Source organism: Salmo salar, chromosome ssa05, assembly GCF_905237065.1.
Source record: "Salmo salar chromosome ssa05, Ssal_v3.1, whole genome shotgun sequence".
In the NCBI taxonomy this organism is placed as follows: Eukaryota; Metazoa; Chordata; class Actinopteri; order Salmoniformes; family Salmonidae; genus Salmo; species Salmo salar.
The window spans coordinates 55176979-55465336 of NC_059446.1; the positions used below are offsets into that span (position 1 = coordinate 55176979).

The 288358-nt window shown below is 43.6% G+C and overlaps 2 protein-coding genes across 4 annotated transcripts; both read right to left on the reverse strand.

Annotated features, from left to right (window-relative positions):
- Positions 1-12146: 12146 nt before the first annotated feature.
- On the reverse strand, positions 12147-217055 carry LOC106605146 (mannosyl-oligosaccharide 1,2-alpha-mannosidase IA). 2 transcript variants are annotated; one of them, XM_014200495.2, is made up of 12 exons: positions 215312-217055; positions 120741-120837; positions 91649-91764; positions 71968-72048; positions 32796-32890; positions 28790-28916; positions 28182-28275; positions 26620-26735; positions 23156-23375; positions 19776-19948; positions 15639-15754; positions 12147-14044 (listed from the first exon to the last, which is right to left on the reverse strand). In XM_014200495.2, the coding sequence occupies exons 1-12, from the start codon at positions 215879-215881 to the stop codon at positions 13900-13902; spliced, it is 1950 nt and encodes a 649-aa protein (XP_014055970.1). In that variant the 5' UTR covers positions 215882-217055; the 3' UTR covers positions 12147-13899. The 2 variants fall into 2 exon arrangements, with proteins under 2 accessions (XP_014055970.1, XP_014055972.1); XM_014200497.2 differs by having other exon boundaries at positions 28790-28913; positions 215312-217051.
- A 15694-nt stretch (positions 217056-232749) lies between these two features.
- LOC106605147 (sodium/hydrogen exchanger 1) lies at positions 232750-282615 on the reverse strand. 2 transcript variants are annotated; one of them, XM_014200499.2, is made up of 12 exons: positions 281209-282613; positions 253890-254353; positions 250523-250773; positions 246211-246428; positions 245271-245473; positions 242727-242816; positions 240778-240848; positions 239701-239877; positions 239285-239408; positions 238618-238719; positions 237467-237548; positions 232750-236284 (listed from the first exon to the last, which is right to left on the reverse strand). In XM_014200499.2, exons 1-12 carry the CDS (start codon positions 281531-281533, stop codon positions 235971-235973), a joined length of 2421 nt encoding a protein of 806 aa, XP_014055974.1. In that variant the 5' UTR covers positions 281534-282613; the 3' UTR covers positions 232750-235970. The 2 variants fall into 2 exon arrangements, with proteins under 2 accessions (XP_014055974.1, XP_014055975.1); XM_014200500.2 differs by lacking the exon at positions 232750-236284 and adding an exon at positions 236309-236937 and having other exon boundaries at positions 281209-282615.
- Between the last annotated feature and the right edge of the window lie 5743 nt (positions 282616-288358).

The following is a 288358-nucleotide window of genomic DNA, read 5'->3' on the forward strand; positions in this document are numbered from 1 at the left end:
ATATTGGTTCCTAACTTCCCTGAAAAGTTGCATATCGCGGGGGCTATTCGATGCTAATTCAGTACGCCACAGGATGTTTTTGTGCTGGTCAAGGGCAGTCAGGTCTGGAGTGAACCAAGGGCTATATCTGTTCGTGGTTCTAAATATTTTGAATGGGGCATACTTATTTAAGATGGTGAGGAAAGCACTTTTAAAGAATAACCAGGCATCCTCTACTGACGGAATGAGGTCAATATCTTTCCAGGATACCCGGGCCAGGTCGATTAGAAAGGCCTGCTCGCTGAAGTGTTTTAGGGAGCGTTTGACTGTGATGAGGGGTGGTCGACTGAGCGCGGACCCAATACGGACGCAGGCAATGAGGCAGTGATCACTGAGATCCTGGTTGAAGACAGCAGAGGTGTATTTAGAGGGCAGGATGGTCAGGATGATATCTATGAAGGTGCCCGAGTTTACGGATTTGGGGTTGTACCTGGTAGGTTCCATGATAATTTGGGTGAGATTGAGGGCATGTAGTTTAGATTGTAGGATGGCTGGGGTGTTAAGCATATCCCAGTTTTAGGTCACCTGACAGTACAAACTCTGAAGATACAGTTGAAGTCAGAAGTTTACAGACACCTTAGCCAAATACATTTAAACTCAGTTTTTCACAATTCTTGACATTTCATCCCAGTAAAAATGCCCTGTTTTAGGTCAGGATCACCACTTCATTATAAGAATGTGAAATGTCAGAATAATAGTAGAGAGAATGATTTATTTCAGGTTTTATTTCTTTCATCACATTCCCAGTGGATCAGAAGTTTACATACACTCAATTAGTATTTGGTAGCATTGCCTTTAAATTATTTAACCTGGGTCAAACGTTTTGGGTAGCCTTCCACAAGCTTCCTACAATAAATTGGGTGAATTTTGGCCCATTCCTCCTGACAGATCTGATGTAACTGAGTCAGGCTTGTAGGCCTTGTTCGCACACGCTTTTTCAGTTCTGCCCACAAATGTTCTATGGGATTGAGGTCAGGGCTTTGTGATGGCCACTCCAATACCTTGACATTGTTGTCCTTAAGCCATTTTGCCACAACTTTTGAAGTATGCTTGGGGTCATTGTCCATTTGGAAGACACATATGCTTCAACTTCCTGACTGATGTATTGAATATATCCACATAATGTTCCATCCTCATGATGCCATCTCTTTTGTGAAGTGCACCAGTCCCTCCTGCAGCAAAGCACCCGCCCAACATGATGCTGCCACCCCTGTGCTTCATGGTTGGGAGGGTGTTCTTCGGCTTGCAAGACTCCCCCTATTTCCTCCAAACATAACGATGGTCATTATGGCCAAACAGTTCTATTTTTGTTTCAATAGACCAGAGGACATTTCTCCAAAAAGTATGATCTTTGTCCCCATGTGCAGTTGCAAACCGTAGTCTGGCTTTTTAAGGCGGTTTTGGATCAGTGGCTTCTTCCTTGCTGAGCGATATAGGACTCGTTTTACTATGAATATAGATACTTTTGTATTGTTTCCTCCAGCATCTTCACAAGGTCCTTTGCTGTTGTTCTGGGATTGATTTGCACTTTTCGCACCAAAGTACATGTCTAGGAGTCAGAACGCGTCGCCTTCCTGAGCGGTATGACGGCTGCGTGGGCCCATGGTGTTTATACTTGCGTACTATTGTTTGTACAGATGAACGTGGTACCTTTCAGGCGTTTGGAAATTGCTCCCAAGGATGAAACAGACTTGTGGAGGTATACTATATGTTTGATCTGAGATCTTGGCTGATTTCTTTAGATTTCCCCATGATGTCAAGCAACGAGGCACTGAGTTTGAAGGTAGGCCTTGAAACACTTGCACAGGTACACCTCCAACTGACTCAAATGATGTCAATTAGCCTATCAGAAGCTTCTAAAGCCATGACATCATTTTCCAAGCTTTTTAAAGGCACAATCAACTTAGTGTATGTAAACTTCTGACCCACTGGAATTGTGATACAGTGAATTATAAGTGAAATAATTTGTCTGTAAACAATTGTTCGAAAAATGACTTGTGTCATACACAAAGTAGATGTCCTAACCGACTTGTCCAAACTATAATTAGTTAACAAGAAATTTGTGGAGTGGTTGAAAAATTAGTTTTAATGACTCCAACCTAAGTGTATGTTAACTTCCGACTTCAACTGTAGGTGAGGTCTCCGCATGTGTGTGGGGTGGGACAAAAGAGCTATCTTATGCAGCTCTATAGTGAAATGAAGAAGTAAAGACTAGCCAAGACAGCAGTAGACAAGGCATATTGACATCAGAGAGAGGCATAGAGCAATCACAGGTGTTGATCAGGAGAGGTAAGACAACAACGGGTAAATGGCGAAGAAAGGACAGAGCGGGTCAGTTAGATACATACAGGACCTGAGTTCGAGGCTGGGGCCGACAGGTAAACAAAATGAGGTACCGTGTTATTGAAAAAGTCCAGGGGGCCTCAGATGTGTAGCCGAGTGATCATAGGGTGAAAAGAGTAGCAATAAGTGAGACAGGGTGCTGTTCGGTATTCACTGCTACACTGGGTGAGCAGGGGACACAGCATTCAGAAAAAGATAACGGGTCGGTGCTAGTAGATGGTTCTGCGGCAATATCGTAACAGAATAGCCTGTTGAGACCACATTGGGCGATCACGTCAGCAGTCCAGTAGTAATGGATCGGCGGGGCTCCGTGTCGACAATAAAGGGTCTAGGCCAATTGGCAAAGGAGGTAATTGTAGCCCTAGAATTAGTTGGTATATGGGCCTAGCTTGAGGCTAACTGGTGCTTGCTTCGGGACAGAGGCGTTAGCTAACAGTAGTCACTCGTTTGCAGCTAGCTAGCTAGCTCGCAGCTGGCTAGGAGTAATGATCCAGTGTAATGATCCAGAGCGGCAGGAATCCGGTGATATGGTAGAGAGAAGCAGTCCGATATGCTCTGGGTTGATATCGTGCTGTGCAGACTGGCAGGTGATTGTCCGAGCTAAGGCTGGCTGATTCCGGGGGAAAAAGGCTAGGACAGCTAGCCGTGGCTAACAAAGACTAGTAGCTAGTTAGCTGGCTAGCTCCTGATGGAAGTTCCAGTTATATGGAATAAAAATAACCGATCCGCACCACATTGGGTGAGGCGGGTTGCAGGAAAGTATATTTAATTCGTAGATAGAAGTGAGATTAAGATATATACGAAAAAAGACTGGCTATTTACAAGAGATAAGACACGGTATAAGACAAAGACAGATATACACATCCTACTGTGCTTCCATCTTGGATTGATCAAATATGTTGCTGCTACTATTTTTTTTAAATCTTGCTGCTCAGCCAGTTTGCCCCTGATTGTATGCATATAACTACCTCGTCTATCACTATCGTTATTGATACTGTTCGTGTACATACTGTATGTTATTTTATTTATATTGACATTGTCTATTTCTGATATTGCTACCATGCAAGTAACCATTTGGCTGTACCATTTACACATTCTGTAAAGACCAATGACTTAGCAAAATATTAATATAAAAAATTAATATAGATATGTGTGGTTTAACATCATTTTGTGACATACCACACAGACTCACTAAACACAAATGCTTTGTTTGTAAATTATGTCTGAGTGTTGGAGTGTGCCCCTGGCTATCCATCAACTTTTGATACTTAAGTACATTTTAAGTAATATTTTACTAGTTTACTTTTACTTCAGTCATTTTCTATTAAGGTATCTTTACATCTGGACACTTTCTGTTTACCTGGAATTTTTTCTTATTGCAGTCTACTACCACTTCTAGTCTTAATCTTTACTACACTACACACTGTTTAACACATGACCTCACATGTGTATCCTTAAAGAGATGGGTGGGGCTGGCTTAAGAGGGTGTGAACAGTGCTCAATGGGTGAGCTCTCCAGTAGGTACCAAAACATTCAAATGCCCTTTTCTCAAAAGTGAGTTTACAAGTGTATCAACTTTCAAAGCAGGATTACTTTCCCATTGTTCCTCAAAAATGCAGTGTATGATATATATTTTGTAGCTCTGAGTCTCTACTTTTTACCAATGTAAAAAACCCAATTTCAAATTTTGCTACATAAGACCGAATCCAGGTGGCGAGTCACATATCTCTATAGATGATCTGTCTACCTGGTCAAAATCACTGATTCAGATCCCCCTCCAGAGAAACCTAGATTCAAATAAAGGTCCTATCTATACCATTTCTATAGGCAGAATTCTGTATTTTTGGTTGGGGTCAAAATGGCCACAAAGGAGTAAATTTTTTTTAAACAAAGTTCACACAAAAAAACCCGATTTAGATGTTTGACAAAGTCATGAAAAAATTGAAAGAATTGAATAAACCACCTTTGCGCTATGATATCTACAATATGCCTCTTGGGTCAAAATGATCCTAGTCGATAGTTTGAGGGTTACAAAGATGATAAGATTGCTCCAGAGCTCCACTCAGGGCTCAGCATATGTACATTGATTACTGCTGCTCCTCAGTTGAAGAGGTCCATGTAACTAGACATAATACCAGCACACAATGCAAACTAACCCTGCAAATGCTCATGTAAAACCATGGTTAAGTGTTATTCTTCTCAAGGATGTGGTACTCAAATGTTGTTTGACCCTGGTTGAATCATTAGAAATGCAATAAGTGATTACAACAACCTTTTAAATCAGGCATAGCCTGCCTATTACCCTGTAAAACACAACAGAATCTCTGAGCAATGAGTTTCATTTCAATCAATATTGTGAGACAGCCAGGAAACACTGCACAGACAAAAACACCTTTCAGTTTAAACAATTATCCTGTAAACATATTTTGTATTCTAGAGCGTCCTCAGCCTATGTGTGTTCCAAAAAGCTTTTGCACATACCCATCAGAACACACATAATTGAGATGTGTTAAAAGCATAATGCAGGTTTTCCTTTAACAAAATTGTTATGGCTTGGAATAAACTAGGCAAAACTCACACCCATGTTGATTTTAGGATACTGCTGTTAAAACAAAATGATGGTGTGAAGCCCATTCAAAAGCACCTGCACAATAACAAGAGAAAACAATCTCCTATATGAAATTACATAATATCGAAAGAGAGAGCTAGAGAGTCCTCAAACCATTGTCAGAACACCACCTGCTGAGAAAACAGGGCTCGTTCCAAAGTTTTTAAAGCCTTAAATCTCTCCAAACTGCAGTCACTGTAATGTGACAGAGAGGGCGGTATGCATAGTATACAGCGCTGTGAGTGACAACTGCATATTGATTACAATGAACTTGGTAGAACATTTGCGTTAGATTAATCAGGACAGACATTCTGAAATAGGCTCTCTGATTATTCAAAGCCTGAGGAAAAAAAAACAAAACATTAATTGGCATAAGAGCCTGCTTCACTCTGGCAACTGCTGACAGACTGCAAATCACCAGCTCCAAACACAGCATAAACAGTCATTGACGTTTACTGAGGCAGAATAATTTGCCATTGTTGTTTTGCTCACATTGACTTCTCTGTAATTTTAACCCTGAACCGTGTGACCTTGAATTACCATGCAATGCAGCAAACTACAGTACGAATCATACAATAGTTCACTGAATAGACTTTTGAACAAATTCCTCACTGGATGTCTTCTTCTGTTGAACTCAGTATTCATGAGGGTTGTGCTCAGTAGTAATGAAACGAAAGGAAACGTTACGAAACGAGGAGGTACTATCTGGAATTGTCCAATAAGAAAGGTTTATTTCTGTTTCCATTGTAAAATATTTTGCTACAGTGTTCTCTAATGAACATGAGGTCACAGTGCTATTGTGGACGTCTGTGTTAGCAGCTGATGATGCAGCTGTGATTGCTCCTTCTCCCTAACAAGGTGTTGGTAGCTGGGGGACCCAGGACTTGAGAAATGCTGGCGATGCAGTTTTCTGACAGACCAATCAGCATGCCTTTGTTCTGGGGAATCTGCTCAACACACACCCACATGCACCCAGACTCACGAGCGTTTGGCCAGTAACTGAAAGGTCGCTGGTTCAAATCCCAGAGCCAGCATGGTGGAAATATCTGCTGTTCTGCCCTTGACTAAGGCAGTTAACCCCCAACAACAACTGCTCCCCTGGTGCCAATGAGGTGGATGTCGATTAAGGCCGCCCCCCACACCTCTCTGATTCAGAGATTGGGTTAAATACGGAAGACACACTTTGTTTGAATGCATTCATTTAAGCAACTGATTAGGTATCCCTTTTCACGTGCACACAGTTGGAGAAAACATAAATCCTTGCCTCCTCTCACAAGCTGGGTGACTTGGAAGACACCATGGAAAATTCCAGAATTAGGCCTCTATTATGATAATGTTGAACAGCAATGTGAGTATGCCTGTATGCCCTGAAAAAATAGGATCATTTCCCAACATCATACAATCTTGACATTAAGATTTGATAATCATGAAATTGGACAAAAACATCAGTTTTCATAGAGATTGGATTAGCAACGTAATCCAATAATGAAGCCTTTAAGCTCATCAAATAAAGTGTAATTATCTCCTAAAGGTATGTATTTCGTTCTCTTGGCAATGCATTCAAATCAATATCATTCTTACTGAATATAGTCCTGTCCTCCAAGCAACAGCAAGCATCAGTTTCCCCCACCCAAATAAAGCAGAGTTAGAGTAGAACAATGCTTGTATGCAATACATCAACAGATGCTATACTATAAATGTTGTGCTCCATTTTCATCGCACTGAAACAAAAGCAGCCATTAAACTGCTATATCTCCAACTGAGGGAAACATAAGAATAGATTTGAGCGAGGATAGAGATGAATTGAATCTGAAAGGAAAGAGGTTCATTAGAATTTGATCATGCTTGAGGAAATGCTGAATGTTTTTGCCTCCATTGTTTGACCTTTAGTCTGTCATAATCAGGCCTGCTATTTTTATTTACCTTTATTTAACTTGGCAAGTCAGTTAAGAACACATTCTTATTTTCAATGACAGCCTAGGAACAGTGGGTTAACTGCCTTGTTCAGGGGCAGAATGTCAGATTTTTTTTTTACCTTGACAGCTCAGGGATTTGATCTTGCAACCTTTTGGTTACTAGTCCAATGGTCTAACCACTAGGCTACCTGCCACCCATGCTCAAAAGAGGACTTTATGAAACATGAAAGTCTATCACAACATACAGTAAGGAATAAAACAGGTTGAGGGTGTTTTTCACCTTTACTTTCCCCCTATGTTTCTTCCATACTTTTCCATCGAACAAGGACACAGAATTGTCTGGCAGAGTCCGCCTTTGGAAAATTGGCCTTACACCGCAAAGAGCTGTCAAAAACAAACCCGTCCTTTCACAAGATTAGATATGGGCAGTTTCTTATTTTTTACTGAAGTATGTCGTGGACGAATCAGAATTAGTTGGGTAACATAGATAATTAAGATGTTTTATTAGTATAATATGCTTATTTGAGGTACTTTTCATTAGAAAGTGTCCATTGGACTCTGGTGTCTTTTCCGTTGCACGTCTACCTTAGGTGGGGCTCAGACACTTGGGGCCCAGAGAGGGGAGAGGTCAGATTTGTCGTCATGGGAATGTGTCTTTACTTATTCTTAAACCATGTGAAGGGATGGCGTGATTAATGGGGAACCAATGACTTGTCTCCACAATGTCTGTGAGCAAGTCACTCCCTCCTTTTCTTTATTGTGGGGAGGATTATGGCAGTAAATGGACCCTTGTATGTCCTCTCTTAGATCTCACACTTATCCTGTGATAATATATGGCCTAGAGGCTCACTCCCCAGTGAGCCTGTCCAGGAGTAGGGTCAAGAGGGAGTTTGCTTGAGATGGGAGTATCTAGAGTTGACAATTGATATATGCCATTGGATGAAATGGTGTTTTTGTTCTATACCGTACCAGGAAGGGACGGTTCTAAGGAGACCAGATACTGGGCTATTCAATGAACCAGGTTGACATAGCAGTTACTGTCTGCTGTGTTTTATGGATATCTGTCATACAAAACTTAACTTTTGTGAACTGTTACTAAGTATCTGTGGTTTGTCAATGTACGTTGAAGGGGGTGTATCGTTGCTATAAAAGATCTCTGTAGCCATTGTGTAATTACCTCATTCAATGGTTCATTCGAGAGAGTGCATTATTGGGGGTCAAGTACTTTTGCAAAAGTATCTTAAGTATTAAAGATGTAATTTAACTCGGACTGGTGTGTTTGTAACTCTTCTCATTTGGTAATGCAGAAATTAGCCACAAGTATTATCCTGAAAATCTTTCAATTGTTTCTCGTTTCTTACTCTTCAAAACCCAGAGAGAAAATAACCACTTAATAAACCATGAAAGTGTACACAGACAAGACACAAGGAGAGAGAGGGGGCAGGGGTAAAAGCCATTGATCTTATGAAGTTAAATCTTGAAGAGGGAGGTTATAAGGAAATGAATGATTGAGTCTGTCTCGCTGCATCCCTGGTCACCGGAAGAGACAGAGGGAAGTGAGCAGGCGTATGCTAATACAACACATCTCCCGCCCCTCTTCTTTACAGTACACACTGACGATAATAGAAATCCCCTGCCATTCCCCTTTGTTGTCCACACACACACCAGGTCCACGCCAAGCATTGTCAGACCTTCCTCTGAAAGGCGGCCATATTGATCGCAGTACATTCACATAGGGCCCCAACACGGGGAGAGCTATGGAGGCCGTAAGTGAGCCGTGTGGGGGCGCCGAGACCAAGCTGTGAGAGGAAGATAACAATGGCCGCCCACTAAGCAGCGGTGACTGGCCCCCACCGTCTCCTCTGCTCTGTTTCACCAGAATTATTACGGGGGGAAAAAAGACAGGAGGGATTATCACTATCAGTCCCAGGTGCATTCAAATGGACAGTAATCCCCCCCATCCATAGCCCCCTACACCGAACAGGGTTGCTCATGGATGCACACCACGCTCCCTTGTTCTCACCTTCTTTCTTTCTAAGAATTTAAAGCTAAGGCATCTCTTAGTATGTCAGCATGTCTTTGTCTCGGTTTGACTCAAAAAACATTGTGTAAAGGAAAGAAAGTGGGACGCTTTCAGGCATTTCTTAGAAAATACTATTGTCTGTTTGTTTTTGTCTGCTTGACTTAAAACATTACCTAAGCAATGGACATTTGCTCTGTTGACAAAATGTGCCAAATATAATCTATTTTGTATCCATATAATACAATTCTAATAATTTGATTTGGATGAGCCATTCTGGTTATATGTGCAGGTATACTATTTGGAGCAGAATGAAATGAAATTGGCCCTCCTGTGATCCATTGGTGTGATGACTAAACCCACATTATTCATTTTCTATTCCTAATTGCTGGAACCTTACCTATCCTGGAGACTTCCCCCCGATCAATTAAATCTGTAATGAACTTCCCCTGTGCAAACAATGAAACAAATTTCATCACTCAGTGAGCACCTCATCTCCTCTCATGAAAATCAATGAGGAAAGATTACATTAAAACGCAAACTGATATACTAGCAATGAATCCAAGCAGCACAAAACCAGTGTTGGGGAAGCTATTCTGAAAATATAGTTTACCAAGCTACCAATTACTTCATTACCGGAAGAAGTTGAGCTACACTAAAGCTACCCTGAAGAATATGCAGTTTACTCAAAGTTACTTTGAAAGAGCAGTTCACTACATCCAAACTATTTTGTGATAAATGATCATATGTAAATCTGAAATGTCATAGACAACAAATGGCAAGAACCAATCACTTTGGGGTTATGTGTTAACAGAATGTGTAATTTATCCTATTAAACACAAAAACATTTTTTTCAAGTGAAAATAAGCCAGGTCTAATGCCGAAAAACCATATTTGTTTTTTGCCCAAAAAGTTGTCTGTAGTTCCAGTAGTTAGCTACACCACTAAATGGTAAACAAGTTAACTACTCAAAACACTACCTAGATTTTAAATGAGTTCAACTATCACTAAGCTACTGCAAAATGTAGTTAAATTACTAGTTGAACTAAACTCAGCAAAAAAAGAAACGTCCTCTCACTGTCAACTGTGTTTATTTTCAGCAAACTTAACATGTGTAAATATTTGTATGAACATAACAAGATTCAACAGACATTAACTGAACAAGTTCCACAGACATGTGACTAACAGAAATGGAATAATGTGTCCCTGAAGAATCAAAAGTAACAGTCAGCATCTGGTGTGGCCAGCAGCTGCATTAAGTACTGCAGTGCATCTCCTCCTCATGGACTGCACCAGATTTGCCCGTTCTTGATGTGAGATGTTACTCCACTCTTCCACCAAGGCACCTGCAAGTTCCCGGTCATTTATGGGGGGAATGGCCCTAGCCCTCACCCTCCGATCCAACAGGTCCCAGACGTGCTCAATGGGATTGAGATCTGGGCTCTTCCCTGGCAGAACACTGACATTCCTGTCTTGCAGGAAATCACGCACAGAACGAGCAGTATGGCTGGTGGCATTGCCATGCTGGAGGGTCATGTCAGGATGAGCCTGCAGGAAGGGTACCACATTAGGGAGGAGGATGTCTTCCCTGTAACACACAGCGTTGAGATTGCCTGCAATGACAACAAGCTCAGTCCGATGATGCTGTGACACACCACCCCAGACCATGATGGACCCTCCACCTTCAAATCGATCCCGCTCCAGTGTACAGGCCTCAGTGTAACGCTCATACCTTCGACGATAAACACGAATCCGACCATCACCCCTGGTGAGACAAAACCGCGACTCGTCAGTGAAGAGCACTATTTGCCAGTGCTGTCTGGTCCAGCGACGGTGGGTTTGTGCCCATAGGCGACGTTGTTGTCTGTCATGTCTGGTGAGGACCTGCCTTACAACAGGCCTACAAGCCCTCAGTCCAGCCTCTGTCAGCCTATTGCGGACAGTCAGCACTGATGGATGGATTCGTTCCTGGTGTAACTCAGGCAGTTGTTGTTGCCATCCTGTACCTGTCCCGCAGGAGTGATGTTTGATTGTACCGATCCTGTGCAGGTGTTGTTACACATGGTCTGCCACTGCGAGGACGATCAGCTGTCCATCCTGTCTCCCTGTAGTGCTGTCTTAGGCGTCTCACAGTACGGACATTGCAATTTATTGCCCTGGCCACATCTGCAGTCCTCGTGCCTCCATGCAGCATGCCTAAGGCACGTTCACACAGATGAGCAGGGAATTTGGGCATCTTCCTTTTGGTGTTTTTCAGAGTCAGTAGAAAGGCCTCTTTAGTGTCCTAAGTTTTCATAACTGTGACCTTAATTGCCTACCGTCTATAAGCTGTTAGTGTCTTAACGACCGTTCCAGAGGTGCATGTTCATTAATTGTTTATGGTTCATTGAACAAGCATGGGAAACAGTGTTTAAACCCTTTACAATGAAGATCTGTGAAGTTATTTGGATTTTTACGAATTATCTTTGAAAGACAGGGTCCTGAAAAAGGGACGCTTCTTTTTTTGCTGAGTTTACATGTAGTTCATTACTCCCCAACACCGCGCAAAACTATGCATTTATGATATTGAATAAGTTGTTGAGTTTTTGAGACATATATGGTATAAAGTACGTCTAGATGTTATGCAAAGAACTACCTTCACAAGAGTTGTACTCAATGTACAGACTGTTTGAAGGCTTAGCTGGCGTGCCCTTCTATGTTCGGATCACTCTTTCACACTATACCTTCTGGCTTCACTTAACCAAACACCCACTGGCTTCACTCAACCAAACACCCACTCCCCAGCAGTGTTTAGTGTACTTGGGCCCAGATTCACAAGCCACTTCTTACAAGAGCCAAGAGCCATGTAAATATTTCTAACCTTGATGTCATGGAGAATGACCTTGTCTGATATTGATGTTGACAGCCTTGGTTGCTAAGGTATAGGAAACGTTGTATTGGTAGACCTGGAGCACAAAGCTACAGAAAGCAGAGCTTAGGAGCTTTGTAGATTTTCAGCATTGGTGGTACAGATACGTGATGAGGTTTCATATGTGAAGTATGGCGAAGCTCTTAGGTCTTCCATATCAATAGGTTAAGTTGACAGTTGTGTATTCTGGAAATACACTTGGTCAATGTGTTGGAAGGTGAGGTCAAACATAGATTTTACACTCCATACAGTAAAAACCATAAGCAGAAATATTAGGGACAGACAAAAGAAATCCAGACAAAGCGAATGAAGTTGCTTTAAATGTACAAAGTTGCACAGGTCTTTTATCAGTATTTGAAAATATTCAACAATGAAAGATAAGTAATAACAATAATTAATATCAACCAGAACTATAATTAAAGTCAAACGTTTTTCCTCTTTTACAGAAACACCTGAGGGAAGCAAATTAAAAAGAAATGAAAATAATGATGTAATTAAGTGAAATAAATCACATAAGAAACTGAAGTTAAGCTAATACAGGGGTCCATTACATTCATCCAGGTATGTACAGCACATTCTCTCCACAACTGTATTGGACAGCAGTGATGATATGAATAAGGATGAAATAGGAAAGCGCCATTCACATTCCCCTCTACGGTGTACATTTTAGCAAACCCTTAGCCTCAAGCCTAACTTTCCCCACTGTGGATTTGAGAGAGCTGGAGCTCCCGATGAGGGCTGTTAACTTTGGCAAGCATATTTGAGCCCAGTCATACTAGGCAACTAGGACTAGCTGTGGTGATATTGCCTCTTGGGTGGTTGTGAGTGCTTGTGTTACAGTAACAGGACTGACACGTGCTACAGTCACAGGACTGACACTAGTGTCACAGTGTTACAGTAACAGGACTGAGACTTGTGTTTTAGTCACAGGACTGACACTCGTTCTATAGTGTTGCAGTAATATGACTGTTACGATGTTGGTCACAGGACCGACACTTCTTACACTCGTTGTATAGTATTACAGTCACAGGACTGACACCCGTTCTACAGTGCTACAGTAACAGGACTTACACTTGTGTTACAGTGTTACAATAACAGGACTGACACTTGTGTTAAAGTCACAGGACTCACACAATGTGAAGTTACGCTCTGGAAGGCGGTGAGGAGGATTCAACACAGTCTTGGCTTTATGAAAATATGTCACCAGTATTGTACTCAAAACAAATTATAAAGAAAAAATGTATAAAAATGGTCCCTGGACATGTAAGACACTCCCTCTCTCCAACAACCTCTTCAGTTTTCAATTTTTCCCATGCCTGTTATTATTCATTTAACCTGTTTCTGCAAAGAAACTCTGAATAAACAATAATTTAAGGTGGATTTTGAGTATTACATTTCACAATTGTCTATACATTTAATATTCAACACCATTCAACAATCCATATTAGTCTGTCATCTTACTATTGGTCAAATCTCACCACAAAAATAATATGTTTAGGGAATTATGTGGGGGTGAACAAAAAAACGAACAACTTTGGTCAAAGAGACAGAGAAAAAAGCCAGATAAAAAGCAATGACAAGATCAAGTGAAATCATTAATCGATTGCGGTGAAAAACAGAATCAAAGAAAAAGCTCAGTGGTTTTCTCTCTCTCTCTCACACAATATGGCCCATAACACAGCACTCCTCCCATTACATTTGGGTCTGCAAGATACTCTTGGTTTCCTCACAGAGGAAAGAAGGAAAGAAAAAAGGTGCTCTTTTCATGAAAATCATGTTCATCTTGATTGTCCACAGAAAGTAACGCCGGCAGGAAGTAGTCCCGGCCCGGCTCAAGGATATACAATCACAGCGTATACGACAAGATCCTTCACTGGAAAGGAATTGAAAGTCTGTGACAGGGCCCAAGGGACGTTGGCCCTGCATTTTGTTACGGTGTTGTTACCTGTGTGTAATGTTGTCATGTGTGTGTCTATGTGTGTGTTTGTATGCATGTGATGTAAGAATATGTGTTACTCTGTGTCTGTTCCGCAGGTGAGTTGTGCAGTGGTTGTACAGTAGGCTGCTACTTCGAGGTTGTCTTGTCGTGTGTCCCTCCCTCCCCCCGTAGGCAGCTCTTGCGGACGACGGGCAGGGGGTGAGCTTCCGTGTTGAACACCCAGTCCTCCAGAGGAAGCAGGTCATCGTCAGAGAAGAGCAGGTATAGATACCTGATAGGGACAAACAGCGTCAGTGTCTGGGGAAATGAACGGCTAGAATAAAGGATACACTGGCTAGTTTCCTCCTAGACTACAGCTATCTAAACAAATACAGAACGGCTATAATGCTATTGTACGAGCCAATAAAACATGTTTTAATCATGGTTGGGCAATGATGGATGAATTACTGATGTAACGACATGACATTCTCTGCTTTTGTAAAACAAGCCTCTTTTGTAATTTCTCACGACTATTAAATGAATTATTGGCGAATACAATAAATGATGAACAACAGCAAGGTGAAGCGTGTGCTTTATTTAAAGCCTGTCTTTTCTGAAAAACATTGAAATTATAACTCGTCTTACTTCTCCTGAAAAGATTCAGTATAAAACACAGCTTTCTCCATTTTCCCACCAACGTTTTTTAAGGGTTCTTTATCTAAGGGGGCCCAGACGGCACTCACAAGTTCCTCATGGCTCTATTAGGTCTGATAGATCATCACTATGTGGATTGTCCACATCACCTAACCAGCCCAGAGCAAACTCTGAGTCTGAGAGGGGGCGCGATGAAGTCTTTCAGCTGAATCAGAATGGGAATTCCTCAATTTATTTTCCTTTCGTGATAAAAAAAAAAAAAAACCTTAGAAAGGGTTTGTCTGTAAATGTCGAAATGAAGATACTGTGCTTGAGTGCACTCAACATATTGTGTGAATATCTTAAGACTAATGTGAGTGTTCTCACGATGGACAGGAAAGTCAATAGGGCGGAAAGTGTATACCAAAGCTAATGAGAAAAAAATGATTCATGCTTTAAAACCCTATAGAGTCTAAGCCAGGGGGATGGGGGTTCTACTAAGCTAGCGTATGGAATTGTTTTAAGATGGTCATACCAAGGATCATTTATCTATTTGATTTTCATTTTTAGATCCTTTTAAGGTATAAAAATAAAACAATTATTTTATGAAACATTGAATTTAGCCTTACTGCTATTAGCCCATAGAAATGCATTGAATAACAGCATACATGGACAAACAAAAAGATAGTCCCCCCCAAATATCTAAATGAAGTTTGTTCTGAACTGTCTGTCCTATATCTGAGAGATATAAGAAAGATCAGGAATTATTTCCGTTGTTCTTTTCTTGTGAGGCTTGTGGGCGTCCTAGAGCAAAACAACTGACATGAACATGTTTGTGAGAGTCTCATCTTTCCATAGAGGGGTCAAACTACTACAGGCGTTTTCGTGAGAAGACAGATTTTTCGGGATGTCTCATGGTCTGAGAAACCCCGCTCTAGCTCTGCCACCTTTCACCGCAGATGCGGAAGGGGCGACATCGGTGGATGCAGTGGATTGAGACGCAACCCATGCAAAATGATATCTCTAGCATAAACTGACAGATTTTGTTGGGGATTTTTGTATTATGCTAATTTGATTGACTGTAGGAGTTTTGAACTGCATATGCCATTTACTTCTTACTACTTCTCAGAAACTGTAAATGCCATTTACACTCAGCGGAATAAGCTCTGTAGCCGTTTACACATCTAAAAAGCAAAGTGTTTGCTGGTATATTCTCAGTAGGGGGGGATGATGACTGGCCATGTTACACTTACTTGAGTGTCTCGGAGAGGAAAAAGCTTTGTTGCATGTTATCGTGGCTGACTGTCTGGGCGTACACGTCTCGGATCCCAGAGAAACCAGCTTCGACTCGGCAGTGTTGCTCCAGAGCCTGGGGAGAAGAATAGAAAGAAGAGCGCAGGAGGGATGTTAATGTCAAAATGGAGATGTATTATAACAGTAGTTAGCCAATGGGCACAGACAGTATCTTCCAGCCAATCAACGTAATGACTGCAATTCATATCAAATCAAACTTCAGTAGTAGGACTGCAGCTATCAAGTACTGGAGTTGGGCAACCTCGAATAAGGGAACGTTTGTCAAGGGGGTAGTCATGTGCTAATCATCCTGGCTAGTTCTGCCCTCACACCGCCTTATCAGACGTAGCGTCGCAGGGCCCTAATAAGGGAACATGGGTGGTTTATGGAGAACCAGAGAGAGATGCGTCAATCTAGTACCGTGTCCTCAAACACCCTCTTTTACCTCACAGCACATTCACCTCGTACGACACCAAACATAAAGCCTACTTATATTAAGGCCTTGTCTGGGGCACCTTATACAATATTCAACGGCATCCAGCAGCACGAGTGAGAACAAGACGTTGGGGTTGAGGTGGTAAGTGGGGGCAGAGCTAATAATGTGGCTGTAGAAAGGACACCTTAGCCATTGCAACGGGGGTTGGGATGATAGATTTAGCATTCATTTTGTGTGATCAGACTGACAGGGTTGACACATGCATTAATTATGGGGCACAAAGGTTGGCAAAACCCACACTTTGCTTCTTCTCGTGCAGATCCAACAGCAAGAGCGGGGGTCTGTGTTAATTATGGTGCATTAGTCTGCCTTTGTCAAGGGGTAATAATATGCTAATCAGCCTGGCTAGTTCTGCCCTCACACTGCTTTGTCAGATGTAGCATCGCAGGGCCTTGACCGTGTTCAATTATATGTACTGTACATTAGTTCCTCGAGAGAACACGTATGGACAGAGACCAGTACAGATGTCAGATCTTAATTTGACCCCTTTTGTCGCAGGAGGAAAATCAGATTTAAAAAAAATCTATTGTTTTATTATATGTTGAAGGCAAGCAACAGGTATAATAAATTATTGGTTTTCTCAGTGCCTATGTGGTCCTACGGTTACAGCCACTAAACCCGGCACACATATGCCAGAGTTGGCATGGCTTCGAATCTGGCCCACTACCCTTTGACTCATGGATGAATGTATTTTCTTGACGCATTAATTCCGCGCGTTTACAGGATTAATTGCGCAGGGTTACAGCACAGGTGTCAAACTCATTCCACGGAGGGCCGAGTGTCTGTAGGTTTTCGCTCCTCACTTGTACTTGACTGATGAATTAGGGTCACTAATTAGTAAGGAACTCCCCACACCTGGTTGTCTAGGGCTTAATTTAAAGGAAAAAACTAAAACCTGCAGACACTAGGCCCTCCATGGAATGAGTTGGACACCCCTGGGTTACAGGGTTAAAACCGAAACAACTCGAAGGTTAACAGTTTGGGGTAGGCAACCCTATTCCTGGAGAGCCGCAGTGTATGCTGGTTTTTGATTTAACCGACCTGGAAGACCAGGTGTGTTGAATTTAGTCAATCACTGAACTGATCAATTAGCTCAGTTGGTCAGTTCAGTGATTGACTAAATTCAACACACACAGTTGGTATTGTAATCAGAACAACTTAGTCCTTTTTGAACAGAAGGGCGATTTATCTATTTGACAAACATTCCGTGCAATCGAAATAAAGTATTTAAGCCTTTACCATGGCAATTCTACTATGGCAAATACCCAACACTGTATGAATGGAAACTGTTGGTGTAACCTATTGTTATTATTTTATTTGTTTCCTATTTATGTTATCCTAAAGTGTCTGGTATGGTCATTTTTTTATCAAGATCAGGTTATAAATATCCCTGGAATAATATTTGAAATGTGTAAATAAATCAAGTCAATCGGGAGATTAATTTACAGTTGAAGTCGGAAGTTTACATAGACTTAGGTTGGAGTCATTAAAACTTGTTTTTCAACCGCTCCACACATTTCTTGTTAATAAACTATAGTTTTGGCAAGTCAGGCTAGGATATCTACTTTGTGCATGAAACTAGTCATTTTTCCAACAATTGTTTACAGACAGATTATTTCACTGTATCACAATTCCAGTGGGTCAGAAGTTTACATACACTAAGTTGACCGTGCCTTTAAACAGCTTGGAAAATTCTAGAAAATTATGTCATGGCTTTAGAAGCTTCTGATAGGCTAATTGACATGATTTGAGTCAATTGGAGGTGTACCTGTGGTTGTATTTCAAGGCCTACCTTCAAACTCAGTGCCTCTTTGCTTGACATCATGGGAAAATCAAAAGAAATCAGCCAAGACCTCAGTAAGATAATTTTAGACCTCCACAAGTCTGGTTCATCCTTGGGAGCAATTTCCAAATGCCTGAAGGTACCACGTTCATCTGTACAAACAATATAACAAACAAAGCAAGTATAAACACCATGGGACCACGCAGCCGTCATACCGCTCAGGAAGGAGACACGTTCTGTCTCCTAGAGATGAACGTACTTTGGTTCGAAAAGTGCGAATCAATCCCAGAACAACAGCAAAGGACCTTGTGAAGATGCTGGAGGAAACAGGTACAAAAGTATCTATATCCACAGTAAAACGAGTCCTATGTCGACATGGGGGAGGCTTGCAAGCCGAAGAACACCATCCCAACCGTGAAGCACGGGGGTGGCAGCATCATGCTGTGGGGATGCTTTGCTGCAGGAGGGACTGGTGCACTTCACAAAATAGATGGCATCAAGAGGACAAAAAATTATGTGGATATGTTGAAGCAACATCTCAAGACATCACTCAGGAAGTTAAAGCTTGGTCACAAATGGGTCTTCCAAATGGACAATGACCCCAAGCATACTTCCAAAGTTGTGGCAAAATGGCTTAAGGACAACAAAGTCAAGGTATTGGAGTGGCCATCACAAAGCCCTGACCTCAATCCTATGGACAATTTGTGGACAGAACTGAAAAAGCGTGTGTGAGCAAGGAGGCCGACAAACCTGACTCAGTTACACCAGCTCTGTCAGGAGGAATGGGCCAAAATTCACCCAACTTATTGTGGGAAGCTTGTGGAGGGCTACCCAAAACATTTGACCCAAGTTAAACAATTTAAAGGCAATGCTACCAAATACTAATTGAGTGTATGTAAACTTCTGACCCACTGGGAATGTGATGAAAGAAATAAAACCTGAAATATATCACTCTCTCTACTATTATTCTGACATTTCACATTGTTAAAATAAAGTGGTGATCCTAACTGACCTAAGACAGGGATTTTTTACTAGGATTAAATGTCAGGAATTGTGAAAAACTGAGTTTAAATGTATTTGGCTATGGTGTATGTAAACTGCCGACTTCAACTGTATTTGTGTCAGAAAGGCGTGGTAGCCCTACACGGTAGGCCTATATGCGCACGCTGAAGGCAGCGGCCCTAGCAGCTAGACCACCTCAGGCCACGACTGAACTACATTTTGACCTTTGGATACACTTGAAACTTGTATGTTGTAACCTAGTGTAGACCAATACTTATCTTGTGTTATTAAGCTATATAAAATGATGAAACCACAGTTGTTGTGTATGGCTGCATTTCAGATACATTTTTGTACATTTGAATGTTACAACAATAGGACCTAGGCCTAGCATTTAAGCGAAGGAGAGAGAAAATGATTTTGATAGCAAGCCCTGATCCAAATGACTCGACTGCCCCCACATGGAGAAACGATAGCTGCTATTTTTCAGGGACTCGTTTGAATTTCCTGATGCAGCAGGAAAATTCTCTGCCACAAGAGTGATCAAGTTAAGATCCGACATCTGAATGTGTTTTTAATCATATTTCAACAACACATTCTAGAATCACTGTTTTATTGTTCTTTTAAACATCCTTGTTAAATGCACTTTAATGATAAGCACCAGCTCTCCACTCATTTTAAACTCATTGCTCATCAAAATGTAACAGATAAAACCAGAAGATATTTTGGAGATAAAGTACCAGAGTTACAAGTCATTACTTTAGTGACATTATGGCTGCATCATGAAGACCGTGCAACGTTAACGTCTGCGTGACTCACCTCCACTGCCTCCCAGCCCCACTCCCGGTACTTGGGGTCATGGGTTAACCTCCACATGTACATGTAGCTCTCGATGACCTCCGGCCGCAGGATGTAGTATCTGTCACTCAGTCTGGTCGCCGTGGCTTCTGCCCCACCGTCGAATCGGAATGCCTCGGGCCCTAATTTCGTAGCTAAATGGAGATTAGAGAGACACAGAGTGAACAGATTAAATGATGTACTTAAAAAAAAAAAAACACGGGGGATGAGGAATTTTATTTGAGTCAATTTATATTTAAGTTAATCGTTTGTTCAATCAGTCTTCTGAGATACTGAAAAAGAAAAATCAAAACGTACAACATAGCCGTGGGTGAATTAGCAACGCACTATAAATAATATAGCCCTGGCACACAGTCGCAATTCCAACGTTACGCTCTAAAAAGTCATGGAAAATGAGCTCTACAATAAAGACCTGTTCCCCAGTTGGTCTTGTAATCCAGATGGTCTACACATTCTCTCTCTGTTAGCCGGCTGCAACTCTGGAAGGCCATAGAGACAGCATGTGAACAGGATTCCCATCTACAGTAACACAGTGGTTGCTATTCTGGGTAGCAATTTCTCTTACATTAGGAGTTCAGGTTAAGGCCATTGGCATGGCAACATTTCACATTTTGAATCGCAATCAGGATGAGTGTGTATTACTACGTGTGTAACATGTTTCACATATTGTGTTTTTTCCCCAAACCGTAGTGGGATATTTGCCAGGTCAAAAAAACACGTCACATTTGCATTTTCACATGTGAAATCACACACATGTTAAGCTTAAATTTCACGTGAAATTATATTTCACATGTTAACACCATCTTTTCACATGAGGAGAGTAACATGTTTTCACCTTACATGTGAATTGCAGTTTGTGAATATCAGATATGCAGTTACATTTCACATGCAAGTTCACGTGGGGTTGAAATAATGTTATTCCCCTCACACGCGAAAAGATGGTGTTACATGTTGCAGTAGCAAAACTTCCACTGGTGGAATTAGGGTGACCACATCTAAAAAGCCCAACTGTGGGACAAGAGAACGATTTTGCGGGACAGTCACGGAACAGTGGACAGAATTTTCAAACATTCTTACAGGTTAATGGATCCAGTTCAAATGGCGACATGGTTCTGCTGTATGAAGGTCACTGCCTGTTAAAGGGGCAATCCTTGTTGCTACATCCATTTTTGGACTTTCTCACTGTAGTCACAACATCCATCTGGCAGGAGAGGAATGAGAGCAGCCATGGCCGTGGTGGCATTTCACTCCTCGACATCATCTCCTTTCTATTTCAGTACACACGACCGACTCCAACTTTCTCAACTCTTTTTAGAACAGACAGCCCATCTGTCTTCTGAACTATTGACTGTTTTATGTTTCTATACATCAACTCTGATCCAACCTTCATCTCCTCCCCAACAGCGAGGCACATTAGCCAATGATGGAAAACTTTCAGACATTTTCTCTCATGTCTGAATCGATAGCCCCAACGCTGCCTGGCCTGCCTTGTCTTGGCTAGGAGACGGGGGCCAGCCGGCCCTGTTGTGTTGATGGCACAGATCCAGACTCAGAGAGGAGAGGAGCGGCAGAAGGAGAAACCCTTTTAACCTCATTTCTCACTCCAAAGGCATCCAATACAGAAGCTAAGAGGCTCTGAAGTGAAATATTGAGTAGCCCTCTAATGAGAAGGGGAATAAAATGAAGAATGAAAAAAAAATTAAAAAAGCAGAGGATGGCAATAAAAAGGAGGCGGCGCCTTTTGGATGAGGAGATCAAACGTCTTCTAAGTATATCGAGAAACCTGTTATGCGATGAGTCACATTAGCTGTATTTTCAGGATGAAACCAGTCTGCTCACCCTGTGGTGGAAACACTCAAAATGTATTCCGAAGAATATATTTCCGTGAAGTGTCAGGGCCAAGGACGAGAAATCAAGTTCAAGCAAGTTTTTTCCCAAAAGTGAACACGACTCTCTTTTTCTCTGTCTTTTAGATTCCCTCGAGTTCATTCTCCATCCAGACAGTGCACAGTAAATAAAGGATAGTTGCTATCACAGTTAAAAAAATGTTGGGTTGAATTGACTCTACTGGGAGTTTTACTAACCCTCGGGAATGATACGCTCCCTGGAGTTAGTGTTGATAACTGGAGTTGATTGAGACGGAGTACTTTTACCTCCATTAAGAGTAACCATAATGTAATACAATAAATATGTAAATAAGGCTTTATACCATTATAACTCAAAGGAAATAAACTGAAAGAGAAATTTACTGGAGTTGATTATTAATTTAAAACAACATAGAAAAGTGAAAAATGGCAAGGGAGTTGATTAAAAGCAATACTGAAAAGAGTAAAATGGCAATTGGAGTTGAATTTATGCAACTCTTTTGAGTTGGATATTTACTCCATTTAGTGTCGTTCATATGAACACCATGATCAGAATAGTTTTAACACAAAATGGGGTTGGGACCATATAAACCCCAAAATACTGTAAAATGAACTCTTGTGATTTTACTGTGTGTGTGGAATCTCATCAAGACTTGAGGATTTTGGTCTTGTTTGATCTTCGCCTTCTCCAGGTTGAGTTGTACTACGAATCCCTTTCCTGTGGTCTCTGTGAGACTCTCATTCTCTGTTTATTCTACAAATGACGGACATCTTGGTATTTCTCTCCGTTCTGAATCACCCCTGACTGCTTTCAAAAGAGGGTAGGACAGCATGAGTGCACATTGAAATGTCAAAAGATGATAAAGAATAATTTTGAATAACTTTTATTCCTCACACCAGAGACATGAGGTTCTGCAGCTCCCTATTAAGCCTTACATCCAGCTTTTGAGGTGTAGCTTCCAGCTAGGAGTGATTCTCTGGTTTATTCAGGGAAAATGAAATGTAAATTGGCTGCAGATTTTTTTTATTTCCAATATGACTCAATCTCTCCCTGACAAAGGCCATGCAGCCGAAACGCTTCAGAGTTTTTCATCTTTGAATCCATTGAACATGGCATACAAATAAAGGCATTTTAAATAATTATATGAAGAGTGACTTGATCCTCCATTCTTTTGACCAATTCATCTCTTTTACCAAAGAGAACCTTCTATGTACAAAAACCTACTATGACTCAATCTCTCTATTTTTATTTTGGGGGGGGGGTCACCAAATTCCTTCACTTAACAAGATAGTCTAACAGCAATGGAATTTTAATGACTTTATAATGTCCTGCACGATAACAGGAAACGCTATAATTGCTCTGAATACCCAGAGCAACATCGAGACATTGGATATCCAGTATCCTTAATACTCAACTCATACCTGTCCTTGGTCACACAGATGTCCTATACTCAATGCCCTCCCAGTCCTACTCACCAGATCTACTATAGCTCTCATGGCAGGTGTGCGTAATCTCTGCAGCCAGGTCCAGGTAGTGCTGTCTCTTCTCTGGAGCGCCGTCGTCCGCGCCGATCACCACCATGCCCCCGGAGAAGCAGGCCAGGTGGCCCATCTTGTGGTCGAGGATGCCCCCCCTCCACTCCGCCATGTAGGTCAGCCCGCCAGGGGACTTCTGCACCAGGTTAGCCTCGATAGCCTGGGGGGGGGGTGAGACGATTGACATTTATAAATGGGTGAGACACAGATAAATCTATATTAACTGGCTGCAGTGTGTTGCTCTGAATCCTGCTGGAACTGCAGTGGGGAAACATGGATAGCTTTTATACTAGACCGCGGGGGGGGGGGCACAGAAACATACACAGACAAACCTCCATTCACATACAGTAGCATACAGCTTTTGTACCTTAGAAATAGAATCCAAAATCTAGTCATTCTATATGTATGATTTCAACTCTGTGGGTTCTGAATGCTTCTGTTACTCTGAAACTGAGATGGGTGTTAGGTTCTTATTTTCAGAGTAAATAACTCACGGACACTAGAGAAGCTTAACCACATCTAATTCTTCCCAAAGGGTCGACACAGCTGTAACTCAGACAAACGACATTTCACACAAGCACTGATATTTAACCCTTTCCCCTAGGCTGAGTCCCCTCCTCCACATCTGAACAGCCAATGCATCTCTGTTGCTATACAGAACCTTAGTGATACCCGTTCTTCCTCACTTCATCTAACCTGACCTCTACTCCAAAGTGCTCACTCCTCTCCAACTCAAGGCTGTCATGGTTATTGATACCAGACTGTGTCTCCTCTCCTCCCAGAGGATCCCTCATGGCTAACAATAACATATCCTGACAAAATGTAAACGTCATACATTACCTTCTCAGTGACATTGTTAGGTTCCAAGATCTCCGCCCGTCTCCCTTACACTTTCCCAAAGCCACCTGACACCTACACATAACCACTAACTTCTGATGTAGCAACCATTCTCTATCACCCCTCAGATACTATAGCATTACCTCTGATCTATCATGTCTCTAGTATAGCAATGTTCAAAGTTTACCCAGAATCCAACATGGGGAAACACAGAAAAAAAAAAAAAAGACTGAATTTGTTTTTCAATTTAAGCCTGATCTAAGAAGAAATACTGGAGAAGCAATTGGAAGGTCTGGAATACATTTCTATCTACAGCACAGGTGTCAGGACAGTGCTGGTTGGGAAGGCAGCTGCTTCAATTCGTGTGTACACCGAGTTGTTGTATGGCTTCTCCTATCCACAATGTCCTGTGGAAGCATGTTTTGTAGACATACTATCTATTCACATTGCCAACGTGAACAACATGTCCATATTGGTATGTGTGTCTGCATTCATTTATGGAATTATTTATACATCCTGTAACACGTGGACAGGTCTGTGGAAAATTGATGTCAAGTCTCCTTGACATTCTATTCTGTCTCCAGGAGAGAGAGAGAGAGAGAGGTGGAAATCCGGTGGAAACAAAGGAGAGATAGAGGGATGGACAGAGAGAGGGGGGAGAGAGAGAGAGTGTGTGAAACAGAGATAGAGAGCGGGAAAGCAGAGAGAGAGAGAATAGGGACAGAGGGAGACTTTAAGAGGAAATCTATTGAAGTTTCTCTCTCTCTCTCTCTCCCTGGTGCAATGTCACCTGCCAGAGTTTGTCTTTCTTTGGAAAGTTAGGAAAAAGAGTAAGGCATCTCAGGAGATCAATACCCAATGACTCGTTTTTTTCTCTCTCTCTCTCTCTCATTATGTGTTTGGATATAAGAATGCAATGCATACCATCAACTTTTATGAAATGGCCAATCCACTGCCTAAATAGCTGAAACAAGTTAATCTTGCTTCTAGCACATAAGACATCGATCCCTGCCATGGGTGGCCGCTGCAGGAATCAAACCGACGATCCTAAAACCTAGCAAGCATTTATATGAAATCTTACCCACAGATTTGACACTGCTCATTAAAACATAAACTTCCCAGTACTCTAGTATACACTGAGTGTACAAAACATTAGGAACACCTTCCTAATATTGAGTTGTACTCCCTTTTGCCCTCAGAACAGCCTCAATTCATCGAGGCATGGACTCTACAAAGTGTCGAAAACGTTCCACAGGGATGCTGGCCCATGTTGACTCCAATGCTTCCCACAGTTGTGTCAAGTTGGCTGGATGTACTTCGGGTGATAGCATTCTTGATACACACGGGAAACTGTTGAGCATGAAAAACCAAGCAGCGTTGCAGTTCTTGACACACTCAAACCGGTGCACCTGGCACCTACTACCATACCCCGTTCAAAGGCACTTCAATCTTTTGTCTTGAACATTCACCCTCAGAATGGCACACACACACAATCCATGTCTCAAGGCTTAAAAATCCTTCTTTAACCTGTCTCCTCCCCTTCATCTGCACCGATTGAAGTGGATTTAACAAGTGACGTCAATAAGGGATCATAGCTTTCACCTGAATCCACCTGGTCAGTGTAAGTCATGGAAAGAGGTGTTCATAATGTTTTGAATGCTACTGTAATTCATGTTTTCCCCATGACCGCATTCCTTAGGGGCAGATATGGCGAGACGTTTCTAATTAGGCGTTTTCCGTCACCATGTTGTTGGGATTCATTGAAATGTGTGGCATTTCACACAGGGTCTTAATTAGCATCCAAGGGGACGTTCACTTTGTATCTATTAATTAGCATCTACCTTTGAAAGCTTATCTATTATTTGAATAGTAATGCAAATGGATACTGTACTAGCTACGCTTGAGAGCACCATACAAACACAAACAGTATGGCTATGATACCAGAAAACTATAACTGTTTTAAATACCAGGCCACAGGAGAGAGATTGTCTATAATTCATGTATTTGCCTCTGGCTTGACCCTCCAATGAGCAAATAGTCTCATCAGCCTAAAAGACGAGCGTCAAGGGTATTTAAGGAGAAGATATTGTGCTAATTGATGGCTGAGGGATTAGGTGTATGTGTGTGGAGGAGGTGGTGTGTGTCGTGCCATGTTTGTGAGGGTGTGTGTGTGGTGTGTGGTGAGTGAGTGTGTGTGGCGGTGTGCGCGCGTGCGTGCGTGTAGGGCTGCCATATTTGCATGTGCACGTGCATGCTTGCGTGCATGAGAGTGTTTGCTCACGTGCATGTTTTGCGCGTATGTTTGCGACTCTGTGTGCACACTCACACACGTGTGCGTGTGTGTCGCGTGTGTGTTCGTGCCTCCCAGGTTGCCGATACTCGTGATGATATACTGTAAAAGTCCGCTGAATTCTAAAACTACAGCGGTAACAGACCCCAGTCCTCCTTTCCTTCGTTCCTTCCGGTCCACATATCCTTCTGTATTGCATATATCCGTTCCCTACAGTGCTTGCTGAGACAGAGCAGCGGCAGGTCCCTCTCTGCGTGCTCTATGGGATTTCTCCTACCTCCAGAGCACTGTAGTACATCTTCTTAGCCTCCTCGTCCGTCTTGTCTGACATCAGATATGATTTGATCAGATACTCGTAGAAGCTATCCCCCAGGCCGCCAATGGAAACGTGATCTGGGAGAGGAAAAAGTGAGACATCTGACATTATTTCCGCACAGGGAGGGTCTTTTTCAGAAACATTATTCTGTAGTCTCACAGGCAGGCGACCTTGGGTTTAGTAAACCCAATAACCAACGAGTCAAATAGAATCAGAGTGTACGTGGGAATCTCTTGTGGGATATGACAGACTGACTGACTGATTTGTAGATTCATACTCTGAGTAACCTTAGCACAGAAAATAACATTGTCATTCTGGCTAGCTTTATCACGTACCCACACAGTTGTGGTTTTAATTGAAATAAAATTAGAATTGGTTGGTACAACTTCAGATATGAATACACTTGTGGTTGTTGATTTTTTTCCCCCCTCCTACTCAATTTCATGCTAATTTAACAACTCTGGATAAGATACTGGGTTGGAGACGTTTTTTGTGCACTCACATATCCGCACACACATCCATGCAGGCAGGCAGGCAGGCAGGCACGCACACGCACCCTCCACCACCACACACCCCTACACGCTGTGAAAGGTTATCACGCAGCGTTCTGTTAGCCCTTGACAACAGAACAGCAGAGACTGGGGGAGATGTGTGTGTGAATCCATGGTTTCTGCTCTGTGCCCAACGTGCCCATGCTGACAAAAACACAGGCCGGGCTGAACACCCACAGTCCCTCTCCTTCCTCTCCTCCTTATCTACCTGCTTCATTAACCATTCACCCGCAACAACAATTAGCCCCATAATCAGCCAGATTAGGACTTTCAGGCCCACATCTTCAGATGCCGTCTCAGGCATCTCCCATTCCTCTGCCTTTCAGTTGAATCTGAAAAGATTCAATTTCCCGACGTAATTGGATTCATTATCATTTTAATAACCCAGAGCGAGGCGATTTACATCACTGCTTGAGACCGACATTGATAGTGAAAGGAAGAAAGGAAGAAAAGGGGATGGATGGATGACAAGGATGCGCCAAAGGATTTAAATAGAAGCGCTCCTGCAAGGTCGGAGGACTGTGTAGAAAGTCAGAAGACCAGTTCACGGACGACTAGAGTGTAATAATATGGAATTATAGTGTTCCTGTACAGTATAAAAAAAGCCTCGGAATTGCCTTTGACTGGGTTAACCAAAGACGTTCTTTACTGCTGTCCTACAATTACAAAGGTGGTGCTTGTATAGTGTCAAAAGCTTTCCTGTGGATACAGTATGTGAAGTGTGGTGACGGAAATGAAGCTAGCCCGCTAGCCAGATAGCACTTTTTAGGCCAGGCTAGTAGAAAATGTGGAGTGAAATGTTGTCTTCCCAAATATCGCATGGCACAGATTTTATACCTTTGGCTAGTAGAATGCCACTCAGGCTGTCTAGTAGAAATTCCAGTCTACTAGTGTGGCTGGCCAGTGCCCTTATGTTCCATGATAATAATAATATAATAATGTGTATCTCCTTCGGTGGAGGCCAGTACTCACGTTGGACCCAGTTGCCACTGACGGGACTCAAGAAGTTAGGATAGAGACCGTGAGGTTTCTCGATTTTGTTCAACAGCTTTCGGATATTCATAACCTGCAACACCACACAGTAAAAAATACATTAGCTCTGAATGAAAAATAACAGTAGAGGCATCACATATGCTTCTAAATTGATTTAAATGTCCTTGTACCCTGACGTTGACACTTACAGTCAAATTAGACAGGAAAAGTTATCGTCCAATGAAAGTTACCATTATGTTCAGCATGCCCATTAAAAACATTCACAAATACCCATTAAATAAATTGAAAGTGAAGTTCTTAAGAATATTCCCAGAGGCTGGAGTAATGACTGCAGCAAGAAAAGCACAAATTGATAATGACATACAGCATACACTGATAAGCATACAATGTTAACAGTTTAACATATTTTACCTAGTAAAATCTGATATTCTGTAGCAGACAGTCACACACAGATTTGCAAAATTGCAAAAACTTCCCAAAAGTTCCCAGGTTTTTGAGAAATTCCTGTTGAACGATTCTAACTTGGAAAGTTTTTGGATTTGTGCAACCCAAGTCACTCACAGTATTGTGGGTACTGTAGTATATACCTTCTCTGTGTAGATGCCATTGTTGGAGAGCTCTGACAGGTGGACAAACTCCAGATGCAGCGTTCCAAACTCCGCCAGGATACTGCTCCCGGCTGACGCCCAGCCCCAGCTCCAACTGGTGCCACTGCAACAGAAACCATACAGCACCAAGTGAGGACCACAGTCAACACACACCGTTACACACTGGTTCACACTCAAGACAATAAATCCATGCTAGCATAAAAAAAAAAATCTGGATGTTCTGCAAACTTTTCATTAGATTGTAATAATGGGCAAATAAACAGTATTGCAACTTGATGTGATACTACAATTACACTTTTTCCTTCCAAAATGTAGGCAGATTATACAGATATACAAACAACACCAGTGTCAGTAATGAAAAACATTCCATTTTCACCTCGGTGTGGTGTCACTTTCAGCAGTTCCCTGGTTTGTCTTTGAGGCAATTTAGTGTCTTGGAGCCAAAGCTTTATACGGTTCTAGTGCACTAACGCCTACAATATCTCCAGAATGTGTTTTCCTTTATGTCCCAGAGCAACGGCCCATCATTTGTTTCTTTCTTGCTTTTCAGAGGGCACTGAGCCGAGGAGACAGATATCCAGACAGATATTACAATTGTTCAACACTCTCCAGAATGGTGCATTTTGGTGCTGAAGAAAGTACAGAAACTAAGGGCCATCCCAAATGGCACCCTATTTAAAACATAGTGCACCACTATTGACCAAAGCCATTTGGGCCCTGGTCGAAAGGCATCCACTATATAGTGAATAGGGTGCCATTTAGGGCGCAGTATAAAGATTAAACAGGTCTGGATCTGTTTGTCCCTCTTGGGCACCAACCCAGATGCTAGTTGATGCACCGCATCATTTGTCTGTGGATCAGAGTGGGAGGCTTTACCACCCTCTGTAGATCAATAACCAGTCTACCTCTGCAGAGGCGAGGAAAGCATTAAGGTCATCTTAGAGACTAAAGCAAGAGCACCAACCAAGTCTGGAGTCAACCAGGGTCACCAATAATTCATGGCTGCATCCAAAATGGCACCCTAGTTCCTATATAGTGCAATCATTTTGACCAGGACCCATAGGGCTCTGGTCAAAGTAGTACACTGTAGTGAGTAGGACACTATATAGAGAACGGGGTGCGGTTTCGGATGCAACCCATATCCTTCTGTCTTATTTCGCTATGAAAGTAGTGCACTGTGAGGATGACATTCGCAGCCGTCTCAGAATAACAGTATGTCGACGTCTAAATTACAACTACACTACGACTAACCTAATCAGAGGAGGTGAGATGGAATGTCATTACAATACATTATAGTATATGACCTAATCCTACATTAATAGAATGTGATAAAGGGATGAATGGAACTGAACGTATTAGCGGAGGATGGAAAGAAAAAGAGAAACTATAAAGGGAGTGAAGCAAAGAGAGATGTAGTCCTGATGAATATGCTTCTTATTAGTTTGGGGCTCCATCATTAGCTGCTCAAGCTAAAGTAACATCAGGGCCCGTAGATTAGGAGTGAATGGCTTTAGTGCCTTATTGTAAACAGGATGCACGTGTTGGAATATTTGTATTCTGTACAGGCTTCCTTCTTTTCACTCTGTCATTTAGGTTCGTTTTATGGAGTAACAACGTTGTTGATCCCACCTCAGTTTACTCCTATCACAGCCATTAAACTCTGTAACTGTTTTAAAGTCACTATTGGCCTCATGGTCAAATCACTGAGTGGTTTCCTTCCTCTCCGGCAACTGAGTTAGGAAGGACGCCTATATCTTTGCAGTGACTGGGTGTATTGACACACCATCCAAAGTGTAATTAATAACTTCGCCATGCTTAAAGGGATATTCAATGTCTGTTTTTGTTTTTTTCATCTACCAATAGGTGCCCTTCTTTGTGAGGCATTGGAAAATATCCCTGGTCTTTGTGGTTGAATTTGTGTTTGAAATTCCCTGCCTGACTTAGGGACCTCATCGATAATTGTATGTGTGTGGTACAGAGATGAGGTAGTCATTTAAAAATCATGTCAAACACTATTATTGCACACAGAGTGAGTCCATGCAACGTATTATGTGACATGTTAAGCAAATTTTACTCCTTAAGTTATTTAGGCTTCCATTTTGACATTATGGGGTATTGTGTGTAGGCCAGGGACAAACAATTTCAATTTAATCCGTTTTAAAGTCAGACTGTAACACAACAAAATGTGGAAAAAGTCAAGGGGTGTGAATACTTTATGATGGCATTGTAAATTGGTACATTGCACACTTTAGGAAACTTGCAAAGGTAATGATCAGCTTTTGCATTCAGTAACTTGCAAACAAATGTTCAATGCTTTCTCTATGCATTATTCATTAAGCTCCTTGTATGAATGTGTTCGCATCGCTAATTACAAAGCATTTAGCTTGAGGTTCTTCAATGTGTTGAGGCCTTTTGGGAGCACATGCAGTATTCTATAAGTAGTCCCAATATACTGTATGAAAGACCACATGCAGTATTCTATAAGTAGTCCCTATATATTGTATGAAAGACCACATGCAGTATTCTATAAGTAGTCCCGATATACTGTATGAAAGACCACATACAGTATTCTATAAGTAGTCCCGATATACTGTATGAAAGACCACATACAGTATTCTATAAGTAGTCCCAATATACTGTATGAAAGACCACATGCAGTATTCTATAAGTAGTCCCTATATATTGTATGAAAGACCACATGCAGTATTCTATAAGTAGTCCCTATATATTGTATGAAAGACCACATACAGTATTCTATAAGTAGTCCCGATATACTGTATGAAAGACCACATACAGTATTCTATAAGTAGTCCCGATATACTGTATGAAAGACCACATACAGTATTCTATAAGTAGTCCCGATATACTGTATGAAAGACCACATGGGACATGCTACATATACAACAGAGGACTTCTAAGACTTTCAAGTCAGCCCATAGGCAACATATTAATTGTGCTGTACTGAATTCCCTTGGTGTTTGTGTGTGTGCGTGTGTGTGTGTGTGTGGACATTAAAGATCTAGTACTTGTTCATCAGTGTACTACATTATGGGGCAACATCGTTTCTCTCTGAGCTATAATGAAATCCCTTGCTGTGTGTGTGTGTGTGTGTGTGTGTGTGTGTGTGTGTGTGTGTGTGTGTGTGTGTGTGTGTGTGTGTACAGTATGCGTTGTGTGTGTGTTTGTGTACATATAAGTTCCTTTAGTTATGTGGCTATAATTTATAATTGGGGAGTATCATTCCTCCCTGCCCATCTGCACTCAGGGTCCATGTTACCCATCTAACTGGAATTATCTCTAGAATCAGTTAATTAAATTTGCCAGCAACTGTCTGCTTAGACAGGCGGGTTAATTGGAAGCAGGTGGCAGGCAGAGGTGCCAGAGAGATGTCTTTTTAGAATAAAAAAAATAGAAAGTGTACAGTTGTCACGCTGGAATTAATGAGTCGGGAGACAGGCGCAGAAACGCGTAATCGTTTTTTAAAAATTATACCCCAAATTACGGCGTGCCGTGTAAAGGCACGGGGACGAAGACCAATCCACAAGGGTACGAAAGCCCAAAACACACAGCACAGGTACTCACACGCACCAACGGACACAGTAACAATAATCGACCAGACCATGGAAACCAAAGGGCACATATTTACAAATACTAATCAGTGGGAATAGGGGACAGGTGTGCGTGATGAAAGTTCCGGAGGGATCCGTGACAACAGTATCTTAACTATGTAGGGTGTGGGGGGGGTCTTGCATATGGGTATCCCGATAAAATCGCACAGGTCAGAGTTGAACACGTTATTTCATTTGTGGCTCCAAGACGACGCCGTAAACGTCAAACATTTCAAACGCAAACAGAAGTATAAAATGGGCACCACCTTCTTATTGCAATGTAATCCAGCTAAATGTGTTGCTAAGGTCTCATACAGTATGTGTTTATAATAGGATACTGTAGCTAAGGAGTCATGGGGACTGGTAACTAGGCTCACCTGCCCAGGTTGATGACTCCACGTGGGATACCCGTTGGTGTGTTGAAGGCCGGTAGCAGCTTCTCCCCAAGCACCATCACTTTCCTCTTGAACATCTACACGGAAGGAAGGACACTTAGTAAACACTCACAGAAACACACAAAGAGAGAAGTACACGTAACTGTGCAAAAACCAGCCCCAACCCCACAGAGGTACACACCACTCCCACGTGACATCAACACAGGCATATTTTCATCTTGGCCCCAGTAAGAAAAACCTTTTTACTTCCAAGTACAGAATGTTTTCACCCAACAAAGAACCGTCAAATAACTCTTTCTTCAGATGAAAAAGGTTTCATGTAGAACCCTTTCATGTAGTGTACAGTCAAACACAGAGAGTAGAATTTAAGTGTAGCTCCAGTCCCAATACTTTCCAGATGGCTTCCCAGCCTCTCTCAACAAAGCTAATTATGTAGAACATAACAAACCCAGGGACAGCGGAGAGACGGCGCTGCTCTGAGAAGGATTAAAAGCAATCTATTGATGTAATCCACAGCAGTTCAATTAAACCTACACTCTCTCTGCTGCCTGCCTCTTGAAAGCAGGGCCAAGCACTGTCTCAAAGTAAGATTAACAGGTCAGACAAATCTGCATTACCTGCCGAGACAGAGTAAGAAGGAGAGAGAAGCAGAGAGAGCGTTAAATAGTGAGAGAAAGACTCAGAGTGCTGGTATTAGAATTGAGATGCAAGGCTGCTAACAGAGAGAACTAGAAAGAGAAAGAGAGAGAGGGATATTGTTTGTGTGTGTGTGTGTGTGTTAGGGTTGGGCAGTATACAGATTTCATAACGTACCATACCAGGGTATACAGTATTACTGGCAGTGTACACAAAGGGTGCTATTTCTTTCCAAGCGTAGAAAAAATCATATATATATACAGTACCAGTCAAAAGTTTGGACACACCTACACTTAAGGGTTTTTCTTTATTTTTACTATTTTCTACATTGTAGAATAAAAGTGAAGACATCAACACTATGAAATAACACATATGGAATCATGTAGTAACCAAAAAAGTGTTAACCTCTTACATCTAGATGTTCCGCTAGCGGAACACCTGCTCCAATATCCAATGATAGGCGTGGCGCGAATTACAAATTCCTCAAAAATACAAAAACTTCAATTTTTCAAACATATGACTATTTCACAGCATTTTAAAGACAAGACTCTCCTTTATCTAACCACACTGTCCGATTTCAAAAAGGCTTTACAGCGAAAGCAAAACATTAGATTATGTCAGCAGACTACCCAGCCAGAAATAATCAGACACCCATTTTTCAAGCTAGCATATAATGTCACAAAAACCCAGAAGACAGCTAAATGCAGCACTAACCTTTGATGATCTTCATCAGATGACAAACCTAGGACATTATGTTATACAATACATGCATGTTTTGTTCAATCAAGTTCATATTTATATCAAAAAACAGCTTTTTACATTAGCATGTGACGTTCAGAACTAGCAAACTTCCGGTGAATTTACTAACAATTTACTAAATTACTCACGATAAACGTTCACAAAAAGCATAACAATTATTTTAAGAATTATAGATACAGAACTCCTCTATGCACTCGATATGTCCGATTTTAAAATAGCTTTTTGGTGAAAGCACATTTTGCAATATTCTAAGTACATAGCCCAGCCATCACGGGCTAGCTATTTAGACACCCGGCAAGTTTAGCCTTCACCAAAATCAGATTTACTATTATAAAAGTGTGATTACCTTTTGTTGTCTTCGTCAGAATGCACTCCCAGGACTGCTACTTTAATAACAAATGTTGATTTGGTCCCAAATAATCCATCGTTATATCCGAATAGCGGCGTTTTGTTCGTGCGTTCCAATTGCGCATGGCGCAATTCATGACAAAAAAATTCTAAATAGTTCCATTACCGTACTTCGAAGCATGTCAACCGCTGTTTAAAATCAATTTTTATGCAATTTATCTCGTAAAAAAGCGATAATATTCCGACCGGGAATCTCCTTTTCGGCAAACAGAGGAAAAATCACAAAGACGGGGGCGGCCAGGGCACGCGCCTAAGCCCACAGTCCCTTGATCGGCCACTTGAGAAAGGCGATAATGTGTTTCAGCCTGGGGCTGGGATGACGACATTCTGTTTTTTCCCGGGCTCTGAGAGCCTATGGAAGACGTAGGAAGTGTCACGTTAGAGCAGAGATCCTTTGTAAAAGATAGAGATGGCAAAGAAGTTCAAGAAATGGTCAGACAGGCCACTTCCTGTAAAGGAATCTCTCAGGATTTGACCTGCCATTTGAGTTCTGTTATACTCACAGACACCATTCAAACAGTTTTAGAAACTTTGGAGTGTTTTCTATCCAAAGCCAATAATTATATGCATATTCTAGTTACTGGGCAGGAGTAGTAACCAGATGAAATCGGGTACGTTTTTTATCCAGCCGTGAAAATACTGCCCCCTAGCCATAACAGGTTAACCTCTCTAGGGTAGGGGGCAGTATTTGCACGGCCGGATAAAAAACGTACCCGATTTAATCTGGTTATTATTACTGCCCAGAAACTAGAATATGCATATAATTGTTTGATTTGGATAGAAAACACCCTAAAGTTTCTAAAACTGTTTGAATGGTGTCTGTGAGTATAACAGAACTCATATGGCAGGCAAAAACCTGAGAAGATTCCAAACAGGAAGTGCCCTCTCTGACCATTTCTTGGCCTTCTACACTCTCTTTATTGAAAACTGAGGATCTCTGCTGTAATGTGACACTTCCTACGGCTCCCATAGGCTCTCAGAAGGCGGCAGAACGTTGAATGATGACTTTGCAGCCCATGGCTGAAAAACAGTAGCGCATTTGGATAGTGGTCGATCTGAGAACAATGAGACGGGCGCGCGCGTGCACGTGAAGAGTCCATTTTAGATTTTCAGTCTTTGAACGAAAACAGGGTTTCCCGGTCGGAATATTATCGCTTTTTTACGAGACAAATCGCATAAAAATTTATTTTAAACAGCGTTTGACATGCTTCGAAGTACGGTAATGGAATATTTAGAATTTTTTGGTCACGATACGCGCCGGCACGTGACCCTTCGTTACCCTTCGGATAGTGTCTTGAACGCACGAACAAAACAGAGGATATTTGAACATAACTATGGATTATTTTGAACCAAACCAACATTTGTTATTGAAGTAGAAGTCCTGGGAGTGCATTCTGACGAAGAACAGCAAAGGTAATCCAATTTTTCTTATAGTAAATCTGAGTTTGGTGAGTGCCAAACTTGGTGGGTGTCAAAATAGCTAGCCCGTGATGGCGAGCTATCTACTCAGAATATTGCAAAATGTGCTTTTGCCGAAAAGCTATTTTAAAATCGGACATAGCGATTGCATAAAGGAGTTCTGTATCTATAATTCTTAAAATAATTGTTATGTTTTTTGTGAACGTTTATCGTGAGTAATTTAGTAAATTCACCGGAAGTTTGCGGTGGGTATGCTAGTTCTGAACGTCACATGCTAATGTAAAAAGCTGGTTTTTGATATAAATATGAACTTGATTGAACAAAACATGCATGTATTGTATAACATAATGTCCTAGGAGTGTCATCTGATGAAGATCATCAAAGGTTAGTGCTGCATTTAGCTGTGGTTTGGGTTTATGTGACATTATATGCTAGCTTGAAAAATGGGTGTCTGATTATTTCTGGCTGGGTACTCTGCTGACATAATCTAATGTTTTGCTTTCGTTGTAAAGCCTTTTTGAAATCGGACAGTGTGGTTAGATTAACGAGAGTCTTGTCTTTAAAATGGTGTAAAATAGTCATATGTTTGAGAAATTGAAGTAATAGCATTTCTAAGGTATTTGAATATCGCGCCACGGGATTCCACTGGCTGTTGAGTAGGTGGGACGATTTCGTCCCACATACCCTAGAGAGGTTAAACAAATCTAAATATATTTTATATTTGAGATTCTTCAAAGTAGCCACCCTTTGCCTTGATGACAGCTTTGCACACTCTTGGCATTCTCTCAACCAGCTTCATGAGGTAGTCACCTGGAACGCATTTCAATTAACAGGTGTGCCTTGTTAAAAGTTCATTTGTGGAATTTCTTTCCTTCTTAATGCGTTTGAGCCAAGGTAGGGATGGCAAGAACAGCTCAAATAAGCAAAGAGAAACAGTCCATCATTACAGTCCATCATTACTTTGAGACATGAAGGTCAGTCAATCCGGAAAACTACAAGAAATTTGAAAGTTTCTTCAAGTGCATTTGCAGCCTGCCCTCCAGCCCATTTTTCTCCGCCTTCTCGTCACGCCAATGGCGGGGATCTGGGCCTCTTCCCAGGAAAACAGTATGTCATTTACGTCGGGCTCGTCGGACTCGTTAAAGGAAAAAAAGGATTCTGCCAGTTCATGGTGAGTAATTGCAGTTCTGATGTCCAGAAGTTATTTTCGGTCATAAGAGACGGTAGCAGCAACATTATGTACAAAATAAGTTAAAAAATAAGTTACAAGCAACGCAAAGAAACAAATAAAAAAACACAATTGGATAATACGGGGCCATTTGGGTTACAGCATATACGAACACTCAAATGCCATGGTGATCTAGACAGACTGCCGAATCGAGGCAAAGGTTTAAAATCTCTGGATTAACTACCTAATGTTATCTAAATTTAATCCTGAATAAATTGGATAAAATGTCTTTAAATTGAAAATTCTGTGAACTATATTGTGCAAGTTTTAAATTGACACAATACCAGTTAGCAAAGGTGTCAGCTAGAGATGACGTGCAGGGATTTGTAGTCTTGCATGATGTCTACTTTAATGCTAATTAGCATTTTCGAATCAGAGTAAATAGAGCTGAATATGTTGATAAAAGTAACCTTGTCCGAGAGAGATTTACATGGTTATCAAAACGTCACGCCAGGGTAAGCCTACATGAAACACCTTATTTTTAGTGTATTTTTAGTGTGTCTAAAATTCCCTATGGGAAAAATGAATGGTGGAAAAACGAATGGAACCATTTCCCTGTTTGACCACTAGGTTTTACAAGTATTATGACACCTCCACTGTGGGGCTCTATACGGCCCAAGCCTAGTGTGTGTGTGTGTGTTTGCAAAGTGTCACAGTGCTCTTTGGCAGTCTCTCCGTCTCACTGCGTGGTGACTCAGCAACAACAAAAAAGAGTGAGTGAGAATGAGAGGAGGAGGAAGCTGCTAGAGCTAAGTGTTCATGTAGGCTGTAACCCAAATGGCACCCTATTTCCTATATTAGTGCACTACCTTTGACCAGGGCTCTGGGAAATAGGGTGCCACTTGGGACGCAAAAATAGATGCATGTCAGAGTAACTAGTCATTAGAATTATGATCATCAATAATGTCAATATGAGTTGCCCGTGCCCTTGTCCTTCAGTAAGTGAATGATACAATGTCTCCTGCCTCTGGCACTCGAACTGCTAGCGCTCACTGCAGCTGAGAGCCGAGAAAGGCTCGTTATTTCCATCTTCTGAGGATGCGCCTGGACACGGTCTGTCTGGGCCTTGATTCACCCTTTCTGGGTCTTTGTTTTTGTGTCCAGGAGGCAGAGTGGGCTACAGACAGATGTACTGGCACATGACTGATTTGGACACATTATGTGCATGGATACACATGTTTGACTCAGATGTATGTTCTCATGTGTATGTGCAGATACGCACACATGCACACAATGATCATTGTTATCGGTAACACGCGCGCGCACAAACAAATCCTTCCACCTACTTACCCACCCACATGCAAAGCTCAGGTGCTACCCATGCCCTTGACAAATGCCCATTTACTGCCAGCTGTTACAAGATCATATTTACAATCCAATTACCTATAGTTCTCTGCATGTTACACTACGGCACAGTCCACACTAGTTCAAATGACTCTGATTCACAGGGCATTGACACCACACAGAGACATAAAAATCCCAGTGAGGCCACAGTGTGGCCCGAGTAGTCGTCGCTCCATCTAGCAGCTGGGGGCCCAGTCCTTTGCTGGCCCACTAGCCCTCCAGAACTCCCATAATTCCCTTCGCTCTCAGCGAACTGGAAGGGCCTGGGAGACCCAGGGTGGATTTACAGACAGAGAAAGCTCATTAATCCATACTGTAGGATCCAGGGCTAAGATGAGTGTGTGTGCATGTGTGTGTGTGTGTGTGTGGTGGGAGCTGCAGATTGCCCCTCTGGTCCTCCAGCTCCATCTCTTATCAAAGAGATTACTAATGACCCTCTCCCCCATCCTTACTCAACCAACCTAGCAGTTCATGGGCATCATGTAAACACACACCCACAGTCATTTTAAAGCCTACACGCACCTACACACGTGCGCACACACACAGCAATATTAACACACATGCACACACATACTCACAAGAGTGCACAAACTCCAATTATATCACACTGTTATTAAGCCTTGTTTACGCACTTAGGAATTCCTTATACATTAATTACCGCATGAGCCTTTTTGCGGGCAGCTGTGGTATGATGTATGCTTTACCGTTGAGCACATGCAACATTGCAGGCCCCCTTTCACATCTATCTAAATCTACTTCCCCCTTCTATAGTGCAGAGCAAGACTTCAGTACAGCTCCAGCTAATTTGCATCTCACTCACGCCCTCCTCTCCTCCTTCTCCCTCGGCTCATTCATCCCCCCCCCCCTCCCCTGTAACTATCCCCCAGGTCGTTGCTGTAAATGAGAATGTGTTTTCAGTCAACTTACCTGGTAAAATAAGGGTAAGAAAAATGATACACAATCACAGAAGTGCCTTTAGAGACGGGCTGCTGCTTCATATGCAGCGCACGTTATCGTCCACCCATTCTTCTCAACCATCCCACGTGCATATCCCGGCGCTCGTCCACAATCCTTAACCCACCCATCGGAAGAACGGACAAGGCCTCGGCATGGAGGAGCATTGATCCGTTGTAACAGGAGACGGCTCGCTTACTTCGCTTTCTGTTTGGAATTACCCCTTGGATGTTGGACACGACAGCCGCGAACTGAATGGCTTTTCTCTTTTAAGCACAAGAGACACGTAGCGGGCGACGCAGTCACCTCTCCCTGAGTTAACACTGTCAGGGACCAGTGGCGACAGACTGAGGGGTAGAACTCTGTATGTATGGAACCCTCAGTTACCATTCAAACTTCTCAATTGTGAGTAAAAAAAAAACACTTGAAGTGTGAAAGCGAAAATGAGAGGTTGTTGCTCTTTTGGTGGAGTCAGAACGTGTTGGTTTCCACTTCGGTGCTGTAGCTACTGTCCCGACAATTTGTTTTTTAAACCCACCCCAGTGGCTAGATTCTTGGTTAAACAGCATACAGGTGTAAAAAGAACTGACATTGGCAAAAATGTACATACAACTTGTTGTACAACAGTTCTGTTTCAGTGGGATATAGACCAACCGGAGGCTATATATCAGAGTGTCAATGGAACTCACAAAAACTCTCTGCACCTACCTAATGCAGTGTTTCTAACTCCAGCCCTCCAGTACCCCCCAACATGATACCTTTTTGCTGTAGTCCCAGACAACTAATTGAGGACCTGATGATTAGCTGACAAGTTGAATCAGGTGTGGTTATTTGGGACAACAACAAAAATGTGTGCTGTTGGGGGTACTCAATGAATGGAGGTGGGAAACACTGGCCTAATGATGCAGACTAGCGGACTGGGACCATTTGTGCAAAATGTATTTCCAATGTATTTCCAATGTCTTGCTGGCTGTGGCTGAAAACAGCATTTGCATGACAGGACAGAGAACAACTACAAGCCGTTATCTGAGGCCTGATAATGCCAAGCTTGCCCTATGGCACTGGTCCATTATCGTTGTTTACAACTCAAACTTTGAACCTCCTTGCGAACACAAACATTGCAACAAGGGAGAGGAGACGTGGCACCCATCTCTGCCTCCTCTCCTGCCTTGAGGACACATTGAGCTGGACCAACGCCAGTCAGGCATGACGCATACCTAACACGATAATAAGACGACTGTACAGCTCAGCAGCGCAGCTTCTACGACGTGTTAGCAGCTTCTAATGACGTGTTAGCAGCTTCTAACGACGTGCTAAGTCAACCAGGTGTGTTTCTCTCGCAAAGTCACCCACCCACTCAATTAGAGAAATGTAACACATTTCCAGGAGAACAAAGTCCCATCTAGTCATGGTTGTCTTCAGAGCAGCAGAACTTGATAGTTGGAAGACAAAAGGAAAGAGGAGTGGGTGGGAGGCAGGAATGTTGTGAACGACATTATGTTATGCTCTTTGATGGTGAATTCTATTGGAGGAGTACAAAGTTATCTTCCTGTGTGATGTAATGTATTTTTAACCTATTTTATCCTCTGGCTCCTTGGAGCGACGATATGCGAAGTATGTAGCATGTTTTGATTACTTCTCATTAAACCCTAACAGTAGGGAAGATTTGAAGGTATAGTACACTACGAGAGAGTGTATACTACCAGTTGAAAAAAAAGAGTTCGCTATAAGTCACCTTAGTTCCTTAAGTGATAGAAATAGCATTTAAATCGGGAAACGTTTTGGGTGACTTTTGGAAAAAATCTTGATGGTGCCACGTTTAAAAAAAGTGGTGTTTTTTACGACAGTGGAAGAATGAATTATTCCTGTTCGCCAGCTGTGCGTGATGAAAACCGAGCCCAAAACACCCACTCTGACTTTCACAATCCCCCAATACCCCACCGGGACGAAAACTCGTATCCCTTTTTTTTTTTTTTACCACTTTTCCTCTCCTCTCTCATCCCCTCATTCCTCCATCTGCGGTAGGCTTTTACTCAGGGTATCAGCTGACTCTAAAAGGCTGTAAAAAGGCTGAGGAGACCAAAGCTGTCCGTTCGGATCATTCACCCAGCCCAAACATCCTATAGGGCCGATCAGAATCAGACACACTATTTGTGCTTGACCTCTGTGTGGTCTAATGTTTAGAAACTGTCCACGTCACCACAATGTAAAGGTGGCAGGTAGCCTAGCGGATAAGAGCATACAACCAGTAACCCAAAGGTTGCTGGTTTGAATCCCCGCGCTGACTAGGGGGAAAAATCTGTTGATGTCCCCTTGAGCAAAGCACTTAACTCTAACTGCTCCGGTAAGTTGCTCAGGATAAGAGTGTCCACTAAAATGTTGAAGTGGATGACAGCTGACGATCTCTTTCTTGAGAAATACACAAGTTAATCTGAGCTCTTCTAGTTGGAATTGCACAGCTGAGTAAGACCCTTGAGGCCAGGGTATAAGGAGAAGTGTCAGTACATGGTGAACCACTGAATTGGAGCATGTACACCAGGGCTATGAGACATGTAGCTTGATTAGCTAGAAAGAAAATAGCCAGAGGGAAAGATACTGGCATGTGCTACCCATCTTCGAAACTCAACATTAGGCATCAGACAACATCCTGGGCAGAATTAGCACAGTGCTCTCAGCAGCCTTCTCTCATCTTATAAGGTGTGTGTGTGAGAGAGAGAGAGAAATGCACAAAGCACAGCACACATGGTTGAAAGCCTGCTGCTGGGTGCTAGCTGCCAGATATCTGGGTTGTAATACTACGGCGCTGCCCTGATAAGAACCTAATTTGCTCAGTATGATTTAACTGGAACAATCGGTCGATTCTTATAAGCAGCGGTCTGCCCTGGTTGGTTTTTGCCTCTGTCCCAGCGGTTCACATCATTATTAGCATCTGATGGTTTTACCATTGATTCTTATGGACAGTCTGGGAGCCTTGCAAATACTACTAGAGTCTTCAGAAGAGAAGCCACAGACCATGAGCTCGATTTACTAAGTGTTTGCACCAGGTATTCACACTTTATCTCTAGATCTTATTTGTTCTGTCCTCAATGTTCAATTCCCCTTTTTTTTTAATATAGGTGCTGACTTTGATTCACACTTAGTAAATCTCTGCCATGTGTCTTTAATTGATACACTATGATAAAGCCAGGAAAACAGAATGCATACTTTTATCCTGGCTTCTTCTCACCCCCGTCCAAATATAAAACAGAGACCCCTTGCGTCTCTGTCAGTTTCATGACACGAGACACACATTTCCTGCACATCGATTCCATTTTTCATTTCAATACGGCTGACCGCAGGAGATGCGGAGGAGTATGCAGGTTAGGGAACTGGGAGGTCTCAGAGCAGGAGTTCCAATCTTTTGCCTTATTTGTCATGAGGAATATGATTACATCGACAGGAGGGACCTGATCCTAGATCAGCACTCCTACTATAGGTCGCTTCATGAATACAGGCCCTGGAATTGCATTGGAGCGTCAATGTTGGAGGTTGAAGTTTTAGGCCGTAAGAGATGGCGCTATATACATTTGAGCTAGGTACTTGAGTTGGATCCAATCTATAAATGCCCGACAGTATTGAACCACATTAGGATAATATGAACATACCCTGGCTGGGTAATTCCAGCGGAATGCGTCTGGAAAAGATTGGATAAGTGAAGCTTGTCTCCAAATCGTGATCATATCATACTTAGCTTTGAAGTAAAGCTAGTTTCTCTAAAGCGGTTATCATAGCTTGTAATGGAATCCTGTATTTCCAAAGCATGTAGTCTACACCAAGGGACTGATTATGGCTTAAGGTGGTGTCGTCACTGACTCGATTCCCGTTTGGTTCTAATACAAAATGAAAAGTGCTTTAAAAAGTCCAGTTGTGAACATCCAAGATATTGACAGTTATTTGCCAAGCAGAGCAGAGGTAAAACAACATGTTCTTTACTTTAGTGAGGTCTGCAGTAGCATTGATTAACACATGTTCCTTGAGCATGAGTGTCTGAACTGACACAGGTGTATGTATCTAGAGCGACTGCTGACTAGCAGCATGAAAGGGGGATACCTAGTCAGTTGTCCGACTGAATGTATTCAACTGAAATGTGTCTTCTGTAATTTAACCCAACCCCTCTGAATCAGAGAGGGGGGGGTGCTGCCTTAATCGACATCCATGTCTTTGGTGCCCGGGGAACAGTGGGTTAACTGCCTTGCTCGGGGCAGAACGACAGATTTTTTACCTTGTCAGCTCGGGGATTCGTTTCAGCAACCTTCCGGTTACTGGCCCAACGCTCTAACCACTAGGTTACCTGCCGCCCCTCAAAGCCCTCCATGCGTCCCCATTCGCCGTGACGTCGTCTGAACTAGAACATGATGTGTATAATTTATGCTGAGTGGCATCGCCTGAGACAGAGAGGCAGCTCTAAATAAGGTCATCAAATAAATAAGATATGAAGACTTCTCTGGGAAAGAAAACGGATATGGTTAAGAATTCCACACTGAACCCCAATGGAAAACAAACAAGCGGAAAGCAATCATCTGCTCTAAAATCCTCTGAACACTTTATATTATAACTTATAGTAAATGACATTCATCTGCCCAATGTTATTCTCAGTAATGTTAATCTCGGTGACGGACATTCTCCCAACGTTATTCTCGATAACGGAATTGTTGTGCCTGATGAACACGATTCCACAAGTTCTACGGTTCCACCACTCCGAGCCACATAGTGAAGGTAATCTAAATAGCTTCACAGTTTTTTGACTGGGTGTAACGCGGCTGTCATGCCTTGTTTTTGTTGCTCCGCCATGATACAATTACAGAGGTTTCGGTTGCAGCGTTATCCCGAGGAAGCCGACAGTGAGCTCTTTATGTTCCCTATGGTCTAATTACCTAGCCATGGTAGGCATACTGTGCCTATGAAAAGATGCCAGGCTAAATAACTTAACAGTCTCTGGAGGGGGATTGGAGAGTTAAGGGGACAGACGCTTCAACTGTTTGAAGCTTGCGGTGATGATCAATCTTCACTAAGAGTAGATATAGTATTGTAGATATAGATTCACCTCAGTTATAGCCTCAGCCACCAAGTGGCAGTGTATACCTCCTTGTGTCTTGTGTCTTGAGAAGGGAGGTTTGAAAGTGAGTGTTAGTTACAATGCTGACTGTTACATTGCTTGCATTCCCCACCAATATAGACACGTAACAGTCAAATATGTTTGATTTCCCATATAGGTAAATGTGTATAAAATAGTTTTGGTGGTTGCAGGAATGAAAAAGAAATCACTTTTTTTTTTACTACACCTCAACTACACCTGAAAGGAATTTGTTATTTCTCCTGAAGTGAGCCAGCAGTCACATCGAATCAACTCCTACCATGCATGTGAAGGTTCCTGGAGAACTCAAACCGAGTGTATTACTATTTCACGGACAGGAGGTTATATCTACTCAGTTACCACAGTTACCAGTACCATGCGCTATCACCAGCCACCGACCTTTATATGAAGGTCTAACAATATTAGAACACCCGATGTATCCATATCAGCTTGCGCGGCGCCCTCCTTACATAAGATGAACCGTCACGCACCACCGGTCGCCCAGACTTCCGACCCATCAATAATACAGCTGTGAGCTCCATCCACCCGCCGGCTGGGTCGTCTAGCTCGGCTCCATCGCTGTGGTTACAGTGGCGTTGGTAGGGGAACAGGGAGTGATAGTGCTGGGGAGGGGGGTGATGGGGTGAGGAGCATCCACAGCGGTTGGAGGATGTCAGGTTCATTTCATTTTATGGATGTGACAGTTTCTCCACAGCCCTGACTGGAAGGAGGGGACACTGGGTATGTCGGCTTGCTCCAGAGCCAGACGGAGATTGAAACTAACAAGTGTCCTCCTCCAAACCATGGGAGACGAGGAGACGAGTCACAGAGAGGCACTTCAAATCTGGGGAGTCTTGTTAAAACTAAGAACGAACTAAAGCAAGGTGCACTAGACCTGCATGAAACTTTCCAATAACGCTTTCCTATTCCAAAGTTAGCAACAGCTCAATGACAAGGACAGAATACCGAAAAATCTACAAAAAAACAACGTGTTAACAACAGCATTTCTTTGGATTTCTGTAATGTTTCCAAGTTTGTAAATAGGCTAACAGTCCTAACAGTCTAAGCCAGACAAGTGGTTATCCCTTTTGTATTTAAACACAATACCTGTACACAATGCTTCTGCATGACTCCTTCAGCACATTGTAAACAGGGCAAAAAGAAAACCAAGAGACCTGTTGATCATGCTGAATGAGTGTAGCCAGGGAAAGACAAAAGAACCTGGGGATTGAGTATGCTCCGTAATGAGACTGAGTAGAGCGGAGGGGTGGTGGTGGTGGTGGTGTTGGGAGGGTAGAGCCTGTTCTTGGACACAAAGCAGAAGAGGAGAGGAGAGGGGGAACAGAGGTGGCCTGGCCTGTCTAAGAGACCAAACACAGGCAGATCAAATGTGGGTTCTCTCTGGAGCTTAGTGTCTCCCTGTGCCTGGACGATACTACGGCTGCTATAGAACCAGAGAGATACGACGGGGCTAATTTACAGTAGTACTGCCTGATGGCAGCTCTCTCTACAAAGCACTGCCTCGTCAAAGCGGCAGGAGAGGAAACGGTCACACTTATGACGGTGTGTGTGTGTGTGTCAGTGGGGGGGGGGGTTGTTTGTTCTAATGAGAAGATCTGACTATGTGTGTTTGTCCAAGATAAATCACAACATTAACTATGACTGTTCAAACCTTTCTTTGTGTATATAGTGTCCTCTATGAGAGTGTGTGACAGGCGCTGTAACACCAGGGTATACAGTCTGTGGCGGTCATCCACTTGATCCTAAGTGATGCATCTCTTGATTTATATATTCATGCAACTGAAGTGTGACGTCGTTGCCGTTGGCGCCAGTTTTGACTGACAAATACTGTATGTAATCTACCCTCTGACTGTTGAGTGGAATCACTCACTCCCCATACACATTTGAACAGGCAACTTAACACACCGCTGGGGCTGCACGCCTCAGATAACAACCATTCAATTCCCTTAAAAGGGGTTCACTTCCACCCCAAAAATGGCAAAGTGATAACTCCTCAATAAACACCATTTTCACAGCTCTTCAAAGGGAGTTGCGAACTGTGCCGCCACAATTACTACCCAAAATGACAGACAATGAGCAGGTTTCATCTGGCTGGTGGTTCATGCTATAACTTTTTAACAGCTCTTGAAATGGATCCATAAAGACATACACAAAACACAGCTATAGTTTTATTGTCATATTATAGAGTCATAGATGACAAGAGCTGCATTTTGCTTTTGCAACAAAAGCATTTAGCTGCACCTGGTTAAACATCTGCTTAATCGTTGAACGCAACAAATAAACTTTGATTTGAATTCATGGATGAAAAGAGCTGCATTGTCTTGGTCTGTGTGGGTGGGAATTCAGACAACGGCGCACCTGTTTGCTTGCATGGTGCAGCAAGCCATTAACAGTTATCTTCCCCTAGCTATGAGAGTTGTGTGGACAGGCACAGATGGGGAGGAGAGAATGAGAACAAGAGGTGACGGAGAGTTTTTAGCACATTGAAAGCATGCGCTCCTGTAAACTGCCATAGACGCAGTAGGAGAACATCTGCGCCCAGACATGTGAACAGCTAATGGCAGGCGTGATTCCACAAAAAGACAAGAAAGGGAAGACACAGGTCATTTATGACTCTATTACCCACAGTGTGGAACTGAAGTCTAAAAATACCAGACCTGATGTGAAACATTCACATGCACAGAATGCCTCGTAAAAATAATGACAACGGGCTCACGGCAGGTTGGAGACACGAGCATGCTGCAATCGGTTCCTTTTTCCCTATCAGTGCTGCATCAGAACGTTGTGTTTGACAGACCTCGTGACCTTGCTGCTTAGAGTGTTACATTAAGGCGTGTGCTCCATATCTGAATCTGAGGACTACACTCTGTAACCCACGACTGGTTTTCTCCTGCCTGATGAAAGGACAACGACCTAACTTTTCCAATAGCAGTCTGTCATCTGCAGAGGTTATATCTGTTTTATCTCCACATTCTATATTACTAATAGAGACACCTCAAGGGCATTTGGGTGACATCTGATTTGACGTGCACCTGCTTTAGAGTCATGATGACATTAATCGCACATTCATAGCTCAATAATCTGTCTTCTTCCCATGAAGGTCATCCGAAACAACAGACATGACTGGCCAACATGGATCAAATCCACACGCCCCGCAACGCTTAACAATTTAAATGATCAAACAATGGTTTCAGTTTCAGCTGGATGCACATCCCTACAGGTTACAACACCTTCCCACTAGCACAAACACATCTCTAAGCATTTCCTTGAAGCAATTAGTGATAGCCTCAACCTTTCTTGTCAGTCAAACTCCATTTAACTAATGGTTGTTGCCAAGGAAGTGTCATGTTGCCAAGAATCTATAACTACAACAGCTCTGGGTTCTTTCACACTGTATGAAGTCATCACCCTCCAGACACAAATGAACATATTCCACACAATGATCTATGGGAGTGACGGCTCCTCCCGGCTGGGATCCTCCTCACTCCATTATTTCCTGCGAGTGTTCCTCAGAGACAATGCCGCCATATGTGAGAAGCATGCATCCCTCCTCCGATTGGCCTTGCTAGTTTCCTGGTTGCAGAGCACACACTGTTGCTATGGTTTCTGCTCAGGCTGCGCTAGCTCCATCTGTCTTCGATGTCGGGCTGGGTAAAACGCAGCGATTCCACTCCGTTTTCTCGACGGTGAGACCATCCATCCTGCCCCTCTGTCACCGTGGCCGACACAGATCAACATGACTCCCAGCTCTCTAGAGACGATACAGAAGTCAACAATACATACCGTCTCTACAGGTGAACACCTTCCGTCAATATGCAAAGCAGAGAAAGAAATGGCAAAAAGAATATACAACGAATTTGTTGCCTGAAGAAATAGCTAGGCGTAGTAAGCGTCAGTTGTTACATGAATAACAAAGTAAAGTATACACACACACTGAACAACTTGGATAGGGCTCCTGTGCTCTATAATTTATACTGTACTGCAGGGTGACTACTGAGGCGATGCTACGCCAGTGCCTTGCTTGAGATCACATAATTGTAACTTCGACACCTGTGGTTTGAGCTGGCCAACCTGTGGTCAGTAGCCAATTGCCAATGCCTGGCATTAATTTGAAGTTGCACTACACTATTTAATAAATATCTGACCCCTTTTTCCCTCAGTACACAGTATATCGCCAAGGTTACCACTGGGCTGGAGGCCCGAGCAGCTCCACAACCCTATCGTTTCACATGAATGCATAAAACTTGGCCAAAGGAGAAAAAATACAATTCCAGCTCATTCGCACTGTGCCACTTGGAGATATGTCATATAAAGGGGAAAGGCTGGAGGGGAATGGAAAAGAGAGGGTTTACTTATTCATTCGCTCCCTCTATTTTCCTGCCTGTGTGTTTTTTTCACCCAGAGATCTCTGTGGAGTGGCTGTGGGATTGTGGGGTTGAGTAGTGTTAGCTTTAACATTAGCGTAAGGTAGCTAACATGGTAAGTGGCAGAGTGGTGTTAGCATATGCTAGCTAACACGCTATTGGGCTGGCGCATGGTAGCTAATATAGTGTGACGCTAAGCAGCGTTAGCTGCTGGTGAGCAATTCCGTTTGATACTGCCAGAACCCCACTGTGAAGCCCTGGGTCAACTGAGGGATGCCTGTCTCTCCATACAAATGTCACTGCTCATGGGTATTGCATCGAGCCTGGCCTTTTGATGCTAATTAAATGTTACTGCTAGCCTAGCGTTTAGATGAAGAGGCACACAGGAGGGGAGAAGGGGGGAGTGGAAGAGAGCAAAGGCACCCACGTCATTTAGGGAGAGGGTGGTCTCTCTGAACTCTCTCGTCCACTCTTATCTGTGAGATCAATATCCTTTTCAAACAGAACACATTTGTCAGCATTGTCAGAGTAAATATCAACCATAACAGCGCTTTTATCCATTGGTACGGTTGTTTAATCACTTGGTCTCCCTCTGGCATTGGCCTGATGCTACAAAGAAGCTAACCAATGTCAGGTGCACAGATGCTGGCTCACAACCTCAACGATAACGTGCTAGCATTAGCATAAGGCCTCAGGCATTAGACCCATGCCACAAAGTAGCTAACCAAAGTCAGGCGGGCAGATGCTGGTCACAACATGAAAGCTAACGTTCTAGGCCTGCGCAGGCTAATAAAAGGAGAGTCTTTGTGATGTGTTCTACGTTGTGTCTAGGTTTAGGGCAGAGAGGGCAGAGAGGGCAGCGAGGGCAGTTTGCTCTCTGAGGCATTCTCTGACCCTGACGGCTAACGCTTCAGCTGAGGCCCAGTAGGACCGGACTGACAGCTGTCTCACGCGTCGGAGGTTCTCCAACCGATATGCTCCACACTGACAGGTCAGACGAAAACATGGGCTACTCTCCAGCAGAGGGGGGGGGGTGTACGTGCGTATTAGTGCTATAGTTTGTGTCAAGAGCACGCCACGCATTGTGAAATGGCTAAAGTGTGTACAGAATGTACCAAACTCGGTAAGTTGTAGGCCTATTCAAACAAAATCATTATAACAAGGACAGAAAAGTATATCTTGATTAACTGTCATGCATATCATCACGTACTTTACTCGCACACAAAACAAGGTCCGAACACATCTGCCCCTTTGATCACACTGCCCCTTTGAAAGTCACCTACTTTACCGCCATTATCAACAAAACATGCAGGAATGACCAGGCTGAGAGGGTGCCATTAGCACTTGTCCTGTTATTCACAGAAAGAAGTCAAGCTTTGTCAGGACAATTCCTGGCACTGTTGCCTCTGTCTTCCTGAATAAGGCTGCTGTCCCCTGTCCTGCACGCGGTGCAGGCTGTAGTCACCTTGCATTAGTTGCATTCTGCTGCTGGGACAGCACGCCCACGGTGACAACAGCAGAGCCAAGATGCCTCCCACACTGGCATTCAATCAATCCAGCCAAAGCCATGTTTACGCAATATCTGTCAGTACATAAGTTCTGCAGGGGCCCATGTGTCTAGTCCATGTCTGAAAGCATCTGCCAGGGGAGTCAGTTTGCGTGTGTGTGTGTGTGTTTGTGTGCGTGTGGCCACAGTTTGGCAGCTCCCTTGTGTACCCAGCCTATGGTGACAGACATGCCACAATGAGACTACCTGCCCAGCAGCTGAATCTCACTTTACTATAGTCTGCACTCTCCTATATCTCCTGTCCTTCCTTACACTCCCCTCTCCTGTCCTCCCTTACTCTCCTCTCATATTCTCCTCTCTTCTCCCTTTCCTCTCATCTTATTTCAGCACAGTTCTCTTAGTGCTAGTGCAAATCTGCCATTGATCCAAGGATTCCAATTAGCACACACAGATAGGAAAGGACTTAGCTGGTACCTCAAAACTAAAAAGTAAAAAAAAAAAAAAGAGAGAGTATGATTAGCCGTTTGGGGTAAATGGAGTGGAATATAAAAGATGTTGCTTTCACAAGAACAACGATGTGCAGCAATTAGAGTGGCCTTATTGTGCGGCAGCCAGGCCAGCACTGTACCTGGGTATAGAACTTTCCAATTACAACTTTAATACTCCACTAGCCACTTTGTCTCTCGCTCGTATGAACACGCACGCTCGGGCGCACGAACGCCCGCGCACGCACACTCACACTCAATATGCAACTGCCGTGCATTTGACAAAGTGCCATCCCTAAATGTGTGGGTGTGCTCGAGCATGACGTTCATATTTCTATACATCCTTGGGAATTATCAGTGCGCTTTTGACCTTTAATTACCCAGGAAGAAAGGTCAAACTATGGGGTTAAAATCAGGCCACTGTGCAGCGACACACCTGAAGGAGGGAAACTTGGGCCGACATGAAAGCGCTTTCTCCCCAGAGCGCCCGTCACACACCGCGCCCCACTCCAACCTCCACGCCAGAGCACAGAAGACAGACCAGACCGCGAGGCTCCGGCGAGGAGCCAAACCTGGCTGAGAGAGAATGGAAGCCCCATGGGCGGTGGTGGCACGGTGCCCAGTCACGCTTAGTCGCCGCCGCCATGGAGTCTCAGCTAGCACCCGGCTTTGATGCAGCAGTCTCTGTCCTCCTGTCCCCAACTGAGCTACGTACCGAGGACAGGTTAACTCGATCAATGCAATCACTCTCAGAACGGTGAGAAGAAACGATTACCCTAAAAGGGTTTCATTAAGGCTTCATTATAGCATATGCCGTCAAAACACAAGGCTCTGATTGGCTCTGATTGATATCACTAGGGGCGGAGTGGTTTTTCCAGTCAGAGTACTTATGCTGCCAAGAAAACAAAATGTATTTGGGGCGACAAAGGAAAAGAAAGGGTGACCTGACAGAAGGATGTATCGAAACTGAAGGAAAGGGGCAGCATGTCCCTTATTTTAGGTCGTGATGGGGTTCATTCTGGTACACAATTGGCCTCTCTACCTCCCAAAGCTGTTAGGTTGATGGGAGAGGGATCGGATGAGAGTAAGGAGAATGAGCATGGCGGTTGGGGGAGAAATTGGCCGCAGAGAACTGAGGTGCATTGGATTCGCTTAGTGGAGCTGATGAGAGTGTAAGTGGACTAGGGATGAAACAACGCTCATTCTCCACCAGAGGCCCCAAATGTAATTACAGGCTAACAAAGCATGGTGCCCGCGGATGCCCTCCAAACCTCCCCTACCTCTTTTACCATGAGCTGGTGTCAGTCAGAGCCTTGTATTTGTACTTGCCGTATAATCAGACATTTGCACTACACACATCTACATTACACAACACATTCTCCGGGAGTTCGGTACCAATCATTTAGCTGTTCCAGGAGCATCTTCGATTGTTGTGTTAGAGGGGGGAGTCTGTTAACCCAGAGGAAGTGTGTTCAAATCACTATTTCTAATATAGAGTGATTAATTGGAACTATGTTGTAATAGTAACGTATTTATTTCGATTGTTTATTGATAAAATGCTATAAAATGTTACTTTGATGATCATTGAAAAAACCCCTACTTGGTTGATTTAGTCCGGAGAGGGCAGAATGAGCCACAGTATAGAAACAATGCTGGCCACTGTTTGTTGGTGGTAGGTGGTAGGCCATGACCACCATTATTGAAATCCGTGCATAGTCCCATGTGTCATGCGACCCGTGTGACCCCCAGTTGGTAGAGCATGGCACTTGCAACGCCAGGGTTGTGGGTTTGATTCCCACAGGGGACCCGTACGAAAAATAAAATATAAAAACGTATGTACTCTACTGTAGGTTGCTCTCAATAAGGGCGTCTGCTGAATGAAAAAAATGCAGGTGTCGTGTTCATAAATGTCTTTTTGTACAAAGTTCTTTGGCACATGTAAATAAACCCAGTTCAGAGGTTAATGGCAGTTCTGTCTCCTGCCTCCTCTCTGAATAGCTCCACCGCTAGGGTGGCCTCTGTTACACAGCCGGTCACTTTAGAGGCAGACTGGGGTATTGGGTTGGGTAGCATGTCCTTCATATGTTTGTGTTAGCGGCCTGCGCTAGCCCTGTGAGAAATTCCATTGGAATGCATATTGCCTGCTAGCTTGCTAAATATCAGATGTGTTAATAGATCAGCACTTTGTAATTGCTCAAGAATTCCCAGGAGACCCCTGTCTAAACAACTAAACAACAAGAGCAAATACAAACTGAAAGAGCTGCGGGAAGAATAATCATACTTCGACTTTGGTCATTTTCGATGTTCTTTTAAATGTCACCGACAGAAGAGAGGAAAGGTGGCCAAAGGCAGAAACGTGTCCCTGTGAATCACCGGTATGCGCGCTAGACATATGCTGTCTTGTCCAATGCATTGTGGGACAAAATAGAAACAAATATGCCACAGTTCTCTTCCTTCATCTCCAATCCCTCTCTCTCTCTCTCTCTCCCTCCTTCCAAGTTGCCATGGATACAGGTAGTCAGACAATGTGCTTCAGAACAGAGAGCTTGACCACTGGGATCACTTTGGCTTAAACTGTTCACCCTGCCATTAGCATGAACTGAATCATCCATTTCTAGGATGTAAAATACAATGGGGAATAAGACAGGCCATTATGATAGTTGGCAGTAAAGATTTGCGTTTTCTATAATAATCATGACAATGTGAAGTACCATCACAACGACTATTCCCACAATTACTTTAAATACTGCAACCACATAACTGATACCCCTGTTGTGGATAGAATCAGTGAAAGCCATTCTAATCATCGCTCTCTATCCCATCATGTAAGGCAAAGATTATTTTCCAATTTCCACCATCTTCAGTGATGGATCGTTCTTCAGGCTATTCGCTAAAGTAAATGTCACTGCGAGAATGACCATGAACCTATCCACAATCTTCACAAATCCCCTCCTCGCAGGCAATAAAGCCTTGCCATTTAAACTCTAGTTGATTGACATCTGCCAAATCCCTAGCTAGCACACGCCAGACCAAGCCTGTGAGACACTTCGTGATGAGCCTGTAAGGCACTTTGTGTTTTCGTGTGCGATTGTGTGATTGTGTGTGGGTGAGTGTGATTGTGTGCCTGTCTATGTGTGCGTGTGAGAGGTGTGAGTGTGTGCATCTGTGCTTCCATCTGTCCATGTGTGTGTATGAGTGCATCTGTGCTATGCGTGTGCATGTGTGCTGCCTACACGGCTGTGTGTGTCTGCTAGTCAGCTCTTCTGCAACTCATCCATCACCTTGGTGAGGGGGGGGTGGATGAGGGGTCGTGATGGCAGCGCATCAAGGCTGAGCGGGCCCAATCAGCAGAGCCCTCTGTCTTTAATGGAGTGATAGATCGGCCGGTCTGCCCCTTGTTAAACAGCCCCGCTCCAGCTGGTGCCCAAAGTCGGGGCATCGTGCCCACCCTGTCCGCCGGGCCACTGTCTGCAGCGCAGACGAGAGGGAGCAGAGCGGGGAGCGGGAGGAGGGTAAGAGATGAGTCGGCTGGCAGTGCCAAAGAGATAGATGGGACACAAATTATTGATTTCTTACTTTCCTACAACTCTGCTCGTGGGGAATGTGGTTGCTTTTTGAGCTTAAGTGAGAGAGAGAGCGAGAGAGAGAGAGAGCGAGAGCGAGAGGGAGAGAGAGAGTGCGCGTGCACCCCTGTGTGTGCGTGGCTGCATGCTCACACCTTCACACATTGCAGTGCCATTCATTTGTACCACATTTGTACACACTAAATATGACATCTACCACCTGGCTTCTGTCATTCGATGATAAAACAGCTTCCTGTTTGGGTGGCAGCTGGCCCAGTTTCTAGAAGACCAAATCCATCCATGCTAGCTGTCAGTAGAGTATTACTGAGCTGTACACACATCTCCACATCGGAACTAGCCCGGAATGACGTGCTGTAGCCTAAGCCTCCACGCATATTAAACAAAATATCAACCTTTTTTTGGGGGCAGTAATCCTATTTTTAACAAAACTACAATGATACATTCCCTATCCGGGCCTCTAGGGGGAATCGAAGGAAAACATCCCTTTTGTGAAGTCAGAGATTACTATAGCTGTCCTTGACCAAGGATGCATCCCAAACGGCAGACTTTTCCCTACATAGTGCATTACTTTAGACCTGCAGTATATAGAGGGGATAGGGTGACATTTGAGACGCAGCCCAGGTGTTTTTATGTGGACTGAGGGAGAAGGAGAAACACCCAGTGAATAAACCTGTACAGTACATCCAAAACAGAACACTACGCAGACAATGAAATGAATCAATACCAGCCTGTTGGGGACATGTACTCTACAGTGTTTGGGAAAAGCACGTGAATAGCTTTACAATAAACTACTATCCATTAGTGTATCACTTACTGTGGTGGAAATCACTTAGGAAATGTATTTTTCCAAGAGAGTCATTCGGTTCGAACATCTCTGCCTCCAGCTGTGTCGGACTACCTCCCGTGGTGTTGTTGTGTTGGCTGCCTTGAGTTTTCAAACCGTACCAACCAGAATGACAATATTACCCCGCAAACTCGCGTAAACAAAATGAGGAGGCTTCAAGGGAAACCATCAATCAATAATGGACTGTGATTTAAGCCTGTCAATCACACTGGCTGGGAGCTACATACAGTATAATGGGGCGGCTTTAGCAGCCTTCCCAGGGACGGTAATGTCATCGAGTAGATGAATTCACCACAGTACATCTACAAAACCCACTGACAGGCTGTGAGCCATCAATCAACAGAAGTCGCATTAGAAAACCGTTCTTTTTCATTTAGACCACTTTGTAATCCAACTATGGCTGATCAGAGAGAACTGAAATATCCATCCATATACATGAAGACTTAAACAATTCATCCACGTTCGTGAGCGGGAATCTGGATGACGGAGCATCAAAGAATCGAAGGGAGCCTTTATTCGACAGCTTCAGAGCCGCGACATAGGTTTTCATTGGCTATTTCCTTCTACCACAGTGTCCCTACTCCTGCCCCAGGTACCACGTGTGGAGAGGATAACTAAAGAGTGTGTAAGAGATGAGAGGGGAAAGAATTAGAAGGCTTTTGGGGATTAGAAGACTTTCATTAGACGGCATCCTCTCGGACGCTGTCCATGATCTTTAAGTGCTTCCAGGGTGAGAGCGGGTGAGAGTGAGAGAGAAAGGGAGAGAGAGATGGAGAGAATGTGTATAGTTTAGTATGAGCCCCTTGCCCATAGGGAACATAGATCAGAGAGCGTCCACAGGTCCTATGGGACTGTGCTAAATGTGCTCTCTCCCCCTAACAATACAAAGCCTTACTGGCCTAGGAAGAGAGCTTGTGAACGGACTCCTTTATCTCACAGACATCTGGGTGGGATAAGTATGGTCAAGCTCACGGCAGAACCAGCTGGGAGGCCAGGGAGGGAAGGGAGAGCAAGGGAACCCATGCATTTACAGTAGCTGGGGTGGACAAGAGCAGAGTAAATAAACCGAGGCAAGAAAAGGAGAAAGAAATTAAGAGCTTGAGAGAGGAGAGGAACATAAAAAGCCGGAGGAGGAAAAGAATAGAAATGGCAATTTGTGGAAAAGAAAAAGAGGGAGACAGAAAGTGGGCCATGGTCACTGGCTGCTTTAATCCAGACGCTCCTGTCAGAGTATTTAATAATATACACTATATTACCATCAGCATATCACAAACTCTGTAGTGTGGAGTGCTGAGTGAAGGACAAGGCTCCATTACCCCATGGCTCTGTCGTAAAGCAGACACAAGCCTGCATGTACACACACACACACACACACACACACAGCTAAACAGGGGACAGGCCAGCGTTGTAATGATACATAAAAGTCTGGCTGGGGTTATTTGCTATTTCCAAGCTTCCCGCCTCCGCTTCGTGGTCGTTCATCCTTCCGAATCATCAATGCCGGGGGGACCACTTCCAAATCTCTCCTCGTGCTGCTTGCCTGCTGCCTGCTAAAAGGCCAGGCCATTAGCTAATTGCGTTACACTAAATATGAAGAACCAGATCAATTACAGAGTCGGCCTGTTCTAGCTTGCCTGTGTGTGTGTGTGTGTGTGTGTGTGTGTGTGTGTGTGTGTGTGTGTGTGTATGCATTTGTGTTTGTCTGCGTGTGTTGAGGGTGGGTTGGTGTGATAGTTGCGACATACACAGACATGCAGGTGTGGAAGCCCTAGTGGCTAATCCAATAGTATACCTGAGCGACTGGACCGATGCGAGATCTCCCGCGAGTTTTGAGTGAGATAACACGCGATTGCTATTCCCCGAGCTGCAAAGCTACATGTAATATTATTCATTATTCATCCGGTCATTCATTACTGCACCCAGGCTTTCTATCTGTCTGGCAATTCACGTGTTGCTTTGACGGCGCTTAATTAATAGAGCACTGCACCTTCATTACATCCTAAATGAATATCAGAGGCTTCTGCAGTGTTTCACTACTCTAACCATCGAAAGATGAATCACAGACAGTGAGATCAGATAAGAAAGAAATTCTCTCCTGTCAGCAGACACATTATTCTTTTTATGTGGCCTGGCCTTGAAATAACTCAGGTATTCAGTTCCTGCCTATTGGTTGCTCTTGTTTCATTCTGTGAAGGATTCCTTTTCATGCTGATTCTTCTTTGGGACAGTGTGCTGATGTGACTAGGTGATGTGTGTGCACCTTGACTAGGTGATGTGTGTGCACCTATTGCATTGTTGTGTCTACACAAACAAACAGACACACACACGCGCACACACACACACACACACACACACACACACACACACACACACACACACACACACACACACACACACACACACACACACACACACACACACACACACACACACACACACACACCATAACCAATTCCATAAAACCTTGTTTGGAATAAAGAACGACGTGACCAAACTTGTCTGAATTCTCAATGCCTTTTTGACAGCGCGAATTGTGATGTCTGTCGTGAGGATGAAAACAAGACGCGATCAAACTTACTTCCCCTTTGCCTCTATCTGTCTTCGACTGCGAAACAAAGGGCCAGACCGACACCGCTCTACTTCTCAAACTTTTCTCAAAACCTGCACATACAGTATATGTGAGGGATAAACAACAAGGGGTTATGAGTTCTCTGGGAATAATGCATGATGGGGAAGGTGCGCCACGACACACAGCAGAGTTATGACGAGGCAGTTCCCCACCCAGACTGAAGACATAGCAGACATATCGAGCGGCTGAAGCTCTAAATGGGAGAAAGAGTGACTAACTGTAATTAATCCATTTAGCTGTGACCACAGAGCTCCACAAGGCTGTGTGTGTGTGTGTGTGTGTGTGTGTGTGTGTGTGTGTGTGTGTGTGTGTGTGTGTGTGTGTGTGAGACCTAACATCTTAATCTCCTCAGTCACAAATCAACCACAATCTCCCCACTATGGAGAAAGCCTTTTCCCTGGAAGACATAGATCACTAGCCAAAGCCACCAGGATCAATACCATACACTGTTTAAAGCTGTGGCCTTTGACCCACAAAGACTGTTATATACTGTGGCCTATAAAAAAATACACTTTACAATCCTTTTTCTTAATTATGAAAGCTAAGGGGCCATACTTTGAAGGGGGTTTATTGTTGTCGTAAAACTGTACAGTGCTGTACATTTGTTTCTGTTCAGAATATACAGGGTAGCCTACAGAATATACAGGGTAGCCTACAGACAATACAGGGTAGCCTACAGACAATACAGGGTAGCCTACAGAATATACAGGGTAGCCTACAGAATATACAGGGTAGCCTACAGAATATACAGGGTAGCCTACAGAATATGCAGGGTAGCCTACAGAATATACAGGGTAGCCTACAGAATATGCAGGGTAGCCTACAGAATATGCAGGGTAGCCTACAGAATATGCAGGGTAGCCTACAGAATATACAGGGTAGCCTACAGAATATGCAGGGTAGCCTACAGAATATGCAGGGTAGCCTACAGGCTACAGAGGCTATATTTCCATTGCGTCAGTTTTCTTTTTTTCTACTCCCACTTAAACACGTTAAAGTTGCACTCAACATGAAAAATAGATTCGCTTTCTTTTCCAGCTCTCCATCATTTGCTGTAAAGTTTAAAACTGACTTCTCTGAACAATTCTTCCTCTGAGGAAAAAAACATTTCTCCTCATTAAGCACTTTAATGTATTTTTAATTGGAGGGAATACATGGGCAGCCTGAAGAAAAGATGCTAGGCTAACAAACAGAGTGGATGATTTGTAGTCGGACCAAAAACTACTGGTCCTCTGGAAAAAGGGGACGTGACTGGTCAATCCAGGTGTGGACTCATCACTTCAGCATGATGGCCTGAGTGCTCAGCTCAAAGAGTGACAGAGATAGTGGCCGTGTCCGAATACCCATACTTGCGTCTTAAATAGTAGGCCGTTTTGAGTATGCGGAAAAAAATTATGTTTTTTTGATTTCTCATTGAAAAGTGTTTCTTGTTCTCTTGGCCTTCATCAGAGCTTTTAAACTAAATACTAAACCATATTTTCATTTCTGTATGTGTCTACACTGGGGACTCGAGATGTAGCTAAATGTTTTATGTGATGCTAATCAGGCTTTTGATTTGAACATAGCATATGGATTGTTTTAGTGGTGTAGGCTAGGCTAACTATTTAATTATTGCATTTTTTGGATCAAGCGTTTGCAGTCATTATGACCTCGTTCCCAATAATCAGTGCTTTAGTTTATTATGTTGCTGTCCAGCGGTTCTGAATTTGCGATGAACCCGACTGTCCACGTTTTTCTGCTTTTTTGATTTGAACATTTTAAACGTTTTGGTGTGTACTCGGCTATTTGATTGAATTGATAAATGTTACAGCACTTTGGTTTCACTACTAATTCTGTTCCAAAGGAAACAAATGTTACTTTATCCATCTTCAGTCCTTTTTTATTTAATAGGATAGATGCTATATGGCTACAGTATAGGTTGACTGTGATAGTCTGCCTATAACCAGCCTGAGCAGGCCTATAACTCCATTCCAATTCTACTCAGGGTATAGAGAAATTCATCAAATTGGAAATGAGCTATTATCAGGCTGGTTAATACAATGCATGTCTGTTGAATAAGGAAAAATCCTAATTTGGGCATGGGCGAAAACCTGGGTTGTATTCAATAGGGCACACTGTAGCAAGAAGCAGCATAACGTTTTGCAACGGAAAACGAAAATGAGTGTTTCTTATGTCAAGTAGTCCCTCCTCCCTGCTCCAGTCCGTTTTCCTCCATTTGGTGCCTAATGACTAGAACCCTGCCCCTGCTAAATCCCACTGTCCTTTAACCCTGAGCAGTGCAAAAGCTTTTGAGACCACGAAGAACTGCAAAAATACTAATTGAAAGAGAGAAAAAAAAGGTTGTCCAAAATAAAGGGAGAGGAGGCAAATAAATTATAGGGGCTGTTAAATATCAAAGGGGAAAAGAGGAAGAGAAAAGGCCCAAGGTCCTTCTTTGTATGAATTCTCTTTCTTCTCACATCAAATTGTCCAATTAAATTCTTAGCATCAATGGCAGGTCAACCTCTTTTATGCTCTTCCCCAATAGTGTGTCAGTATTGATGATTGACAGAATTATACTGGAATGTAGAAGTGGAACGGAAAGAGGTTTATAGTATCAAGCTGAGCTATTAGTCTATACAAGATTTAGCATACATAAAATGCATGCTGTAATAATGCATGGGAACATAAAATACATAATACATTTAGTAGTTATACTACAATACAGTAAGCTTCTTGGTCCAATGCTTTCTTACTATATAATGATGTAGCTCGTAAGAAGTCCCACGAATGGGATTACATGTTTGTACATATACACACAGTAGAAGGAAGGTTCGGAGCAGTAGAATCGAGAGCTTTCTTCTACTGCTAAGCCCACAGCCCAGATACAGAGCACAGCAGGTTACTGTGTGATTATGATGATCCACTTTGATCGGCAGGAAATGAAATGTCTTTTAAGCTGCTGAGCGAAAAAAAGACACACATGCACAGACGTTGTACACGTACACACACAAACACAGGCACAAACGCACACACACACACACACACACACACACACACACACACACACACACACACACACACACACACACACACACACACACGCCATCCTCCACTGTAAGAGTCTTTGTAATCCGAGAATTGTGAATTAGGAGGGCTTTGTCTAAATGGATTGGGATTTACAAAGACATATTGCGAGAGGCGGAGCGGCAGCATTCCTTGATTACATTGGCAAGAGGCAGAGATCTCGCTCTCCTTTTTTGTTGTTGTCAATACTGTAGTAAATATGGGTTGACACAGCAGGGTTTTATTCCCCACAGGATCTGCTAACTCTCCGAATACAACAGGTTGGGGATGTTGAGACAGGGACAGAGTCAAGGACATTCACATGCCAGCTTAAATTCGGAGGATAAACATGAACGCTTGTAGATACTGTGTCAACGTGCGAATGGAATCAGGTCAGTGCCCATCAAATACATGACAGCCGAGATGAAATGATGATTTATGTCTGACCTCTCAGAAAGCCGCCATTGGAAACACTCCAGCCATCTGACATATAAATTGTAGTCTAGCAGTAGCTATGTTGCCATGGACACTACTGCTACAATCACCCACAAGTCATGGCTGAGGTCTATATCCCTGTACTAGCCAGGATCGTCCTATACTGTACGACAGAGACATTACCGTACAGCCTATGACCCTCCCAACGCACCACATTACCCTACCAGTCATGTCACTGCATAACGATGTCTCTTTCAAGCTAACGTACAGTATGAAGCGACTGGTCTGATTGAGGTCAAAACTCTCACTCTATCCTCAGCTCGCCCGAGCGGGTATCCTTCGCTCTCCCCCCAGGTCTGAGTAGACAGATCCCTGTGTATCCTTCGCTCTCCCCCCAGGTCTGAGTAGACAGATCCCTGTGTATCCTTCGCTCTCCCCCCAGGTCTGAGTAGACAGATCCCTGTGTATCCTTCGCTCTCCCCCCAGGTCTGAGTAGACAGATCCCTGTGTATCCTTTGCTCTCCCCCCAGGTCTGAGTAGACAGATCCCTGTGTATCCTTTGCTCTCCCCCCAGGTCTGAGTAGACAGATCCCTGTGTATCCTTTGCTCTCCCCCCAGGTCTGAGTAGACAGATCCCTGTGTATCCTTCGCTCTCCCCCCAGGTCTGAGTAGACAGATCCCTGTGTATCCTTCGCTCTCCCCCCAGGTCTGAGTAGACAGATCCCTATGTATCCTTCGCTCTCCCCCCAGGTCTGAGTAGACAGATCCCTGTGTCCACATTCTGCTGGATATAAGGAGGACTGCTTGTACCACAGCGGTTGATATTCATTTCCTCCGCCAACTTTCCCTGAAAGAAAATCACCTGGAGGATAATACACACACACACGCAAGTTCGAACAGGCACGCCCAGGTCAGCCCCAGGAAGGCGATATATGTTCTACGGAGTGGATGGGTGAGCGAGAGCAGATGGAAGATGAATAGCAGTGGGTTTAAGACAGATACAGTGGAGAGGGTAAACCCTGAGGGGGGGAATGAGAAAGAGCATTGTTGAGAATGAGAGGAAGAGTGAAACAGCAGTCTGCGAGGGGAGAAACCTAATTCAACACGGAGGAATTCTCAGCTTTGTGGTTATGGTGTGTGTCTTTGGCGTGGTTTGTGTGTTCGGCATGGTGCATAATGGTGTGTTCAGCGTGGAAGCAAAAGTTAAAAAAACTAAACAAAATAAGGCTTTAGCTACAGACAAATTCCATCCCCTGCACTGACACTTTCTGAAATTGTGGTAATTCATTGACACTCACAGGACTGGAGGCTGGGGGACCTATTCTCCTGTGACACCACTGACGTGGAGCCCCGACTGGCACAGGAAGAAACTGACACTAGGTCAGTGAACCAGGAGAGGTGGAGGAGACTCTTAATCAGCACCTGTCTACTTCAGGGGCATATGAATGCTCTTTCCCCTCTGTCCTCTGCCTTTCTATCTCTCTCTGTCTCCCTCTTGCTCTCTCTCTCTTTCTTTCTTTTCATCTCTTTCTCTCTATATAATATCTCTCTCTCACACACTCTCTCTCTCCTGAACAAATGAATGTACTTCCCTCCCCACTTCCTGTCATGGCTGCCACTGCCTCTCCTCCTGCTGCCTGCCTGCCTGTCCTCCACTCTGCCCACCTCAATTTTCACACAAGGTTGACTGAATTCTCTCCCTCCCGTTCACAGCCTACTCCTGCTAGAGCAGTGGTATTCAAAGTCGGGGTTGCGACCCCTAGTGGGTTGCTGGAGAATTGCAGTGGAGTTGCCAACATATTAGTAACGTTTCAACTATCTACTAACCCTAACCCTAGCTTTAACCGTAACCTTAACCTTAACCCTTATCCTAACCCTAAACTTAATTCATACCCTAGCCCTAACCTTAACCCTTACCCTAACCCTTATTCTAACCCTAACCTTAAGAAGGAGTTGCTTAGCAACATATAGTTTGTTGATAGTATGACCATCTGTAGAGCATCTACAGATACAAAAATCTGGACTATCCAAGTAAAGTCTGACCGATTATTTTATGGGACAATATAAAAAGATTATTTGAAAAATAACATTTTATTGAGTAAATGTATGTATCGGCTCTCTTAATAAAGGGATGAAAATTTAATGAATTGAAGGTTATTTGTTGATGTGAAAATCCAAATGTACAAATTTTAAGGTTGTGTCATTAGATTTGGGGTGGGGTGTGGTGCACAGAAATTCTGGCAAAATAAATGGGGTCCCCACCAAAAACGTTTGAACACCACGGTGCGAGTGCATGGGAATAGAGCAATTCAGAATACTATCACACACACACACACACCACACAGACAGACAGACAGACAGACAGACAGACAGACAGACAGACAGACAGACAGACAGACAGACAGACAGACAGACAGACAGACAGACAGACAGACAGACAGACAGACAGACACACATGCGCGCACATGCACAGATGCCTTCCATTTAACACAGGCTTGGGGTTTCAGATGAAATCGCCATGTCCATGAAGAGGAGAGTAGTTGTACAGAGTTATCTAACTTACAGAATCTGCTGGCCAAAATGAATGGAATTTAAATGACTTCACCCTAGTCAAGTAACCTTGTACAGGTTACACCTTGAACAAGCAGTACAATAAACTTTACAGCTGCATGTCGTGGACGGATGTGTATGGTAAACTCAAAGGGTTCTTCGGGCTATCGCTATAGGATAAAACGGTTCTACCTCGAACCAAAAGGGTTCTACCTGGAACAAAAAAGGGTTATTCAAAGGGTTCTCCTATGGCGACAGCCGAAGAATCTTTTAAGGTTGTAGATTGCACCTTTTTTCTAAGAGTGTACATCAGTATACGAACAGAACAACCTGAGTGAAACAGAGCTTGAAGAATACAGCATATAACAGAAAACAACGATTCAGCATTGTGGTTAGAGCACTGACCAGAGAGAGCCCTTTATGCAAGGTACTTAACCTGGGGGCGGTGGTCTAACTGTAAGCCAAGGACCCCCATGGGTCTCTATCTGCCCAGCAACAGACACAATCATACCAACAGCATTATTAATGGTTAGGGTGTTACTCTGGCCTAATAAAAACACTTCTCACTTCTCCACCTCAATCCCACAAGGAGTCATCATTGTTCTCCAACATCAATTTACCATCAGGGGCTGCAGAATGTCCTCCAGTGAAACTGGTTCTGCTGTCCAATAATAAAGTCAGAAAAAAAAGAAACGTCCCTTTTTCAGGACCCTGTCTTTCAAAGATAATTCGTAAAAATCCAGAGAACTTCACAGATCTTCATTGTAAAGGGTTTAAACACTGTTTCCCATACTTGTTCAATGAACCATAAACAATTAATTAACATGCACCTGTGGAACGGTCGTTAAGACACTAACAGCTTACAGACGGTAGGCAATTAAGGTCACAGTTATGACAACTTAGGACACTAAAGAGGCCTTTCTAATGACTCTGAAAAACACCAAAAGAAAGATGCCCAGGGTCCTTGCTCATCTGCGTGAACGTGCATTAGGCATGCTGCAAGGAGGCATGAGGACTGCAGATGTGGCCAGGGCAATAAATTGAAATGTCCGTACTGTGAGACGCCTAAGACAGCGCTACAGGGAGACAGGACGGACAGCTGATCGTCCTCAGAGTGGCAGACCACGTGTAACAACACCTGCACAGGATCGGTACAGCCGAACATCACACATGCGGGACAGGCACAGGATGGCAACAACAACTGCCCGAGTTACACCAGGAACGCACAATCCCTCCATCAGTGCTCAGACTGTCCGCAATAGGCTGAGAGATGCTGGACTGAGGGCTTGTAGGCCTGTTGTAAGGCAGGTCCTCACCAGACATCACTGGCAACAACGTCGCCTATGGGCACAAACCCACCGTCGCTGGACCAGACAGGACTGACAAAAAGTGCTCTACACTGACGAGGCGCGGTTTTGTCTCACCAGGGGTGATGGTCAGATTTGCGTTTATCGTCGAAGGAATGAGCGTTACACCAAGGCCTGTACTCTGGAGCGGGTTTGGAGGTCGATTTGGAGGTGGAGGGTCCGTCATGGTCTGGGGCGGTGTGTCACAGCATCATCGGACCGAGCTTGTTGTCATTGCAGGCAATCTCAACGCTGTCAATTACAGGGAAGACATCCTCCTCCCTCATGTGGTACCCTTCCTGCAGGCTCATCCTGACATGACCCTCCAGCATGACAATGCCACCAGCCATACCGCTCGTTCTGTGCGTGATTTCCTGCAAGACAGGAATATCAGTGTTCTGCCATGGCCAGCGAAGAGCCCGGATCTCAATCCCTTTGAGCACGTCTGGGACCTGTTGGATCGGAGGGTGAGGGCTAGGGCCATTCCCCCCAGAAATGTCTAGGAACTTGCAGGTGCCTTGGTGGAAGAGTGGAGTAACATCTCACAGCAAGAACTGGCAAATCTGGTGCAGTCCATGAGGAGGAGATGCACTGCAGTACTTAATGCAGCTGGTGGCCACACCAGATACTGATTGTTACTTTTGATGTTGTCCCCCCCTTTGTTCAGGGACACATTATTCCATTTCTATTAGTCACATGTCTGTGGAACTTGTTCAGTTTATGTCTCAGTTGTTGAATCTTGTTATGTTCATACAAATATTTACACATGTTAAGTTTGCTGAAAATAAACGCAGTTGACAGTGAGCGGATGTTTATTTTTTTGCTGAGTTTATGTACACACCAGGGTTTCCGTTAGGAAAATGTTGCAGCGGACATTTGACCGGCAGCAATTTAATTTACTGGACATTTAAGAAATGTACTGGATCCTTTTGCATTGGTTAAATAACATGTTTAGGATGTCAACCCACGGTTCTCAGAATGACAGAAATAAAATTATCTTAACAGAACGTGCAACTCGGATGCAACGGCGTGCGTCATTCTTACCGAATTCCGATGAGCAATTTTTAGACGTTAGAATACATAGGCGGAACGTCCATAAGGATAGGGGAAGCTAATCTTTCCCTGAAGTAAATTGAATTAAATTGCCAAAATTATATAGCCATATTAGCTTACTGCTGTCTATACAGAAATAAATAAAATCATAAAAAATAGGCTACTACACCAGAAAGCATGATTTGGCCACAGAGGATCCTTAGCTTCTTTAATAAAACAATTGCATAGGGCATTCAATTTTGGAAGAGTGCGCGGCAAATACCAAATAGATGATTGTTGAGTTGCGACTGTAAGTGAAAAGCAGAGAGACCCGGGCAAGCATATCTCCAAAATTTAAAAATACAATTGTGGAAAAACTGTTTGTCTTTTAGTTTAAAAAAATCGGAACTTAATTGAGCCCACAAGCGGAGAACATCGGCCATATCCTAGATGAGTGTGCACTGTCTTTATCATTGGGTCAGTGCCACCTAGTTTTTTTTCTAGGACAATAATTTTCTCCTCCAGGTTAGATGGAGGTCATATTGTATTTGTCTCTGCTTTCGTTGGACTAACATATGGATATTTTTATTGATCTGTTTGTCAGTGTGAGGAGAGTTGGCTACCCTGTAATTTCTGTCGTATTAAAAAGATTCTACTGTCTCCAGTCATAAAAAGTGTAAGAGAATTGCATAAAATGTGTTTGTAGAAGGCCAACATTTTCCTGGGCAAAGGACAAGAAATGTGGGCGATCTGATATAGCCTAGGCCTACTCTAAGCCACTCTGCGCTGCATTAAATAGTACTTTTTGAGAACAGTAATCGAGTTATATATGCACTGCATTGAATAATCTTTTTTGAGAACAGTGACTCGATCACTGTTCTCAAAAAAGACTATTCGATCACTGTTCTCAAAAAAGACTATTCAATGCAGCGCATATATAACTCGATTACTGTTTTCAAAAAGTACTATTTAATGCAACGCAGAGTACATAGTGGCTTAGAGTAGCCTAAATCTTGACTATCCGATCTAATAATCACATTAGGAATAGTAGGCTATCTTAGATGAGTCTGCAAATGCAAGGATGCGTGGAATGCTTTAATATAAAGATGCATTTTTTATGGTGAATATTAGCTTCCCCAAACTTGAAACCCACGCGGCGCCTATGTTAGAATAACTGCCCACATTTACTTTTCCTCAGCCAACAAGACAAGTAACGCACAGCAGAATCAATAGACTATGTCAATCTACTGTATCCCCCATTGTAGAAAGGTTTACCTATTCTATTGGTCAGATGTCATTCTGTGCTAGAAAGAATAGCCTATACCACACCGATTCTGGGACAGTCGTGGGACGATAGATTCCAAATTCATACAACCAGTATGCCTAGGCTACATGGAAAAAACGTTAAAAAGCAATAAGGTTCATGCAACGGATCAGAAAGTTAAGCATAAAATGTTGATAAACAATTATTTCTTCAAATTATAAACGCAGCAATGCCGCTATGCGCTAATGTTCCTTCCAGTATGCAATTAGCAGGAGAACACCATTGTGAGCGGTTTCATGTGACAGAGATGAAAATATCCGTTATAACTACTGGTTTCAATAGTATATGGAAGTCTTTATAAAACCACGTTTAGTTGGATTTTGGCTAGGCTACTTTGAAGCAAGGTAAGATATTCCTCATAATATATAGTAAAATGTTCACGTTCCAAACAATTAGGTGTCTGTTTTCTCATTGCAAAGTGGTGTGTGACGTACTGAAGCCTGCCTAGTTGCCTATGCACTGAAATGGCGAATGGGAAGGCCGCTTCGATTACCAGTTGATAAATAAAAATAGTAGCTCTTTTTAATCGTGGCCATTGTTTCTTTCTTTTTTTTTTACACTCAATTGCCTTTAGAATTGTTGTGCAATGATTGTGTTTATTAACGCACATGTTTCACTCCAGTAGCAACAAACAGCTGTTTGAGCTGCAACAGCATCTCTCTTGCTACATCGACTGTTATTTCAATCAATGAATATGCTAAAACACACATTATTTGTGTTTCTAGGAATGTTTCCAGGAAAAGGTGGCTTCTCAATTTGCCTCTCTTATCATGTGTGGAGGGAAAAGCAGGAGAAGAGGAGTGGCGGTTGGAGACGGATCAAATAAATATTGCTCCAGGAGACCCGTTGTCATGGGCCAGGCAGTGTGGAATGGGATGGCACACCGTAACCCAATAGCACTACACAACCTCAAACGAAGAATGTGAGGGAGAACACACTTCTGTACTTCACTCAACTGTATGATGTCCATATTAGGACATCATATTACAAGACGTAGCATGTAAAGGTAACTGCCAAAATAATAGAGAAGAACTTGATGGAGAATAACTTGAGTTAATGAGGGATACAAAGCATATTGAACGCAGCTGTTTCCACACAAGTGTGTTTCCTGAGTTAATAAGTGTCATCATGTATAAAAATGCTGGGCAGGCTATTATTTTGGCTACCACGGCTATGGATAACAATGCCCCCATCCACAGGGCTCGACTGGTCACTGAATGGTTTGATGAAATGAAAACAATGTAAACCATTTGCCATGGACGTCTCAGTCACCAGATCTCAACACTTACGAGAGATTATGGAGCGGCGCCTGAGACAGTGCTTTCCACCACCATCAACAAAACACCAAATTATAGAATTTCTTGTGGTAGAATGGTGTCACATCCATCCAATAGAGTTCCAGACACTTGTAGAATCTATGCCAAGTTGCGTTGAAGCTGTTCTGGCTCATGGTGGCCCAAAACCCTATTAAGACACTATGTTGGTGTTTGCTTTATATTGGCAGCAGTGGAGGTCAGTGACGTTTAAGATGAGAGAGGACAATTTTTTTTAATGGGCATGGCCTTATTTCTATTACAGCATATTAGATGACTGTCATTCATATTCCATTCACCCAGTTCAATGTAACAGCGATAGGTTTAGGCTATTACATGATACTCAAAATGTCCTTATGCCCATCATGAGGTTGCAACAACCTAGCCTATGAATGAAAGTTTACAACGTAGGTGCACACAGGTCGAGAGAAAAATTTGAGGAGGCATGGACTGACACTGACACATTCAATACCGCCTTGCACACTCTTGCCTGCATCTAGCTGATATAGGATGTAATCATTAGTCCAACAGTTGCAAACGATAGTTTCTATTGGACAAATGTAGGTATGTTTATATCCGTTTTTGTTCCGTTTAAGAAACAGAATCGGTGGAATTAATACACCCCTGATCACACGTAAACACAGTTCACTTTCATAAAAGCCACGTTGTATTCCTTCTCACATCTATGCGCTCTCCTCCTCTCATCTTTTCCCTTCGTCGCTTGTGGATGTCAATGCACAACACATCAGCTGTATGTGACCAAGCGAAACAACCTTTCCAAACAAAATAATATCATAACTGCTACACGCAGCCTACATCGTTGTCACCATATTAGCAAAAGTATTGTCATAATCAACATAGCTAATAGAACAAACATGTTAGTAAACCTGCTACAATCATACAGTAACGTTAGTGTACAGTCAGTAAGCAGTTTAGCACTTACACTGGCGGGCCCCGGTGGCAATACATTTGTAAAACCAAAAGCTTACCTTGACTTGGAGGAGTTCCAGTGTTGTGTTGGATAGTCATAGCCAGCTAGCTAACATAGCATCCCTCTGTTTGAGCAGGGTGTTTGAGTAGGCTAAACTAGCGAGCTGCATTTGCTAGCTTAGTAAGGGAAACTGAAAGTGAAAATAAATGTATGAAATATCTCACTCTGACTCTCTTGCATCTCCTTCATTTTGGAATATATGTATTTGTTAAAAACTGTTAAACTATTGTCATTCTCTCTCTTTGAGTCAACTACTCACCACATGTTATGCACTGCAGTGCTAGCTAGCTGTATCTTATGCTTTCAGTAGTGCATTCATTCTCTGATCCTTTGATTGGGTGGACAACATGTCAATTCAAGCTGCAAGAGCTCTGATAGGGTGGAGGACGTCCTCCGGAAGTTGTCAAAATTACTGTGTAAGTCTATGGAAGGGGTGAGAACCATGAGCCTCCTAGGTTTTGTATTGAAGTCAATGTACCCAGAGGAGGGCGGAAGCTAGCTGTCCTACACCATGGTGCTACCCTATAGAGTGCTGTTGAGGCTACTGTAGACCTTCATTGCAAAATAGTATGTCTTAATCAAATATTTGGTGTCGTGATTATATTTAGTGTTATTTTATCTAAAAAGGATAACTTTTTAAATGTTAAAAAAATGTAACATCTGAAAATCACTGAGGAGGATGGTCCTCCCCGTCCTCCTCTGAGGAGCCTCCACTGATTGGCTGTTACCTTGTACAGTATGTCCTAATATGTACTTACAGCAGCGAGAAATGGCACAGAAAACAAACACAAATGCCAGTGTGATCTCCAATGCAGCTTGAGGAGTGACAGACTATGAGAAGGAATGTAAGGGCTGGATGTAAAGGCTGCCTATAGCAATTTTACTCATCTGATCGCATTTGCATTTCACAAGGTGAATTTAAAGTGCATGTGACAACGCCTAATCAGATTATATCCTCCTCATCTCCAAACACAAGAGAGAGAAATGAAGGAAGATATGAGGAAAGCTTCCTAGGAAAACAGACAATTTGTTTGCCAACTTTTTGATTAATTTGAACATTTACACTGTATGCCCTTTCAAATAGCAATTTACTACAAGAAGTAAAACCATTAATAATTGCAATGGGTATAACCAATGATGACAGTTGTGTGTGAATTAATTTAAGCTTAAGCAACAGGCATCCACACCAAAAATCAAAACTGAGTTTAGTGCTATGTGGGCTGTATGGTGATATAATTTGACAATATTGATTTTACACACTGTTCTTTTCCACATATATTCATATTTCATGAACATTCCACCGAAGAGAAATGTTGTGCTTTCTCTCCCTGACTCACTCAGCCTCCAAATCAATGTCCATTAAGCCGACTCAAGTGCTCATATGTCATTGGATTTGTTTTCCGTTAATTTGGCATCAGCATGGATTGTCCCCACTTCATCTGAGCAGCCTAGAGCGTCATGTCATGTACCATGCTTGGGCAGATGCTATTTTCTATCGCATGCTTGACCTCCACTCTGTGCAGAGGATCACATGTGGGTGAGTGCAGATGTGTGCCTGCGCTGTATGTCTGTGACAGTCATGTGGTCATGCTGGGAAAACGGCATGTGGGAGTTATGTGAGCTGAGAAATGTTTTATACACTGTGTCTACGTGATGAGATTTCCTGTTTCTGTGTGTGTGCGTGTGTGTGTGTGTGTTTTATGACTTTGCAACATTATTCCACACAACTCCTTCGTTATTCAAACCGCAGGGCCAAATCTCAATAAAGGAAGAGACATGTTGTTCCTGAATGGAGGGGTATAATAGACATTGATGAATCTTACCTCCTCTCCCGTCAGGTAGTATGCAGAGAGCAGCCCACCGACGTAACGGATATTCACCTCGAAGAGAGAAGCCTCGCCGTTCTGTAAGAAAGAGATCACACTGCATCAGAGGTGGAGTACCCCCGTTCAGGACACAGCCCAATCTCATAAATGACAAGTCAAAATAACTCATATTTCTATCAACAGTCGCATGGCAACGCCAACCAATCAGTCGTGTGACGATATAGAGTTTAAAAACATAATCAATAATTAATAAACCTAAATATTTAATTGATCAACAATAATTAATGAGATTTTGATGTTTGCGCTCTTGAGCCATAGAAACACGCCAGAAATCCATATGTGAAGATCTCTTCACAGTGATAAAAATGATACAAATGAATGGAAAACGTGTTGCCCATTGAGACAGTGGAGTTATGCATACTGTTATACAGTAGCAGTTAGCTAGAGAGTAGGCTTGTACCATCTTAGAACTGGTATTGCTTCCCATCCATAGCCCTATCAGATTCCATTTATATACGTTAAATAAAGACTCTAGAAAGGAATATTTCAATAAAGTCAGGGAAGAGAGTCAAAGGCTTGCGATAATGTTCGCTGCATATTACTCACTCTTATGTCTAAGGATGTTTCGAACCACGGGAGACTGTCGATTCTCCTCTGGCAGCCTTAGAAAATATACACCGTCTAGTTCATTGATGACTCTCCACTCTTAACTCTTTTTCGTGTTTTCTCATCACATCGCGGTCTTTCCTATTCTCTTTGTTGTGAGTTCCAGGATTTGAAAGTGGCGAAACGGTGCTAGGCTTTCCTTTTCCATCTCCTGTTATGTCTGGTTCAACACAACTATCCAGGACAGGATGGTGCAACTGGGTTAAGATTAAGCTGTCAGAATACACCATCTCAGAGTGCAATTAGTGCTCTGTCAAATCTATTATTATAGCTCCTGGAGCGATTTGCTGTTCGCCAACGTCAGACAGAGTTTATCAGTGCACTGGCTCCATATGTTATGGGAATTAAGTTAAGAGGTGTTAAGCACTAACACGTGTCCCTGAATGAGATGGCGGTATGTCACCATAATTACAGACACTCATTCCCGCCCGAGGTTGAGGTGACGATGGTGCTTATTGACTTGGAGACCTCAAGAAGGAAATTGCTATCTCAAGAAGCCACGATAAGGAAAGTGTAATTGGGTGCTACTGGAGAGGGTAATTACATCCAATCTAGAACCTGAGTAAAGATGTGGAGCGACTTTCTCTGGCATCATCCCAACTCTATCGTTTTCCACTATACGTTTGTACACACTGTATGAGAAACTCACAAAGTAAAGTCATGTACTTTTAAAACGTTTTCAAGAGATGAGTGTTACAGTTTGACATTCGACAAAGTTGTTAAATTCTAGTCTTACACTATGTAATTATTAGGTAATGACTACCGGGCTAATGTGCGACTGAGAAGTTGGCCACTTTTCTTTCAAGACAGTTTAACCAGTTAAATTCTGTAAGACAAACTGCCAATCCTCTGCCATGGTGACCCAGCGGAGTCGTCTTGCCAACCCGTAGAGGAGTGGCCGTTCCATAATGGTGGTGATTAGGGACAGACTTTTAATTTGTCACCAGTGATGGTGGCACTTTGGCAAGGACAGCCATAAGGTACAATGAGGGGAATGTAACGGTGACTACGGTTCAACTGATCTGACTCTTGCTACCAAATACAAGCCTTGTAAATCACTCTTCAAACGTCTCATGAAAGTTCATTTAGTACGAGTGGCTTATTCCAGAGGCTTCGATGCTGATTGGGTCCATTGATAACGAAATTCTATTATACAAGCCTTTCAAAAACATTTCATTAAAATCCATTTTTGTGCTTAATTTGCTATTTGTTCTGCCAGATGTTTTCCAGTCATTTATTTCCCAATATAACACTGTTCATTTGCATCACAGGGAATTATTAGGTCTTGCATCTGCGTTCCAAGACCACACACTCTCCGCTGCAAACAATGCAGATTGCCTTGGGAAAGCTCAACGCTAAAACCCACGGTAACCACTTCAACTGAAAGAAATGGGATTAAATCTCAGCATCACACACATACAGTATTGTCATGGGAGAAACAATAAAAAACAAATAAATCCAAAGTCTCCCCAGAAGGCTTTTCACGGGAATATATAAAAAGCAATGTGTGCCCATCTAATTGCTCCACTTTTCCAGTGCTGTGCAGAGTGGAAAATAAAATCAGGTGAAGGAAGGAATAAAGGCAAGCCTGTTGTTCATCGTTCCCTGCCGTTCTCTCCTCCCTCTCCTCAGCAGTGCATCTAATTAGAAGACAACGCAGGGCTGTCAGAGTTAACACACCAGCTCTAACTGCCTCGGTTTCTGCCCCCCAAAAGACCTTTCTGCTTTTGATCTTCTCTCTATTGTAAGAGCACCCCCACCTCCAGTACTGTACATACTGTATAGAAGGAGTTGCACTATTCAAATAAATGATTAGTCTGGGATAGGGCTGTGTCATAAAAATTTGGTCCGCCGGTTAATGTCATGCAAAAGACTGCCGGTCTCACGGTAACTGATCGTTAATTAACATAAACTCGTTTAGCATCTCCAGGCCTCCACACATACAAGCCGCTGATGCACGCGCCTTTATAATATCTACATTTTTAAAAAGTCCAATAAATCAATTGAATATACACCATCCCAATACATCCATTACTTATTTTAAGTAGGTCTAAAGAAACATTATGATATGAAGAAAATGTATTTCAGAAGAACATAATGTGAGTTGGCCTACTGTATGTTATCTGGCTATGTGCCATGCCATTTGCATGACATGTGTAAATATTTGTATGAACATAACAAGATTCAACAACTGAGACATAAATTGAACAAGTTCCACAGACATGTGACTAACAGAAATGGAATAATGTGTCCCTGAACAAAGGGGGGGGGGGTCGAAATCAAAAGTAGCAGTCAGTATCTGGTGTGGCTACCAGCTGCATTAAGTACTGCAGTGCATCTCCTCCTCATGGACTGCACCAGATTTGCCAGTTCTTGCTGTGAGATGTTACCCCACTCTTCCACCAAGGCACCTGCAAGTTCCTAGACATTTCTGGGGGGAATGGCCCTAGCCCCCACCCTCCGATCCAACAGGTCCCAGAAGTGCTCAAAGGGATTGAGATCCGGGCTGTTCGCTGGCCATGACAGAACACTGACATTCCTGTCTTGCAGGAAATCACACACAGAACGAGCAGTATGGCTGGTTGGTATTGTCATGCTGGAGGGTCATGTCAGGATGAGCCTGCAGGAAGGGTACCACATGAGGGAGGAGGATGTCTTGCCTGTAACACTCAATGTTGAGATTGCCTGCAATGACAACAAGCTCGGTCCGATGATGCTGTGACACACCGCCCCAGACCATGACGGACCCTCCACCTCCAAATCGATCCCGCTCCTGAGTACAGGCTTCGGTGTAACGCTCATTCCTTTTACGATAAACCGTGAATCCGACCATCGCCCCTGGTGAGACAAAACCGTGACTCGTCAGTGAAGAGCACTATTTGTCAGTCCTGTCTGGTCCAGCGACGGTGGATTTGTGCCCATAGGCGATGTTGTTGCCGGTGATGTCTGGTGAGGACCTGCCTTACAACAGGCCTACAAGCCCTCAGTCCAGCCTCTCTCAGCCTATTGCGGACAGTCTGAGCACTGATGGAGGGATTGTGCGTTCCTGGTGTAACTCGGGCAGTTGTTGTTGCCATCCTGTACCTGTCCCGCAGGTGTGATGTTCGGATGTACCAATCCTGTGCAGATGTTGTTACACGTGGTCTGCCACTGTGAGGACGATCAGCTGTCCGTCCTGTCTCTCTGTAGCACTGTCTTAGGCGTCTCACAGTACAGACATTGCAATTTATTGCCCTGGCCACATCTGCAGTTCTCATGCCTCCTTGCAGCATGCCTAATGCACGTTCACGCAGATGAGCAGGGACCCTGGGCATCTTTCTTTTGGTGTTTTTCAGAGTCAGTAGAAAGGCCTCTTTAGTGTCCTAAGTTTTCATAACTGTGACCTTAATTGCCTACCGTCTGTAAGCTGCTAGTGTCTTAACGACTGTTCCACAGGTGCATGTTAATTTATTGTTTATTGAACAAACATTGGAAACAGTGTTTAAACCGTTTACAATGAAGATCTGGGAAGTTATTTGGATTTTTACAAATTATCTTTGAAAGACAGGGTCCTGAAAAAAGGACGTTTCTTTTTTTGCTGAGTTTATATGGGATGCATGATGCGACTATAGGCTATTGACGATTTGAGAAAGTTCCTTGCCTCAGGCTGCACACACTGTTTTCTCATGAAGTGATCATATTTTCACCCATCAGACTATTCTCAATTTAATATTTTCTTTACTAATATGTAAAATTAGTTTAGATGTAGAATGGCCCATTATCAAATAGGCAGGAACAGGGGCAAGATAAAGAAATATATGTCATCCGTATTCACTCGAATAGCGAATGGAGGCCACTTTCCTGCCGTTCTTTTCACTCATGTCGGGTAGGCTACTCTGGTTATTTCTCGGCGTGACAGGTGATATTCAGCACAAACTCTGAATGCCATGAGCTCTCCAACCCTGTTCCTGCAGCTACCCAGTGCTTAATTTGGGAAACCAAGTGAAATCTGTTGCGGAACATTGATAGTAACTGTTGACAGCTCTCTGCACCTGGAGAAAGGAATGAAGGAGAGACGGGAGGAGATGGAAACGCACAGTGGCAAGATATTCTGTAGCTGAAGGTAATGTGGCAGTCTATTAATATAAAAAATGCCCTATTACTTGGCTATTTAAAATCAAATACACATTTGTAGGCGAACTGAATTTGTTAAATTTAGGGTAGACCGATTATATACCAAAGATATATATATATTTTTTTATGTTTATCTGCCAAGCGTAATATGTGGTAGGCTATGTATTGTACATTTTTTGTTCGGGTTCGGGCTTATAATAGGCCTATGCGTATGCATAATCTATTTGTGTTTTGAATGAATCATCCCTTTAGAAAGCACTGTCCATTTTGTTGTGTTAGGCTTTGAAACAACATCCACAATAGCCATGTTTTCCATTCAGTTTCAACCTGCTGTTGAACTTCTTTCTTCAAACTGATCAATCACAGTGAGGTGAGTTTTAAAAGCACGATACTGTTTTGATGAAAAGTGTTTGATGTGATTTCCGATGGCATTTGCATTGATATCAGAGTGGTTAGAGGGTCAACAGAGCCCTGAGTACCAGGCGATTAGGACCTGATAGTCGTTAGCCAGTACCAACGCATGTCCACAGTGCATAAGTGGAGATTACCGTGACTCAACGGTCACATAGGATTTTACTGTGGTCATGACTCATGACTGCCGGTGTGGCAGCCCTAATCTCGGATTGGTTTTGTATGGTCATGTCGAGTAGGTCTGACTCTTTGTCCCTCACTGCACACTCCAAATGCAATTGGGTTATTTCACAAAGTAGCTGACCAATAATGTAGCTACACAACAGAACATGGATCCAATGTGGACTTACACTATCGTTCAAAAGTTTGGGATCACTTAGAAATGTCCTTGCAGCTTCATTGAATAGTATCAGCAAAACACCAGTCTCAACGTCAACAGTGAAGAGGCGACTCCGGGATGCTGGCCTTCTAGGCAGAGGTCCTCTATCCAGTGTCTGTGTTCTTTTGCCCATCTTAATCTTTTCTTTCTATTGGGCCAGTCTGAGATATGGCTTTTTCTTTGCCACTTGGCATAGAAGACCAGCATCCTGGTGTCGCCCTTCACTGTTGACGTTGAGACTGGTGTTTTGTGGGTACTACTTAATGAAGCTGCCAGTTGAGGACTTGTGAGGCGTCTGTTTCTCAAACTAGACACTCTAATGTACTTGTCCTCTTGCTCAGTTGTGCACCGGGGCCTCCCACTCCTCTTTCTATTCTGGTTAGAGCCAGCTTGCACTGTTCTGTGAAGGGAGTAGAACACAGCGTTGTACAAGATCTTCAGTTTCTTGGCAATTTCTCGCATGAAATAGCCTTCATTTCTCAGAACAAGAATAGACTGACGAGTTTCAGAAGAAAGTTATTTGATTCTGGCCATTTTGAGCCTGTAATCGAACCCATAAATGCTGATGCTCCAGATACTCAACTAGTCTAAAGAAGGACAGTTGTATTGCTTCTTTAATCAGAAAAACAGTTTTCAGCTGTGCTAACATAACTGCAAAAGGTTTTTCCAATGATCAATTAGCCTTGTAAAATGCTAAACTTGGATTAGCTAACACAACGTGCCATTGGAACACAGGAGTGATGGTTGCTGATAATGGGTCTCTGTACGCCTATGTAGATATTCCATTATTTTTTTTTATCTGCCGTTTCCAGCTACAATAGTCATTTACAACATTAGTAATGTCTACACTATTTCTGATCAAGTTGATGTTATTTTAATGTGCTTTTCTTTCAAAAACAAGGACATGTCTAAGTGACCCCAAACTTTTGAACGGTAGTGTATGTGCTGTGTGTGTTGTCAATGCTACCAGATTGGCATAAAAAAATGGTGCTATCTCCCACAGCTGTGCCAACATGCGTAAAAGGAGGTTATGAGAAAAACATTGCTGTTGTGCCTTGTTGCTGTTCTGCTTCAGTGTACAGTGTACAATGTTGTTGTCTGTGTTTGATGCTTGCTTTTCGGTTGGTGAGCATTCAACAAAGCATGGCACAGATTTTGATCACTCGCTCTGCCAAGATTAGACTGGGACATAAGCCTGATTGGCACTTCCACTGTGCTTTCGTGTGCCAGGGGGGGGCAAATGAGACTGTTATCGAGGCCTGCAATGGACTGCTCAGGCACAAATATAACATTAATGGTATGATTTAATCCTAATCCGGGGCTATCAGAGCCATTGGGTACACAACACGCTGCACGTCCAGACTCTAGGATTCAAACCGGTGGCAAAATCAGCACTCGGAAACCAAGCAAATAGATTCAGTTTTGTGGGAAGCTGAACAGACAAGCTAGTATTTAAATAAGCAATAAGGGGAGTAGATCACGCCTAAATCAATGTTGGTGTTAAACCAACAGAGCTGTGATTTAACTCAACTTCCCTAATTAGCTTGGATTGATTATGAAAGGGACCAATTAGGTGGTGCCACTCAGGTACTCTTTCATCCACACACTGGGAGCTGTGATTCTGCTAATACCGTTGCTGTGAACAGAAGTTCCTCAGAACTCCTTCCTTTCCTGTCACCAACAGGATGTAAAGCCAGGGCTGTTTTTGAAAATGTACAGTAATTATGGGCTTGTTTAGCATCAAGCCCATAATTAGGCTGTCCTAGACACCGGAGCTGTAATGACTGCTAACCTCTGGACCATGCTAACCAACACGGCCTGGGGAAGGAGACCTAAGGCTAATTTCTCACTACTAAAAGGGACACTTACAGTAAGTCATGTTGGGCCTTTACATGTGGTGACATCGTCATTAATTCAAAGATTGGTGGATTAGTAGATGACATTACTGATTAGCGGACTAGTTAGTTGACATTGAGATAGATTGGTTTAAAGACCAATAGAGTCTGAGCAAAGCATGAGGTAACTTAATTTAATTTAAGCACCTTTGCGCATTTACTGTATAATCACTGAAATTGTTATATAACGGCTGCTAAAAGAGGCTTCTCGAACCGAGTTAATGGAGATCAAAACAGAGTATGCGGTCCATCATTATTAGTAGGCTATGTTCCCAGTAGTGCATTATTCTAATAGGCATCGGTGGAGTGCAGCTTTTTTGAACTGGAGCTGAGACACAACAAAAACACAACATATCAAAAAGGTCTTGGGTTGTTATGGGTGGGAGGACACTTTTAACTTTTTCTCTAGTCATCAAAACAACACAGGTCAAGAGTTCATGACCTTCCTGTTTAGTCTAGATGTGTTTTATCTTTTATGTAAATACTGCCAGCCATTAGACTGTTAGCGGTGGAGTAGATGTGATAGATCAGGTACTTTGATTTCAATGCAACACAATCACTCTGCAACCAGAGTTCCATTCTCTCCATGATTGAGGGGGCAATAAAGAAGGCGCCACGACAAATCACTAATGTCTTACAGGCCAATACATTACATACTTTATGAAAGTTCTGATTTCTGAACTCATCAGGGAAGGTACAGAAAACAATCTATCATGCATCTCTCTCTCTCTCTCTCTCTCTCTCTCTCTCCCTCCCTCCCTCCCTCCCTCCCTCCCTCCCAGCACAATCAGACACACACCAACACATACACTGTCTTGTACCACATCTTCACTGAATACATTATGGCAAAGTAAGAGACTGGCTAATAATAAATTAATGTCACTAGGGTGATGACGCTGAAATTACAGCCCCTCGTCTTCCTCTATCACTCACAATCCCTCCATCTCTCCCATTGTCTGGGGAGTAGAAGGCATCGGAGAGGGGGGAGGTATTGAGAAAAGAAGGTTTGGCGAATGCACCTCAAAGCTGTTCTCTCTGAGTGTACACACAAAGGCACTCAGACACAAATACACACACAAACAAGAACACGACAGCAGACATGTGTCTCCAGGAGTTCACAGGCAGGGAGAACGCTCTCATAATGCAGGTCTCTCATGGGACACTCCTCCACTCTCTCTCTCTCTCTCTCTCTCTGTGTCTCTCATTCCATCTCTCCCTCCTTGTTCAGTCCATTTTTCCTGTGTGTGTGTGCCAATGGTACATCAGATCAATGTTTTCGTCCAAATCTCGAAATGGATTCCCGAGCCCTGTCACTATGCTGGCTGAAAGGCAAAAATACCATTCTGTAGTTGGGATTCAAATCTTATCTTTCCTCTAATCTGATGTTCAGATGAAAATCCCATAAACACATCTGTGCAGAGTATACAAGGAAAACATGGATGGCAAACAATCACAATTAATATCTGATCACCAACCTAATGGCATGGAGCCAGTGCCAACCTCTGCCTACCTACGTCAAGAGCTAAGGCTAGAGAGGGAATTCAAATGTCACTGGTGTTACAGTAAATAACAGTACATAGTATATGTAATAAACCACCCACACATTGTTCTCCTCCAGCAGAGATAGGATGTCAGCAGGATGTCTTGACCTCATGGCTGGGGCGTGGCATCTTCAGTCAAGCAGCCCCTCATATGATACATGCCCTCAGGTTTCAGTAGCCCTAATGACTGGAGCCCTGTGGAGCCACGTTTACAGTGGACATGAGGCCAGATCAGGTCAGCCAACAGGTCTACTGAGGTAAACAACAAGAGCCTGATCCAGATCTGCTCCTAGAGCCTAGACAGCTGCAAGGTCTACTAAGTTTGCACAGTGAGCTTCCAGAATAGCAAACGCCAACCTACTTAAACCAACTGATAAACAAGGAAGGAAAAACAAGTTCGTACCCAAGGGTGGTCTTCCAGTTTAGAACAGCCAGGAGTCGCAGATGAAACGAATACAACCTACCTGTCTTTGGAGCAACAATTCATGTTCTGGCAGAGTAGGTGTAGGGTACAGTAGGCGATTGCTCGGGGAGATGACAAAGAGACAAGAAACATTTTGATCTGTTACCCAGCATTGTTAAGAACAAAAAGCTCAAAAAGGTTTATCAAAGCATACCATGGAATGATCACATCTTACTTTATAAGCTACACATTATTAATCTGCATATGAGCTGTTTATCATATCTAGGCACTTACTGATTGCCAGAGACGCATTATGCAAATGTCAACTGGTGAACTGAGTCATCTCATACTGAAGCTTTTTTAATTGAAGTAACATGTAATTTCTCACAATTAAGGCATAGCTTTTTTGTGAATAGGGGTTCAATAAGGGCACTACAATATATCAATCAGTATGTAATAAATCAGGCTAATTTCTGGGGGTTTGATAAAGTGAATCCCTGCTCTCTCGGCTGACGGTGACTCTATTTTCAGATGAAAGTTTCAGGCCAGTTATACAACTTTACTGCAGAGTTTAGGCCTGAGGTTCCAAGATTCCTCTGAAGGTGAATAGAACAGCTATACTCTTCTTCCATCATCGGCCCCACAGCAATTGCCAACATTTTCGGCATTTTCTAACAAAAGTCAAAATATTTGTCAACTACCTTTGAAGAAATCAATGTCTGCTTTTCTGGTCAGATAATCAGATAATGTTATTTTGATCTTTTCTGCATGACTGGATTTCATTAACCCTCTCGTAACCGTAAGCTGACCTCTGGGGACATTATGAATGATATAACGCAAGTAAGAATGGTGCACTGTCGGTTTCAATTCATAATAGATACCCCCTTTCCATCTTAATAGAGACACATGTACAGTACCAGTCAACATTTTGGACACACCTACTCATTCAAGGGTTTTTCTTAATTTTACTATTTTCTACATTGTAGAATAATAGTGAAGACATCTAATCTATGAAATAACACACATGGAATCATGTAGTAACCAAAAAAAGTGTTAAACAAATCAAAATGTATTTTATATTTGAGATTCTTCAAAGTAGCCACCCTTTGACTTGGATGACAGCTTTGCACACCCTTGACATTCTCTCAACCAGCTTCATGAGGTAGTCACCCGGAATGCATTTAAATTAACAGGTGTGCCTTGTTAAAAGTTAATTTGTGTAATTTCTTTCCTTCTTAACTAATGTGTTTGAGCCAATCAGTTGTGTTGTGACAAGGTAGGGGTGGTATACAGAAGATAGCCCTATTTGGTTAAAGACCAAATCCATATTATGGCAAGAACAGCTCAAATTAGCAAAAAGAAACAGTCCATTATTACTTTAAGACATGAAGGTCAGTCAATACTAGAGGTCGACCAATTATGATTTTTTTCAACGCCGATACCGATTATTGGAGGACCAAAAAAAGCCGATACCGATTAATCAGACAATTTATATATATATTTGTAATAATGACAATTACAACAATACTGAATGAACGAACTTAATATAATACATAAATAAAATCTATTTTGTCTCAAATAAAGAAACAACAAACATGCTCAATTTGGTTTAAATAATGCAAAAACACAGTGTTGGAGAAGAAAGTAAAAGTGCAATATGTACCATGTAAAAAAGCTAACATTTAAGTTCCTTGCTCAGAACATATGAAAGCTGGTGGTTCAGTATTCCCACTTCTTCAATATACCCAGTTAAGGAGTTTTAGGTTGTAGCTATTATAGGAATTATGATGTGTCAACTATTTCTCTCTATACAATTTGTATTTCATATACCTTTGACTATTGGATGTTCTAATAGGCACGTTAGTATTGCCAGCCTAATCTCAGGAGTTGATAGGCATGAAGTCATAAACAGCGCTGTGATTCAAGCATTGCTAAGAGCTGCTGGCAAACGCATTACAGTTTGAATGAATGCTTTACGAGCCCACTGCTGTCTACCACCGCTCAGTCAGACTGCTCTATCAAATATCAAATCATAGACTTAATTATAATATAATAAACACAGAAATACGAGCCTTTTGTCATTAATATGGTCAAATCTGGAAACTATCATTTCGAAAACAAAACGTTTATTCTTTCTGTGAAATACGGAACCGTTCCGTATTTTTTTCGAAACGGGTGGCAACCCAAAGTCTAAATACTGCTGTTACATTGCACAACCTTCAATGTTATGTCAGAATTATATAAAATTCTGGCAAATTAGTTCGCAACGAGCCAGGCGGCCCAAAATGTTGCATATACCCTGAATGAACGCAAGAGAAGTGACACAATTTCCCTAATTAAAATCGCCTGCTAACAATAATTTCTTTCAACTAAATATGCAGGTTTAAAAATATATACTTCTGTGTATTGATTTTAAGAAAGGCATTGATGTTTATGGTTAGATACATTCGTGCAACGATTGTGCTTTTTTTTAGCAAATGCACTTTTGTTAAATCATCAACTGTTTGGCGAAGTAGGCTGTGATTTGATGATAAATTAACAGGCACCGCATTGATTATATGCAATGCAGGACAAGCTAGTTAACCGAGTAATATGATATAGTGATTATGTGAAGATTTATTGTCTTTTATAAGAAAAGTTTAATGCTAGCTTGCAACTTTACCTTGGCTCCTTGCTGCACTCGCGTAACAGGTGATCAGCCTGCCACGCAGTTTCCTCATGGAATGCAATGTAATTAGCCATAATCGGCTCCCAAAAATTGCGATTACCGATTGTTATGAAAACTTGAAATCGGGCCTAATTAATCGGCCATGCCGATTAATTGGTCGACCTCTACTCAATATGGAAAATTTCAAGAACTTTGAAGGTTTCGTCAAGTGCAGTCGCAAAAACTATCAAGCGTTATGACGAAACTGTCTGTCATGAGGACCACCACAGGAAAGGAATACCCAGAGTTACCACTGCTGCAGAGGATGAGTTCATTAGAGTTACTAGCCTCAGAAATTGCAGCCCAAATAAATGCTTCACAGAGTTCAAGATACAGACACATCTCAATATCAACTGTTCAGAGAAGACTGTGTGAAATCAGGCCTTCATGGTCGAACTGCTGCAAAGAAACCACTACCAAAGGACACCAATAAGAAGAAAATACTTTCTTGGGCCAAGAAACCTGAGCATTGGACATTAGACCGGTGGAAATCTGTCCTTTGGTCCAAATTTGAGATTTTTGGTTCAAACCGCTGTATCTTTGTGACACGCAGTGCAGGTGAACGGATGATCTCCGCACGTTTGGTTCCCACCGTGAAGCATGGAGGAGGAAGTGTGATGGTATGGGGGTCCTTTGATAGTGACACTTTTGGTGATTTATTTAGAATTCAAGGCACACTTAACCAGCATGGCTACCACAGCATTCTGCAGTGATACACCATCCCATCTTGTTTGCACTTAGTGGGAATGTCATTTGTTTTTCAACAGGACAATGACCCAACACACCTCCAGGCTGTGTAAGGGCTATTTGACCAATGAAGGAGAGTGATTGAGTGCTGCATTAGATGACCTGGCCTCCACAATCACTCGACCTCAACCCAATTGAGATGGTTTGGGATGAGTTGGATCGCACAGTGAAGGAAAAGCAGCCAACAAGTGCTCAGCATATGTGGGAACTCCTTCAAGACTGTTGGAAACGCATTACAGGTGAAGCTGGTTGAGAGAATGCCAAGAGTGTGCAAAGCTGTCATCAAGGCAGAGGGTGGCTACTTTGAAGAATCTAAAATCTAAAATATATTTTGATTTGTTTAACACTTTTTTGGTTAGTACAATGATTCCATATGTGTTATTTCTTAGTTTTGATGTCTTCACTATTATTCTACAATGTAGAAAATAGTAAAAATAAAGAAAAACCCTTGAATGAGTAGGTGAGTCCAACATTTTTGACTGGTACTGTAGAAGAACCATTAGCAAAAACACAGTAACACATCTAACCTGGTGTGTTTAGGGCAACCAACCAAGCAGGATGGGTCCCTGAAGTGCTTTGCCTGGTCCCGTTACACATTAATCTCTTGGCCAAATCAGGGAGCACATTAAGTGTTCTCACACATCACACGTCACTCGCTTGACCTTTCAGTGTGACAACAGCCTGAGGGAACATTGCAAGGCTCCCCTCTCTTGCCTCTCAGTTTTGCCCCCGTGCTTCTGGCCTGTTTACAGACACTTTGATATGCAAGCATCTGCGTTCCCTCCAGGCAGGGAAAAGCAACACGCTACACAAGAGATAAACAAAGCTTCTTCCCCTCAGCTCTCTCCAAACGACACCCACGAGAGACTCTTTAACACCGAAGGGCCTGGATGTGCTCATTATCCAGTCAGTTGATGGTCTTTGTTAAGAACACTGGTGTTTTCTAGTGCAACTTGAATTACCATGTTAATTAATGGTTAGGTTGTAGGTGGTTGGGAACCTTTCCTATTCTAGGTAGACCATGAGGGAGAGACTCATCTCTGTCATTGGCCTAGAAATATTAGTGTCGATTATAGGCCTATTCCATTGACGTACGAAGGAATACGCATACTGAAATGTCACAAAAAGGATAAGGATATAGCTTGTCTGTGATCACTTGCACAGTTACCCTGTTTGCCCTCTGAATATCTAAGAGAGTGAAAAACCGATGAGCTGAAGCCACAAGAGACAGCTGCTCTGTCTGGATAGATCACAGTGGCCTGTTCTCTTTGAAACACAATCACAAACCTCACTGAGACTTTTCCTCTGAGAGACGAAATCCGAGAGATGTTAGAATGACTATGATGGAGAAACGGAGAGCTGAGAAAGGCAAAAGAGAAGGATTGAAGGCGAGAGCCTCGAAGAAGGGGTAATAGGGGATGGATCTGTCAATAGGGGATAAAACCCAACCGGCAAGAGTTCATTAATCACTTTCTATTAGCCAACCATGATGAGAGACAGACTGGAGACCTGCAAAAGGAAAATACAATTTATCCCCCCTTTTTACCCACAGCATTCACTAGACTAACCAGGGGACTCGAAACCCGAAGAAAACGAACCCTTGAAAACTAATATGAGGCTATAAGAGAAGGATCTAAATCACAATCTATGGCAGCCAGGGACCACCAAACCCCCAAAACACTAATCAACACTGACACCTCCAACTATTCATTTCATGTTCGAAACGGAAAAACAGCCTGTGGAATTTTGCAAAGTTAACATTAGATGGAGGCATTCCGAAGTTGCTCTTGTCTTTCTAATTGGTTGAGTCACTGGAGGAAAGTGTTTGATCAGAGTATTGCGTCTTCATAGGAAATCGTCAGGATTTGCATCAGGATTTTGGGGAGTTTGTTTTTGTTTTTGGTAGCAGAGGAGAGAGACGTTCTACCACCTTAATGAATTTACTCAGGAGCACAAAGACAAATACACGTAACTTTAAGTCTGCCCTCACACCTCTCTATTTCTCACAGTATTAAGTGTAGCCTTGTATTCTTCACGAGACTTTGTGGAGAAAATCAACATGGCTTCTGCTGTTTCTTTCTGAAAACCGAGGAACCATCTACACCGAACAAAATTAAAAAAGCAACATGCAACAATTTCAAAGATTTTACTGAGTTAGTTCATATAAGGAAATCAGTCAATTGAAATACATTCATTAGGCTCTAATCTAGGGATTTCACATGACTGGGAATACAGATATGCATCTGTTGGTCACAGATACCTTAAAAAAAAGGTAGGGGTGTGGATCAGAAAACGAGTCAGCATCTGGTGTGACCACCATTTGCCTCATGCAGCACGATACAGTAGAGTTGATCAGGCTGTTGATTGTGACCTGTGGAATGTTGTCCTAATTCCCTTCTATGGCTGTGCGAAGTTGCTGGATATTGGTGGGACATTATTATGAAAAGGTAACCACCACACTGAAACTTTTATTTTGAGTGGATTCCGTCGCATCGCTTATTGATGCTGACTTGACACATGCAGCGCGTCCGCAGTGGTGAAACACACTCACTGATCAATACAATAACGTTCTCGCCACCCCCCATCCCTCACACACACTGATCCAATGAAATGACAGATTTCTTGACACACACACACACACACACACACACACACACACACACACACACACACACACACACACACACACACACACACACACACACACACACACACACACACACACACACACACACACACACACACACACACACACAGATCCCATATAATTTTTATTCTGCAACACTGTTTTATTTTAAATGTGAGACGTCCAATCAGATAATACAGATCATCTTCAGTTAGGTTGATTTACAGCTAAATACGCAGATGTGTTCTGCAGGCATTGCACATGTGGATAGTTAACTGTCATTTAAGTTTTTAAAACGTGCAGCTCCCTCTTCATCTACTGCTGCGTCCAATGTCAACAACAAGGCAGACAACCCGGTCCCGGTCAAGAAGAGAAAATATGAATCCGACCTCATCAAATATGGTTTTACATATAAGACAGGCAGGGTGAGTGTGGACCGCAGTGCGTCCTATGCAACGAGCTATTAGCTAATGAGAGCATGAAATCCCTCCCAAATGAAAAGGGATCTGGACACCAAGCATCCAAGAGTTAAAGATAAGACAGCTGACTTAAAAAAAAGGAAATGTCAATATCTGGAGGCCTCACAAGATTCATTGAAGAACCTATGCACGGTACAAGAAAAGGCACTTTGCGCATCATACCTTGTGGCCCAGCGCATTGCTAAGTGCAAAAAACCCAGACCAGCACAGAGGATCTCATACTCCCTGCTGCGATTGATATGTGAACTGAAATCTTGGGAGAGTTTGACGCCAACCAACTTAAAACCACATCCATATCCAATGACACCACGAAGAGGAGAATTCAGGACAGACAGAGCGCATCAGTGCAAATGGCCATTACGCACTGCAGCTAGATGAATCCACTGATGTGGCTAACCATACATTCGAATGGGATGGGATAATAACTTTGAGGAGCAGTTCCTTTTTAGTGCTAATTGGCCCACCACCACCACTGCGGAGGCTATCTTTAACACAATGAATATGTACCTGGGCTCCGTGGGACTGGCCTGGGATGGGTGACATGACGGGAAAGCACCCCGTTGTAGTAAAGCAGATCCTGGAGATGGCACTGAGTGCGACGTGGAACCACTGCTTAATACACAGGGAGGCATTGGCAACAAAGGACATGGTGCCTGAGCTCCACGCCACTCTCCAGGATGTGATCAAGCGTGTCAACTATATCAAAAAGAGTTCTAGGAAAAGCAGGTGTTTCAGGCCTTCTGCAGGGATATGGGGAGGGAGCACCATCAGGTGCTGTATCATGCAGAGGTCCGCTGGCTTTCCAGCTGTAAAGTGTTGGGTCGTTTTTATGAGCTTCGATTAGAGATTGCTGCGTTTCTTTTGGTAAACAAGTCACCTCTGGCCGAATATTTCGATTGTGAGGAAACGCTCGCGCAGGTTCCCTTCCTGGTGGATATTATTGATCTGAATTCTCTCAATGTGTCAATGCAAGGGAGGGGGCACAATCGATTTGTACAGGGGGACGAAGTGGATGCCTTCAAGATGAAGCTTGCCGTTTGGGCAAATCATGTTTCGGAGTATTGACACGTTTCCCAATGCTGGTTTCAATATTCAGAATCAGATCAACAAAGCGCACGGCGACACGCCATTAAATAGCATCTTGTCAAGCTGCAGGGAAAGTTTTGCGACAACTTCACGGAGGCGAACATGAGACAAGACGACTGGATACGGGACCCCTTTCGAGTGGAGATGGGAAGCGTCACGTTGCCAAGCAACGGAGAGGATCAGCTGGTGGAGCTGTCATTTGATCGTGGATTGAGCTCCCGGAAATGACACTGCCACAGTTCTGGTGCAGAGTAATGGGAGAGTATCCTGCTCTCGCTTGTCATGCAATCAGAATCAAGGTACCGTTCAGCACTACCGATCAGTGTTAATGAGTTATTGTTCAATAGGTTAATTATTGTTGTTGTTGATTCATTCTGACATTAATTTGGCATTTTATTGAACTGGTCAAAAAAAATACACCTTAAAATGTTCAAGGTTGTGAAACTATTCACATGGTAATTGCTGATTAAGAATTGTTTATGATTGTTGCTTTTCTATTTTAAACACTGGTATGTGTTACTTTTCATGAACATTATTGGACTGCTTTTGATGTCATGTTCTGAGTCTGATCATTTATTACTCCCCTCTCCTGAACTGGTGGCCTAATTAAATGGCTTATTCTCTTGAATTGATAATTAATGTTTTCTCAGTTAATATGTCTGTGTAATGACTTTCTTTAATACCATAATAGTAGCCCGTTGAGACAGAGTCTATTTTGCAAGTGAAGTCTGCCCAAGAAGGCAGCTGCAATACAACGTTACTCAATTGTCATTGTCAAATTTGGGTCCCCAGCCAAAACCGATTGAGAACCACTTGGTTAGAGCATGAATGACTGCGTTGTTAGTGGTTTAATTCTCCTTAGGTGCATAAGGTTCTGTAGCGTTAATGTGTGGGGAAAATATTTAATTTTAAACATTCTCTTTCGCCACTTTGTAAAACTAAATGGCTGAGCCTAAAAACGGATCAAAGTTTGGAACAATCCCTATACGTCAATTAGATCCCTGCCCCAGAACCCAAAGTATGGTGACTTTGACCTAAAATGGCCTGGCGTCCATAACAGGACAGATATCCGTCCACTCAGACGAGGAGACCCTCTGGGACAACTGATCGGAGGAGTTGGAGAATGGTGACAGATTGACCTCACTAGCCCAGTGACAAAGTGCGGCCGGGAGTGTAAATCCTCCCTGGGTGTCTTTATTATGCTGACGAGGTTGCTGTTTGTCATGGGCTGCCCCGTTACTGAGTGTCTCTTACCCTGGCTCTCTCTGCCAAGACCAGGAGCTACTGCTGCACAACCACATCGATAGTCATCTTCATATTGCCCAACCCCTGCCAGAGGGAGAGACTGAAAAACTGTGGGGGTGTGAGCGCGTGTGTGAGCGAGCGGGAGAGGGAGGGAGAAGAAAGAAAGAAAAACAGAGGAAGAAAGGGAGGGAGTAGAGAGTTAGAATGGAGAGCGAGAAAGGAGCGAGACATGGCTCGCTTTGTGTGTCTAAAATGGTGTTCTGTACAAAAACTGTACACACCGTTCTTTGCATGTCAACATCTATCGACATCTAAGTCTAGCTCATCTAAGTTCACAGCAACTACTAAGAGCCCGTCAAACCCGTCAGTCACTCAGGAGGTTTGAGTAGATTTCAGTATAATTTCCCAAGAGGGACAAAGCCGAAGTGCTATAGGGAATAGCCAACAGACAATAGAAAATGCTGACCTCAGACAATGTATCACCTTAACATATTAAAGACATCTCTTAGCCAGTAGATCTCAGAGAGATGATATTTGATTAGTGACTAAACCAAATTGCCTTTGGACAAAATTAACTATCCCAATGAGGGACTTACAGAAAGTGTGGAAACAGAGTGGAATGGAGGGCCTATAACTAGCCCGTTAGCAACAGGGCACACAAAGCCTGGCGGCGCTTACCTTGCTGGCTGGCACCATCACTCTCACTCACTCAGTTTCCACATAATGTCCAAACTGGCAGACCTCTCTGTTCCCGACTCCAAGAAGAAGTCTATTATCATGGAATTACTCAATGGGGAGGCCAATGACCTCCTCTCTCTCGCTCCTCTCTCTCTCCATGCTTCCACATACATTCTCTCTTACTCGCGCCCTCTTTTATTCATCCAATCCCACAGCACACAGAATTCTGGGAGAGTAAAATAATCCCATGGCACAGTAACAAAGCGTGGTTAGAATGGATCAGTTGTTCAGGGTTGGCCACACAAGACATCCTTTATTCCATCTGGAATGCCCTATATAGCTCTGGCAAACTGCCCCACCCCCTAGACAGGACTTTGGGTCAGTAAGGGGACAATCGGCTTAAAATCAACCTGGCACACTAAGACCACTGGTGATAACTTTATTAAGTGTATGCCAACCTAACAAGGGCCAAGTCAGACAGCCTACTTCTAGTGTTGGGGTAGTTGATTGTTACTCCAACATAAATGGCAGAGTAACTATCCATTAAGATAGGAGGGATTGAAAACTTGGTCAATCAGGGGACAACAGATGGCCTAAAATCAACCGCAGCACTAAGATCACTACTAAGAGTGTTTATGGTAGACGATTGGTCCTCCAACAGGAATGGCAGAGATAATATCCAATGAGTGAGTTTGATCTTACCGAGTTCAGGTCCAGGCTGGTCTCTACCCACTCCTTTGCGTCATTGTATTCGTCCATTAATCCCATTATATACAGCGTGTCCAGAGAATCCACGATGGAGGCTCCCCTCAGACCACCTGTAAAACACACAGAACACAGAACAGTCAGAACCATGGGACAAAGGGACTTGCAGTGCCAGACATCACCCTTTTTGTTCTGGGTGAAATTACAATGACTAGAGTTGAGGCTCAGAGACATAAAAAAAGACAGAAGTACCAAGACCACAAAGTAAAGTTAAGCAAAATCCTGAAATGCCAAACTACAGTGGCACAAACTACAGCTATCACATCTGCATCTTTAATCTTGAATTATGGTATGACATTGTGTAAGCTGGATGAAAGGCATCTACCTCCAAGGTGAACATTAACAGTCTATGTTACGTCCTGACCAGTAAAAGGGGTTATTTGTCATTGTAGTTTGGTCAGGGCGTGGCAGGAGGTGTTTGTTTTGTGTGTTTTGGGGTGTTTGGTTCATGTTCTATATTTTCAATTTCAATGTGTATATCTAGTTTTCTATTTCTATGTTGGGTTTTGGCAATGACCTCCAATTAGAGGCAGCTGGTTGTCGTTGTCTCTAATTGGAGGCCATATTTAGTGGGGTTTGTTTTCACTTGTGTTTTGTGGGTGGTTATTTTCTGTATAGCCTGTGTGCCTTATGGAACTGTTTTCGCTGTTTGTTATTTTTGTTTAAGTGTTCAAGTTACTTCAATAAATTAAGAAGATGAGCAATTTACCCGCTGCGCCTTGGTCCAATCCTTACGACGCCCATGACAGTCTAGCCTGCTGCATTCCTAATTGCATTCAGTGCAGGAACTGTGATCCCTATGCTCCAACGGCTGGTTGTAGATGCACTTCATTTGAGGTTATTAAATTCCCTTCACAACCTTAATAAGAAATGTTCAGAGGCTTTTATTCAATCCCACACCCCTTAAGAGCAAGATTGGAGGGTCTTTTTCTTCTCATATGAAGAAATATGCGATACGTGGCTGGCTGTAATGGAATGAGCTGTGAACAGAGGAATCAGTGTCCTCATTGTGTTACAGAGAAAAAGAGTTGCAGGAGAGACACACCAACTGGAAGCCTGAAAATGGAGTAATAACAAGAGTAGAAACTAGGCCAACAAATACCGCAGGAATGGTCATTACATGCACTGTAGGGCTTGAAAACAGAACCATAGGTACAGTAACCGATTCGGCTGAAAAAGATGATGTTCCCCTTCATGTTCAGCCGTAAACAGAGCTAAACACAGAGACTGTGTCTATCTGACGCAACAACACATCAACACAGCAACCTGGCACATAAAAGTGGTGCGATTCTTATGAGCAGTTATTGTGTGGCTCGGGCAGATATGCAAATGTAAAATCGTATCTTGAGGCGACAAAACATTCATGAAGCAGAGGCAACAGAACACAGGAGGCGAGAAGGGGAGCGATAGTTTCTCTCACCCGAGTCATTTGAATTTTGCCAGACTGTGCAATGCAGTGGGCGGCTAAGACGCCAGGGTTTGGCTTGTCTGATGTGGTTTGGGTGGCGGAGACAGACGTCAAACTCTCTTATCGTCACGCAAGCCTCCTCCCTGCAAACCCCAACTCAGCTTTCCTCTGCCCTCGAATATTTCTGCCTCAGATTTCTATTTAATGTAAATAATCATAGCATACATGCAATAGTAGCCTACAATATGTGCTTTTCAGATTACCCAGAAAGCCTCTCACATTGTTGACCTTTCACCCTACCACATTGCCTACTGAGGTCAGCTGCTAAGGTAAACGCAGAGGGCGGAGGGTGCAGGGCTGAGTGATTGGCGTCATATGCCCATGGCCTTGCCGGCTGATTCAGTACAGTCAAGTTACACACACTATCAGCCCCATGTCATATATTAGGGCTGTTGGTCACTTGGATAGTCCAGATTTTCCATCTGTAGATGCTCTACAGATGGTCGTACTATCAACAAACTATACGTTGCTAAGCAACAGCTTTCTAAGGTTACGGTTTGGGGTAGAATAAGGGTAAAGGTTAGGGCTAGGGTTAAGTTTAGGGTTAGAGCTAGGGTCAGGGTTAGTAGATAGATAGTGTTACCCGGCTATTTACTCGATTTTATCCCTTGGAGGACTGCAGTGCCTTTCTCACTCATAATTCTTCACACGGCCACTTTGCTCCAAACCTGTAAGTCTGATGTGTGGTTGCAGGGCTCAGTGACAGGGCTCTCAGTGTTTTGTCTCTCCCCCGCCACGGCCAGTCGCCTCCCATCTAAAACACGCACGCACGCACCCACCCACCCACCAACCAACCACGCAGCTACTCACCTCCCATCTAACACACACCCCTACCCACCAACCACGCAGCGAGCCATCTCCCATCTAACACACATCTCAGCCCACTTCAGCTGGGTATACCCTGGCAGGGATTCACCTTACATTGAGAATGAGAGGGCACTGCTACCGTCCAGCTATAGCTAAGCACAGAGCGGCCGATTCAGAGTTGAGATAAGCGTGCATAACTTGGGCACCACTACCCTCCAGTTAGAGTCACTGCCCAGTCACGGGAAATCCATAGATTAGGGCCTAATGAATTTATTTCAATTGACTGATTTCCTTATAACTGTAACTCTTTTACGTATTTCTTCGGTAGTTTCATATAAGCTGTGAAGGTAATGTAATGTACGTCACTGACATCTTGCCGACACTGTGAAAACTCTGTGAAAACAAAGTGAACTTTTTCCTGTCTCTAGCAGATCTCGTCGCTAAGTCCATTGCCAGCAAATAAAGACTCTCAAAAGCATATTCTCCATTTCTGTTTGTGAAGGACTCTCACTACGCATGGCGAGCACTTGACTGTACTGTTGCAATTTGATGACAAATCATGTTCCAGAGCACACAGAGAGAAAAAAAAAGCGATAGCTAATACCCCTCATTACCAATCCTGGCGGCGGCGAACGTCAGGGAGCAGTGGAGTGTGGGAAATTCCTATTGAAAACAGCAGCAACTAAGCACAGATGATTGATGGACTCAGGTGAGAGAGGTAACAGATCAATCCATCACACATTACTCCCAGGGTCCCATGGCGTGGCCCAAACATAGACTTTATTTATTTCAGAGGCCCTTCACCTGGAGGGGTCCTACACCAAGGTGTCTTGGTGGGGGTTATGAGGACTTGTTGCAGGTAGGGTCACTTAGTATTCATCAATACATTTTACACACAGGAGTGGCTTTGTTCATCACATTCAGGTAATACCGACCATTAACCATCACAGCTTAAGTGGGTAATCTATAATCTAACCTTGACAGTCAGCCACAAAAACAACGCCATCCATCCATCTGTAGCTTCTCGGTGTCGTGAGTGCCACACGTGGGTGCTTGGAGACACGAGACAGTAGAAATGATTTTGTAAATAACAGCTGCTCGCAAAAACTGAAATGTAATCACATATCATGTGTTTAAATTCATACCAATTAATTACAAGATAACCATTTGAAATGCTGTAATAAACTGATCCTGTAATAAACTGTAATAAACTGGTTTGATATGCTCCCATATTCCAAATTGATAAAAAGAAAATGAGCAAACATTGCAATTGCTACGCAACCATAATTATTTTAACATTAATTTAAGCAAATGTGAATGAATCTAATTCCTTCCCCCTAGCAACTCAGGAGCTCCCGTACAGGAACTTGTCACAGTATCAGTCATTCATATCATTTATTGTTGAGAGAGAGAGAGAGAGAGAGAGAGAGAGAGAGAGAGAGAGAGAGAGAGAGAGAGAGAGAGAGAGAGAGAGAGAGAGAGAGAGAGAGAGAGAGGTATGTGTTTTCCAGCATATGTGTGTGTGTACAAGCATGTGCGTGTGTGTGTTCATGGGTATGTATTCTATGTTGGAAATGAGTGGGAGAGATTGTATGTGTGTTACTGTGTATTGTGTGTACAAAGTGCATAGAAACCTATTTGTGAGACATTGGCTTGTGGATGTTCATTTATCAAAGCTGTCACTGGCTAGGCAACAGGGTCAGGTTGGGTATAGTAGAGAGCCTGGATACACATGATCAATCAATCACTCACTCACTCACTCACGTCCACAGACACACACACACACACACACACACACACACACACACCCAACACACAAGTACACACACAGCACGCACTGGCAACAAATTCCATCAGACTGAAATCGTGTTAACCATTGAGACAAACGGCATGACAGAACAACATTCCCTCTGAGTAACCTCTTACCCTATAGGGCTAATCAATAAATGAACTGTTCTGCTCATTCAAGTTAAAGAAATAAAATGGATGATTTGATCACCTCTCTGCACTGACAATATTGAAATTGTATTCAATAGGCTATAACTTGTTTACCCTCTCAGGGACAATGTTAAAGGCATTGTTGGAAAACCCATACTTACTGTATATACTGTTTGGAACGTTGGCCACCCTTCAGTGAGGACCATCAGTAATTACCATTGACGAAGGAAGAATAACCAGAGACAAACAAAATGATCTACCCTGCTAATTTGTTCAGCCATCTTGTTCAATTAAGCTCTCAAACTTCTACCAGAAACCGTGAGAGAAATAGCCCGGGAACATAACAAGGTGATTTGAATAGATAGGAGACTCTGGTTAATCATATTCATTACACCACTTGTACTACTGATTGTGGGTGTCCAATTACCATCACCAGGGTAACGCTAGCCTCGTTGACGTCAACGCGTGTCCATGTAGCTTCCTGTTCAGGTCCAGTGAGTGGTAGCTGGGGTACAGATTTAGCCTCGACATGTCAGTGTTCAGGAATCTAATTCGTTGAATGTACTTAGAGGTGTCTGTGTAGCATGGAACTGCAATGAGTGTAAGGGGGGGGGGGGGGGTGAAGTTGAGAAGAGAAGGATGAGAGCATATTGGAGAAAAGCCAGGGAGGGTAAAATGTGTCATGATCGTGTTCCAGGAAAGAGAGGGGGGGGGCGTCTTAACAGCAAAGAGAACGGTAAGGAGGAGGAATGTAAGAAATACCAAGGCTACCAATCAGAGTGGAGTTTTCAGCAGTATTTTCTTTTTATTTAACCTTTATTTAACTATAAGTATGGAATATCAATGTCACAGTTTAACCTCAGACAAACAACTGACAGTAGAGTCAATGAAAATCAATACAGGATGAGTGGCCAAAATTCATTTCACCTATTCGAGCTGACGATAGTTAAACCTTCACGAATGTACTTTTTCCTCATGGGGGTAACTGTCGCCATGTTATATCCTTAGTTTCAAGAATTTCCATCAAGGATGTACTCTTTCCTTTCACGTCATGGCGGTGTCTGTCGCAAGTGTGACATTCCTCTGGATCGTCAGACCTTTGTGTTCTCGGGTTTGCCAGCTACCCCTTGGATATTTCTAATACAAGAATTATTTTTTTTTGTCTACAGTTCCCAGTCCGAGTAGCTGTCTGGAGCCCAGTGAGTTTGGCCCTCTCGGGAGAAACATCCACCTCCACATCCTTCTGAAACCACCTACTGTGGGCAAAACAACCACAGGCTGTAAGAGAAATGTCTGGCTCACCTTACTTTGTTTCAGTCTACTGGGAATAAGTCAGAGAGATTGGTGACAATGTAACAAGAAAAAGTGCCACTTTTGTCAAAACACACTGTATTACCTGAAATGGTTATTGGTACTTTCAAAATAGTTTCCTACCCACTTCAATCTCACGGAACCTCCCCAAGAGAGCATTCAACCCGCACCAACCTAGATCCCCTGAGGCCAATGAACTCTCAAACCTCTCTAACTCCCTAATGGTAAACGTCACACATTCTCTGGTCACTGTAAGTAAACGGTGAGATGATCAGCAGTATATAGGCAACAGCAACAGAGCCTGTTTGAATCAAACAGAAAAACGACATGATTGCCATGGAGACAAAGCTGCTGTGATAGGAGCTGTTTACTGATGCACATTATCTAATCCATCAGCCTGAGGGGAGTTGACCCTGTTGAATGTGAAGACGTGTGTGTTTATGTGTTTGTCTGTGTATGTGTGCGTGTGTGTTTGTGTCTATGTGTTTGTGTGTGTGTGTGTGTGTGTGTGTGTGTGTGTGTGTGTGTGTGTGTGTCTGACAGTGATGTAGCACCGATGTCCAGTCGAGTCCCAACCGGCTGTAGCAGAGAGCTGGGAGAGGATGAGGCAGGGAGAGAGTGGGAGACAGTGTGTGTAAAGTCTTCCTCTCGATGTACAGCCACACAGAGCAGACCCACACCGGCTGGTGACCTGCTCTAACGTCCAGCTGAATGCTGATTCAAACCATTTATCAGCATAGAAAATGTCATAAATGGGAATGCACTTCAGAACGCTTCAAGGCAATAATACCTGTTGACAACTTACTTGTAGACAATCTACAAAAATGAATTACCTCTCAATTACCTCTCAAACGTCTATCGTTTCATATTATGCTCTATCGTTTATTTCGTGGTGTCGCAAATCCCACTCTTTACGGCAATATTTTTTGGCAATTGGACGACGCTTTGGGCTCTTCCACACATGCCATGTGAAAGGAAATTTGCAACACAAACAAACATGGAGGAGAGTGAACGTGACACAGAGCACAGAGACACACGGAGCTCGTACCAAAAAGAGGGGCTACTTCGGTCGCATGGACGTGGTTTGGGAATGAAAAGTCTGACACGGACCAGAAAACCGTCCTCTGAAAAATATGCCGCAGGCCGGTCCCGACAACAGGCTCAAACACCACTAACCTCTTTTACCACCTACGCAATAATCATGTGAAACAGTACGGAGAGAGTCTACGGATGAGACGCAGAAAAGTACAGTCGAGTGCTCAAAACAAACCCCCGACTCAGACGTTACAAGAGGCTTTTGCCCGCGGCACACCATATGGCAAAGCATCACAAAGATGGAAGGAGATAACAGCTGCCGTTACAACTTACATCTGCAAAGACATGGCCCCAATTTACACGGTCGAGAAACGGGGATTTCATGAGTTGGTGCGAACACTCGACCAAAGGTACCAAATACAAATTGATGTGTGACACGTATTAATGCCAAAATAACATGCAAAACAGGCAAGCCCCCAGAAATATATATATTTTAGGCCTATATTTATTTTGTTTGCAACTATAGTTGAAGTGTTTTCTATTTACCTTTTTAGATTTTATACATTCATTCATTTTGTTACATGCTTAATTGAAAATTTGCACAAAGGTTCTAAATAAAAGGAGAAATAATCAAACATGAGTAAGTACCTATAATTTGTTGAGTATAACTCAAAATGTAATAATAAATAGGCCTTTACATGTGGTCATTTTATATAAACTATTTATTAATTGAATTTACAGAAAATGTGCTATATCGTGATATGTATCGTTATCGGGATATGAAATTACCTATATCGGTATATGAGACTTTGGCCATTTCGCCCAGCCCTACCTCTCATAATACAGAGTAAACCTCTGGTCTGACAAGGTCCCTTACACTATATCACCCCTAAACGAAGTACTGAATGCAGTGTGCCTGTATGGCTGTTGTTACAGTTGGTATCTAATCATCATCATCTCAGCACGGATGGCCACCATGGAAGCAGTACCCAGACCACAACACAACACAGAGAACCAATAACGTGACTCCCTCGCTCTTCATTTCGCCTTTATAATGTTCCTCAGGGGAAAACTAACAACAAGACAAACCCTAATGACATAAAGTAGACTATCCCTGTACCTGATTGGCCTCTTCTATTTGGTGTTATGGTTTCAGACACCGCAGCCAAAAAACAAGACCCAGCCAATGAACTTAATAGGCCTAGTTCCTCAAGTTGTCCACCCTGATAGCCCTCACAGAGAGAGAGAGAGAGAGAGAGACGGCTTTCTCGTTTAAATCCTCCGCACCCTAATTCATATTTTGATGCAGGAGGCTTTAATGCGCGCTGATTTTAATTGCCCCCCTCATTCTCGTTTTTCAGTTCCTACTCCTCATGATATTCCAAACTAATTGACTTAAAGCCATCTTAACATCGACATGGCGGTGCGGCGTGTGCTCCTTGAAACTAGCAACTGAATGCAAAACAAAAGACAGATGCACACATGAAAACATACTGTATACACACACACACGAACAAAAGACAGATGCACACACGCAGGCACACACACACATCACACACACAGAACCCCCCCACAGATACACAGAGTAACCAAACATGATTAGAAAGGCTATAATCATGCTGTAGCATGCACATACAGATGAGTCAGTCTAACTGGCATCATCTAATTAGCCACAATGGGAGCGTGAGACAAGCGCAGAGCATCTCGAGCCCCCCCCCCCAGTCCTGTCAGATGTTACAATATCTCCAACGAGATTACAGACTGCATACTGTGCTATCGAACCCCTCTGTCCATCCATCCACCCCCTACCACTCTCACCACCATCGATTGACACACAGCCACCGTGGGGTAGAAGATTATATCTGATGCTATATTAACCACTAACCCACCACATCTGATTGGAGGTGACAACTGTGCCACGATTGGTCAGTTGTTTCAGACCAGGATGGGCCTACGGTGCCGACAATTCGACGACATTGACAGCAATAGTAAATAGCTGTAGCAGAAAGAGCCTACACCACAAATTGGAGGAACTCGGAGTCTGCAGCTCGGTAAACTAATTGACAGGTCTTCCTGTTTCCAGACGGAGTTGCGGAGGGCAGAGTGAAGTTTGCATTGATTCTAGCGCCCGCAGGCTGTGGCTCCAGCGGTAAGCAGGTGTAGCCGATGTATAAATCTCCCCCGGTCTCTCCATCTCTCCCGGAGATTAAACAGAGCAGCCTGGCCTGTCAGCTGTGCGATGTACAAAAGCACACACACACACACACACATGCGTGGAGACAGACACACACACAGCCACCTGAGTAATGTTTGCCTGGGCCAATTAAAATGGGTTGGAATAACCTGGCCAACCTGTTGATGGAGAGGACTCGTCAGCTGGAGAAATGAAAGCAGAGTCGTTCAGCATCATTAGTGTTGGCGAGGAGGATACCTCAGAGGGAGGAAGAGTGGGTGGAGTATGTGAGGGGGATAGTGTTGTGTGTGTGATGATCCATCCTACTTTATAAACATACTGCCCCAAAGAATAGACTGTATAGACTGCCTGTGGATTTGGAAATAAAATGAAATAATCATCTATTGTAATTATAGAGAGCTTTTTTGAATTGGAACTGCTTGTTGTGATATGGGATATACTGTGGGAAATCATTTACATGTGTAGAACATTAAGTTGTAGAGCATTTTCCAACAAACCAAACATTTTGTAAAGAGAGAAAAGTCTTTACACACTGTGTACATACAGTAGCAATGAATTAACAATTCACCAATAATTGGTTCGTTTAAAAACTCAGCAGGTGCACTCACCTTTAATTGCATGCACTCACCTGTAATTTCACAACAAATTGCAAAGGTCAAAAAGCTTTCATCTCTTTTATAACATGTCAAATCCTTAACTCATCCAACAACCTTTAAACACCAGCCAAACTCTCCTTTACTCACTCTGAGAACTCAATTCATTTCTTAAACTCCACCATTTCTCTCTCTCTCTCTCTTCTCTCACTTTCTCTCTGTTTGTAGTTTCAGGGAAGCCATGGGCTCTTGGCACAGTTATCCTGTTCCCCCTCTCTCTGAAGTGTGGCCCAGACTGTAACAGTGGTTTGAAAGTTCCCCTACCCCCTCCGGCAGGATATACCAACACAAAGCATTCATTTCACACCTTTTATTTATTTATTCGTTCCCCCTTTCCTCTCCACATAGGGGGACAGAGGGGCAAACCACTATGCAGTATCTGCTCTCTAATCATGCTCTGTCTGGGCCACCGAGTCACATCTTTACCGCCCAATTACCAATGGATCCCTTAGATACCTGAGCAGGCGACCAATGAATAACCTGTATGCACAGACACACTAGTGGTGGAGTGTGAAGAACAACGATTATAATTGGTTGAGGAGGGAGAATGTGTGTGCTAGGCCTATTAGTCAGGGAGGGCCCTTACTGTTGAAACTGTGAGGTGGCCACCACAGTAACAGAAAATACTTCTGCTGTGTTAATGGGCAGAGAGGGATCGAAAATGCTGTGAATGCTAGCTGTGAATAGGAACTGTGAGCTGCATTGTCAGTGTTGTTTCAAAGGGCAAAAGCCTAGATTGTATATCAGGGGATTTAACAGAACATAAACTAAGTAAGGAGACATAAATACAAAGTATTCCAGTCAAAACTCCACATAGAAAGTAGGTCTACACCGAGAATAAGGAGAGATACTATATACAGTATACCATGGTTGTGGATATAAATGGATACTATAGTAGACTAAATAGAGGCAAGAACAGACTGATTGGTGGAAGTATGATGGGGAAAACGCAAAAACTTTGTGAGTATTCCATTGCACGGTTCAATATTTAAAGCCAACTACTGGGATATGCAGTGGCCTATAGTTTTTTATTTATTTATTTGACCTTTATTTAACTAGGCAAGTCAGTTAAGAACACATTCTTATTTTCAATGATGGCCTAGGAACAGTGGGTTAACTGCCTTGTTCAGGGGCAGAACGACAGATTTGTACCTTGTCAGCTCAGGGATTCAAACTTGCAACCTTTTGGTTACTAGCCCAACGCTCTAACCACAAGGCTACCCTGCCTCCCCATAGTGAGCCAAGGATGGGATATAAATAGAACCAAAAGTGAAAGAACCAAAAAGCTGTTCCTTAATGCGATCGTGAGCTTAAAGGCTTGAGGGAGTGACGGCTGGTGATTAAAGTGCCAAGCTGATTACTACACCCCACGGACCATGTCACGGACCATGTCACGGACCATGTCTCGCACCATGTCTCCGACCATGTCACCGACCATGTCACCGACTAAAATAGCCATGAAGACGTCATCATCTAGGTCAATGTGTCTTCGGCGTGACACATATAGCACGTCAGACGACTCGGACAAGACTGATCGGTTTACATAAACTCTGGGTCTGGGGCCAGTAGACGGGATGAGTCGTGGAAGGGAAAAACAGACATAAGAATGAGATATAAAGTTGTAGGCTTGGCCTTTGACCCTAACTATTTCTTTCTACGATAGAGTACAGTACAATCCCTTTTAATCCCCTTGCTTCGTCATACATTTTGCTACCAGTTTTTCATTATCTCGACTGTGTAATCCCTATGGCGAGGGGCTTGTTGATGCGCTCATGTTCAGTACAGTGGGGTTTTATTTGTTTGTTTTAATCCAAGGATGGGGAGAGGGGTAGTCTGTGGTGGTGAGGTTTAATAGAAATGAATTCTTCCCCCAGTCCTAAATATAGTTACTGTATGTCCTCACAGTGGAGCTAAAAGATATATTTGCATGGCTCAGAACAGTGTAGTTGTCACAGTAGGGACTGGCAACACAGCGAGACCATGACGAGCATCGTCAGCTGAAGATGAGCTTCCACTGGATCGCTGTCAATCCTTGAAGTGATGACGCAACATACTCCCTGCGATCTCAATCAGCTAGCACAATCGGCTAACACACTTGGCTGATACACACTTCTACTGTGAAGCAATTCATGTTGGGATTTATTTATTTTTTTTACTTAGTTCGCTCGCTATTCCTATTTCTACTGGCTCTCGGATAGCTCACTTTGTACCTCTTTCTGCTAGCTCTAGGCTGGCTCACTTGGTACCTCTTTCTGCTAGCTCTAGGCTGGCTCACTTGGTACCTCTTTCTGCTAGCTCTAGGCTGGCTCACTGGCTGGCTCTTCCTGTTAGCTCTACGGTAGCTCATTCTGTAATCGGTACCTATTCCTACCAGCTCTCGGATAGCTCACTAGGTAATTTTCGGCTAGCTCACTCAGCTAGCTACTTTTTCTAGCACACCCCACTAGCTAGTTTCCTCCGCTCCCTCTGATATCCATGCAGGGCTGTGGACCCCAGCTGAGTCTCCAGAAAGGAGACTTGTAGAGCTGTACTAGAGGCTGGAGCAGTGCATAGGAACCTGTAAGGGCCTGTAGGCTCCAGGCTGTTGCATTTGCTCCAGTGCCAGCAGCAGCAGAGCAGTGCAGCCAGGTCTGCCATCATCCAGCGCAAGGAGGAACCTGTACTGACAGGCGGTCTTCTCCCACAGCGTACAGTCAGAGACTAGCTGTGGAGCTAATCTCTCCTTAATGTACATACTATCACTGTACACTACTGTACCTCTTACATACTGGTATCACCTACAGTTACAGTGGAGACAATGCTTACCTGTTGCACCCCTGCACCTAATATAGGAAGCAGTGAAAATATCACTGTATAAGACTTGGATAATGTTTCGATAAACATCATAAACATCACACGCCGTCATTGTAAATAAGAATTTGTTCTTAACTGACTTGCCTAGTTAAATAAAAGGGTAAAAAAATGTATATATATATATATATATATATATATATATATATATATATATACACACACTGCTCAAAAAAATAAAAGGGAACACTTAAACAACAGATCCTAGATCTGAATGAAAGAAATAATCTTATTAAATACTTTTTTCTTTACATAGTTGAATGTGCTGACAACAAAATCACACAGAAATAATGAATGGAAATCCAATTTATCAACCCATGGAGGTCTGGATTTGGAGTCACACTCAAAATTAAGGTGGAAAACCACACTACAGGCTGATCCAACTTTGATGTAATGTCCTTAAAACAAGTCAAAATGAGGCTCAGTAGTGTGTGTGGCCTCCACGTGCCTGTATGACCTCCCTACAACGCCTGGGCATGCTCCTGATGAGGTGGCGGATGGTCTCCTGAGGGATCTCCTCCCAGACCTGGACTAAAGCATCCGCCAACTCCTGGACCGTCTGTGGTGCAACGTGGCGTTGGTGGATGGAGCGAGACATGATGTCCCAGATGTGCTCAATTGGATTCAGGTCTGGGGAACGGACGAGCCAGTCCATAGCATCAATGCCTTCCTCTTGCAGGAACTGCTGACACACTCCAGCCACATGAGGTCTAGCATTGTCTTGCATTAGGAGGAACCCAGGGCCAAGCGCACCAGCATATGGTCTCACAAGGGGTCTGAGGATCACATCTCGGTACCTAATGGCAGTCAGGCTACCTCTGGCGAGCACATGGAGGGCTGTGCGGCCCCCCAAAGAAATGCCACCCCACACCATGACTGACCCACCGCCAAACCGGTCATGCTAGAGGATGTTGCAGGGAGCAGAACGTTCTCCACGGCGTCTCCAGACTCTGTCACGTCTGTCACGTGCTCAGTGTGAACCTGCTTTCATCTGTGAAGAGCACAGGGCGCCAGTGGCGAATTTGCCAATCTTGGTGTTCTCTGGCAAATGCCAAACGTCCTGCACGGGGTTGGGCTGTAAGCACAACCCCCACCTGTGGACGTCGGGCCCTCATACCACCCTCATGGAGTCTGTTTCTGACCGTTTGAGCAGACACATGCACATTTGTGGCCTGCTGGAGGTCATTTTGCAGGGCTCTGGCAGTGCTCCTCCTGCTCCTCCTTGCACAAAGGCGGAGGTAGCGGTCCTGCTGCTGGGTTGTTGCCCTCCTACGGCCTCCTCCACGTCTCCTGATGTACTGGCCTGTCTCCTAGTAGCGCCTCCATGCTCTGGACACTACGCTGACAGACACAGCAAACCTTCTTGCCACAGCTCGCATTGATGTGCCATCCTGGATGAGCTGCACTACCTGAGCCACTTGTGTGGGTTGTAGACTCCGTCTCATGCTACCACTAGAGTGAAAGCATCGCCAGCATTCAAAAGTGACCAAAACATCAGCCAGGAAGCATAGGAGCTGAGAAGTGGTCTGTGGTCTCTACCTGCAGAACCATTCCTTTATTGGGGGTGTCTTGCTTATTGCCTATAATTTCCACCTGTTGTCTACCATTTGCACAACAGCATGTGAAATGTATTGTCAATCAGTGTTGCTTCCTAAGTGGTCAGTTTGATTTCACAAGAAGTGTGATTGACTTGGAGTTACATTGTGTTGTTTAAGTGTTCCCTTTATTTTTTTGAGCAGTATATATATCATGATCTACTATATGTGGCATTTTTACAAAACGTGGAACGCCAAAGCTGTATTATCTCATACACAGAGAAACAGTAAGCTTTCAGAATATACATGTTTCCTGCCACAAATCCCTCTTGGAATGTACGCAAGATTTGCTAATGAGACGAGAGAAGCAGGTGGCAACTTCCATTCAATAGATGGTCCCTTGGCAATAACACATTAAATAATAAGACGCTGCACTCCAAACTGTGAAATCTGAATTCATGCATTAATTGCTGTATATACAGTGCATTCGGAAAGTATTCAGACCTCTTGACTTTTTCCACATTTTGTTACGTTACAGCCTTATTCTAAAATGGATTAAATTAGATTTTTTTCTTCTCATCAATCTACACACAATACCCAATAATGACAAAGCAAAAACAGGTATTTAGAAATGTTATTCCTACAGCTCTAGGAAGAGTCTTGGTGGTTCCAAACTTCTTCCATTTAAGAATGATGGAGGCCACTGTGTTCTTGGGGACCTTCAATGCTGTAGACATTTTTTGGTACCCTTCCCCAGATCTGTGCCTCGACACAATGTTGTCTCTGAGCTCTACGGACAATTCCTTCGACCTCATGGCTTGGTTTTTGCTCTGACATGCACTGTCAACTATGGGGCCTTATATTGACAGGTGTGTCTTGTCCTAATATCTATATATTTCTCGTCCTAATATTGATATATTTCTTTATTCTCGTCCCAATATTTTAATTGATATATTTCTTAATTCCATTCTTTTACTTTTAGATGTGTGTATTGTTGTGAATTGTTAGATACTACTGCACTGTTGGAGCTAGGAACACAAGCATTTCGCTACACCCGCAATAACATCTGCTAAATATGTGTACGTGGCCAATAAAATTTGATTTGATTCGGGTAAAAAATAAATGTCATCCATTTTAGAATAAGGCTATAAAGTAACAAAGTGTTGAAAAAGTCAAGGGGTCTGAATACTTTCCAAATGCACCATATATAATAAAAACTCCACTTTGTCCATGACAGCCAATAGAAGCTCATCATAACACAACCCTTCTTACATGTGTCTCTTAGGGAAAATCTTCTCCATATGCTAGAAGCTAAGCCTTCCTATTCCCTGAGACCTAGCAAAGAAAACATTGTGTTGTGTAGAATGTCTGCCTCTAAGAAGACAACTACTGTACATTCCCTTAGAAAATACAGTAGGTAGAATAATGAGAGCTATACATATCTACTGCATCTCATAACTGGTGTTTGTTTAATAACCTATACAGGATCGGTTTTCCCCCCGCGGGACGGTTGAGCTAACGTAGCCTAATGTGATTAGCATGAGGTTGTAAGTAACCAGAACATTTCCCAGGACATATCTGATGTGGGCAGAAAGCTTACATTCTTATTAATCTAACTGCATTGTCCAATTTACAGTTAAAGAATGCCATGCTATTGTTTGAGGAGAGTGCACAGTTATGTACTTGAAAATCTATTAATAAACCAATTAGGCACATTTGGGCAGTCTTGATTCAACATTTTGAACATAAATGCAATGGTTCATTGGATCAGTCTAAAACTTTGCACATACACTGCTGCCCTCTAGTGGCCAAAATCTAAATTGTGCCTAGATTCCTAAGTCATATATTGGCCTTTCTCTTGCATTTCAAAGATGAAAAATATATATTTTTTCTTTCAATTATCTTTTACCAAAATGTGTTATATTCTCTTACATTCATTTCACATTTCCACAAATGGTATCAAGAATATGCATATCCTTGCTTCAGGTCCTGAGCTACAGGCAATTAGATTTGGGTATGTCATTTTAGGCGAAAATTGAAAAAAAGGTTCCGATCCTTAATTAAGAGGTTTCAATGGTGGGAAAAGCATCACATTTGAATGACACTGTATGTGTGAAAGATAAAGTATGCCCATCCCCCAGCACACACAAGACTATAATTATGATGATTTGTGTCTTGCCGGAGAGAACGATGGAAACCTTATTGGTTCAACATCAGATCTGTGAGATTGAAAGGAGGGTTGGGACTGGGTCTCCAGGGTGAGAGAAGTGACAGGGGAGGGGGGGTTGGGAAAGTGACTTGTCACCTGGGGCTCTGTCTCTATGGAGATATAGAGTAGATGATATCTTCCACGCTGTATGTCACCCATAACAGTGCCTGTGGGATGAGGGGGAAGTAAGCGGGTGTGAACGGGTGGGGTTGACCCTTCACTCTGCTTGTATCTATTATTTGACAGTCAGAGTAGAGGCGTCATTTGCCTAGCCATTCATTTAACCCTGTCAAAAAGGTATTTATTATTATTTACCCCTCCCTACCGGCACCTTTACCGAATGCACACTACCCCTGAGACCAGATGCACACTGGGACATAATTGGAGAGTGGGAAAGAACCTGTGTGCTCTCTGTACAGTTGGGATGGCGGTGGATAGAATGGCAATAACGTTAGGGTGCTTCCCAGTTCAACGCCTTTAAGAAAAGAATTCTCCGGATAACAGAAAAGGGAGGACAATGATGGGGCTCCAAGGTCGACTTGACACTCGGAACCATGGTGCCAGTGTGTGTCTCCTGTATGGTTTTATTCACAGTGACGGTATCTATACAGACTGGCACTCTCTAAAGATGCCTTCAGAATCTTAGGCCTCTGTATGTCTCATAGTTTTCTCTCCTACTCACATCATAATAATTCACCCTGGCTAGCAGAAATTCTTATCCATCAGAGGGAAGGGATCGAGGGGATCCACGGACCCCCAACTGATCTCTAAAAGGTTTCCACTCTGATCCCACCTCTGTGGAAGAGGAGGGAAGAGGACTCTTAAATAATAAATACCCTCAACTTCATCACCTGGGTGCATCGATCGGCTTCCATTGAGCTTCCACATGGCCTTCTCCGTGCTCCATGCTGCTTTTACGACGATTGAAGTGCTTGTGGGTTTTTTCAATAAATGCCTCTGGTTTAAATGGTACCTGGGTGTGCTGTGCGCAAAAGGTCAAGGGGTATTTGGTATTTATTAGGATCCCCATTAGCCGCTGCAAAAGCATCAGTTACTCTTCCTGGGGTCCACATAGGGGCCGAGGGGTAGTCCCGTGTCGCATTCTGGGAAGGCTGGTGTTTTTTAATTGCATCTCATGGGAGGAGAGAAAATAAGAAAAGAGGAGGAGGGGCGGCAGAGGTGTAGAGACTACCGAGGGGGGATGAAACGAGGGAAATAAAAATATATTTTGCGAAAGGACACAGCGATAAGATAAAGGGCAAGAGGAAATTGCAAAGGGGAGCGAGGAGAGAGTGGGGCGTTCTGTCTCTTTGTGTTGGGGAGAGGGAGAACTGCCAAAACACTGCTTGTAGACAATCCAATTACTAGCCATAAGAGATGCATTGTTTAAGGATGGAACAACTATTGGAGGACAATATTGTGCTCCACAGGGAAAAGAGATGCTGTGACTGCTAATGTCATGTTCTTTTCTCCTGTACTATTATGACCACTATGTTCTCCTCAGCATCTGGCTGCGTTGGGTTTTGCTCTGTATGATACAGTGTGTGCTTAAGTTAGTGATCCACATACTCTAAAGCCGCAGTAATGACATCGCTCACAGTGGATGAACATCCCTTTAAGCCCCTATTAAGGCTTGGGGATGGTTCGCCTCGCATTAGTGAGCATGAAGAGGAAGTGATACCGTCACCATTTAATGAGATACAGGAATGACTTGCATCATTTTCTGATCAATCCACATAATAAAGCTCAGGGTCGGAAGCTGGCAAAATAGGCAGAGGCTAAAAAAGAAGCCTTACCTTTTCAACGAAAAATGAGAGTCATGGTGCAGAAAACAAAAAAATCATCAAAACTCATCAAGACATTGACAAGTTACTGTACACAGTAGGTCTATGTGTGACAATCTAGAAAATTGGGACATAATCTTGGTTAGCATTTCCAACACCGTTTTTTTGTCTCAGTAAGCAGAGACACAAAGGAAGGATTTACTCGTGGGTTTATGTGGCAGTGTTGGCCTGAAGCAACGGTCTGTTTATGAGCAGTTTACAGAGAGCTTTCAGCCGACCGTTCCTGGAGCTTCCCGCCTAATCCTATTCCTTACAGCAGCCGGAGATCTCGAAGGGTGTTTGAAAGTCAGCCCATGTTTTCTTTCTTCCATTTATTCTTCTCTCTTCGGTGATGATGAGGGGGGGCGAGAGGTGAAAGAAGGCCAAGGTTTCCAAGGACACATAATGGGCAGACGGGGTTGACATGAAATATATCCTCTCCTCTTTAGCGGCTGCTTCCCAGCCAAGTACAAAGGCAAGGAAATAGCCCTGGAGTCAAAGAGCCCAAGCCTGGATTGTTATTCACAATGGAGTGGTACTGAATTGATACCTTTCTTTTTTTATTGGGAGGGTTTGTAGCCTTGCTTGTTTGACCTAGAGGTTGAACAAAATGAACAATCAACTTGTCCTCTAAAATTTGGTTTGAGTGATTTGGACACTGAATGATACGGTATTAGGAGTCTTGGGGAGCGAGGGAGAACGGCGACGACAACCACAAGAGTAGGCTATACTTCCGTCTTTAAAAAAATCAGGGAATCACTGCCTGGGTGAAATCAAGTGAATGCTAAAGGCTGTGTTCAATAAACGTTAAAGAGTAAACTCATACACCTTAACGTGATACTAGGTACATGAAGCTAAAAGTATACTATTAAAAATAAGAAAGACTCCAGCACAACGGTAATCTTTGATGATTCCCCCCAAAATATGGATCTGTTTTTCTTCTTTTTAACTGTATTCAATAAACTACAAGGTAAATAATAATACTGCCTGACCCAGGGTTTCCCAAACCCAGGGTCCCCTTTGCTAGTGTTTGTTTGCACTGCTCTTTGCTATGTTTCTTCCGGTGCTAATCTGTGGGATTGAGAGTCGTTCCAGTACATCACTTTCACCTCCTGTTCTTCCTTTTACATCGTACTCTAGCTCTGTTCAAAGACAGGGAACACCTGCTGTTTGATGCTTGCTTCGAATCAGCCTCACAGATAATATGCACGCTTGAAGAAGAATGTCACAAGATTATTTTTAGTTTAAACACTCATAAAACTAGGGCACCAGCGAGAGCTCCCGAGCCAAACTCTCAAAATTATTCAACGGGCTTAAGTGTTTTCTCTGGCAATTCTCTAAATATTAACAAGTGTCCCTGCATGACTTTATGTTACCCTCCCTACTCAGAAAGTTTCTCTCCATATCTATACATATACAAGTATTTTCCTAGCTGCAAGCCTTGGATGTTATGACACTCCTGAAGCCTTCTCATCATCCTTTACTCCAGGCGATCTGCTTCTTCTCTCAGAAGGCAGTGACAGTTGCTGCACATGTCCTTGCCGACTCTCCTGCTCAAGCACCGATTCAGACTACAGAAATCTTCTGTCTGCCAGCCAGGGAAGCCTTAACTACCTGTCCAGTTAAATGAGCAATTCAAGCTGACCTAAGATAATCACTGCACAGTGTGTGTGTGTGTGCGTGTGTGTGTGTGTGTGTGTGTGCGCGCACGCACGAGAGAGAGAGAGAGAGAAAGAAATAAAGAGGGAGAGAAAGGGAATTGAAATTGAGAGAGAGAGAGAAAGACACATATTTCCCTCAGATTACACAGATCCACAAAGAATTCGAAAACAAACCCAATTTTGATCAACTCACATATCTACTGGGTGAAATACCACAGTGTGCAATCACAGCAGCAATATTTGTGACCTGTTGCCACAAGAAAAGGGCAACCAGTGAAGAAGTGTAAATAAAACCCATATTTATGTTTATTTATTTCTCTTTTGTACTTTAAACATTTGCACATCGCTACAACACTGTATATATACATAATATGACACTTGAAATGTCTTTATTCCTTTGGAACTTCTGTGAGTGTAATGTTTACTGTTCATTTTTATTGTTTATTTCACTTTTGTTTGTTGTTTATTATCTACTTCACTTGCTTTGGCAATGTTAACATGGGTTTCACATGCCAATAAAGCCCCTTGAATTGAATTTAATTGAGAGAGAGAGAGAGAAAGAGAGAAAGAGAGAGAGAGAGAAAGAGAGAACAACAAGTGTAGACCTTACCGTGAAATGCTTACTTACAAGCCCTTTACCAACAGTGCAGTTCAAGAAGAGTTAAGAAAATATTTACCAAATAAACGAAAGAAAAATAATAAAAAGTAACACAATAACATAACAATAACGAGGCTATATACAGGGGGCACCGGTACCGAGTCAGTGTGTGGGGGTACAGATTAGAGGTAATTTGTACATGTAGGTAGGGGTGAAGTGACTATTCATAGATAATAAACAGCGAGTAGCAGCAGTGTACAAATCAAATAGGGGGTGGGGGGGTCAACATAATAGTCTGGTGACCATTTGATTAATTGTTCAGCAGTCTTATGGCTTGGGAGTAGAAGCTGTTAAGAGCCTTTTGGTCCTAGATTTGGCGCTCCGGTACCGCTTGCCGTGCAGAGAAATCAGTCTATGATTTGGGTGACTGGAGTCTCTGAAAATGTTATGGGCTTTCCTCTGACACAGCCTATTATATAGGTCCTGGATTGCAGGAAGCTTGGGCCCAGTGATGTACTGGGCTGTACGCACTACCCTCTGTAGCGCCTTACGGTGCCGAGCAGTTGCCATACTAGGCGGTGATGCAACCGGTCAGGATGCTCTCGATGGTGCAGCTGCAGAACTTTTTGAGGATTTGGGGACCCATGCCAAAGTCTCCTGAGGGGGAAAAGGTTTTGTCGTGCCCTCTTCACGACTGTCTTGGTGTGTTTGGACCATGACAGATCGTTGGTGATGTGGACACCAAGGAGCTTAAAACTCTTGACCTGCTCCACTACAGCCCCGTTGACGTTAATGGGGGCCTGTTCGGCCCGACTTTTCCTGTAGTCCACGATCAGCTCCTTTGTCTTGCTCACATTGAGGGAAAGGTTGTTGTGCTGGCACCACACTGCCAGTTCTCTGACCTTCTCCCTATAGGCTGTCTTTATTTAAAAAAGTATTATTTTACCTTTATTTGACTAGGCAAGTCAGTAAAGAACAAATTCTTATTTTCAATGACGGCCTTGAACTAGTAACCGAAAGGTTGCCAGATCGAATCCCCGAGCTGACAAGGTAAAAATCTGTCGTTCTGCCCCTGAACAAGGCAGTTAACCCACTGTTCCTAAAGAATTTGCGACCAAGCTTTAACTTCCTGACTGATGTCTTGAGATGTTGCTTCAATATATCCACGTAATTTTCCTCCCTCATGATGCCATCTATTTTGTGAAGTGCACCAGTCCCTCCTGCAGCAAAGCACCCCCACAACATGATGCTGCCACCCCCTTGCTTCACGGTTGGGATGGTGTTCTTCGGCTTGCAAGCCTCCCCCTTTTTCCTCCAAACATAATGATGGTCATCATGGCAAAACAGTTCTATTTTTGTTTTATCAGACCAGAGGACATTTCTCCAAAAAGTATGATCTTTGTTTGTCCTCATGTGCCGTTGCAAACCGTAGTCTGGCTTTTTTATGGCGGTTTTGGAGCAGTGGCTCCTCCTTGCTGGGCGGCCTTTCAGGTTATGTCGATATAGGACTCGTTTTACTGTGGATATAGATACTTTTGTACCTGTTTCCTCCAGCATCTTCACAAGGTCCTTTGCTGTTGTTCTGGGATTGATTTGCACTTGTCGCACCAAAGTACGTTCATCTCTAGGAGACAGAATACGTCGCCTTCCTGAGCGGTATGACGGCTGCATGGTCCCATGGTGTTTATACTTGCGTACTATTGTTTGTACAGATGAACGTGGTACCTTCAGGCGTTTGGAAATTGCTCCCAAGGATGAACCAGACTTGTGGAGGTCTACAATGTTTTTTCTGAGGTCTTGGCTGATTTCTTTTGATTTTCCCATGATGTCAAGCGAAGAGGCAGTGAGGTTGAAGGTATGCCTTGAAATACATCCACAGGTACACCTCCAATTGACTCAAATGATGTCAATTAGCCTATCAGAAGCTTCTAAAGCCATGACATAATTTTCTGGAATTTTCCAAGCTGTTTAAAGGTACAGTCAACTTAGTGTACGTAAACTTCTGACCCACTTTAATTGTGATACAGTGAATTATACGTGAAATAATCTGTCTGTAAACAATTGTTGGAAAATTATTTGTGTCATGCACAAAGTAGATGTCCTAACCAACTTGCCAAAACTATAGTTTGTTAACCTGTTAGGGCTAGGGGGCAGTATTGACACGGCCGGATAAAAAACGTACCCGATTTAATCTGGTTACTACTCCTGCCCAGTAACTAGAATATGCATATAATTATTGGCTTTGGATAGAAAACACCCTAAAGTTTCTAAAACTGTTTGAATGGTGTCTGTGAGTATAACAGAACTCATATGGCAGGCCAAAACCTGAGAAGATTCCATGCAGGAAGTGGCCTGTCTGAAAAGTTGTGTTTCATCTTGGCTCTTTTTATTGAAGACTGAGGATCTTTGCTATAACGTGACACTTCCTACGGCTCCCATAGGCTCTCAGAGCCCGGGAAAAAGCTGAACGATATCGAGGCAGGCTCTGACTGAAACACTTTATCGCGTTTGGCAAGTGGCCGATCAGAGTACTATGGGCTTAGGCGCGTGCCCGAGTCGACCGAATACTTTATTTTCTTTCGTCTGTTTACCTAAATGCAGATTCCCGGTCGGAATATTATCGCTTTTTTACGAGAAAAATGGCATAAAAATGGATTTTAAACAGCGGTTGACATGCTTCGAAGTACGGTAATGGAATATTTAGAATTTCTTTGTCACGAATTGCGCCATGCTCGTCACCCTTATTTACCCTTTCGGATAGTGTCTTGAACGCACGAACAAAACGCCGCTGTTTGAATATAACTATGGATTATTTTGAACCAAACCAACATTTGTTATTGAAGTAGAAGTCCTGGGAGTGCATTCTGATGAAGACAGCAAAGGTAATAACATTTTTCTTATAGTAAATCTGACTTTGGTGAGTGCTAAACATGCTGGGTGTCTAAATAGCTAGCCCTGTGATGCCGGGCTATCTACTGAGAATATTGCAAAATGTGCTTTCACCGAAAAGCTATTTTAAAATCGGACATATCGAGTGCATAGAGGAGTTCTGTATCTATAATTCTTAAAATAATTGTTATGCTTTTTGTGAACGTTTATCGTGAGTAATTTAGTAAATTCACCGGCAGTGTTCGGTGGGAATGCTAGTCACATGCTAGTCACATGCCAATGTAAAAAGCTGGTTTTTGATATAAATATGAACTTGATTGAACAAAACATGCATGTATTGTATAACATAATGTCCTAGGGTTGTCATCTGATGAAGATCATCAAAGGTTAGTGCTACATTTAGCTGTGGTTTGGGTTTATGTGACATTATATGCTAGCTTGAAAAATGGGTGTCTGATTATTTCTGGCTGGGTACTCTGCTGACATAATCTAATGTTTTGCTTTCGTTGTAAAGCCTTTTTGAAATCGGACAGTGTGGTTAGATTAACGAGAGTCTTGTCTTTAAAATGGTGTAAAATAGTCATATGTTTGAAAAATTGAAGTTTTTGCATTTTTGAGGAATTTGAATAACGCGCCACGGGATTACACTGGCTGTTGAGTAGCAAGCGTCCCACCTAGCCCATAGAGGTTAACAAGGAATTTGTGGAGTGGTTGAAAAACAAGTTTTAATGACTCCAACCTAAGTGTATGTAAATTTCCAACTTCAACTGTTTTATTAGAATGTGACGCCAAACTACATAGGTGGGTGATTGTGGCTGCGATGAATACATTACACACAGGTTTGTTTAACTATCCTTGTGAGGAACAAACAATTGATTCCCATTCACAAGCCTATTTTCCCAATCCCCTAACCCTTAATAACCTTTTACTGCAGTGGGCTAAATCAGGGTCACACAGAGTGTTTCACGGTGGTCAAACAAATTTACTTTGAAACAAAAGTATACCCCTCACACACATGGTTATGGGCCTGTACCATGTCAGTGGTATGGTAGAGTTTAAATGTATTCAATTTCAAGTTTGCGTCCCGATATTACACTTTATATACGTCACAGAGGACTGAAATATAACAAAACCGTTTGACATAGAAACAACGGATTTTCGGCATACATTCTTTTTTTAATTAATTATGAAATTATGATAAACATTCCACCAATTAGGCCACTAGAGGGCACTTTGGTCATTCGACTGCACGAAAGGGTTAACTTATTTGTAACCCTAACCCCTAAGCCTAACCCTAACCCCTAAGCCTAAACCCTAAGCCTAACCCTAACCCCTAAGCCTAACCCTAACCCCTAAGCCTAAGCCTAACCCTAACCCCTAACCCTAACCCCTAAGCCTAACCCCTAAGCCTAAAATAGCCTTTTTCCTTGTGGGGACCAGTGAAATGCACACACGTCTGAATTTTCCTTGTTTTACTATCCTTGTGAGGACTTCTGGTCCCCAAGGACAGTAAAACCAAAAACACACACACTCACACACACTCACACACACACACACACACACACAAGCTAATCTGCCAGTGTGACGCATTATGTCTCTCCTTTACCAGTCAAAGGCATTACATGAAGAACAACATTTCTCATACCACATTAAAGATTAAACCAACCTTCCATACTATCACAGGGATTTCAATTCCATAACAGATCCAGTTTCAATGTGTCATGATTCAGTATGTCAACATCATTCCTCGATCGCACTTGGCATATCAACAGCACTCATTTCATTTCTCTAAGCATCCGGCCATGACACATTCAGAAGACTTGTTGTCCAATTAGCCTTGTCTGTGTAAATAGAAAGCTGAGTAAATAGATGTCTGTCAAATATAACAAAACTAACCAAGAACCATCTGAGGCTCAGAGACCAAATGAAACGTAATAGCCAATAAAGATGGTAGGCTGTCGATCTAGGCTGTCGATCTAGGCTGTCGATCTAGGCTGTCGATCTCGGGGGCGGGTTGTACTAAGCTAACATAAGAAAATGTTTTAAGATGATAATGCCATGGATAATTTAGCTATTTGATTTTGAATTTTAGGACCCCTTTAGGTATAATTTTTATAAATAAACACATTGAATAACATTCATAAATGGCAGAAAAGTATCATACGAAATAAGGTTTTGAAGTGTCTGTCCTATATCTAGGACATATAAGAAAGCTCAGGAAATATTTTTTTTGTACATTTTCTACACAACCACTTATTTTTGTTGCCACAAAACTACCTTCATACTTCCAGTAATGTGTATGGGTTACCTTCAGGCGAGTCCCGTGACACTTGTAAAACAGATAACACCATTGTGTTTGTGAGAGTCTCATCTTTCCATAGAGTGATCATATTAGTTTGTAGGCCAAACCGTTCGGCCGCTACAGACATTTTCGTGAGAAGACCGATTTTCAGAACATCTCCGGGTCTGACAAATAGAGCTGTAGCTCTTCCACTTTCATGCAGTGGATTGAGTTGCAGCCTATGCAAAAAAAAAACAGATACACTATACATGCAAAAGACTGTGGAGAGCCCTTCAAATGAGTGGATTTGTCTATTACCAGCCACACCCATTGCTGACAGGAGTATAAAATATTTTGTCGGGAGCTTCATGAAATGGGTTTCCATGGCCGAGCAGCCGCACAAGCCTAAGATCACCATGCACAATGCCAAGCATCGGCTGGAGTGGTGTAAAGCTCGCCGCCATTGGACTCTGAAGCAGTGGAAACGTGTTCTCTGGAGTGATGAATCATGCTTCACCATCTGGCAGCCCGACAGACTAATCTGAGTTTGGCGGATGCCAGGAGAATGCCACCTGCCCTAATGCATAGTGCCAACTGTATAGCTTGGTGGAGAAGGAATAATGGTCTGGGGCTGTTTTTCATGGTCGGGCTAGGTCCCTTAGTTCCAGTGAAGGGAAATCTTAACGCTACAGCATACAATAACATTCTAGATGATTCTGTGCTTCCAACTTTGTGGCAACAGTTTGGGGAAGGCCATTTCCTGTTTCAGCATGACAATGCCCCTGTGCACAAAGGTAGATCCATACAGAAATGGATTTGTCGAGATTGGTGTGGAAGAACTTGACTGGCCTGCACAGAGCCCTGACATCAACCCCATCGAACACCTTTGGTAATGAATTGGAACGCTGACTGCGAGCCAGGTCTAATCGCCCATCACCAGTGCCCTACATCACTAATTTCTCTTGTGGCTGCAGCAATGTTCCAACATCTAGTGGCAAGCCTTCCCAGAAGAGTCAATAGACTCTCGAGGATTAATCAGCAGGTCTAAGTAAACAGTGATTTAAGCTCGTACAACTACGACAACTGCTTCAGCATTCAACAATGTGATATATGACATTCGATTCAACTTGACTTTTTTTTTTTTTTTACATTAGAGCAACCTATGATACAACTAGGAGTTAGAGATTGTGCTGCCACTTATCCTTCCCTATATTTCAAACTGAGCCTTAGAACAACATAAAATTGTGTATAATAAGTGTATAATAATTATAAAATCACTTGTTCTTGCCTGGTTCCTGTCATAGGCCACTTTGTGTAAAGTGTTACCTACTTATTATTCTGAAAGTTACAGCAAATATGTGTGGGTCTTGGAAAAAAATGTTAACAAGGAATTATAATGATGAAATGCTTTTAAAAAGTTGTAAATGAGATGTAGTTGGTCAGAACAAATCAATGTACTGTAAACTCCCACGTGAAGTGCACTCCCACACATAAACACAAGAGCCTTCAGCACTTACTCTAGAGTTCTGCTGTGCCATTACTCGCCCACAACTTTGTGAAAAATGTGAGAATGAACTTGCGCTTCATATTTTTGAGTAAATTCCTCAGTATTCTCTCCCTTTAGTTGTCCAGCAGTACTACAACCTTCTCATGGGCAAAGAGGGAAATGCACGATGTCTTAAACCGTGACTCCTAAAGAGAGAATGGAAACAGAGAAGAAACAGGAGGATGCGGAGAACGAGGATGGAGAGAGAAGAGAGGCAAGCAGGATATGTGTTCTACCTCTCGTTCAGGGGCTTTGAGTCTGGAGTGAGAGCGAGCAGGAGGGATGTTCCAGTGACTTTCAGCATATTTATAACATGCTCGTGACAAGTAGGCTAACTGACGATCCAATCCTCACCCCATCTCTGTTTAGTCATGGGATTAAATTAAAGAACACAGCATCCAATTTCACACCTGGCTTCCTCCAACGTAGCACTCCTCCAGCACAGTGTGACAGTCACCCACAGCACAACCTCTCGCCTCTCTTCCCTTCCCGCATGTTCGTCAGTATTAGTAAACGGGGCGTGGAGAGAGAGAACCATGTCAGATTTCCAACGGAATGGAAGTTCATTTGTTTAGTGGGATTAGCGATATTGGGTTGAAGTAGTAAGCCGATCTCTTTCCCCAGAGACTTGAAAGAATAAGAGACAATTTTGAGAGACAAATTTACTGATTACTGATTTCGATAAGCTATCTTCTCTGCGTATATCTGGCTGATCCGTATAGGGGATATTTATTTCACAGAGGCTAATTACGTTACTCAGATAAAGGAAGCAATTAAATGATAAACACCAGTAGGAATTTGGTGACCTCTAACCTCTAATAGCTGCTGTCTGTGTTATTTCCACATTTCAGTGCATAATGGCATCTTAAGTGGTACTGTGTAATTAGGTTGCGCAAAAATGTCAATAGTATTTAGAAGATGTAAGATCTTCCCATGTGTTAGGTCTACAAAGCTGCTTTAAAATAGAATGTACAGATATTTCTTTAAAGGACCTTTCAGGCAGCTACCGTAAAGGTTCTTTACCAGAATGATCATAATGATAAGCCATACAAAGATGGTTACTTACAGATGTGAAATCTTAATTTGAGTCATTTTGCTACTGGAGGAAAATAATCCTGCAGCAAAAGGAAATGTGAATTATTATGTGGATTGAGATGAATTGACATTTTAGCAGGGGTTGATACATTTTTCGTAAGGGAAAATCAAGTTTGAACTTTCAAGATGGAAATGACTGACTTTAGAAGCCTTTTAAAACCTCAAATGCACCACAAGTTTTAAATGTCCTGCAGGCTGGTCAAATTAAAATCCTACATCTGTAGGGCTATGAAATAGCAACCAGATATCATTCAAAGGTTGAATAAGGTCCCTTTTTGTAGGTCTTAATTCCAACACATGGGGAAGAGAGAAGGCTGAGTTATCACTCTATTTGCATAATGCATGACATTTACATGAATACTACAGTACAGTCACATTTACATGCATTTTCTATTTGGAAGACACATTATCGTATTACTACTACATGATGAGAGAGAAAGAAGAGATGCCATCAAACCTCGGAGGGAAAGGTTAGCATCGTCTCACATAATGGCCTCAATACTCCACAATCCAAGTAGACGGGATGTGGAGGAACTCAGGCGCGTCAGACAGGCAGACTTCTATTAAGAGCGTTATCACAGGATATCAGACGTGTGTGTGTGTGTGTCTGTGTGTCATTAGGGACCTGAGGAACCTTCTGGTACCATGTCCGATTAATGCCCACACAATGACAAGGCGGTATAAAGGCTGCTGGGACAGATCACAGTCTGATGGACCCGGAAAGAACCATTCTGACAGGTGGGTTCAGACACACCGACAAGTGGGAAATGCACATAACATTCACTGCTAGTCAGGAAGCCTATGGCGGGCCTTTTCCACCTACAGTGCAACCATATGCAACACAACAAAGATGATTAAATAATGGTGGCCAGGGGATCCGCAACCTGCATGTCTCTAAAATGTCGACGAGCGAAAAATACCTTTCACAATGAGAGCATTCTCTTCTATGAGCGATTAGCATGAATGAAAACTCTTTGACCTAGAGGTTGACTAAGACCCACAGACAATTGTGTGTCCATGACTGCAGACCATTTGACTGTTTTTGTTAAAGACTGTAAGACCTTCACAAGCTGCTCCCCAGTAACCTGTGAGGGCATATGGGGCCTTTTAGCCTGGGGCCACAAAACACCACTCACCAAACATGTTCCCAATATGGCCATTCCTGGTCAGGGGCCGTAGCTCGTTCTTGCCCCAGGCAAAGCTCTTGTAGTTGTCCCAGGCAAACTTCATCATCTGAAACACAAAAACAGGTGACGAGGTTAAGAACACAGGTCAGTCACTAAACTGATGGCAAACCACCTGATTTACAACAACAGCCTTAATTAAACTGGAATGGTGGCCTGCAGCAATGTCAATTATGGATTATTGATTTGCTGTGGATTTAACACAGGCATGCAATTATCACACATAAACCACACAGCTAAACTATGCCATTGACAATACACCCAAGTACCCCGGTTAAATCAAATTAAAAACAAGGTGCATCGCCATTCTCATTCCAAAAACCTTCCAAGATCTCCTCAATTGAAATAAAAAATAATTTGTTTTTTTCCCACTGACTGACATGGTCAAAGTGATTTAATTGTGTTATGCCAACAACAAAAGTAACCAAGTTTTCTGCATTTTAGGTAGGGTAAAATGAAGGGGTTTAGGTTAGAATGGTATCTACAGAACCCCCCAAAAATGTTTATTTATTTATTTAACTAGGCAAGTCAGTTAAAAACAAATTCTTATTTACAATGACGGCCTAGCCCGGACGAAGCCGGGCCAATTGTGCGCTGCCCTATGGGACTCCCAATCACAGCCGGATGTGATACAGCCGGATGTGATTCAGCCTGGATTCGAACCAGGGACTGTAGTGACGCCTCTTTCACTGAGATGCAGTGCCTTAGACCGCTGCGCCACTCCGGAGCCCCAATTTAATCATTATGGCTGGAAGAGCCCATGCTTGATCGATCCATCGCTGCCTCGAGCGACACATTTCTAATTAGCTTCGGTAGAATCTGAAGGGGAAGTTAGTTGACGTTCATCAAAGGAATGCATAAATTCATGACTAGTCAGACACTGACAGCAGCCGAGGCAGTGTTTCAGGCAACGTTCTTGTTTGTTCTCGCTTCTCTAGGAGGCGATGAACATAGAGAATGTATTTGTTAATACGTACATTTTGTTTTGATGTTGAGTAAAGGCTATGCAAGTTTGTGCTCTGTGTGGTTGTGGCTGAGCTTGTAACTTCACTGGACTTTCTGGCAACTAGGATGCAGACCTCCAATCCAATCACCTGGAAGTCTGTCGTAGCTTTTTGTCTGCAGTGAAATATATTGTACTATCAACGAGGATAAGAATATTAACAGCAAATGATCTTCTGAATATGAATCAATCTAAAAAACACAAAAAGGAACACTTAAGCCCACTGATATACATGTAAATATTGAAACAAAAGCATAATTCCTACTTCCTGTAAATCTCCCACTGGGGAAATTAGCTAACCACCACACCACCCCAGCATGTCAGAATTTGATTTGGTTGACTGACACACCAGGAATAGTTTTTGTTCAGAGGCACAGTAGTAATATGATGTGATTTCTATCATTAATACTGCATGAGCCTGTGGTGGTCTACAGAGGTTAATTGAGAGCAGGCGAGCAGCATCCATCTTAGCCCAATAACGCAACTTAATATACTGAACAAAAATATAACCGCAACATGTAAAGCGTTGGTCCCATGTTTCATGAGCTGAAATAAAAGATCTCAGAAATGTTTCATGTGCACAAAAAGCTTATTTCTCTCGAACTGCGTGCACATTAGTCTATGAGAGAGTGCTCTCACATATAACAGCCGAAGCCTCCGTAACAGACAGGGAAGACATATTCTTTAGATCTGAAAGCTCTAGCAACTGATGAAAAAAAGGGGTCAAGGTTCAAGAAAGGTTGAGAGCCGAGCTGGTGCTACCTGGGCTGGTGGGTTACGGCAGCTCAGCTCGGCTTACATCAGTGAAGGTCGGGTTTTCAGTGACCACGAGAGCAGAGTGTACGGTAGAAACAGGCAGAAACAACAACATCCTGCTTTGTGGCCTAATGCGGGTTTACACACACTTTCACAAACACACACGCTTGCTCACCCATCCACACACACACACACAAGGGATGCAACAGTTACCACAGGTGCACACTCACTGTCATTGTTGAGCCTTTGCAGAATAGTCGTCCCAGCCAATTTGAGTGGGCATCGTTTCAAAAGAAGCTTTCTCGCCTAAAGATATGCCAATATTAACACCAATAATTTATGCAGGACCGCATCCAGTGAAAGTAAATAACTAGCTTGAGACATGATTTGGGGATTAGCATCAAGGATATTGATGGTGCAAATTTGTTTGCATGGCAATAACTCCAGCCAGGGCCAGAAAGACAAGCATAGTTTACAATATCAGACAAAATCATTTTCCTCAGAGCAAAGGATTCAGGTTTCAGTTGAAATACACTTTTTTTTTTATAAAACTCTAGTCTTGCTCCACTCCCCAGGGATAGAAAGTATAATGGGAAAAAAAATCACTGACATAAATGCCGGGGTTTTGTGAACATTTGAACTCTTGTGTTCACTTTATCTGGACTGGGGAAGCTCTGCAGTTAAAGCACAAAATAACTGAGTGTGTAGAGATTGCAGAATGCAATCTGTACAGAATGAGAAACGAAAGCATGAAATATCCCGGGAATAATGCAAACTTGCCAGAAGCTGTGTTTTCTGATAAAATATCAATTTTAATATTCATGTCCAGTGGCATAGTAATCTACACAGAAATGGTCAAATACATAGAATAATAGATAACATGCTCACTCAGATAATTTCTCAAAAGTAGTTGGGTGCTGAATCCTCGTAGTAAATATATTTCTATGTAACGCAGCAAGATTAGAGAGCTTTCTGCTTGCTTACTCGAATGTACAGCCGTCAGGCAAAGCCTCTTCCCTAACTCCTACTCCCCACTGTTTCCTCAGCGGCTCTAGCAGCCAGCTGGATGTGATGCTCCACACAAACTGCAGATACAACACGCGTAGAGATAATTATTGATTGCTCCACACCAGTGGGGAGGAGGAGGACACAGGCCTGTATAATTATATCCCCTGACAATGTTGTGATTAGTAGGGCGGCGTGAGATGACCAGGGTCAGAGACTGCCAGGATCACAGGCCTAACATGCCATGATCATCAGCAGCAGCACACACATACACACACCTAATCACACACACAATCAGAGACCACACCAATCGATAGCACCCACTATAGCCCTAACACGCTTCCAACCAGACAACCTTTCTAGGAGAGCGAATGGATGGGGGCAAGCTGTTGCCAGGGATAAATACGCTAGACATACAGTCGTAACTGCTCTTTGGCTCATTCATTGGCTGGTTCTTGGGGAAAGCAGTTCAATAGCAGCCAGTGATTAAAATGAATCACACATTTATCAGGATGCAATTTGCCAATTCCATTCCCTGAGGTCGGAAGTCAATGCTTTCCAACCTGACTCTCGAGGATTTTCGCACGGCAACACTCGACATGAAAAACAAGATGGCTTAGAGCGCTTCAGTGAATATGCTTACACCAAACAGCTTTATCAAAATCTCCTGGGAAAGATGCAATATCACCGGTTTTCCTCGTAGCAAATACAACAACATGATGAGCAAAGAAAATCATTACAGAGACATTTGTTTTCCTTCCATTAATGAGAAAACTCACTGTCGGATCATTTGACGAAAGGCGCTGAAAGACTTTAGGTTTTCGAATCAAAATCAGATGTAAATAAGCAGCAGCTGTAGATAAGCAGCAAATACCAGAAATACACCACGGACATGCCATGCCTGGTAAGGGGTCCATTAAAGGACACCCTCAGCCTCAAGGAGTGTTGATGACTGACACAAAAAGGGGTGAGGCTTGAGGCTGAGGGTGGCCTAAAATGGATACCGTACTCCAGGTCACAACTTCCCTCTGCTCCGTAAAGGGTTAAAAGAGCAGAATATTGACCAGCAGGAAATACAATGAGCCCCTAGTGTGTAAACCACTACCCCTGGAGCAGATAAAAAAGGGGCAGCCATTAATAACTGTCTGCTGGTCCTCTTCAGCCTATCAGCCCAGCATGGTTTCTCAGCAGGGCGCACACACTGGCCTGTCTTTACTCAGCTCTGGACAGACAGCATGGCATACTAGGAAGAACTAGGGCTTCTAGAGCAAGGCATATGTAGAGAAGGTGACAACAGGACCTTTAACCCTATGGTTTTCCCTGAACTAAGGCTGGGCAATAGATTGAACTGGCACTGAATGTCCTTAACCTGTCTGGGCAAAGGGGCAGTATTTTCACGGCCGGATAAAAAATGTACCCGATTTAAACTGGTTACTACTCTTGCCCAGAAACGAGAATATGCATATTATTATTAGATTTGGATAGAAAACACTCTGAAGTTTCTAAAACTGTTTGAATGGTGTCTGTGAGTATAACAGAACTCATATGGCAGGCAAAAACCTGAGAAAATTCCAAGCAGGAAGTGGCCTGTCTGAGAATTTGTAGTTCTTCTTTTGGTTCTCTATCGAAACTACTGTATCTCTGGGGTTACGTAGCACTTTCTAAGGCTTCCATTGGCTATCTAAAGCGTTCAGAAAGCGGATTGAGGTGTCTCCTGTCTCTGGGCAGAGTACAGTAGCTCAGTTTCTCAGTGGTCTGCCTGGTGACTAAGAGATTGGATATGCACGTTCACGAGACCACGCTGTGTTTTCTTTCCCTCTTTCAATGAATACACTATTGTCCGGTTGGAATATTATCGCTATTTTACGAGAAAAATACCATAAAAATTTATTTTAAACAGCGTTTGACATGCTTCTAAGTACGGTAAAGGAACATTTTGCATTTTTTTTTGTCTCGAAATGCGCTTGCGCGTTACCCTTTGGATAGTGACCTGAACGCACGAACAAAACAGAGGTATTTGGACATAACTATGGATTATTTGGAACAAAAACAACTTTTCTTGTGGAAGTAGCAGTCCTGGGAGTGCATTCTGACGAAGATCAGCAAAGGTAATACAATTTTTCTAATACTAATTCTGAGTTTAGTGTGCCCCGAAGTTGGCAGGTGTCAAAATAGCTAGCCGTGATGGCTGAGCTATGTACTCAGAATATTGCAAAATGTGCTTTCGCCGAAAAGCTATTTTAAATCTGACATAGCGATTGCATAAAGGAGTTCTGTATCTATAATTCTTAAAATAATTGTTATGTATTTTGTCAACGTTTATCATGAGTAATTTCGTAAATTCACCGGAAGTTTTCGGTGGGGATACATTTTCTGAACATCACACGCCAATGTAAAAAACGTTTTTTTTATATAAATATGAACTTGATTGAACAAAACATGAATGTATTGTATAACATAATGTCCTAGGAGTGTCATCTGATGAAGATCATCAAAGGTTAGTGCTTCATTTAGCTGTGTTTTGGGTTTCTGTGACATATATGCTTGCTTGGAAAATGGCTGTGTGATTATTTTTGGCTATGTACTCTCCTGACATAATCTAATGTTTTGCTTTCGCTGTAAAGCCTTTTTGAAATCGGACAATGTGGTTAGATTAATGAGAGTCTTATCTTTCAAATGGTGTAAAATAGTCGTATGTTTGAAAAATTGAAATTATTGCATTTTTGAGGTTTTTGTATTTGGCGCCACGCGGTTCCACTGGCTGTTGAATAGAGTGGGACGGTGACGTCCCACTAGCCCAGAGAGGTTATTAAGGCAAAAATGATATGGTGTCCATATTAGGACAGCCTCAGTCCCAAAGACCATATACAGCTTCTCTTCAATTTGTTCCAGTACGCACCAATCAACAGTTTGCTGCAGAGACAACATTTCGAGAGCTTGTGACTATAAGGTTCCATCTACAAAAAGATGTTTCTGAGATAATTGGCTTTAAAGTTCTGAACCCTCATTGGTTTAAATGGTGTATTCCATTGGATTTAACAATATGAATTGGGGTATTTAGAGTACTAAACTCAGCAAAAAAAGAAATGTCCCTTTTTCAGGACCCTGTCTTTCAAAGATAATTCGTAAAAATCCAAATAACTTCACAGATCTTCATTGTAAAGGGTTTAAACACTGTTTCCCATGCTTGTTCAATGAACCATAAACAATTAATGAACATGCACCTGTGGAACAGTCGTTAAGACACTAGCAGCTTACTGACGGCAGGCAATTAAGGTCACAGTTATGAAAACTTAGGACACTAAAGAGGCCTTTCTACTGACTCTGAAAAATACCAAAAGAAAGATGCCCAGGGTCCCTGCTCATCTGCGTGAACGTGCCTTAGGCATGCTGCAAGGAGGCATGAGGACTGCAGATGTGGCCAGGGCAATAAATTGCAATGTCCGTACTGTGAGACACCTAAGACAGCGTTACAGGGAGACAGGACGGACAGCTGATCGTCCTCGCAGTGGCAGACCACATGTAACAACACCTGCACAGGATCGGTACAGCCGAACATCACACCTGCGGGATAGCAACAACAACTGCTCGAGTTACACCAGGAACGCACACCAGGAACGCAATCCCTCCATCGGTGCTCAGACTAGACTGTCCGCAATAGGCTGAGAGAGGCTGGACTGAGGGCTTGTAGGCCTGGTGTAAGGCAGGTCCTCACCAGACATCACCGGCAACAACGTCGCCTATGGGCACAAACCCACCGTCGCTGGACCAGACAGGACTGGCAAAAAGTGCTCTTCACTGACGAGTCGCGGTTTTGTCTCACCAGGGGTGATGGTCGGATTCGCGTTTATCGTCGAAGGAATGAGCAATACACCGAGGCCTGTACTCTTGATTGATTGGATTGATTTGGAGGTGGAGGGTCCGTCATGGTCTAGGGCGGTGTGTCACAGCATCATCGGACTGAGCTTGTTGTCATTGCAGGCAATCTCAACGCTGTGCGTTACAGGGAAGACATCCTCCTCCCTCATGTGTTACCTTTCCTGCAGGCTCATCCTGACCCTCCAGCATGACAATGCCACCAACCATACTACTCGTTCTGTGCGTGATTTCCTGCAAGACAGGAATGTCAGCGTTCTGCCATGGCCAGCGAAGAGCCCGGATCTCAATCCCATTGAGCACGTCTGGGACCTGTTGGATCGGAGGGTGAGGGCTTGCAGGTGCCTTGGTGGAAGAGTGGGGTAACATCTCACAGAAAGAACTGGCCAATCTGGTGCAGTCCATGAGGAGGAGATGCACAGCATTACTTAATGCAGCTGGTGGCCACACCAGATACTGACTGTTACTTTTGACTTTGATCCCCCCCTTTGTTCAGGGACACATTATTACATTTCTGTTAGTCACGTCTGTGGAACTTGTTCAATTTATGTCTCAGTTGTTGAATCTTGTTATGTTCATACAAATATTTACACATGTTAAGTTTGCTGAAAATAAACGCAGTTGACAGTGAGAGGACGTTTATTTAGGTAGAGAACATTGAACAGATCAAGGTTACGTCAATAACTCAATTGCCGATAGAACCTTATAGTCCCAAGCTCTCGATTTGCTTCGTCACCTATTTGCATAAACAAAAACTGTCAAGGTACGGACACTCACACATTATTGATAAAAGTGGGGCATATGTGCACTCTCCAAGGTGATTCATACCTCATCCTTATTGTGAATTATTAATCATCACGGCACAACAAAAAAACGCTAGCAGAAAAACAAGCTTGAACGTTTGTATTGAGTGAGCCTGTAACGTCATGTACTATATGGAGAGGATTGAGAGTCTGGTGGTCATGAATATAGACCAGGTCTGTTGTGTTAGAATGGACACGCAACAGTAGCTCTGAACAAACCCTGTGTACCCCTGTAGCAGGGTTTTAACACACAGCTTAGCAGCAAACTGCAGTCTTTTTTACTGGATCTAATATAGAATGTTGCTATATATAGTAATCCATACATTATCCGATTTTGGATAATGTATCCGAATGTATTCATTCCTAATGCTTTTCTCAAAATACTCACATACATCCCATTACATAAAAAGAGATTAGGACAACCGTATCAAGCATATTTCGGCTAAAGAGAGCTTTTATTTTTGATTAGAGAAGCGGTGCATCACATTGGAAATGTATCAACTGCATTGAACGTCATTTTTAGAAACCCAAGTGGTGCTTCCAGTGTGGATTGGATCACGGAGCTGTTGCATAACAAACATGCTATCGAAAACATGGCATCGGCAGCTGGGCAGGGACCAACGTGGACAGTCAGCCACCCAGAAGAGGTAGAGACAGAAAGTCCGGGCTTCGACTGGCAAGGCGCAACGCTTTGTAGCCTTTTCCGGATGCCTAACTATGGCAGATCTCCCGCTTAGCCAGCACAGTGAGGGTCCTCGTCACAATGATATTTAATCGATACCTCCCTGGTTATGTGAGAACCTTCAAAGTGCCTGGTATTAAATTATAAATCCCTCTGCATCGCAAAGAGTGTAAGAGGGCACACTTTTGACAGGCATTCAGGACACAACTACAGAGAGTTAGCATGTACGGAACGGTGGAGATGGAGGGAGGGCTAAATAAATGAGCAGGCGGGTAAGACTAGGAAAGGAAGGAAAACAAACAGTATGGTACACCCTTCAGTATTCGTCAGCGTGAAAGCTGTACGCTGAGAGGGAGAGAGAGAGAGAGAGAGAGAGAGAGAGAGAGAGAGAGGATGGAAGGCGGGAATGAGGGAGGCCATAGACTGATTAAAGAGGAAAAAACTGAAGTAACAGCCATCCAGAAGTCAGTGAGGGGAGAGGAGTTTTTTTTAGAGAGCAGAAGGTACTGTACACCCTTTCTATTTCAGACAGAAAGACAGGAATCAGGAATATTATATGACAGACTTTTGAAGGTTATCTACACCTTAATGGCACTGCATACGGAAGAGAATAAGGGTACAGTGGGTTAACCACTTCCACCGTGCAGGCTAAAATAGCTCCCAACTCACCTCCATGCAGTTACAATTGTGTATTGCTTCAAGAGGGGTTTGCCTTCACTATTAAGCCCAATATCTGAGGTGAAAATTATAGTGAAGCGTAAACCCAACCTGCACTGCTCTCCTGTCTACCCCATACCTTCCTCAAACCTTTCTGCCCAGCCACAGGATAGACTTGTCTGATATGAAAAGCAATGGTCTGTGAATGGCCAAGGTCTGAGAGCTTGAGCCTATTCAGTCCCATGTACAAGTGCATATGGTCCAGAGTGCTCAGTCGGTTGGAGCATGTTGCTGGAGGAGACATCAAGGTTGTTAGTTACATTTCCACTTCACATACAGTGAGGGGAAAAAGTATTTGATCCCCTGCTGATTTTGTACGTTTGCCCACTGACAAAGAAATGATCAGTCTATAATTTTAATGGTAGGTTTATTTGAACAGTGAGAGACAGAATAACAACCAAAAAAATTTTTGAAATTGATTTGCATTTTAATGAGGGAAATAAGTATTTGACCCCTCTGCAAAACATGACTTAGTACTTGGTGGCAAAACCCTTGTTGGCAATCACAGAGGTCAGACGTTTCTTGTAGTTGGCCACCAGGTTTGCACACATCTCAGGAGGGATTTTGTCCCACTCCTCTTTGCAGATCTTCTCCAAGTCATTAAGGTTTCGAGGCTGACGTTTAGCAACTCGAACCTTCAGCTCGCTCCACAGATTTTCTATGGGATTAAGGTCTGGAGACTGGCTAGGCCACTCCAGGAGACTTAATGTGCTTCTTCTTGAGCCACTCCTTTGTTGCCTTGGCCGTGTGTTTTGGGTCATTGTCATGCTGGAATACCCATCCACGATCCATTTTCAATGCCCTGGCTGAGGGAAGGAGGTTCTCACCCAAGATTTGACGGTACATGGCCACGTCCATCGTCCCTTTGATGCGGTGAAGTTGTCCTGTCCCCTTAGCAGAAAAACACCCCCAAAGCATAATGTTTCCACCTCCATGTTTGACGGTGGGGATGCTGTTCTTGGGGTCATAGGCAGCATTCCTCCTCCAAACACGGCGAGTTGAGTTGATGCCAAAGAGCTCCATTTTGGTCTCATCTGACCACAACACTTTCACCCAGTTGTCCTCTGAATCATTCAGATGTTCATTGGCAAACTTCAGACGGGCATGTATATGTGCTTTCTTGAGCAGGGGGACCTTGCAGGCGCTGCAGGATTTCAGTCCTTCACGGCGTAGTGTGTTACCAATTGTTTTCTTGGTGACTATGGTCCCAGCTGCCTTGAGATCATTGTCAAGATCCTCCCGTGAAGTTCTGGGCTGATTCCTCACCGTTCTCATGATCATTGCAACTCCACGAGGTGAGATCTTGCATGGAGCCCCAGGCCGAGGGAGATTGACAGTTCTTTTGTTTCTTACATTTGCGAATAATCGCACCAACTGTTGTCACCTTCTCACCAAGCTGCTTGGCGATGGTCTTGTAGCCCATTCCAGCCTTGTGTAGGTCTACAATCTTGTCCCTGACATCCTTGGAGAGCTCTTTGGTCTTGGCCATGGTGGAGAGTTTGGAATCTGATTGATTGATTGCTTCTGTGGACAGGTGTCTTTTATACAGATAACAAGCTGAGATTAGGAGCACTCCCTTTAAGAGTGTGCTCCTAATCTCAGCTCGTTACCTGTATAAAAGACACCTGGGAGCCAGAAATCTTTCTGATTGAGAGGGGTCAAATACTTATTTCCATCATTAAAATGCAAATCAATTTATAACATTTTTGACATGCGTTTATCTGGATTTTTTGTTGTTGTTATTCTGTCTCTCACTGTTCATATAAACCTACCATTAAAATTATAGACTGATCATTTCTTTGTCAGTGGGCAAACGTACAAAATCAGCAGGGGATCAAATACTTTTTTCCCCTCACTGTATGTTGTAATAATACCTGCTATGTGATAATAAGTAATTGAATAAGATAAATGTATGTGAGATGAACACATTGTAGTAGTTGTAGTAGAAGTAACAAGTAGGTTCTCAGGGGATGAATAAAGGAAGGAATCAGTGCTAGCCTATTCCACACTGATACACGCAAGACAGCGTCAGTCAGGCAATCATCTATCCAACATCTTAATCCTACATCTCCTACGAAGCTGTCAATCAAACCATCATCCGCTCTTCCTCCCAGTTAGAACGGTACAGTTCCCATCCCATCTCATTTGGACACCTACTGCTCTCATCGGGAATGCTGCATTATTAAAAATAAAAATAAGGAGATGAGAAAAATCCCCAGACGTATCAATCCCCACTCGGACATGTTTAAATTTTCTATGTCGGGCTTCTAGCCATACATCCTCATTTGGAGGGAAAATGCGAGGAAGGGGGAAAAAACCGTGCACGTGCATTATCGGAAGCTTGAAATAGATAAACAAAAGTGTGTGGAATATGGAGATTCATTGTGTTTTTTCACACACACACACACACAGACAGCGATCCCTCACAGCTCATTGTGCAAGGCAACCATTTAGAAGTCACTTTCTTTAAACACACTCAAGTGCTGAACAGACAGTATTCAAACCCTGACAAGGCCGTGCACAATGGGAGGGACTCTGATCTCTGAAGACTCCAATGCCAAGCTACCCTGGCTTCAGCAGTATCCGTCTCTCTCTGTCTGTCTGTGTATCTTTCTTTCTTTCTATCAGGTTGATTCTCTGTTTGGTTCTCTATTTCTACCATGGTTTTATCTCTCTCTCTCTCTCTCATTTTGTCTCTCTATCTCTCATACACTATCTCTTCCTCCCTCTCTCTGGTTCTCTCTCTCTCTAATAACTTACTTTGATGGACCAAGAGCTGGAAAATCCATTCCTCCAAACCCCTACAACACATTGTGAGTGACAAGGAAACTGCATTCAAGATGATGTATATAAACATTACACTTCTACTAAGAGAGGGATTGTATTAAAACAGAACGAGGAGTAAGCCAGGGGCCTCCTCTGAGTTCCAGCACAGATGGCGTGTTAACCTCTATCTCCATGGGGCCCTCGGGAGCCGAACTGTCACACTGGGCCTAAAGAGTACCATTAAGAATGTTAGAGCTAGCCCTACAGTTTAGAAGACTGAGCAGACACACACACTCACTCACAAACAGGGCAATACCCCCTCCAGTATTCAGAGAGAGAGAGAGAGAGAGAGAGAGAGAGAGAGAGAGAGACGACAGCTACCAGTGGAGGCTCCTCAAAGGAGGAAGGGGAGGACCATCCTCCTCAGTGAATTTTATAAAAATAAAAATGTTAAAACATTTAAAAAGTTAGCATTTTTAGATAAAACTATACTAAATGTATTCACGTCACAAAATAATTGATTAAAACACACTGTTTTGCAAAGGTCTACGGTAGCCTCAACAGCACTGTGTAGGGTAGCACCATGGTGTAGCCTGAGGACAGCTAGCTTCCGTTCTCCTCTTGGTACATTGACTTCAATACAAAACCTAGGAGGCTCTCGGTTCTCACCCCCTTCCATAGACTTTCCCACTTATTATGACAACTTCCTGGGGACGTCGTCCGACCTATCAGAGCTCTTGCAGCATGAACTGACATGTTGTCCACCCAATCAAAGGATCAGAGAATGAATCTAGTACTGGAAGCATAAGCAACAGCTAGCTAGCACTGCAGTGCATCAAATATGGTGAGTAGTTGACTCAAAGAGAGAGAAAGACAATTGTTGAACAGTTTTCAACACATTCATTTCTACACAAATGAAGGAGAAGCAAGCGAGAGAGAGATTATTTTTCACTTTTAGTTTTACTTACTTAGCTAGCAAATGCTGCTAGCTAGTTTACCCTACTCAAACACCCAGCTCAAACAGAGGGATGCAATGTTAGCTAGCTGGCTATGATTATCCAACACAACACTGGAACTCTTCCAAGTCAAGGTAAGCTTTTGGTTTTATAAATTTATTGCCACCGGGGCCCGCCAGTGTAAGAGCTAAACTGCTTACTGACTATACACTGTAACGTTACAGCATGATTGTCGCGGGTTTACTAACACATTAGTTCTATTAGCTATGCTGACTAGAACGTTGCTTTAGCTAATATGGGGACAGAGATGTAGGCTGTGTGCAGTGGTTATGACATGGTTTAGCTTGGAAAGGTTTTTCCGCCAGGTCACATACTGTACAGCTGATGTGTAGTGCATTGAAGTCCACAAACGAAGGGAAAAGGTGAGAGGAGGAGAGTGCAGAGAGGTGAGAAGGAATACAATGAAAGTGAACTGTGTTTACATGTGATCAGGGGTGTATTCATTCCGCCGATTCGGTTGAAAAACATTTCTTAAACAGGAGCAACGAAACAGGGATAAAAATAACTAAATTTGTCCATAGAAACTCTTGATTGCAACTGTCTGTCACCTCCAATTTTTATCTCGACCTATCTATGTGCATCTACTTTGTAAACTTTCATTCATAGGCTAGGTTGTAGTAACCTCATGATGGGTATAGGGAAAATTTGAGTATTTTTAAAATGTATTTTATTTCACCTTTATTTAACCAGGAACAAGTTCTCATTTACAACTGCGACCTGGCCAAGATAAAGCAAAGCAGTGCGACAAAAACAATAACACAGAGTTACACATAAACAAACATACAGTCAATAACACAATACAAAAATCTATGTACAGTGTGCACAAATGTAGAAGAGTAGGGAGGTAAGGCAATAAATAGGCCATAGAGGCATAATAATTACAATTTAGCATTAACACTGGAGTGATAGATGTGCAGATGATGATGTGCAAGTAGAGATACTGGGGTGCAAAAAAGCAAGAGGATAAATAACAAAATGGGGATTAGGTAGTTGGGTGGGCTATTTACAGATTGGCTGTGTACAGGTACAGTGATTGGTAAGCTGCTCTGAGAGCTGATGCTTATAGTTAGAGAGGGAGATATAAGTCTCCAGCTTCAGTGATTTATGCAATTCATTCCAGTCATTGGCAGCAGAGAACTGGAAGGAAAGGCGGCCAAAGGAAGTGTTGGCTTTGGGGATGACCAGTCAAATATACCTGCTGGAGCACGTGCTACGGGTGGGTGTTGCCATGGTGACCAGTGAATTAAGATAAGGCGGGGCTTTACCTAGCAAAGACTTATAGATGACCTGGAGCCAGTGGGTTTGGCGACGAATATGAAGCGAGGGCCAGCCAACGAGAGCATACAGGTCGCAGTGGTGGGTAGTATATGGGGCTTTGGTGACAAAACGGATGGCACTGTGATAGACTACATCCAGTTTGCTGAGTAGAGTGTTGGAGGCTATTTTGTAAATGAAATCGCCAAAGTCAAGGATCGGTAGGATAGTCAGTTTTACAAGGGTATATTTGCCAGCATGAGTGAAGAAGGTTTTTTTGCGAAATAGAAAGCCGATTCTAGATTTAATTTTGGATTGGAGATGCTTAATGTGAGTCTGGAAGGAGAGTTTACAGTCTAACCAGACACCTAGGTATTTGTAGTTGTCCATATATTCTAAGTCAGAACCGTCCAGAGTAGTGATGCTAGTCGGGCGGGCGGGAGCGGGCAGCGATCGGTTGAAGAGCATGCATTTAGTTTTACTAGCATTTAAAAGTATCATGCAGAAGACTAAACCTATCGATGTTACATTGAACTGGGTGAATGGAATATGAATGACAGTCATCCAACATGCTGTAATAGAAATAAGATCATGCTCATGAAAAAAATATTTCTCCTCCCTCATCATAAACGGCACTGACTGCTACTGACAGCTACATATAGTGAGAGCAGAAGGGACACAGTACTACTGCGGTCTCTTGCTGCTAGCAGTGTGTGTGTGTGTGTGTGTGTGTGTGTGTGTGCATTGTTTATGTGTCTGTTTCTCCAAGAAATGCATTGAAGCATGTGTACCACACTATTACTGACACATGCAAGCACACACATACAGTATATACAAATACACACACACACACACACTACAGTGAGTCCCTGTAGAGCCACACAGAAGCCACCAGGGTGGCCTGGCCTTCCCAACACATTTCATCTCAATAAACACTGAAGCAGAATAACTCTGAATAACCTTTTGTTCAAATACAGTACTAGGTATGCAGTTATAATACTAGCCTATATACAGTAGGGGTGTGTACGTAGGTGTTTATGCAAATCCATTCCCTCCCATGTGTCTGTGTGTGTGTGTGTCTTTATGGCTGCGTTTACACAGGCAGCCCAATTCTGATGTATTTTTTTTTTTACTAATTGGTCTTTTGACTAATCAGATCAGCTCTGAAAAAGATCTGATGTGAAACGATCTGATGTGATTGGTCAAAATAGTGGGAAAAAAGATCAGAATTGGGATGCCTTTGTAAACACAGCCAACGTGCATTTGTGCATGTTTTTTTGCACGCCATCCAGAGCCAACAAAAAATACTTCTCCTTTTAACAGTCCCCAACCAAATACTATTATACTGTTCAGTGTTGACCACAAAACCTCAGAAAAAAAGGATCATTTCACACCACATACAGTAAGAAGGGGGCTCCATAAATATTCATATAGCGCGCCTCCAAGAGCTTGTTGCTCTCCGCCTTCCCTCCAGACATGCTGTGTAATGCAATTGTTATGTTTGTGCCACGAGCTGGGAAGCGTCTCTTTAATCTGAGAAGGGCAGGGAGGATCATTGGTAATAAATCACCCCTCCACCCTGGCAAGGCAGCTCCAGACACCGAGGCCTTAACGAGGTGCTGTGTCATCACCTGGAGGGGGAGGAAGTGGGGGAGGAAGAGGGGGAGCCGAGGGGGATCTCTGGCAGAGAAAGCACCACATCAGCTCCACACCTCTTCACACCCTACCTCTCCCCTCCTTCTCCCCACTCCCCTCACCAATTACCACTGGCTCCTACACCGGTGAGGAGCCATTTCCTCCCAGTAAAAAAACACATAGGGTGCGGCTCGAGTAGCCTAGAAGGACCCTGAAGGCCACCGGAGGGGTCTAACTCAGCTGCCCGACTCAGCACAATCCTGCGGTCGATTATCACAAGCCAAAAATAAAGGAGGCACCTCGACAAGGGAGAGCAGGGTATACAGAGAGGTGTACAGTAGCTAGATCATTCACGCATAGAAATAATGGCTGTCTGCTGGCTCCACTTGGCTTGACCACTGAACGACTGAACACAGCCCTAATGGCAAATAGAGGGAGCGATTTGTTTGAGTCATAGAGGTATATATTCAATGGAATAAAAACAGAGTGTCCCAGAATGTTTGTTTGGGTAAATGTATTGAAATTCTAATGATTCAGATGGCTCGGCATCTGACAAAAGGGATGCTGGGAAATGCACAACGTGCTTGGAAATCATTTGCCTTGTCAAATGGTTTCAATAAAGAACATGTATTCAATACAATTCTCCTTTGGCTGTAATGCTATGTTTACAGTAATTGTATATTTGGAACATACTAGATTTCTTTAGCCATGGAAACATTTTGACATCCTTTACAAGCACAACTAATTTAAAGTACATGGTCCTTGGTTTTTGCCATCCAATTCCGTCTAACTAGAGTACTTACTTTGAAATATTATCATTCATCTCATTAATGAAAAACAGGGTGGATCATTTCTGCATTGTAAAAAAATGTTTTTAATATGAAATCAATTTGAAACACCATTAAACCAGTCCGTCCACTGAGTATTTGGTCTATCTCTCTTAATCTCCCGTTTTCTCTCTTTCTCTCTCTCTCAAAACACACACACACACACACACACACACACACACACACACACACACACACACACACACACACACACACACACACACACACACACACACACACACACACACACACACACACACACACACAATTTGAGGATTCAAGATCGACTACTAGGTGACTCTCCTTTGTGTACGTGTGTGTGTGCGTAACCTGTGTGTGCGTGCATGTGTGCCGTGTGTGTTCGTCAGCCTCTGTGTGTGTGCCAGTGTGTCCATGCATGTGTTTGTGCATGTGTTTGCTCATGCCTGCCTGCGTGTGTTCATCTCTACCTCTCTCCAGCAGAGAACTTTACCCACTTTGCTCCCAATCGGATCATTAGGAGACTGTGCATGGCCTGCGCCAAGAGGCCTCCAGAGTCTACAGACGTTAAGACGCCATAAAAGATTCATGCCGGGAGAGTAAAACAACACAAAGAGCCTATTTAAATGGCTGGTTTGGAATCCTGGGTCCTGGGTCCTAGTGATGGTGCTGACCCGGGTTTCGGGTCGCTTAAATGCCCCCATTAGACCTCATAGGGGAGCAATGAGGAGAAAGAGAGAGGCACAATGGAGCTTTAGCTGATATATAAAACAGCCGTGCTTCCATATTTAAGAGCAATAGTCATTCACTAATAAGTCATAGTATTATTAGGTGTAACGATATTTAGTCCAATTGGTAATTGAGGCTGGGGCTGGGGAAATGGCAGGTTCCCTAGCCTGTTTGTTCATCAGTGTGCCCTTAACATGGTCAACTTGCCCAATGGGCACCAGGCTGGTGGACAGAGTGGGCAGACCACCAACCACTAATGGGCATGGGGATGGAGAGAAGGAGGCAAGGTTAGGGAGGGAGGTCCAAAGCCCTGAAGGCACAGCCAAGCTGCAAGGGTGCTTGGTGATCATGGACAGAGATAAGTCACAACAATAGACAAACATAGTGTGCTTAAACTAATTACACACAAACTATTGTATTTTTATTTTCTATATTGAATACATTATTTAAACATTCACAGTGTAGGTTGGGAAAAGTATGTAAACCCCTAAGCTAATGACTTCTCCAAAAGCTAATTGGGGCTGCAGGTAGCCTAGTGGTTAGAGCGTTGGAATAGTAACTGAAAGGTTGCAAGATTGAATCCCTGAGCTGACATGGTAAAAATCTGTTGTTCTGTCCCTGAATAAATCAAATTCAAATTTATTTTTATATAGCCCTTCGTACATCAGCTGATATTCTCAAAGTGCTGTACAGAAACCCAGCCTAAAACCCCAAACAGCAAGCAAAGCATGTGAAAGAAGCACGGTGGCTAGGAAAAACTCCCTAGGAAAAACTCCCTAGAAAGGCCAAAAACCTAGGAAGAAACCTAGAGAGGAACCAGGCTATGAGGGGTGGCCAGTCCTCTTCTGGCTGTGCAGGGTGGATATTATAACAGAACATGGTCAAGATGTTAAAATGTTCATAAATGACCAGCATGGTCAAATAATAATAATCATAGTAGTTGTCGAGGGTGCAACAAGCACGTCCGGTGAACAGGTCAGGGTTCCATAGCCGCAGGCAGAACAGTTGAAACTGGAGCAGCAGCACGGCCAGGTGGACTGGGGACAGCAAGGAGTCATCATACCAGGTAGTCCTGAGGCATGGTCCTAGGCAGTTAACCCACTGTTCCTAGCCTGTCATTTAAAATAATAATTTGTTCTTAAGAATTGTTGATTTGCATAAAGCTGGAAAGGGTTACAAAAGTATCTCTAAAAGCCTTGATGTTCATCAGTCCACGGTAAGACACATTGTCTATAAATGGAGAAAGTTCAGCACTGTTGCTATTCTCCCTAGGAGTGGCTGTCCTGCAAAGATGACTGCAAGAGTACAGCGCAGCGTTCTCAATGAGGGTAAGAAGAATCCTAGAGTGTCAGCTAAAGACTTACAGAAATCTCTGGAACATGCTAACATCTCTAAACAAGAATGGTGTTCATGGGAGGACCCCACGGAAAAACATTGCTGGGTTTGGCGATGAATATGTAGTGAGGGCCAGCCAACGAGAGCATACAGGTCGCAGTGGTGGGTAGTATACGGGGCTTTGGTGACAAAACGGATGGCACTGTGATAGACTACATCTAGTTTGCTGAGTAGAGTGTTGGAGGCTATTTTGTAAATGACACGCCGAAGTCAAGGATCGGTAGGATACTCAGTTTTACGAGGGTATGTTTGGCAGCATGAGTGAATGAGGACTTTGTTGCGAAATAGGAAGCCGATTCTAGATTTAATTTTGGTTTGGAGACACCTAGGTATTTGTAGTTGTCCACATATTCAGAAAAGTCAGAACCGTCCAGAGTAGTGATGCTAATCGGGCGGGCAGGTGCGGGCAGCAATCGGTTGAAGTTTTACTAGCATTTAGTTTTACTAGCATTTAAAAATAGTTGGAGGCCACGGAAGGAGTTTTGTATGGCATTGAAGCTCATTTGGAGGTTTGTTAACACAATGTCCAAAGAAGGGCCAAATGTATACAGAATGGTGTTGTTGACCAGGGTAGGGGTAGCCAGGTGGAAAGCATGGCCAGCCGTGGAAAAATGCTTATTGAAATTCTCAATTATCGTGGATTTATCGGTGGTGACAGTGTTTCCTAGCCTCAGTGCAGTGGGCAGCTGGGAGGAGGTGCTCTTATTCTCCATGGACTTTACAGTGTCCCAAAACTTATTGAATTAGTGCTACAGGATGCAAATTTCTGTTTGAAAAAGCTAGCCTTAGCTTTCCTAACTGACTGTGTATATTGGTTCCTGAAAAGTTGCATTTCGCAGGGGCTATTCGATTCTAATGCAGAACGTCACAGGATGTTTTTGTGCTGGTCAAGGGCAGTCAAGTCTGGGGTGATCCAAGGGCTATATCTGTTCTTACTTCTACATTTTTTGAACGGGCCATGCTTATTTAAGATGGTGAGGAAAGCACTTTTAAATAGCAACCAGGCATCCTTTACTGATGGGATGGGGTCAATATCCTTCCAGGATACCCGGGCCAGGCCGATTCGAAAAGCCTGCTCGCTGAAGTGTTTTAGGCAGTGTTTGACAGTGATGAGGGGTGGTCGTTTGACCACGGACCCATTACAGACGCAGGCAATGAAGCAGTGATCGCTGAGATCCTGGTTGAAGACAGCAGAGGTGTATTTAGAGGGGAAGTTGGTCAGGATGATATCTAAGAGGGTGCCCATATTTACGGATTTAGGGTTGTACCTGGTAGGTTCCTTGATAATTTGTGTGAGATTGAGGGCATCTAGCTTAGATTGTAGGACGGCCGGGGTGTTAAGCCAGGTTAGGTCACCAAACAGTACGAACTCTGAAGATAGATGGGGGGCAATCAATTCACATATGGTGTCCAGGAAACAGCTGGGGGCAGAGGGGGGTCTATAAAAAGCGGCAAAGGTGAGAGACTTGTTTCTGGAAAAGTGGAAGCTCGAATTGTTTGGGCACAGACCTGGATAGTATGACAGAACTCTGCAGGCTCTCTCTGCAGTAGATTGCAACTCCACCCCCTTTGGCAGTTCTATCTTGTCGAAAAATGTTGTAGTTGGGGATGGAAATTTCAGGATTTTTGGTTGCCTTCCTAAGCCAGGATTCAGACATGGCTAGGACATCAGGGTTGGCGGAGTGTGCTAAAGCAGTGAATAAAACAAAATTAGGGAGGAGGCTTCTAATGTTAACATGCATGAAACCAAGGCCTTTACGGTTACAGAAGTCAACAAATGAGAGCGCCTGGGGAATTGGAGTGGTGCTGGAGGCTGCAGGGCCTGGGTTAACCTCTACATCACCAGAGGAACAGAGGAGGAGTAGGATAAGGGTACGGCTAAAGGCTATAAGAACTGGTAATCTAGTGCATACGGAACAGAGAGTAAAAGGAGCAGATTTCTGGGCATGGAAGAATAGATTCAAGGCATAATGTACAGACAAGGGTATGGTAGGATGTGAGTAGTGGAGGTAAACCTAGGCATTGAGTGACGATGAGAGAGGTTTTGTCTCTAGACGCACCAGTTAAGCCAGGTGAGGTCACCGCATGTGTGGGGGGTGGAACAAAAGGCATATTGCACAGGGCTGGGGGAACTACAGTGAAATAAGACAATAATCACTAACCAAAACAGCAATAGACAAGGCATATTGACATTAGGGAGAGACATGTGTAGCCGAGTGATCATAGGGTCCATTGAGTAGCGATAGATGAGTCAGAGAGCCGATTCAGTAGTCGCTACTACTCTAGGCGAGCTGGAGACACGGCGATTCAGACAGCTAGCGGGCCGGGACTAGCAGATGGGCCTCCGGTGACGTCGCAACGGAAGAGCCTGTTGAAACCACCTCGGACAGTTACATCGGCAGACCAGTAGTGATGGATCAGTGGGGCTCCGTGTCGGCAGTAAAGGGTCCAGGCCAATTTGGCAAAAGAGGTATTATAGCCCAAGAATTGGTTGGTGGACCTCTTCGGCTAGCCCGGAGATCGGCCTAGCTCTAGGCTAGCTTCAGGCTAACTGGTGCTTGCTTCGGGACAGAGACGTTAGCCAGGAGTAGCCACTCGGATTGCAGCTAGCTAGGTGTGATGATCCGGTGAAAAGGTTCAGAGCTTGCGGTAGGAATCCGAAGATGTGGTAGAGAAAAAGCAGTCTGATATGCTCTGGGTTGATATCACGCTGTGCAGACTGGCAGGTATTGACCGAGCTGAGGCTGGCTGATGTCCGAGTTAACGGTGAAGACCGCTAGCAGTGGCTAACTGACTACTAGCTAGTAGCTAGTTAGCTTCTGGTGGGGGTTCCGGTTCTAAAGTATAAAAATAGCATATCCGTACCACATTGGGTGAGGCGGGTTGCAGGAGAATATATTCAGTCCGTAGATGGAAAGTGAGATTAAAATATATACGGGGGGAAAAAACGAGGGAAAACTATATTTACACGGGACAAGACAAAACACACGTCCGCCTGCTACGCCATCTTGAAATTTGTGTCTGTGTTTGTCTATTGTTGTGACCTATTGTAGATGAAGATCAGATCAAATTTTACGACCAACTTATGCAGAAATCCAGGTATTTCCAAAGGGTCCACATACTATTTCTTGCCACTGTAGATAAGGGACACAGAGATCAAGGATCAGCAGGATGTGTAGTGGTGAGTGGGGAATCGTAGGGAAAGGGCTGTTGACCAGTGGGTTATGAGTGTATATGTGAGGGTAGAATTTTTGTAAATTCCCTGACATGACTGTATTTTCATTAACAAATGCTAGTGGAATCCCCAAACACTGATTTACATAATTTAATATGCAGAGGCATCAACACAACATCATTCCTTTGGATCCAAGTACGAAAGACAGTGCAGTAGTAGTGGGTAAGGTAAGACACTTCAGAATACAGTATATCATGGTTCAAGTGAGTAATTTTTTTCTCCCACAACTTCAGTGGAGTTACATACTTTTCATTTTCTCCGGATCACTGGGCTGGCCCAATCGATAAGCGCTGTAAGAGAAGTTGATGAACTTTGAAGCAGTGGATGTCGGTGGAAGTCAAGTGCTAGCTCTCTGAAGTTCTCGGAAAAGCACTATTCACAAAAAGGCCACAGCCACCCTCTCTTCTCTTCTCCCCTCCCCACCCCTCACCTCAACCACCTTCCTGACTACAGTTCTGAGCTCTCCCTCCCTTACGGGAACTTAATAATAAACCATAAATCAGGGGACGAGGTGCAAAATGGTGTGCTCGTGAAAATAAATATAAACCAATACCAAACTTGTATTATTTGAGTGAGGGAAGAGGAGGAGGGGAGGACGGAAAAGGTGGTGAAAGAAGGACACGCATGGAGGAGTGGAAAGTAATTTGTGAGCAAGAAATTGCCTATTTGAGTGTGCTGCCTGGGGATATGGTTCCTCTTTACGTTCCCATGGCATCGTGTTCTGTGGATAATGACAGTGAGGGGCCACGCTCATTAGAGCTGAATCCACCAATGACCGACGCCTCCCCCATAACTTCAAAAGGAGTGTTTTCATGGGGATCCACAGGTGTTTCTTTCCACTTACGGTAAACATTTTTAGAGAAGGGTGGGATGCAGAGGTCTTGTTTTAAGAGAGAGAGAGAGAAGTGCAAGGAGAGCAGTTTTATGTCTGGGAGGGTGGAGGATGAGGAAACGGGACACTGTTAATTGCCTTCCCAAATCAAGGTAATGCAAGATGAACTGGTTCTAAAATTAGGAAGCCATCAAAATGGAACGTCTGTCTGTCTGTCAGTATGCCTGCCTGTCTGTCATTCTGTCTCTCTTTCTCTCGGTCTGTTTGCCTGAGCAACTAGCTTTCTACCCTCCTTTACCTGTCTGAATATCACATAGCACATCACTACCCCAAACTGTCTCAACAGATCCACACCATCCATTCCACTTAACAAATGACATAATTCATTGTTTCATCGTATTGACCAACTGTCACAGTCTGACAGGCAGTCAAGCGACTAAGATCGTCAAGGGTATGGCAAAACACAGTTTTTAGATTTTGGATGTAATCCACATAGGTCTTTCTATCAAAATCCAGTCAAATTGGTTGACAGATCTGAATTGGTTTAGCAATCTGTCAATCACCAGACCAGCCCATGGTGAGGTGAAAGTGTGCCCATCAGGACTTCTACCAGACACGGTTGGCATCAGTCGGTGGGCTGTTTATACCCTGCTCTGTGCCAGTCTAGCTCCTCAACCAACACGGTATGTGTCCACCATTGCTGACATCCCTAAATCAATATGAATTAGGACAGCCTTGGTACCAGTCCTCGGTGTGCTTTCCCCAGACATTTAGACTATAATCAAGGACCTGCTCTAAAAGGAATATTTGACTAATGGTTTTTTACTTTAACAGTGCCATCCTCTGAACAGGCTCTCATATTCTACCTGTTGGGGATATAGAGCCCTTTGGGGCTGCTAGCTTCAAAACACCTCCCTCCCTCACGCAGTATATCAAACCCTAAGACAGCCCCTTTGAACTCTGTGGTGTGGTGTTACCAGCCAAACCACTCTCTCTGGGGGGGGGGTACATCTGGGTGAGTGACTTATCCTGGGAAATGAAAGAAAGTCATGAAGACTGTCATTATCTCTCAGTTTTACCTTATTATTACTGTTGGCCCTAGATGGTATTTCCCATATTTTTCTTGAAAACATCACATAACAGAAAAGTTCCGATTTGCCCAATTTAAATGAGCTCATAATAAATAATTGTAAAGAAAGGAGAAAATATATTCAGTATACTGGATATATAAATTGTGTTTCTCTCTGGGCTCCTAATAAAACGCTAGCCGACCCTGGAACTTTTAGTAGATATTGTGTTTAACCGTGAGCTAGGGGGAGCACATAAACAATGACAAAACAGCTAGCTTTGCTTTACAGTAACGTCTCTATGCAAATCCTAAACGCTACTCTTTATTAATATGATAAACGGCCCACAATGCACAGTGCCTCCTTTAGCACGACCGAAAAGCAACAGACTCATAAATTATAATTGAATAACGGCGCTGTAGACTCCACATGAAAAGATAAGCGAAATAACCTCTCGCGGAAACAACTTTTTAATTTATGAACAATTTCAGACACCAATAACTTAAAGTCACTGTGCATGCCAATTTTTTGGTCTGAGTTATGAATGGCCATAACAAAAGTTTTGGATTTTTTTTACCTGTGCTGGAGGTGGTGGGGGGGAACATAAGTCTCCCTTGTTCGGTGCTGCGGTGACACCGGTGAGGCAAGTCCGTCCCCTTACCGTAATGAACCCCCCCAGTTGCAAATATCCAATTGTGTTGCACACACAATAAACCTCATTTTCACTCTCTCCCTCTTCATACACACGTCCTCTCTTCCTGCACCCACACATAACCTAAAAATACCATCCATAATATGGCTGTGTAGCCCACTGCTAAGCTTTCAAGAAGATCATAGCAGAAACTGGTTGGCAGTATGAATACATCAAGGCTTCGCTATAGAAATCACACACAAGGCAGTGATTTGTGACCTGGCTTTGCCCCTCAATGGATTCCATGATACGATTGTTAAGAGATTATCTACAGGCAGGCGATAGTTAATCATCACAGTTATTGTTCCCATAATGGTTACTATAGCCTGGTCCCCAATCGGTTTGTGCTGTACAGCCAACTCCTTTGTTGTTGATCATAGGAGTTGGCAAGACAGCACAAACAGATCTGGGATTAGGGTATGGTTAAGAGTTCAGGTCCAGATCAGCCTAGAGGGCTGCTAATCTAAGCCTCAATCCAGGAGTAGCTTTATTAATAGATTATGTCTTTGCTCAGTCAAGGTCTCTATCAAGGAAACACAGAGCCAGGTTAGTCATACTAATAATCTGTGATAAAAATATCTTTATGTGAATATGTATCCAACAGTCATTACAATATACAATCACATTCTGCATGTATTCCTATGACATCTACAAATAGCAAAATGCCCCAAATAAAATTGACTCATGATGCATACAGTGGTTTCGATGTACAATCCCAAAAAATAATTTTGAATGGTTGCTGTGGAGATACTGATTGTTGAGGAGTTCGAAACACGAAGAGAGGGAAATAGCTTTCTCGGCCTGTTCTGGCATTCATTCAAATCAAGAGACTGATGGATACTGTTCACTCTCCATTCCATAGACCTAAATGTAGGAAATCCATGTGGTTCAATATTCCAGGAACTCTTAAACCCCAAGCTGAAAGACATGTTATTGGCAGATGAAACTGACCATATGCTGGAATATTGATCCAGTTCTAGGGATTTTTTTAGGGGGGTTCCAGGGTTAAGGAGCGCTAATCAGAAGCGCTAGCTGCATTTGCTCTGCTGCTACATTTATAAATGTGTGTGTGTGTGTGACCTGTGCTGATAGCATCGCTCTAAGCGGTGACTGCAGGTCATTTCTGGAGAGCAGTTCAATCATATACTCTTTATAAAAAGATAGTGAACAACAGTTAACCAAGGTGACCTGGCCGCTACATCATAACCATCATAACCACAGTGTTAAACCGCAGCTTTAGAAACTACGCATCACACACACACACACACACACACACACACACACACTTTGGCTTTTGTGGCTGATACATACAGTCGATCTGTAGAAATATAGATCTGACATCAACGTTTAGACCCTAACCAGATAATTGTCATCGGTTGGGCCACCGTTTCGTCACACCACTGGTTGGTGTTGGGCTACTGTAGGTTTGTCTAGCGAGCCAACTATGGCAATTGGTTATGGATAAGACGGCAGAGACAGACAGCACTCTAATGATCTGTTGAATATTTCTATGACCTGAAGGCTCCTCCTCCACGCGGTTGCCTTGGGGAGAATGCCACATCCCACTCACTCTGCGGTTGTTGTCATGGCATTAGATTGTTATGATGGCTTATAACACCTTTGCTCCAGGAAAGAATGGAAACCAAGAGCCGTTTACACTACAGTACTTGAGATACTCCGTAGCACACAAAAGCAGATTGGAGGTTGGACAAACACTATTACAACCTCAGACAAACAATAGAACAACCTCAGCAGGTACGAGAAGATATTCTTTGTCAATGTGAAAAGGAAAAGTGTCGGCTCTATCCTTCCAACACATTTCATTCTACCTGTTTTTATTTATTTATTTATTTCACCTTTATTTAACCAGGTAGGCAAGTTGAGAACAAGTTCTCAAACCTGTATAGCAATAGTCTCTGACACCCACACACTGGAAGCAGGGAAGCTCAGAGCCCCCGAACATAACAGAGTAGTCAGGGCCGCCAGGCTGAACCGCCACAAACTAAATCCGACGAGAAAGTAGTTATCTGGTGATAAATAGTTCATTGGGAAGCCTCTGGGCTGTTTTTGGATCTGTCCACTCATGGACTCCTAAAATTGTGATGTGATGGGGGAGTTGGAGAGCATGGCAGAGTTACAGTTTATATAATGCCTCTCAAAGTATGTCCATTACGCCCGATCTAGAGAGACACCAAAAATAAAATACAAATGGAAATGATGTGCAAGATCCACCATGGCAGTTTTTTGAAACATTACATTATTCTAGTCCCTCGTGCCAGTCTCGCAACTTCAATAGTGTTCCCTCTCCTCTCCTCTGCTCTCCTCTTCGCTTCTCTCCAATCCTGTCCTTACCTCTCTGCTCTCCTCTCCCCTCCTGTCCTCGCCTCTAAACTTAATGACTTGTTTTGGCAGGCAGACCTTTACAGACCGGTTAAGGTGCATTTAGCCAAAGAGAGGTATAGAGGCCATGGGCAGTCCATAACTCTCCATCTGTTGTCTATGGGCCTGGCTCTACAGATGGCCAATGGTTCTGGCACAGGGTGAACCAAGCTCAGACCCGGGCCCGTATTCACAAAGCGTCTCAGAGTAGGAGTGCTGATCTTGTAGATCATAATGACTAAGATTATATAGTCAGGAAGGACCTGGTCTTAGATAAGCACTCCTACTCCTACTCTTATTAAGAGGATTTTTACAGTGACGAGAGTTGAAGAAAATTCTCGAGAGGTAAATTAAAAAATAAATGAGAATAGACCTTTTACTGTAATGAGACAATTCTGTTAACACTGCTCTGCTTGGAGGGGGGCAACTGTTTCGCACACACCCGCCAGACAGTTGCCCCCCTCCAAGCAGAGCAGTGTTAGACAGACAGCACTCTAATGATCTGTTGAAAATTGCAGTAAAATCTACGTCATAGCTAAGGTAATCTCAGAACAAAAGGGAAACAGGAATGCAAGCATCACCTGCCCAGTGAATTAACAACTTTTTCAGTCACAATTTGCTTTTTTCCATGTAGTGATTTGCATGATATTGATGAAATGAAGCATGGGTCGCTCTAAGGTAAGCCTGACATTTGCTGATGTTAACATTCAGCTAACTAGCTAGCTTAGCTAGTATGGTAGTATGTGGGGAGGATGCATATCTTTTTGTTCAGCTATGATAACGTTACTGTACTTTTATATTCATATGAGAGGGGTAAACGAACATTTTTGCTATGCTGAAGTTACTTGATGAAGCAAAAGTTGTTAGCTAACGTCAAATAGCTAGTTAGCTAGCTAGCAGCTGTGCCACTTTGGCTGTGTTATTGTCTTGCAGCTAAATGAATGAGTGTATGGATGAGAAAATAAACCATTTAAATGTCTGCACATGCTTGTGAATAGTTGCATTATTCAAGAGTGTAATATGATTTTGGTGCAGTAATCAAGAGTGTTATACGGTAGATGCTTGCATAGCTAGTTGAATAGTTTGCATGCTGAGCCTACTGGCTAGTGGATACTGTGACATTTACGGTAAAATTTGAGCTGCGAAGCAAGAACGTCACCCGAACCTTCTCTCGGCTGGTGACAATCCCCGTTGATAATGTGAATTGAAAAGTTTACGAACATATTATACTATGTAAATCAACATTTTATCCCGATACCTCTACTTCAACTCTCTTCAATGATAATAAGCTCTTATTATTGTGCCATATCCGAACCAGAGGGGGGTATGGGATGCCCCTGTTTTGTTATTAATCTACCTGGCGACAGTAAGCGTTTTTGCCCCTGCCTGTGTTCTTTACTTGACTTAGCAAGCGGAGAGTGGGAACCCACAGGTATTCCCAGGCAACATACTGTATTCTTATCACAGATGGTAAACAGGCTTGGCAAACAGGCTTGGCCCTGATAAATATGTGTTCTGTCTCCTTGCGTTACCCTGGATGACTCTTAGCTCTGGATGTCGCTCACCTCTAGGAAGTAGCAGCGTCTGTGGTAGTGACGGCAAACGGATATCTGACAGCAGTAGATGCAGGATCTACGTGGTGGTAAGAAGATATGGATGTTTGCGTGGTACCAGAGTTCAAAGGTGATGACATTAGGGAAGCTTATGTGCCTCATAACCCTTCACCCATTTTCATTACTCCAGGTCACCTCTCCCATTACAGTATGTTGCCTCCTCCTTTCAAATCGCCCAATGTCGATCTATAGAATTATGGCTGTGGCCAATAACATCAATCAGATTGATCCTGAGGTACAGGACTGACTGACGGGACATTGATTGGAAGTGATTTGTGGTCTGAAAGTCACTATGGGATTCATGTGGGATTTTTCTCTCTACTTTCTTTATTTTTCCTTTTTCTCTCTCTCTCTCTAAGTGCAGGGCAATATTGCATCAAGGCGCATCAGTATTCACATCAGGCCCTTATTGGCTGGGCTCGTGGATTGAGTTCGTATTGATTTGACCCGGTGAAAAACATATTGACAAGCGTAGAAAAGACAGAACGGGTCCTCTGCAGTCGCCTCGCCCTCACGCCTTCACCCAAAGTGATCCCCTTATCCCTCTCTGCTAGCAAACTGAAGAGGAAAAATGATTTAGATTCATAATTAATTTTTCCCATTAGCCTCACCCCTGTTCTGTGCACACAAGCGTGTTCAAGCGAGGAGATAGAGAGAGGAAAATAGGTAAAGGGAGAGAGATCTATCTCTCTAGTGTCCGCTAGATTTTAATTTGAATCTAACATGAATCCAGACCTCCCAATGTTAATCACGGTCAACATTTTTCATCATCCTGTGACTCTGACACTAAAATATTGTTCTTTGATTCCTGGGCAGGATAAAGAGAAAATGTGTGTGTGTGTGTGTGTGTGTGTGTGTGTGTGACAATTGGAAAGAGCACTCTGAAGGACGCTGACGTGATGGACCCACACAAATCATTTCTATCAGGCACACCAGAGCAGGCCTCGATGCCAGGGCCCTCTTCGGAGGCAGGCAGAGGGGTCCGTGGAAATGAAGAACAAAGACTAGCCTGGCGTCATCAGCTTTTTCATTTCACCTCAAGACAACATATAAAGAATGTGCTTCAAAAAAAATTCTAAGGCGGGAAAGAGAGAAAGTCACAGGAGAGAAAAAAACTGTACTTCACAGAAAATAAAGGATGGGAGGAGGGTAAGATGAGTAGAGCTCATGTAAGTGAAAGGCATGAAGAAAGAGAGAGAAGAGAAAATAGATAAATAGATGTACTGTATCAAATGGGTCGGTAACGAGTTAGAGAAAGTTAGGAGGGAGCATCTCAATCTTCTGATAGATATTAGTTGATTTGAAGCTGCCAGTGCGCTGGAATCTTCTTTAACAAACCATGTCTTACACATGCTGAATTATAGCAGCACATACAGTGAGGGAAAAAAGTATTTGATCCCCTGCTGATTTTGTACGTTTGCCCACTGGCAAAGAAATTATCAGTCTATAATTTTAATGGTAGGTTTATTTGAATAGTGAGAGACAGAATAACAACAACAAAATCCAGAAAAATGCATGTCAAAAATGTTATAAATTGATTTGCATTTTAATGAGGGAAATAAGTATTTGACCCCCTCTCAAATCAGAAAGATTTCTGGCTCCCAGGTGACTTTTATACAGGTAACGAGCTGCGATTAGGAGCACACTCTTAAAGGGAGTGCTCCTAATCTCAGCTTGTTACCTGTAAAAAAGACACCAGTCCACAGAAGCAATCAATCAATCAGATTCCAAACTCTCCACCATGGCCAAGACCAAAGAGCTCTCCAAGGATGTCAGGGACAAGATTGTAGACCTACACAAGGCTGGAATGGGCTACAAGACCATCGCCAAGCAGCTTGGTGAGAAGGTGACAACAGTTGGTGCGATTATTCGCAAATGGAAGAAACACAAAAGAACTGTCAATCTCCCTCGGCCTGGGGCTCCATGCAAGATCTCACCTCGTGGAGTTGCAATGATCATGAGAACGGTGAGGAATCAGCCCAGAACTACACGGGAGGATCTTGTCAATGATCTCAAGGCAGCTGGGACCATAATCACCAAGAAAACAATTGGTAACACACTATGCCGTGAAGGACTGAAATCCTGCAGCGCCCGCAAGGTCCCCCTGCTCAAGAAAGCACATATACATGCCCATCTGAAGTTTGCCAATGAACATCTGAATGATTCAGAGGACAACTGGGTGAAAGTGTTGTGGTCAGATGAGACCAAAATGGAGCTCTTTGGCATCAACTCAACTCGCCGTGTTTGGAGGAGGAATGCTGCCTATGACCCCAAGAACAGCATCCCCACGGTCAAACATGGAGGTGGAAACATTATGCTTTGGGGGTGTTTTTCTGCTAAGGGGACAGGACAACTTCACCGCATCAAAGGGACGATGGACGTGGCCATGTACCGTCAGATCTTGGGTGAGAACCTCCTTCCCTCAGCCAGGGCATTGAAAATGGGTCGTGGATAGGTATTCCAGCATGACAATGGCCCAAAACACACGGCCAAGTCAACAAAGGAGTGGCTCAAGAAGAAGCACATTAACCTGTCTGGGCTAGGGGGCAGTATTTTCACAGCCGGATAAAAAACATACCCGATTTAAACTCGTTACTACTCTTTCCCAGAAACGAGAATATGCATATTATTAGTAGATCTGGATAGGAAACACTCTGAAGTTTCTAAAACTGTTTGAATGGTGTCTGTGAGTATAACAGAACTCATATGGCAGGCAAAAACCTGAGAAAATTCCAAGCAGGAAGTGGCCTGTCTGAGAATTTGTAGTTCTCCTTTTGCTTCTCTATTGAAACTACAGTGCCCGTGGGGTTATGTAGCACTTTCTAAGGCTTCCATTGGCTCTCTAAAGCGTTCAGAAAGCGGATTGAGGCGTCTCCTGTCTCTGGGCAGAGTACAGGAGCACAATGTGTCAGTGGACTGCCTGGTGACTAAGAGATTGGAAATGCGCGCGTTCACGAGACCTCGCCATTTTTTCTCTTCCTTTTTGAATGAATACAGCATTGTCCGGTTGGAATATTATCGCTATTTTACGAGAAGAATACCATAAAAATTGATTTTAAACAGCGTTTGACATGCTTCTAAGTACAGTAATGGAACATTTTGACATTTTTTGTCTCGAAATGCGCTCACGTTTTACCCTTTGGATAGTGACCTGAACGCACGAACAAAACGGAGGTATTTGCACATAACTATGGATTATTTGGAACAAAAACAACATTTGTTGTGGAAGTAGCAGTCCTGGGAGTGCATTCTGACGAAGAACAGCAAATGTAATCCAATTTTTCTAATACTAATTCTGAGTTTAGTGAGCCCCGAACTTGGCGGGTGTCAAATTAGCTAGCCGTGATGGCTGAGCTATGTACTCAGAATATTGCAAAATGTGCTTTCGCCGAAAAGCTATTTGCATAAAGGAGTTCTGTATCTATAATTCTTAAAATAATTGTTATGTATTTTGTCAACGTTTATCATGAGTAATTTAGTAAATTCACCGGAAGTTTTCGGTGGGAATACAATTTCTGAACATCACACACCAATGTAAAAAGCAGTTTTTTGATATAAATATTAACTTGATTGAACAAAACATGCATGTATTGTATAACATAATGTCCTAGGAGTGTCATCTGATGAAGATCATCAAAGGTTAGTGCTGCATTTAGCTGTGTTTTGGGTTTTTGTGACATATATGCTTGCTTGAAAAATGGCTGTGTGGTTATTTGTGTCTATGTACTCTCCTAACATAATCTAATGTTTTGCTTTCGCTGTAAAGCCTTTTTGAAATCGGACAATGTGGTTAGATTAACGAGAGTCTTATCTTTCAAATGGTGTAAAATAGTCGTATGTTTGAAATATTGAAATTATAGCATTTTTGAGGTTTTTGTATTTCGCGCCACGCTCTTTCACTGGCTGTTGAATAGAGTGGGACGCTAACGTCCCACCTAGCCCAGACAGGTTAACCTGTTAGGGCTAGGGGGCCGTATTGACACGGCCGGATAAAAAACGTACCCGATTTAATCTGGTTACTACTCATGCCCAGTAACTAGAATATGCATATAATTATTGGCTTTGGATAGAAAACACCCTAAAGTTTCTAAAACTGTTTGAATGGTGTCTGTGAGTATAACAGAACTCATATGGCAGGCCAAAACCTGAGAAGATTCCATGCAGGAAGTGGCCTGTCTGACAAGTTGTGTTTCATCTTGGCTCTTTTTATTGAAGACTGAGGATCTTTGCTATAACGTGACACTTCCTACGGCTCCCATAGGCTCTCAGAGCCCGGGAAAAAGCTGAATGATATCGAGGCAGCCTCTGGCTGAAACACTTTATCGCGTTTGGCAAGTGGCCGATCAGAGTACTATGGGCTTAGGCGCGTGCCCGAGTTGACCCCATGCTTTATTTTCTTTCGTCTGTTTACCTAAACGCAGATTCCCGGTCGGAATATTATCGCTTTTTTTATGAGAAAAATTGCATAAAAATTGATTTTAAACAGCGGTTGACATGCTTCGAAGTACGGTAATGGAATATTTAGAATTTCTTTGTCACGAATTGCGCCATGCTCGTCACCCTTATTTACCCTTTCGGATAGTGTCTTGAACGCACAAACAAAACGCCGCTATTTGGATATAACAATGGATTATTTTGAACCAAACCAACATTTGTTATTGAAGTAGAAGTCCTGGGAGTGCATTCTGACGAAGACAGAAAAGGTAATAACATTTTTCTTATAGTAAATCTGAGTTTGGTGAGGGCTAAACTTGTTGGGTGTCTAAATAGCTAGCCCTGTGATGCCGGGCTATCTACTGAGAATATTGCAAAATGTGCTTTCACCGAAAAGCTATTTTAAAATCGGACATATCGAGTGCATAGAGGAGTTCTGTATCTATAATTCTTAAAATAATTGTTATGCTTTTTGTGAACGTTTATCGTGAGTAATTTAGTAAATTCACCGGCAGTGTTCGGTGGGAATGCTAGTCACATGCTAGTCACATGCCAATGTAAAAAGCTGGTTTTTGATATAAATATGAACTTGATTGAACAAAACATGCATGTATTGTATAACATAATGTCCTAGGGTTGTCATCTGATGAAGATCATCAAAGGTTAGTGCTACATTTAGCTGTGGTTTGGGTTTATGTGACATTATATGCTAGCTTGAAAAATGGGTGTCTGATTATTTCTGGCTGGGTACTCTGCTGACATAATCTAATGTTTTGCTTTCGTTGTAAAGCCTTTTTGAAATCGGACAGTGTGGTTAGATTAACGAGAGTCTTGTCTTTAAAATGGTGTAAAATAGTCATATGTTTGAAAAATTGAAGTTTTTGCATTTTTGAGGAATTTGAATAACGCGCCACGGGATTACACTGGCTGTTGAGTAGGTGGGACGCAAGCGTCCCACCTAGCCCATAGAGGTTAAGGTCCTGGAGTGGCCTAGCCAGTCTCCAGACCTTAATCCCATAGAAAATCTGTGGAGGGAGCTGAAGGTTCGAGTTGCCAAACGTCAGCCTCGAAACCTTAATGACTTGGAGAAGATCTGCAAAGAGGAGTGGGACAAAATCCCTCCTGAGATGTGTGCAAACCTGGTGGCCAACTACAAGAAACGTCTGACCTCTGATTGCCAACAAGGGTTTTGCCACCAAGTACTAAGTCATGTTTTGCAGAGGGGTCAAATACTTATTTCCCTCATTAAAATGCAAATCAATTTATAACATTTTTGACATGCGTTTTTCTGGATTTTTTTTGTTATTCTGTCTCTCACTGTTCAAATAAACCTACCATTAAAATTATAGACTGATAATTTCTTTGTCAGTGGGCAAGTGTACAAAATCAGCAGGGGATCAAATACTTTTTTCCCTCACTGTACAGAGAGAGAGAGAATGGATACGACGGTCGAGTAAGCACCAGTGGGATTCAAACCAAATTGAGTTACAGCCACATTTAATACTGGACAGTCAGGAGGGAAAAAGAGAAGATGAGAGGAAAGAAGGGGAAAGGAGAGGAGAGACTGTACAGGGGGGAAAGAGAACATGATAGGAGAGAAGTATCGTCCCTGGTAAAGTTGTCTGGTAAGCATCGCCATAGAGGAATCGATAAACTCCAAATAAAAGATGACCTGCCTGAGCAGATGGGTATAACAGGGTCCGTAAATAATAAAAAGATGGCTCCCAAGATGGAGGCATATGATTTAACTCCCTTTTAATGGGAGGGAGATAAAGATGTCAGAGGAATTATATGGCAGGACGTGGGGACTGCTTTTTTGGCAAGGGGGTGTGGCGGGAGGGGAGTCGCAGGGCTAACTGTTCCATGCTGTGGCACTATGGGTAATTGAAGAGCGGGTGAATGATGCTGTGACACTGACTCTGCCTAAGGTACTTTAAGTCATAGAGAACTGTCGCAAAAGCCAATGAGAGAAATATTGTATAGAGGCAAGTCCCTTCACTAACCAAGGAGTAGGGCTGTGGATCTGTAGGGCTATGGCTCTATAGGGCTGTGGATCTGTAGGGCTGTGGATCTGTAGGGCTATGGCTCTATAGGGCTATGGCTCTGTAGGGCTGTGGATCTGTAGGGCTGTGGCTCTGTAGGGCTGTGGCTCTATAGGGCTGTGGCTCTGTAGGGCTATGGCTCTATAGGGCTGTGGATCTGTAGGGCTGTGGATCTGCAGGGCTGTGGATCTGTAGGGCTGTGGATCTGCAGGGCTGTGGATCTGTAGGGCTGTGGATCTACAGGGCTGTGGATCTACAGGGCTGTGGATCTACAGGGCTGTGGATCTGTAGGGCTATTGATCTGTAGGGCTGTGGATCTGTAGGGCTGTGGATCTATAGACCCGATATTGTTGGGAGGTGGGGATACACAGCACAAAGGAATACAAAAATACAAGGCAAAAATAGATGGCTAGCACCACATAGAATGACTGCAGGGCGAACACACATATGCCCTTTACACAGAAACACCTTCATCATGGGTATTTGCTATGACTTCTATAGCCAAGGCAAGAGGTGGTTCAGAATGCACACAAGGGGCCACACAAACACACACAGAGCCCTGCGCTTGAATACAAACAATACTTCCAGTCTCTGCAGACCCATATATTGAGAGAAAATAGATGTCCAGTCAGTCACCACAATTCATCAATTTACAGAGTTAGAGGTGGTCAGGGGGGCCATGGTCTCTAGACTGCCTGCCCCCTAACCCTGGTCCTCCTTGGCCCTCCAGTATGACTTACAGTACTTTAAATGACTGTCTGGGGAGGAAGAATTGAGAAGGAGTAGACATCATGGCGGCATCTCAAGTGGCACCCTATTCCCTACATAGTGCAACACTTTTGGCCAGAACCCTATCAGGCCCTGTCAAAAGGAGCGCACTATAATGGGGATAGGGTTCCATTGGAGACACAGCCCATAAGCCATTAAACAGATCCCTATCACAGGAGGGTCAGCTAGGCACTTTACATAGCCAGAGGGGGGACGTGAAGTGACAAGCGAGGGAAAGGCTTGAGTGGTTTTACTGATCGTAAAAAAACAACCGTTCTTGGGTGAATGCCACTATAACAAACGGGAGGGAGGGTGAGTTGTGCCTGCTCGGGTGGAAGGGTGCATGTGTGTGTTGGGGGGAGGGGGGGAGGGGGGGACTGTGTGTGTGTACAGACCTCAGACATGGATGACCGTTGACGTTCATGTGAGTGTGCAGTCCATATAACGACCGACTGCTCTCACCCATGAAGGTAACCCAACCTTCTCCTCCTCCCTTCCTGTTCCACCTCTACCTCTCCTCCACCTCTCCTCTGTCCCCAACGCCTCGTTTACTCCCTATGAATAATACAGGAGCTCCAGGACCAAGTGCCCGCCGCCGGCTTCCCTGGAAACCCAGCCCAGCGCCTCAGCTCCTCGTGGGTCGGCCCGGACGAAGGAGGCCAAATCAATGAGCACTACGGTCGCCTAGGCAACGTGCCCCCGCAATCCTGATTCTGCCCGTTACACGCCTAGCACTTTATGAAGGTCACATGACCCCGGTGAGTTACACAGATCTAACATGCCAAGGTGTTAGGTTCATACACACACATATACACGTGCAGGCACTCACGCAGACACACACCTTGCAGGAACACCTGCCCTCAGTGACACGGATCTAACACACACACACACACACACACACACACACACACACACACACACACACACACACACACACACACACACACACACACACACACACACACTCCTCTGCTTCTTCTGGTCACTAGCTGTCACTCATGTCAGTCATACCATCGAGGCCGGAGGGAAAATAAAGTCCATAGTGAAAATGATAGACCACTCAAACCATTCAAAAACGTCTTGAGATTCTGGACTTGACTCGGTCCTGCTCGCATCATAGGCTCCTATCCAGGCCACTTGCTTCAGGAAAAGCCTGCATCCCAAATGGCGACCTCTTCCATATAGTGCACAACTTTTGACGAGGCTCCGGTCAACCGTTGCGCACTAAACAGGGCGCCGTTTGGGATCCAGCCAAAGCTAATAGATCCTACTGCTTTTGCAGCGTCCATGTCTTTGTATTATGCACCAGCTCCATCGATCATGCGACTCAGGCCCAATGTGGCAGTGCTCTGTGAATAAACAGGCAGTAATGGATGTACATGTAAATTGACTTCCTGTGGGCTGAGCGACCGTGGTGCAGCGTATATCGCAGCCTACGTGTGTGTGTGTGTGTGTGTGTGTGTGTGTGTGTGTGTGTGTGCGGGTGTGTGTGTGTGTGTGTGTGTGGGTGTGTGTGGGTGGGTGGGTGTGTGTGTGTGTGTGTGGGTGTGTGTGGGTGGGTGTGGGTGGGTGGGTGCGTGTGTTTCTGTCCTTCATGATAAGAGGAACATTGCTTTTCCTTTGTGATTTATTATTTGTATTCATCCTTTATTTAACATCTTTCCATCTTCATCTTAAAGAAAGCCCAGATTGGTGCACTGCTCTGGGGTGAAGTTCCCCCTAGTAAAGATCTCGGAACAGTATCCCCTGCCTCAATCCTAAACTTACCCATTAGTGGGGGACAGTAAAAACTGACCCAAGATCAGTGTCTAGGCCCTGTTGCTAGGTACAACTTCACCCTATTCCGTTGAGTGGTGCAATACTGATTCCAAATCTGTGTTTGCTAGGATTTTCTTCCCCCTACGATGATCACAACCCAGATCAAAGTGATTGTGAGGGTCATTGATCTCTTCCTGTTCTGACTGTACTACACACAGTGAATATGGAGATCATAGAGCTATCAGAGAGACAGAATAGAGGAGGCTGGGTGACACATCATGCATACAGAGGCGCACAGGCACACACACACACACACACACACACAGTAAGATAATATTATGCATAGAGTGTCATACACAAGCACACACACTCTCCATCTCTTTCTCTCTCCCCCTCTCTCACTCACTTTCTCTCTCACTGTCGATCTCACACACAACCACCACCCCCTCTGCAGCCCCCCCCCCACCACACACAACCTCCCTCCCCGAGTGAGATATTATTATACATGGATGGTATAGGAAGGGCTGAAGACACCGGGGAAATAAGCTGTTGACGCTGTCCCTTTCTCCACGCTAAGCTCTGGCAACCTGTGTGACATCCCTCCCAACCCCTCCCTGAGGCGACAGCAGACTGATCACAACGGAACGGAGACCTGCGGAAGTCAGGCTGGAAAATCCAAGCAGCCAACCTCACATCTGGCAACTCATTTCTATGCACATAGTAAGTGGCATATACATTTACATATACAGTTACTGTGTGATTCCCTGCAGATATAGAGACATACAGTCCTCACAGTGAATACACAAACCATGCAGTAGGTAGGGGATGGGGATAGGCAGGCAGGCAGGCAGGCAGGCAGGCAGGCAGGCAGGCAGGCAGACAGACAGACAGACAGACAGACAGACAGTGCATAAACAACACAGACTCACACACACACAGACATGTTGTGCTCTCAAGACCCACACTGTCAACCAGACTCTCGCAAACAGACCAAAGCTGGCTGTCTCTCCTAGCTACCTTCAGCAGAAGGGTTCTCAATAAGGACTCCGACGTTCATGTGGGGTAATCTGTTATGACCAGGGCAGGGATGGTGTACGGGGGACGAGAGAAAGAATGAAAGAAAGAGCTGACAAGGTAAAAATATGTCGTTCTGCCCCTGAACCAGGCAGTTAACCCACTGTTCCTAGGCTGTCATTGTAAATAAGAATTAGTTCTTAACTGACTTGCCTAGATAAATAACGGTGCAATAAAAATGAAAAATAAAAACAGGAAAGAGACTGCTGCCTCAACAGTGGCAGATATGTGCCTCAGCCAGTCAGCCAGTAACATCAGTCAGCCACCACACATTCCCGCCCCAGCAGACACACTCTGCTGACCCTGGCCCTTTCCCTGTCACTCCCATAGGGGATTGGGATATATGATCTGGAAGGATGGTCTATTCCACCCAGGTAATTACTGGGCTCAGGAACAGCGCTGAGAGATGACAGACCAGTCATTCAATCATCACATCAATTCTCCCCCCCCCCCATACAAACTCGTCCCTCCCCTCTTTTCGATCATCCCCCATGACACACACGCACACGAAGCCACACATACACACTCACACAAACCTTCATGCATGCACCCACCACACACCGTGAACATACACAGTCACACAAACATCTCTCCCATTACCGAGTGCCACTCATTTGCTTCTTAACCCCTGCGACCTCCAGACTCCTCGGTCTTCAGCGTGATTTCCCCCTCTGTCAGTCAACCGTGAAGCTACAGGGAAGGAGGAACACCAATGACAACAAGCCATTTCCTGCTCTCCTCAAGCAGAGAAATACAGAACGCCTCTCTCTCTCTCTCTCTCTCTCTCTCTCTCTCCCTCCCTCCCTCCCTCCCTCCCTCCCTCCGGTTATCATTCCCATGTGCTCTCTGCTGGGGTATTGTAGTCTACGCCCTCCCTGATAACCGAGGCGGGCTGAAAGAGACCGATTACACCGCTGGTTCATTAAACGCTGTTCGCCCCCCTCTTCTCCACACTCCCCAACCCGCACACAGTCGACAAGAGCAGGCGCAAAATTGAACACCCCCAGGTACACTACAAACTCCAATGGAAGATGAAAAGTGTTTGGGGAGGAGAGGAGGGGAGAGGAGGAGAGAGGAGGAGGAGAGGAGGGGAGAGGAGGGGAGGAGAGAGGAGGGGAGAGGAGGAGAGAGGAGGGGAGGGGAGAAGAGAGGAGGGGAGAGAGGAGGAAAGGAGAGAGGAGGGAGGAGAGGAGGAGAGAGGAGAAGAGGGGAGGGGAGGGGGGAGAGGAGAAGAGAGGAGGGGAGAGGAGGAGAGAGGAGGCGAGAGGAGGGGAGGGGAGAGGAGGAGAGAGGAGGAGAGGAGAGAGGAGGAGAGAGGAGGGGAGAGGAGAAGAGAGGAGGGGAGGGGAGAGGAGGAGAGAGGAGAAGAGGGGAGGGGGGAGGAGGAGAGGGGAGAGGAGAAGAGAGGAGGGGAGGGGAGAGGAGGAGAAGAGAGGAGGGGAGAGGAGGAGAGAGGAGGAGAGAGGAGGGGAGGGGAGAGGAGGAGAGAGGAGGGGAGAGTAGGAGAGAGGAGAAGAGAGGAGGGGAGAGGAGGAGAGAGGAGGGGAGAGGGGGAGAGAGGAGGAGTGAGGATCAAAGGTAGAGGCGTGCCGATCGGAGCCGCAGATGCCAATAGCTAAGGCCCATTGGAGAAAGCCAATGATAAGGTCTTATCTGAGGAAGAGAGAGGAAGAAGGAGGAGAAGAGAAGAAGGCAGAGAGGAAGAGATGATCCTGTTAAATAGTCCCATTGTTGTTGCAGATGATATTGGGACTCATTAACGAGATTCTTTGAAATGATTCCACGTTGGTCGGAAGATAATGAGAGCAATTTTAAAAAAGGGCATGTTAAAGAGGTCGGGATTATGAGGGAGTGCGTGTGTGGGTGTGTGGGTTTGTGCATGTGTGTGTGTGTGCATGCATGTGTCTGTGGGTAGGAAACTATATTCACCTGATGGAATACCAGTGTTCTTGGATAAAAGGAGTTGGGAGCCAGAATTCAGAGGAATTAATTTGGGAGTAATCTCACTTTTATCAATATATTTGAGTCTTTTCAGCACTGTTACCTAACTGAATAAATATTTAACCATTTTTTAGTTGTCTAACAGAAGCCAATGTGATGAACCCATCAATAATAAATATGCAGGCGTGTGAAATACGGCATATTTAGCTTTTGTTCTATTGAATGGTTTCTTTGACAGAACAGGTATAACTAAGGTAACGATGAGGAAACAGTCATCAGCATGTCCCACACCAGATGGTAAGTGTTGATAGCTTCGCAACTGGGTAACACTGCAGACACAAACACGTCCACTCTCACATGCACACACACACACACAAACATGCACGCACACACACAGGAACGCGCACGCACACTGCTACTATCAATCCCCTTAATTGGGTGATTTGGGTAAAAGTTTGAACAGGTTCCATTTAAAAACGTCTACATGAGTTGCATGGCTTTCAGACTAAACACATCTAAAGCCACACGCGCACACACACACACACACTGTGTACACTCTCACACACATATACATACAGTACACACACACACACACACACACACACACACACACACACACACACACACACACACACACACACACACACACACACACACACACACACACACACACACACACACACACAGTGTACACTCTCACACACATATACATACAGTACACACTCACACACACACATACACACACACACACACACACACACACACAGCGACAAAAAGTACAGAAAACGGTGAAAAATAGTGAGAACAGCACCAAAATACTCATCAGATATCAGCTCCATTCAGCTGTACTGGGGCCTATGGCTGGTTGTGTTTACTGAGAAGTCAGCCAGCAGCCTGTCTGCCACTACTATGCCAGGGGGATTCTCTCTCTCTCGGCCTCTTAACACTCACCCATCTGCAGAGTCCATTCCTCAACCCAACGCCTGTCACCAGCCCTTAAAGCCTCAAGTTAACACTCAACACAACATCAGACACAAGTCCTCCGAAGATTTCTCAAGACTTCACCTCAGGTGTGAGGAGACGGTACATAACTTGAGAAGAAAGTCCAGTCTGCCCCAGTGAAGGCTGGGGGAGGGAGAAATCAGGAGGACAGGCTCAAAAGTGACACCAGCTTTGACTGATCAGCACACTGTTAGGAATAACACTGAAGTCCATAACGTTGCTGGATGCTGCGGATTGACTGACAGATGTACGTCATCATTGAAAATCCAGGTCTTGAGGTCACAGGCGTGACCCAGCCAAGATGGGAGTAGGGTGAAAGCTGCTCCTAGATGCTGATCTGGGGTCAGTTTTGCATGTTCCCCACTAATGGTTAAGGTTAGGATTGAGGCAAGGAAAGCTGATCCTATCCGGCAAGTTGCAGTTTACCAAAGCCCTCAATGGAGGACAGTGACCCCAAAACACGACATCACACGTCAACGTGACGGAAATCTGGTGCGGATGGGAAGAAGATTGCCACTCACGAGACTGCTTTATTACCCCATAGGGATAAATAGGGACAATCCCAGATGCTTAGCTCACTGCCGTCCCCTCTCGTTTAACCTGGAATCTTCCCCCGTTCCCTGATTGACTCAAATGAATCAGCGGTCCGTAATCTTTCACTCCGTCATGATCGGTAGGAGAATGAATACTGACGAGACAGTCGCTCTTTCCAAGATGAGGTCCCTGTTCGCTCATTTAGCTTCAAAGGAACAAAGAGTGACATGCAGAAACATATGTAGCCTATAACAGCATCAGTGGCACACACATACACACACACGCACGCACGCACACACACACACACCACCACCACCAACAACAACAACAGAGCTAACACATATCCAATGACAGCCAGTTAGGATAACCTGTGTTGTCATTTGGAGTGCATTAGCAGCCTACTGGGTATAGCTGTGTGCAATAACAACAAAAGCACAGGCCTGAGAGAAATAAAAAATGGGGGAAACGGCAACACAAAACACAACCGGATATGAGCGACACATGACTGGACAGGATAGACTACACTGAATATCGAAACGTAACAATTGGCTTCCCTGATGTAAAACCGCAGTGAGAAAAATAGCCTCTGTACACAACTAACACTGTTCGTCGCGCCGCCCATGTCAACGGCGGTGCCCAACCATCCCACACAGAACGCTACAGCTCAGGGATGCCATTCTCCACCGAGCACCAGCGAGAGTTTGCCAGCGGTCATGGGGCGCATCAGTAGGCCCCCACCCTGAATGTGACGGGACTCCCTTCTGACACCCTCGTTACTCTCTTCATCCCTCCTCCCTCATCCCTCACTCCGTCATGATAACACCGAGCGACAGCGCCAACCACACGAGTTGGGAAAAGTTTCGGAGGCACCAACAACAAAAAACCGCTCATCCACATTTAGCGAGGCTGCGGGGGCTGAAGAGGAGTGTCATTAAAACTTTGAACAAATAGAACTGGAGTGACAGGAGAAGAGGAGAAGAGGATGGGAGGGGAACGAGAGGAGGAGGGGTGGAGGGGCGACGGGGGAGAGAACGGTGTCAAGAGGAAAGGTATGAAGCCAGACCTTATTACAATAGCTCCAGGCGCCAGGAATACACGGTAGGGGAGGATTATTAATGCAGAGGAGAAGAGGAGGAGGGGAGGAATAAAACAACAACAATAACAACACTAACAGGGCTGGTGGTGCAGCAGGCTGGAGAGAGAGGGAGAGGGAGAGAGGGAGTGAGAGAGAGAGGGAGGGAGAGAGAGAAAGAGAGAGGGAGGGAGAGAGGGAGAGAGAGGGAGGGAGAGAGGGAGAGAGAGAGAGGGAGAGAGGAGAGGGAGAGAGAGAGAGAGAGAGAGGGAGAGAGAGAGAGGGAGAGAGAGAGAGAGGGCCGCCAGGGGATTTAAACATCAGCAGTTGTGAATGAGGGCAGTGTGACACCTACTCATATCCCACACACCCTCTACACACACACACACACACACACACACACACACACACACACCTGTGTACACTCTCACACACACATACATACAGTACACACAGACAGACACCAGATGGGCTTCTAGGGATTAAGGCGAGGCTTCTCCATCTTCTCTGAGCCTCACACAGACTAGCAGAGTCCACCAGAGCAGCTCTTCAGGCTAAAATGAGCATGTGAAAGCTGGAGAAAAGCTTTTTATAGGCCGGTGAGTAACAAATAATGCCTCGAAAATGCCCCCATAATTCCCCACTTGGGTTTACAGTCGCCGTGTGTCAAGGTTTTACTCCAGCACAACATGCAGTCTGGAGGATAGGGTAGGGCTGCAGTCTTATCGGCTCTTAACCAATCATGCTATTCGCGCTGTCCGTAACTTGTTTTCTACATAATGTTTCTGCTACCGTCTCTTATGACCGAAAAGAGCTTCTGGACATCAGAACTGGGATTACTCACCTCAAGTTGGATGAGGAGTTCTTCTTCGATGAGTCGGACGCGAGGGATATACTACGGACACCCGACCAGGCCCAGATCCCCGTGATTCGCTGGGAAAGGAAACGTAGGTTTCGCGGAAAGAGATCGGGATGCCTAGTGAGGATCAGGTGACAAGTGGCTAATCTGCCCTTGCCTTCCATTCTGCTAGCTAATGTTCAATCGATGGGAAATACATGGGAAGAACTGAAAGCACGTATAACCTACCAACGGGACTTTAAAAACTGCAATATCTTATGTTTCACCGAGTCGTGGCTGAACGACGACATGAACAACACACAGCTGGTGGGTTTTACACTGTATCGGCAGGACAGAAGAGCAGCCTCTGGTAAGACGGGGGCCTACGCATTTATGTAAACAACAGCTGGTGCACGATATCTAAGGAAATCTCAAGGTTTTGCTCGCCTGAGGTACAGTATCTCATGATAAGCTGTAGACCACACTACCTACCAAGAGAGTTTCATCTGTAATTTCGTAGCTGTCTATATACCACCCCAGACCGAGGCTGGAACTAAAACCGCACTCAATGAGCTGTATACCGCCATAAGCAAACAGGAAAATGCTCATCCAGAGGCGGCACGCTGCTAGTGGCCCGAGGGCTTTAATGCAGGGAAACTTAAATCAGTTTTACCTCATTTCTATCAGCATGTTAAATGTGCAACCTGAGGGGGAAAAAGATTCTAGACCACCTTTACTCCACACACAGAGACGCGTACAAAGCTCTCCCTCACCCTCCATTTGGCAAATCTGACCATAACTATATCCTCCTGATTCCTGCTTACAAGTAAAAATGTAAGCAGGAAGCACCAGTCAATAAAAAAGTGGTCAGATGAAGCAGATGCTAAACTACAGGACTGTTTTGCTAGCACAAACTGGAATATGTTCTGGGATTCTTCTGATGGCATTGAGGAGTACACCACATCAGTCACTGGCTTTATCAATAAGTGCATCGAGGACGTAGTCCCCACTGTGACTGTACGTACATACCCCAACCAGAAGCCATGGATTACAGGCAACATTCACACTGAGCTAAAGTGGTAGAGCTGCCGCTCTCAAGGAGCAGGACTCTAACCCGGAAGCTTATAAGAAATCCCGCTATGCCCTCCGACAGGCAAAGCGTCAATTCAGGAATAAGATCGAATCGTACTACACCGGCTCTGACGCTCGTCGGATGTGGCAGGGCTTGCAAACTATTACAGACTACAAAGGGGAGCACAGCCGAGAGCTGCCCAGTGACACGAGCTTACTAGACGAGCTAAATAACTTCTATGCTCACCTCGAGGCAAGTAACACTGAATCACGTATGAGAGCATCAGCTGTTCCGGACGACTGTGTGATCACGCTCTCCGCAGTCGATGTAAGTAAGACCTTTAGACAGGTCAACATTCACAAGGACGCTGGGCCAGATGGATTACCAGGACGTGTACTCCGAGCATGTGTTGACCAACTGGCAGGTGTCTTCACTGACATTTACAACCTCTCCCTGTCTGAGTCTGTAATACCAACATGTTTCAAGCAGACCACCATAGTCCCTGTGCCCAAGAACACGAAGGTAACCTGCCTAAATGACTACCGACCCGTAGCACTCACATCTGTGGTCATGAAGTGCTTTGAAAGGCTGGCCATGGCTCACATCAACACCATTATCCCAGAAACCCTAGACCCACTCCAATTTGCATACCACACCAACAGATCCACAGATGATACAATCTCTATTGCACTCCACACTGCCCTTTCCCACCTGGACAAAAGGAACACCTACGCGAGAATGCTATCCATTGACTACAGCTCAGCTTTCAACACCATGGTGCCCTCAAATCTCATCACTAAGCTAAGGACCCTGGGACTAAACACCTCCCTCTGCAACTGGACCCTGGACTTCATGACGGGCCGCCCCCAGGTGGTAAGGGTAGGTAACAACACATCCGCCGGGCTGATCCTCAACACGGGGGCCCCTCAGGGGTTCATGCTCAGTCCCCTCCTGTACTCCCTGTTCACTTATGACTGCAAGGCCAGCCACGACTCCAACACCATCATTAAGTTTGCTGATGACACAACAGTGGTAGGCCTGATCACAGACAATGATGAGACAGGATATAGGGAGGAGGTCAGAGACCTGGCCAAGTGGTGCAAGGACAACAACCTCTCCCTCAACGTAACCAAGACAAAGGAGATGATCGTGGACTACAGGAAAAGGAGGACCGAGCACGCCCCCATTCTCATCGACGGGGCTGAAATGGAGCAGGTTGAGAGCTTCAAGTTCCTTGGCGTCCACATCACCAACAAACTAACATGGTCCAAGCACACCATGACAGCTGTGAAGAGGGCACGACAAAACCTATTCCCCCTCAGGAGACTGAAAAGATTTAGCATGGGTCCTCAGATCCTCAAAAGGTTTGGAAACTACTCTGCCTCCGACCGCAAGGCACTACAGAGGGTAGTGCGAATGGCCCAGTACATCACCAGGGCCAAGCTTCCTGCCATCCAGGACCTCTATACCAGGCGGTGTCAGAGGAAGGCCCTAACAATTGTCAAAGACACCAGCCACCCTAGTCATGGACTGTTCTCTCTGCTACCGCAGGCTTCTAAACAGCTTCTACCCCCAAGCCATAAGACTCTGAACATCTAATTAAATGGCTACCCAGGCTATTTGCATTGCTTCCTCCACCCACCCCCCACGCTGCTGCTACTCTCTGTTATTATCTATGCATAGCCACTTTAATAACTCTACGCACATGTACATAATTACCTCAATTACCTCGACACCGGTGCCCCCGAACATTGACACATTGACTCTGTACCGGTACCCCCTGTATATAGCCTGCTAGTGTTATTTAATCATTTGTTATTGTTATCTCTTACCTTTTTTGGGGGGGGTATTTTCTTAAAACCGCATTGTTGGTTACGGGCTTGTAAGTAAGCATTTCACTGTAATACCTGTTGTATTTGGCGCATGTGACAAACACAATTTGATTTGGTTTTGATTTGTGACTGCACAAACAGAGAGGGAAGCATACTGTAGCTACCTGTAAACCCCTGGGATTATAAAGGCAATTATATCTGTTTTGGTTGAGTCGTTCAGCTGTTGGTACAATTGTACAGCTGGTATTCGAAGAGGTGTCTGTGTTGGGTATCGGCAGCGTTGAGACAATGAATGAGTGAGGGAATATCATGAATAAAAGAAAAACACATGACCTATCGAAGAGTCACAGGGGAAGCAGGGACAGTGACAACAGCACATAGGGAGAGGAAAAAAAAGGTACAGGTTAGCGTTCTCATTCTCAACAGTCACATGCACTTTTAATACATGGATTTAGTATTCATTTCATAGAAAAGCGTGTTTCTGCCCCAAGAAATGTGTATTTGTTCCCTTCTAACCGCTACAAGTGGTGTGGATGGTTAATGTGTTGCACTGAAACATACAGATAAAACACACTGATGTGGATGGTTAATTTGTTGATGTATCTTTCATTAACAGAACATTGATAAAAACTCATGTTTGTTTAAAGTACAATCCTGTGCCTTGCTTAGCGCACTAGTTCCATTCAGAGCGAGGTTCAAATACTTTAGCTTGTCTTGATTGAGCTTGCCCGACCCAATGGAACAAATAGAATAGTGGCAAAACTGCAAACCACGCCCTATGACAGGGTAAAGCAAACGCTTCAAGTATTTCAAAGATTTCAAATAGTATTTGAACCCAGGTCTGGTTCCATTTGACCCAGGGTTTGTGTTTATGGTAAACCCCAGAGCCTTAATAGGACACCAGGCAAATACGGGAGAGACAACCCACAGTGTTGTAGTGTCAACACTGACCTGCACAGCATATAGTCAATACCAAAGCCTGAGCGAACTGGCATGTTTTATTTATTCAGTTTCATACATGGGTTTTCTGTATGTGCCTGGACTAGAGCATAGATAGAGCCCTGCCACATGGCACACACATACAGGAATCCCCCCCCCACACACACACACACACACACACAAACACACACGCAGACTAAACTCTCTGCCATGGCCTCTCCTTTGGCCTGTCTGTTGACGTTTGTTTGCACTCTGATGATATGGAGGCCTGAAGACCATGATGAGAACGCCTGGCCAGCTCCTCCATTCTACCCCATTGCCTCTCCTCAGTTAGTGGAAAAAGTCAGAGATCTGTGGGGGGTGGGGGGGGTGGGGGGGGCTTTTAGTGCCGCATCACAGGGACCAATCAGGGCTGGGCCACAGGACCCCCTTAACCAAAACACACGCACAGCCTCAGTTGACTGGAGGAAAAGGCATAATGATAGGATTGACACATGATGGAGCGAGAGAGAGAGAGAGAGAGACAGAGACAGAGAGACAGAGACAGAGAGAGAGAGACAGAGAGAGAGACACAAAGGCAGACAGACACAAAGGCAGACAGACAGACAGACAGACAGACAGACAGACAGACAGACAGACAGACAGACAGACAGCCAGCCAGCCAGCCAGCCAGCCAGCCAGCCAGCCACCAGCTCTTCTTTTCTTCAATCCAGACAGAAGCGTTGAGAAAGAGCTAGGAAAGATAGTGTCTGACTGAGATCACTAGGTACTGTGGGCCAAGCTATCCTCTGTGGTTTGACAGATCATATCCAGCTAGTTACATCACAGAGATTCTCCCACCGCTCGGAGCAGACTGAAATTCCCCGGACATAATAGGACCAAGAGGCACTGATCAGAATGTTTAAAAGCAACGGAACAACTGAACACAGTTTAAGGACATGCCTGAGCCTGTACGCATTAGTAGAATCTATACCATTTCTCTAGCCGGCTCCTTAGCGCATCGAAAGGAGAAGGAACTCCAACCCGCTTCCCTGTGAAAACGTATTTCAATCGCAAAAACCCTATTTGCTATTCAGAGGGGCCTCTTAAATGCAAATGATTCAGATGACGAGAGAGAGGGGGAGTGGGTACAATAAGCCTGCTCTCCCCGAGAATTGGCTTAATCTCATTTGGCTCACTTTCGTGGCACACACTCTGTAAACACACAGGCGCGCACACACACACACACACACACACACACACACACACACACACACACACACACACACACACACACACACACACACACACGAACACACACACACCAAAGCACTAAAACCAGCCCATACACAGACTTCTAGGAAGTACCTACAGGACCGCTGCACCACTTGAGCCCTCCATACCTCAGCTACAAAGAGCTATTGACGCCAGACAAACATTAGTTAGTGCACTGACAATGAAAACGTCGTCTCTCGATAGATGATACGCGTAAAAGACTCCATTACTTGAGAAAAAAGATCTATTTTCACGTTGAGTGTCGAGTCTCTTCGTGTTACGATGTCTGATGATCGCTTGTTGATAGAGGCTTGTGATGAAAGGCAATTGTAACAGAAATGAGGATGTGATTTGCGTCAGGGGCGGTGAAGCGGTTGTCGAGACGGACGCGTGAAGCTGGTGGTGAAAGCCTGTCCAAATACGGCGACAAAGTGTTTCTCCTTTGAAGAGCGGGAACTGGTGGAGGGAAAGACAGATAAGGTTGCTGCCAGTCAAGCTCTGGTGAATTACATTTACAATGTTCCATGCCTCAAGCCTACTAAAGTTATAGAGTTATATCTGAAGGAATAGATATTTCTTCTCATGCGTACGTTCACTATAGTGTTTGAATAACACTGGTTGGAGTGTATTTGTGTGTTTGATAGTCCTGTATCAAACACAGACACTACTTTTCATTTTATTTTGATTGAACCTTTATTTAACCTAGGCAAGTCAGCTAAAAGAAAACAAGTCTTATTTACAATGAGGGCCTACTCTGGCAAAACCCTCCCCTAACCCGGACGACGCCGGGCCAATTGTGCGCCGCCCTGTGGGACTCCTGATCACGGCCGGTGGTGGTACAGCCCGGGATCGAACCAGGGGCTGTAGTGACGGCCTCTAGCAGTATGATACAGTGCCTTAGACCGCCGCGCCACTCGGGAGCTTGGACTGGTACGTAGTAGAGGACAGATAAATGACTCTATGAACTTCACATTCTGGCGTGCCCAGTCAGACACACTAACAGTCCACTGTGTATGGAGAAGACAGTAGTGAATATGTCTTTCTCCCTGCTGAAACACCTCTCCCGGGAGTCAAAGCATGTTCCTCCAGCCAGCCATGCCACAAGGTGACATCCTGCTTCACAACGACATGTAATCGCCCTCTGTTCTCTGAGATTGGATGGTTACCGTAAGACCAGTCAGCCAATAAGAAAAGCCTGTCCCGCATCACTTCCCCCCGTGCCTCCCCTCTCTGAAACCAAGGTAACACAACCTTGTGCCCACTTTCAGCAAATAGGAGCAGAAGATGGTCCCAACAAACCCAATACAGTCTGGGAGGGCACGGAGGAGATTGCTTCACGCTCTGTTTCACCTACCTGATAGTGTGTGTGTGTGTGCACTACACGGAGCAGCATGCTTTATTAAGTTTAGAACGAGGGAAGCGGGAGAGGCGTCGCGCTCATCCACAGGCCTTTCATGTTCGCCAGTGACTCCGTCACAGGACCTGCCCTCCATGCTTGCAGCCTTGTCCTCACAGAGCCCACTGTCCCATCACACAAGACTACATGTACTCTGTGCTAGAAGACAAACTGTACTGTACTCTATAGAGTAGCGTAGCACAAGAACTACTGTACTGTAGTCCTATGCCTGCTATACAAAAGCGCTGTAGCGTGAGGCCTGGTCCCAGATCAGTTTGTGCTGTATAGCCAACTCCTATGGTCATTTTCACTACAGCACAAACTGATCTGGGATCAGGCTACACTACCCCTACCCCTCTCTGCCTATCACCCATATAAATAAGACTGTGTCTGGTCTGGAGCTGGGCTAAATCCTGAGTTACTGACTACATTTAACGAAGGCCTAATTGATCCAATAAACCCATTAAGGGTTTAGATTAAATGGGAAAACAAAGGCCTAAAGCCCAATGCACCCTGGGACTGAGCTACTTACCCTGCCTTCATCAATAACCTGGCTGAAGAGAGTCAAGAGACACCATGGGATTCAGATAAATGCATAGTTAGGGCCCATGCTTCTCAGTAGGAGTCCTGATCTAGGATCAGTATTGCATTTTAGATTATAATGAATGGACAGCGGGGGGCCTGATCCTATTCTAAGACTGGTTGTGAATACAGGCCCAGGCTATTGCAGGAGCCTATTACAACAGACTTCCACCAGCACTGAAGCAGTTTAAAGAACCGCATAGGAAATGGCTTTGTGCAGCTAAAACGACAAGTTGACAAAATCAAAACAAACAATTCTTAGGCCAGACAGACAGACAGAATAGACAGACAGAATAGACAGACAGAATAGACAGACAGAATAGACAGACAGAATAGACAGACAGAATAGACAGACAGACAGACAGACAGACAGACAGACAGACAGACAGACAGACAGACAGACAGACAGACAGACAGACAGACAGACAGACAGACAGACAGACAGAGACAATTTAAGGCAATCAAACATTGTGGTCAGAAGGAAACAGTCCATTTCTTGAAGGGATGTCCATCTAAGAACAACACAACTTAGCCTCTCTCTGTCAGTGCTAGAAACAAATCTGTTTTTCAGCCAGTAGACTGAGACTTTACAACATGTTGTTAAAAACAATGGCGTCATCCTCATTTCATTTCATTTCATATGAGCGTGTCTGTTGGGCTTAACTCCACGACAAGCTGAAACAGTCCAAATCCGCCGCCATTAAGGATTTATACATTGTTGCCACTGAGCTAAAAAGCCAAGGCATTGCCTGATAGAAGGTGTGATATGTGTGTCACCATCTGTATAAGAGAGGGGGGGGGTGACCTTTGCCCCCTCCATCCTCCATCCCAACCCTCTCGAGAGTGATGAACCATGGGCACAGGGACAGTCAAGCAAGGAACGGGTGAGAAAGTTATCGATACGCCGGTCAATCCATCTACATCCACAGCCCAGCCATCCATGCCAGGCCCTGTCATCAGAGCTGAATCCATTAAGCCAATACGGTCCCAATCAGCCAAATGGACTGCCAGCCACTACCAGGGTCAAGATGGTTTATTGAGGCAGATGGTGGGGGGGGGGGTCATAGAAATAGAATGACTAGAATAGACAAAGCCCTTCAGACCACAGCCATTTGTCAGTACTGTACACTCATGGGCACACTCAAAAGATGATATTTCTATGGGATGGAGCAGGGAGGGTGATCTATGGATTGAAGATCTCTCATATGAATCAATGAGAATTCCTAAGTAGCTGTGTATTATGATTATGTGCCTCAGAGACGTGGCTTACTTGGGGGGGGCTGATAGTGAAAGGTGGAACTCAAAGTTAGAAGAACAGAGAGAGGCACACCACTGGGTGATAGGGTGAAGGCTTTCTGGTGATAGTGCTTTTGAGTGATACCGTCATAAACCTGTCTATTCCAACGAGCTCTCACAGTTTCACATCAGAATGAGACGTTCGTCCACGTTTCCCAAACATAACACTTCGAAGTTGTTCCAAATGTCAAATTTCGAAGTGTTTAATGTTAAGTTTAGGCATTAACTCGGAATGGTTGAGGTAAGGGATAAGGTTTGGGATAGGCTTAAAACAAAAAATATCAAAAACAACGTTCTAGCGCTGGATTTCAAACATGTAACATTTTGAACCAGAGGCAGATGCTTACACCCACAACACCATCCCTGTCCATAACACCATCCCTGTCCGTAACACCATCCCTGTCCGTAACACCATCCCTGTCCGTAACACCATCCCTGTCCGTAACACCATCCCTGTCCACAACACCATCCCTGTCCGTAACACCCACGCGCACACACACGCACACACACACACACGCACGCACACACACTCACGCACACGCACGCACACACACTCACACACACACACACACACACACAGCTCCTATGGCTGCTAAGAAAGTCATGAGAGCCCTGAGGAGAGGATGTCAGCCCTGTGACAGAAGCACTGGCAGTGTGAAAAACAATATCTCCTCGTGAACATCATAGGAGCATGAAGAGGGTTAGGTGTGATACACACGTCATGTCAAAGAGGTTTGCTGTGACTGATGACGTGTCAATCAGCAATAACAAACTGACACCTGCACTGGACGGAGGCAGGCAGGCAGGCAGGCAGGCAGGCAGGCAGGCAGGCAGGCAGGCAGACAGATTTAAAAGCCTTCAAATGGATCCAATAAGCCTCCCAGCCATAGTAAAGACCAGACAGTACAAACTAATAGTATTATAATGTCATGTCATTGAGACCGTACTGTAATCTGGTCTCTAATCAGCCGCACAGCAGACGCCATCCATGCTGCGACGTATGGTCCTCTTCCTGTAGGCAGACTCCATTACCCACAAGCCCCGCCATGAGGCCCTGCAGATGTCAGGTGACCCCTCACGCAACCCTAATGGCGGCATCAATTATGCAGTTAAGACCGCGGGCTGAATGAGATCTCTGTTCCTTCCTGTCCCTGAGCTAGTGGATGATGAGGAGTATAGTACCGCACGGAACAGCACACACACACACACACACACACGTACACAAAGACACACACACACGTACACACACAGCACGCTACATCCCCAGGACTTGACTCAGGCAGTCAGAAACTATCTGACTCATGCATGGGAATCACATTACCAGCCTCGGCTCGCTGGTCTCCGATTCCACAGAAAACGGGATGACTCAAGAAATCCTGACTTCTGTCCCTGGGGCGTTCGTGGAGGATGGGAGGGGAGGAGGGAAAAACCAAAGGAACACACATATGCATATAAACACACACAAACAAATAAAAGCACATATATACATGTACGCACACACACACACAGACTCCGTGGGGTCTGTTGCCTGCTCTCCCTCTGTTTGAGTTCATTCACCACATCCTGGTTGGATGGAGAGGGCAGGATGTCATAGGTTATAGGTACACAGCTCTCCTGTATCCCTGGAGGCAGAGAACTAACTGGGGAGCCATTTCTCTACCCCTCTTCACCCTACTGCACTAATATCTGTCCTTCACCATTTGTTTAGCGTCTGAACCTTTGGCCCCCAGACCACTGGGGCCCTCACTTACTGGTGACCCTCATCCATAAAGACCGTGCCATACAAACTTGCTGTGCCATACAAACTTGCTGGAATGGAAGAACCATGTATTCATGTTATGAAGTGTCTTATCTCATCCATGCAGTGTACTGTACTTCACTGCAAACAGTTGGTGTGGTGTGGTAATGTAATGGGGGAGTTATGACAGCCCTTTTCAATTGCAATTGACCTAAGCGATGTTCCTGGGTTAAGAGGCTAGCAGGACTAACAGGCTAATGATGCCTTTTGGGTGTGATGATGCAGAGGTGATGGTTTAATGGATCTCTGAAGGTGACGGCAGCCCTGTGGACACCACAAGGACAGAGGCAGGACCCACAATGACACAGCACACAGGAAGGAAAAACTACGAGAGTCGTCTAGCAACTGCCTGACACTAAAAACATTGATTACCTCGAGAAAAGGGAACGGTATGACCGTTAGCGCTATGCTAGATTTCCCCATCTGAACCGGGGAAAGGAGGACACAGGCCATTCTCGCAGCATCATCTACTGCGCAGTTAGCATTTGCGTGTTTGCTTTTACAGAGAGACTTCGACGAACACTCTCTTTACCAAAGCCGCTGGGAGGTTTGCTTCAGCCCACTCAAACCAACGGACCACTAGGTCATCGTCGAGACTAGTTGGATAAGGGGGGGGGGATGGTGGGTGGTTAATGTTTGTCAGCTGCAGCCAGTCTCAATTGACGACCTGCCGTTCTGTGTGATTGTAGACACGAGGCGGGTGCAAAATGCACTGTTTGGCCGGCCCATTGTAGTCAGTGCAGTCTGTTTCCCCGGTACACTCCCATAGTTCCTGTTTGTTTGTTTTAGCGTGATGGTTGGTAGTTTATCTTCTACAGGCTCCACTTTGTCATGCTCTGTCTCTCTCTCTCATATTTCATCCCTCCCTCTTTCCATCTCTGTAATTGACCATATCTTTCTCTTCTTCTCACTATCCCTCTCCCTCCCTCCCTCCCTCCCTCCCTCTCTCCCTCCCTCCCTCACTTCATCTCTCTCTCTCTCTCTCTCTCCATGTGTTGGTAAGCACCACAGGGCTGAGAGGAGATGGGTGCTGGACTGAAACATCAGTGCAGACATGTGAGTGACAGCCATACCAACAAACAGTGAGTTGAGATGATTGAGGCCAGGTCACGGTGAGGTGGAGGGCCCTGCTTGGTGCCCACATCCATCTACCTGGAAGGAACGTTTGCCAAATGCTAAACAGCTGATAACACAGATAAGCTAGCAGCTGGGAAACATATTCCAGCGATAAACCGAGTCAAATAAAAGAAGAATTGGCGAGGTTTTCTCAGTATCAATGCAAATGGCCTTCCTCGAGGGCAAATGAAATATTGAAGAAACGAACAGAAACATAATTCGAAATAAATGTAGGCTATTCATGCGAAGGCCCTCGTTCAATTATACAGAAGAGAGTGACATCTGGGATTCTGGAACAGAGAGGCCAGGTTTCAGCCAATGAACCGAAAGCACACTGACTTAGTCATTAAAAAGAACGACAGTTATTTAAAAAACAGAGAATTTCCAACAATACGACCTATTTAATCAAATACAGCATAACAGAGTTAGGTGTAGCAGGACGGATGAAATGCATCACCCAGGTTCAAGGTTTTATTAGACTCACATAGGACTCAATACAAACTGAAATCCATGAGCGTTCAAAAATGAGAATGAATGAATCATTAATTCGAGAACAGAAGTCCGGTATGGGTGAGAGTTAGTTTTGGCTGCGGGTGTTCCTGCCCGTCACCACGCTTCAGTCACGCACGACTCAATGTAGGCCAACACAACGATTTGACAAAGTCTGTATATTACCGCAAACACACACACACACACAAACAGGTGACTTGTGTCACCTCTCTACCAAACAGCATTTAATGGGGCTATTGACATTCACCCTGCTCTGGCTTTCACTCCTGTCGTTCACAATCAACTCCAGATGAGGGAGAGCGAAAAAAGAAGCTGCATTTAAAGCCATAAAGAGGGAGAGAGGAGGAGGGAGGACGTGGAAGATAACAGAGATGTTAAAGTCCGAGTTTTTTTGGTTGTTCCCTGCTAAATGCAAATTCCAGCTTTTTGCGATCGCGGCAACTCGCAAAATTGAAGCCATCTTTTCTATTTTTCACAGTGAACAGTGATAATGCATCTTCATCTGAGGGAGGGAGGGAGGGAGGGAGGGAGGGAGGGAGGGAGGAGAGAGAGAGACTCCATTAAGCCACTGCTGAGTCAGCAGTTAGAAAACATTTCTAGGGTTGTGACCTTAGGGAAGAAAACATTGCCTACGAAACGTCTACAACTGACTCCAAGAAGTGTCTCAACAACTTAGGAAAGTCCAGGAATTATTCCAGCTCTCCTAACGTCAGACAACCCTCCCATCGGAGACTGTAAATTCAATTTTTTTATAAAGCAGCAGAGCTGATGGGAACAAAGCAGGAAAAAATGAAGCACTGGGGATTTTAGAGAGAAAAAAATGCTTCCAGATGAGTGCTCAGCCCTGCACACACACGCATGCACGCACGCACACACGCACGCACACACACACACACACACGCACACACGCACACACGCACACACGCACACACACGCACACTTTACATGTGGGACAAATTACGCAACTCACCGGCCAACCACATCTGCCTGTATAACTAATCATTGTGACAAGCCGAGCCTCCAACCAAGACTTCTGAATACCAGGAGGCACCGAAAATCCCCAAACCCTCCACCGTCCCCTCAAAACACACACACAGACACACACTCTCAACATCACACACTCTCCTCTGGACAACGACTGACGATCTGCAAAAACACACACAAAAAACTTTCGTAGTTCCGTAGCTTAAAGAGGCAGGTTTGAACAAAAACTCTTGTTAATGGTTTGTCTGTGTCGCTCAGAGATTGCTGACACCGTCCGTTTGTGAAAAGCCTGAATGGGGCAAAGCAACAGTCCATTAACCAGGCTATTCTGCCGTAACAGTTTGTCAAAAAAGCCTACGTAAGAGTGATGGTGTATGCTAAATGACCCTCAGTTCACCCCAGAGTTGCTCCATTCACCGAGGTGTTGACTCAGTGCTTTGTAATGCTCTGTTTCTCACATGCTCAGTCATGCCAACGTTAGCTCTGTCATTGAAGCTCCACAAACAGGCCTGCGGGGGGAGCATGGAGGACAAGGCAGCAGCAGCGGCTGCCAAGCCCAGAACGGTGCTCCTCGGTGGGGCTCTTATCTCACTCTATCGTGGGGCTCCCCTTGGGAACTGGGGCTGAGCACAAACCCCACGATACATGAGTATTTCAGGCCCAGACAACACACCAACCTTCACCACAACCCCGGTGTCTGGCAATCATGATGTATGACTGCATCCACGAGTTAGTGTGTGTGTGTGTGTGTGTGTGTGTGTGTGTGTGTGTGTGTGTGTGTGTGTGTGTGTGTGTGTGTGTGTGTGTGTGTGTGTGTGTGTTTGCGTGCGTGCGTGCGTGTATTGAAATTGAAAGTGGCTTGATCTATAATATGTTCTACAGCACAAGAGTGCAATCGAAACCAGCAAGAGGTCAATAATTGACCAATTACATTCAAACCAAATTGTATTCGTCACATGCTTCGTAAACAACGGCTGTAGACTAACAGTGAAATGCCCTTCCCAACAACGCAGAGAGAGAGAAAAAGAGAAATAATAGAAAAACTGTAATACGAAGAAGAAATAGAAAATGAGTAACGATAACTTGGCAATATATACATGGGGTACCAGTACCCAGTTGATGTGCAGGGGTACGAGGAAATTGAGGTATACCAAACATTAGGAACACTTTCAAAGTGGATTTAACAAGTGACATCAATAAGAGATCATAGCTTTTATCTGGATTCACCTAGTCAGTCTATGTCATGGAAAGAGCTGTAATGTTTTTTATACGGACGACAGGGAGCCCGGCCCCAGTGAAGCTCGGCCCCACTACCTTGTAGCGCCTTGTGGTCGGATGCCAAGCAGTTGCCATACCAAGCAGTGAGGCAGCCAGTCAAGATGCTCGCAATGGTGCAGCTGTACAACTTTTTGAGGATCTGAGGGCCCATGACAAATCTTTTCAGCCTCCTGAGGGGGAAGAGGTGTTATTGTGCCTTCCTCATGACTGTGTTGGTGTGTGTGGACCATGATAATTCCTTAGTGACGTGGACGCAGAGGAACTTGAAGGTCTCGACCCGCTCCACTACAGCCCCGTCGATGTGGATGGGGATGTGCTCGGCCCTCCGTTTCCTGTAGTCCACGATCAGCTCCTTTGTCTTGCTGACGTTGATGGAGAGGTTGTTGTCACTGATCTCCTCCCTACAGGCTGCCTCATCGTCATCAGTGATCAGGCCAACCACTGTCATGACATCAGCAAACTTAGTGATGTGGTGGAGTCGTGTGCGGCCACGCAGTAGTGGGTGAACAGGAGAGTACAGGAGGGGACTAAGCTCGCACCCCTGAGGGGCCCCTGTGTCAGCGTGGCAGATGTGTTGTTGCCTACCCTCACCACCTGGGGGTGGCCAGTCAGGAAGTCCAGGATCCAGTTACAGAGGGAGGTGTTCAGTCCCATTGCCCTGAGCTTAGTGATGAGCTTGGAGGGCACTATGGTATTGAACCCTGAGCTATAGTCAATGAACAGCATTCTCACGTAGGTGTTCCTTTTTGTCCAGTGTGGAGTACAATAGAGATTGCGTCATCTGTGGATCTGTCAGGGCGGTATGCGACAGGTTACCTTGGCGTTATTGGGCACAGGGACTATGGTGGTCTGCTTGAAACATGTAGGTATTACAGACTGGGTCAGGGAGAGGTTGAAGACACTTGCCAGCTGGTCAGCGCATACTCTGAGTATACATCCTGGTAATCCGTCTGGCCCCACGGACTTGTGAATATTAACCTGTTTAAAGGTCTTACTCATAGCGGCTATGGAGCGCGAGACCACACAGTCGTCCGGAACAGCTAGTGCTGTATTGCTTTGAAGCGTACATAGAAGGAATTTAGCTTGTCTGGTAGGCTCGCGTCACTGGACAGCTCGCGGCTGGTTTTTCCTTTGTAATCCGTGATAGTTTGCAAGCCTTGCCACAACCGAAGAGTATCAGAGCCGGAGTATTAGGATTCGGTCTTAGTCTTGTATTGACGTTTTGACTGTTTGATGGCTCGTCGAAGGTTGTAGGGGGATTTCCTATAAGTGTCCGGATTAGTGTCCCACTCCTTTAAAGTAGCAGCTCTAGCCTTTAGCTCGGTGCGGATGTCGCCTGTAATCCATGGCTTCTGGTTAGGATATGTGGGGCCGATACTGTGGGGATGAAGTGTCACATGATCTCAGTATATATATCTCAGTATACCTGTGTTGCAGACTCTGAAAGGCCCCAGAGTCTGCAGCACCACTAAGCAAGGGGCACCACCAAGCAAGCGGCACCATGAAGACCAAGGAGCTCTCCAAACAGGTCAGGGACAAAGTTGTAGAGAAGTACAGATCAGGGTTGGGTTAAAAACAAATTATCAGAAACTTTTAACATCCCACGGAGCACCATTAAATCCATTATTGAAAAATGGAAAGAATATGGCACCACAACAAACCTGCCATGAGAGGGCCACCCACCAAAACTCATGGACCAGGCAAGGAGGGCATTAATCAGAGAGTCAACAGAGACCAAAGATAACCCTGAAGGAGCTGCAAAGCTCCACAGCGGAGATCGGAGTATCTGTCCATAGGACCACTTTAAGCAACACACTCCACAGAGCTGGGCTTTATGGAAGAGTGGCCAGAAAAAAGCCATAGCTTAAAGAAAGAAATAAGCAAACACGTTTGGTGTTCGCCAAAAGGCAAGTGGGAGGCTCCACAAACATATGGAAGAAGGTACTCTGGTCAGATTAGACAAACATTTAGCTTTTTGGCAATCAAGGAAAACGATATGTCTGGTGCAAATCTAACACCTCTCATCACCCCGAGAACACTATCCCCACAGTGAAGCATGGTGGTGGCAGCATCATGCTGTGGGGATGGTTTCCATCAGCAGGGACTGGGAAACTGGTCAGAATTGAAGGAATAATGGATGGTGCTACATACAGGGAAATTCTTGAGGGAAACCTGTTTCAGTCTTCCAGAGATTTGAGACTGGGATGGAGATTCACCTTCCAGCAGGAAAATGACCCTAATTATACTGCTAAAGCAACACTGGGGCGGCAGGTAGCCTAGTGGTTAGAGTGTTGGACTAGTAACTGGAAGGTTGTAAGATTGAATTCCTGAGCTGACAAGGTAAAAATATGTTGTTCTGCCCCTGAACAAGGCAGTTAACCCACTGTTTCTAGGCTGTCATTGAAAATAAGAATTTGTTCTCAACTGACTTGCCTAGTAAAAAATAAATAAATAAATAAATAAAAAACCACTTGAGTGGTTTAAGGGGAAACATTTAAATGTCTTGGAATGGCCTGGTCAAAGCCCATACCAATCTGTGGTATGACTTAAAGATTGCTGTACACCAGCGGAACCCATCAAACTTGAAGGAGCTGGAGCACTTTTGCCTTGAAGAATGGGCAAAAATCTCAGTGGCTAGATGTGCCAAGCTTATAGAGACATACCCGAAGAGACTTGCAGCCGTAATTGCTGCAAAATGTGTCTCTACAAAGTATTGACTTCGGGGGGGTGAATAGTTATGCACGCTCATGTTTTCAGTTTTTTGTGTAATGTCTTGTTTATTTCACAATAAACAATTATTTTGCATCTTCAAAGTGGTAGGCATGTTGTGTAAATCAAATAATACAAACCCCCACTGTAAGCAGGAATCAGGAGGATAGAGTTATGGTCAGAATTGCCAAATTAACAGCAAGGGAGAGCTTTATGTGCATTTCTGTGTGTGTAATTAAGGCGATCTAGAGTTTTTTTCGCCTCTAGTTGCACAGGTGACATGCCGGTAAAAATGAAAGTACAACAGTTTCGCTGCATTAAAATCACCGGCCACTAACAGCGCTGCCTCTGGATGTGCATTTACTTTTTTGCTTATGGCCCTATACAGCTCGATGAGTGTGGTGTTAGTGCCAGTAGTGGTTTGTGGTGGTAAATAGACAGCTACGAACATTTTTTATGAACATTTATGAAAACTCTCTTGGTAAATAGTATGGTCTGCAGCTTATCATGAGTAGATAAGCTTTAATATTGCAGATAGATTGTAGGTTATATCGGTTCAATTGTTTGCATCATTTTCTAATGTTCCATATTTACATTTATCCCCTACCCTACCATCCCTACCCTAATTGGAGTAAACTAGTGGACAACAATACTTCTAATGCTACTGACAGCTATTTCACTCACATCAACAGGACCTGTAGTTAAATAATTATACATATATTCCTTATTTCCTCTTTCTTCAAGTGCTGGGTTTTGACCCACAGCGGCCAATCCACCATTAATTCTGATCTTAACTCTAACCCTTCTGATGTCCACTGATGAATCCATCTTTCCCAGTATAATGCCATTTTGCTATTTACTTTTGCAATAGATCCTCCCATTTTACTATGATGTCTTACGAGAGTCCTACGAGGGTTCTGAACATTTTTACCGATATTTCTCGAGAAAAAAAATGACTTTACCCGAGTGTAATGATATTTCCCACACCAGCCTTAACCTTACTCGAAGCTGTCGTTCGGTCTTGACCTTGCACAGAAAAACCAGCTAGATGTACTGTATATTATCCACGTCCTTGTTCAGCCAAGACACAGAGAAACATAGGATATTACAGTTCTTCAGATCCCATTGACAGGATAGTCTTGAACGGAGCTCGTCCAGTTTGTTCTCTAGTGATTGCACGTTCGCCAGTAGAACGGAGGGTAGAAGCGGTCTATTTAGTCATCGACGTAGTCTCATCAGGGAGTCCGCTCGTTTGCCTCTCTTGCTCTTCCTCTTTTGAGTCCTGGGGATTAGGGCCTGGTCCGGGATGAGCAGTACATCCACAGCTGCCGACTCGTTAAAGTAGACATTTTTATTAAAATCGAGGTTAGTGATCACTGTTCCGATGCCCATGAGCTGTTTTCGGTCATAGGAAATGATGGCGTAAATATTATGTACAAAGAAAGTTGAGATCAGCGTAAAATAAACACAAAATAGCAGCATTGGTCAGGAGCCCGTAAGACGGCAGATACCCATCTCTGCAGGCCATTCCTCTGCACAGGATGGAAGTACTTGTATGTAGAGTGGCTGGCGTGACATAAATTGTGTCAATAACAGTCCAGAGCTGTTGTTCTCTTGTTAGCTGCACAGTGATTACCGTACAGGTAATGAGAGAGAGGCCGTCCTCATTTGTCATGCTTTGTGATGGGGGCGGCCATGCAAGACCGATAGAGCCATCTCACTGTCTGAAGATACAATGCTAGAAGAGCTCCTGGGTCCACAGAGGAAGGGAGAGCGTGTGTGTGCGTGTGTGTGCATGGCCAATTGAATATCACAACATATCTGGGTTATTGTTGCAACTCCGCCAGTGTTAGTGAGTTCAATGTGCAACTGACTTTACATGTTACACATCACATCCATTCATTTCACCATTTTTCATTGTCATGCAATTCTAAATCATAAAAGCACAAAATCAACCAAAGTAAAGTTGATATAACGTTTGAATTTAGAATGTGATGGTTGATAAGAGCGACTTGTGGATTTGAAATCCATTCTATTTCATTGCGATGGTGATTCTATTGATAAGAACAAAATAACATTTGAATATGATGACATCACAATCTAAAAGAGCTATAATGTGTTATAATGTTTGGATGTTTGGCACCAATGTTGATTTGTAATTCAGTTTTGGTTGCAACAACCCCAAGACTAGACTACAATTGCTTCTGCTATCCAAGATTATACATTTTTCAAAAATGAGCTTCAAGACCCAGTGATTTCACTAGTCCGGACCACTCTCTACTCATTTTTGTTTATTTCTCAACATTCCATGTTTAGAATGTGCTGTATTTAGGTATGTATAGAACTGGTTCTATGTTTGAATTTAGACCTAGGTGACTGAATAGCATTGACTGGATGTATTTCACACATATTGAAACACATAGACATGCAGAGATTGAACCAGGCGTGGAATTTTCACGTAATTTCGTTTAAAAAAAATATATATTTCACTGTGATACAAAAAGCAGCACCGGTGTGCTTTAGGACCATGCGGACGCCTCGGCAGGCTGTTTAGCGGTTTTAGAGGGCTGGATTTACGCAAAAGGACGGCCAGGTTGTGCCCCCCAACTTCTAAAACCAAAGTTCCGCACCTGGATTACACATCCGGTTTAATAGTCCAGAGATCGCTCTATTCCTCAAAAATAAAGACAGAGATGCACCTCATGCACCTGTTTAACAGACGTGATAGGCACCTCAAATACTCTCACACAGACATGCACATGTTTCTGCAAGGAAGACATTGGCTTCATAATTCGGGGCCCGGAGTCGGAGTGTGTGAGACGCACAGAGGAGCTAAAAGAAACAGAGTGATACAGATTTAAATGGGGGGGGGGGGGTCAATGAATGATGTGTTTCGTGACTCTTTAACTGTTAATGTTCCATGTTGATCCTCTGCGTCTTCATGTGATTTAAAGAGGAGATAGACAACATCCCTAAGATCGAGTCTTTCCCTGCGTACTGATCTTGGGTGGTGTTTAGCTTTTTCCTCTCTGAAATGATTAGGGTTAGAATGGAGGGTTCGAAAAACTGGTCCTAGATCTAGGACCTAGATCCCCATTCAAAAACTGGTCCTAGATCTAGGACCTAGATCCCCATTCAAAAACTGGTCCTAGATCTAGGACCTAGATCCCCATTCAAGATAAGGTGAGCAGTATGAATGAGTGTTACTTGGGTCACATACCGAGTGTTAAGGTCTAGACAGACATTTTCTCTTATCATCCTCTTTGTTGAATAAGAGACCTGTAAGAAGGAAACATGTTCCCATAATAAGATGTCAGTCAACCATCCACCTCCTAAACTAAGGGAACTATCAGACACTGCCTGGGGACCGTCTCTGACAATGACAAGGCCCTCCTTCATTCTGCACTACACCACGTTGCAATGGCAAGCTAAGCACTGGTGTAACAAAGGGGACTTGAGGTCAAGAAGTTTAGCCAGGGAAGAGTTTAGAGAGATGCAGGTGTCAAGGTCTTGTGACGAGTGTGAATTAGTGATCCCCACAGAGTATAGCAGCTTTGGTCATTATTAGTTGAAAATGATTATCTCATAGGAACAGAAATAAGCGTGAATGTATTAGATTACTTCTTATCCTCGGTAACAGAAGCAAAAGTTGATATAGTCTTTTCTGATTGGCTCCAATAACTCCAAAAACGGCACAAAACTGCGGTTACTTCCTCATACTCCGCTGCTGGATAGTTCAGTGTGAGATCAGCAGTTAACAAGAAAGGGGAAGCTGAAGTTTGACTGAGCGCTAGGAAAAAAAAAGGTTCTGCTTTTCTAAGAGGAGATAAAACAGACATCTAAACTATTATTTTTAAAAAATGCCTGAGGCTTAAGAATGTTTTATTTTATTTATAGTAGCCTGAAGCAAAGAATAGGGAGGGAGACGCAAGGGTATTCTAATACCGTTGTAACACCAATGTTTAGACGAGGGGCGTCAAACGTGCCTGTGTCCATTTGCAGTCCAACATGTGATTCCACACGGCACCCGACACAAGCCTCTGATCGTTGGAAAATATGTTTATTAGCTGCTGTCGACTTTATTGCCAATGCGCATCCCTCTTGACATTTCAAGAGATAAACCCTAAGGCAAGATGACTGCTTTAAACCATGGCCAACATCATCTAATCTCAAAGAGACCAGTCTGGTACCGGCTTACTGGACATCCTCATGACCTGGTGTCTCAGTCGGCGGGTCAAAAATCACATTGCAACTTTATTGAACTCCGAACAGTATTACAGACTCCATTGGGTTTACTGTAAACTCGAAGTCAATGTTCCATTGGTGCCAAGCTGAATAACTCAATGTACACACAAAGACATTGAGGCTCTATTGAGGCTCCATTTCACTCCAGTTACCAAGGACACAGAGAGAGGGAGAGGCAATCAGAGAAAATTGCCTTGTCTTTGTTGAAGATTCGGGGGAAGTGCTTTCTATGGTAATGATTTCAAGGTCAGAGGAAACGGACGCTACGGGCGACGTTCTCCTTGAAATTGGAGACGGACGACAAGAGACATCATCACCGACCACCAATCAGAGAGGCCATTCAATCTCATCGGGGTTGGGGATGAGACGGTCTGACAGTGACATGTGAGAGCGGACTCAGGTACTCAGATCCTGTGATGAATCCACGGCATACAGTTGACCTCTTTCAGATGTGTACTCACACACAAGGGTTCTTCATAACCCAGCCGAGAGCGGCAGTCGTTAAGTGTCCTTTAAAATAACCTCCATCAATCCCTAGATTAGACAAAGAGAGATGTGACTGGAAGTCATGACGAGTGGACGATTCAGACAGACAGGACGTGGGAAACTGTGATACATGACAGTCTGTGCCACGGAGAGATAATCGGTGGGTGTACATAATGGCAAACAACATGCCTTATCATCGGCCACACAACACCCTGTTTCTCACTGGGCTGTGTCTAGAGCAGGCCCCATGTCAACAGACGATACTCTGATGCCTTTCTGTGAGACGCAAAGGCCTGGTCCGTATTCATTATAGCCCACCACAGCAAAAGGTTTTGCAAATGACAACAGAAGTAAGACTTTGTTATTGGACGAGTCCAGGTAGTCCCTCCCTGTTTCAGTCCGTTTGGGTGCCTAATGAATACTACCCTGGAGACTGGTAGAGGTTGGGGCTGTTTAACTGGCACACAGCAGGGTAGGGGACAAGGAAGCAGTGATGTCACCCAGGCATGTCTGTCACAGTGAGACCATGGGGACGGCTCTAAGCCCGCCCTGCCTGTCACTAGCCTGTCCCCAGCCCCTCAGTGGTGGTGATGGTGCCATCCATTCCCCCCCTGCTCCCTCTGCCCAATACAATGGTCCTCATCCACAGCGTGCATCTGTGACCTCCAACAATAACAAAGAGTGACACTGTTCTCTCCCAAATGAAAAGACTCCATGTCTGTCTGTGAGTGCGTAACCCCCTCCATTCTCCATCCCAGAATCCTTTGCTCTAATAACTAGGTTGTAATTCACCCTATTGGATGTCAGCTCTGCTTTGAGACTTTGAGGCCTCCCCTAGCGCTGTTTTGCTTTTCTTGAGGGGTATGCTAGCTGTCCAAAAACAATGGCTCTCTTTGTTTTTCTTTGGGGTTCTTCATCTATGGGGCGCTGGGCGGGGGGGGGGGGTTAGGATTCTGTCTCAGACTTGGACAAAACAAAAGGCAGACTTATTCATTCATACCCCATACCACCCAGTAATGTCTTTATAGTGAAGCACAAAGAATGTGATAGTGCTTTACAGAAGACAGACTAAGGCTCATGGTGTTATTACCTTCTCTTCTCTCTCAGAGCACAGATCACTAGACACTCATGTTTACTCTTTTCTCCCAAATATGATTTCAACCACCCCCCACCTCCTACATCACCATCCCCTCATCTCCCTCTCTGTATTTATCTCTCTTGGTGGGAAACACTGTCTTATACCACTGCAGCGATTCCCATACTACAGCATCTCTCTCCCTGCTATGTGGATGCTTCTTTCTGAGATAGATATGGACTGTCGACTTTATTATGCATTTACACAGATAGTTCATGCATAATTTGCGCTACGGGTGGAAAGGGGAACGACAGAGAGCTCATATACACACAAACCCATACATCATACTAACGAGATACGTTTGTATACAGGTACATAGTCCTAACCTACACCGGGTACACCGCACCCACTGACACACCTTAACCAAAGGATATACACACACAGTCTTATGCGCTCACACAAAAACAAATGACTCAAGTGATTCCACTTGACAGACGCAAGCAATTAAATTCGCAATGAGATATGATCCTCTAAGAAAAACAAGGCCCCAGAAAAAAAAAAAGCACAAGACGGACAGCCTGCATTATGAGAGACGAAACAATAAATCAGCGCTGATCATCAGACATCCTAATTACACTTGACTTACGTCCCAACTGGCACCCTATTCCCTACCTGGTGCACTCGTTTCAACTATAACCCTATGGGCCCTGGTCAACAGTCGCAAACAATGTAGGGAAGAGGCTGCCATTTGGGACACAACCTTGGAAATGTAGCACTGCAGAGTACCTAGCCTGGCTAAGACCCATCCAGCCACAGAGATAAAGCGAATCCGCATTCGTTCCCTGCTCCTCCTACACAAGGCCTCGCCGGGCGTCCTCGCCTAGCGGAGCGTGCCATCCCTGTGCGCCTCAACAAGCAAATAGGCCACCAGCCTACTGCGATAATTGGGGAAAGAGATGGGTCAGATTGTGGGGAGGACACCCGGCTCGGGCGGCGCCACAACGTAATCAGATGGAGCCTCCATATCGTCCGATGTCTCCATTGTAGATGCATAGACAGTCGTTAGACTCGTCACGCATGTCTACTTTCCACTAGCATGCCTGGTGTTTCTCTTCACTATAGCTTAAGGGATGAGCTTACATACCTGAGGCACATTGAAGAAATCCGTATCCCCCCCTACGGTATCAGTCGAGCTCTCTGTGTATCTGGTGGAAATAGCATAATTGACATCTGGCAGCCAGACCACTTAACGTGAGCGTTATGACGTGATGCGATTGCTGAACAATCCCATCACCAGTCGGAGTACATGGGTAGAATGTAGTAGCAAAAATACTGTAGGTCTATACGCATAGTGAAGTGCGTTGCATGCTTTAGTTCCATTTAAAATACATCATCACAGTTAGGTCATCCAAAACAGCACTGATGTTCGTAATTTGCATTGTAGATGCGCTCGGGTAAACTTGGATCTTTTAGGAGTTACAACGAGCTTCGTGATGGGGGGAAATTTGAGACACCTAATATTTCTTACAACTCGTACTACCTAAGAACCAATTCACAGCTGTAGTAAATCATGAGCTGCACATAAATCTCCTGCTGAACTCAGTGTCCTCTGAGGATTCCAATATCCCCACAGCAACAGGAGCGGGTCTATATCCCGGCGTAGTAATCCATCGTGGTGTGCTACCTCATTAAAATAAATCCAGAGAATGAGAAACACAGCATGATCACCCCCCCCCCCCCCGAACAGCCAAATGTCATCCCAGCAATGTCAGCCCACGGTAGGACACAAACCAAAAAACGCCAAGTGGTCCACGCCACTCTCACTCCTGCATGCCTTGATTAATCCATTAGGAATTTGTCATTGTTGCTCTCTGTGGCATTTCCAGCTCGGGACCAGTCAAACACAGCGTACCAGAATGCCTTTCCAAGACCAGACAATCCAATTGAATTAGGCCTGACCCCATTTAGTCGACTGGTCGATTGTTTGGTCGATAGGTTGTTGGTCGACCGAGATTTCTTTAGTCGAGCAGTAGCAAAAAAATAATTGTTTTCATGGCGTACAAGACACCTGTCTGATTTGCGCCTGGCTGAGTGGACTAATCCATTGTGGAGGCCGTGGGGATGGTACAGTCCATCACTCTAAGACATGTACTACTGAAATTGTATACGGTTAAGGACAATGGCGCAACACTAACACAATTAATATGATTTTATAACAAATGTGAGTTTGATAGTGGTGGCTGTCCGCGGTTCTGAAACATCAATGTACTGTTAAATTGCCGCCTTTTCCTAGACCATGTTGCTACGTGCACAATAGCAAAGTTAACCAGCAAATTGGTGTTAAGAACAATGCGGCGGAGGCAGCAGAGGAGTTAGGAGATGAGAAAACAGCCCTTGCATTAATTGCCTAAGAAAAGTGAGGAAACCCCAACTTAATTAGGTCAATAATCAATAGCCTAACTGTTAAATTCGCTGGCTTTATAAATCATCCACATGTATCTACAGAAATGAGACAGATCCTGCCTGTTTGAGGCTGATTCTGTGAGCACCAAGCCTCAGCAAACCACAACATGTCGGATAAACAATTTCACGAATTTGGCCGTTTTTATCCTTTGCAGTGCTGTAATAAAGGCTTTACACAACAGCCTCTTTGGTATTACTTATCATTTACTTTGTGTAGTTTACTGTTCATAATAACAACCTTCCTTTTTCTTGATCTCCTTCTTATTGTTATTATTACTATGAGTATTATTATGATCCTCATTATAATAATAAGTCATGTAATTATCATTAGTAGGCTTAGTATAGCAGCCTTGTATAACCACTATTGAGCTCAAGGCCAAAGAGCGCATCCTGTTTAGTCTTAATACCGAGTGGTGCAGTAGTCTAAGGCACTGCATCTAAGCGCTTGAGGCGCCACTACAGACCCTGGTTCTATACCGGGCTGTATCACAACCGGCCGTGATCGGGAGTCCCACAGGGCGGCGCACAATTGGCCCAGTGTCATCCGGGTTAGGGGAGGGTTTGGCTTGGGGTAGACCATCATTGTAAAATACGAATTTGTTCTTATTAACTGACTTGCCTAGCTAAATATAGGTTAAATAAAATAAAATAAATACCGTAACTTACTTAGGCCTATATTTCAATACTTACAAAGTCTACTGTATAAATCAATCATTCATTCATTCATTCATTCATGTCATCACACAGCATACAAGTCATTCATGATTTGAAATGCAATCAAGCATTTGAGTTTTGAAATAAAACAACAAAGAGGTCCCTGAATAATTAGCTTAAACAATAAATAAATCGCTCCATTTCGCTAATTGCATTCACGAATGAACGCAACTGTTTTTAGTCACTGCTGTAATAAAGGCTTTACAAAAACGAAAAGCGACTCTCTGGTACGCCTATAATTAATTTTCCGTTGTTTACATTGCTCCAAATGGTCAGAAAAATGATATTGTAATCTAACAGCACCTGTTTGGCACACATAATATGCACACGGCACTTGCTCCTTCCCTTCTTTTTCTTGATCTCCAGTCAAATTTAATCCACACATCTGATTTCCCCTTTACCTCCTGAACAACCAGTTTCAAGTTTTTTTTTTACGTCCTCTGCATTGATTTTGCTGTCAAAATTATAAATTGTTATGGTGTTCGGAGTTTGTTATAACTAATTTATGAATGAGATTATGATATGCTATAGGTCAGGCCCTATTAGTCACATGCAGTCGATGCATACATGTGTCACGTAAAGAGAGCAAGGGTTAAGGGAATAGGGAATGTTTTTCCTAAACAAATGAGGGATTTAGGTAACAGAACTTTTCAGTCAGAAATGGCTGTAATTATGTTCCAGCTTCAGCAACACGGACGGCGCGATAAACCCTGTTGATGTTCTGTGGTGGTTTCTGCAGCAGGGAGGAGAGAGAGACAACGGGTGCTAGACACACAGTCACTCGATGTCATTTGTTTTACACAGCGCAGCAAGTCTGAGCCTGACCCGGCACAATCAAATCAATTGCAGTCGGACTCCCTCTAGTCATTTATGTGTCTTAATTATTTAATCAAACAGTGCCCTTAAAGCATCAGACAAGCTCAGTGCATATAGTTGAATTGATTAAAACACATAGGATGTGTCTATACATGGAAAAATATACGTTTTAACATTTCAACCAATCGATTGGTTGAAAGAACAGACAACTCTCGGTCGACCAAGATTTTCTTTTGGTCAGGGACAGCCCTAAATGTAATAGATGTGCCTGTTAGCATCCCACCCTGAAGCTAAGCTAACTGAGTTAGCGCTTCATCCTCAATACAGCCTTAATCTAGCTGTACCTCCTTCCCTACGACTACAGGCTAGTCCTATCCCCACTCTAAAGCTAGGCTAGCCTGTTAGTTTACCACCCTGAAGTTAGGCTAACTCTGAATTTGTGTCCCATCCTCAATACAGTCCTAACCTTTACTCCAGACACAGAGATGCATACAAAGCGTTCCCTCTGCCTCCATTTGGAAAATCTGACCATAACTCTATCCTCCGGAATCCTGCTTACAAGCAAAAACTCAAACAGGAAGTACAAGTTACACGCTCAATACAGAAGTGGTCCGATGAAGCGGATAATAAGCTACAGGACTGTTTCAATAGCACAGACTGGAATATGTTCTGTGATTCATCCGATAACATTGAGGAGATTACCACATCAGTCACCGGCATCATTAATAAGTGCATTGACTATGTAGTCCCCACAGTGACCGTTTGTACATTTCCCAACCAGAAGCCATCGATTGCAGGCAACATTCGCACTGAACTAAAGACTAGAGCTGCAGCTTTCAAGGAGAGGGACACTAATCCGGACGCTTATAAGAAATCCTGCTAAACCTTCCGACGAACCATCAAAAAGGCAAAGTGTCAATACAGGATCAAGATCGAAGCCTAATACACCGGCTCTGACGCTCGCTTGTGTGGCAGGGCTTGCAAACTATCACGGATTACAAAGGGAAACCCAGCCACGGGCTCCCCAGTGACGTGAGCCTACCAGACGAGTTAAATGACTTCTATGCTCGCTTCGACGCAAACAACACTGAAATATGCATGAGAGCACCAGCTGTTCCTGATGACTGTGTGATCACGTTCTCCAAAGCCGACGTGAGTAAAACCTTTAAAGAGGTTAACATTCAGACGGATTACCAGGATGTGTACTCAAGAGCATGCCCTGACCAGCTGGCAAGTGTCTTCACTGACATTTTCAAACTCTCTCTGACCCAGTCTGTAATACCTACACGTTTCAAGCAGACCACCATAGTCCCTGTCTAAATCTCCGTAGCACTCCCATCTGTAGCCATGAAATGTTTTGAAAGGCTGGTCATGGCTCACATCAACACCATCATCCCAGAAACCCTGGACCCACTCCAATTCGCATACTGCCCCAATAGATCCACAAATGATGCAATCTCTATTCTACTCCACTCTGCCCTTTCCCACCTGGACAAAAGGAACACCTACGTGAGAATGGTGTTCATTGACTACGGCTCAGCATTCAACAGCATAGATATCCGAAGATGGTGGCCTGCAGAGATAGGTGGGATGGGAGGAGGGAAACTGAGGGTTGGGAGGAGGGAAACTGAGGGTTGGAATGTGGAACTGGAGATGAGTGGGAGTGAAGTTGCTGAGTGAGGGGTAAAATTATGGTTTGCCTGAGGCTGATGCCACGCAAGAGCTCACACGAACACAGGCACACGTAAATAGTGCCACACATATAGCTGGCCTTGCTGGTTTTTTTATTGTCCTTGATGTCTTTTGTTTTACATTTTAGTTTTGTTGTTTTTTTCCTTTGTTCTTGTCTGTTTTTCATTGGCACATCGGCTGGGTAGTTGTTTGGTTGGGTTAGATGGGGTTGGTGGCTTGGAGGGGGTGGAGATGGGGGGGTTTGGGGATGGGGAATGGAAGGGGAGGTTTTCAGGGGGGACTGTAGGGGGTCTTGGATGGTTGGGGGCGGCAGGTAGCCTGGCAGTTGGGAGCATTAGGACAGTGGCTTAGAGGTCGCTGGTTCGGGTCCCTGAGTCGACTGGGTGGGAGATCTGTCGATGCACCCTTGAGCGGGATACTTGACCCTGATTGCTCCTGTGGGTCGTTCTGGATGGGAGCTATCATAGTCCAAACACACCAACACAGTCATGAAGTCCTCAGGAGGCTGCAAAGACTTGGCAAGGGCCCTCAGATCCTTAAAAAGGTCTACAACTGAACCACTGAGAGCATCTTGACTGGCTGCATCACCGCTTGGTATGGCAAATGATTGGCCACAGAGGGTAGTGCATGCGGCCCAGTACATCACTGGGGCTGAGCTCCCAGCCATCCAGGACCTCTATAGCAGACGGTGTCAAAGGAAGGCCCTAAAGATTCTCAAAGACTCCAGCCACCAAAGTCATAGACTGTTCTCTCTGCTACCTCACGGCAAGAGAACAGCTTCTACCTCCCCATGCCATGAGACTGCTAAACAGTTAATCAAATGGTTACTGGACTATTTGCATTGACACCCTTTTTTTTTTGCACTGGCTCAATGCACACTCACTGGATTCTACACACACACACACACACACACACACTGCTGTTACTCTGTTAATTATCCATCCTGATTGCCTGGTCACTTTTACCCCTACCTGCATGTACATATTACCTCAATTACTGTACCTCAACTACCTCGTACCCCTGCACATTGACTCGGTACCGGTAGTCGCTGTTTATAGCCTCATTGTTGTTATTTTATTGTGTTACTAGTTTGATTTTTTTCAAAATTTTCTTACTTTTTAACTCTGCATTGTTGGGAAAAGGTTTGTAAGTAAGCAGTTCACGGTAAAGTCTAAACCTATTGTATTCGGCGCATATGTGACAAATAACATTTTATTTAATTTGATTTTAGTATCTCCTTCCCTCAGGCTTACACTTAGAATTATGTTCTCTAAAGGTAGGCTAGCCCTGTTAGTGTCCCACCTTCAACCTAGGTTAACTCTGTTTCAGAGCCTCATTCTCAACCTAGGTTAACTCTGTTTCAGAGCCTCATTCTCAACCTAGGTTAACTCTGTTTCAGAGCCTCATTCTCAACCTAGGCAAGCTGTAGGCTTCCCTAATGTAGCTATCGCCTTCCCTCAGGCTATAGGCTAGTCTTGATGTTAGAGTCCTGCTCTCTAATGCTAGGCTAGCCCTGTTAGCATCCCTCCTTAGTTCCAGTGGGAAGCTGAGCTCAACGCAGGGATCAGAGGGATTAGCTCAGCCCCGAGACAGCTGTCCCACACACGTCCCGCTCCCCTGGGTGAATGGCCTGCAGGCCATATCTGCTCCCATGCCAGCCTCCGGGGAATCATGACATGGGTAACATTATCTTTCTGAGGGTTTTACTTCTGCCACAACATTGGTGGCAAAGTCAACTAGAATGACACTCAGAGGGTCTAATGTTTACAGCGATGTAGGAGGAGAATAAGGTGTAAAATGCTACCAATAGGTACCCCAAAATATCAAGATGTTCCTCTGTTGTAGGCTATTCCTGTATTTGTTGTTTCGGCTGTGAGAGTAAAATTGCTCAATTATGTTATGATACTTTTATTGCAACAAATGGTTGTTTTATGCAACAGAATAGAGGGTTCTTATAACTCTATTGTGTCTGTGTGAACTGAACGTGGGCCTCTGGGAGATCGAACACGGACAGGAGATGTACGACGTCTTTGGGGATACCGCATTCCAGAGGAGAAGCACTGACACTGTTCTATATGGTAAACGGGAGAGATGACTCCAGGGCCAGACACTAGTATCTTTCATACAAATGTTAACCTTGTGATTCATTCCATACATCTGTTGTTTGTCATGAACATCCAGGAGGATGGACTTTGCTATAAAATGCTGTGGCTCAAACCCGCTCGTTGAGTTCTCAGTGATCACCTCCAGGGGTGATGACCGACCAGCTCCATTACTGCAGTAATTAAATAATAAAGTTTGATTGGTTTGAAGAAATCGAAAAAGTCTCTCCTTTTGATCCCAATAATTCCACCACACGGCCCATCCACGACCTTCCACACAGAAGTAGACCTACATGTTACAACAGCACCAAACACGAACATTCCACACCACACTCAACACACAAACATTCCCTCCAGCCTGTAGGCAAAGAAAATGCAATTTGGCGGCCCAGTGCAGGACCGAGGCAGGGGACTGGGATGGGGGCATGTCTGCCTGTGGTTGGACACCACGGGAGCTGTTCATCATGATCAAAAGGTACTGATGGAGTTAGGTAAGCAGGGTAATATGTCTACCCCCCCCCCAGTGTAAATAACCGGTGTGTCAGCAGCTGACCTGCACGAAAATTGCCTTATTGATCCCAGGGCGCTTTTCCTGCTTGTTGTTTGTTCCTCCTCAGGTCTTGCAAGAGCTACACATTTGAACACTCCGAGGTCCAATATGAAGGAGAGTGAATGTGGGGCGAAATAGATGGGAGACGTGCTAGAGCGATGAAGAGTTTAAAAAACATTGGGGACGGGGAGGTTAGACGTCAGACAGACCTGCTTTATCATTCGGTGGGGATGTTCAGGAAACAGCTTTTTCCGGCAATATTCAGTTGAAGTGGTGTACATTTTGGGACAAATTAAGGCTACGGGGCAAAGAAGGTAAGGAGAGAACACATTTTTTCTATTGGACAAAGACTAAAACAAATAAACACACACAAACACACACACATGCATGTACAGACACACACACACACACAATGTGTGTACTGTATTTAGCTGTAATCTGAAGGGGGCCCCTGAGGGGGAGACTGTGTCTCAGACACAAGAGGCAGAGCAAGGCAGAGAGAACAAGGCCTGTCAGCCTCCCAGCATGCTCAGCCCCAGAGTATGACTCCTACTACCTCTGAAGGGGGGCGGCATCAAACAGACACACACCTCCCGCTGGTTGCATGTGCCTCACTTAAGAATGCTTCACTTGATCTGGCAATCATAATACCAAGACTCTTGTGTACACTCTATCTGACAGCTCCACTGTAAGAGGGAAGGAAAAACGCTTGGCTGCACTGAAATGCACCCTTTCAATAAACCCCCAAACGTTCCCCTTTTAGCTCTAAATGTTTCGGGAAAGTCAGAATGGTGTACATTTCATGCCTTTCAACTCGCGGCAAAAGGTGCTCATTGGAATGTCGGGGATAATGGACCTGGAGTTTTGTGTGTTTCTCAGCTCTCCGAGAGTACAGAGCAAGAGCGTTGATTTCAACTACAGCACCATGGAAGAGGTTGGAAGACAGGAGAGGACGAGGAGAAGGGAGCTTCGTATTGGAGGATTGTGGCAAATGCGAGGGAGGAAGTGAGGGGATAGCATAGTGAGAGAGCATCTGCAGGGAAAGAGCAGTGACCTCACATGAGTCATAAATCTCGATTGTTTTCCTTCCCAGCTTCAAGAGGCGTCCAATACAAGAACCTGGTTGCTTCGGGCGCATTTTCCAGGGGCCAAGAGGGCCAATCGGGAGCCCTCCCTAGGAGGCGTCAATAACAAGGCAGTCGGGTCAGGCCACATGTTCCCAGGATGTTGTGGCTCTGGTTCCTGTGGCTCCGCTTATATGTTTGCGTGGCTGGGCGCCATATGAACTTTCACCCTGATGCGTCTGAGCTGGGGCCTGCAGATGGATTACAGTGAGAAACCACAGGCCACAGGGCTGAGGCCTGCTACTGATAACCTCTCTGCTCTATAGAGCGACAGCTGAGCCAGCTTCCTGTTTCCTGTTTGAGACACAGGAAATAGAGAGTGACCCCTCATCAAAACAGACAACCCTGAAAAACAAGGGTTGGCTCTTCTTGGGTCTTTTGAAAAAAAGCCCTCCTTTCAGCAATTTGCTGAAGAGTAGCTAAGACTCTTATCTGTCACACAGGGCTAGTTTGAGTCTTCATAGCCTAGCCCAGCTCATTGATGTCTCTATAGCTTATGGAAATTAGCCAGCGACACCTATTGAAAATTACAGTAGGAGATGAGATCCGAGAGAGGACACAGTGGGATGTAAATCCACTCTTGCCACACTACTAATTACCCATCTTCCACAGCAGTGCCTGGAGGTGAGGCGAAGGGAGAGAAAGACTGGGAAAACTGCTTCCCCTTAATCAGGAGCCATGCACTGCTAATGTATTCCAAAAGCTTTGGGATGAGGTGTGTGGAGTGTGTGTGTGTGTGTGTGTGCGCGCGCGCGCATGTGGTAGGCCTATATAAAATGCAGCCCTATATAAAATGTGCATGTGGGTGCTTGCTTGCCCATGAGTACTTGTATATGTATGTACTATGTAGTATATGTATATAAACTGAGTGTGGCGCACAATAAATCACCCTGCAATCACATGAGAGTTGAGAGCCACTCACCCCATTAAAGACGATTCAAAAGGCTGCCTGTTCTGGCTGTTTAGAGCATTTACTGTAGAAGAACCCCCCTCTGTTTATGCTAATGCATGTCAGTAGACTGCAGGTACCCCGAGGGGATGGTGCATTAAGCACCGTGTTCAAATGTTAAGTGGAATAAAAAGGGCTGATTCTGCTGCATCCTCTAACCGGAGGGGGAGTCAGGGGAAGGGTGTGAGGGAGGGAAGGGTGAGAGAGAAGGGGTTGAGGGAGAGAGGGGGGTGAAAGTTAGGGGACAGACTGACACGGCGAGGGTTTAAGACACTCTAGGGACACGCTGGGAATTCAATAACGGTGGGAAATGGGGAACGGTTTCATCGTAACACAGCCATGTTCATGGACATAATGGTGCCAGCTGGAACTTAGAGACAGCACACGAGAAATATGGGTCTGATGAACTCTTGTCAAACCCTTCTGAGTTGCCACCGTGCCATTGGCTGCTAGGCGCTGGTGCGTGACCCTTATAGGACGAGCTCAACCCCATGGTAACAGGGCTCTACGACAGCCGGTCCGCCCACTAGACCCTCCTCCCTCTCTACTAATGAAGACGTTCTCTCCAATTCAAGCAATCTCTATAGGGAACAACCACTACTGTGTCAATAACCATTCATCAAGGCCAAAGGCAAAGTCTATAGACTACTACTGTGTCAGGACAAGGGCACATTCCTCAAGAGCAAAGTGCCTTAAAAAATATCAGGGCCTCAAATGCCCTTGGTCTTGACCTTTACAAGACCTTCCAGAGACAAAAAGTGAGTTATTAAACAAACAGTGGATCTACACAAGGATGGCAAATACAGAGAGATTGGGCCCTGAGGCGTACACCAAGCTAGGCTATCCCGTCATCTCCTGTAGATATGAAACATCAGAACAGCCTGCTACAGCCATCATTATGCCATCAGAGGCCATGAGAATAATTATAGCCTGTGTCATCATCATCAGTGGGAATTGACTTGGTCGAAAGATGCAGTGATGAGAGAGAGCACTGCATTATCGCAACGATTATAGTGAGTCCCTCTAGGTGTGTGTGTGTGTGTGTGTGTGTGTGTGTGTGTGTGTGTGTGTGCGTGCGTGCGTGCGTGTATTTCATCAGGTAGTGCTGTGAGAAGGCAGAAGTGTAAGAAGAGAGAATCTCATCCCTCTGTCATTCCTTCAAAGGCAAACTAGTGACACGTCAGTGCTCTGGGGGAACTGGCACATCCAGTACAGTCAGTTAGTCTGATCAGCTGTCCCAGCGGCAGTGGTGTAAAGTACTTAAGTAAAAAATACTTTAAAGTACTACTTAAGTAGTTTTTTGAGATATCTGTACTTTACTTTACAATGTATATTTTTGACTACTTTTACTACATTCCTTAAGAAAATATTGTACTTTTTTTTCACCCAAAAGTACTTGTTACATTTGAATGCTTAGCAGGACAGGAAAATAGTCCAATTCACACGCTTACAGTATCAACTGAACATCCCTGGTCATCCCTACTACCTCTGATCTAGCGGACTCACTAAACACACATGCTTCGTTTGTAAATGATGTCTGAATGTTGGCGTGTGCCCCTGGCTATCAGTAAATAAAAATAAATAAAACAATTTTTTATTATTTTTATAAGGAATTTGAAATGATTTATACTTTTACTTTTGATACATAAGTATATTTTAAACCAAATACTTTTATACTTTTACTCAAGTAGAATTTTACTGGGGGGACTTTTACTTGAGTCATTTTCTATTAAGGTATCTTTACTTTTACTCAAGTATGATAGTTGGCTACCACTCCCCAGCAGAGGGAAGGAGTCTAGGAGGGAGGTTGGGAGAGAAGAGGGAAAATTACTATTTAGCAGTAAAGGGACAAAGGGAGAGATGCACAAGGATGGGAGAGAGGAGGAGAGGAAGACGTGGCCTAAAGCCAGAGCTCTCCGCTTTACTCACACTCACAATGAACTATTCATGAGTTCACAGAGCAAATGAAGTCAGAGGAGCCGCTGGCACAGGGAGGGGAAGATGAATCTCTTAACCTCCAGAGAGAATGAGACCCCACCTGACTGTACATACAGTACTGTACATTCCGGGTGAACATACTGTGTAGACATTTGACACACACACACACACACACACACACACACACACACACACACACACACACACACACACACACACACACACACACACACACACACACACACACACACACACACACACAGTGTGAAGTGTGCATTCTCTGTATATATCCTCTTAGTCTATGGTAATAGACACTATAGCCAAGTACAAGCCTGCAAAACATTGTTGGATGACGTTTTTCAAAGTTGTTGCAAGTTATTTCCAACAGAAGTTTCTGAGAAGAGGGTCACTTAGTTGGACAGCTCTGTAAAATTGGCCAACTACAAACGGTGCACATTCTGTCAGGTAGAGGCAGAGAGGCTGATGGGATTGAGCTAGCTGATGAGATAGCCTAGGGGATAATGACACTCCTTAAAGACACCATTTCACAGAGTCAGGACGGAGCCATCCCTCACCATGGCAACAACAGCTACGCTGATAATCTTGTCACCGTGACATCTTCGTGGCACCCCATGCTTAACGATGGTCATTTCTTTATCATGGTTGAGGGTTTTATGCTCTGTTAACGTTTGCATTTTCCCTCCAAAAAATAAATAAGGAAGTTCAGTCACAACCCCTGCGGTGTGTGATGACCGTGCTATTTCTGGTTTCAGACGTTTACTTGGAACCCAACGGTGCTCAGGTTATTAGAGAGACAGAGTTGCAAAATAACGCAGCACCACACACAAACACACACATACACTCCCCCCACCCGCAGGCCTCTGTAAATACAAAGCGTTGGGCAAATATGTTTCCCCAACCCAGACCCCCATTTTTAGACAGAACTCTTTTTGGAAATGGGCCAGTGCAACGAGACGGCGCATTACAGTAAAAGCATGGCTGTGGCCAAGAATGTGACATGATAACAATGTTAAATCATAATTATTGAAAAAACGGCCGTGCATTACGCCACTAGCCGGGACAATAAATAGTACTAATCTTCGACAGCGGGAGAAACTAGAAAGCTTTCAAATGAAATGGACTCTGTTTTCTCTCAGTATCACCCTTCCACAACAAATCCCCCCCCCCCCATCGCCAACTATCTGTCCCAATCCATACTTTTTTACTGAAATATTTCAAATGCTAATAGACAAACACTCCCACAAAGAGACCCAAGCACAAACAGGAGCCCACACGCTGAGAGAGGAGGGAAGAAGAGAGAGAGAGAGGGAGATAAACTTCATTTAAATGACCATTGATCTTCCTCTGGTCTGGTTCAGTCTCTGGTGTGTCTTTGGAACTTTTATATAATACTCTCATAGTTTGGTTTAGTTTGGAACACCAGCCTGGCCTCAGAGCCATACGCAATATACTTGATGTATTTCTGAGCAATTCCAAGACGTATGATACCTGCTTATGGTATAGTTACTTGAGACAGAAACTATAGTACGGAGGTTGGTCACGGAGGATTGGTGGGCGTAATCCAAGACAGTCTAGCAATCCAAAGGTATGTATGTTCGAGTCCCGTCGGGGACAACTGTAGCATTTTAGCTCACCCTTCCCCTAAACCTTATTCTAAACTTAACCCAATTCACCTAACCTGCTCCGTAAATTCAACTAACCTTTGTCGTTTTAGTTCTCCTAACTTTTGTTGCTAGTTCCCCTAACCGCCAATGTAAGTTCTCCCCATAATTCTCTTTTATTTTTACGACGCATCTAGCAACCTCGTCTCAGATAAAGACGTGCAATACTATAATTTCTCCAAGAAGCATGATAAGTTATGTCAGCCTAATATTTATTCTAACGTTCCCATTGATAATGTAACCTAACGTAATGTAGCATATCATACTAAATGGAGTGCCACAGATTTACCTATAGAATAATACGAATTGCCCTGAGACCACGTCACCAACACAGAGTAGAGCACAGAAACACCAATAGCAAATCAAAGAAGTGGAGGGAAAGTTATAGGCGGCGGACAGCTCTGTATGTACCCATTGGGAGCTGGCCTCACACACACACACACACAGTCCCTTAGGAGAGAGAAATTTAGGGCTGAGCCCTTGCTGTTATTAACTGACAGTATGTTGGAAGGGTGCGTTAGTTGGGGTATGGAGAGGCCATAGGCTGAGAAGAAATACACACTGTGGTTCCCATTCTACTGACACAAAGAACGTTCCTGCCATACACATTCAATCTCTATCTGTCACGTCAATGTTCCTTTCTGACACCTATATACGTTCAGTGTGACTAGAATGTCCATTTCCTAATCTAACTCGGATTCTAATCTAACTCGGATTCTAATCTAACACAGATTATTTTTGAATTATTCTCCGTTGTCCTTTCGCTGTCTTCCTTCCCTTTGAAAATGTCTCCCCGTCTGATTTAATTGCATCCGCAGAGGAAGAGTCTGACTTTGAGATTCTGGGGTCTAATGGAATATGAATGACATCAATTACAGCTTATGTTTTATGTGAGAGCCGCATGCCATTTCAACTGTATCAGAGAGCATTAAGACTATGAAGATTTACAGCACAGACGCGCAATTCTCTTTATGTATCTGGAAAGCGTCCGTTTCACTATTGTCTGTAAGTCTAGCTCAGTCATGCCAGACTTTCCTATACAGACACACACACACAGTGCAATCTTCCTCAACCATTCACAGTCAGAAGGGTCGAGGGCAGTATGGATGTCAGAATCCCCACTAAGTGACCTGGCGTGACATTGGAGAAAATTCCAATGCTTTGGATCTCGCACCTGGAATCTCATTGCGTCAACAGCCAGCAGAGCCTCAGCCGGCCCCCTGTGAAGGAAGCACTCCTCAGACTCCCCCGGGGAAACAGCCTTTAAGGGCTCCAGCCGGGGCCACTGCTGACCCCAACTGAGACAGACAGAATCAGTGTGATTGAAGCTTTCTGATATATTACTCGCCTCCCAGCCTCCCAGACTCTGAGACTCACAGACTCACTCCAGAGAGAGAGAGGGAGAGAGTGTGCAAGTGAACATTCTCTCTCTTTCTTTCCCTCGTCTCCCTCTTTACTCACTCTCCCTGTTCTTTTCTTCCTCTTTCCCCCTCTCTCAAGCGCCAGCTCTCTACTCTCTCTCCCTATCTCTATCATGCTCTCTCTCTCTTTCTCTCTCTCTCTTGACTCCCTCCCTAGCTGGCACTTTAAGCTTGATTGTGCTGTGCTCGGCTTGTTGGCTAATGGTCACCACCGAATGAATCGCGACCATCAATCTCGTTTTACTGGGGGGAAAACAGAGGTCAAAGTTCCTGCCACAGTATCACTCTTTTTCTCTTTATTTTCTCCCAAAAAACAAGCAGACTCTATAGTATTACAGTGCAATTGTGCTCCTCATTTGCCTGTAGCCTACACTTAAAAATGTTCCATCTGCCAAAGATAGACGGGCCCAAGGATCATATACAGTTGAAGTCGAAAGTTTACATACACCTTTGCCCAATACATTTGAACTCAGTTTTTCATAATTCCTGACATTTAATCCTAGTAAAAAATCTGTGTCTTAGGTCAGTTAGGATCACCACTTTATTGTAAGAATGTGAAATGTCAGAATAATAGTAGAGAGAATCATTTATTTCAATTTTTATTTATTTCATCACATTCCCAGTGGGTCAGAAGTTTACATACACTCAATTAGTACTTGGTAGCATTGCCTTTAAATTGTTTAACTTGGGTCAAACGTTTCGGGTAGCCTTCCACAATAAGTTGGGTGAATTTTGGCCCATTCCTCCAGACAGAGCTGGTGTAACTGAGTCAGGTTTGTATGCCTCCTTGCTCACACACGCTTTCTCAGTTCTTCCCACAAATTTTCTATAGGATTGAGGTCAGGGCTTTGTGATGGCCACTCCAATACCTTGACTTTGTTGTCCTTAAGCCATTTTGCCACAACTTTGGAAGTATGCTTGGGGTCGTTGTCCATTTGGAAGACCCATTTGCGACCAAGCTTTAACTTCCTGACTGATGTCTTGAGGTGTTGCATCAATATATTCACATCATTTTCCTTCTCCATGATGCCATCTACTTTGTGAAGTGCACCAGTCTGCAGCAAAGCACCCCAACAACATGATGCTGCCACCCCCGTACTTCCCGGTTGTGATGGTGTTCTTCGGCTTGCAAGCCTTCCCCTTTTAACTCCAAAGATAACGATGGTCATTATGGCCAAGCAGTACTATTTCAAGCAGTACTATTTTTGTTTCATCAGACCAGAGAAAATGTATACAAAAAGTATGATATTTGTCCCCATGTGCAGACGCAAACCGTAGTCTATCTTTTTTTATGGTGGTTTTGGAGCAGTGGCTTCTTCCTTGCTGACCGGCCGTTAAGGTTATGTCGATATAGGACTCGTTTAACTGTGGATATAGATACTTTTGTACCTGTTTCCTCCAACATCTTCACAAGGTCCTTTGCTGTTGTTCTGGGATTGATTTGCACTTTTCGCACCAAAGTACGTTCATCTCTAGGAGATAGAATGTGTCTCCTTCCTGAGCGGTATGAGGGCTGCATAGTCCCATGGTATTTATACTTGCGTACTATTGTTTGTACAGATGAACATGGTACCTTCAGGCATTTAGAAATTGCTCCCAAGAATGAACTAGACTTGTGGAGGTCTACAATTTTGGCTGATTTCTTGTGATTTTCCCATGATGTCAAGCAAAGAGGCACTGAGTTTGAAGGTAGGCCTTGAAATACATCCACAGGTACACCTCCAACTGACTCAAATTATGTCAATTAGCCTATCAGAAGCTTCTAAAGCCATGACATCATTTTCTGGAATTTTTCCAAGCTGTTTAAAGGCACAGTCAACTTAGTGTATGTAAACTTATGACCCACTGAAATTGTGATACAGTGAATTATTCGTGAAATAATCTGTCTGTAAACAATTGTTGGAAAAATGACTTGTGTCATGCATAAAGTAGATGTCCTAACCGACTTGCCAAAACTATAGTTTGTTTTAATGACTCCAGCCTAACTGTATGTAAACTTCCAACTTCAACTGTAAGACCGTCCCAGGTGATTGGTTTTCATACTTAGAATATTCTCATCGCGGCTCTGCAGGCTTGTAACTATGGATTGGCATCAAGCCTAACATCTCAGACCATTAGTTTGCTAAACTTTTTGGCACTGTGACCCACTTAAAGCCCTTCAGATGTTCCTTGGCTCTAACAAAATAAACCAAACTATGTCTACTGCCACAACCCAGTCTTTAGATGTGACGCAAGACAGACTGGCAAACCATCCAACCACCAATGTGTCACCACCAACTATTTGGAAAAACTGCATTAAACTACTTTGAGGCAATGTTAGCCATAATAGTACGCAGGCCGAGATACTGAGATACTGACATACTGACATAATGCCATATCAATACTCAGTGAATTGGCATTGCAAATGACAGGTGGTGAAAGTGAATCCGGGTTGTAGTTGCAGATGGAGAAAAGCTTTGACTTTGAAGTCTCTGATAGATCATTGAAAGTTCAATCTGCATCGTGATCATTAGGACTAGCAGTGAATCAGCTCTATTCTAGTCATTCTATTTCTATGGATGAGCCATCCTCCAGTCTGGTCTGGAGTCAGATCTTCAGGGAGAGATTTGCTGTAGGTCAGCAGAGTTCCACTCAAACAGCGGACCAAAAAGAGCTCCCGAAGATAGAAGCCGTTTTCATGACGGGGAGAGAAGCAACTCTAACGAGATCATTTGCGCGGCTCAATAAAGGGTGTTTCGTCTTGTTCTGAATACGAGAGCTCAAACGTTGGGACGCCGGTTTTGCAAGAGAGGAAGGGGTAGGGGCGTGAGTTGTAACTGTTTCACACACAACCACAATATGTACACACCCTTCCTGTCTTCAAGACTGTTCCTTCACCTCCAGGAGTTTCACCATAGAACATGTGATCAAACCACAGCCCCATATTTACTAGAGCTGGGCGATATGGACAAAAATCCATATTGCGATAAATTGCATGAATTGATGCGAAAACGATAAATCATTTATAACATTAATGTGCATTAATTATCCTTTGAACTACTGCTAATAGTTTGATGATTGTAGCCATCAATTGTCCTATTAACAATCACCCATACTAACAAACATATTACATTTAAAACGTCATATTTCTCTAGGATAGTCTTGTCAGTGACACACACTACAGTAAGGCTCTTCATTTAACACAGCAGCAGAAACGGCCACCATGAAACCTTGCATAATCATTTGCATCACGACGTATCATGCTGAAGTACGGAAGGGGATTGAGCAACACGGATTTGGAGAGGTATGACAGAGAGTGTGTAGAATTGTTTGTCGAGAGTAGTTCTTTGCAGAACTGGCCGCTATAGCTTAATAATTTCCCTGCGATTCTTAGCGGTTTCACAATCTCCTCATTACCCACGTACCTTGCCTCTTCTGCCGAAACGGCATAAACACCTGAGGTCTTGTGGTTTTAGGGTTCTTTACGAAACTGCTAATGAACTCCAGCACTGAACATACAGGCCACACGCAGAGTCCTACTACGCCTCTGTTACTCACAGATATCACCACCACTGATCTACTCAGCTGACTCCACTGAGCCTCCAAGGCATCAGAAGACTTTGTTTTTCATTACAAGGGATTCACAGCTGCATTTCTCACCTAGTTTGTTCACGGCAGACCTTCTTATTTTCTCTCTCCAGTCAAGATAAACAAGCGAGAAGACACCGCCATTGCCGAGGGGGGTTGTAGTTGTAGTTGCAGTAGTAGATGTTTTATTTGAACCGTTATTTAACTAGGCAAGTCAGTTAAGAACAAATTCTTATGTACAATGACGGCTTACACCGGCCAAACCCGGACGACGCTGGGCCAATTGTGCGCCGCCCTATGGGACTCTAAATCACAGCCGGTTGTGATACAGTCTGGATTCAAACCAGGGTGTCTGTAGTGACACCTCTAGCACTGAGATGCAGTGCCTTAGACCTCTGCGCACTCGGGAGACAAAAACCTGCATAGATGCAAACCTCACTGTGAATGACCACAGCTAATAAAATGTTCGTTTCTCATACTCCTTCCCTTCCATTGATGTTGGAGAACCGAGGTTCAGCCCCTTGTCACATACACTTAGAGTGTAATTAATGATCTGCAATCTAGCTCGAACACACACACACACACACACACACATAAACAATTGTTAGTCGCTTATCGAGGGTGTTTATTTCTTGTTTGTTTTCTTTTTCGATGGACACAGTAGGCAGAGAATTGGAAATTGCCTTTCCCGAGCCAATCATGCAAACTCAATGGAATAAATGGGAATCTGTGCTATGGTCCCTAATGAGTAACAGAGTAACATTACCTCTGTTTGATTAAAGAGCTTCATTGTGATTATAATTAACAAATATTACCTCATCTGGCCACAACGGCCTTCTAAGTGGCCAGTTAATTAAAGGGCTAATTTCCAACCAATGTTGACCGAGGTGAAAATCGCTCCGGAAACCCTCGGGTGGACTGGCGTTATCCATTTCCTTGTTCCTCGTTAATGGAACCGTGTCACGCGATGTAGAATTGGAGATCAAGACAGAAGACACTGTAGCTATAAGAAGCTAGTATTGTCCCCACAGCACTGCATACTGTATATCCCCATAGAGGCCCTATAACCTGATTCACTCACAGACCAGGTTTCTAAGAGAATTGGCTTATTCAATAGGAATACAGCTTCTACTCTGACGTGAAAACGTCTTTTTGTGTCCTTGGGCAAGATGCTTGAGCTGTATGGATGAATGATTTCTAGAATATGACTTACTACAGTAATAACATGGGGTATAGATGGCAGACCCATTGGAAATATCAGAGATCAGAAGTTTAGCCTAGTTGTTGTCCATTGTAGTAGCAGAACTGTCGCTGTCACCCAAAAAGAGAGACATGGTAAGAGGACAGGGGAGAGAGGGAAAGAGACACAGGTAGAGGACGAGCAGGAAGGGAGAGTGAGAGAGAGTTATGGGGACTGGCGAGTCTGGCCCTCTCTAGTGTCTCCTCTTTGACCTGCGCTGTTCAGAGATGTGCCAGATTTACACACATCTTGTTTCTGACCAATTACACAGGAATAAAAGCTGGGGATGGGGCCGCAGGTTAAAACTGGGCCACTTAACACGCATTCTCTCCCTCTCCCTCTCTTCATTTCCCTTTCTGGCATTTACAGGAGGAGGGAGGAGAATATAGCCTGTGCGGCAGGTACAGTAGCCCAGTGGTTAAAGCATTAGGCCAGTAACTGAAAGGTTGCTGGATTGAATCCCCGAGCTGACAAGGTAAAAATCTGTCGTTCTGCCCGTGAAAAAGGCAGATATCCCACTGTTCCTAGGAAGGCCGTCATTGTAAATAACAATTTGTTCTTAACTGACTTGCCTAGTTAAATAAAGGTTCAAAAAAAAAATGTAAAGATGAAGACAAAAAGAAAGCAGTCTCATTTGGCACCTAGTAGAGATGTCAACTCTGCCTGCGGCAAACAGGGCCTGGGTATTGTTCTTGCTCACACACACTCACGCATACACGTGGGCGCTTGTGTGAGAACTGACCGGTCAGAAAGCATGTGCAGTGTGGCATGACAGTTGAACTGTGCGAGCATGAGCACACACAGAGGCAGAATCCCATGTACTGTATGACTCCATCTTTCCTCTCACCCAGTAACCAGTCCTTGACAACACAGTGGGAGGGAAATGTCAATTTTCTCCCTCTCCCTTTCGCTCTGTCTCATTGCTTTGTCTCACTTCCTCCCGATCTCTCTCTCTCCCCCTCTCTCACTCTCTCTCTCTCTTTCTCTCACTCTCTCCCCCTCTCTCACTCTCTCCCCCTCTCTCACTCTCTCTCGCGCCCCCTCTGGTGTCTATGCAGCTAATAATGTCAGCGATAGCAGCGACAGGGTGCAGCTAATGACACAGAGGGGAGGGAGATGTGCTCATTAGTCCTTTCTGCGTTTTTTGTGCAACATGGAAGAGTCTCTGCCTGAAGAGGGAAGAGAGCTAAGCCATAGGCCTGGGAGAGACAGATATGAGAGCGGGAGAGAGGGAGAGAGGGAGAAATTCCAATGTTGTTTTATGGGAATAAGGAATAGTCTAATAAGTCAAATAGAAGTCTAAAGAACTAAAAATAAACGCTAAAACATAATTTACTCCAACTTCAACGTAATTTCCAAAACGTAAAATCCAAAATCCGTGTACCCCTCTGTGCTCCTTTGGCCCCAAAAACAAGGCCAACACTGTGAGTGAACTGTAAGACCATTTTGCTTTTACTGGAAGGTGACACAGCACACAGGCTACGGTAAACAAGTAGGGGTGCATGTGAAAAGTACAACAAACAAACTGATTACCGGACGAGGAGGGGGCGGGAGGGGGCGGATCAAAACGTAGCATGTTCCACAGAAAACTGTTTCTGTGTAATTTGGCAACACATCTGTAGAACGTCAAATGGTCAAGTCAGCCACGTCAGCAAATCCCTTTTTTCTACCACTAGCTGTATGTGACTTTAGGACTCTCGGGCCCCTCTCAGTCCTTTTAATTCCAATGTGAGCTAAACGACTCTCTAATACAAATACACACCCCACAACACACACACTCAGACCTCAAAAAAACCTCTCCCTGAATTGAGAGAAAATAAGTTGCGTAATAAATAGGTCTTCCTTCACTTGGTGTTTATGAAGTAGTGGGCTACTCTCACCCTTAATAAACAGTGAGGCAACGATGATAGCCTCAAAGTGCCTTCCCTGGAAGAGAGGCCAGGCAGAATTAGTCTCGAAAACCTGACCCTAGGAAACAGTGACTAGGGTCTGGTTTCAATTGCAGACTCTTTTGGCAACTTCAATATGGGGGGGAAAAATTGTTCCGAGGTGGGTCCTCTTCAGACAGACAACTCTCCCAGCAAATCACAAGGCAGACATCCCAGAACGTCACGATTCGAACTCATTCTTCGCAGTCAAAACCTTTGCAGTGGTTTTAGTGAAAGTAGTTGATGCAAACTAGCCACATTTCCAAAACGCAATCAAAATTTTTTACCTCAATGGTCTCCATCTTGCTAGCTACGATGTAGCATTTTATTCAAGCAGATAAAGTAGTAACCTAGGCAGTGACGTAGTTCCTCTATGCCAGTGGTTCCCAAACATTTTATAGTCCCGTACCCCTTCAAACATTCAACCTCCAGCTGCGTACCCCCTCTAGCACCAGGGTCAGCGCACTCTCAAATGTTGTTTTTTTGCCACCCACACACTATACGATAGATTTATTAAACATAAGAATGAGTGTGAGTTTGTCACAACCTGGCTCGTGGGAGGTGACAAAGAGCTCTTATAAGACCAGGGCACAAATAACAATATAATAATAATCAATCATTTTGCTCTTTATTTAGCCATCTTTTTTAAATGTGAATCACATTTTTATTTGGCGTACCCACGACGGCACGCGTACCCCAGTTTGAGAATGCCTGCTATCTGCCAACACAGTCCATCATTGAAACCAGACCCTAGTCACTGTTGCCTAGGGTCGGCTTTACGAGACTAAGGCATTCAAGATGTGCTGTAACATAATATTTTCCTTCCAGAGAGGAAGCTTCCATCCTGGCTCCCAACACACACACACACACACACACGCACGCACGCACCCACACACACACGCACACACAAAGGCAAGGTAATCTAGTCCTTGTGACTCTATTTAAGAGGGAAACACACTCACATACCTCATGAAAAGCATGCCCCTACAGAGACTTGCCCTGGAGCTAGTGCCCTCTGTACAAAGGGAGCGGGGAAAAACTGCCTTTATTGCAAAAAGGATGCAAGCTAACAGCTCCTCTCCAATGCCATCCTTCCTTTCCCCTCTCCTGTTCTCTCGCTTCACTCATTTTTTTCCCCGGGCTCTTTCCTGTGGGGATGCGCATCACCTGACATTGTTCGACGTACATCTAGTCAAACCACCGTGACTGTACTCTGCTTCAGGCACAGAAAAGTTTCTTTGTCTGTGCCTAGGCCTACGCAAACAGAGTCGGTATTGCATTGACGTGTCCGTAATATCACGCTCTGCTGCTATCTACTTGCGCAATATTCCAATACACAACGGGGTCAGCTGCAAACTCCTCCACATGCGCGGGCCAGAGAAAACAACGGGCTCACATAACAAACCCCAGCGTCTGACATTTGCACTTCTTCCACCGAGCCAGTGACGAAACGCAAACATTTCCCGCTCCTCCACCCCCACAGAGACGCGCAGGGAGGGAGAAAAAAAAAAGCATCCTTCCTTTCCAACCTTCCTTGAAGTCATCTCAAATCTAATTGGTTGGATTGGTGAAAGCAATATAGGATGGTAGCATGACTTATTAGGCTATACCTATCCAATCAATTATAGACCTGTGCTTACCTCAAGGAAACAAGAAAGGAAACCAAGAAGGAAGGTAACAACGAAGGATGGATTTCGAAAATATTCCAAAAGGGGCATGGCCCCGCTCTGTAAGCGGCAATTTCCCAGCCCAGGGTGAAGTCCCCTCGTGCACCTGGCCCTTAGCTGGAAACAGGAACAGGAGGTTGAGGGAGGTCACACCGCCCACAGCTGGTTGGAGGACAGCGGCAGAACACAGCGCCTATTTTTATCAGGAGCTTTTAATTCAGCCAGTCACCCATTTCATTTCACAACTCATAGGGGTTTTCAGAAGATAGACAGTCAACATATTTTCAGAAGTTGGCTGCCGGTGTTTCTTTGGGGGGTTGTGAAGGGGGTGGGAGACTGATTAACTCTACCGCGGTGGAAGTGAGAGACGACAAAACAATATGTTTTACGACGAACAATTTGCTTCTGGTTCACCGTGATGTTCCGCCGGTTGTGGGAATATTTTAAGAATAACCTCAAAAGTACTCACTCAGAGTGAGTTGTCATTCGGGAAAAGGACAACTGATTTGGCCTTAATAAATGATCGGTCGTCTCAGACAAGTCTGACAAAGCAGACGAAGCTTATACGCTGGACTGGTGTTTGGATTTTCAGCTTGTTAGGACAGTTGTGGCGAGACTTCAGAACACAATTACCCAACATCTTATTCAAATGACAACCAACATGGTCAAAACACAAGCAGAGATACGCACGCACGCACGCACGCACGCACGCACGCACGCACACACACACACACACACACACACACACACACACACACACACACACACACACACACACACACACACACACACACACACACACACACACACACACACACACAGAGCCCTGGGGGATTGTAGCCTTATCGCAACATTGAGAGGCTCTCTGCCACAGAATGCCTGCAATGTGTCTGTCCCTTCGCTGCAGTACTCTGAACAGCAAGCAGTGAAGCTGATCCCCTTCACTGTGTCACGGTGTCCCCATACAAATATCTCTTACCGAGGCAAACCACACACACATTGTGTCCTCACGTTGCACTCGTACATTCAGCATATGCACATTCACTGCCTGTATTTGCCTGTGCCAACACATCCAGCTTTAGACGAATACATAGACAGCAAATCTTTGGGAGGGAGACAATTTAAAAAAAGAGCTGCTTCATGTTTGGTGTGTGTTTGTCGTGCAGACAGTAAGATAAGACAGATAAAGAGGCCTCTGTGTGTGTGCGTGTGTGGTGTGTGGTGTGTGTGTGTGTGTGTGTGTGTGTGTGTGTGTGTGTGTGTATTCCTCGATTCATGTCAGACGTTCTGTTTGCCCTGACGATTGTGTTTGTTCTGACGTACCGCTGCAGCAGCCCCCTGCGCCGTAACTACACTGTGCTTTTCTACACTGACTCATAACCTTGTCTGAAGGTAAAGTGAGGAAGATGTGAACAATTTAAAAGAGAAGAGGTCAACTTCCTGTTGATTCAGCAATGACTAGAACAGCCTTGGTGTAATATGCCAATAGCCCCCTCCCTGATATCAGCTCTTCAAGAGCCAATGAGGCAGCACCAAAACCATGCAGGATCCCGATGAGGCAGAATATCAGATTGTATTCTTCGAACTGAGGGAGGAATTTCCAAGTGGAGGCCATTTCCACCTGATGAGGACTAGCAAAGGAGGATAGGCTTGCTGGGCTGTCTGTCCAAACACAAACATGCCCGCATGCACACGCACACCTGAACAATTGGCTTTGTTTAGAGGCATCATGTCAGTTCTGGCCAGGAAAGAGCCCTCGAACATTTACCTGCCGTTGTCTCCTGTGCCATCCTGTGCCACCCTCTCTTGGTGGTTGGCACACACGGGAGGGGGGGGGTGCCACTTACCGCCTCAGCATTTCGTTGCGAAACTGAAGCCCATTCACATTTGGTACGACATGAGCTGAGTGGGTACATTGGGGCCGTTGGTTTGGGCCGATCATAAGATCACAAGGCAACCCTCTCGTTGCCTTAGCTAGTTATTTTCCCCTCTAATATCAAGTGTTTGTAGCCCTGCTGTTGTAATGTTGCTAGTTATTTTCCCCTCTAATATCAAGTGTTTGTAGCCCTGCTGTTGTAATGTTGCTAGTTATTTTCCCCTCTAATATCAAGTGTTTGTAGCCCTGCTGTTGTAATGTTGCTAGTTATTTTCCCCTCAAATATCAAGTGTTTGTAGCCCTGCTGTTGCAATGTTGCTAGTTATTTTCCCCTCTAATATCAAGTGTTTGTAGCCCTGCTGTTGCAATGTTGCTAGTTATTTTCCCTTCAAATATCAAGCGTTTGTAGCCCTGCTGTTGTAATGTTGCTAGTTATTTTCCCCTCAAATATCAAGTGTTTGTAGCCCTGCTGTTGCAATGTCTGCCACAGCACAGTCAGATAGCAACTCAATATAGCCCGTGGGGACAATTTGCTACAGCTCATTCTTCATCATACTTCATAAATGCCCGGAATATTAAGGGTTTGGATGCATGTTGTTTTTGTGTTTATCTTTCACCTCTATGACTATGAACCCCGACAAACCAAAGGCTTGCGATGTGGCCACCACAGGCATGGCCTGCGTCTGAAATGGCACCCTATTCCCTATATAGTGCACTACTTTTGACCAGGACCCATAGGTCTCTGGCCAAAAGTAGTGCACTATGTAGGGAACAGGGTGCCATTTGGGATACAGGCGTGGGATTGGCATTGTGAATGCAAAGGACCAGGAATAGAGACGATGGTTCTGGAACTCTGCCAAAATGGGCTGAAACTGTGGAATCTCATGTAACAATGGGAAACAGCAAGAACAGATACCACTCCAGGGTTCCCCAATAGGAGGCACGCTGTTAGACATAAAAGACTGTAAAATCACCACAAAATCAGCTCAAAGTGATTTTAATTTAGGAAATCTGTTCCCAAGTATTCCCACGCATAAATAGAGAGGCATATGTGATCGTATCCCAACGTAATCAAGGTTTGAAATGATTCTGTTTTTGTCAAATACTAGGTCTGTTTGGGATTGTTGGAGTCAATTTGCAGTGTACGAATTATTTATAACTATGTTCCGGCCCAATGACCATCAGCTCAAGGGAAAATTGGCCCACGGCTGAATGTAATTGGGGAACCATGCACAACGCTATACTGTAGATAGCCTGGCACTAGAGCCAGCCAGATAGTTGTTAACCTCTATGCTTTTCTAAAGCACTGTGGGTTTTTTTGGGGGGGGTGGGAAATGTTTAATTCAGTGCTTCATTCAAGACAGTGCAACTGAAACCTCCACTAGACTAGAGTGGACACAAATGTTTGGGAGGATGCAGTGGAAATCCCTTTCTTCCAGGTTAGTAGGCCTATACTCAATGACCTCCAGGCAGAAACCTTGCCTATCTCAGCAAAATATCATTGTAAAATGTCACATTGACATTCACTTTCAAAGAGTGCTATCAAAGCTGTAGAAATAAGTCAGGACGTTCCCGCTGATTCAATACTAGGACAAACATGTTAGTGACCATGGCGTTGGACTGTTGGTTATCACTTAACCACATGACCAAATGACAACATGCCACATCCCTGTCACATGCAATGTCCCAAAGTCATCCACTTCCTGTTTGTCCCAACACTATCCCCTGCCTCCTCTGCTCTCTCCCCTGCCTCCTCTGCTCTCTCCCCTGCCTCCTCTGCTCTCTCCCCTGTCTCCTCTGCTCTCTCCCCTGTCTCCTCTGCCCTGAGTCAGTGAGGATGTGTGATACAGTACAGACATACGCTCTCAGGCATTACTGGACCTCCCAGAGCTGAACAACAGCAGGCTGCTGCCATACCTCTGGAGGTAGTCCTGTAGCAGTCTGCCCAGAGCAAGTTGGTTAGGCAAACATAATAATAGTGTGTGTGCAGACAGTGCTGTGTGTGTGTTTGTGTGTGTGCAGACAGTGCTGTGTGTGTGTGTGTGTGTGTGTGTGTGTGTGTGTGTGTGTGTGTGTGTGCAGACAGTGCTGTGTGTGTTTGCCCATAAAATCATCTTCATTATCCTCAATGCCTCATATCTATAACCATTGTGTTATGCACTAACAATTACGCATATCATTTTGCATAGTCACTAAGAATTTGTGTGACTGTAAGATGTCTAGCCTAAAAACTGATCAGAGATCACAGAGAGCATGTTTGGACCGTCTTTTCAATATTATTGGGAAATGAACCCTCCTTCTGGCAGTGGCCACATCAAAAAAAAACTTTTCGTAGGCAGCTTGATGGTTAATTATGCACATGTTGATGACTTGTATATTACATTGCTGTGGCATTTCTTATTGTGACAATTGGTCTGCAATGCCTTGACAGCTTAGGACAGGGATCCCCAAGCTGTTGTGTCGATAACTGTATTACACTGTGACTGCTTTTCATCTTACCTCCTTGACTTTCTCCCGACGCTGAAGGGTCTGAGGGTCGCTCGGCTTGCCATGTTCGATCCCCAAGGGCGGCTTTAGCAGACATTTTTTAAACTTGTTGTAATCGAAAGAAGTATCCGTGTTGGCACCCTGGTTAGAAGACGAGGTCACTTTCTCATCCTTAGAAGCCGACTCCGTTTTAGACCTCGACGGCATCACGTCCTCCAACGTTTCCCCGCCAGCGTTTTTCTTATCCGTTTTAGCCTCATTGGTGACAGAGGGCTTGCGGCTCAAGGCTTTGAGTTTTGTGCTTGTCTCCCCTTTGGCTGAGGTTATGCCCCGGAGATGTTCTGGGTCCTTTGCTCCCTTCTTAAGATGCTCCCTTACATCATTCTCAGATCCAACCGTTACTGGTTGGCTCTCCGTCTTTGAGAGAAAAATACGTTTCAAACGGACAGAGTCAGGTAAGAAGAATAAGGCCCCGAAACACAGAGTTACCAAGCCCGAGAGAAAAAGTAGAAACACGAATTTCTGGGATAGGCGAAGACCCATGCCCGATGCTGACACACCGGGCAACTTTCGGAAAACCATTGAAATAGTATTTCTTTATGATTGCCTTAACTTATTCAGTAGTACGCTATAGGTTACAATGGTCGTACAACACTCCACTTTCACACCCTCTCCTCTGGAAAGTTTCCCTATGCGTCTTGTTGCATGTGTAAAAGTTGATATGAGGGGCTGAAAAACACACCCCGTGACAAAGTGATTGCCACAACTCTCCTTATCGTGCAATCGATTGGACCTGCATAGGTAAAGGTTACCTTTCAAATGTAGCAATCACGTTTGGCAATGAGATCAATAATTTGTACCTTACATTAGCATGTATTGGTTATGACAGTCATAGCACGTGCATTTGATGTTTTTCCTCTTTTTCAATATCTCACATTCACAAAGAAAAAGACAGGTTTATAATAAATGCCACTGTGTTTGCGTAATCCGCACTAAATATATGGGTGTGAAATAACGAAAAACGCAGGAATCAACGCTAAAATGACACAGATGTTGCGTTACTTTACGTAGCCTATTGATCATAAAATGCTCCCATCACAAAGCGAAAGTAAAGTTGATTTTATCTTCATTATTCCAAGGCGTGCCAATCATTGAAAAATACATCACCAGATGGTAAAAGCATGCAGTAGAGCGTCTTTATCAGCAGGTCCGTTCATAGCGGTCCCCGTTGCAGGTCACAGAATGATCTGTAAAATCGAAGAATCACAAGAACAAGCATCTGGTTTTTGTATCCTGTAAGGTAGGCGGATGCTGCTGCTGTATGAAAACGTATATTTATTCATGCCGCCACCGTCCGTTAGGAAGCTGCACGTTCTTCAGTCTCTCATCATATCTGAATACGCAGCACACAACCCACACAGCGAAGGTGAACGAAGACCGTGTCGCATACACGCAAGAATCTGTTTTAGCTTCCAAAAATCCGTAGAAAAGAGGCTAAAAAAAAACAACCATCCAAGAGATATAGTGCAGCTTGCAGTTCAATCCCATCAACACATCGTGTCTTCCACTCGCCGTCTATGGTTTGTCTTCTCGTGCGCACCCTTGCTGTACCGTATTCGCCCGCTTGCTCGCCATCAGCGCAGAGAGGTAGAAAGAAGACATAAAATAAAGGCTAGAGTGAAACGAATACTGTCGCTAAACCGAGTCGGTTGGTCGGGCTCTCTTGATGGATACCCACCGCGGCTTGTCAAAACACAGTAAAGGCATACGAACCCACAGTCGAAGGGAGGACCAGCAGCGGGGGGTTTATCGGGCTCTCTGGGCGGTCAATTATGAACCAAAGTGGCTGTGGGTCCTATTCCCAAAAATGCAGTATTGGATAATCTCATTTTAGCCTACCGATTGGGTGGGGCATATATAGCGATAAGATTGTAGATATTAAGCTATTATTTGCCACTGGCAAAAAAAAATCCATGGCACCGGTCACCACTTCATACATTAATAACTCAAAGTAGCCAAAATAGTCTTCATGATGAATAGACTTCCGAAATGATGTGTATGTCCCTGAACGTAAGACAACATCTAATATGAAAGGCAATAACATTGATCAGATTCAACACGGGATGTGTAATGAAGAATTGTAAGCGTCCGTTGCCTAGAACAGTATGCTGATCACATGCCAAAAGTTTAGAAAGTTCTACCTCTGCATATAAGAAGAGAGGGGAGGGCAGATGATAAATCGCATACATACTGTTGTCCAGGGACAAAATAAGATAAATGGTCCCAATTAACATGGTGGTAGCCATTAAGTAAAGAGCTATGCGCAGCACTATCAAACCAACTGGTAGGACACCTATAATGCATGGTGAACAAAAATACGTATTATAGTCTCTCTCTTTCTCTGGGCCTAATAATGCTTAGTTTGTGGAATCTTGGGTACATCTGCTGACGTGACATTGGGCTCAAGAATAATGTTCAAATGTGTGTTGAGCAGTTGTTTATGTAATTCTCACACTCTCTTCGACCCCAGTCTGACTGTCAGCACATCTCCCACTGTAGGTGTAATTCAATCAGACTAGCTGCTTGTAATTTGCAGCGAAGCTAGCGAAAGAGGAAAATGAACCGTTAAATTACCCCATGTATTTCTTTGCAACTTGCTCTCAGAGCATTTCTTATAATTCTGTATGTAAATCCGAGACACGCCATTTAGTATGATATATTACATTTAGTATGGTATGTATTCATTTGTGGATCTCATCTTCCATTCCGTATGATATGTTACGAATTACAATTCATATGATATGTTATGAATTGCAATTTGTACATGTTACGAATTTGCAAATCGTACAATATGGTACAAAATTTGCAAACATATGATATATTACAAATTCCAATTTGTTGTAGCTCACGTTAACTAGGTGGCTAACGCTAATGGTAGGTAGCTCTAGGTGTTAAGGTAGGAGTTACGTTAAAGGGTTAAGGTTAGGGGAATGGTTAGCTAACATGCTAAGTAGTTGCAAAGTAGCTAAAAAGTAGTAAGTAGTTGCAACGTTGCTAATTAGCCAACATGCTAAAGTTGTCCGTGATGAGATTCGAACACACAACCTTTGGGTTGCCAGACGTTCATAAGGTGTCATAACCAGCTATAAATTAACACAATATATGTCACAACAGGTGTAAATATATGGGTCATGACAGTGTTATCACCATATTATGACAGGCTATGACAAGTTATGTCAGCTGTTATGACAATATGACAGTTATTACGGTGTCATAAAATGTTACGACACTGGGTGTCAAGTAAAATGTTACCATTTTACATTTTAGCAGACACTCTTATCCAGAGCGACTTACAGTAGTGAATGCATACATTTCATACATTTTTTTCTCCGTACTGGTCCCCCTGTGGGAATCGAACCCACAACCCAGGCGTTGCAAACACCATGCTCTACCAACTGAGCCACACGGGACCAACCAATCAATGCGTTTCAATGGTACAAGTTGCAGTTGAGTTGGCATGGAGATCTGTAGGTCAGTGACAGGCTAGTTTATGATGGGGATAAACGAGATACATAATACACTCCCAGCTCTCTTATTGCAAGCAGATGTATCATTCAGTGTGTCTTTGAAAGTACATTTCTTTGTGCCTTGCTTTCTCTCATTGTTGAAACAGTTCCAGTATCCCTTCTTTCTTTTCTCTCCAAAACTCTTGAACGTGCCGTCCTTGGCCAGCTCTCCTGCTATCTCTCTCAGAATGACCTTCTTGATCCTAATCAGTCAGGTTTCAAGACTGGGCATTCAACTGAGACTGCTCTCCTCTGTGTCACGGAGGCTCTCCGCACTGCTAAAGCTAACTCTCTCTCCTCTGCTCTCATCCTTCTAGACCTATCTGCTGCCTTTGATACTGTGAACCATCAGATCCTCCTCTCCACCCTCTCCGAGTTGGGCATCTCCGGCGCGGCCCACGCTTGGATTGCGTCCTACCTGACAGGTCGCTCCTACCAGGTGGCGTGGCGAGAATCTGTCTCCACACCATGCGCTCTCACCACTGGTGTCCCCCAGGGCTCTGTTCTAGGCCCTCTCCTATTCTCGCTATACACCAAGTCACTTGGCTCTGTCATATCCTCACATGGTCTCTCCTATCATTGCTATGCAGACGACACACAATTAATCTTCTCCTTTCCCCCTTCTGATAACCAGGCGGCGAATCGCATCTCTGCATGTCTGTCAGACATATCAGTGTGGATGACGGATCACCACCTCAAGCTGAACCTCGGCAAGACGGAGCTGCTCTTCCTCCCGGGGAAGGACTGCCCGTTCCATGATCTCGCCATCACGGTTGACAACTCCCTTGTGTCCTCCTCCCAGAGTGCTAAGAACCTTGGCGTGATCCTGGACAACACCCTGTCGTTCTCCACTAACATCAAGGCGGTGACCCGATCCTGTAGGTTCATGCTCTACAACATTCGCAGAGTACGACCCTGCCTCACACAGGAAGCGGCGCAGGTCCTAATCCAGGCACTTGTCATCTCCCGTCTGGATTACTGCAACTCGCTGTTGGCTGGGCTCCCTGCCTGTGCCATTAAACCCCTACAACTCATCCAGAACGCCGCAGCCCGTCTGGTGTTTAACCTTCCCAAGTTCTCTCACGTCACCCCGCTCCTCCGCTCTCTCCACTGGCTTCCAGTTGAAGCTCGCATCCGCTACAAGACCATGGTGATTGCCTACGGAGCTGTGAAGGGAACAGCACCTCCATACCTTCAGGCTCTGATCAGGCCCTACACCCAAACAAGGGCACTGCGTTCATCCACCTCTGGCCTGCTGGCCCCCCTACCTCTGAGGAAGCACAGTTCCCGCTCAGCCCAGTCAAAACTGTTCGCTGCTCTGGCACCCCAATGGTGGAACAAGCTCCCTCACGACGCCAGGACAGCGGAGTCAATCACCACCTTCCGGAGACACCTGAAACCCCACCTCTTTAAGGAATACCTAGGATAGGATAAAGTAATCCTTCTAACCCCCCCCCTTAAAAGATTTAGATGCACTATTGTAAAGTGGTTGTTCCACAGGATATCATAAGGTGAATGCACCAATTTGTAAGTCGCTCTGGATAAGAGCGTCTGCTAAATGACTTAAATGTAAATGTAAATGTAAGTACAGTTATGAGTGGATGGGTTCATTGCATGGATATCATGTCATACATAGTGAATGTTGGTGATCCACAAAACAGCCTTGGAAAACAGTGTTATTGGCTGAATAAGGAACACATTGGATCACTAGTGTGTGGAAAATACATACTGGACATACATTCCTCACTTTAGAGGGGAATCATATTGTCCTCTATAATCATTACCCACTGGGCACACAATGGTCGAATCAACGTTGTTTCCACGTCTTTTCAATCAAATGACGTTGAGCCAACATGGAATAGACGTTGAATTGACGTCTGTGCCCAGTGGGTAAACAATGACAAACTTTGTCAGGAAAGACACCTCTTTGTGGTATAGAAGAATTGAGTCTTCTGCTTGTTAGCCTTCCTTTTTCCTGTTCATCTACGTTCAGATCTATGATTTGGCATGCGCACGTCGCCATACCATTGAGGCTTATATAACGATCCATCAATATGCCTATCCTCCCATTCGTTTGGGCTCAGTTTGATCACAGAGTCGGGCTGTTCTGTGATCCATAAACTCTTCCGTTTGACGGGAAGACGTATGCCTTGTTCTCGTATTCAAACATTCACCCTGCCTTACCAATGATGCAAGGTTTCATTCATTGTTCAAGCGAGGCACAAATGAAAAAGTCCATCTCTGTGTCGTGTTCATTCTAATACATCAAACAGTGTTGTTGTGGAGACGTATTGGACTGTGCCAGCGTTGTCTGGATTAATAATATCACAGTCGCTGCTATTTCTTTTTTTAAGCACCCAGGCAAAATGAACCCTGACACTGGAACTAATGGATATAGAGCACGTCTGATGTTTGTTGCTCAACTACGCCAATCAACCCTATGGGGGAGTAAAGAGGCCATTTTGACTTGTTTCACAGGGGACAGACAGATAGAGATAGTAGTGCTGACTACACGGTCTCAGCGTGTGAGAGAAGCCAGCAAGGGCTGCATGTCAGGACAACTATAGAGGGCGAACTAAAGGAGATGTTTGGTGTAGGACAAACTGACCTCCTAATGCAGATGTTGTGAGAGAGTCTGAAAGTCCCTTAATATCGCCAACATTGTGCGATTCATTACATGACTGTGGCTGCGCAGACATCTAACCGTTATGTGTCCAGATCTTCCAAGGACGGGTCTTCAGTTAGGGGTTTGTAGGCCTATAATTCATGGCCATGTGCTAATCCCAACACATTGATATAAAATAATCTGTTAGTCAGGATTTTCCTAAGTGGACGACGAATAGCAAATAGATGTTAGTCTGCGGGCCTATTCATCTAGGTTGCTACATGCTGGACTATTAGATAACTGAGAAGCTGGGAACTCACCTGAAGTCCAGTGCATGTTTAGCTTGCTCCAATTCATTTCAAAACATTGAGGAGAATGGCTTACTGTTTTTATTACCTAAACAACCATTAGCCAGCCATACATTACAGCGGGTATATGGACCATGGAAATTAGAAATGCACAAATGCAATTGCAAACCACTAATGCTATTGCCAACAGACCATTAAGGGAATGGAATGAACCTTATTACTTCTTAACGGCAGTGGTTAAATGTCCTTGTGTGCTAGCCAGTCAGTTCTCAATCAAACAAACCAGTGGAATACAATGGAATCTCATTTTAAAAGGCTGCTCTGTGATACTAGGATAGGACACAGCACCATCTTCTGGCTGCTCTAGCCTATGTCTTTCGGGAATGTGGTCCCATCGAGCCTGTCTGGATGAATCTCATTGGACATCACTTTATTGGCCTGGCTTCCTCTAGACTCACTGACCTCGCAACCTCACTGCACATCAATGTGTATTATTCAGAGAATGTGCTTGCTCTGCCCCGACTGCCCTACAAAAGGTTTATTTGTTTTATGTCCAAAAGTACAATAAAACTTAACTGGGTCCAAAGTAGCACCCAAAGGGGCACTCTAGGAATGGCAAATAATACCCTCAAAATTATTTTTCCTCCATTTCTTCAGCTATGTTTGGAAATGATGGGAAATAAAAAGGACTTTAACAGTTGAGGGTTTTATTCCACATGAAGGACACCTGCTCCCAACATTAAAAGGTGATCAAGAGGAAATAAACAGAAGTATTCATGCAAATAGTGCACATTTAGCTTGTCGCACCATATTAGAGAGCATTGTGGGTCCTCACGGCAAGCCGTTTGACAAGCAAATGAGTCACGGCGAATTAACTGCGGCATAATATGAATAAATAGATTGATGCTTTTAGTCTAGGCGCCTTATGCATATTTGGGTCATTCCACTAAATGAGTGTCTTTTGTATCCCTTTGATATTTTAAGTAGAACATTTGCACCAATATTTAATTTGAAAAGCCTGTTATATTAAATGAAGTGCCCTTTAATATAGACCACAAGGAGAAGTCAATACATCTAGGTAGATTTTACCTCACTTTTCCCTGAAAATGTCTCCCAAGTTTTCACCATAATTGTAAAGCCCTAGTTATTTCATTGCTTTCACAAAGTCATTTCTGGAGATTATTATTCCATTTACATCTGGCCATCATTTTAAAGTCAACCCTGTTATGTGAACTGAACTCTCGTTTTAATATGGTGAAACTACTTTTAAAATATTGTTTTCATTAGAAACATTGAACATTAATAGTAAAATCGTAGTGTAAAAGCAGGTGAGCTGGTTCTACTCCTTTTGCCCATTTTCTGGTGGAAAACTGAGCGGGACGAACATAACACATCAAAAATGTTACCCATAGACAGGCTACATACGTTTTAACAATTTGAACGTGTTGGCTTGCATTCAAGCTTTTTTTTTAAATTTTACCTTTATTTATACAGGTTTTTCTCATTGAGATAACATCTCTTTTCCAAGAGAGACCTGGTCCAATAGCAGCAGGGGGAACAACGTTTCAGACAAAACAACTTACGTACACTAACAACATTAAACAAAACCATAAACACATACAGTACAACAAAAACATTTTACATTAAAAACAAACGTCTTGACTAAAAACAGCTGGCCTAAAGACAATTACACTCTTCTATGATATATACATCGATCCAAGTGTTTAAACTCCACCAACGAAACCAGATCATTGTTACGCACGCCTCTCGGAAGAGGCAACGCAACACCCTGCTACAACTCAACTCTGTGGTGTGAAAAGGTATGGGACTGTAGGTGTGAGTAAGGATGACAAAAGGCAGAGAATACCGTTTACAGGGAATTTATTCCGTCGCACGGTAAGTTTGGGGAAAAGGGGCTGGACGGAACCAAAGCAAAGAAAGTAAATATCAAAGCCCCCTCTCCCATCTTACCTGCCTACTACTTACCTAACTAGCACCACCTGGTGCACTAACCAAAATACAGGGGATGGTCCGCCCAGGTCTTTCCTAGTGTGCATAGACAGTAAACTACTACGGGTAATGTATGGCCGCAGGCCTCTTGCCTAAGCACTCCGTAGGTGCCTTCCCCTTCCCCCCTGTGAACAAAGGAAACAGAATAACACAAATGTAAGTAACAATTCCAATAATCAAAAACACAGTTCTATTTGACACATAACAGACATAACCAATCAGCTCCCTCAGCAACAATTAACATAGTACATACCAAATCTCTTAGTAACAACCAACATTCTCTCTCTCTCTCTCTCAGCTTCAGAAGGAGTTGGTAATTGGAGACAGCTGCGTCCTGACGAGGGGGCGGGGTCAGCTCTCCAGTCATCAATGGGGCTGACCAATCAGCTGCTTGTAGAGAATTTCAGGAATCCATTTCCTGAAATACATACATGAAAATACACAAACCACAACATAGAAACTGGAGAACGTAACAATCATCACATTTTAAAATGTTCAGGAGAGAATTCCAGGACCACAGAGCTAAGTAACTAAAACAATTTCTACCATGACCTGTTCTAATTTTTGGTACTGTTAGAAGCAAATCTGAATGTAGTGGCTGAGGCCTGCATATATATAACATCACTAAAATATAACATCACTGTTCTAATTTTTGGTACTGTTAGAAGCAAATCAGAATGTAGTGGCTGAGGCCCACATATATATAACATCAGCAAAATATAACATCACTAAAATCTAAAACCGACAGTAATGTACATTGTACCAGCTCCTTCCTGGCCTCAAAAGAAAAACAAGCCTATTTTCAGCTTGAGCTTCCTTATCAAGTTCTCTCCATGCACAGTGAAGCTCAGCTTATCATCAACCCACACACCCAAATATTTGTACACTTTAACTTGCTCTATAGTATATCCAGCCAATGTAGCAATGACATGATTTGTAACATGCCTGGCATTTGAAAATACCATGCATTTTGTTTTACCCAAATTTAGAATCAGCTTTCAATCATACAGATTCTGTTGTATGATGTTAAATGCTCTTTGGGCATTTTCAAAAGCTAAAGATAAACTACTACCACTTGAATAAAGAACAGCATCATCTGCATAAAAATGAACATCCGCTGTTTCAATAAGATCCCCAATGTTGTTGATATACAAAATGAACAACAGTGGGCCCAAAATAGAACCTTGCGGAACACCTGAGAACACCTCTATGGACTCAGATTTACAATCATCCGCCATTACACATTGTGTACGATTTGATATGTAATTTATAAACCAATCTAGAGCATGACCAGTAATTCCACAACATTTTAACCTTTGCACTAACACAGCATGGTCCACGGTGTCAAAAGCCTTTGACAAATCAATAAAAACAGACACACAATGTAACTTCTTATCAAGAGCACAGTGGATGTCATTTAAAACCTTCAATGTTGCTGTTGCACACAACAAGCTTCCATTGCTCCAGTCACAAGGGAATTTATGGTTGATTTAAGATGAAATCGTCAACCCTGTTATGGTCAACCCTGTTACTTTATTTGGCGCTTACTATAGTCCTTTTTTATTCAACTTCTTGAGATGGGAAAATATTTTTGTTATGAAGTTGAACATGAGCTCTTTATCACAGAATGTTAAAATGTGAAATCAAATATTATTATTTTTTTTTTACCAAGTTAACACTTCTCAAAAAGTCACAGAATTGGTGGAATGACCCATTTCACACTCCCGGTGTGAATTGGCTGTGCTATGCCAGGTTGCCAGTAAAATTTGGGCAGGGCAGCCACCTCAATCTGGGTTTAATTCTGAGTGTCAAAAACAAATATAGGGCACATGAAATTAAAGTCAAGCATCCACAGTTCGTTCCAAAAATAGGAACTTTATTGAACTTTTCCAATGTTTCCAAAACTCAAAAAGCCCAGTCACTCATAGTTTTCTATCTCGCATCATATTTCACACCTCTCGCTTCACTCAAATAAATGCAGGGTTATAGCCACAATCTCTATTGTGTAATTCCGTAAGAAATACACTCCTTGACATAGCATCCCAGAAACACAATGCTTTTATAAATGTATTGTCCCTCCTTTGTGAAGCAAGTGCAGGCAACGCCATAGGGTTGAACATTCTCCATCAGCCCCAGATAGTTCCTCCCAGCATGTTGTGCTGCCGTCTGTCCTGAGCTGTGTAGCGGCAGGCCTGTCTGTGTGGCAGGCATGTCTGGCTGATAGGCTGAAGAGGACCAGCAGACAGTTATTAATGGCTGCCCCTTTTATTATCTGCTCCAGGGGTAGTGGTTTACACACTAGGGGCTCATTGTATTTCCTGCTGGTCAATATTCTGCTCTTTTAACCCTTTACAGAGGAGAGGCTAGTTGTGACCCAGGGGTCGGTGTCCATGTTATATTTGCTGTATTTGACGCTTCAGGAAGAGTTACCTTCAGCTATTTTGATGTGGAGTAGCTAATGTCTCAGAGTCTTTCAACAGAAGATCCGACGGCTTCGAGAACTCATTAATGGAAGGAAAACAAAATAATGTCTAATGATTTTCTTTGCTCATCATGTGGTATTTGGTAAGATCAAAAGCAATGGTGTTGCATTTTTCCCTGGAGATTTCAATAGACTCCTATGTTGCTATAATTTGTAACTAGTCACTAAAATGCTCACTGTCAATTTTGTTTTTCATCCTGGCAGTTGTCGTGCCTTAATCCTCGAGAGCCAGATTAGCAGCTTTGATTTTTGACTTCAGGTGATGGAATTTCCAAGTTGCATCATGATCGATCCCTGATTTGTTTTAACTACTGGTAATTACTGTGATATTGACAATTTTTTCCCCCACGAACAGCCAATTAGATACAAAGAACATCCAATGGCTCACTGGTCTGAGCCTGTTTATTTAGATCTTATTTACCCCTTTGAGAATCCCCCCCCATATATTTCCATCCAAAGGTTGCCTCGGGGGTGGTGTGCTGGGGCTGTTGTGACTGCTCTCAACTGGTGCTGTCAGTCTTCTGTGCGTTGGTAATGATTGAAGGGGTGTTACTGCTGTGACTCTCGTGGTTTCTGCTGATCATCACTAACTTCTTAAGTACCAGAGCTGGTAAAGCATGTATCTGTTGCCCCCTTCTCTTTGTCATGGTCCTTCGAGACGGATATGAAAAACTACCTCAGAACAACGACCGACTGACATGAGTCTCAGTCCACTTTCCCATTAGCAGGCTCTTATTTTTCAATTGAATCCATTTCTAATTCGTTTAAGAATGTCGAGCTTTCCAAAGGGATGGTGAACGTTCTGGCAATAAATATATTTAGCAGGGGCAGCTGGGGGATTCTGAATCCCATTGTTTAGCTGTGTGGCTTATGTGTGATAATTGCATGGTTGTAAATGTCATCCACAGCAAATCAATAATCATCATTAACATTGGTGTCCACCCCAGTCCAATTTAATTCGGGTCATTGTTAGAACCAGAGGGGTATACTATAAAGCAGGATCAATTAGTTAGTCAGCTAACTTTGATAAACAACCAGAAATAACTGTTGAATTTCTGGTTAATTTAAAAAGTTAAACATAGGTATTTGTTTTTGGTTGATGAATCAATTTAAAGCGTATGATTCTGAGAACTAAAGTTATTTCAGAATATTCAGGCAAATTAGCTGGCTAACTCCATGATGCTGCTTTGTTGTAGGGCGTCAATTTTGTTCTTCATTTCGGATGCACAACCAACCAAGGACAGACGCAAGGAAAATATTTTGGCAGAGGGATGGTTATTGACCATGGGCTAATAGTCCCCCACAGGTTTCTCTCAGCCTTTTCGAACGTGAAGTCCTCATGCGTTGGAATAAGATAACCAAGGAAATAATCCTCTCATAGTGGACCTCTGGAGCCTGTTTGGTTTGCTAGATTCAATTTCAAAACACTCTCTTAATAGGAACATTAAAGCAATGGCTTTTTAATGGCTAAAACAGCATTACAGTGGGTATATGAACTATGGAAATTAGAATAGAATGCAATAACCCATTTAGCCGATGGCATTTGAACACTGTAAACCGTATTCCCTATCAACTGCAGTGATTAAATGTCCATGTTTCCTAGGTAGTTCTAAAAATAACTAATCAATGGGATACAGTCTAAAATGGTAGCGCCTGCTCTGTGATACTAAAGATAGGGCTCACCCATCAGCAAAACCCAAGTCCATTTTTGGTTGCACAGCACCATCTTCTGGCTGTTCCTGCCTATGTCTCTCAGGAAGGACAGATAAACCCTGCCCTTAAAACTATTTTCCCTGGCTCTTCTGCTGAATGTAAAAATAATCAAATATATGACAAACAGTCAAATGTATTATTCCACCTACTCCAACATTAAAAGGTGATCAAAGGAAAATCAACAGGGTGTTTATTCATGGTAAGAGCACATTTATCTTGTCCCACCATATTCGGGACAGTATTGTGGGTCCTCACGCAAGCCGTTTGGCAAGCAGAAAATAGGACCAAATAGACAGGATAAATCGACAGAGTCAAATGTGTTGCTAGTCTCGCATATTTAGCAGTCTCAATGCCTGCGGATTCACTGCTGCGCCAGAGAATGTAGGCGAATTAAAATCTTGTCAGGGCAGCCAATTCATTCTAGGAGGGTCAAAAACAAATGGAGCACATCCAATTAGAGTAGGCCAAGCATTCAGTGCTGTATTGTGTTCCAAAAGTAAGAAATTATTCACAAAATCGTCAAAACCCTAGAGAGAAAATGCATCAAAGTGCAATGTTTACTTTGTCTAGTTATTGTACAGGTTTGCTGTAATATGATGGTACATCACTCCACCTTCTGCAAAGATTAAGAATGACATGTTAATAATGTACTGGGGAAGTACACAGAAGTATATACAGTACCAGTCAAAAGTTTGGACACACCTACTCATTCAAGGATTTTTCCTTTATTTTTACTATTTTCTACTTTGTAGAATAATGAGCAGCTTTTACCCTAAATGTGATCTCCGCAAATGTTATGGAAATGACTTGAACAGGCCATTGTTGGCTGTATAGTGCTGCACGCTATAAAACCTCTTGCATTGAATCCCAGCCCTTTTCTTTATAGCCGACCTTTGAAGCAAATTATGTCTACTTTTACTGGAGAATCAATAGTAATTGTATTGCAGAAAGAAACATTGTATCAGAGAAAACATTTTTTTTTTTTTATAAATTACAACTTTAATTTGGTATATTGTTTCATTTCAACATTACTGCATTAGTTTGTTTTCGTAATACAAGGATGGAATGCTTAAGCTAGGCTAACCAACAATACAGTGCACAGTTGTCACTAGTGTCATTTTTCATACAGTTGGATGTTTGTACAGTAACATTATATATTTATATAACATATGAACTTATATATTTGAATTCACTTGTATAGAAAATAAAATATTTGTATCGTTGCAAAGTACACATTTGAAAATCACTGGAGATCAATTAGCTGACATTAAAACAGAAAAAAAGAGATACCTAAAAAAACAAATGAGTGGCTGGTGGGCGATACAATCGCTATGCTGTGGACGCATCTATAGTAGAGCAAGGGAATTCATGAAGAAAAACATTCATCCTTTTCTGATTTGAAGTCAAAGTTAGACTGCATCCCTGCTTCTCTGTCTTGCATGTGGCATAGACAGATCCAAATTTGCACCTGACCTTACCGTAAAACTATTATTCCACACATACATCCCCTGTTACACTAGCCATGCAAAGCCTGTGTGACCAAAATACACGTACTTATTGCTCTTGCTTTAACGTGAGTTTTGCGTTAAAGGTATCGCTTAAAGGTATTGTTTAAAGTGCTTTTATCAATATGGTGTGGCAAATTGTTACCGTCTCAGAGGTAGAGAAAGGAAGTCCAGATAAATTGTTCTGCTTTGTTTATCACTTATGTACCAGGCTGCAGTATGTTTAAGTAAGAAGTTTTATCTACATGCGCACTTCAGGAGTGAGATAACTCAGAGAAGTTGCTTTTTTTAGACAAGCAAATCCCTTTGGACATACGCAAAATGATGACTGTCGGATAATTACTCAAGTCCAACCACCTGTCGATTCTCAGCAGGAGAAAAGAAAACAAGAAAGCTCTTTTACACTACGGCCAGTAATGGGTCAGGTCATAATAAACATCTGACAGATTGTCAACCATCATAGTCTAATCGAGGTTGTTTTTATACCCATGATCTTCTGCTCCAACCTACCCATGTAAGGAGAACAATCATTTTTTAAATGACACTAGTTTGGATGAAAGAAGCATTTGGTCGCTAATGTCAGTCTAGTTCGGTTCCAGTAAGGTAGCCAACCACTTTAAAAAGCATATAGACCCATGTAAAGCACATGAAGCAATATAAAGCAAAATGAACACAAATAAAGCACATGGACCCAATGTAAAGTGTATGAACCCAATTAAAGCATGTGAACCGAATGGTAAAATCACATGTAGCAACAATTATACAAACGCAAATAAACACACAAACCAATGTAAAGACAGAAACCACAAGCGTGGCCAAACTTAGTCCTGTATAACAAAATACCCCTGCTCGTTAGGATTCCATAAACACATTTCAAAACGAGGCAAGAGAATTTATACAGACATAGCTTCAACAATCCATTAAATGTGATAAATAATTCAGCATGGAGCTGAGAAAAGAAACAAAACATTCATTTGCATTTGAACAATTAAGAAAATTAGTGAAGCAAGACATTGAAGCCACTTATCAATGTTCACCTTTCGCTGCTTTGAGCAGGACATTTCCTTCCCTACAGGAAATATTGAACAAAGGCTGCTGCAACGTGACAGACATAGCATTGTCATACACCAATTAATATTAAAGTCCCTAGACAGATTGTATGGCTTGAGATTTAGTTGTCTGCAAGGAACAATGACACAACGATGCCGAGAGTGTTACAAAACACACTGCATGCTTTTCAGACACACCAACCAGGGGTTGTTTCGATACGAAAACATCTGTTTGGATGGAAAAATCTGTATTTAAACTATTGGTGCACAGTATGGTTGGTGAGAAACACCCTGAATTTGATTTTAAGATCGCCTACATGTACTGGGCAACATACACTGAACAAAAATATAAACGCAACATGTAAAGTGTTGGTCCACTGTCTTATAAGCTGAAATAAAAGATCCCAGAAATGTTATATACGCACAAAAAGGTTCTTTCACCTCATATTTTATGTACAAATTAGTTTACATCCTGTTAGTGAGCATTTCTCCCTTGCCAAGGTAATCCATCCACCTGACAGGCATATCAAGAAGCTGATTAAACAGCATGATCAGTTGCACCTTGTGCTGGGGACAATAAAAGGCCACTAAAATGTACAGAACACAATGCCACAGATGTCTCAAGTTGAGGGAGCGTGCAATTGTCATGCTGACTGCAAGAATGTCCACCAGAACTATTGCCAGAGAATTGAATGTTAATTTCTCTACAATAACCCAATTTCTCTACAATAACCCACCTCCAATGTCGTTTTAGAGAATTTGTCGTCAGTACGTACAACCAGCCTCACAACCGCACATCATGTGTATGGCGTTGTGTGGGCGAGTGGTTTGCTGATGTCAACGTTGTGAACACAGTGCCCCATGGTTTTGGTGGGGTTATGATATAGGCAGGCATAAGCTACAGACAACGAACACAATTGCTTTTTTATCAATGGCAATTTGAATGCTCAAAAATACCGTGACAAATTTCTGAGGCACATTGTGAGGCCCATTTTTTTTTTTCAAGGTATCTGTGTCCAACAGATGCATATCAGTATTCCCAGTCGTGAAATCCATAGATAAAACGGCCTGATGAATTGATTTCAATTAACTGATTTCCTCATATGAACTGCAAGTCAGAAAAATCCTTGAAAATGTTGCATGTTGCATTTATATTTTTGTTCAGTAGAAATGTAAAGATCTGTCTTCTAAACACTATTGATAACAGTAGTTCCTCCTTTCCAGCAGGAAACCATTGATGGTCTTTAAGTGGTGGCCAAATAAAAGAGCGATGGGGAAGCTTTGAAGTCAACTGCTCTTCTGCTAGCACTTACAGTACAAGGCTCAGAAAATGGGCCTCAGAAACAGTTTCCAGGGCTCGTTTCCAAGCTAAAGTTGACTTTCTCTGGTTTCCCTTATATAACCTGTTTCGGAAACCTTGTAAATGTCATGTTTAAACTACACTACATTTCTGTGTCGTTTAAATAGCCATACAATGGAGAGAAAAATCAGCCAGGGAAGTATTAAATGTCAATCATCCTGTAAAGCTTCATTTTAAACCCCTATCTCATCAATAAGACCTTGTCCTCGTCAAACTCTGAAGCAGCCTGTCCTTCACAACAAGCTCTGACATTTCAACACCTAATTCAATTTGTTTTCATGAAGGAGGTGAGGTGCTTTAATCTATTTCACCTTCCTGGACTCAACCTACAACTACCCTCCACTGCAATGCCCATGTGGGTGAATGGGGACATGACAGGGGTGACCTGCTGGAAAGGAGAACAACGCACACACACACGCACGTGCGCGGTTTAGTACTGTGTGCGCGGCGATGGTTTATTAGTAGCACGCCATTACATCGTCACCTGGTCCTCATGTTTCCCTCTCTACTGTAACCTCAGTAACCACCGTGCTGACAGTAATAGGTGCTGAGAAAACAGATGAGAGTAAACAAATACACTAAGCACCTCCCGCTCTCTCCTCCCCTAAGCTGTAAGGAGGCTCCGCTCTCTCCTCTCTCCTCCCCTAAGCTGTAAGGAGGCTCCGCTCTCTCCTCCCTCCTCCCCTAAGCTGTAAGGAGACTCCGCTCTCTCCTCCCTCCTCCCCTAAACTGTAAGGAGACCCCTCTCTCTCCTCCCTCCTCCCCTAAGCTGTAAGGAGACCCCTCTCTCTCCTCCCTCCTCCCCTAAGCTGTAAGGAGACTCCGCTCTCTCCTCCCTCCTCCCCTAAGCTGTAAGGAGACCCCTCTCTCTCCTCCCTCCTCCCCTAAGCTGTAAGGAGACCCGCTCTCTCTCTCTCCTCCCTCCTCCCCTAAGCTGTAAGGAGACCTCTCTCTCGCTCTCTGGGCGTAAAGTGATAGCACACAGAGGTTAGAGAGGGACAAGGGTCATTCTAACACCAAGGTGACAGCCAGCAAACTAGGCCACGGTCTTGGACATCTTAGGCTTCTCTAGTTGAGACAGTTACAGACTCCAGCTAAAGCTGTCACTCATGTTACAAATCTAAGATGGTTATACAGTAGGTGGGATGAGGGGTTGCTACGCTATTGAATCAATGTTAGGTGCAATATATTTTGCACCTAAAAGTGGTCGAATGTCCCGTTGAGATGAACAACAGTAATCACATTGACAATATAGCTAACAACCTTTTCAAATCTAAATCAAATCAATTATTCAATTGTTCCTATTGATCCTAAGGCTTTGTGTAGAAAAGAGAAGCAATGTACTGTATACATAATACCTATACAACTATATACTGTACACGACAAGGTTTTCATAGTTTTATACAAACCCTAGATTAGCCGTACGCTGTTGTGCGAGCAGAATAGGTGTTGGCTCTTGCGTTCGGATGTGAATTTGCTTACAACTAGCTAGCGCACTGCCCATGACAGTTATAGACCTCAGTGTTAGCAGAGGAGCGATGACCTCTTCATTTGCATTGACAAGATTACATCATGGCATTTGCTTTAAAGGGCATTTTTCAATTAAACGGTTATAATCAATATATCGCTATACACATGTTATACCAATATACTGCATTGAACTGCTACTTTTGCCCATGCCTGTATCTCCAGGCCAGCATTATAAATAACATGCAAACCTCATCGGCCATTTGGTGCTCGCACATGTGACCAAGCGTCTGCGTAGCCAAGCGCTAAAATAGAACTTATTTCCATTAGTCGCACTGCAAGTCCCCTCCTTATTGGATATCAGGAAGATAAACCCACGCGAAAGCTTCAAAGACAAAAGAGGAGAGATTAACTAAAGATAACGAACTAAAAACGAACTAGGTTTCCCTTTTTACCTGTGGATTAATCGTCGGAGTAGAGAAGCACGATTTTGTATGACTCCGGGTCAAAATTCTACAAAGAACCAGCTAATAAAAGGACCGTATGCAGGTCAGGTAAAATAACAACCCAATGTCCATCTCCTAGGACAAACTAGCTAGCAAAAGCTAGCTGGCTAAATGTCTATGAATGTTTCATGTGTGTTTCGACCTGCCCCAAATGAACATAGTTGGTTTTGATATTTTAACCTGCGTGTTTGTGTCTGTTGTGGATCGACAAAATCAACATGCATGCGATGATGGACGCGCAAATATATATTCTGGGCCATTGAGGTGGTTAGACGATAAAGATCCGTTCAGTCCACCCACACCTCATATCCTTTACAGTGATGCCTAAAACCCCAAATGCCTATTGAACACTAGATTTTCAAAAGGGGAGTGCTAAAAACCAATGGGGAACGTTAAACGGGCAACTAGGTCTTCTAAAAATGTCAAAAATACTTGATTTGAATAAAGTGCAAGAGAGAAAAGATCAATAGATCAGACCCATAAGATGTAAGATGAATTGTAAGATGCGACTACCGACAAGAGAATATGGAGAAAACACCACAAAATGGTTCTGAAATGGCCCATACTAGAGCATTTTCTTAAAGGGAACTTGTAACATATCCTCCTGAGACCCAACAATTCATTTTTGTCCACTCTCTTTGACATGCCACTGTGTTAAGTCCTGTTGTACCTGAGAGGACATTCTGGGTTTTTCAATGATCTCACATGAGTGGGGGTGTGACCTGGATAACTTTCTCTTCCTGGATTTTCAAAATGGCTGCCAACACAATTAGCATGTGTTGTGGTAAGAAGGTAAGTGTGTGTATTTGTGGAATTATAATTTTTGTGAGTTTGATATTCAAATTCCTTCTAGTAAATATCTTAGAAATAATTTGTAGGGTTTTCAGAGCAGTGTAATAATTTTTTCACATTAAATAAGAGCTAAAGAAGAGCTTGTTAATAAATGCCCTCTGTAGTAGACATCAGGATGTGACAACTATGTTTACCTACTGTACCCATTTACTGTAATATACATTTTTCATATTTACTATCAACTGTTTCTTTATGTCCACTACAGTGCACATAAAATGATTTACAAAGACACATTTGTAAATCATTTTAACTCAAAATAGTTTTTTTGGCTGGGTGTCAGGAGGATAAGAGTATTTGGTGTGATTTTAGGGATTGGCTTATATAGGGGAGTTAAGTCCATTCAAGATCAACAAATCTCTTGGTGTTGCATCACAATCCTTCTTTTATGTCAATGATCTTATACTGCACAGCATACACATCTCAGCGATGCTGCCGATGTTGTATGTTCGATTAAAATAGAGAGGCGACGCTTGAAACGGCGATGCCGGGTTTGCATGTCAACATTTCCAAGTCTGCGCTTGACACATTCCTTAGCCTTAGGGTCTCCATAGGCGAGGTGGTGAAGAAAGAGGTCCATCGAGTTTAGCACAGTGAAAACATTACATCCAGCGTGAAGTACATCCAGTGTACAGCACTGCGTACACCAAGTAGAACCCTGACCAACTGAATGACAAACGATGACAAAAGACAACCACATAAACAACAGTCTCATATCAACCCTGAAATTAAAAAGGTTCATTGTGTGATACAATGCACCTAGTGAAAAGGGGCTTACTCTAACTGTCTGACAAAATAAATGAGGCTAACTTTTCTTGAAAGTAGAAGAACGATCGTAAACGTTATGAAAACAAAATGTGGAACATTGTCTGTGACTAAACCAGTCCAAACATTTGGTAACGCATAGTTATGTTCCCCCGTCTCTCGGGCTAATTCCCACCAAGCCCAAGATCACCCAAGGTGGCGACTGCCTTCCTATCACTTAAAAAACGAAAAAAGAGCAATGACAACTATTGAAAAAAGATGGCTATTTAGTCTCCTTTTCTCTTTTGGTTCATAAAACAAGTTATGTCCTTTCTTAACAGTTTTGGCTTTATTGGTTCCTCAACCAATGGCATAGCAAACTCAAATGAGGTGGTGGTGGAGTGAGAGGAGGTGGACCTTTCCCCTGTTGTGCCCCACTCATGGGGAGGAGCTGCTGCAACCAGGCCCCTCCATATTCCTCACAATGGGAGGAGCTGGTTGTTTTTTTTAGGGAAGGAATGGTTCATCCTCCTCGTCCTCATTACTAGGGCCCGGGTCACTCAGACACCTCATCAGCCCTGGGTTCTTGTTGCCCCCCTCTTCCTCTCCCTTCTCCCCTTTCCCGGCCGACTTCATCATCAGGCCTTGGTCCTCATCCCGGTCGGCCCCCTCCCTCTGACCCAGGACCTGGCCCTTGGCACCCTCCTTAGAGAACTCGTTCAGCATGTTGACAGAGTCCGGGGACTGGGGGGAGGCTAGGTCCACCTGGATGGTGGGGACGCCGTCTGAAGACGCCTTGATGTTGTAGAAGGCGTTGGGGTCTGCGTGGGGCAGGCAAGGAAAGGGTTAGCGGACGGTACATTACTCCAAACAGTGGAGGCCAACCCAAGGGCACGTTGAGTAGGCAAACGTTGTGTAATGTCGCAGATAGAAATGTCATGAATAGAGCTTACTTGATTCCTATTCTACATGGTAAGTGTACAGTTGTTCCATATAATATCTTTATTTCGGAACGTTCCACCGCGTCATGGCATGGCTTGTTTAGTAGAAGCAGGTGCGCTAGTGCTGAGCTGGCCTAGAACAGCAGCTCACACACTGTGCCTCTCTACGACTAGGGTTGGCCAACCCTGACTAGAACAAATACGTAAACAGTTCCCCGAACAAAAATAGACATACAAATTCACAAAAAGACTCACATTACTCATTAAAAAAACAACACAATCATGAACAGACAATTACAACGGTGTCGCCGCATCATTCCGTAACCTGATCATGTCAATCCCATGAAGAAAAAAAAATGTATGCTACAATCATACGTATTGCATTTACAAATGGAAGCAAGCAACATTTACATGCATATACAGTACGTTTGTAGCCGAGGCCATTGGTCACCACAGCCTTCTACACTCACTAGAACTGTACTACATACCTGGAATTACTTTGGCCCCTCCCTTCTCAGCTTTGAAACCACTGCCTACAATGAAACCAAGCGCAATGCTGCTTTACATGCCAACTTACACATGCAAACATATTTCCAGTCGAAATACAATAAAAAGGTGGAGTAGCCTACTGTATAAGAGCGTAATATAATAATGCATTCTGCAGATAGCATCATTGACAGCCCTTAAACATTAGAAACTGTACAATCTTGCCAAACTAAGTATACTACGTGTGAAGTAAACGGGTTCCTTTCGACTCAAAACTACATCAAAATGTATTTTTCAAGTGATAAAGTGCAAAGGTGCCCAAAAGGTCTGCGACGGAACAGGTTTGCTTCCATCATCTTTCCTGTTGCTTCAAAAAGGAACCTTACAACAAGTGTTGGTTCACACTACTAAGCCAAGCCAAGCTAGCCTGGTTACACATCCACCATAGTTCCTGGAACCATGCTGGAAAGGACCATTTGAAAAGAAATATCAGCGCCAGACCAGTAACGGTAGAGGTTGGCACGATGGTGTAAGAGGGGAGTGTCAGAGTGTGATGTGGGTGTAGGATGGACTCACCTGAGGCCAGTCTGGCTCTGCACATGGTGGGGGAGTCGGGAACTGTGCCAGGGACTGTGAGGTAGTTACTCATCTCTGTCATCTGTTCACAGGCACACACAAGCAACCCTTTAAATATACAAGGGTTGTGGGTTCGATTCCCGCATCAGACACACGTAGTGAATACTGTACGTCGGCGACTGCCAGTCACTTTAGATTAAAGCGTAGTGCCATACAGCCATATTACTTACGATACGTTGTCCATTTTAATGGAAATGATTTAGTGAGGTCAACTATACAGAAAGAAATGCATTACAGCAATACATCCAAACGCTAGATAGGCCTACACCAAATCAATACAACACAATATGACTGCCAATATCATAAAGCCCAACCAAGACACATCTTGAAGACAAAAGTGCCATTAAAGTTTGACAGGTCAGTAAATTGTGTTTACCGGTCTGTCGGGATCAGCGTTTTCCTCATACAGTGCCCTTTAAAAAGTTATTCAATCAAAATGTTACTTCATTTCCAAAATAAACAATTCTGCTAGGATCTGCAGAGTCCTCAGTCTACAGTGCCCTTTCTAAAATCAAACAGTTCTATTTACTTCCATTTTCATTACATAATTAGAGACTGATTAAATGCATGTTGGCCATCGGGCCACAAGGCTGCATAAATGAATCAGGAACTGATTGTGTCAGGCAAATTAATTGAGTGTGGGGGACACACACACAGACTAAATCCATCATAGTTAGGCTAAATTAATGTGATTGTTTTAAAGAAAGTTTACTACTGTGAGTAGTGAGAGAACTTTGAGTCTGGTTGTCTGTTGAAGTTCTCTCTATGTCTGGGGGAGCATGGCTTCCAAAACGGATTTTGCTACATTTCATCGTTTCACCCAGAAGAACAGATGTTATGACCAGATCGAAAGAACAGCGTTTGACCACGTGGGCTTCCATCCTTAATCCACCCTCTTTCAGAGAGTAGGCTGTTTGGACCGATTACTTTTGGGAGGACTGCATGTATCCGTCTATTTATGTATCGTTTGCCCATGAGGGGATAAATATAGTTCTATTGAATTAGTAGAATTCCAGACTAAGTGAGCACAACAATGGTGAACGCAGCGTTCAATCTGGTTTAACCAGGCTAGGAGAGTCTGCAGGTCTTACCTTCTTCTCTAGCTCGATCAACCTCTGCTTCTTCAGGATGAAGTCATTCCATCCGTCCTCGAAGGGATCGGCCACCAGAGTGTGTCTGTTGTAGGAGCGCAGCTGGAGGGAGAGACAACACACACTAAACTCACACTATGGGACAGGAATGCTATTGAGCTAGGACCACATAATAATAATAACAATAATACACTTTTCAGGCACCAGAGTGGATCTGTTGTAGGAGCGCAGCTGGGAGGAAGGAGAAACAAAACACATTCATTCAACTCACACCACGGGACAGGGAGGTCTAGTCTAGGACCACACAGCAACAATGCACACTTGTATTCATAACGATACGGGCTCACGACTACTTCAGTACTATAATCTTAAGAGATTTTACGTTTGACAATACTAATGAGGACATGACAAACGAAGCAATGTATGTAAAATGTATGCAAGCATGACTAAGTCGCTATGGATAAAAGGTTCTGCTAAATGGCATATATTATATCATGTTAAATTGTCTTCTCTTGACTAACAGAGTGTGCATCTGAATTCCTACATTACTAGCCGAGAGCAAACCCCCCCCAAAAAAAAATGGATCTGAGATCAGCTTTGCAGTTGCCCTCCTGATGTTACCCCTCAGATTAGCAGAGGGTAAATCTGATCCTGGATCAGCGCTCACCCTCTGACGGGTCTTCTGCAGGTTACTCCTGAGGATCTTCCTGATCTCCTCCTCACGGCCCTTGGTGAACTGAGGCAGGGCCCGCTCTGCTACAGGAGGCGGCAGCTTCTTGGGCTGGATGTTCCTGGGAGAGAGGACGGAGAAAAACAAGAGACATGTTGACTGCGGCTCTGTGGATAACTATGGTTGTTGGCCATTACCAAGCTCTTAACTCACTTAGCAATTACTTCCTGTAACACCCACGAGAAAGATTCAGGCACATTTCTCCCATACCAGTTATTTACAGGAAGTAATTGATAGTTCAGCCTCTTGACTTTCAAACCTCTGGCGCTCGCAGACAATGTGGAAATGGCTTTTAAGTGTAGCGCTGGTGAGCTTAAAAGGAGCTGGAGGAGGAACGAGGGCGGAGCACTCACTGCATGGAGACCTGCGAGGGCATTGCGGAGGGCAGATTGACGCCCCCGCCGCTCTCCACCAGCTCGATGGCCTGCTTGAACTCCATCTTGTGGTAGAAGGCGATGAGCTGCGGCTCCTTGTAGCGCTCGCCCGCTATCAGGCACTTCTTTATGTACTTCTTGTTGAAGCGGTTTAGCCTGAAGGGGAGAGAGGGAGAGATCGGAGAGATGAGAAAACAAGTCAACCTTTAAGTCCTTTTATCCAATTGCCTCCATGTCTTGTTCCCGCCATATTACACAGCCATTACCAGCCTCATTAAAACCTTAAAGGTTAATTGATGAAAAGCTCTTGAATAAGAGTAGAGCACACACACACAACATTGGGAGACCGTGTTGTCACTGGCAGGAACACACACTGTGAAAACGGAGCGCTATAGGATGAGCCCAGCGTTTTCATCAAAATGTTCTAAAAGGAGGGACTCTACACCAGAGAGATCGATCCAGTTAGACGTCGTGTTGTCTCGACGCTCTAAAGTCTGTTCGGAACTGGATCTGAAGGTGAAATATGACAACTGCCGGGTGATAAATCGGCTTACAGAGATGTCTGAGCAAATCTTCTACATGGTTCTCTTGAGAGAATAACTGCCACATAGAACACCCATGGGCTGTTCAAACGCCATACTTTTGTGGGTAAATACTGCATAGGGAATCAAAACGCACAAAATGATTGAGGTTCACTCGGTTAGGAATGGCGATGCTTTATGATTCCCATCACATTAATGGATTCGGTAAGGTTTCATTTGAAGGAAAAACCCATCTGTTCTGAAAGATAATCCACTTAAGGTGCTAGCTGTTACTGCCAACGCCCGAAGGATCGCAGCGTCACCGCCACGTTTACGGAGTTAGCCTTAGGATCTTTCTTGACACTGTTAAAACTGAGAACACAAGTCAAACCAAAGGAAAGAGACTGTGTACTAGAAAGGTGTCACGTTAAGGATCTTAACTTGAATAAGAGGTAATCAAATGTTTTTATACGGTGAAAATAAAATATACAGCGCTTGTCACCGTGACCCTTTAAGTCCACCCTTTGCTACCTACTTGTCTTTCCAGTGGTGATGGCCGTAGTGTCCACAGATGTCCTCAATGCCAGTCAGCAGATGGTCCAGGAACTACGGGGAGAAAACAACGTTTACGTCTAAAAATTGTATCTACGCTAACCAACAAGAGGGACAGATATTTGAAATGTTTTTTTTTAGTTTTTTTTAATAGGGAAGTAAAAAGTGTAACCAAGCCTAATCTGTTACTACTTTTTCCTGTCTCTTTTACATAGTCCAGAGAGGTATATTTTCACATCATACAGGCCACCATTTTGTCATTTTTTGGATTGAGTAGCCTAAGTAGCCTTTTCTCCATGGAGATTCTCCCACTTGCAACAGTGATTGGCCACAATCTGGCCAATAGAGAGAGCATTAGGCCTAGATGATGTCCATCACGTTCACAGATTGAAGCAGAGAAATAGGAACTGGCAGATGACATTCAGTTGGTGGTCAATTTTGTTCCTGTATTTTGATTATGGCCACTGCTGTGACAGTTCTGCACAGGGACAGTTTGACATGCAGAGTTGCTATGGGAACAAGCAGTTTGGTCGTGCCACTGAATTTATTTTAAATTTGCATCGAAATCGACACGCATAGCAATATTCTAGGGCAGCGAAGGGATTTTCTTGACAGTAGTTTCTGCATCAGTTCTATCTCTGGTCGAAGAAAACGTTCCCATTTCTCACAATAGTACTTTATAATGAAAGCCTCAGGCAAGGTGACACACAGTACGTCAGGGTCAGCCCCAGGTGCCAATTAGTCAAGAGATTCTTGAGTAAAACAACTGCAGCCTCAAATATCCATTCATCAAACAACCTACTGACCAATTTGTGAGACCACAAACCTAATGGTTCAGACACTAAAACCCTGAGGGACTCCTCCTGGCTCTAAGATGCCCTCATCCACTCCCGGTGCACTCCAGGAGTCCTAAAACAGCTCGGTTGACTTTACATCACTGCCATTTACAATGGGGAAGAAGCTATAAGCTGGTAACCGGGGCGTCTAGCCAAGAGCGCCGGTGACTCATCGCTACTCGGTGCACCAGAGAGCCAACAGAGCCCCGTAGAGACACACTGTGTGCGTGTACAGTACGTGCCGTGACATTATTCTGTGGCTATTATTAGCAACAGTAGCTACCGAGAGACGGTGTGCCGTGCTGCTCAGTGGTCACTCGAGGGCAGAGAGAGAATGACCAGTAGCACCAGAGGAAGCCAGGCCTAAGCAGGGGGATTAAACTTGCCAATCTGGCAACCAGGGTGGATGAGTTGGTGGAGACAGTGGAGAATGAGAGGATGGTTTATTGGGAGCCATGGAAACAATGCAAGAAGTTTAATTAGTCCGAGTTAAGAGGAAGCAGGGGAATGCTGCTTTCCATTATTAAAACCCCAGCAAGGCAATGTCAGCAAGACTAAATACATTAGCAGAAGATAATTCCATTAATGGCCAGTACGGGAGAAGCGCAGAGCAATATTTGGCACTCAACATGTAATGACAGTACTGTAGTCTGGACAGATACTGAATTTGAAAGTCAAAATGGACATCCCTCAGATTGAAATAACCAAATCGTTCATTTATCCACAGCCATTAATGCAATAGCCCGTTTTAAAAACGGCAAGCTGGTTAGATAATTACAGTGAACAAGACCAGCCTTGCAATGTAGCTTCAGTGAGTTTCTTGCTCTTGAACTGCAAATTTCATAACCTGACCCAGGGCCTGTTGGGCCTGTATTTATAAAATGTCTCAGAGTAGCAGTGCAGATCTAGGATCAGTTCTGCCATTTAGATCTTAATATCAGCACTCTTACCATGAGCCGCTTTATGAATACGGGCCCAGAGCTCGTATTTCCCCAGGAGGAAATGAACTTGTCTGATGGGTGGTCCGGCTACAGAGGAGGGGTTAGAGAAGGAGAGGCCAGGATGTGAGGGGGTTGGTGATGGTTAAAAAGGTTACCTGGGTGTGGATCTCCTCATTGATGGAGCGCTTGGCCTCCTGCTTCTTCTTCACGGCCAACAGGTCCACCAGGGGTTTGATAGTCATGCCCTGAATAGGGGAGGAGGAGAAGAGAGAAAGAGAAGAAAGGTACAATTTGAGATCCTAAAGAACAAATGATAAATGTCCATCTTTAAATACTACGCGACACCAGCGACCCAAGAGAAGCCTGCAAATGTCCATTTCAATACCTTTCATTCGTGTGCATGTTCGTTTCCACTGGCTATGGGCAGATGCACACATTCACACTATGAGGCGATTTGCGATCTAATACATATTGATTAGGCCGTACCAAATCTAAAACATGTCACGCACACACACCACACACAAGTCAGGGTCGCCCCGAGCCTTTTTTCTCTTATAGTGTGTCAGGAGTTGCTAAAAACCTTTCCTCTTGACTCGAAGCAGCAGCTCAGGTGGAAATAAAATGCTAAAATGCATCCAATGTCCTCTCAAACAATTTAGCAGTCAAGCGACATTTGCATTTAAATGAGATGTGCTGGGAAACGGTATTATCAGTGCTGGTTAATATACCACTTGGCATACTGGTTCAAGCAATCTCTTATCCTGTTCCAGTGTGTGTGTGTGTGTGTCTGTCCGTTCCAGTGTGTGTGTGTGTGTGTGTGTGTGTGTCTGTCCGTTCCAGTGTGTGTGTGTCCGTTGTCCCAGTGTGTGTGTGTGTGTGTGTGTCTGTCCGTTCCAGTGTGTGTGTGTGTGTGTGTGTGTGTCCGTTCCAGTGTGTGTGTGTCCGTTCCAGTGTGTGTGTGTGTCCGTTCCAGTGTGTGTGTGTGTCCGTTCCAGTGTGTGTGTGTGTCCGTTCCAGTGTGTGTGTGTGTCCGTTCCAGTGTGTGTGTGTGTGTGTGTGCGCTGTGTGTGTGTGTGTCCGTGTGTGTGTGTGTCCGTTCCAGTGTGTGTGTGTGTGTGTGTGTGTCCGTTCCAGTGTGTGTGTGTGTGTGCTGTCTGTCCCGTGTGTGTGTGTGTGTGTGTGTGTCCGTTCTTCCAGTGTGTGTGTGTGTGTGTGTGTCCGTTCCAGTGTGTGTGTGTGTGTGTGTGTGTGTCCGTTCCAGTGTGTGTGTGTGTCCGTTCCAGTGTGTGTGTGTGTGTCCGTTCCAGTGTGTGTGTGTGTGTGTGTCCGTTCCAGTGTGTGTGTGTGTGTGTCCGTTCCAGTGTGTGTGTGTGTGTGTGTGTGTGTGTGTGTCCGTTCCAGTGTGTGTGTGTGTGTGTGTGTGTGTCCGTTCCAGTGTGTGTGTGTGTGTGTGTGTGTCCGTTCCAGTGTGTGTGTGTGTGTGTGTGTGTGTGTGTGTGTGTGTGTGTGTGTGTGTGTGTAGGCTTTAGACTTAATCTCCTTGTGAGAGAGAACGATACGTTATCTGGTTAACTATTAGACCCTGAGTGGATGACAACAGATTCTGGCCCTTAAATAATACCCCTGCCAGCACCATGCACGCACACACCCAATCCAAACACATGCATAGAAAAACTTATGGATGCTAGCTAGCTAGCTAGCATGCACCCAATCCAAACACATGCATAGTATGGATGCTAGCTAGCTAGCTAGCTAGCTAGCATGCACACACACACACACACTCCAAACACATGCATAGAAAAACATATGGATGCTAGCTAGCTAGCACGCACACACTCCAAACACACACATGCACTTACACATTCTAACACCACTCACACACACCTACTGCAGCAATCGCACAACTGCAGGTGAAACCCCCACCTAGTCTACAGCTAAGAACATCCTAGACTGCCAGCACTGAGTAAAAAAAAATGAATAAGTCATTTACTGAGGACATTTATTTCATAAAAGGCTTATAGAAGGCTTTATTTTAGTAGCTGCCATTTTGGGGATACTCTGCTAGATGACGAGCATCCTAGAACTTCAGCATACATCAACAGCTTCACTGTAAGATGAGTTTGCTCAGCAGGACTGGGGAATATCTGACACATGGAGCTTCAAACGGACCGTGTGTGTGTGTGTGTGTGTGTGTGTGTGTGTGTGTGCGCGCGCGCTTCAAAGTAGTAGCTGCAGTGACATTTTGTCACACCAGCAGTGCAATGGGTTCAAACAAACATTGCAAACCATTGAACACTTTAGGCCTTAAAATATACTAGGGACAAGAGAGCAACAGCACAATTTAGTAGCAAAGCAACCTATTTTGACCCCAAAGCACTCTGTAATATAGTCAACTTCCTATATTTAGTGTTCACTCAGTGACACATTTGATTTGATAGTCTTTTTAACTTTCCATAATTTCAATCTGAAGACATAAGCAGAATTAGAGGGTTGCTAGCCAGGTACCAGCTCTTTTTGTGCCATCTTGCCAACTCCTATGGTGATTGGCGTGACAACTGTGGTGATTGGCGTGACAACTGTGGTGATTGGCGTGACAACTGTGGTGATTGGTGTGACAACTGTGGTGACTGGCGTGACAAGGTGCCTAGATATCAGATCTGGGACCAGGCTTCGTGCTAATGGACTGGCCCAGTACCCACCTGTACAAACACGGTGAAGAAGATTTCGGTAATGATGGCGGTGAGGAACATGGTCCTCATGGGGAAGTGGTCCTTGTCTAGCAGGTAGCCCAGGGAGAAGGCAATGGCCCCTCGCAGGCCACCGTAGGCCACAATGAACTGGTCCTTGGTGGTCAGCTTGACGATGCGGAACTTGTTGATGATAAAGGTAAGGCCCACCACGCCTGGGGGAGAGAGAGAGAGCGCACAGAAGTGAGTCAACCTTCAAGGCCTTTTATCTGATTGACTCCATGTTTGCGCCCTCCTTACACACAGCCAATACCAGCCTCAATAGAACCTAAGAAAGGTTAAGGATCCACTTTCCAAATTGACCAAAAGCTTCTGAGAAAGAGGAGTAGAGCCCACAAACTACATTGGAGACATTGGAACACACATTGTGAAACTAGCAGATTGTAAGAATCAGAAACTATAGGATGTTTGGTGAGAATAGAGAATGGTCAATGGGGATCAAGTGCAATGTCAAGTCACTAGGTTTCAAACTGGCAAGTAAAGTCATATGGAGGTCTGCATTGAATCTATCTATAACTGCAGAAATGGCATAATACTTGAAAGAAATATTCATGCTTCCTTTTTTAGGGACGTGTATCTGACGAGTCTGTTGACATCTGGGCTTCCTCGATGTGAAGACCAAGTGGAGGTCACAAGGGGCACTTCCTCTAATAGTTGCCTCATTACCTAACTGAAATGTAGTGACTGGTATTTCAGTCTGGCTCCAATAATAACTATCCCTTGTCAAATTGAGAATGTAAAAAAATCTGTATCGCATCATCTACTGAAACAACTTGATCAAATTATGACAAACTATGAGAAAGGTAGGCCTGTCACGTCATTTCTCTCACTATCTTTTGGAATCTGATGTAGAGACTGGTACAGTACAAGAAGGTATCAGTGTCCGACTCACCAATGACTCGTGACACCAGACAGAGGATGACGGTGACGGAGACAAAGGTCCAGTTCCAGGCGTGCGGCCCGGCCACCGTGGCCACGCCCAGGAAGATGAAGATGAGGGTCTCGCTCACGCTGCTCCACATCTTCAGGAAGTACTTGACGGTGGTGTGGGACTTGTGGGATATGTTGGCCTCCACGTAGGGACGCATCACCGCGCCGCACGCAATCAGCCTGGTGAGAGAGAGAGAGAGAGAGACACACACACGGGAAGATTATAAATGGAGTTCTCTAAGAAAGAAACCTATTCTTGTCTGACAACGTCCCATCATTTAATGTCTATTCTGAATTGTAGCATCTTAGAACGAAAACTCCGGACACAGAAGTACGCTTTAGTATTTCATTGGAACTTAATGATTCATTTACTGGCTGCACCTACCAGAGGTTCCCTGAGCAAAGAAATATGGCAGACATTTAAAGGGCTACGGATATAAGGAAGCAAACTCTATATTGTAACATAAGCATTTTGCTACACCCGCTCGCTATAAGACGTGCTAAAGTGTGTACGTGACCAATACATTGTGATTGGATTTGATATTGATGCAATATAGTGATGGGGGGTGGGGGGGATTGTTACAGTTACACATCGCAACATTATTTTTGGACGATATTATATCGATATTTGACTCCAAGTATCGATTTCTGTTACTGTAGGTAGCATTAGATGGCGCTAGTCAATTGTACTTGAACCAAATGGTGAGCCAACGTTTTTAGAACTTATATTTCCCTGACTGTTCAAAACTAGTTATCATGCCCGCTCTTTTTTTATTTAACCTTTATTTAACTAGGCAAGTCAGGAACAAATTCTTATTTACAATGACCACCTACCAAAAGGCAAAAGGCCTCGTATGGGGACAGGGGCCTGGGATTTAAAAAAATTATAGAAAATAAATATAGGACAAAACACACATCACAACAAGAGAGACAACACAACACTACATAAAGAGAGACCTAAGACAACATAGCAAGGCAGCAACACATGACAAGAGCATGGCAGCAACACAACATAACAACAGCACAAAACATGGTACAAACATTATTGGGCACAGACAACAGCACAAAGGGCAAGAAGGTAGATACAGCAATACATTACACAAAGCAGCCACAACTGTCAGTAAGAGTGTCCATGATTGAGTCTTTGAAGGAAAAGATTGAGATAAAACTGTCCAGTTTGAGTGTTTTGTTGCAGCTCGTTCCAGTCGCTAGCTGTAGCGAACTGAAGAGGAGCGACCCAGGGATGTGTGTGCTTTGGGGACCTTTAACAGAATGTGACTGTCAGAACGGGTGTTGTATGTGGAGGATGAGGGCTGCAGTAGATATCTCAGATAGGGGGAGGGGGGAGTGAGGCCTAAGAGGGTTTTATAAATAAGCATCGACCAGTGGGTCTTGTGACGGGTATACAGAGATGACCAGTCTCGTCTCTCTGCAGCAGACATTTAGTGAGCAATATGTTTGGAACATCCAATTGCCGTATCGAAACGCAATACATATAGAATTGTGAGAATCGCAATACATATCTTAAATCGGCACTTAAGTATCGTGATAATATCGTATCGTGATAATATCGTATCGTGAGGTCCCTGGCAATTCCCAGCCCTAATACAATCCTGCCATCTATTGGTAAGCATAATACTTAACATAACTATACCAGGGACAACATTTATAACCATGTTATTATTGATAAATCAGAGCGCTACAACCCCGCCTGGAAAGCGCACTCCATTCACCTTTTATGGTAACAAACACCCTAATTTGCGGTATGATTTGGAAATGTTGGAACCGGGCCATGACAGTTTCTAAAAGAAAGCGCAATGGCAAATGTGATCACATTTCTGTAGAGGTGTGGGCAGAATGTTTGAATCTTTTGCAGTGCCAAACACTGGCCACGCATTCGGCAAGATTGGTTGTCCTTTCAAACTACTTAAAGGTAGCCTAAATGCTATATTCCACACTTCTATGCACAAGACGACTTGTTGTTCAATATTTTGTTTATCGATACATGATTGTGTTTCTATCTCCTGTCTTGGTATAGGCTCAGATTATATAGGCTATGATGTCGCACTCCTATCGCACAGCACTGTAGCCTGCACACTGTCAAATAGACTACCGGTCTATTTACTTTCGAGCACGTTGAATGAGCAACTGATAAACGGTAGTCTACTATTTGTTGTGTAGCAGGAATAAACCAGTCATGTCAGAAGAGGAGAGACATGTCCTGCCATAGAAAAATGACTTAGGCCTATATAACAAAATAAATACGTTAAGACTACACGATGCTATGCGATCGCCTTGCCAACGGCAAATGTATCAGTTTCATCATTAGGCCTACGTTTGACGGTTTTCTACTAGCCTACAATTATTATTATAATTCCTGTGCATCAAACACTTCCTTTTCCTATACAATTAATCAACCACTAGAAGTTGTGCATAAGCATGGTCTGAGCTGTATGAGGTGAAACGCACACTTTCCCACAAAGGGAAAACTCTCTACTTCTGATAAATGAGGCCCCATGTTACTGCATGAATCCAACTACCTACAGTGTAAATATAGGCTACATTACATTCAGGTTAAAGCTCATGGCAAAGTTATAGCCTAGTACTTCACTGCACCTGTACATAGCCCATCTATAATTTAGCCCAAACTACTACCTCTTCCCCTACTGTATTTATTTTATTTATTTTGCTCCTTTGCACCATATTATTTATATTTTATCTTTGAACTTTCTTCAAACTACAAATCTACCATTCCAGTGTTTTTCTTGCTATACTTTATTTACTTTGCCACCATGGCATTTTTTTGCCTTTACCTCCCTTATCTCACATCATTTGCTCACATTGTATATAGTCTTATTTATTATTTTTTTTTTATTCTACTGCATCATTGATTGTATGTTGTTTTACTCCATGTGTAACTCTGTGTTTTTGTATGTTGTCGAACTGCTTTGCTTTATCTTGGCCAGGTCGCAATTGTAAATGAGAACTTGTTCTCAACTTGCCTACCTGGTTAAATAAAGGTGAAATAAATAAAATAAATAAAATAAAAATTGACATGGCATAGAAAGTAGTCACATCAATTAAACAGGTCAACAACAACAAACGATACTGTATATAAGAGAACAAGTATTTCACGTACAGTAGAGCCATTGCAACAAGGATACAGTTTGTTTTGGAAACTGTGGCGTAGGAGCTTATGAAACAAGGGCTCCATTTCCTCAGCTTGTTCCATGAGTTAACCAATGACTCACTGTGATTGGATGTATGGATCCCGAGTGTCTAGCGTGAGTCAACCCTCCTCAGTGACTTTAAGGGCAGCCATCTACCTCATTCCCTTACATAACACACTGCTGTTTGTCCACCATTTCCGCCCAATTTCACTCCGGGGCGAGAGCTCATGTACAAGCAGTGGATAAAAAACACTATATACTAATCCAAATGCTCTTTACGATGGAAGGCACGGACGGACTGCCAACAGGCCTGGGAACAGACTGTCCTACAGTCCTACCATTGCTCCTGTAAAACCCGCCAACAGGAAACTCAATTCATCAGCAGCACCTATGTTTATGATCCATATTCCACCACCTTTTATAAAAAAGCAGGAGACGAAAGCGGAAGAGAGGAGAGGAAGGGAGATGGGCCAGAGGTGTGACAGGGCTGTAAATTGAGCGTTGTGTATCCCTGCTCTGGGCTGCACATCCGTTGGCCTGTCACGACATGTAGGTGAGTTATTGCCGTTTTGATAGAACTCGTAGAACTGTCCTTGACTGGGACAGACCCAGTTACATTGTATTTATTTGACCATTTAGTCATGAACATTGCTAAGAAGCTAAGAATCTAATTCAGTGTACACTAATGAGTGAGCTCTTTTTCCAAGGAAATGTAGAAGATAATGCACGAATAATACATAGGCATACCTTTTCTTTAGCTAAACACAGAATCAATGGTGTTGCTGGACCAGCCGGACAGGTTTGAAAAGGTCACGCATCACAGCCACTCTGTCAATGCATTATAAACACTAAACCTCCACTTAGCCTCAGCCTAACCATAACTCTCACGGAAACCTTTTTTATTATCAACAATATCTATGATTCATGACAGAGAGAAACTCAAAAAACCTTGGCCACTAGGAAGATTGTGTGTGTGAGTGAGTGAGTGAGTGAGTGAGTGAGTGAGTGAGTGAGTGAGTGAGTGAGTGAGTGAGTGAGTGAGTGAGTGCGTCTGTCTGTCTGGCTTGTCTGTGAGTGTGTGCGTACCCCTCACCCCTTACTTACGCCATAATTCCAGACAGGTGGAACATCTCGGCCGAGAGGTAAGCCATGTAGCTGTAAACGAACATGAAGAGGGGCTCGATGACGCGGGTGTGCGAGGTGAACCGGGAGGTGAAGGCCGCCAGGATACCGTAGATGGCGCCCACGGCGATGCCGCCCAGCGACACAATCAGGAAGCAGATGACCCCGAGGACCACGTCCATCGGCGTTACCTCACCTGCGCCAGAGTACTCCTCAAACAGGTGGTATAAGACCTAGAGAGGAGGGGGGGAGAGAGAGAGAGAGACCATCGAGACATGGCTCAAGTGTACAGAGAATAACAGAGCCCATGCCCGAGTGCTCCTCAAACAGGTAGTATAAGACCTAGGGAGAATGGAGGGGGTTTGACACTTTAGAGCCTACAATCGAAAATAAACCTGTTTGGATTCCGTTGGTAAAAGCATGGTGCTAGCACCCCAGGGTCATGTGTTTGATACCCGCTGGGACCACAAACGCATACACTCCCTGTACTGTGGATAAAAGTGTCTGCTGAGTGGCATGTAAACCAGTGATATTATATGGTCTAACGTTCTGGTATAGTCACTACAGGAAAGATAAACGTTTGCGTAATCTCTCGTGGACAGACGCACGTAATAAATGGTATCATAGCGTCTGTCAGGCTGTGGGATGCGACAACTAACAGGGAACTTTTTTCCGGGGCCCTGATTTTTCAGCACTGATAACTTGGCCAAACTATTTGAAGTGAACTGGTCCCATCAACAAGACAGCCAGTGTGTGGGTATAAAAAGCAGAGCATAAATATAGCAACAGGAACCGTTGTGCCTCATAATTTTACATTTACATTTTAGTCATTTAGCAGACGCTCTTATCCAGAGCGACTTACAGTAGTGAATGCATACATTTCATTTCAGTGCTGGCCCCCCGTGGGAATCGAACCCACAACCCTGGCGTTGCAAACACCATGCTCTACCAACTGAGCTACAGGGAAGGCATAATATATGCCACACAGCACACGACTTTATCCAAAGCAACTTACAGTAGTGTATTTTTAATTGGCCTATGTGATGCCTCCTTCACGCAAGGATGCAACTAGCAAAATAAAAAAACTTCAAAATGTTTTTTATACTTTATATTTTCAATGACCAACCCATAAGAGAGAGATGGTCCATCTCACAACTGTTTCAACAGAGGAAAGAGAAGGAAGCTGTGAGAGAAGATAATTGAAAATAAATGAGGGCACTGGGGGCCCACTAAACTGGGTCAGCTTTCGTACAAAGGTCACAAATCACCAAAACCTAACCAACCAATCCCTGGCGAGGAGCTAAATGTTAGCTAGAAGGTATGAAGTCAATTTCCAGTGACAGAAGTATGGTGGGATTTTCCTAAAGGACTAGGCCTAATTCAAATTGGGCTAATTTGGTACTAGGCTATTCTGATTTCTTGTGCCAGTCCAAACCAATATCCTGCCCACAGAAACAAGAACACAATCACAGGCCAACTAACAACTGAGTCCTCTTCATATGGAGGATGTACAGTGCCTTGCGAAAGTATTCGGCCCCCTTGAACTTTTCGACCTTTTGCCACATTTCAGGCTTCAAACATAAAGATATAAAACTGTAATTTTTTGTGAAGAATCAACAACAAGTGGGACACAATCATGAAGTGGAACGAAATTTATTGGATATTTCAAACTTTTTTAACAAATAAAAAACTGAAAAATTGGCGTGCAAAATTATTCAGCCCCTTTACTTTCAGTGCAGCAAACTCTCTCCAGAAGTTCAGTGAGGATCTCTGAATGATCCAATGTTGACCTAAATGACTAATGATGATAAATAGAATCCACCTGTGTGTAATCAAGTCTCCGTATAAATGCACCTGCTCTGTGATAGTCTCAGAGGTCCGTTTAAAGCGCAGAGAGCATCATGAAGAACAAGGAACACACCAGGCAGGTCCGAGATACTGTTGTGGAGAGGTTTAAAGCCGGATTTGGATACAAAAAGATTTCCCAAGCTTTAAACATCCCAAGGAGCACTGTGCAAGCGATAATATTGAAATGGAAGGAGTATCAGACCACTGCGAACCTACGAAGACCCGGCCGTCCCTCTAAACTTTCAGCTCATACAAGGAGAAGACTGATCAGAGATGCAGCCAAGAGGCCCATGATCACTCTGGATGAACTGCAGAGATCTACAGCTGAGGTGGGAGACTCTGTCCATAGGACAACAATCAGTCGTATACTGCACAAATCTGGCCTTTATGGAAGAGTGGCAAGAAGAAAGCCATTTCTTAAAGATATCCATAAAAAGTGTTGTTTAAAGTTTGCCACTAGCCACCTGGGAGACACACCAAACATGTGGAAGAAGGTGCTCTGGTCAGATGAAACCAAAGTCAAACTTTTTGGCAACAATGCAAACCATTATGTTTGGCGTAAAAGCAACACAGCTCATCACCCTGAACACACCATCCCCACTGTCAAACATGGTGGTGGCAGCATCATGGTTTGGGCCTGCTTTTCTTCAGCAGGGGCAGGGAAGATGGTTAAAATTGATGGGAAGATGGATGGAGCCAAATACAGGACCATTCTGGAAGAAAACCTGATGGAGTCTGCAAAAGACCTGAGACTGGGACGGAGATTTGTCTTCCAACAAGACAATGATCCAAAACATAAAGCAAAATCTACAATGGAATGGTTCACAAATAAACATATCCAGGTGTTAGAATGGCCAAGTCAAAGTCCAGACCTGAATCCAATCGAGAATCTGTGGAAAGAACTGAAAACTGCTGTTCAAACGCTCTCCATCCAACCTCACTGAGCTCGAGCTGTTTTGCAAGGAGGAATGGGCAAAAATTTCAGTCTCTCGATGTGCAAAACTGATAGAGACATACCCCAAGCGACTTACAGCTGTAATCGCAGCAAAAGGTGGCGCTACAAAGTATTAACTTAAGGGGGCTGAATAATTTTGCACGGCCAATTTTTCAGTTTTTTATTTGTTAAAAAAGTTTGAAATAGCCAATAAATTTCATTCCACTTCATAATTGTGTCCCACTTGTTGTTGATTCTTCACAAAAAATTACAGTTTTATATCTTTATGTTTGAAGCCTGAAATGTGGCAAAAGGTCGAAAAGTTCAAGGGGGCCGAATACTTTCGCAAGGCACTGTATGTAGCCTACTTCTGAAAATATAGTTTGGTTTTATTATATTGTACTGCATAGCATAGTGCTGTATAGTAATGTACTGCATGGCATTATCTTTTTTGGGGGATGACCCTGACGTGATTGTACTGTAATTCATTCATTGACTGTCTAGAATTGCATTGTACTGTATTGCACTGCATAACACTAAATACCACCCCATCCACCACTCACTCACCACAGTGACGGCATCATTGAGCAGCGACTCTCCGAACACCAGAATGTGCAGCAGCTCGTTGATGTGGATCTCCTCAAACACAGCCAGCACGGCCACCGGGTCCACGGCCGAGATGATGCTCCCGAACAGCAGGCAGGGCAGCAGCTCCACCTGGCTCAGGTACGTGCCCTCGATCTGGCACACGGCGTAGAGGAGACCCCCTACGAAGAAGGCGTTCCACAGGGTGCCAACCACGGCGAACATCAGGATGGTGCCGATGTTCTCCATGAAGGGCCGGATGGGCAGGAAGTAGCCCGCATCCAGGATGATCGGGGGGAGGAGGCACAGGAAGAAGAGGTTGGAGTCCAGCACGGGGGGTACATCCTCGCCCGCCAGCTTGATGAGGCCACCGACCAGGAGGCCCACCACAATGAGCAGACAGGACTCAGGCACGATGCTGGACAGCCGCGGGATCAGGTGGAACCCTGAGGGAGGGAGAGGGTGATTAGATGCATTGTTCTCGTTCATTGTTCTCATGGTTTACACTTTCTAGGCAGCATCTCGAATGTACCAGTCACATGAAACTTCAAACTCATTGAAGATAAGAACCAGAAAACAATCACCAGTGACTCACTGAACCTGTTTGAGTTAAAAGCCCCACCAAATGCATATTCCGTTTCTAAGTGAGCCACCACATTCATAGTGCTTAGTAAGGTCCAGATACTGCCCAATTCAAATGGATGAAATGTATCAACTAGTCGTATTAATTACCTCTGAAAAAAAGAAATCAGTATTCAGAATAAGCTTAGTTTATAAGTGGAACAGAAGCTAATTTAACATGGCAGTACTTGATTTCACATGTGCAATTTCAACAGTCCAGAATATGTCTTGGCCTCGTAGATATGGCTTGTGGGTGAGAATGCACAGGGGAAACAAACTTGATAGCTGTCCAGAATCTGCAAGTCAAAACAACCCTGAACATAAAACACACAACAAATAAAAGGGACAAAGAACCAGGAACAGAACACGAGAAGGGTCTGCTGCATACCACACACCCACAGTAAATCACATGCATTTCCTCAAAAGTGGAAATGGATATGCAAAACAAATTCCTCATAATATTAATCTCGTGACTCCATTCAAAGAGAAACCATTCACAGACAATAGGCCACACCCACTCCCATAGTGATCATATGACATCATCACCAAGGAAAACTTGACTGAAAAAGGTTCACTTCAACTTGACGTTAACTAGGCCTAAATGTAACAGAAAATTATACAGGATCTGCCAACAGTACTTTTTCTGATGGTTTATTTCCTAATCCCATTTCTTTGGGATTCATTTCAAGTAAACGATCGCAATTAGCTGCCATGGCTCAAGGCAACAGTTTGCTTGTCTCAACATTATGCATGCTCAGATACAGTGAGGGGAAAAAGTATTTGATCCCCTGCTGATTTTGTACGTTTTCCCACTGACAAAGAAATTATCAGTCTATAATTTTAATGGTAGGTTTATTTGAACAGTGAGAGACAGAATAACTACAAAAAAATCCAGAAAAACGCATGTCAAATATGTTATAAACTGATTTGCATTTTAATGAGGGAAATAAGTATTTGACCCCTCTGAAAAACATGACTTAGTACTTGGTGGCAAAACCCTTGTTGGCAATCACAGAGGTCAGACGTTTCTTGTCGTTGGCCACCAGGTTTGCACACATCTCAGGAGGGATTTTGTCCCACTCCTCTTTGCAGATCTTCTCCAAGTCATTAAGGTTTCGAGGCTGACGTTTGGCAACTCGAACCTTCAGCTCCCTCCACAGAATTTCTATGGGATTAAGGTCTGGAGACTGGCTAGGCCACTCCAGGACCTAAATGTGCTTCTTCTTGAGACACTCCTTTGTTGCCTTGGCCGTGTGTTTTGGGTCATTGTCATGCTGGAATACCCATCCACAACCCATTTTCAATGCCCTGGCTGAGGGAAGGAGGTTCTCACCCAAGATTTGACGGTACATGGCCCCGTCCATCGTCCCTTTGATGCGGTTAAGTGGTCCTGTCCCCTTAGCAGAAAAACACCCCCAAAGCATGTTTCCACCTCCATGTTTGACAGTGGAGATGGTGTTCTTGGGGTCATAGGCAGCATTCCTCCTCCTCCAAACACGGCGAGTTGAGTTCATGCCAAAGAGCTCCATTTTGGTCTCATCTGACCACAACACTTTCACCCAGTTGTCCTCTGAATCATTCAGATGTTCATTGGCAAACTTCAGACGGGCATGTATATGTGCTTTCTTGAACAGGGGGACCTTGCGGGCGCTGCAGGATTTCAGTCCTTCACGGCGTAATGTGTTACCAATTGTTTTCTTGGTGACTATGGTCCCAGCTGCCTTGAGATCATTGACAAGATCCTCCCGTGTAGTTCTGGGCTGATTCCTCACCGTTCTCATGATCATTGCAACTCCACGAGGTGAGATCTTGCATGGAACCCCAGGCTGAGTGAGATTGACAGTTCTTTTGTGTTTCTTCCATTTGCGAATAATCGCACCAACTGTTGTCACCTTCTCACCAAGCTGCTTGGCGATGGTCTTGTAGCCCATTCCAGCCTTGTGTAGGTCTACAATCTTGTCCCTGACATCCTTGGAGAGCTCTTTGGTCTTGGCCATGGTGGAGAGTTTGGAATCTGATTGATTGATTGCTTCTGTGGACAGGTGTCTTTTTTACAGGTAACAAACTGAGATTAGGATCACTCCCTTTAAGAGTGTGCTCCTAATCTCAGCTCGTTATCTGTATAAAAAGACACCTGGGAGCCAGAAATCTTTCTGATTGAGAGGGGGTCAAATACTTATTTTCCTCATTAAAATACAAATCAATTTATAACATTTTTGACGTGTTTTTCTGGATTTTTTTGTTGTTATTCTGTCTCTCACTGTTCAAATAAACCTACCATTAAAATTATAGACTGATAATTTCTTTGTCAGTGGGAAAACGTACAAAATCAGCAGGGGATCAAATACTTTTTCCCCCTCACTGTAGGCTAGCCTGGTCCCAGGGCCCAGTGTTTCAAAACTTTGTATCTTGATGAGAATGAAAAGAAATCCTAAAACATAATTCAACTTTGGCATTATGGGGTATTGTGTGTAGGCCATTGACACAACCTCAATTTAATCCATTTTAAATTCAGGCTGTAACACAACAAAATGTGGAAAAAGTCAAGGAGGTGTGAATACCTTCTGAAGGCACTGTACACTACAGTCAATTTAACATAATGAACCTTTGGTTTTCAGATGTAAGAATGTTTTTAAAACATTTCTTTGGTTGTAGGGCCTTTCACCTTTCTAAGTCCACAGTGAATCCAACCTTCCAGTGGGATAGAGATAATTCAGATTTTCAGCTTCAAAACTACACTCCTAGGGAAAAAAAGTGATTTCTAGAACCTTCCTCGGCTGTCCCCATAAGAGAACCCTTTGAAGAACCCTTTTTGGTTCCAGGTAGGAACCAGGTACGTGCCCTCTTCACGACTGTCGATATATGGTGCATCCCTAATTTCATTAGAAGAAAAATCCCTGATATTAAAGTGTGGGACGGCACGTTGGCAGCCCTTCAGCGAGGGTAGCGGTGGCACATTGGCAGCACCACCTGGTCAGGCTAGGACAGAGAATTAAAAAAATATTATTTCACCTTTATTTAACCAGGTAAGCTAGTTGAGAACAAGTTCTCATTTACAACTGCGACCTTGCCAAGATAAAGCACAGCAGTGCGACACAAACAACAACGCAGAGTTACACATGGAATAAACAAGCGTACAGTCAATAACACAATGGAAAGGAGATGAAAGGCAGGCATGAAGGCAGGTAAACTTCTCTTCTCCAACACTCACTCCTCACACACTGAGTATAGTAAATAAGCATGTCATCATTAGCAAATCAGACAGTTACATAATGATCAGGGTCCTTCTCGCTGTCAGAGGTTTTCAACGATAAGTGGTCAGGAGAGGAATGTGTGAAAAAGAGCAAGCGTTTACGGTGGGAAACAGTAGAGTCCGTGAATTATAAAATAATGAACATTGGCAATGTATGAGCAGATGATGCCTTCACTTAGCTTGAACGCGCTCAGCAAACTGCAATCTCCTGGGTTTACAGGGCATCTGATGTTTTTCATCAACTCAGTCAGCTGGAAGGCAACATTTTAAGCTTTGGACACACACTCTTTCACGGGCTAAACAAGGCCATCTCTATGGAGTCCAGAACACTGCCACACAAAGCTGCTGTTTTAAAAGTACTACAGTGCTAGCTCCGAGGAATTCCAGTGACAAACGGCCCAGAGAGGCCTAATCTTCCCATAAAGAGATGCGTGGTGCTTGGGGCACTCTTCTCCTTTCAACTGGCTTCGTAAGGAAACTGGCACCCTTCCACAATTTATTGGAAGCATCTTCACCATGTGGGCGAACAAAGGAGTTAAGATGACACTGACTGCTTGAAGGATACTACAAAAGGCTCAGGCTAGATTTGAGCATCACTCGTTTGAGAGCTTGACGTGTACCATTCTCACTCCGAGACCTGTGTTTAAGCATGATCTTTTGGAGCCAACTAGTGCTCTCAAATCGTATCCTGATGTCAACAGCAGATGGGAGTTGTATTCATAATATTGCTAACTTAGCTAGCTAACATACATTTTGGGAAAAGTTATATTAAGTGGCTAACTAGCTAGCTAGTGTTAACAACATTTGGTGTTCAATGAGAGAGCTAGTTAACCAGCTGAGCTAACAAGCAATGTAACAAAAGTATAATTTTGGATTTGAATAATCCTCCACCAACAGGATCAGCATTTCAGGAATCACAGTAGAAAGTGCTCGATGGACCATTCAATTATTAAGCCATTTAAACTATTCATTTTTTAAAGAAAACTCACTGGCTATCATGCAATTTAAGTGTGAGTTAGTCCGAAGGTGTTGGACTCGACGACAGTTGCTATCCATCGGAGCACTGCGATTGGTTGCACAAAATTCTGGGATGGGGCTTAGCAAAGGGTCAATTGTACTCCTCTGACAGGCTAATTATTCCACCCACTCAATAGAATAGATTACATAGAACAAGGTTGCCTAGGAACCCCACAACAGTGATTTATGCCAAACTACTTCTGAGGAGCTGTCCGAATGCCTCAGTCACTTCCAGGCTATTATGATAATTATTATTATTATGATAATCAGGCTGTTGTGTCATCAGCAAACTTGATGATTGAGTTGGAGACGTGCATGGCCACACAGTCATGGATGAACAGGGTATACGGGAGGGGACTGAGCACGCACCCCTTTGGGGCCCCCATGTTGAGAATCAGCGCGACAGAGGTTTTGTTGCCTACCGTCAGGAAGTCTACGACCCAGTTACACAAGGAGGGGTTCAGACCCAAGGCCCTGAGCTTAGTGATGAGCTTGGAGGGCACTATTGTGTTAAAAACTCTCTAGAGGTAATGCAGTCGGCATTTGATGGCGAGGTATTCCAGATCGGGAGAACAAAAGGACTTGAGTTCCTGTAAGTTAGCCCAATCATACTCCTCCACCTCTGTGTTTCCCGGAGAGTTCTTTGTTCCTGTCCGCGAGATGAACGGAGAACCCCTCTGGTTGTATGGACAGGGACAATCTATTCAGAGAGAGCCACGATTCCGTAAAACAGAGTATGTCTTTCTGGAAGGAGATCCTCACCCATGAGCTCATCTATTTTATTGTCCAGGGACTGAATGTTAGCGAGTAATAAACTCAGAAGTGGTGGGTGGCATGCCCACCTCCTGAGATTGACTAGGATCACACTTCTCTGGAGGTGACATTTAGGAGTATCACCCGGGATGAATGGGGCTGCCTCGGGCAGTTCAAACAAAGGATCCAGGTTGAATGTCTGGTGAATGACAGTAGGTAATAGTACTAGAAACGTTCTGAGCAAATAATGTAAGAAATAATACCAACACAAATACTGCAAAGTTGGCTAGGAGCTAGAAACTGGGTGACCATGTCTGTCGAAGCCATCTTGTACCACACCCTTCAACATGAGAGCAACCACAACCAGCGGAAAAATCCGGCACTAGTACATAAGAGCTTGTCGGACGTGTTGCCAGCTGAAAGAGAAGTACAAACAATATTGTAACTTTGGAGTTAGAGCTGACTGACAAGAATATCTTTGCTATCAAGCGAGGCATGCTTGTTACAAATTAGGCCTCTAGGGACTAATGCTCTAGATTTCTGAGGGGAGGAAGGAGTAATGCACTTAAGCCTATCACAAACTGTTACGCCTGTTTTAGCATGCTGCCACTGACTCTGAAAATAAACACCCTTTGTGTGTATAAAACACATTCAAAAGTCTACATAGCCTAGGGGTCCTTTTGATAGGGGATCCCACAGTGGATGAACATAAATAAACACTATCATACACCGAATGTAGCAAATAGTGTTTAGATGAGCAACATAAGTCTCCGGTTTATACAGATTTTGTTTTTTTTGTAATTTCAGAATCAACACTGTCAATAGTCAACAATACTAATTTATGTAAGCAGAACTCAAACTCAAGTTACTTGGCCCCTTAAGAGCTAAACTCTTTGGACTAATATTTAATCCCAGTGCTCATGGCAAAGGTTATTAGTAGTAGATGCATAGCAGGGTTGGAGTCAATTCCAATTAAATTCAGAAAGTACACCAAATTCCTATACCAATTTTTCCTCAATGAAAAGCAAATTGGAATTTCAGTGTTCTTCCTGATTTGAAATGGAATTGACCCCAACTCTGATACATAGCCTGCAAACATAGTTGTGTGCCTTCTATTTCCTCTGAGAAGTGACTCTGATCCGGAGGAAAATTAGGTTCCTGGACTCCCCACAAGCCATAAATAACCTGGCAGCAGCAACAGGTCAAATTCCAGAGATTCAGCAGGGAACCGGATACCAAGTTTGTATGTGTGTCAGTGACTATGCATGTGTTTGGAAAGGTCTGAGCTGTCAGCACTAGGTCTGCCGCATCTCCGCAATGCATTTTCTGATGTCTAAGGTTGTCACTCCATGTTATGACATTTCTCAATGCGTTGTTCATTTCAGTCTCGTGTCAGTCAAAAGACTTCCCTTTCAGTCAACTTCGGTAGAACATACCATGGAGAGTCACACTCTCGCGATTTCAGTTTAAGGCTCTAGAATCACGGCTGACAGGGCCAAATGAAATCTGCGCCTCACGGGAAGCCCCACCTTCCACAGGTGATAAGCGTGAGGCTCGGATTCATTCCTTGAATTATTCCGCTCTTCACCTCAGTTTGAACAGGAACGATTCACGCTACTAAAACAAACAATTAGAAAACAAGACTGTCTTACGTTGTGCCAACTAAACTGTCGGTTAGTGGCAGAGCGTGCTCACCCCCTGGACGTTGTGTGCTGAAGTTGGTATGGTTTCCTAATAAGGAAAAATTAGTTATTCCTCTAATTGCTTGGCCTGGCTATAGCAAGAAGTTAGATGGCTAACCCGACCGAAACGACAAAGGCTGACAAGCCGGATTCGTGTTTACGACCATACCCCAATGAATTAAACCCCTAGTCTATTGACGCACCGGTGCATCAATCCACACAGAACAAAAATAAACGTAAAATGCAACAACTTCAAAAGTTTTTTCTGAGTTAGTTAATATAAGGAAATCAGTCAATTGAAATAAATTCATTAGACCCTAATCTATTGATGTCTCATGACTGGGAATACAGATATGCCTCTGCTGGTCACATATACCTTTAAAAAGAAAAGTAGGGGCGTGGGTCAAAACAACCAGTCAGTATCTGGTGTGACCACCATTTGCCTTACGCAGTGCGACATCTTCTTCGCATAGAGCTGATCAGGCTGTTGATTGTGGCCTGTGGAATGTTGTCCCACTCCTCTTCAATGGCTGTGTGAAGTTGCTGGATATTAGTGGGAACTGGAGCACGCTGTCGTACATGTCGATCCAGAGCATCCAAACATGCTCAATAGGTGACATGTTTGGTAAGTATACAGGCCATGGAACTGGGACATTTTCACCTTCCAGGGATTGTGTACAGATCCTTGCAACATGGGGCAAAACATTATCATGCTGAAACATGAGGTGATGGCAGAGGATGAATGGCACGACAATGGGCCTCAGGATGTCGTCATTGTAACTGTGCATTCAAATTGCCATCGATAAAACGCAATTGTGTTTGTTGTCCTGTCATTAGCTTATGCCTATCCATACCATAACTCCACCGCCAGCATGGGGCACTGTTCAAAAAGTTGACATCAGCAAACTGCTCACCCTTGCGACACCATACACGCTGTCTACCATCTGCCCGGTACAGTTGAAAACAGGATTCACCCGTGAAGAGCCCACTTCTTCAGAGCAACAGTGGCCATCGAAAGTTAGCATTTGCCAACTGAAGACGGTTACAACGCCGAACTGCAGTCAGGTCAAGACCCTGGTAAGGATGACAAGCACACAGATGAGCTTCCCTGTGACGGTTTCTGACAATTTGGGCAGAAATTCTTTGGTTGTGCAAACCCCAGTTTCATCAGCTGTCTCAGACGATCCCGCAGGCGAATTAACCGGATGTGGAGGTCCTGGGTTGGCATGGTTACATGTGGTCTGTGGTTACGAGGCCGGGTGAACGTACAGCCAAATCTCTAAAAGGAAGTTGGAGGTGGCTTATGGTAGAGAAATTAACATTCATTATCTGGCAACAACTCAGGTGGATATTCCTGCAGACAGTATGCCAAGTGCACGCTTCCTCAAAACACTAAACATTGCTGTGATGACAGTGCTTCTACATTTTGTTACGGCAAACGGGGTACTACATCAGCCATTGCCGTAACACATAAGGGGGCCGGGTTTCATGCAGGCTATTCAGTCTAACAGAAGCACAACATGTGTTAGAAGCTTGTCCCATGTTTAGTGGCCCTCTGGTACTCTGCGTTCTATGATGTTCATGGGGTATATCACTCTGTCCACAAGGGGGCACCTCTCCCCATGGGTGGCTCATTACTGGGATTCATTACTGATTCCTGCCTGTAGTTCACTAGTCCCTATGACGTGTCTTGTGATACAGGTTATGGGCTCTGTAGGCGATTGGTGGTGGGTAGCGTAGTCGAGGGAACAAGCAAGGTTGGACACGACCATGCTATTATCCAACACACAGTTTGTGGTTCATATGAATCCCAAAATGAGTGGTCTTTCTCCAGGTCAGCGCTTTTCATTCCTGAGAATTAGATTCAATTACGAATCACCCGTCTTACCACAAAAGGGGTCTGTTTTTCAGAGCTGTCTGTCCCATTCCCAGCTAGGTTACAAGGTGCTTTGTCGCCAGTAACCATGACTGGTCGGTAGGGTAACCTCCATGATAAAACATTTTCCCTGGGTCTATTTTTTTTTTATTGCATGCGGCCAGCCCTGGGTGACAGCCGGTTACCAGAACGCATCTTACTGCCTAAACCGAGTGAGGCTTGTTGTGACAATAGTACCCCCAGGTGGCACTGCCAATCAGTGTACGTCACTGATCGCCGGAGTCCTTGTACCCAGAGTGGGCCGGTCTTTAGGCAAACCTTGACATAACACAGTTTTTCTTCAACCCCAAGTGTTTACGGGTGTCCCTCATGGGAGTTCGATGAAAAGTGTCCCTTCCCCACATTCAGACACACGGTTATCAAGACTGGTGGAAATGGAAGAAGAACCAAATCTCTCAAAGTCTCCAACGTGGCGTCCCGCCCCTTTCATATGTTACTTCACGGAACGCTTGACGTCTGCTTCGACCAATGGTGCGCATGCGTAGTGTCGCCTTGGATCATGCAAACAGTGACATCAGGGCACAAGCTACAGTTTGTTGTGCATCCCCCCATGCTTCTGCAGCATCATCACGTCGACTGTTCCCGAGACCTCAGCTCAGGTTGAGGGAGGAAATATCCTCCAGTCTCCAGAAGCAGGCAAGACCCAGGACGGCTAGTACAGACAGAATTTTCTAGTTCCGGAAAGGGATGGGACTTTGCGTCCCATTCTAGACCTACGTGCCCTCAGCAAGCACCTCAGTCTACAAACTCCGAATGCTCACGAGCCGCCGGCTAATACAGCCGATTGGCTGGTGGCAAGCAGCATTACACACATCCATGCTACTGTCCCATATTCAGTCTCTAGGCTTCATAAGAAACCAGAAAAAGACAGTGCGTTTCGCTAGTACCTACGCCTATTGGGGATGATGGCTTCTGTGATGGAAGTCGTTCCCTTGGGCTATTGTTGATGCGGCCCTTCCATCGCTGAGTGCTAGCAGCCTAAGCCGGTCACTTCTGGTGTCCGTCAGGCCTACGGCCCATGACCTAATGGTGGGACCCTCTGATATTGTCAGGGGGCTCCCATGGGTTGAGTTGTATCCCGCAAGGTGATCACAACAGATCCCCCGAGCGTGAAAAACCCGGAAGCGTTGCAGTTCTTGACACACTCGAACCAGCGCGCATGGCACCTACTACCATACACCATTCAAAGGCAATTAAATCTTGTCTTGACCATTCACCCTCAATGGCAAACACAATCCAAGTCTCAAGGCTTAAAAATCCTCACCTTCATCTACACACTGATTGAAGTGGATTTAACAGGTCACATCAATAAGGGATCATAGCTTTCACCTGGATTCACCTGGTCAGTCTATGTAATGTAAAGAGTGTCTATTATACAGGTTAGGGCTGGACGATATGGGCAACAACAAAAAAATCTAAATTGCGAATAAAAAATTATTGGTGATTTGATTTGCGATATGGGTCAAACACTTGTAATCATAGAAATAGAATGATTTAGATTAATTAATAAGAAAAGTGAAAAGCAGCATCATTCTTTTTTGGAACAATCCTGTTGACTGCATTTGACAGAACAGAACAGCATACAAACATATAGTGAATATAACAGGGAGGAAGAGGAACTGCATTGCTTGGGTGACAGTAGCCTCAAGAGGACGGAGAAAGAGATGCCCACACTAAACTATAAAAATGGATGTTTCAAAATCTTGCATGCAATATGCATCACTGCGATATGGATATTGCACAAGTCAATATTGTGATTTTGATGTGAATTCGATGAATTGTGCGGCCCTAAAACAAGTATATACACATTACTATAAAAACGAGCAGGTTTCTGTTTCAAGGCTATTACAACCTGTTGCAATGACTTAGTAAAGCATCTACACTACCGTTCAAAAGTGTGGGGTCACTTAGAAATGTCCTTGTTTTTGAAAGAAAAGCAAATTTTTTGGCAATTAAAATAACATCAAATTGATCAGAAATACAGTGTAGACATTGTTAATGTTGTAAATGACTATTGTAGCTGGAAACGGCTGATTTTTAATGGAATATCTACATAGCCGTACAGAGGCCCATTATCAGCAACCATCACTCCTGTGTTCCAATGGCACATTGTGTTAGCTAATCCAAGTTTATCATTTTAAAAAGGCTAATTGATCATTAGAAAACCCTTTTGCAATTATGTCAGCACAGTTGAAAATTGTTGTGCTGATTAAAGCATTAAACTAGTTCAGTATCTGGAGTATCAGCATTTGCGGTTCGATTACAGGCTCAAAATGACGAGAAACAAATAACTTTCTTCCGAAACTCGTCAGTCTATTCTTGTTCTGAGAAATTAAGGCTATTCCATGCGAGAAATTGCCAAGAACCGGAAGATCTTGTACAACGCTGTGTACTACTCTCTTCACAGAACAGCGCAAACTAACTCTAACCACAATAGAAAGAGGAGTGGGAGGCCCCACTCCATGATCAATTAGCCTTTTAAAATGATAAACTTGGATTAGCTAACACAATGTGCCATTGGAACACAGGAGTGATGGTTGCTGATAATAGGCCTCTGTACACCTATGTAGATATTCCATGAAATAAATAAAAAATATATTTTTTTAAATCAGCCGTTTCCAGCTACAATAGTTATTTACAACGTCTACACTGTATTTCTGTTCAATTTGATGTTATTTTCATTTTCAAAAACAAGGACATTGCTAAGTGACCCCAAACTTTTGAACGTTGTGTATCTCAAGGATAAACTCCAGTCTTCAGAGCAATTTCATTACAGATCATTTTGAGTAAATAAGACGAGGCCTGCAGGAAAAAGGGCAGACCGGTCATATTTGGATGGACTGAAGTGATTAAGACTGCAACCGCTAACAGCTAACAGCCAGAGACCAAACCGTCAATTCAGGACTGGAATGCTAAATTACCCCAGTTTGTGTGAAGACTGGCATTCCAGGAAGTGAATGACTCATTGCCCCTGGACAAGGAGCTCTTTCACCTCCAATGGTCTGTGTTAGGCCTCCTAGCTAGGTCACACCCAAAGGCTTAAGACAATACAAACAATAGAGGACAGGTAGCAAGCAACGCTGAAAGAAATGTAGTTATAAAAAGGCCCTTTCACTTGGCTCCTGTCCGTCGGGACATACTGTATTACACTATATGGTTGAGCTCCTTTCAGAAAATGATCATTTATTTCACATTTCCGCCAACGGTTAGGACTAAACTTTGGAGGCACTGTTGATGTGCCTGAAGCTCCTAACCAACTTGCAGACAGCTGACACATTCTCTAGCACGGTGGTGTCAAACATACAGCCCTCTGTGGTTTGAGTAAATAAAACCAAAATACTCTTTTTTCTTTTTTTTTTCAAATCACAGAAATGAAAGCTAGACAGTCAGGGAGCACCGAAAATTCCAAAAATGACAGAGGACGATTTTTCAGTGCGGCCCCCTGGAACTCGTTGAAGACCGAATGCGGCCCCCGGGGCAAAATGAGTTTGACACCCCTGCTATAGCGGAATACTCCAATCATGGCCTCCAGTATTCACACTCTTCAGTGGCAAGTACATATCACAGCTTGAGATAAGGTGGTACATGGGGGAACATTGGGATCAGGTATCCCACCGCTGACACCGATAACACAGGCTCGCCATATGGATGGATGTTATGGATAAGCGCACTTCAGTGAGAAGCATGGTACTGATAAGCCATGGTGGGGTCAATGGAATGTCCCTTCTAAACCTTATTTCCTTTCTGGTGCTTATCATATTTCCTCTGTTTCATTACTGTGCCTCAAACTGACACCATGTTGGGATAAAAAAAAAAATGTTTTAACAGGCCATGGCTGCTAATACAGAGTTTTCGCCCCTGCCCCTCTGGAAATATTTCTCAAAGCTACGGATCTGGTCTTCCCTGTAGCTCAGTTGGTAGAGCATGGTGTTTGCAATGCCAGCATGGTGTGTGCAACGCCAGGGTTGTGGGTTCGATTCCCATGGGGGGCCAGTACAAAAAAAATAAAAATACATGAAATGTATGCATTCACTACTGTAAGTCGCTCTGGATAAGAGCGTCTGCTAAATGACTAAAATGTAAATGGAATCTGGATCACGTTCTGCTCAGGTGTAATTTTACGCACATGTATTTTTCTACGTAGCTGCTACTCACACACCACCTCCCTTCATGTTTCTCTCTTTACTCAGCATTTTTTGAACCATTTGATGTAGCCCGTCTCTGCCTCATATTTCTGAACTGAAATACAAAATCTGCGGCGATGTGATATGCTGCCGAGATAGCTGCATGCAACTACCCACTTGAGTTTGAGACAGACTAAACTAAAGCGCAGGCTATCCAACACTATTCACTGCAATAATTGTAGGTCTGTATCTCCAAGATGACGATGAACCCTATTCAATTAGGATATTACTTTATATGGACAATCAACCTATGTGAATACCCTGGTAACACATAGTCAAAAAACTTGTCTAGCCTATGTCGATGGGATGAAAAAAGCAAATGAGCCATAAAAGCAAATAATGGGAAAACATTGAAAGTCGTAACACTTTGGCAGGAAAGGGGAGTGTCGTTTTAGTTAATGATATTAGGCCTACTTGTTATCTCTCCCAGACTTTCACAGTCATTAAATATTAGGTCTGAAGGCCACTGACAAATAAGGCAACGGTTGCATCTTCTGATTTCACTGTCACATTACTCAGCTGTGTGCTAAAGACCACCTAATGCGCAAGCTTTTACTCTTCGTACACTGGAGTCGTGTCCTGTAATTAAGTTTTAAATACTCATGCTAGAAGCAGTGCTTAGATAAACGGATTATGTAGGACAGATCTCATTATATCCTACTCATTTGTAAGGCATATATCTCCTTATGTTTAAGCAGAAAACCAACCTTGAGCAAACTGAGATAAAATTACAAACCTGAGATTTGAGCCCACTAGAGCCATTTATCCTACTATACTTTAAGGCCACTCCCTGTTCCTGACAACTCAAGGTGATTGTAACAAGGTGACTGGGTTTGATGTTGTAAAATTATTAGGCCTCATCTAATTATGGTTTCCATAGGCAGGCCACGATTCCAGTAGTAATAAATTATATTGTTTTGTGAAGTACAATATTTCCATTGTGCACTGATACAGTATGCGGCGCAGTACACCCACTGCCAGTTGTGCCGTCCGCCTCTCAGGTTGTTTACTGTAGATAACGGCCTCTTAAACCTTCTGAAAGAGTGCCTTGATCTTTTAGTGAACCATTTGTGGTAGAAACAAAATCTAAAAACAGGAGACTCACAGGACTCCAAATATAAACTCTTGAAAAGAAACAAACAGCGCTCGACTTACAGGGCTGCCCGCTGACCAGGGGAGGTTTTGGAAATCCTCCATGCCAGTCAATCTACATCAGTAGGCCAGTGAAAAGAAAATATATATATAGTGCTAGGTCAAGGGGTCTGAATCGTTTCCAAATGCACTGTATGTGCACACACAACACACACACACTACCAGTCAAAAGTTTGGACACACCTACTCATTGAAGGGTTTTTCTTCATTTTTTACTATTTTCTACATTGTGGAATAATAGTGAAGACAAAAACTATGAAAAAAAACACATATAGAATCATGTAGTAACCAAAAAAAAGTGAAGAATCTCAAAACATAAAATATATTTGGATTTCTTGAACAAAGTAGCCACCCTTGCCTTGATGACAGCTTTGCACACTCAACCAGCTTCATGAGGATGTCACTTGGAATGCATTTCAATTAACAGGTGTGCCTTGTTAAAAGTTAATTTGTGGAATTTCTTTCCTTCTTAATGAGTTTGAGCCAATCAGTTGTGTTGTGACGAGGTAGGGGTGGTATACAGAAGATAGCCCTGTTTGATAAAATACCAAGTCCATATTATGGCAAGAACAGCTCAAATAAGCAAAGAGAAATGACAGTCCATCATTACGTTAAGACAAAGTTTAGTCAACAGAAAATGTAAAGAACTTTGAAAGTTTTAAGTGAAGTCGCAAAAAACATGATGAAACTGGCCTCATGAGGACCACCACAGGAAAGGAAGACCGAGTTGCCTCTGCTGCAGAGGATAAATTCTTTAGAGTTACCACTCAGATTTCAGCCCAAATAAATGCTTCAGAGTTCACGTATCAGACATCTCAACATCAACTGTTCAGAGGAGACTGCGTGAATCAGGCCTTTATGGTCAAATTGCTTCAAAGAAACCACTACTAAAAAGGACACTAAGAAGAGACTTGCTTGGGCCAAGAAACACGAGCAATGGACATTAGAGAGGTGGAAATTTGTCCTTTGGTCTGATGAGTCCAGATTTGAGATTTTTTTGTCTTTGTGAGACGCGGTGTGGGTGAACGGATGACGGTGTGGGATGAGGTGGACCGCAGAGTGAAGGAAAAGCAGCCAACAAGTGCTCAGCATATGTGGGAACTCCTTCAAGACTGTTGGAAAAGCATTCCTCATGAAGCTGGTTGAGAGAATGCCAAGAGTGTGCCAAGCTATCACCAAGGCAAAGGGTGGCTACTTTGAAGAATCTCAAATATATTTTGACTTGTTTAACACTTTTTTGGTTACTATATGATTCCATGTGTTATTTCATAGTTCACTATTACTCTACAATGTAGAAAATAGTAAAAAATAAAAATAAAAAATAAATAAAAAAAACTGAATGAGTAGGTGTGTCCAAACCTTTGACTGGTACTTTAAAAGTATTCAGAACCTTAGCTATGAGACTCGAAATTGAGCTAAAGGCCATCCTGTTTCCTTTGATCATCCTTGAGATGTTTCTACAACTTGATTGGAGTCCACCTGTGGTAAATTCAGTTGACTGGACATGATTTGGAAAGGAACACACCAGTCTATGTAAGGGCCCACAGTTGACAGTGCATCGCAGAGCATAAATCTAGCCATGAGGTTGAACGAATTGTCCGTAGAGCTCCGAGACAGGATTGTGTCGAGACACAGATCCGGGGAAGGGTACCAAGAAATGGAAGAAGTTTGGAACCACCAAGACTCTTCCTAGAACTGGCCGCACGGCCAAACTGCGCAATCGGGGGAGAAGGGCCTTGGTCAGGGAGGTGACCAAGAACCCGATGGTCACTGACAGAGCTCAAGAGTGTCTCTGTGGAGATGGGAGAACCTTCCAGAAGGACTACCGTCTCTGCATCACTCCATCAATCAGGCCTTTATGGAAGTGGTCAGACGGAAGCCACGCCTCAGTAAATGGCAAACTACAAGCAGGCTGTCGTGTCAAGAGGCACCTAAAGGACTCTCAGACATGAGAAACAAGATTATATGGTCTGAAGAAACCATTTTTGAACTCTTTGGCCTAAATGCCAACGTCACATCTGGAGGAAACCTGGCACCATCCCTACGGTGAAGCATGGTGGCGGCAGCATCGTGCTGTGGGGATGTTTTTCAGCAGCAGGGACTGGGAGATTAGTCAGGATTGACCTGCTCCAGAGTGCTCAGGACCTCAGACTTGAGATTCCAGGTGATTGTTCACACCCTCTTAAGCCTTAGCCCCACCCATCTCTTTAAGGGTTGATCTGTGCATTCTGTACTAACTTGTCAGCTACTTCCAGACATATATATATAATTTTTTTTAAAGAAAGAGAGAGAGAGAAAGAGAGAGAAAGAGAAAGAGAGAACAGCTCACTGAACATTACTCGCCCTAGCAGAGCTGGTTAGGCTGTTACTGTATGTTATCCAGAGCGTTGGTGACTGCAACTGTGCAGTCAGATTGTCCGTTCGTAAATTCAGAGCGTTTCGCGTTCAGAGTGCACACTGGACGCTCTGGCCAATAAGAAAGTTGTTCCGAAAGCTCTGACCTCACAATGACAGTCAAGCACCCAAGAAAACTGGCTAACATTGGCTAGCTACTTCCAGACACATAATGAGAGAACGCCCCACTATGACCATTTTACTCCCCCTAGCAGAGCTGGTTAGGCAGTTTTCATGTTATCCAAAGCGTTGGTGACTGTAACAGTGTGTAATTCAGTTGTTGCCAGCAGCTTTGTTGCCGACATTGGCACACTAAGAGGAGTCTTTTGTTAAGAAATGTAGCTAGATAGCTAGCTAGGTAAACTGTGAATCCCAACACAAGACATAACGTTAGTTAGCGAGCCAGCCAGCTAACGTTCGCTAGCTAGCAAACAGTACACTAACTTGAAATGAAAATACTTTGACAAAATTAGTGGAGTCTTTTGTTGAGACAACAATGGACATTAACCTGTTAGGGCTAGGGGGCAGTATTGACACGGCTGGATAAAAAACATACCCGATTTAATCTGGTTACCACTCCTACCCAGTAACTAGAATATGCATATACTTATTACATATGGATAGAAAATACCCTACATTTTCTAAAACTGTTTGAATGGTGTCTGTGAGTATAACAGAACTCAAATGGCAGGTCAAAACCTGAGAGATTCCTTTACAGGAAGTGGCCTGTCTGACCATTTCTTGAACTTCTTCTCCATCTCTATCATTTACTAAGGATCTCTGCTCTAACGTGACACTTCCCACGTCGTCCATAGGCGCTCAGAGCCCGGGAAAAAACAGAATGTCGTCATTCCAGCCCCAGGCTGAAACACATTATCGCCTTTCTCAAGTGGCCGATCAAGGGACACTGGGCTTATGCTCGTGACCCGACCGCCCCGCCTTTGGGATTTTTTTCCTCTGTTTGCGAAAAGGAGATTCCCTGTCGGAATATTATCGCTTTTCTACGAGAAAAATGTCGTAAAAATTGATTTTAAACAGCGGTTGACATGCTTCGAAAGTACGGTAATGGAATATTTAGAATTTTATTGTCACGAATTGCGCCATGCGCGCGACACTTCTTTACTATTTCGGATAGTGTCTGGAACGCACGAACAAAACGCCGCTATTCGGATATAACGATGGATTATTTTGGACCAAACCAACATTTGTTATTGAAGTAGCAGTCCTGGGTGTGCATTCTGACGAAGACAACAAAAGGTAATCAAACTTTTATAATAGTAAATATGATTATGGTGAGTGCTAAACTTGCAGGGTGTCTAAATAGCGAGCCCGTGATGCGTGGGCTATGTACTTAGAATATTGCAAAATGTGCTTTCACCAAAAAGCTATTTTAAAATTGGACATATCGAGTGCATAGAGGAGGTCTGTATCTATAATTCTTAAAATAATTGTTATGCTTTTTGTGAACGTTTATCGTGAGTAATTTAGTAAAATGTTAGCGAATTCCCGGAAGTTTGCGGGGGTATGCTAGTTCTGAAACGTCACATGCTAATGTAAAAAGCTGGTTTTTGATATAAATATGAACTTGATTGAACAAAACATGCATGTATTGTATAACATAATGTCCTAGGGTTGTCATCTGATGAAGATCATCAAAGGTGAGTGCTGCATTTAGCTGTCTTCTGGGTTTTGGTGACATTATATGCTGGCTTGAAAAATGGGTGTCTGATTATTTCTGGCTTGGTACTCTGCTGACATAATCTAATGTTTTGCTTTCGTTGTAAAGCCTTTTTGAAATCGGACAGTGTGGTTAGATTAACGAGAGTCTTGTCTTTAAATGGCTGTAAAATAGTCATATGTTTGAGAAATTGAAGTAATAGGATTTTTAAGGTTTTGAAAATCGCGCCACTGGCTGCCAGTGGCTGTTACGTAGGTGGGACGAATTCGTCCCGCCGGTCCCATAGAGGTTAATCACAACTCTTGACGTTACTACCCTGTATTAATCTGCAGGTAGCTAACCAACCAGGTTCTATGGCTATAAACTAGTCAAGCAAATGTGTCTGAGATACAAAGAATAAGATCATACCCATAACGTTAGCTAGCGAGCCAGCCAGCTAACGATAGCTAGCTAACAGTACACTTGAACTTGACATTAGGTTTATGCAGTTTTACTACACAATACATTTTTTTAAAAAGCAGCGTTTGACAGGATTACCTAGAAATACTGACCAACTCCAATAGACAGACGCGTGCTATATGGCAGACCAATCCAAACTCATCTCTAGGCATGTCCAGCCCACTCATTATCTCAGCCAATCATCATGGCAAGTGGGAAGGTTGCTCTCATTTTCTGTGGCTAAACCAACTAGGCTCATAATTTAACCATTTTTTGTATTTACAGACAGCATACAAGTTTAATATTAAAGGCACATGAAAGTTAACATGTTTGAGAAGGCATTTCTGCCCAGAACATGTATTTTGATATTTAAAAAATGTTTACATTCAAACAGCTCTCCTGTGAAGTCATGACTTGCGACATTTGCCTAGTTTCCTGAATCGGGTGACAATTAGTTTTGCAGCGACGCTCCCCATCCAACCTGATAGAGCTTGAGAGGATCTATAGAGAAGAATGGGATTAACTCCCCAAATACAAGAAGACTAGAGGCTGTAATCGCTGCCAAAAGGTGCTTCAACAAAGTACTGAGTAAAGGGTCTGAATACTTATGTAAAAGTGATATTTCAGATTTTATTTTTAATACATTTGCAAAAATGTCCAAACCTGTTTTTGCTTTGTCATTATGGGGTATTGTGTGTAGATGGAAGATGGTAAAAACATTTTTTATCCATTTTAGAATAAGGTCGTAACGTAACAAAATGTGGAAAAGGTCAACGGGTCTGAATACTTTCCAAATGCACTGTATATCTATATACAGTCAGTATGGATTGAAGAGAGGGAATCTGTTTTGTTTTTTCAATCAAGACAAATTCTAGAAGCTGTTAGTTTGTTATGTAGATTATTTACCACACACACGCGCCACACAAATAGCCTAGCTTGAGCAAAATATAATCTGTCAGGCAGCAACAACATGCAGCTCTCAAACAACTGGTTCTCGCATGGAGTAGCCAACAGTGCCTTCGGAAAGTGTTCACATTCATTTTCCACATTTTGTTGTGTTACAGCCCGAATTTAAAATGGATTCAATTAAGATTGTCACTGGCCTACACACAATACCCCATAATGTCAAAGTGGAATTATGTTTGACATTTTTACAAATGAATTAAAAAAATGAAAAGCTGAAATGTCTTGAGTCTGTAAGTATTCAGCCCCTTTGTTATGGCAAGCCTAAATAAGTTCAGGAGAGTAAACATTTGCTTAACAAGTCACATAATAAGTTGCATGGACTCACTCTGTGTGCAACAATAGTGTTTAACATTATTTTTGTATGACTACCTCATCTCTGTATCCTACACGTACAATTATCTGTAAGATCCCTCAGTGGAGCAGTGAATTTCAAACAAATTCAACCACAAAGACCAGGGAGGTTTTCCAATGCCTCGCGAAGAAGGGCACCTATTGGTAGATGATTAAAAAAAGAAAGACATTGAATATCCCTTTGAGCATGGTGACTATATTAATTACAATTTGGATGGTGTATCAAGACACCTAGTCACAACAAAGATACAGGTGTCCTTCCTAACTCAGTTTCCGGGGAGGAAGGAAACTGCTCAGGGATTTGACAATGAGGCCAATGATGACATAAAAACAGTTACAGAGTTAATGGCTATGATAGGAGAAAACTGAGGATGGATCAACAACATTGTAATTGCTCCACAATACTAACCTAAATGACAAGATGAAAAGAAGGAAGCCTGAACAGAATAAAAATATTCCAAAACATGCATCCTGTTTGCAATAAGGCACAAAAGTAAAACTTCAAAAAAAATGTGGCAAAGAAATGCACTTTATCTCCTGAATACAAAGCATTATGTTTAGGCAAATCCAGGACAACACATCACTGAGTATCTACTGTTCATATTTTCAAGTATGGTGGTGGCTGCATCATGTTATACGAAGCTTGTCATCGGCAAGAACTAGGTCATTTTTTAAGATAAAAATAAAACGGAGTTAAGCACTGGCAAAATTCTAGAGGAAAATATGGTTCAGTCTGTGTTCCACCAGACACTGGGAGACAAATTCACCTTTCAGCAGGACAATAACCAAAAACACAAGGCCAAATCTACACTGGAGTTGCTTACCAAGAAAACATTGAATGTTCCTGAGTGGCCTAGTTACATATTTTTTATTTCCCCTTTATTTAACCAGGTAGGCTAGTTGAGAATAAGTTCTCATTTACAACTGCGACCTGGCCAAGATAAAGCACAGCAGTTTGACACATACAGCAACACAGAGTTACACATGGAATAAACAAACATACAGTCGTGGCCAAAAGTTGAGAATGACACAATATTACATTTTCACAAGTCTGCTGCCTCAGTTTTTATGATGGCAATTTGCATATACTCCAGAATGTTATGAAGAGTGATCAGATGAATTGCAATTAATTGCCAAGTCCCTCTTTGCCATGCAAATGAACTGAATCCCCCCCAAAAAACATTTCCACTGCATTTCAGCCCTGCCACAAAAGGACCCGCTGACATCATGTCAGTGATTCTCTCGTTAACACAGGTGTGAGTGTTGACCAGGACAAGGCTGGAGATCACTCTGTCATGCTGATTGAGTTCGAATAACAGACTGTAAGCTTCAAAAGTAGGGTGGTGCTTGGAACCATTGTTCTTCCTCTGTCAATCATGGTTACCTGCAAGGAAACACGTGCCATCATCATTGCTTTGCACAAAAAGGGCTTCACAGGCAAGGATACTGCTGCCAGTAAGATTGCACCTAAATCAACCATTTATCAGATCATCAAGAACTTGAAGGAGAGCGGTTCAATTGTTGTGAAGAAGGCTTCAGGGCGCCCAAGAAAGTCCAGCAAGCGCCAGGACCGTCTCCTAAAGTTGATTCAGCTGCGGGATCGGGGCACCACCAGTACAGAGCTTGCTCAGGAATGGCAGCAGGCAGGTGTGAGCGCATCTGCACGCACAGTGAGGCGAAGACTTTTGGAGGAAGGGCAGCAAAGAAGCCACTTCTCTCCAGGAAAAACATCAGGGACAAACTGATATTCTGCAAAAGGTACAGGGATTGGACTGCTGAGGACTAGGGTAAAGTCATTTCCTCTGATGAATCCCCTTTCCGATTGTTTGGGGCATCCGGAAAAAAAGATTGTCCGGAGAAGACATGGTGAGCGCTACCATCAGTCCTGTGTCATGCCAACAGTAAAGCATCCTGAGACCATTCAAGTGTGGGGTTGCTTCTCAGCCAAGGGAGTGGGCTCACTCACAATTTTGCCTAAGAACACAGCATGAACAAAGAATGGTGCAAACACATCCTCCGAGAGCAACTTCTCCCAACCATCCAGGAACAGTTTGGTGACAAACAATGCCTTTTCCAGCATGATGGAGCACCTTGCCATAAGGAAAAAGTGATAACTAAATGGCTCGGGGAACAAAACATCAATATTTTGGGTCCATGGCCAGGAAACTCCCCAGACCTTAATCCCATTGAGAACTTGTGGTCAATCCTCAACAGGCGGGTGGACAAACAAAAACCCACAAATTCTGACAAACTCCAAGCATTGATTATGCAAGAATGGGCTGCCATCAGTCAGGATGTGGCCCAGAAGTTAATTGACAGCATGCCAGGGCGGATTGCAGAGGTCTTGAAAAAGAAGGGTCAACACTGCAAATATTGACTCTTTGCATCAACTTCATGTAATTGTCAATAAAAGCCTTTGACACTTATAAAATGCTTGTAATTATACTTCAGTATTCCAAGGTAACATCTGACAAAAATATATAAAGACACTGAGGCAGCAGACTTTGTGAAAATTAATATTTGTGTCATTCTCAAAACTTTTGGCCACGACTGTACAGTCAATAATACAGTAGAAAAATAATTAATAAATAGGCCTGGTGGCAAAGTAATTACAATATAGCAATTAAACACTGGAATGGTAGATGTGCAGAAGACGAATGTACAAGTAGAGATACTGGGGTGCAAAGGAGCAAGATAAATAAATAAATACAGTATGGGGATGAGGTAGTTGGATGGGCTATGTACAGGTGCAGTGATCTGTGAGCTGCTCTGACAGCTGGTGCTTAAAGCTAGTGAGGGAGATATGAGTCTCCAGCTTCAGTGATTTTTGCAGTTCGTTCCAGTCATTGGCAGCAGAGAACTGGAAGGAAAGGCAGCCAAAGGAGGAATTGGCTTTGGGGGTGACCAGTGAGATATACCTACTGGAGCGGGTGCTGCAGGTGGGTGCTGCTATGGTGACCAGTGAGCTGAGATAAGGCGGGGATTTACCTATCAGAGACTTGTAGATGACCTGGAGCCAGTGGGTTTGGCGATGAGTATGAAGCGAGGGCCAGCCAACGAGAGCGTACAGGTCGCAGTGGTGGGTAGTATATGCGGCTTTGGTGACAAAACGGATGACACTGTGATAGACTGCATCCAATTTGTTGAGTAGAGTATTGGAAGCTATTTTATAAATGACATCGCCGAAGTCGAGGATTGGTAGGATGGTCAGTTTTACGAGGGTATGTTTGGCAGCATGAGTGAAGGATGCTTTGTTGCGAAATAGGAAGCCGATTCTAGATTTAATTTTGGATTGGAGATGCTTAATGTGAGTCTGGAAGGAGAGTTTAGAGTCTAGCCAGACACCTAGGTATTTGTACTCAGGTGACTTAAAAATCAGCTTGAAAATCCATAGCAAGACTTGAAAATGGCTGTTTAGCAATGATCAACAACCAACTAGACAGAGCTTGAAGAATTTTTTTAAGAATAAATGTGCAAATATTGTACAATCCAGGTGTGCAAAGCTCTTTCTTAGAGACTTACCCAGAAAGACCCAAAGCTGTAATCGCTGCCAAAGGTGATTCTAACGTGTATTGACTCAGGGGTGTGAATACTTATGTAAAGGAGATATATTTCTGTATTTCATTTTCAATAAAATTAGCAGATTTCAAAAAACATGTTTTCACTTTGCCATTATGGGGTATTGTACGTAGACAAGGGGTATAAATATTTTCTGAAGGCACAGATTAGCTAGATAGATTTTTTGAAAGACCTTGAAAGTGGTCGCCTGATGTAGTTGAAGCATTGTTGTGGACTTACAACATCCAATATTATCCTTGGGAAACTCGCCCTCTATGTACGTGGCCTCAATGTGAGCTTAGTATGGCCTGTGTATCAATAATGAATAGAGCCTGAAACATTCCTCTGCTACTCTTGCTGCAGTTGTTCCTCTGACAGTTGGTGCTGAGCCACAGGAGAAGCTGAATAATGAATAATAGGACAATACAAAAATAGAAAACAACCCTGTGCCATGACTTGCATGAGATGGGGAAAGGAGAGATATTTGGGGGGGTTTATCAATGGAACATTTGACTAGGGCCTATTATTTTTCAAAATTAATTGTCTAATCAACAACGGTGTCCTTGGTTTTATTTATTGCAGTACAATTGTCTATGCAAATGTATTTACACAGTAGCATCAGCATGTCATTGTGTGATGTGAATGGATATATTAAGTCAAAAGGTGCATTGAAGGGCCTACTATGCAATCTTGTGCATTGTGAGTGAGTGTTGTAAGAGTGAGCAAAGTGGAAAAGAGCACAGCACAGACTCTCTCCATCTATTTTTCTTCCATTTCCATTCAAGCTCCTCTGTTCCAGGTGGCAGTTGGTTCACCCCAGACAAATATTGGCCACAGATTAGACCAACGGCCCACAATGTGGGTGAGTAGGACTTGGGCTCTCAGGAGAATAGAACAGGGCACTGCAACATTCCATTTTAGTTTGAATTGCCATGTTTGCATTACAAATGGGAGGTGTGACAAACTTGAGTCGCCAGGCATATATCAGAGGTAATTGTACCTGCCTGGTCACCAGTTGCCTAAAAACACTGTAGGAGTAGATCTAACAGAGCTGCAAAGCAATGTAGGCCTACCAATGTAATCTAGTCTTCAGCCTAACTCTTCAGATATAGGCCTAATCATATCAACACTACTGTATGTAAAATGTTAACAACCTACATTCCTGGCTTTGATTAGCCTATCCTCTCTTTATTAGTGTTGTATACTACTACCACCATGACCCTTCGGAGAAGCAGGGTTCTACCTAGCGTATCAATCGTCTAGTAGTTGAACTGAACGCCAAACTACATGTGCTTTGATGCATTACACATTAAAATTAAAATGTTGTTAATAGCTTGTTAACACACATTCCCTCTGTTAATGGTTAGACAGCGTTTACAAGAGACCGAGATCTAGGTCAAGTCCAATACATGTCTTCCAATGTACAGTACAGACTGCTGAGGTAAAAGCATAGGTTAGTCCTGAATGTGGGCCACAACGCATGTGAACAATGTTTGTATTGAAGACTTGAATGTTAAGTGTAGCTAGGTCAATACATTGTTATCAGTCAATATGGTCTGTACTCTTTAGACCTAAATCAGTGTTGGCACACTTGCTACAACATTTAATAATCAGAGGATCTCTCCCTTACTACACTCTCTGCTACAACAATCAAATGTATCCCAAGGTTATATTGACATATAGGAAGAGCTATTGCTTAGGGGAATAAGGGATATTGATTTTAGGGCCTTCTTCTTAAAATGAAGGAAGTCTAGTATTGGAGAAAATGACCAGAGCAAGCAAAGCCAGTCTGACAGGGCAGCAAAATAACATTAGAAATAGATAATGGATGCAGCTTTAAGCTTAAAACAGAACACAGGCAGGATGCTGGGGCTGAGCAGCGCAGCTGTCAAGCCAGATTATAAACACAGGGGTTTCAGCATAATCAGAAGCTGAAGGTCACTGCTGTTCCTGTTTGTTTCGCTCACGCTCACTCAATCTTTCACATCTGCCCCTCTCCTCCTTTCCTTGCTCTCCTACATACTCCCTTTTACCTATTTCCTGCTGTCTTTCTTTCTCCCACTTCCATCACCACCCTCCCTCTTTCCTCTCCATATTCTTTCTCCCTCTCGACCTTCACCTTGTCTCATCCTCACTCCCTCCAAACCACTGCACCCAGCTGCCTGGCGCTCTCCCCATCTTCCCCCAGGACATGGGCCTCCCCCTGAGTAAGTGAGACAGTCCCTCTCTGGCCTGGCCACAGGCTGACACACACCCAGGCTCATTATTATGTTGCGGAGAAATAGCAGGCTGCTGGCTCTTAGCAAATGGCAGTAGGGGACGCAGCAGGGAACACTGCAGGGGCATGAGGAGAGCACACTGCACACAGGAAGAGGAGAAGAAGAGAGAGGGAGGGAGTGGTAAACGAGGTTGTGAGAGAGGGGAGAGAAGAAAAGAGAAGGGTCATGATAAGAATGAGGGAGCGGAGATGGGACGAGCACTGCAAGAAGAGCAATAAACAAGTAAAGGAGGTGAGAAGTAGCAGTGCGAGATGAAATGATTGCAGTAAAGAGAAAGACAGGGAGCGGCGAGGGGACCACAACCAGTGACAAGGAAAAGGGAAGAGGACATCCTGTGTCAACAAAACAGCTTTTAATAAGAACCGTGTGGTCAAAGATGTCCCCTTGATGAGACCTTGCAACGATTTCAGTCTAGCCTATGCCCAAAAGTGCAACCAAAACAATGTGCTTAGTCATGCATCACATCATTGTGTCAAGGAGCACTGATTGCACCTTCCACTTCAAAACATTACCTAAGTGTATGCTCATCATTCCCAGGAAGATCACTTACTATGCAGAATACAGGAAAACAAGTCCAACCAATACAAGAGTCACCTAAACCTGTCACAATGAGTGTCCCCTAGCTTGTTGAGTCAGTTTATCTGTGACATCTTTATACAGAGTACAAGGTAATGTCACATTATGGACTACCACGCCATAATCACCTATTGACTTTAGTCTGCCCAGTCAATGTGTAGTACTTTCCCATCTCACATGGCATAATCCCTGCTAGGGAACAAACCGTGTTTTCTTAGAACTTTAACATTTGATTGGGGTTCAAAGGGTATGAAATCTGAGTATCAGGAAAGACATCATTCCTCTTGATAATGCTGAATTGAAATTGCAATCAATGGCATTCTTCGAACACCTAGATTGCCTGCTCACCTCAGTGAAATGGTAAGAGAAACATGGGTGCTTTACTTTTTCTCTGTATAGGCTATGAGAATAAAACTCAAGCTGAACCTCAAACCAAATAAACCAGACTAACAGTGCAACTCACCTAATTTCATTAAAGAGGCCAGCAGCACCCATAAAGAGATCTCGAAAGGCACCTGTATGTGATGGTAATCTAGAGACAGGACAGGGAAGGCCTTTTTTGAGTAGGTGTAGTTAGTATGGTCGTGGCTGCCTGCTATCCCTCTGTGGTCGTCGAGGTGGTTGTGTCCTCCTCCAGTGTTGTCCTGAGCGCTGATGTCCGGTGAGCTGGCAGCTCCAAGCGTCAGTACGGTGCCCTCCAGAAATATCATTATCACCAGAAGTAGGAGTCCCCGCTCCAGAAAACTTTTGGAGCCAGTGAGTGAGTGGAAAGCTACGCGAACAGACATGTTTAAATTCGTTTTTATAACTTAAATAATTTAGGGGGGGAAAAAGTGAGCTGGAAATCGTGTAAAGTGTGCGTGTAATGAACACACTTTCCTCACTAGCAACTGGTTTTCCAAAGGACCCACAAAATATCCATGTTCGACAATTGGCTGGCTAGCTAGGCAACTTTAGTTAGCTATTTGAGATGGATGCAGCAGTTCCAGGTACTGTAGCAAGCTGGCTAACACCATTCGTGAAAGCAGGACACGTTGAAGGTACACGAACTAGCTATCCTACCGGACATGGAGAGCTCAAGACACGGCTACAGTGTTATGTTAGTTAGCTAGTTACATATCCTCTCCTAAATAGCACATTTTTTAATTGAAAACTTGGTCCGAATTGTTGTTTTAGATACTGAGAACGTAGGTTAACCTCTTCCGTGAAAGATGTCATTGCTCACCGCCGACCGGTAAAAAGACGCTGCTCATACAATTCCTTTTCCACAAGAAGATAAATATCCTCAATAATGTCAGCGGTTACAGCTGATCGAAGTCCAATATTGACCTTGAATTAAACGTTTTTAGAACTGTCACGCTGCATTTGTGGGGGATCCGAGATATATGAACTCCATGCCATGCACCGGGTGTATGCGCCGTACCCTGTCCCGACAGAACAAGACCTTCTTTGAACTCAGTCAGTGTGAGGATGTGTGGCTCCAACAATGACTTCTGATGTTATCACTCCGCCAATGTACTACTGTAACGTGACGTTAAGCGAGATAAATACAACCTTCAAAGCGCACACCCTTTTGCGGAGTGAGCCCTTTTTTTATTTTCTACAACAGTGACATCTATTGGAGAGGAGGTGCGCGAGAGGACGTGGGAAATGTATCTTAAATGTTCATATATGGAAAAACCATAGATTTATTTGTTCCTTTTTGCTAAGTTCCTGTTCAATAGTCTGTCTAGGCCCAGTGGGTAGTCGCACGCTTCACATTCTGTCTCAGAAGACTTGAGGGCGTGCACTGCTATGGCTGGTCTACCTGGATTGCAGGGCAGAACGAAGCTACAGTATGGCTAGCCTAGTATCTGTCATCTGTTGGAATTGATTGCACCATAAACTCCATGTCCATAAGTCTTCGTTGTAGGCTAATTCAAAATGTACCTCTAGGGTGAGAATATATTGTTGTAAATGCATTGATTGAAAAGATATCCAACTGGAATCTTCTCTTTAAAATTATCTTCAATTCAATATCCAAATTGTGTAATGGAAATGGGTGTGTTTTTGTCAGTCCAGCCAAAAACATTTCACCATCCCTTCAATATCAAATGGGTGTTATGGAAACGTGTGTGTTTTTTTGCGAGTACAGCCAAAACATTTTGTCATCAATTTCGTAATTACAATTTCGTAATGCCTTGGGTGGTGACAACATGTCACGAATAGCATACTGTACACAACCTATTGTTGCTTGTTTACTTTGACCTTTAGGCAAGTCTGTCGTTGTGTTTAGTGTCTCCCAGTAACGCTTTAACCCCCACAGCTTGCCAAATACATTAGTACCACACCACTGAAGGTGTCTGGCTTGTAATTACTGTGGTGGGAAATGGTATGGTCATTGAGAGCTGTTTGCTTCTTAAAAAAAAATGAAATGCTCATAACAATTAGTGCAATAACATATATGAGAATGAGTAGATTGGCTGCTGCTGCTGATTATCATTTTGGGTGTCATAAAATATTTAAAGGAGGTGAAGGTTGTTGAAAAAGTGCTCTTTATATGAAGCATTTGGAAGCACACAATGACCATTCATGCAATGTTAACATTCTTATTAATTTACAGTATTGTATATTGTACTGTAAAAGTTGTAATTAATCAAAGGGGATTAGGTAGTTTAGCCTCTGTCTGACCTGCCAGCACCTGTATGCAATTTACCAGAGATAATAGCTACATGAATAAGTTATGATGAATACCAATCAAATGCCTGTGTTGCTGCACTTCATGCCCCTGGGGCTTGGGCACACACGTTGGCATGGGGAACCAAGTGTCCCTGTATGCACCCTTGCACTCATGGGGAACCAAGTGTCCCTGCATGCACCCTTGCACTCGGTTCCTGCAATGCCATAAAAGATTGAAGTGCAGCACGATAGTAAGACACACATACACACACAGAGGTTTTTGCATAATAGATTTTTCTAATTTGCTTGAGATAAAGCGTATGATAAAAGTCAGGCAATACACACATTTTAAGGCCAGGACAAAGTTAATTGAAAATGATTTCCCCATCCAAAATCTATTTGTCTGGAAATGAACAGTTTTATAAATGGCCCAGCTTACTTTTATGGGTTGTTCCATTCGATTTCAATCACTGTTCAACTACACCCCTTTTGATTTGAACGAAACGTTCTATACATTTTTTCCAAAGGTAGAAGTATTCAGAAAGTAACTTTTTGGACCTGAATGCCAAAACATTTAGGAGATAGAGGTCCTCGAATTTGACCCATTTTGCATACCCCATCCTACTGTAAGACATCCATGTCTTCATCTCTGGAAAAGATAAACGATTGAGTTTGTTATTATATTTCAAAGTTTATGAACAGAGATGTCAAACTATTTGATCATTTCCGGAAGAATGTTTTAAAATATATTTTCTATTCGATTGTTTATCATTTGCGTTTTTAGATATTTTACATTAAATGACAGTCCTGTTTGTAAGCTTGATATTAAACTCAACCATTTATATTTTCCAGTGATGAAGACATATATGTCTCATGGTAGGGTGGGGTACAGTATGTAAAATGGGTAAACTTTGAGCACCTCCATCTCCTAAATGTTTTAGCATTCAGGTCCAAAATGTAACTTTCTGACCACTTCATCATGGGCAAATATGTATGGAAAGGTTCATTAAAATCAAAAAGTGAATGAAATCAAATGGAACGACCCTTATGCAACGCGCTTCAGTCATGGCATGATGCTCTCATTTGCATAGTTTGGAAAGTTCATTAAGTTTGCCCTCATTTCAATCATGGAGAGCGAAGCCAACATTTTGGCAAGTGTGGTCTATATTTGGACACATAAATGTGTACATTTATTCTTTCCTCTCTATTGTGGCTAAGGTCATGATGCCAGTGTTTGCTTCAAGGACTGAAATTGCTACAACATGACTCCAAACAATTTCAGGAAATAAAAAGAGACATGTCGTTGTGGTCCGTGGATATGAACCAAATTACCCAGGACGCTTAAGTTAAATACATGTTTGGTTTATCTTGTGTGTTTTTTTCAGCTTGGTTAGTGCAAATATGTACAGCATGTGTTTTAAAGGGCACAGAAACCCAAAGGTCTCAGGACTCAATTCTGAAATCTAATGTGCATTGGAACCAAGATAACCCCAAGAAAAATAGGATTGTATGATGTCTGTTCGGAAGAAATGTTGTTCCTTTGAGCCTTGTTTTACATCCCTAACCCAATAAACAACATTTTGTCACAAACATCTCATGATTCATTTAGAACTCCAAAATTGCAAAACAAACTTCACTAAAAGAAAGCATTCCCTTCCCTTTTCAGGTTACCAAAACCAAAGAACTCATGGCTTTGTATTAAAGAGGTGCCATTATACTTGAACCCAATTTATAATAGAATGGAATAATATTAAGGAGTCATAGTTTTTGGGTTGTCACTTTAGCCAGTTTAGCAGAACCCTTTTTGGGGTCATATGATAGCTTTGAAGTGTCTATTTTCTGCCTGTCTCTTCATTGAGTAAACAGGTCATCATATCTTCTCCACCAACCACATAGTTTTTGGGTTGTCACTTTAGCCAGTTTAGCAGAACCCTTTTTGGGGTCATATAATAGCTTTGAAGTGTCTATTTTCTGCCTGTCTCTTCATAGAGTAAACAGGTCATCATATCTTCTCCTCCAACCACATAATGTGGAATAAAACAAGCCAATTACACCCAGGCAGCAATTCAACCTGCAGATGGGGACTGGGTGTGATTTCCAGCATGTTTCAATGGAAGAAAAACAGGTTGGACAGACCATATGATTCAGACCCATAGACTTAGATAGACATCGTATCATTGTATCTGACCCATTATGGTGTCTGTGAGAGGATGGGCAGCATCATTGAGGCCCTCTCCATTTTGAAGTAGTCCGTTTTCTTCTACTACTACTTCTATGAGTTAGCAAACAAACTGAAAGGGTGCAAACTGCCACCTGGAGTGTGTTGTTTGAACAAAGCCAAGGTTGGCGATTAACTGCCACCCGCAGTTAAGGAATTTGCTCACGAGTATAATTAATTGTCTGATCCCTCCTGGTGACCTAGATGGAATTATGTGATCCCTCCTTAACCCATAGGAAATCCCACTCAGTTGACTACTTCAAAATGGGGAAATTCCTCAATGGCGCTGCCGCAGATTGATATAAAGTTTAGTAGTCGACTTTGTTCTAAGGGAAGAAAGAATCTGATTGGTTTAGGGGGCAGAACAATTCGATTGGTTTCTATATATTGGTCAGAACTTGGTAATATCAGGACGTATGGTGGGACATAAACCTTACAACTTTAATGACAAATTTCTCTGAACGGGAAAAAAACATCACCAAATTCACTGGGAATACATTACATACTGTAGGATGAAGAAACAATACGCAGAGATGCAGCTCCACACTACTTGTCAGACATAGAGAACTGATACTATATACTCGTTGTTGGGGTGGGATTGACGTGGGGTGTGGGGGGCTTATTTGACTAAATATTTTGATAAAGTACATGGGAGCTGACTTACTGGTATATTTGAGACCTAGCTAGCTAACTCTATTTTATGACTCAACGTTAGTATAGCTATCTGCTAGCCAACTAGCTCTGTTTAGCTTTGCATTTTACATTGCTACCCCCTGGACAGCATAACTGTCCATCCCATTTTCTTTTTCATTGTAGCTTATTCAACTTAACATTTCAATAAAGCAAATGTTAGCTGACTTACTTGTATATTTGACACCTAGCTAGCTAGCTAGGTAGCTCTATTAATTCAACATGAGTAGCTAAGTGGTTGCTAAATGTTTAGCTAGCTTCCCCTGTTTAGCTTAGCATGTTGCTGCTAGCTTGCTACATTTTCCTCTTTGCTTCAAGTCAGGAGGCCAGTTGTATCTTAGAGATATTGTCAAATTTGTCTGACCACTGTAACACAACAATGATTCAAAAACGGTACAACTTTTAACTCAAGGTTTTATTTACAAGATTCTCAGTTCAAACCTCCGCCATGTTTTTAAAAGTAGTGCATCTGTTAAACTCCGCCCATTGATCTTTTAGAAACCAATCGGATTTGTTTTGCCCTAAACCAATCACATTCTTTCTGCCCTTGGAACAAAGTTGACTACACTTTATGTCAACCTGCAGCGCTGCCCATGCTAAAACAGGCTTTTGGGCACTGGAGTCCTCTATCTATCTCTATGTTCAGACCATATTTTTGTAGCTACCAAAGCCACTGTTTGTATACCCCCCACGGTGTATGTGGTCTCTATATGGAAAACATTCATTCTAAACAGCACTGTAGGACCATGCTCACACACTCATGAGCGACTGGAACGAGCTGCAACAAAAACTCAAACTGGACGGTTTTATCTTAATCTCTTCAATCGAAGACTCAATCATGGACACTGTTACTAACCACAAGATACCTGGCAAACTGCTAGCCTGGTAAAACCAGACTGAACGCTGTGCTCAAGTTAAACAATGGTGAGTGTAGTATTCAAACTGGTTAAACCAGGCTAGCAGACTGGTACTGTCTCATCCTATCCACAACATGCAGCCTAATAATCATGACCCCTCTGACTGTGTTCAATTTGAAAACAAATGCTGTCATGTCATGCCACGTTGTCATTGTCTCCTGATGTAAGCACTGTGCTCATTGACAAGCCCTGACAACATGTCTAATAGAATGTCAGTCACAATAATATTGTGACAGCATGAAACTAAAATAAACTGTAGAGATAACAATGTTGGTTTGTAGAGATGCTCAAACAACAGTCTACACTTCAGTGCATTTCAGAGGAATGTATCCTAAGTTCCACTTAAGTTGTATTTTCACTTAGTCTCCCATTGACATCAATGCCTGACTAAGGGAACATTTTGGAAGTTTGAAAAGTCTCTTAAGAGTAGGGTTGCACATTTTGCGGAATATTCAGAGGTGGAAACTTTCTGAGGGAATTTTCTTTTATTTTTTATTTATTTTTTATTTCACCTTTATTTAACCAGGTAGGCAAGTTGAGAACAAGTTCTCATTTACAATTGCGACCTGGCCAAGATAAAGCAAGCAGTTTGACACATACAACAACACAGAGTTACACATGGAGTAAAACAAACATACAGTCAATAATATAGTAGAAAAATAATTCTATATACAAAGTGAGCAAATGAGGTGAGATAAGGGAGGTCAAGGCAAAAAAGGCCATGGTGGCGAAGTAAATACAATATAGCAAGTAAAACACTGGAATGGTAGATGGAAGAAAGTGCAAAGTAGAAATAGAAATAATGGGGTGCAAAGGAGCAAAATAAATAAATAAATACAGTAGGGGAAGAGGTAGTTGTTTGGGCTAAATTATAGATGGGCTATGTACAGGTGCAGTAATCTATGAGCTGCTCTGACAGCTGGTGCTTAAAGCTAGTGAGGGAGATAAGTGTTTCCAGTTTTAGAGATTTTTGTAGTTCGTTCCAGTCATTGGCAGAAGAGAACTGGAAGGAGAGGCGGCCGAAGGAGGAATTGGCTTTGGGGGTGACCAGAGAGATATACCTGCTGGAGCGCGTGCGGTGGTGGGTGCTACTATGGTGACCAGCGAGCTGAGATAAGGGGGAACTTTAC

Excerpts from the sequence above, each read along its gene's own strand:
- LOC106605146 (XM_014200495.2), bottom strand. The coding sequence starts at position 215,881 with ATGGTTTTCCGAAAGTTGCCCGGTGTGTCAGCATCGGGCATGGGTCTT. Across the intron at positions 26,736-28,181 it reads CAGTGGCAACTGGGTCCAAC|ATCACGTTTCCATTGGCGGC; the intron begins GTGAGTACTGGC and ends TTCCTCTCCCAG. Across the intron at positions 15,755-19,775 it reads GGGGCTGGGAGGCAGTGGAG|GCTCTGGAGCAACACTGCCG; the intron begins GTGAGTCACGCA and ends TCTTCTCCCCAG.
- LOC106605147 (XM_014200499.2), bottom strand. The coding sequence starts at position 281,533 with ATGTCTGTTCGCGTAGCTTTCCACTCACTCACTGGCTCCAAAAGTTTT. Across the intron at positions 254,354-281,208 it reads GGCCTCTTTAATGAAATTAG|GGTTCCACCTGATCCCGCGG; the intron begins GTGAGTTGCACT and ends TCCCTCCCTCAG. Across the intron at positions 237,549-238,617 it reads TGATCGAGCTAGAGAAGAAG|ATGACAGAGATGAGTAACTA; the intron begins GTAAGACCTGCA and ends GCCTGTGAACAG.